Source organism: Typha angustifolia, chromosome 11 (assembly GCF_048772165.1).
Source record: "Typha angustifolia cultivar Huaian chromosome 11, ASM4877216v1, whole genome shotgun sequence".
NCBI classification, from domain to species: Eukaryota; Viridiplantae; Streptophyta; class Magnoliopsida; order Poales; family Typhaceae; genus Typha; species Typha angustifolia.
This window is the reverse complement of record NC_133249.1, coordinates 15,304,920-15,534,791: the sequence shown is the minus strand read 5'-3', so window position 1 is coordinate 15,534,791 and position 229,872 is coordinate 15,304,920. Positions and strand designations below refer to the sequence as shown.

Below are 229,872 nucleotides of genomic sequence, written 5' to 3'. Positions count from 1 at the left end.
TACTTCAACAAGATTGCATTACCATGAAGAGGACCACCATTTTACACAGCTCTTGTCGGAAATCATTAGATAGATATTTCCTATCATTAATCTCTATGATTCATTCAAAGTTTATAATTTTAAAATTGGAATTAATTCCCCATATACCCATTGAATAGTTTAATACTTGCTACTTTTCTATTCCTATAAGCTTAAAAAGCTTGAGATCTCCTTAATCGACCTAATCCTCGCCACAGTCTAAATTTGCGATTCCCGACATTTACCTACATGCTGTTGGCTACCAAGGCGGCTCTTTTATGATCTCCGCCAGAGGTCAACCCCACAAGCAAACATCGGCAAGCCGATGAGGACTTCCATCTCGGTGGAGAATGCAACGGAAACTAGAAGAACAAAGAAGAGGAGCAAGAAGAAAGCAAGATAGAGATGTACCTTTTTCCTCCTCCCTCCCTCCCTCCCTCCCTCCCTCTCTCTTCAGATCTCCTGTGGAATCCTGTTTCCGGCGGGGGGAATCGCCGGCGGCTTCGAAGGAGACGAGAAGAGGGATTCGAATTCTTGGTTAAGAAAGGGGAGGGTTGACAGTTGACTTCTCCTCGGAGAAGGAGAACACTAGTCGTGGAAGAGAGAGAGAGAGAGAGAGAGAGAGAGAGAGCAAGAGATTAAAAATAAAATAAAATAAAATAAAATAAAAACCAACGAGGCCGCAGGAAATTACTACAGCTGGACAGGTCGAAGTTGGCGACCGCGAGAAAAGTAAGCGGATTCTGATTCCAATTTTTTCTTTTCTTTTTCAAGAAAAATAAATTCGGATTCTAAATTCCAGATCATAAAAAAAAAAAGAGGTCCACTAGTTTTCGATTTCTTCTACTTCTTTTTCTTTACCGATCCACTACCTTTCCAAAATATAAATCGTTCCATACGAAAACGGTTTATAAAATTACTCTTTTAATCAGATATTTATATTACTTTATTATAACTCCTCATACAAATGATTTATTAAATTATTTTCAAGAACAGCCATTTACTTTGTAACGCTTACACAATAATAATTTGGAAACTTCTGTACTTTACCCTTTTCATTTCCTAGTTGGTACTTTCATGTGGACTAATCCCTAATAAGAACAAATAGGGAAATGGGATGGATGGATAGTGTTATTTAGGTGTGCAACAGACGTATATACTTAATCCTTATTTGCACCGGATAAAGATGATTATAAACTTTGGTTAAAAGTCTAATTGCAAGAATAACTAGCAATTTATCGTGGTTCCAGGTTGTATCTCTTGGTTATACAGCCGAGGAACAGCTCGGATCCTTCTAGGCAAAAGGGCAAACTGTCACCAAACCATCATATAGTTGTTTCATAATATATATATATATATATATATATATATATATATTCACATATATAAGTACAAGTGTTTGGTCCTTCCCATCTCCGTTGCCCTCAATACCACGTGGCAATGGAGTAGTTGTACTTATATCATTGAATTAGGAAAGTCAAGCTATATATGTCAAAAGTAGCAGATATTTGAATCATGAATGGAGGCGGCCCCACCCACAAAGGTATGCCACTCTTTGTTTATATATATATATATATATATATATATATAAGTTAGAGATGTAATGATTATCCCAATTAAACTAGTGTCTTTCAAATTCGAACTTAAAAAAAAAAAAACCTTTTACAATATAAGCCCTTAACTAAGCATGTCAGTCAGTTATCTATGGTTGGGGACACCTCCACACAGGATACGAGTATGCCACTTGTAAAGGAATGAATCCATTTATGAGTAGCCCAGTTTATTTGCCAGGCTAGTTATCTACTAATGATGAAGTTGTCACTCATAAATGAGTGGTATGCATTACTCTTTACTTGCAATGACATCTGCACAAAACATTAAAATTGCAGAGCAATTTGAAAGCAATAAGAGTAAGATGGTGATGGTGATATGCAGTAAGTACATAAATGAAAACAAGGTAAAATAATCCGAGGGGGATAACAGGAGAGTGCAAGTTGAAAGGAAATCAATGTGAAAAAATAGGATCGCATGTGGCACAATCAGATGGGATATTCTATGACAAAAGCCAGTATATTATAATGATCCAGAGTTTGTAGGGGGGTAATGCGATCAAATAACGCAGCATGGTCTCTTCCTCAAACCTTATACAACCACATAATACAAATTATAAGATATAAAGAATGTACATGAATCATCTGGAGTGAAAAATACAAGGAAAGAAATGTCATCCTTTTTTCTACTCTCTCATCACCGAAGGACGAATTCAACAAAGGCAAGCCTGAATACAAAAGAGAAAAAGAAAAAGAAAAATCGTAGTTCATAACACATACCGTCTTTCCCTATTCAAAGAACGGAAACCCAAATATCCTGCTCCGGAATGTATAGGTTGCACAATGGCACACATCATCCTCCCAACAATTTTATACTGGTCAAAATGCACTCCAATTGTAGGTTCCCTTTCTGGGGCTATGACTTTCTGAAGACTTGAAAGGTTCAGTGCCAAAAGGGTCACCATCATCAAAGAACCCTTTGCTGTAATCACTGTTGCTACGAATTGAATCAAATCTGGCAAGGTTTTCACTTTTCCCACTAGGAATAGAATCAGTCCTTGCAAAGCTCTCACCTCTCCCGCCAGCAAAAGAATCAAATCTAGCAAAACTGTCGCCCATACTGTAGTCGGTGGTGCTACGAAATGAATCAAACTTTGTGAAGCTCTCGCGTTCTGTAGAAAAATTGTTGTCGTGCAAACTAAAAGAATCAAACTGAGAAAAGTTGTCAAAGGAGTTGTCCTCTGCCCCATCACTAAACCTCGGCGAGAAGCCAGAGTTGAGCATCGATGTACTTGGGACAGAATCAAAAAATGATTTCTGCTCCTTCCCAGAGTTATACATCGGCGTACTCGGAACAGAATCGAAGAATGAATTCTGCTCCTTCCCAGAGTTGAACATTGGTGTACTTGGAACAGAATCGAAGAATGAATTCTGCTCCTTCCCAGAGTTGAACATTGGTGTACTCGGAACAGAATCAAAGAATGAATTCTGCTCCTTCCCAGAGTTGTACATCGGTGTACTTGGAACAGAATCGAAGAATGAATTCTGCTCCTTCCCAAAGTTGTACATCGGTGTACTTGGAACCGAATCAAAGAATGGTTTCTGCTCCTTCCCATAAACGCTAGCTGCAGTTGGGGAGTCTGTCCTAATTGGAAATAGGTCATCAGACCCAAAGTAAAAATTATGTCTGCTCTTCCCATTATCAGCTTCCTGAGTAAGATATTTCAAAGTGAGCAAATGAAGGGGAAAAAAAAAATACAGTTAAACTGTAGGATAGACCAGTGCGAAAATATGGAATGCTAGACAATATACTAGTGCAATTTACCTTTGTATTAATGCTCCATACAGAGTCAGTATCATCACCATGATCAAATGTTGGACCCCACAAGTGTTCATCAGCATACTTATCCACAGAAATAGAGGATTCAACAGCACCATGATCACTGCAACATTAGCAGGGAGATAAGGTTATCCATATCCAAGAAAATGACATTATCCAATAGAGATATAGGTTTAGCATGCAACAATTTTATATATTTCTTAGTTTCTAAATATATGAATGTGACAGTTGATCAAGCTGCAACAGGAGTAATGTACCACTGCACATGACAGTTGGGCACTTGGAAAGGCAATTTGTCCAGTGCTACTAGTGCCATCATAAATAGAGGCCACAAACATCAGTAATTGATTGCATTAAGTCAGCAAAATCCAGAGAGTTTGTACAAAAATTCAAAACTGGCCCCTGTGATGCAAATATATGATTTCAAGCTGAAAAAAGAAATAGCAATTCAAAATCTCAGATAATTCAGTTTTTTATCCTGTGCCTAGGAAGTCCAAACATTATAGTCAGCAAGCATTTTCTTCATCTAAGATTTCTGGTACATATTAAAAAAAACAACATTCTCAGTCAGTAAGCTTTTTGAATAGATGGTGAGTTAACAAATAAAATAATTGAGAACTGCATTTCGGGGACTGACATTAATGAGTCAACATTGGAACTCAGAGAAGAATTCATAAGGAATGACTTTATTTGCCATTTAGAAAAACCTCATAGATACGAATAACTTATGAGCATCTATTGGCCTTAAACTTGGTTAGCAGCACGGTAGGACAAGCTAATAAACAAGTACCTTGTACTTTCGCTAACCCTGGGCGATGTGTCATGAATTTCAGATTGTGCTGATTGAAAATCATCAGAAGGATGTTCCAGAGCACTTCTTACAGGACTACCAGGGGGACTTTTTTCTAACTCATCTTTACGATCAGAACGGGCTGTGTCACTCTCAGGAATCTTCTCAGTAGAAGACGGCTTCTCGTCCTTACTGTCTATGTTGGAGGCTGCTGCAACTACAGGTACATCATTACTAGTCATTTTCTCACTCTCAGCTGTTGGAGGTTTCTCTTTCACAGTGGGAGAAACATTTTCCACTTCAACAGTAAGCTCCTTTATAACGGTAAATCCTGAAAGAGGAAGCAAGACAAAACATTAATGATTATAAAAAAGATAATCTTTTAATGATTTGAAATAGAATATACTCTCCAACAAACAAACAAATAATAAGTAAAATCACCTAATACTACACAATATATCTTTAAAAGCAAGGTAACAATGACCTCTAAAATTATAAAACCATTAACCCCACAAAAGAAACAAGCAGCCAATGAGTAAGACAACTCCAACAATTAGAAAAAAGTATCATATAATATTAGAATAAATTCCAATCAAAATAAACCTATGATATTGGACTTTAATGTTAGTAAGAACACGTATTTGATTGGAAGAAATGTTGCCTATGGTACATGACACCCAAAGAAATTAATAGCACAATCTCATAGCAAATGAAGATACAAAGGGAAAATTTGACTACCCTATTTCACCCCCAAAAAAAGATGCTATGAAATGGTGAAAGCATGCCAAGTTATGAATAGTCTGTGATATTACACATTGCATCATTAATTTTTTGTGCATATCACTGTGTCCCACCCAGCATATCTCGCGTTAGCATGAGAAATTCCTTTGAATCATTATACTAAGAAACACCACCTTTTGCACCATATGTCATGCCCTCGACCACTCCACCTCCAACATTGCAAGAGAAAGGGTACCATAGAAGTGTGAGGAGCCCTCCCTAGCTCCCTTTCCTTCCTTTTCAGGCGGCATTAACGATGATGAGGCAAAGCTTCACTCCTTTGCCATCTTCTTCCCCGTTCCCACAGACTAGGTCAACAAGGGGTGTGCCACTAAACTTAGATCTTCGCAGATCATTACTAATGAGAGATCAATTGTTTGATATGACTGAGAAGTAAAGCAAAATGAAATAAAAATCAAAGATGTCAAGGGTAGGTATGCACCATTCAGTCTATAACTTATAGGATTAAGCTTTTGGACTGAAATGGATACCAATATGCAAATCAAGACCTCACGGTAGTCTCCTCTAAAACCCCTATATTTGAGGTGGGAATCTCGACCCTACACACTAACCCAATTCAAACCCGAGAATTTTAGACAGGTTCAGATTTAGCATAATCGGGGTTGTGTCATAAGCTAGTGACACCATCTATGATCAACCCACCTAACCTGATTCAACACATAAGTTAAATAGGCTGAATTCATGTTGTGCTTGAGTCGTGCTTGGATCATGTTTGGAATGTGTCCAATAAACATATTTAGATACAAGATGGTTATATGCGTAGTAAACGAGTTATGTGGGTTAAACAGATCAGTCATGTAACCCATACAATTAACACGTCATGTTCATGTTCAAACACTCAAAACCTTATTGAACATGTTTTGTTCAGGTTGGCATGAGAGAGTTAATATTGTGCATTCAAACCAACACAGGTGTAACTTGACATGATTGCCACCCATGACAGTCCTGACAAATGATAATAATTTTCCAAACAATAATGTGATGTATCCGGCAAAAGGGATGTTGGCAATTTGGCATACTACAAGCTGTTTTTAAGCTAACACAAATGACTTATAGTTTTGCCCTTAAAAGGATATTTATGGACTTCCTCCAACCAACAATTTGCAGTACAAAAAATTGAGATGCAATGGAAGAGGATAAAGAATAATTTAAAGGGAAAGATATAAACAAGGGGAACAAATTGTCATCGACAATGCAAGGCCTGAGTAATTGCAGCAGATTTTATGCGCATACTAGTGTCCAGAAAGCCATACCAGACTGTTTCAAAAAGATTAAGATTAATTGATAGATGGCCAGAAAAAAGACAGATTTGCGTACTAAGTGTGCCTATCAGTTAGACTGCTGGTGAGAAATTTTATAGCATGCACAGGTTCTCAAAGATCTATGATGAAATATAAATAAGAGATTTCCTCTGTATTTAAATATGAACTGCAGTTTCAACTATTCAGATTAATTAAGGTCTCACAATAAAATTGGTGTCATCAACATAAGAAAAAATGCTAATATAGAAAAAGATAAGAAGGTACCTAGACCCACCACTAATGAAAAAAGATAGGACCTTCATGAATCTCTTTCTCTGCCCCTAAATACCCTTTCCATATTAGCATGCGTAGATATAGATAGAAAAAATAGAAAACAACACAGCAAACCATGGTGGAAAGAAGATCAAACCTATCTAACTGTGGGGTAAAAAATCACCTAGATTGAGGGGGTAAAGCAAGCGTGGAATCTACCACAAGAGAAAAGAGGGAGGAGGAGAAGAGGAAGGAGAAGAGGGGAAGCGATAGACGTGGAACCCTCCACAAGAATGATAATTTTCAATTTTTCATAATTTTTCTCATCATTTTTGGAATTCATATCACCCTTATATTATAGAAATGAGGAACTTACATCAAATCACAACCTAGATATATCAAGATCTTTTCCAATAACAAAACTAGGACTCATTTATTATAGAAATGAGGAACTTACATCAAATCACAACCTAGATATATCAAAATCTTTTCTAATAACAAAACTAGGACTCATTTAACTTAACAATCAATCAAATCTTAATAAAATTTATCTCAAAGCAAAATAACAACCAAATCTCCTAGATTTTAAGAGCTTAATAAAACAGGGCAATCTACTAATAATTATAATTTTTTAATTAAAAATACATCCTAAAATTTAAAAAAAAATGAAATTTAATCCTCATGAAAAACAATACCATCAAATGGCACAAATTAGACGAGTAATCATCTTATTAAAAAATAGAATATCCAATGCCTGATTTACTCATGAAACATACCATCCTCTCCAAATTTGTCCCAATCTTCATCCCAATTAGCAGCTGCTTCTTGTATGCCCAGCTGCCAACCTATGAAATTTGAAGAAAACAAGAGAGGAGATGTAAAGATATGATATCCTTTAAATAACAAGGGAAAGAAGAAGATAAAAATGAAGGAAGCAAAGCAGAGGCATATAGGAGAAATTTCTTTAAAAAGAATAGAACAATATATGAGTGAGAAGGAATCTTCTAACTACTACTGCATAAATAGTTCTCGATGCTGCACATTCATTTTTAACAGATGCTAAGGTTTCACAAAAATTAAAATAATTAAGCTCAGGAAATAACTGACATGTGCAAGAATCTCTTCTTTTCACCAGATAGTAATCATTATTTTGCAGTCACAAGAATGAACATTATACTCATTACTCATGGACCTTCATCAAGTGCAATGTGACAAACAACTCTCTAGAAGTGCATTCCTAGATTATCGACTCTGTGTTTCTATGTATTAGAATTCTGATTTGTTCCATGGAATTTAAGATAATGAAATGAACCCTCTGTTCTTCTATAAGTAAATGAAACAATTAAATGAAGCTTGAAAATATTCAATAAAGAACACATATAATCAAATGTACCAAATGGAAGCTCAATTAAAGAAGTTGGCTTAGTCCGTAATCCATATAGCTTGCATTGTTCATTTAAAGATTTCACAAGCTCCTCAAGATCAGATTGCATCTGATTAGCACAATCCTGTAAGGCATAAAACCTGAAATAGATTAGCTATCATCCTCCAGACCTTTTCCAAACAAAGTGAGCTCAGATAGAACACTGCTCAAAGATTAGATGGCTCCAAAAGAAAGAAAGGATAAACAAAAAGAAAACAAGGAAATGCAAGTTTACCTGAAGAGAATCATCCGAACCCACACCTTTCTGCATCTTGGCTATAGCATTATAAAGTTCCAGCTTTCTCTCCTAAAAAAAATCAAGAAATAATTAATTTAGAACCTGAATCCAAAAAAGCAATTTTTCATAGCTTACAATTAATTTATTTTTCCACAAGTTCTTTATCTTGAAAACACGTAACATACCTGAATATCACGAAAAGTAGCCTCTTCAATAGTTAATCTTGATGCTACGCCTCCAAGTTGCTGGCTTTTCTCCTCATACCTCTTTGCCAGCGATTGAACCTGAAAATGAAAGTTTGAAAACAACCACGTGCAATGACACAATTAAAAAATAAGATATCAGAAACAACTCATTTCAGAGGTTTTAATTATTTAAGCATGTATTATCAATTATAGCATTATTAAGCAACCAGAATTACAACTCGCACCCAATTTGGTAGTGGCATGATGAAAGAAAACAATATTTGAAATTGCAAGGCTAGTGTGAGGTGGTAAAATGTATTGATCTGAGGAATAATACCACCAATAAAAACAAGCTTTGAACAGTTTCTCTTCCTTCTATTAGAAAGGGAAAACCTAAGAAGTTCCGAAAATTACTACAATATGTATCTTAATACCTAGCTTAAAAAAGTAAAGCCTTTCCAACATGTTACATATTGACAACTATTCAAAAATATCTATGACAGCATTTCACAAATTTCAAATGCCAAAGCCCTTCTGAGCAGTTTTCCCTACCACTAAATACAAGTGCTGAAATCTCTCTTCTTTACTCAACTAAAATTCAGCACCTCTAATATAATCTGTTGACAAAGAGAGAACATAAAAAAAATGAAAATGTAATCATTGACAGCACTATACAATCTACGCAATCCAATTTGCCAATAGAATAAAGAGATGAAATTTGGCCATTAACAGCACAGATCTCCTCAGTACAGTGGGTCTTATTTAACTTCATAAACCACAAAGAAGTATCTCAAAGCAATTCGTAATACTAATGTGCTAGCATGATCTATTTGCCATGGAAATAAAGAGAGCATAGTACCTCACGTTTATCTGAGGACACCCTTTCCATAATTTCATTTAGCCTGTTGTCACACCGACTTTTGTAAAGGATCTAGAGAGAAAAGAACCATATAAAGCATATCAGTCCAATAAGATGTAAAACCAGATAACTAAATAAAATCTTGTTTTTCCTTAATAAAACCATATAATACCTTAAAATGACACTCAGAACAAATGTCAATTTCAATTTAACACTTTAAAGAAAGATAAAAGCATTCTGGGCCTGGTATGGTATAAAATACAACACTATCATGAAACATGGGTGATCTGTATGTTTTTTCCAAGCTCTATATCAAATCCTAGGGCTAATACAGTGGGCGGCGGAAACTACTAAGCCAGAACATAAAACGATGAGAGCAACCTCCAAAAGAAATGCTGAACAGTAAATCATGACATCCCGAACGATGATATGATTTTACATGTACCAAACTTAGGCAATCATAGAAACTGCAGCAATTAAGAAATTATGACATCCCGAACAGTAAATCATGAATGCGCAAGCACTCATTTCCCTGGCACAGTCCTCTTATCCTGCTTCTGCCAAGGAAATTCTAGTTCAAATGAGCATCAAATCATGGTAGAACAATTTTGTAGCCTACTACGCAAGAGTAGCAACAGGCAACTTCAACACTTTATACACCATTCTTAGGCTATGACCAGATGGGACAGTGTAGCTGATCAGAACATCTTTTCATCCACATGCTAGACCTAGTCCTCTTCAACCTAAATACATGTTAAGGTCTAGAAAATCTCAAAAACATCAAGATGTCCACAAATGTTTAAGAAAATGTGCCTTAAAAGATGAAAGCAGAATCTTCAAGATTGTTCAGTCCTCTTCACGTCACAAACATGGATATGCAAATCCAAATTTCTGAATAAGGTACATCATACATGCAGTTCCATAGTGTAATTTTGTAAAATTAACAGTTCTTAAGCACTTACAAGCTCCTGCATCTTAGTGCGATAATACTCGGTCTTCTCTTTAGAATCCAATATTTCTTTCTCCAATTCTTGAACCTTTATTCAGAAAAGCAAAAGAACATTTCAGACCCATTATCAAACAATAGCAAAAAAATTGCATTCTAAGCCAACACGGCTCTCCATGGTAAAGCACATGATCTGACAAGGTTTTCATAAGCAAAAGTAGCATCAAAATTATTCTCACTGAGAACCTAGAACAGCTGACAAGAAAAATTACTTATTAAGAATCATTAGTAGCAGCATAATTTCTTATCTAGAATCAAATCTTTTATACACATACTCAGCACATTCCAAAGTAAGTAATGTTAAGCATTTCTAAACAAATTCAAACTGTCAACAGGCTTTGTTGCTTAAAAAGAAGCTAGGATGAGATACGTGAGGGAATGGATCTCGATCCTGATCTGACAAGAAGGACGAATCCTTGAGGTCAGGCCACCTTAGAAAATGTAGGAAAGAAATTGCAGAAGCAAGGTTATACGAGGAGCAGAAAGGAAGTGGCAGCCACCCTTTGGCAAAAAACCCTCATTCTGAAAAGGAAATTCCAAACAATTTGGGATAAGAGGCTAAAAGGCACGCTATACTTAAAAAGGATAAAGGGACAACATTCAAACTAGGTGGCCCAAATTTCTATGTAATTCTATGTTACACTAAACCTTTATATTTGCATAAACAAAATAAAGTGCAGAGAGAGGACTCTCAAAGGATTAGAAGAAAACAACATATGAGAATCTGGGATTCATTTGCCAATATTCTGAGAGAAACTAAATATGCCACAGATCCTTAACTTTCGTGACAGTGGCCTAAACTAAACCATCAACTAGAGATAGTAATTGCTGAGAAAATTGGATTCTTTTTCAATCATGTATAAAAATAAAAATTATATGACGAGTATTAATACTTTTAAATGCCAAATTTTATTAAATTTTCAAAATTTTGGACAGATTATAGAAAATGTGCAAAATGCATCTAGATCAAGTCAGAATGCAATAGAAAGATGGACAAACAAACAAACAGTGTGCATGAATCACTAGAGATGAGTCAGACAAACTGACAGAAGAGAGGAGGATTCGTAAGAAGAGAGAAAACAATTAGAGGTGATAAGCAAAAATTGTTGTTAAAGACTGGTATAAAATGCACAAATAATGAAAAAAAAATCAGTGAAGAAAGAATTAGGAAACACATTAATATCACAATGAAAGAAAGCAGCATATTTCCTGTGAGAACAAAAATTAGACATTAGAATACTATCAACATCCACATTTCACTTTGGTGACAATATATATTAAAGATATAAGGAATCATGAATAAAGCAGTAGAAGATTCTAAGACAAGAAAATTTCAACCAGACAGAAGAAACTCTATCTCAAATTACTTTAGAATTGTTTCTCAGATAATAAAAGATATTAAAGACCACTATAACTTAAGGTATCTAGAGAGGTAACTAGAAAAGAATATTTTAGTATCTCTCTAAAATAAAGTTCATAGAAATCAAGGAAACATGGACATAGGCTCAATAGGCTTATGATCCAAGGAAAAGGCAAGTGAAAAGTTCACTAAAAATATTTATATGTAATTGAACAAGAAAAAAGGAGACAAAACGAGAAAAGGTACTTTTTTCTCAGCATCTGCTGCCTCCTGGAATTTTGAGTTCAAAGAACTCTGCTCTTCCTTGCTAAGTTGATCGACGAGATGCTTCTCCAAGACAGGAATCTTTGATTTTTGTTGTACTGGCTGCTTTGTATCATTGGTCTCAGAAGGCACTGGAGTTTGGACAGGTAACTTTGTTGAAGTATTTGCTATTGGAGGTCGTGATCCTGGGATCCTTGGATGTGATAATCCTTCAAAAAATATTTGAGGAACACAGGAACAAATGTAACAAGCTTCTATCTTTTAAAAAAAAAAAAAGTTCGAAACATATTAGAGGGAAAGGAGATTATAGTCATATACCAGGACTTTGCTGCCAAGCAGGACCACTATAAGTAGCAGAAAATTGACCAGTAGAAGGTAAGGAAACCCCATCAGACCAAATGCCATCTGGAAGAACAGAAGGGAGAACATGCCCTTCCCGTGATCTCTCCATTAAATATACAGCAGTGCAGAACTCCCTGAGTGTAAGCATGCTGTCCTTATCCTGATCAGATAACTCCCACACTTGCCTTAATACCTCTAGGAAACATGAAAGAAAAGACATCAATTTTCAAGAAGTCATAAAACTAATGCCAGGACAGGAACTCTTAATCATATGAGCACGCCCCCTAGTCAAAATCCAAGATGTATAATGTGGAGGGGATGTGCTAAGAGAAAGTTCCAGTACAACACAACAGAAATTGATAAAGAATGACAATCAGATGAATAACAATTAATCAAATGAAAAGAGATAATAATATGGTAAATATAATAATGCTAGAGAACTGAAGCAACATGAGTATTCCATATGATAAAGCATGCAGATAGAATGGATTTGAACCAAAAATCAAGATAATAGAAAACATCACTGAAATTATAGCATATCGTTTGAAAAATCTATTAACTTTGGGAGAAAATGCATGTTCTAGCAACACAAGAACATGTACCTCTGGGTAGTTTCCAACTCAGAAATAGATTGCGTGCCTCTTCACCTGTGATTTTCCCATCTCTATCCTTGTCTACCTTAATGAACACAGCCGTATACTTCTGAATATCAGATTGAGTGATTTTTGGCCATGGACGTTGGGTCTGAGTGGAATTGGAAACAATAGGTCCCACTGGAATATTAGTAACAGCAGGTACTGAAGTGCTTTGTATGACATTAAATGACTGATTTTGTTGCAACTGACTGCCACCAGCAGGAAGCGATGGTAGACTCTGAAACTGGTCAAATTGCCTTGGTTTGGCAGGATATTGAGAAGCAGCAACAGTAGAGGAAGCAGCAGCAGAATTCGGTATACTGTTTGCAGCATATGATAGTGAAGATGAATCTTTCTTCGCTTGTGGAGTTGCAGAAATCAGACCCACTCCAAAAGTAGGGTTGGGTGAAAAACCATTCCCAGATACAACCGATGCTTTTGAGTCCTTTGCAGCTGGTTGGGAAGATGGAAGACCTATATCTATAGAATTTGCTATGGAGGATCCTGAGATAGATGATCCTTGTGATTTGTTAAGTCCTCCATGGGCTGAACCCAGATGTGATAAACCAAAATTCTCATGATTCGCCGGGGGAGCAACACTTTGAGTAGAAACTTGTGAAGTTCCTCCTACTAAATTCCTACCACCAAACCAATCAGTCGATAGGTTCGGTGTAGTCAGGGTCGTAGGATTTTGACCTGCCACACCAACTCCCAAAGGTGGTTTTTGACCAATACCTTGTGTTGGAAGTGAAGCAGCAGCCAGTGTGCCTTGTGGTGGTGCAGTGAGATGGCTGCCTGTGGAAACAAACTGCTGATTCGATCCTGCAGCTGGAATTACCTGTTGTCCCCTAAAGCCTTGAGTTTGAGGAGCAGAAGCTGGAACTGCACCTACTTGAGTAGAAGCTATGGGGACTGAAACAGTGTTCAACTGAGTTGCAGGAGAAGGAAGGTAAGATATTCGTGGAGCAGGAATTTTAGCAGCAGCTTCGCCAAATAAGGCTGACTTGACAATATCTGGGGTTAGTTGATGCCCTCTTTGTGCTACTGTGACAAGCTTCAATGCATTATAGAACTCTTCACGCCCAAGGTAACCAGTCCGTTTATGATCAGCATGATTCCATACCTGCACATTACAAGAATGGGATTATGAGACAGAAAAGGAAAACACAAAACTTAAATCAAAATCCAGTCAATAAAAAGGCATACATATACATGAAATAGGAAAAAAATAGTTACTAGAAGAGCACAATGATATGAGGCAAAATGATTGCAACACCTAAATTTATTCTGAGTATTCTGAGGAGTTAACCAAATATCATTATTTCATAGCAAAAAGAGAAGGTACATAAGTAAAACCATTATTTTGAAATGAAGGATAAACTTGGAAGATCTGTACAGAAGGCGAAGGTAAGAATATGTCAAATATCACTTGAATGGCATTGAAGAAAATAATACGAATGTAACATGAAAAGTCAGTTTTGACAATTCATCTCTATAAAAAGCAAGCAGGAAAAAAAAATTCCCAATAAAACTTTAGGAAACAAAGAAAAGCTCTAGGAGAGATCTACGATTAAACAGAAAATATAAATGCCACAAGGAGGGGCATCAATGCAAACTTACAAGTCTCTGCACCTTTAAACATGGAGCAATCTGCCCCATAATGAAAAGGGAGGAAGAAAAAGAAGGACAAGGCCCAAAGTGCTCTCAATCTTCACAGAAAGACATCCAGAGAACAATTTCTAGCTCCTTTCTAAAGAAAGTTTCATTTAGATGGAACAATAAGCCCATTAAAATTAGAAAATAGTGAAATATTAATGATGTTACCAGAGGGAAGAGGATGAAAAAGAAGCTCTCTTACTTCCACATTCATAAGATAAGAATGTGCAGGAGATATATCAGGTCAACTCTCCTCTTTTGGCATTATAGTGTACATCTCCATGAGGCTCAAGTGATCATACTTGAATTATACTATTATATGGTTTTATTCCACCCAAATTTTTTTTTTATTAAAAGACTAACTCAAATAATCAACAAAAAGGAGGCCAATTGGCTAAATCGTGATTTCTCAGGTTTGAATAGGCTTGAAGTGAGCAAAATTCGAGCTTGATTTGAGAGTAACTCAAACCGAGCTCAAGACTTCATTACTTTGCATCATCTTCATCTAACCAACAAAGTTAAGAAAATAGTCGCCGGAAATTTCAATAGGAAAACCATCAAATCAATAATGTGGCAAATCAAGGAAACTCCTAAGTATCGAAAGTAAGAAAATTGCAACCCTTTCAAGGGCATTGATCATATCAATCACTATCACCACCACAGCGACCAAAATTTGAATCTTGAAAAACTTAAACCTAGATGAGGAGGTTGTCCATATATCAGATCAATGGATTAGGAGGTCTAAAACCCGAAGTGACCTGTTTTATTCGGAGTTAGTCCACATCAGCCGACAACTAACAAGAATCAACATACCGGCATTAGATCTTTCTTACCTTCAAGGTCATTAGGCTAAGTTACCAGATAAAGAACAAAACCGAACCCTGGTAAGCATCGAACAATAGAAAGAACAAGATTTATCGGATCGTCTCCTTCAGATGGGATCAAGAAGAGAAACCTGAGCTAGGACTTGCTGGGGCAAATTGGATCCCTTGAAGAACGCCACCGCCTCGGACCCACTAATCCTCCCGTCGTGATCCAAATCCGCCTTCCTGAAGTACGCCTCGAACGCCTCCATACCCGCCGCCATCTCTCTCCAGAACCCTCAGATCCAAGAACGAGATCGAGGGCCACGGTTCTACTCAATCGGATCTCGAGCCAGGTAGGCAAGAAGCATCGCTTAATGGAATTAAAGAGCGAGAGAGCGAGAGAGAGATCTCGACTCGAGAGAGGAAAAGAGTATCTCGTCGCGGTGAATTTGTGGAGTTATCGGGGAATTCATCGGATGGGAGTTCAAGCCATTTTTGGGGCAGATTAAAATTCCGGTATTGCCCTTGATCATGGAAGCCACCAAAATGGACGGTCATCGCGGGGTCAGGCGGTGGAGGGATGGTACGAATCGGACGGCTGGATAAGTGTGTGAGCTGGCTTGGACGGTTGAGATGGGCAGCCCGTTGCTGGTGGAACATTACGTCAGTGCCAGCACACGCATAAGGGAGGGAGAACGGGAGGCACGTGCGAGATCAATGATAAATTAATTAACACAATAAAATAGTTGGGAGTTGGGCCATGTTATGCTGGGTTGGAAACTTGGGCCCCTGTCTAGAGAGAAATTATAAACTTTATTGAATAATAATTTCATAATGTTTTGAATAAATATTAGATATAACTATTACTTACTTAGAAATGACAAACTATCCTCCATAGATTCATTCTATATGCACCTTCTAAATATTTTTTTGGTACACATAGATTCCCTAAATATTTAAACTTTTCAAATCCTCCTTCCATCAGAGAAAACTCATACTGCATAAAAAGTAATTTAATTTTAATTAAAAAATATATTGTTTTACCCTTTTATACCTGGCCAGAGATATATTTTATTGTTTCACTTTTTCATTGACTGGATGAGAAGTTTTTAATAGTTAAAAGAGGTTTATGCATACTAAAAGAAAAATTATGGATATATGTGAAAATAGACTATAGTTGAGGGTAAGTGAAATCATCCAAAAATATTATCATAATTTTAGATATCATAGTATGAATTATCACTTGCTAATACTCCGCTATCGCTCAGTGGTTAGGCTTAACTAAACCCTACCAATCATAGATTCAATGTTTTTACAAATATTAGAATTAATATTTGGTAGATTTTATATCAGAGTATATATTTATAATTTGCATTTATTGTGACACTTCCGATCTAATTATCCAACATATATATATATAGTAGGGAGAGATATTCGAGTTATCTAGCCCATAACATTCGCACTTGTGATGGAAAATGTAAAACAAAAAAAAAAAAAAAAACATCACCTTATTTATGATTTAATTAGAATGTCATAAGTATCTACTACATGTAAAAATGAAAAGAAAAGTCAGTCTGGGAGAAAAGAAAAAGGTAAAGAATAACATAAAAGAGAGGAGAAAAGAGCACATTAAACAATTTGGGAGATGGAAAATGTGAAGTTCTAAACATATAATGTAAAACATTCCAGTCAGAATAGTTGAACAATTCCACCATACAAGAGACATGAATTGGCGCAGCCTAAAAGACCGATTTCTGATTTCTGCTGTGTTGGTCCAACAAAAAGTTGCTATCATAAATGGGCAACCACCAAACTATCATCTATTACATCCCCAGATCTAAATTAACCATTTCGCATAGCTCCATAGATGATGTTTTCACTGAGATGCAAAAAATTGTGATTAAAGAATTGATGCATGGAGCAAGGCATGGTTGTCGACTGTTTAGTGCCTAAAAGATTGTGACCGAAGAATCAGATAGCAAATGATGTTTTTACCTGAGCAAATAGATATATTTTCACTGTATGAATACTGTGGTATGAAATGAAAACATAGAAATGCAAGGATCCAAGCAGTGATACATTCTTGAGATGATTTTCCCTGATTTGCAGATAATTTCTACATGGATATAAGACGCAGGTTCTGAGTACAAGAAGTTCTTCTAGTGATCAGCATGTAAGAAGCTTAAATGGAAACAAGAACCCATGCTAAATCCGAATAAAGAACCTCTCCAACAATGATAAAATGTCTGAAGAATCTAAATGATGTCTTAGTTTTATAAGCAGCAAGAAAGGTGTATAAGAATATAAATAGAACATCGTTCCTGTTGAACTAAAAGCAAATGATTCTGGTCAACCAAGTATACAATTAATGAGCTAATGCCCAATGTTATCAGTTACATGTCAAAGCTATGAATACACCATGATTTCTTGTTATTTACTTTTGTTTCTTCACCAATAGCAAGCTTTCATGAGTGTACTCTGGACTAGACTAACGGAGGTAAGCATAAAAAGATAACTAGCAATCCAATGAGTCTCACTTTCCATTCGACAATTCCACTGGTTAGTCATAAATGCAATAATCTAAATACAGCATACCTGATAAGAGACTTCAAATTACTAGTGCAATAGTAATAGGCTAATAGAAATACAGAGGCCCGCAAGGAACAAAAAATTTAGAGAAAGAACCTTTCATTACAGATATACCATCAGAGCAAGCACTTTATATATAAGTAAATCACAAACAAGCAACCGTAACAAGATAATATCTACTCTCCCTCTTTGTCCAGACGTAACTTCAACATACAAAATCTAATGACATGCCATGCCGACACACACATTCACCAACTATAAGTTAATTTACCTTACTAATCAACTTTGACCATAGCAGAGGTTTTGGAAGGTGAAGGAGTTGAATGGATAGCATGCATGATCTTTCTATCAGATGAACAATGTGATGCTTTGAACTTCTTGCATTTCCACATTGATGTTATCTTCATTTTAGCCGAACAATCATTTGATGGTTTCACATCATTGACATACATGCTTCTTTCTGCTTTATTCAACTCTGATCCTCCAGGCACTAAATTATCTACAGAATATGTTCCTTCTTTGGCCTCATCTGTTTCTCTACTATTACATTCACTTAAAAGAAGCTTCTTTCTCTTCAGTTTTGGCATCTTACCACCAGCAATCCCTCCAGACTCAGACACATAACGGCGTTTTCCAGTAAAATAGCAGGAGTCTTCCTCCTCAAGAATGTCAGCTTTAGAACACACAACATTTTTCTCTTCAGATCTATCGGTGGAGCATCCATTGGGCAACTGAACAACCTCGCCACAAATAGCAGGTGCCATCCCAGGATGGCCACCAGGGATCCCCTCTTTCTCATATGTGGGAAGCCTCTTTCGTTTGTTATTTGAAATTCTTGGTGAACTATTCATAGCGCGGTGCAACCTTCGGGCAAGTTCTTCATCAGTTTCACTGCTCCCTGAGGGCTTGACTAGCTCTTTGTTAGTTTCTTGGCTCTCGAGTGCCCTGTTGGCCTTGTACAGAAGCTTAATTGGAACATGCTTCTTCCTCAATTTAGGTTTTCTGGGTCGGCCTGTTTGTGCGGCGGTTCTGCTTGAACTGGAGCATAGAAAATCTAAGGCTCTCCTAGCAGCAGCCCAGGCCTTTGCTGCTATGGCTGCTTTCTCCATTGCTGTGTTTCTAGCGGCTGCTGCAATCTCAGCAGCAGCTAAAGCTACAGACTTGGTGACTTCAATGATCTCTTCGGGCGATGATGTTGCCGAGTTAATAACATCACGAAGACGTGCCCCGAGATCACTAGAAGCAAGTGGAATCGGGAGCTCAAAATCGCAACTTGAGCTCACCATCTTCAACCCAGCAAGCAGACGCTTCCGAGGAGGCAAACGGGTGTTAAGATCAAACGAATCCATCCAAATCCACTTCCAATAGCAATCTCTGATGATCTTATCGCCCCATTTACGACTCCATTTCAACACTCACCGGCCTATCGAACCCATCAATTTAACAAAGATACAAATTAGGAGTTGGAAACCCACATCCCTTAGCACCAAAACCAAGACCTACATCACCACTGGCACGGCATCTGGGCGTATCCAATTTAAACTAATAACAGATTACCAAAGCGTTCCTGAGGCGAAAGGCATCAACTTGAGATCGAGATGAACTAAAAAAAAAAACCTCGGAGTATGCTTATGCAAGCGATTAAATGACTCCAACAATGAGATCGTAAGAGATCAACCGAAGATAAAAGGATAGAAATCCCTACCTTGGTCCGGTGCAATCGAGTTGGGGGCGTGGGAATTAGGGTTTTCCTCGACCAAAGGCATAGCTTCGACGCGAGATATCGAGAGGGGGGTGGGAGGGTGGGGGTGGGGGGGGGGTGAGAGAAGGATCCCCAAAATTCTTACGAGGTAGGCAATATCTTACTTATAGAGTCGCGACAAATGACGTTCCCGTCTGGATACAGTGAAATGACCGAAACACCCCTACAACCATATCTTTGGGATGAGGTCTATGCCTCCTTCCACGTGTATGGCTCTCACCCAATCACCACGCGAGACACTCCATTATCTGCCTCAGATTCTGTGCGCATCCAACGGCTCAGATCGAGTATTTTATTGTTAGATACTGCTACTCTTTTTGTTAGATATTCAACTCATCTGTTCATCAGACCAACTACATCTTAATAATTTTAATATATGTAAATTAATGCGGCGACCAAAACTTGTATACTAGGAAGTAGAATTAGGAAAGGCCAGATGGGCCTGAAGGTGAAGTGATCGACTGAATATTTGCAGTGCCAATGGAACCACATAATACTACCAAGCATACACTTACAAGATGCAAAAGACTTCCAGTTGATATGAACCAAATACTATTCTACAAAAGAAGGGGAGGAAAAAGAAAGTTACAGATTCTTTCTCACACAATTCATGATCAGCTCAAACACTAATTACTGCAACCTCCTCATCCAAACATGTCGAAGCCTTCTCCGGCGCGAAAATGTGAGAAACTCCCTGCAGTTTCCACCTTCCCAATCAAATGTTCCATTCCTGAAAACATCGAATTTAAGATTTTCAAATCTATTTCATCAAGTATCGAGTGGTGGAAGAGATGACAGCTGAATCAAACCAGCATACTTGGATTCGATAAAATGTTCTCGTAGAATGACATTTGGCCTGAGGAGCTTCCCGAAGATCGTGAACTATCGGTCGATGAACGGATGATGCCTCGAATTTGGTTTTCGTTCGACGCCTTCTCTGCTTTTGGTTTCTTCTCGGACGGAGAATCTTCGTCTTGTTCACCTTCAGATTCGCCGTTATTTGGCAATGCAGCGGTCTGCTTCCGCTTAGACCGCGCCCTTCTGTTCTGGAACCAGTTGTAGACATTCGTTTCGGAGATCTGACCATGCTGCGAAAGCTCAAACGTTATCTCTTTTACCTTTTTCTTGCTCGGTGTTCCATTGCCTAAATCAAATATGTTCTCAAGAATTTGCAGCTGCATTGGTGTTGGAGTCCATCTCTGCCTTGCAGTGATCTTATGGCCTCCGGCCGACGTCATAGGATCGCTGTATAAGCTCCCAAGCCTAATTCCTAAACAACAAGAGTATTTATCGACATTAATTGCTGATACTAGAAATTTAAACGTTTCTTCCCATTACAACACAGCAAACTGGAAACAGACCAAAAGAAGGACACAAGATAACACCATTGTTACTAATAGGTTACCTAGTTCCTTGAGGAGCCATGAATTGCTACAAGGTACTTGTTTATTTACACTAAGAATAAATAGATCCATCTAAGAGAACAATAATTCTTTTTCAAACAAAAAAAAAGAAAAAGAAAGGGTGCTGTCATCAGTATTTTCTGCTAATAATATGCCATTTCACACTGAAACTAATGTAATCTTTTGAAACATAAATATCTCTCCAAATATGAACCAGGATTTTAGAGAGAAGATTCATCTGCCATTTATTAACCAATAGGTAGATTAGATTATTTGATACCTCTTGTCACATCTACTTATTACCAGAAGAGACTGAAAATATTCAACATGGCAACATAGACATGAGAAGAGAGCTTTTAATGCTAGAGATTTGAAGCTGATCTGAACTTATAGAGTCACAACTAGAACTCATTATTTATCACTTACTAGTGAAGCAAATAGAGTCAGAAGGATAAGTTTCTTGGATAATCTCAGTAATTCTGAAAAATCCAACAGTAGCTTTGCACCCAATTTTATAGGCTAATTCACAACCATAACTGCCAAAAGGACAGTGAGTGGCATATGCCCAAATTACTAAGAGACACCTAGAATCTAAGAGCAAGTACAGGAGGAGGAGGAGGAGAAGAAGAAGAGAAGAAGAGCACCTGCAAGAGAATCTTGTTGAGCAGTGACAGCTTTGTGCATCTCCACGAGCTGCTCGCAAATGGTGGCGTAGATGGAGATTTGCTTGCGAAGGACCTCCATTTGCTCATCAGTCATCACCTTTACGTAGAGAACTCCATCTTCCATGGCTTCTCCTCTTCTCTCCTCCTCCTCCTCCTCCTCCACTTCCTTGTTCCTGATGGCTTGGTTACTAGTACAAGCAGCGGAAACCTTCTCCCACTCCATTATTACCTTCCTTTCGTCAAAAAGATCTCAACTTTCTCAGACCATCTCTGAAAGATGCATCAAGATCCCACCTTTCTTACACCAATGTCATCCCCGCTCTGTTTTGAAGCTTTTTTCTTGCCGAAATACGCATCAAAATCCCAGCTTTCTCAGACCCATCTCAGTTTCTCCTTTGGTAAACTCCTCTGGGTTCGCAGTCGTACTCTCGGACAAGGGACGGGAAAGAGAGAAGAAAGTAAAAAAAAAAAAGAAAAAAAGAGAAAGAAGACGAAGAATAGAAGAATAAGTGGTGGTGGTGGTGGGCTTTTTTAGGTGTGAGGTGGAGAGTTTTGTTTCAAATCAATCTAATCCCATCATTATTGTGAAGAGCGTGGGAATTGTGTATAAATCTCGATGTGATTTGATGCTTCTCCAAGCTTCGTCTCATTAAGCCTTCCATTTCCAATTTCCCATCTTCCCATCAGAGAAAGAAGGGAGAAAAATCCATACTTTTGTTTCTTTCCTCCCCTTTTCCCGTTCTTTTCTAAGAGCATGGAAGAAGAAAAATGGAAGGACAAATGTTAAGTACTTTTAGATGTTCTCATTTTTCTCTAGTTTCAAAAGTAATAAAAAAATATATTCAATTATGTTACCTTAGGATATTTTATCTAAAACTTCTCTAATTAATCCTTAATCCTTAATTCTTAGTAGATGGTCGAATATAAATGATAATAAAACCAAATAAGAATAACAAAATTCTCTAATTCTTTTATTTATTTTTCTTAAGATTTTAATTGTTTATACACTTCAAAAATAATATATATATATATATATATATAATTTAATGCTATCCAAGCAACAATTTATAGTGCTTGTGTTCATCCAAGGCCCCATAAGTGAAAAGACTCTAAAGTCAATCCACCTTTTTGACTTGGTATTGAACACTATGATGAGCTTTTAAGACCCATTTCACTTTGCTCAAAAGGGAATCTATAGACTATCTTTTATTTAAGATGTTAGGGAGATTAACAACACAAATCAAAACCAACAAATAATTTCTTTTTTTTTTAAAAAAAAAGGACTGCATGTGGATCTGTGATTAATTGTTTTTGGTTTGTTTTAGGATTACAATTAACTATTCTATCTAGATCACAATCAATTGGAATGCTAATTGAAAAAGTCAAACAACTTGGTCAGAAATGGTTGCCTGCATAAAATCCACATGTTTTTTCTTTGTCTTGTTTTTTAAGGAAGAAGTTGCAAAAGAACAAGAACTTAGATATTAGCATCCTTTTGATTGACTTTAAATTTGGCATTAGCATACTCTATGTCGATTCTAGTTTAAAAAATTTATAAAAACATCATACATTTCAAAATTAATATATAATTCTTGCCCATTTAATTTGTTTATGATTTTAGTGACTATGTTTTTAAAAACAAAGTAACTATATCAGTATTTATCATTCGACCTCTATATCGGCTCTTACATTTAATTGAAATATCTTAAAAACACTTCGTCGTTAGTTCTCTTAATATTATACAACTGTTACTAAATGCAAAAAATTTGGTGTTTTTAATAGATTTTCTTTAATACTATGCAATAATTTCAGGATAAAGCTTGGTAATTGGAATGGCAACTTAATCAAGATCATGGTAAGGTGGAATCCAGAGCTAATGGTTGTCATTGTTTGGTACCAGTGAATAAATTCTTTCCCCCATGAATCCAAGGATAGACATCTGAACAATAAACAATGGCTTTCTCCACTGTGATCAAGAATGAAACAATTTATGCATGTGTTTGCCTTTCATGCTCTCACTCATTCTTTCTTTTTAATTTTTTAATTTGTCATCCAACAACATCATCATCGGTGCAAATTAATGCATCCCAAAGTTTAAATATATATATATATATATATATATATATATAAGTACTCCCAAAATTTAATTATAGCTATAATACAATCTACAAACCATTTAACACACTATTATAAGTAATTTTGTAGTTTCTTTTAATATAAATCGCTCTCGTAAAAAATGACTTATAAAAATGATCTCTCAATCAACTATTTCTATTACTTTAGGATAAGATTTTCTTTCGAGATATATTACTAACATAATTATTGTATAAAAAAAACTAATTTCTTATATTAGTTTTTTAAATCAAGATTTACTTCGCTGATGTGGCTTTTGCGCGATAACAATTATAATAATTTATTGGTAAATAGTTGGAAAAATCTATAGCAGAATAAATCAATCAAAACCTCTATATAGATTAATTCAGTTATCTAACTTATATATCTACGACTCTTTTGCTTTCATTTGAGATATTTTGATCAAACAACAAGACAATAACCTAAACATACCATGTTAGCACTGCAAATTAATAAATCAAAACAAGGTCCAAATGCAAATAAGCTTGCCTTCAAAACAAGAGTTTATTGTTGCAATGGGACCCAAACCAATAGAAGAAATATACTTAGGCATTTTTATAAGCACTCTACTCCTATACGATAATGACCTTAGCATGTGCTACATATGGGATTAAGGAAGGAAAACTATATATATATATATATATATATATATATATATATATATATATATATATATAATCTCCAATAGTAGAAGATTAATTAATATGGGAACAAAGCAATTTGGGTTGGTTTTAAACTAATTAATCAAGGTTTGTCTGAGAATAATCCCAACATGGCATGTGAGGGCGGCGCTGTTCCCACCGGCAAATTCAAAGTTAGGTGTCGCCAAAACATCAAGTCCTGAAAGAAGATTAAGCTAATGTCATGATTACTTGCTACAATTTGTCTAATTGTCTATAGCTTTCATGTTGTTAGATTAGGGCTGGTCCTTGGGCTATGAACACACTTTAATCAAGAGAAAGTGCTAATACTTAGAAGGCAATAGAGAAGTTATTATTCAGTATTTGTTTTGAACTAGCTCTGCAGAGCTTGCACAATGACAACCCCAAGCACACACACACAAGACTGCATCTTATTTGCAATTATATATCTATCTTGCTTTCTTTTATTCAATTGTTAACTTGTTCTTGCATTTCCAGTGTTCCATGAATCATATACAAGAAGAAAGAATAAGATAGCTTCTTCATTTTGATTGAAAAATAAGACAATATGTGAGGTAGTTAGCTATGAGATAATAAGTTTCTTGGTAGAGATAGTTTCAGCAATCATACCTGATTGCTCAAGAACACTTTGATCCTTGAGAATCTGAGGGAGAAGAGAGAAAATTTTGATTGCCAAGAACAACCTGATCAACCTTAGGAAACTTTACACATAAATAAATCACAGATCAGCCATTACTCTTATGAGTTCTGGAAAGTATATATATGAAATGAAAAATAAAAAAATCTTGTGTTTTCCACATCATGCACACCTTTTCTCGAACACTAATTTTACCTTAATGTCATTCCCATATCCCAGTGGATTAATACAGCTTTTTCTCCCAGTTAAAGCATTCATGAACAAATGTGATTCGATGCATAAAGTACCTCATTCTTTGCACCGCCTAAAAGCAGATATCCCGGACAAAATCATCGATCAACTCCCCAAGAATTGCACATTCAATCTTTCTGCATGAAACATCAATATCCTCATACAATGTGGTTGGCCAAGGAGTCATCCTCACATCTCGGGCTACCATGCCATCAATAGTGTGCATTTCATCCATTGGGAGATTTGTGTAACACTGGATGTGATGCCATAACTCATCCAACAACTTCTTCCCTCTTGGTACTTCAGCACTATCTAAAATCCATCTTGTTACTGTAGCATTATTCCTTGGTATACTTCCTATGCTCTGCAATGCCTCATTTACCAAATCAAATAACAGCCTGTGACTTAGAGACGTGTCGCAATGATCTAGGAAGGAATCTTCATTATCCACCTTCTTGTATCTGCTATAAGCTTCCTCCACCTCCTCAAGGATCTTGTAAGAGATTGGGATTCTTAGTGCATCCCACCTTGGATTTGCTTGATCAAAAGATCTGTCTTCATACAAACCAGCGGTGACAAGGATATCCTTTATATAGGCTTCGTCAGGGTTCTCAATCTCAGTTATTTCATCCTTGTCGTATTTCTCTACAATTGTCACTTCTTCAGATTCTTCATTCTCGACATCTTCAGATTGACTCAACTCTGGCCGAGATAAAATTCAAAATATGTGTAAGAAGAGTCGTAGTAGACAATGTGATGCAACTATCGCAATGGAAATTTATCTCAAACAGAAATATTTCAGTAACATAAGATATCTATAAAGAGAGCACTGATCCAAATACTCCTTTTTGTCGTTTTTCTACTGTAGAACCACTATGGTATTTGTCAAATATATTCACACAGCTCTTTTTGTGCAGTGGCATATCTCTTGCATTGACAGTTACAGAGTTCATGCATTGTGAAGATGTAACAGGCTGAACATCAAGGCATTTCAATTCTGCCCGGTAATTAACAAAAAGGAAAAAAAACAACTGCTCTGCATCCTACCTAATAGCAAATTTATTAGTTTATATGTTATTTGCCAGGTTCTACAAAGAAGAGAATCAAAATAACATTGAATTGTTAAGTAGCACTAGGGTTATCAATTCAATCAACTCATGAGTCGTGAGAAAGAGCAGTGCAGCATTTCCAAATCTTGAACCTTTATTGTGTCAGGAACATTTGTTAAATCATTTAAGGTCACTATAATGGTTGCATCAATTTCAGTGTACAAGAAAACATGAGTTGATAGATGTAGGAATATTTAACAATGTAAACTAGTATAATCCATGAATGCAATAGCAATCATACATTCAGGCATACAAAACATAACACACAATAGTCAAATTTTAAATCAGATCAGAAGTTTAGCAATTCCTACCTGGAAAGTTACAGATCAAGTCTCCACAGGATTGTTGTAAAGGTTGAACGTCCAAAGGTGACACAGGGCTTGGATTATCTGGTGCGCAATACTCATTGTGAGAACTGCTGGACACTGAGGCAGGGCTTGGAGGAACTTCGGTATAATTATCCTGGGGCTATAGAGTATCAAATAAAGAAAAATTATGATAGTTGCATGATGCATTTACAAAAGCTAAAAAATGATTTAATGAATGAATTGACTGACCGTCCCACTTACCTGTGTAATGCCACAATTCAGTATAGCTAATGGTATGGTCCTAATGATCTTCATAGAGTTGGTTTCACCTGCAGTTGATTTTTTCGAAGAGTGGGTCCTCTTCCCAAATAGTTTACCTTTGAGAGTAAAGTTCTGCTTCAGATATGATACTCTGCCTTTAAGGTTGAGACTATCTCTCCTGTTCTTCTTCACTTCTTTTGAAGTTGTTTCAGATGTTTCACGTTTTCTGCGGATATGAGCACCAGTTAGTATATGCTGCTCTTCTAAGAGAAGCTTCCCAAAAGCAGTTCCGGGGACTGGAGCAGAAAAGGATCGGGCAAGATTTCGAGGTAATACTACCTGAGAATTAAATAAGAGAATATTATCTTTTTTATGCCGAAGCATAGATTCGCTCATGGCTTTTTTGTCCTCCCAGGCAATGTTTGGGATATCAGTCATTGATTTAACTCTTCCTTTGCTTTTAATGAAGTAGGAATCTCCAGACATTTCATCATTAATGATAGATTCCTTCAGATCAACTTCATTTTTGCAGACATCCTTCGCCCTGTCTGACAAGATTCTTCTGGTGTCTTTTTTTATGATCTGTTCTGGCTCAGTCCCATTAATCTGGAAGCCACTCATAGATGATCTATTTGATTCTGATCTCATCATCTTCCAACCAATATCTCTTGTAACACTTTCTCTAATGTGTTTTGCTATGTTGCGAGCAATTTGTTTAGGATCAGTAGGTCTTTCCCTAAATGGACTTTCAGTCTGACTTCCTTTAGTCGATGAGTTGCTTCTAGCCTTCCCTTTTATTTCACATTTGAGCCGTTCCTTTACCTCTTCAAGAAAATCTTCCATACTGCAATCCTTCTTTACCTCAGATGAACCAACCCATGACTCTTCAGTATCAATTCTTCTTTCGCAACTAGGTTTTAGGATTATTATCCTAGTAGGTGAATGAGATCTCTCATGCTTATTGGCAACCTTAGCTACTTGCAACTGTTTGCAATTGTTAACACTTCCAGCACCAGTCACATCCATCTCATGCTGTAAGCTCATATGACTTTGACATTTTGAGTCACCTCCTTGTTGTGTATCAGGTTTTAGCTGACTGATTAAAGCAACCTCGCTTGATTCCATGATCTTCTTTTGGGCTAAAATTTTCTTTGTATCGACATATCTTGCCATCTTTTCTTTGTTGAGATTTTCCTGCGCAAGAATTTGGATATATTTTCCCTTTGATAGACTATTCTCCACTACAAGGGCTGTTGATTTCTCCAGCACCTTGGATGTCTGCCATGCCTCAAAATCCTTTTTGAATTTCTGAAGTAGCTCTTCTTGAGGATGTTCACGTGGCTGTGGTCTTGTAGACCTCTGTGGTTTCCAGGATAGGCTAGCCTCTCGCTTACTACCATACGAGAGTAGGTTACATTTGGATTGTTTAAAAGGAGCCAATTTAGGCGAGTTACACTGGCCAGAAGCACTATCCATGGCATTCATTCTTACAACACTGGTGCCTGCTTTTTGTACTTTGATTTCCTTTGCATGTACTACGGCATCTTTTCCTGCTGGTATTGCATCCATACCCATCAAACGAGCAACCACACTTGGTGAATTATGTCTTTCATTTGGTTGGTTAGATATCTCATCATCAATCAGCTTCTTCATAGTTGTTCCCCTATAAGAATAACCCAATTTTGATGGGTTCTGCATCACCTGGCAAGAGTATTATCAAGGCAAGTAATGATTGTGTTCTTTAAACACATAATAAAATAGCGAAGTACTTATTACTGACCATTCGAAACCAGGTTTATAGAAAAGCATTTTCTATGCAGATAAAGGGGATTCATGAAAGAATTAGTGCAATATTCCAAAGCAAATAATGTTGGTTGCCAACAACATCAGTCATTACCAGCAAGAGAATGTCTACAAAGTATTACAATGAATTAATAATTACCCCCAAGATGATACAGGATCCGTAGACCATAGGTGCATCAAGAACTTGCAACCCAAAAGGATGCATATCATGTCATGAAGGCTCTGAAAAAGAAAATCAAGTTCATTTTTGGGAAGCTTCAAGGGAAATTTTGCGTGTAGGAATATGCCCGTGTTCTGTTAAGAGCCACTGATTACAATAGGTGAATGTTTCTTCTTTTAAGATGTTTAAATAAAGAAACATCTTAAGAGATCCTTCATATAACTTTTGACAGAAAGGATAACTAGAAAGCCAACTAATGAAATCATAAAGGACGTATGTTCTTCCGATTAGCCGAACAGATGCATTGACTATGGAGAATATATGTGAAATGTGAAATTTATATTTCTCATGAATTCTACTGTATTTATCTGGCAATACCCAAGTAAATTAATAATTCACATTTAACCAGAGAAATTTGAGATCTCCGTAAGCTATATTCTGAATGCGTAAACAACGTACTGTTTTACTTTCATAAAAGGCATGATGCGCATGTGATGCTGCAGTAGGGAACTCCAAGCTATTCCGAGGAGCTTCAAAGCCTGGCAATATGTGGAATCACAATAAGAACATCCAAATACAGTTAAGGTACATAAAGAACACGGATAGACCATGAGATTGGCATATCTGATCAAGTATTGGAATCTATACAAGGTTCAATAGTACAAAGTCTGTAATGCAGAAGGCAGTTCTCACCGTCAGCGCGTATCTTGCGCGGCATTTTCCGGGATGTACTAGCCCGGTTTAAGTCATAATACTGCAGTATATCTGCCATGCATGCAGACAGGACTCTTCGCTGCTAAGATGATTCCAGTTAGAGGCAAGTCCAGGTCTCATATGGGACCTTGATGAAGCTGTCCAATATCCACCATATATTATGTTGTAAGCCTGAAATCCTAGAACAGGAGATGCATCAAAGAATAAAGATGTCAAATTAAACATCCAAAACCATGAAGATATGAATAATCTTGTAAATGATTGGGAAACAACTACAAAATTTTGATTGCCATCTGCCCAATATTCTGCATTAAGTTAAATGGAAATAAGATAGCATCACAATCCTCATTCACAGAACCAAAACAGAACATGCAAATCAAAATAAGAAAAGATAAACCATCTTATTGGTTTAGAACAATTTGAGACAGTAATAAAGATCAAAGGCAAAAACCAAATTGACCCATACTTCCATCAGATTTAGCAACAAAGTAGCTCATACATAAATGGACAATTCAGTCTTATCCCCCTTGAAAAAGTGATTCTACCTAAACCAAAATAGGCAAATTAATCAAGCATTCAATCTATTAAAACTTCAACAGAACATGCAAAAGATAAATAAATAAAAAACAACAAACCTCTTGGTTTAGTACAATTTAAAACAGCCAGTTGACCTATGCTTATGAGAATACATAAAAATCTCAATATAGTCACCGATTGCAAAATCCACGACCAAATGGCGGAATATTTAGAGGAAAAAGACGCAAATTTCCATCCGAAGAGAAATTAGCAAGTCAAATGCAAGAGAAAAACATGCAAAACCTGAAAATCCCCACCATTCCAAGGAACAATTTTGACATGCAAAACCCGAGGAAGAGAAAGATACCCGACGAAATCAATCACCGAGCTAGAATCAACATCGCACAATGTTCCTTCCTTCTCAAAAAAGATCGAACCTTTATCGCCAATTAGAGAAGCCCATCCCCCACTTCAACCTTTGGCATAGGCATCAGAGAAGGGGTAGAGAGAGAGAGAGAGGGGCCAGGAGAGAGAAAGGCAGCGCTTCCTCCCCGCCTTGGCGCTCCGGAGAGGGTGGTAATGGAAACGCCCACCTATTTCAAGAAGAACAAGAAGAAGAAGTAGTAGCTTCTTTTTTTTCTTTTTAAATTCTAAAAAAAAATTTAAAAATTTCTCAATAAAAAAGTAGTACTAGTAGCAGTAGTAGTAGTAGTACTTTACGAGGGTAATTTTTATATTAAATTTTTGAGGAAAAACCCCAATATTTTCTTTTAAGTCTTATTGTATCTTCCAATTGTAAAATACCTTGCCCAATTATTTTATTACACAAAGTTGCTAAAAAATTTCCAAATATTTTATCTTGAATTTCTAATCCAATCTTATTTACTATAGTAATGAATTCAAACTCTTAATTACTTCATTTAATTATATTTAATTTATTATATAAAACTAAATGTCGTTTTATATTTACAATACACACTAAACTATACTATAATAAATAAATAAATAAAAATTATGTATAATTAAATTGCAAAACCCCAAGGAGAAGAAAAAAAGGGAGAATTAATATTTCTTTTTCAATTTTATTATATGATGTACAGCTAAGGAGAGAGAGAGGTTAGTTGGTCGTTGCTTTCCCGCACGTTGACACAACCTTTGGCGCCAATTTGTTTTCAGTTTTAGTTTCCCATGAGTTCCTTTTCTTCTCCTTTCTTTTAATCTCTCAGCATGATTAGAGAATTCCAAGAGTGGCATTTATATGTAGTCAGTGATGGAGAAGATTATATACTGTGTAATTTAAACTCATTATATTTCTTCTTGGAAAATGTTCATTTAGTTTATAAAGTATATATATAGCTGCTGATCGTTTTAACTTCCATCCATGTACTGTTCTTTTAGATAAGAAGAAGAAGATGAGAAGGACTCCAACTAGAATGGAATATATGAGCTGCTGCTTTGTTAAATGGTACAAATTCCTCATTGGAGCCATTGGATCTTCCTAACTTATTCTCTCCATTAGTTTACATGGAATGTTAGGTTGTCACATACTAAATTTTAGTGCCAAACTGAAGTTTCTCTTGTATGAACCCTAATGGTCAATGAATGCTAAAGTAGCATTTGTAACATAGTGCATAGCACATTAGGTGAATTTTATAATGTGTATATCGTATTTATTTATTTATTGTTGATAAATTATGAACCAATAGGTTATTTACATGGTTAGCTCTTCTTGCTCCAGTAAGTTGGTTTAATGGTGACATTTTGTTAAGATTTTAATAAGACTACTTTGGGCAATTGACACAAATAACTTATCTTAAGATAATTAATAATCCAATCTCTCCAACAATGTGATAATTGTGAATGAAGGATAACACCCTCATTAAAGCATAAGATGAAAGCCTATCTTTATCTATTATCTTGCACTTGGACAACCCAAAGTTAGGGCTTGGTTAGTTGGAAAGGATACTTGGGATCAGTGTAAACTAATCTAAGGCAAAAGGGGGTACTTCTTGGCCTTTATTCTAGGTGATCTTTTGGAAGTCCTTTGCATCTATGATGATGAGCATGTGTGGTGCATTGCTTCTTCTGTTCAAGTTATGCCCTAGGAGCAGAAGCTAAATGGGGTTTTTTTTTTTAATCTCTGTCAATTGAGATCATCATTGGCATAAATTAATTATCCAGTTTGGATCTTTAGATAGTTTAAAAGTTCTTTATCAACTTCAATCTAATCATTACCCTCACAATTTATTTAGCATTCTAATATCAGTCACCTACTACGTTTGTAGATCAAGGAGAAGATTATATATATATATGTTGAAGAAAAAAATAAGAAAAAAATAGCAGTACTTCTTATATCAGCAACCCAAATAGTTACCCTTAATTGTTTCTACTGCTTTAATTTTAGCTGCCAATCAATTGAGACTCAATCTTGACCTAGTTAAACCTATTAATGTAATTCAATGGCTGGATCTACTATCTTATGATGGAAATTATAGGTTTGAATCTCTCAGTGAACATTAGGGAATGATATTTCACTGAAGCATTATATTTTCATAGTTTAAATTTATTTAGACATGTTTTTGAAAAAAAATTTACTTAATTGTCAGACCTATATATTAACCATGACTAAATTCTTTATATGACCTATACTTAGCCACAAACTTATGATATATTAAAAAATGGATCTAGTTGAATGGGTTTGACACAGCACAAACACAATGAAACCTCTCAGAGTGGACCTTGGGCTTTCTTCATGATAAAAAAAAGTTTGGGCCTTAGGACTTGGATACAATGCAGCTGCCTGCAGTTACTGGATTGTTGCTTAAGCCATGTTTGCTTGAAGAATAAGATTATTCACAGATAATATTATACTTATACTTCATTCATAGTTTAGAGGAGAATTATATTTGAGTTTGGTTGTTGTATTAGGATAAAGAAATCTTTTACCTTAGTTCAACTTAGTAAGAAAAGAAGAATAAAAGATCCAATATCCATTATATCAAATTTGGTACCATTTGGCTATAAACCATTAATAAGAGATCTGTAATTTATAAATAAGAATCTCTTACTTTTCAACAAAAAGAGGCCCTAAAAATTGAAGTAATGCCAAGCTACCTACTTTCTTTCTTTCAATTTTTTTTATTTCTCTCACAAAAATTAAATTTATAGCGAGCTCAGGTATTTAGAATTGAGGAGCTCAGGTAATTAGAACTGAATAATGATAGGCTCACAAACATTCAACAAGTAAAATAACTTGACATCAAATAATGATAAAATGATGCTGCATCCAAAGTGTCCTGTAGGCATGGCATTATTCGCTAGAATTTAGGGCTCAAGGCTTTGTTATTGGTTGCATAGAGTTCAATCTAAATGGAAAGCTTACAATACGCCATTTTCAGATCAAAACCAGTGAAGCCTTCTCTTTCTAGCTTCTAAAACCATCCAGTAATTCAAACCAGAAATCTAATACCCCAAGGAAGAAAATAAATGAAGTCATCCATCCACCTCTTGTCCTTGCAAAAGATACTGATGCAATGATGCCTATTATATCCAGTTATCCATCCACCCATAGAATGATATAACTGGAAGCCCACTTGATAGCATGTGAAAGTATTCTGTGCACTACATCAATATAATACTTTCCAAATGCTAAAGCAGCACGCCATTCATTTAATTGTTACAAGATATTAACACCCACTCCATTAATGCCAACCTCCCATTCAATTATTGCCCAGACGGAACGCAGCAATTTAACTTTCCGACTACTTTTACTTAATACTACTACGACTACTAGAGAGTTAAATGAGCCAGAGACAAACTAAAAGACAAGTAGATGTCATTAAAATCGAGACCATAAGCTAAAGAGAGACACAAAATCTAGATACAAGAGCAGATGGACGGCGGAGATTAAGCCACAGCCATATCGAAATTTGATTTCTTTTTTTCCTCCAGGGAATTAAGGTAAAGAAAAAAGCGGAGGGCGAAATCTTTTTCTTTTTTTAACTTCTTTGCTTCGACTCACTCGTCGTCGTCTTCCTCCTGCAAGAAGTTTATATAAAAAAATAATTAAGTACAATAAGTTCCACGAATGATAAGTTGAAAGGTGAAGGGGTTAATTAAAAAAAAAAAAGGAGAAGAAAAGGAGAACCTCCTCGCTTCCTTCCTCGTCGTCTTCGTCGTCATTAACCTCGGACTTCGACTTATCCGATTCCTCGTCGTCCTCAGTACTCTTCTGCGGCACCTCCGACTATTTTTTTTGTCCATCGAAGGGAATATAAGAAAATTGAAGTATTATATTGTAAAAGATTTAGAGATCGGGGATTAAAAAGTTTACCTGCTTCTTGTTGTATGCTGCTATGGTTTTGGTGTAGTCGGATTTGAGCTTATTCGCCTTGGTTACGTATGGGGCTTTCTCCTAAATTTTGAAGAACAAAAACCGGAAAGATAGAAATAAAATTTTAAGGTGTAAAAGATGAGAAGATAAGAGTTTGAATTCGGGGGAAAAGGAGAAGAAAACTCACAGCTTCGGACAAAGATTTCCACTTATCACCTCCAGCTTTTCCAACCTAATTTTTGAAAAACTCGAGGTCAAATTTCCGATCCAAAAAGCGGATCAATAGAACGGTGTAGGAGAGTTGAAGGGATCTCTTACGACGGCGACGGACTTATTGTTAGGGTTCTTCTCCTTGAATGTCTTCCTAAATTCCTCCCTAAAAAAGTTTTAAATCAGAGATCCAAAGGAGAGGGGGAAACCGTCAGATTAGAGACTTATAGCTAGAAATAAGCCATGATTTGAATAGATCGGGACGAAGAGGTCTCACATGAAGACGAAGAAGGCACTGGGAGGCCTCTTTGGCTTGTTCGGATCCTTCCCGGGCTTCGCCTTCTTCACCGGCTTCTTGCTCGCCCGATCGGCCCCCTTCCTCTTCGCCGCAAGCCTTCAAACGATTCAAAACGTTCGATCACGTAGATCCAAGCACAAAAGGACGCATCGAATAGGGAAAAACTCACTTGTTATCGGCCTTCCTCGACGCATCGACCTTCGATTTCCCTCCTTTCATCGCGAGAACTGCGAAAAAGACGACGGATCGGTGAGAAACGCACCAAAAATCGCCAGGAAACGCAGGGGAGACGGGGCCTTACCTCGTGGGAATAGTGCTCTAGGGTTAGGGTGGGGAGGAGAATAGGGAGAGAGGGAGAGGTGGGGGATAAGAAGGGGAGAGGAAAGGGAGAGGACGAGTGGCGGATTTGAAATTAAAATTTAGATGGAGGAGGTAAACGAAACACGAGGGTTGGGCGGGATGGAGATATTTTTTTTTCTTCTTTTCGTTTATCGCCACGTCAGCGATCCGCGAGATGGGATCCTATTCGATTTCGGTCGACTACTACTTTTCTCTTGTGCTTCCTTGTGTGCTTCCTTCGCTCTCTATATCTATCTTTGTAAGCAAGTTGGGGGGGGGGGGGGGCAGCTTAAAATTTAAATGGGCTTTGATCACTGGACTCTCCAGTACTCCGTGGGCCCGACACGACTTGACTTGGTTTAAAATCTTTGAGGAATTCGCAAATAACACCCTTTCTTTTCATCATATTCTGCTTAACACCCGTCCGTAGGACAATCCGAGTCCTCTTTTTCGTCTTTTCTTTAATCTTTATACCTAAAAAGTAAAAGAAATTTTGCATATGCCCACAGTAGCCAAATTCGTTGCACCAAATATCCTTAAAAACAAAGAAAGGGTTGGGTTAGAAGAAAAAAGTGAAATCAGAATGGGGTCTAACATAAAAATAATAGAAACATAGGGTGCCATTTGAACATTTGCCGAGATATTTTTTTCAGTAAAGAAAGTTGGTAACGTGGGCCCCTTAGAATTGTATCACGTGGCCTATTATTTCCGGTAGTGAACCCTGAGGTTTGATAGAATTACGCTTCTGTAATTTATTTTGCTTGTATACCCATCCAAACACTTGGATTTTGCAATAATGCTAAAGTGTAGGTTCTATTTGCAAAACAATCCTATATCGAGCCCCAAGAGTGGGTCGAAGGGCATCTCTCGATTCATACCAAGATGGGCGGCAATAGCGGCCATGGCGGAAGCCTAACCCCTCTCCTCCTCGTCTCTTCTCTCCAATTCCTGAGATCATAATGCTGCTTGAATAATTTCTTATAAAAAATCCTCCACCTTTTGATCTCAGAGAGGATCGAGGTGCAACGAGCAATCTCAACTGAGGCAAGAAATCAGACGGGTTTTGAGAGAGGCGAGCTCGCTGGAAACGTAGGTGGAATTCCACTGATCTTTTTCGCAGTTGCAGGCCCTTGGATGTGGCTAAAGAGAAGGAACTGATAGGGAGTATGTTTCGAATCTTTTCTTTGCTTGTCTTGCAATTGTTGGATTAATTCTCAAAAGAATTTTGTTTCGTTTGATGTAGAAAATTTTGTTTTATAATGTGATCAAAACATCTCCTTTACATTTCTCACTTTTATCTTTTTATAATGTGATCATCTCTTGTTAATGTCTCTTGTATATAACATCATTTTAATGTATCTTTATAGATTGTCTCCTAGTTAGTAGCACGAAATTATTTCATGAAAATCATATGCCAATTTCCTCTTCAATTTCATTTGTTTGTTTAGAATTTCTTTTATCACTTATTATTCCGCGCGCAGAACAGGAGGAAGACAACAAGGAGAAAATGTGGTCATGTGATCTCTATGATGGAGATCTATTAATTCTAAGCTACTGTTTGATGCATGCAATGATTTCTGTACCTCTTTCTCATGGCATTATGAAAGAATATTTCACCCAAAAGTATGCTGGAGTAGCTTAATATCTTTGGGGAATTCCTATCGCAGCGGTTCCTCGACATCTTTTGCAGCCTTTTGGTATGTAAACTAGCCCTTTTTTCTCCTCCCAATTTAGAAACCATTTTCTTACTAAGGTTGATAAGTAGCTAGTGATTTATATTATTAATTTGTCTCGCATTATTGGATTACTTTCATTAATTATCTCACCCATGTTTTTTTTTCAAGTCTAGTTGATTCAATATTTGCTAACAAAAGAATTCTATCTTCTGAGATGAACTGAGATAGTTGTTCTACTTTTGAATACCTTATTTATTGTTTTTCCTGGATTGCAATTTTCTTTTCATCATCGACACTCAACAAAGAGCCCTTAAGTGCTTTCCTGGGATATATTTTTGGCTGCTAAATTGAAATGTAAGGATCTTTTGCAAAATATTTATCATATCATTTTCATGATTTTCCTTCTGGTTTCTATCTTCTGCAAGGTAACTTTTACTAGCTATTAAATATAAAATAATTTAAGCTTTTAGAGTAGTCGGTGGATTAACACTAGTATCTTTTTGTTGATTCTTGGCTGTTCTCTGAACTTGGCATGCTATATTTTTCACATGGTTAATTAAAAGTTGCCGTTCCGATCTCGCAGGGAGGATATTTTCCTGGAGAGCTGGAGATGCAACCACTGGCTAGTCATGGTAGAGATAGAATAAATGTCAACCACAACCTTAAATTAGAAGCTCCACTGTTCTATAACTCTACTGTTATACTGGTTCTGGTGCAGGTGAGTATAATACAATGGCTAATTTTCACTTCTTTGTTCCAGAAGATCGCAAAAGTTTTTTCCCACACTTAGATCGTATGCGTTTTTATTTTGCATTATGGAAGTGTTGCTATGCAATTCAAATTTTGTGCTATTACTGATTAGAAAAAGGAGATCAATTACATTTTATTTATACAATCTGTTATGTTCAATTACATTTTCATTATATGGTATTCTACAGTGAGATCCTTCCACACACCACTATCTATATACTTCTCGTAAAAGTTCACATTGCCATTTGAGTTCACCGAGAGAGCATCAGTGCTTCTAGTCCCGTAGTGCCCCTTCATGAAACAAAAGAAGTTAAGGTATATGCACCATGGACAGGGAATTCATGTAAAAGAAACAGAATTTTTCTTCCTACCTCCTTTGTATCTATGTCGACAAAGATGGAACTTAGATTTAATTCCCAATCAGCATTGCAGCCTGTGTTTGGCAGCATGTCTTTGGTAGCTTTTGTAGTGTCCCTCATCAGCTTTTCAACTATATCTTCTGGTGGAATTTCTTCATCCCCATGCTTCCACAGTAGTTCCCTGAAGCTCTTACGAAGGCGTTGGGCCTGCAACAATGGCACAAGATTAATAGATGTGGAGTTGATTTATAACAACATTTACTTCTACAATGAGTGACTAGGTAGAACATAAAATGAAGAAGATATAATTAGCAGTTACTGCTCTCATTGTTATCATTTAAGCAGTCATTTCCTTGTAATATTTCATGAGACTAAATCAACAAGGTTGTTGCTAAGCATTCATTCAACTGTATTTTAAGTCATTCAAGCTTTGTTCTTACTGATCAAGCATATACTTGAACTGGTACATAGGATCCAATCAACTCAAATTCAACCTTTTCTTTTCATTTTTGTGATGTCAATGCTGAGATGAAATTTTTTGTCAGTTGCATTACAAATTTACAATCAAGTGAATGTTATGTCTTAAACATGCACACGATATCTTTACAGAGCTTATGGTTAAGCAGGATTGTGAAGGCAATGAACCTTAAGTAAGTAACACCATGGTCGATTGCAATGAATCTAGAGTAATGGATAAATTAATAAAAGAATGCAAAATGCCCATCAAACAAAAAGAACACATGAAGCTTTTCTAGGTTCAGGTTATGGCATAAAAAGATACAAAAGAAAAGTTCTCTCACCTTGTGCCAAGGGCTGTCTAGCTTTGCATTGGAGAGTACATGAAGCCCTGGAGAAACAAGTTGAATGGAAGCAGCTTCTTCTCCCTTTGGCCTATTGGAGACATAAACCATGATGTTTGCACATAGATCAGCTAGTATCAGGTTAAAACCATTGTAGTCATCTGCTTCCTTAGCTACTTCTTTTGCAAACTCCTCAGGACTCTTCTTGCTCTGTACTCAAAATTAATTGAATAGATTAAAGACCAAAGAAAAGATGAATTACAACTCTTAACAACTGATCATCTGAATGTCCAAAAGGATACCTGCAGAAATCTGACAGGCAATTCGCCCCTGGTCTTTGCGCCGGCCATCACGTCGGGCTCCAAAACATTGGTAAGGAATGCCAACCTCCCATCCTTTGTGCAACCCAACCATGTCCCTCCTCCTTGCACATCTCTTCCTCCCAGTATCTTGTTACAGCCCTCCCCCCACCACCCTACTGGCTTTGTAGGCCTGCCATCCAATTAGCAAACAATACCACAAACACATCATAGGCACTAATAAATACACCACAAAGACATCAAAAGATTGTACTCAAAAGCAAACTGTCTGCACTCATACCTGTCGAGCAATTCATCTCTATTGAAAACAAGGAGAAGTTTGTAGACAGGGTGAGATTGCCAAATCCATGCAGCTATACACATCTTCTATCTTCTCCACCGCCTTTGGTTTTCTTCGCCTTCTGGCTTTGGCAACCACGCCACCCTTTTCCATTTATATACTTACTAGCAAAACAAAGGCATAGCCCACAGTAAGCAGCCTGCCATTAATTAATTCCCTTATCTCGTTTGACATGGCGTAATTGTTCGAACGATCAAAAAGTAGAAAGCAGTGTCGATTGGGATGATTGATTTAATTATGGTCCAAAATTTTGGTAGAGCTCCACAATTTGATTTTGTCACGCTTCACATTAAAGGCTAAGAAAACTTTTGGTATTCATATAATACTATTTTCATTTAGATTATATCTCCCAGTGACGAATGTCCCCAGTAGATTAGTTGTGGAAGAATATCTTCGGATATGACCAACAAATATTAGATGGTAGCAAATTATACTTCTACCCTCTATGCATCAATGTCGGCCCACAACTTTAAAGGGATATATGGAAGGAAAAAATAGAGAATTAACTTTTTTTAATATAAAATTTGTGCGAGAGATTACGTACTTAAATTTAAAATATATTAAAATAAACTAAAGTCCAGCCAAGCCTGAGGGAGTAAACCCAAATCTTAGACTTTGTACGGAGAATTTTGGACAAGGATAGGTATGTGACTTTAGATTTAGAATGATAGTCCGGATGTAATATACTAACCTGCTATTCCGGACATTGGTTACCGCACGTGGGTTGACGGTAACGGCCTACGAGGCCCATTTAAGAAACATTTGGGCTGGGCCTAATTAGATGACACTTAGGAATAATATAGGAAGAGTTGAGGGTGTAAAGTGATAAAAATACCTAGGCGGACGGGCACCCGACCTTTACCCCCATCGCACGCTTCCACTCGCGTGGAGGCCCGAAAGCCCACGTGGGTGGCACGTGCGTTTCCTCGCCCCAACGAGAGGAAAAAAAAAATAAGTCGCACCCAAAAAGAAACCGGAAATAATACCCGAACAAATCAAATCCCCTTGTTTCTAGTGAGAGAGAAAGAGAGAGAGAGAGAGAGAGAGAGAGAGAGGGAGAGAGGAGGAGAGAGAAAGAGGAGATGGGCAACACCAAGCCTGAGGGGAAGAGGAAGAAGAAGAAAGGTCGGCCCTCCCTACTTGATCTCCAAAAACGAAGCCTTCGCCTCCAAAAGCTCCAAGAGGAGCAGGACAGCAAGAAGCCGAGCACTAACCCTAGCCCCAATCCCTACCTACGCTTCCCCGCCGGCCGCCCCCCCACCCGACGGAACCCTGATCCCTCGCCGGAGGGTGGGAACAACGCCGATGAGCGCGAGGAGGAGGAGGAAGAGGAGGAGGAAGAAGAGGGGGAAGGGAGACGGAGGGAGAAGAAGCTCCGGCTCGTCCTCCGGCTTCCCCACCGGACCTCCAATTCGCGCTCGGATTCCGCCGAATCGGACGGCGGAGGCGAGTCCAGCCGCGGGAAGCGAAGGATCGACGCAGTCAGCGGCGGAGATCGGGATAAGGTGGGGAGATTGTCCACTTTGTATGATTCTATCTTGTTTTGGTTTGGGTTAAGTAGATGGATTTGGAAATAAAGGAGTGGACTTGATGTGGATTTGGGCTATTTTCGTACGATCGCGGTTACCTCGGGGTGGGTTGTGTACTTGGATTCCGTTATTTGTTTTGATTTTTCTGGAAGGAAGATGACTGTTGTGGCTTTCCAGACTGAGAAAGTTTTCGGATTTGACTAAGTCAACTCTCATTTCCAATGATTGGCTGATGCTAGAAATCCTCGTATCTTTCTTGTCAGAATTAGTATACTTTTATCCTGATGGATTTATTTCTATTTTTAATGTCAGTTGATTCACTGTTTGTTGGAGGAAAAAGTTTGTTTTTTGTCCTCTTCCCTCCCCTTTTACTTCTCCTTTCGAAACTTTTCATGACAATAATTTTATTTGTGTAGCAATGTATCTGCAACCATATATTTTTCTTGGGAGTTGGATTTTCCACTTTATTATCACTTTAGAAGAAATTTCTTGAGCTATTTTGATTGTTATGTTGATGGGTTTTATCTCGCAGGCAGAGAAGCCGAATTCTGCGCGGAAAGCGACGGATGGGCTTCAAGGTTTGATGCTTGTTGCATTTTTCCCGAGAAGGGAGAAGAGAAGATAAAAAAAACCTCAGTTTTGTTAGTGGGTTTACTGATGTTAAATTGTTTGTTTTTTCAGAGCCATCAGATTCCGGGCCCACGACACCTTTGCCGGACAAAAAGTTGTTGGACTTCATCCTGGATAGGCTGCAGAAGTATGTGCTCCTGCTTTCTTTATTTCAGTCTCACTTGAAGCCTTTTCCTTTCTGTAGTTTTCCTTCGTTACACATCAATGTTCTAGTCCTGTATTCCGTCATCCAAGTTTGCTAAATTGGGTTTTCGTGGTTCATTCAGGAAGGATACCTATGGTGTGTTTGCGGAGCCTGTTGATCCCGATGAGGTTTGTGTTAAAAGCTATGATCCTTTTTAGGGATATCTAGAAGTTGTTAGTTGTTTGACAAAGATGGGATTCTGTTCATCATTGAACACAGCTCCCGGACTATCATGATATCATCAAGCATCCCATGGATTTTGCAACCGTTCGGAAGAAGCTGTCTGCTGGAGCTTATGCAAACTTGGAGCAATTTGAGGTTGGTAAAATGATTCAGGCCGGGAAGTTGGTTTCTTTAACTTAACTTCCTCTGTAGTTGAATATTGCAGTGTTTTTGGATTTACCTTTTCAGCTTAGTGTTTTAGCGTGAGCTTTGTTTGCTTTTATCTCTGTGTTCTTGATTAGCTTTCCAGGGTAGTTGAGAGGGGGTCTGTTGTTCCTTAATCTTTTGGTCTGGACTGACTATTATGAACTTCTTTCTTTTCCATTATTTTGTTGATTGTCTATATGCAAGCAAAGGCTCCAGAGGGTTTCTATAACTGCTTTTTTCTCTCTCACTTGTTTAAAGTAGTGTGTTCTTTCCTGGAGAAAAAGGTAATCCCAATTATTTCGCATTGGACTTTGTGTGGTGCTCTGTTAGCCATTTCTCCTTGTCTATACTATTCTCAACATGGATTTGGTGTGGCTTCCAACATAACATGTATACTTCCTCTGGGCCTACATTGAATGTCAACATCTTTAAGCATTTGTTACCACCTTTGAGATGGCATATTGAGTGACTTATGTCCATCTTATTTCTGAATCTCCCTTATGTCGCTCTCTTAGTCCCTTTCTGTCTTTGTTGATGCAGAGTAAATTCTGGAGATGCAGAGTTTAATGCACATCTAATTGAGTTTGTCCAACATTTTCCTTGAAGAGAAAGTGTTTATGGCTTAACATTTTATGTTTGGTACTTTTCTTGTATGGTTTCCCTCTTGTGTGTGCTTTGAGTGGAGACAGTAAAGTGCTCTTTGAAATTGGGAAATTCCTGTCACTTTATCATTCATTATCAGATGATTTAGGTTCTTAATTTATTGTGGCGATGGCAAAAATTAAAATCATTATTGCAAAGGTTGCAGTATGGATGTAGTATTCATCTACGACCTTTGGCACATACAAGAAAAGTTGAAGAAGAATGTGATCTCTGGATTGCTTCTTCATACTTGTTTTCTGTTTGGAAGACATCCAAAATCATTAAACTTTTAAAGAAGACATGTCAGATGGAAAGCTTGATGTGCATCTGATATAGTGAACTAACCCCAATTATGATTAATGCACAAATGTAAGTGATATGTATCTTCTCACTTTTGATCTGCTTTACTGTTATATGTTCCGCCAATATTAACATGCCTCATTCATGAAAGAGTCACGTTATATACTAGATTGAGATTCAACAGTATGTGAGTTATCCTGAGCATGTTTGCTTTGCCAGTGGGACACAGTTCGCTTTAGATGATTTTTTGTCAATCTTTTCTTTTGGCTTAATAATATGATAGCTGAAGTATTTTTTCTTTTTTTCCCCTTAAACTTCTCTTAAAATGTTATGCTTTAGATCCTATAGTAGTGAAGGCCAGTGTTGTTTGGTGTAAGAAATGCATGACAGAGCAGCCACCAGGCCACAGGCTTGAAACCTTCTGTTCTGTATACAATTTATTTAGTTATTTCAGCATATATATATGCGAGTGAGTTTACATATATATATATATATATATATATATATTTATACCTATATTATACGAAATTGCTCCTTGCTATGTTCTCTGCATGAACAGAACATATATATATAGAATATATATCATGACTATAGTCTGATATGCCCTTCTCTTGTTAACTTCTTGTTCGATATAATATATGAATAGACAGTTAGTTTCATTCTTTTATATCATCTTTTTTCTGAATATAAAATAAGGTGGCTCTGATCAAGCTCTAGAAACTTGACTCTTTTACTTTTCATATTTGCAGAATGATGTTTTCTTAATAAGCTCAAATGCTATGTGCTACAACTCACCAGATACAATCTACTATCGGCAGGTATCTACTGTCTCCAGAGCATCAATTTTTGAGGATCATGCTAGCTTTGTCATTCTTTGTGGGTTTATATATTAGATGTTGCTTATCTTTATGTGCAGGCACGAGCCATCCAAGAGCTTGCCAAAAAGGATTTTGAGAATTTAAGGCAAGAAACTGATGATGAAGAACCAGAAACAAAGCCACGGAGGGGTAGGCCACCAAGCAAGATTGTTGCTAAGCAGAAAGTTGGGAAGCCTGCTGAGCTTGCTAGTTCTGGTTTCTCTTCTGATGTAATGCTTGCTAATGCTGTAAGCAACGGTCATCTGACCTGCATGGGACATGATTTTTCAAGAAAAACTAACTGTCCGGATACACACAAACCTTATGCCCTTCGTAAGATTGAAACTCATAGTTGGTCTAACGAGCATAAATCAGAGAAAAATGAAGATTGCTCAGGTTAATTTTACACATTTTGTATAATTCCTGCTTATATTTAGGTGATAGCACAGAGAGAAAGATATTTATCACAGAAAACAATGCATAATACCCTTAATATATTAAAGAAAGCTAAGCATTGATGTGATGTACTAGGTACTGATCTCTTGTAGTAATTATTCTGCAGTGAAAGGGGTTTCAAAATATTGGAAGAAAGTCTCTCCTATAGATGAATATCGGCGGAATACTTATAAGCAACCGCAGTCTTTAAATTCTCTGGAGGAGCTATCTACATTAAGCACATTTCATGGGGAAAGGAAGCAACTTGTACCTGTAAGTATGAACTGCTACTTTAGTTGGCAAAAATTCCCTACTCCTATCATTATTCTTCTGTACTATAATGTCGCTTTTGTATTTTATTACCTATGCATATTAGGAATTTGATTTGATCTTGCATTTATTTGGTTCTTGACCGCAGGTTGGGCTTCATACGCAGTATGTGTATGCCCACAGCTTGGCTCGATTTGCTGCAAAGCTTGGTCCTATTGGTTGGGAAATTGCTGCCAAAAGGATAGAACGAGTCCTTCCTCCTGGAATAAAGTTTGGCCGTGGATGGGTTGGAGAAAATGACCTGCATCAACAGCCACAGACGGCCATATTAACTGCCTCCCCTCATTCTTCCCCTCAGCCAAAGATTACAGCATCACCACTATGCACCACAACAGTGTCTGCGGTGGTACCATCCTCAAAAAGCGTGGCTGCTGAAGGTCATTCTAGTGTAAGTCTTCCTATGCCAGCCTTGGAATCTACTGCCCAAAATAGCTCCACTGATTCCATGAGGGGATTTGACTCCATTGCAGCAGTAAGCCAAGAAAGTGGATTAAAATTGCACATTGTTAGCGGCGCTACTGGACAAGGTATTCAGCAGAAGAATAATTTTCAACTTTATGAACCTGCAATAAATGGTTTGAACACCACTATTGGGTTCAATATGTCTTCGAGGACTGGGAAGGTTGATTTCCCCTCTAGACCACCTGGGAGCTTCATTTTGCAGGCAAAAACGTCCCACTCTCCAACAGTGGACATGTGTTCCAGAAGCAACGACAATCACATCTCCCATGTCACCTTAGGTGACTCGGACGTGAGCAAAGCAAAAGTAGTCGGAAATTCAAGCTTCTCATCAAGTTCAACTTACCTTCCTCCTGATATAGGTTGCAATCAGCAGGGCCTACGCCGGGGTCTGCCTCAGCATTCCAAGACGCTATCGCTTCCCCCTGATCTCAATATCAGATTCCAGACACCGCTTTCACCAACTTCAAGCATGGCAGTTGATCCGCAGCAGCCTGACTTAGCTTTGCAATTGTGAAGGTGTATCATCCGACTTAGCTTTGCAATTGTTGTTGTCGATGCTGTTGTTATTTTTGCTATCCTAGGTGGATTAGGGGAGATTGTAATGTTGTTGTAAAAGCTCCATTGATGCAGAAAAGAAGACCCAAGGGATATGGGGGGGAGGGAATTCTTTTAGCTATTGTTGGCAAAAGAATTGTGCTGTGAATTTGTAAGCGGCTTTATGTACAGATTAATTTAAAATTGAAATTTAATTCTCCTGGAGAAGATAAGCTTCTCTTATGCTCGATTAATCTGCGGAAGAAAAAAAGAAGTACAAGATGTTTTTGTCTAACTCTTTCTTTTCTCAATGTTTGTAGAGGAACTTTTCATTGCTCTGCAGTTCATTCATGCTTGAAGAAAATATCCAACAAATGATAAATTAGTTCCTGAACCATGCATGATTAATACGAAATGCAATAAATAAGTGACTCTTGAACAATAACAGAGAAAGATAAAATGCTTGCAGGATTTTTTTTTTTAAATAGGATGGATCATTTTATTCTACCTCTAGATCTTGTTATAAACTGCGATAAATATCTCTAATTCATACTAGTTGAATATTAAAATAAAAGTTTAAATTTAAAAATTTTCTTTATCAGTTCTATCATCTATGCAATCAGTTTCAAACTTATTGGAGCTGGGTTTTTCCTTTAGATGTTAATTTTTAATTGAAGAGTAATTTTTATAAAATGGATTCTTCCACAAAACCTCCTACTATGAGGGATTATTGCAGATAAGGTATCTGCAAATATATTCTTTCTACGTACTATTTTGCAAATACTTTCCCTGCTCTTTCTTATTTTCTCATACCGCCCTCTTCCCCTCCCTCTGTCTCTGTCTGGCTGTCTCTCTCTCTCTCTCTGTCTCTCTCAATGGCGAAAGAGAGATTTGAGGGCGATAACTGCTTACTATTGTTAGAATCTGCTCTCGCTATCTCCATGCGAGATTTGCCTTGTATTTTGTTTACAACCCCCTCTTCTAGGGCTAAGTTTGGTAAACGAAGAGAGAGAAACGCGCACAGGGGGGGTGTAGGTTCCTAGAGTTGGGTTTCCTCTGTTTCGGTGTCCGCATTAGGGCCCCGGAGAGAGATGAGCTGCTTCTCTTGCAGCTCTCGCCATAAGGATCCTCGCAAGAGGATCGCCTACACCAATGCATCACAATCCTTGTCTCGCGTTGTCGACACCATAGGTACCATGCCATTGCCCTCTTGGTTTTTGATAAAATACCCCAGGGATTTCTATATGCCTGTTCTTATGCCCTTCTTGGCTTGAAGAATGTGAAAAGAACAATCTTTCTCCGGATGGCGAGAGAAGTGGCGGTGGCGCCCATAAATTCACCTTGCGGCAGCTCGCAGCCGCCACTGAGAATTTCCGTGAGGCTAATTTGATAGGGGAAGGTGGGTTCGGGAGGGTCTATAAAGGGCATATTAATTCTGGCCAGGTGACAACTTTTTTCCTCCTATTTTGTCTATGTTTCTGAGAAAGAAGTTTTGGTTTTGACGATGTCTATGTGAACAGATCGTTGCGATCAAGCAGCTCAATCGGAACGGGCAGCAGGGGAGTCAGGAATTCCTGGTTGAGTGCCTAATGCTTATAATGTTGCACCATACAAATCTTGTTAGTTTGATTGGATACTGCGCCGAGGGACAGGAGAGGCTCTTGGTGTATGAGTATATGTCACAGGGTAGCTTGGAATATCACTTATTTAGTGAGCTTCCTCTCTTGTTAATATTAGTTTCACTGATCCCGTGCGTGTGTATGATGCTAATGCATTGATTTAATTACCAATGTTGTCTTAGATCTTTGCCCAAATGATGATGGTTTAGCAATGTTCCTCTAAACCTTTCTTCTGCTTTCTTGTGATTATTAATGTGCCTAAGTGATGATGCTCTTCCAAATTTTCATAACTGCCAATGTTCCAGTGATTTGCAGTCCTCTTGTGGTGACTTATAGTGGAAAAAGAGTTTCTGTTGTAAGCATTTGTGACACCACCGTAGATAGATTTAGCGTTTCTTGCTGATTTCTGCTATTCATCTGCTATAGATTTTACAAACATATTATTTGCCTACTCTTGACGCCTTTGGCCATTTATTTTGTCTGCATCTTTCTTCTCTATAATTAATGGCTTGATTGTTCTCCTATCTACATAACAAGGCTATCCTGTGTAACAATGACTTGTGTGATTCATGCTTTATTATCAATTGCCACGTTATTGAATCTATGAGTTCTTTTTTTGATTATTTATTCATCACAACCTCTTTCTTCAGATTTGCCTCCTAAGAGAGAACCACTTGATTGGAACACACGGATAAAGATTGCTCTCGGTGCTGCCAAAGGTCTCACTTACCTGCATGACGTAGTTAACCCACCAGTTATTTACCGTGACCTGAAATCTGCTAATATTCTGTTGGATGACGAGTTCAACCCTAAGCTCTCTGACTTTGGATTAGCAAAACTTGGACCTGTTGGTGATGATACTCATGTTTCAACGAGGGTTATGGGAACATATGGCTATTGTGCTCCTGATTATATTATGAGTGGTAAGCTGAATGTAAAGTCCGACGTATATAGCTTTGGTGTGGTTTTGTTGGAGCTAATCACTGGAAGACAGGCATTTGACATCTCCAAAGAGTTTGGCGAGCAGAAGTTAATAGTATGGGTAGGTTATTGCGTTATTTTTATTTCCTTTTTTAATGAAAGTGTTTTTTTTTTTGGTTCCTCTGAAAAGAGCTTCTGAAAAACCAGATGCAATATAATATCAATGTAGCTTTTCCAATTGATCGAGTGATTAACGAAAAAAGTACGAACCTTCTGAAGTTCCAAATCAGGAGATCAATCATTCACTCATATATATTAACTAACCAATTATCACTTGGTTTTAATGTTTTATGCTTCCTTTCTCACACTACAGTTCCTTGATCTTTTCCCATGCTGCAATGATGGCGAACTTTCACTAGAATAAACAGGAGACTTCTGTTTAGACTGATTTGCACTACCAGATATTATGATTACGGTCTAGAAGATAATTGAATGCCAGAATTCAAATTTACATCAGACAAATCTAGTTGGAAGGCAGCCTGTGGAAGGATCTCCTTATCTATCATATCTGTCTTATCTGCATTTTATGCCCCTCCTAGTTGTGTGGAGAAGAGCAGTTCTGGAACTAGATACATTGTCATGCCGAAGTCATTCTATTTCTCTGTATCTGCTACCCTCCACCTCTTATTTGTCTGATAACAATGAACTTTGTTTTGCAGTCACGTCCTTTCCTCAATGATCGTAGAAGATTTGTTCAACTGGCTGATCCGTTGCTGCAAGGGCACTATCCACGGCGTGCCTTATACCAGCTATCAGTTGTTACATCGTTGTGTCTCCATGAGAAGCCCCATATGCGGCCCACCATGAGTGATGTAACTGCTGCCATCGACTATGTGGCATCTCAGCCCTACATTCCAGGGACCAACTGTAGTACTCCTCCACTGTCGCCTCCGCTAAAGGATGTCAGTTCTTCTAATAGGAATGAAGATAACAAAGAAGACTAAAATCACTTCCCAGCAGATATCACATGCGAAAAATCAGGTGCAGTATGATTCAATATATCTACTTGAAGCTGGTAGATGTGTGTCTTTTCTTTTGTTGGTTTTCATCACTCATAATAATATATATTATGGCCATCAAGATTGAGTATCTGAAATATGCACTGCTTTTGAGTCCAGACCAAGGACATTGTTTGATGTAAAGTGCAAACTTCTATGCGTGTCTGGATAAGAAGCAAAAAAAGAAACTGCCATAAGAATTTATGTTGCATCCCTAGGAGAGAAGGGGAAAAATGGTGGCAGTTTTCTAGAGACTCTAGTTATGATTCATGAGTTCAGTCTATCTTTGATAACCAAGGACTGAATTTAGGGATGAATCCTCCATCAGATAAAAGTTCTGTTGATTCGAGTTCAGCTTCTGGCTATCCATAAACTCCGAAGTGATCTCAGTTTTTTCCTGGTGACTAGACCTTCTAGTGTCATTCTTTTTGTGACAACTGATCAGGTGTAGTTCTGTTTCTACCATTTCCACTATGATGATGAGCAATCTTTGTTCCTCAATTGCAAACCTCACAAGTTAGAATCTTATTGAGATGTTTAAGATCAGTTGCTATCTTATTTCTCTCCTTCCTCAGGCAGTCTGCAATATATTCCTCTGCTTGCATTTCTGATAATCTGGACGAGGGCATCTAATAATTATTGAAACTATTAGGTTGCTCTCTGAGAAATTACTAACTCGTCAAATAGATCACCTCTTGGATTCAGTCAACTTTTCGCTCTCTGGTTCTACAAGTTCCTAGTCATTTTATATTCATGATTACATATGATTGTAGGTGTGGTATGCCAACCTCCTCCATAACTAATTCTCTCAAAAGTCCATTCAAAGTTGGGAAATAAATTGGTCAACAAATACTTCTGCACTTCTACCATCAATTAGGAGAAGAAAAAGGCCAAGTATTCCATAACCTCCTGAGAAGGAACTCCTCGTCTCAATCAAATACTGCTGGTGGATGACAAGCATCCAAAGTGAACTTGAGATTTATGGCAATCATTCTATTTCTCCCTGCACTCTTTATTACTGTTAGAATTTGCATATGAGTCATACCCAACCTTGGGACAACTTCGAAATCATTTACCCATCAGCTTGTCAAAGAGCTGACAAAAATGCCAGTTAAATCTGAGGAAAGATCAAAGTGTTGGACCAAGAAAATCCAAAAGACTGATGCCCAAAAGAAAAGAAAAAAAAAATAGCTAAAAGAGGATGAGCTCTTAAGACCACTCAGAATTGTCATTCTGGTCCCAATAAATGGTTTGTATATTGACAAGATTATGTGCATTGTGGGCTCCTAAGTCAACTCTGTTGTTGAGAAGTTAGGCCACTATTTTTGATTTCTTATACATATATTTTAGAGAGAGAATAAAACTTTATGCACAAATATTTTACAAATTGTGAGTTGATAAATTGCTACATCATTTTATTTGTAGAATATTATGTTTCGTGTGTGTGTACGCACACAATATTTATATCCTCATATACTATCAAAGATTTCAGCAACTCAGTTTGGTGTTGAATTAACTCTTCTGGCGTGGTTTAGATTCACATTTGCAAGTTGGTTGATAACTATGAATAGTGCCACAAGCTTTCATACTATTTTGTCCAACAAGTCTTACTTGTTAGATAGAGACATACTAAAGGTCTTTGGCACTTTGAAAAATAAATCTAAAACTTGTACTGAGTACTTGGTTGTTGTTCTCTTACCCTTCTAGATAATTAGATTAGATTAGATTAGCTTTTTAATTAAAATAAAATCAGTGAGACTCTGCTCTTGCCTACAAGCGTCAGAAGAAGATCACAAATTATGAAAAATAAATAACAATAATTATTAAAGAAACATTCTTTCCAAGTGGTCAAACAAACAAGATAGGTATTTATTTAACTATTAAGCATGATAACTATATAAAGTGGAAATATAATGACTACATATATTATATTAATTCTATCAACTAAAACTGAAATGACCCACTTGAAGGAATGCTATTATACTGGCATGAAGCTGTAATCCTCTAGTGGTAGTAGTTTGATAGATTTCTATATCTTTTAATTAAATTTTTTTTTTCAAATAAAAAAGTAGTCAAGGAAGACCAAATAAACCAAAGACCTTGAAAAAAAATCTGGTTAAAATTATCCTATTCTGACAATATATAAAAAATCTAACCCAGTTTTCAAGCCACTCCAATTGGTCTGAATGTGAAATTGGAAACTCTCTCCCTAACCTCGTGTTCTTAAAGAACAAGTCCATGGTCAATCTCATGTGCTTCCCTTTGCCCACAATTTGTCAACCTCAATGTCCATCTAAAATATTAATTATTCTTTTACTTTATTTTCATCTAAATTAACCACTCTGGACTTCATTAATAACTTTTATAATATATATATATATAGTTAATTAAAGCTCGTAGGCTAAGTGAGTTGATTAATATAACGCTAATTTTCTTTTCCAAATACAAAGCAACACTTGCATCAAAATATGTTGATCTCTGTTTCATTAATCACTTTATTTTTTAAAATTAATTAAAATATATAGGCATCTAAATTCTAAAAGCATATTAATTCCTATTTAAAATTGAGAATAAAATTGTACTCACAAATACTAAAAGTATTTGATAAAGACCGATGATGTATTAATTATGATGTGAAAAGAGAAGAAAAAAATAATAATAATTAAAGGTTAATAAATGCCACGTCATCATTTTGGATATTTACCGCTCGCTTTTATCTTTGAATTGAAAGTATTTACGTCTTATTACCGGTGGATTCCAATTCGTTGACTTTGTTGACTCGAATACCAGAGACAAAGGATTTACGCTTAGATTTTAAAATGGGCTGCGAAAAAGGCGCATAGAATCCAAATCTCCTATCCTTGCTACCTTCCCTTCTCCTTCCTCTCTCCTTCCTCGCCATCCTTTTTGCTTCTGTTCTTGTTTTTTGTTTTTGTTTTTGTTCCATCTCCTCTCCTCTTCTTAGAGATCGGTGTTAGAGAGAGAAAGAAGGGTTGGGGGGGGGGGGGGGGGGGGGGGGGGGCGGGCGGGGAGAGAGAGGATATGGGTAATTGTCTTGCTTCTCGTTCGAGATCTCCAAGTCCGGTGAACACCAGACCATCGAGTCCAGGTAAGAAGATCGATTTAGAAAAAAAAGAAGCTTTTTTTTTCTTTTCTGTGGGAAGATTCTTCTTTTAGTTTCTATGGCGTCAAAGTTTCAATTTTTCTGGCTTTCCTCTGTGATGGTTGAGTTTAATTTCGTGCTTGTGATAATTATCTCCCTTTAGCCTAAATAGAAGGGGAATTTGGGGGTTTTTTGTTCATTTTTTTACTCAATAACATAGTAATTAGTTCTATATATCTGTTAGTCTATAATGGGTCTATGAATTTTGATGAAAACTAACTCCTTCGCTTAAATTACAGGGACCTCGAGGGCCATTAGTGGTAGTAGTACGACTACCACCACTGGGAAGCTTTCCACCATTAGCAGTAGCACCTTTGGGCTATCTACTGGAAGCAGCGTAAGCGCCGACGAGGTGTTTCCGGAGGGCCGGATTCTTCCGGCGCCGAACCTTAGGGTCTACACTTTCGCCGAATTGAAGAGCGCGACGAGGAATTTTAAGCTTGATACTGTTCTTGGAGAAGGTGGATTTGGGAGGGTGTATAAGGGATGGGTTGATGAGAAGACCCTGAATCCAACCAGGAGTGGCGTTGGAATGGTAGTTGCTGTAAAGAAACTGAACCATGAGAGCATGCAAGGGTTGGAGGAATGGCAGGTGAGTCTTCAATTACAGTATTGTTGCTTTAAGAGATTGATGTCTCATTATTTTAATTTTGTTACCAACTAGGTTGCTCATAATTTTGGATTCCTATAACTTATTTGATGAAATGCCAGATTGACACAGTAGACCTCTTTTCTTTCTTAATTGTTGGAATTATGTTCTTTCAAGTTCTTAACTTGTGCAACTATTAGGTTGTAATTGATTCACCCCTTTTTGAAGTTATGCATGTAATGCACTCGCATTACCATTAGAGGTCCTATTAAGTCGGGAAATCTGCCGAGTGAAAGAAGATTTTCTTCTCTAATGCAAACTCAATCTTCATCTCTCTCTCTCTCTCTCTCTCTCTCTCTCTCTCTCTCTCTCTCTCTCTCTCTCTCTCTCTCTCTGTGTATCTATCTATAGATCTTTGAGTGTATAAATGATCCAAACCGTTAGAATGCACAAGAGGTTCAAGGTCCCGAGTTGAATCTTTGAGAGAGATGGTCATGAGAGCATGACATCTCCCTTAGCAATGCTGCTAGAACTTTGCATAAGCTATCGAAAGGGTCAAATGACTAACTTTAATTATCTTCATGCTGTTTGCCACATGATTAAAGTATTGATGCTGTAGACTATTAGTATAGTAAAGTTGCATGTTCTTAATAAATAATGATGTGTTTGCTCTAATTACCTTTCCTTCGTCTCTTATGGTTGCAGTCTGAGGTGAATTTTCTAGGGAGGCTTTCGCACCCCAACCTTGTCAAACTCTTGGGGTATTGCTGGGAGGATAAGGAACTTCTGCTTGTATATGAATGCATGTCAAGAGGGAGCTTAGAGAACCACCTTTTCCGAAGTGAGTCCTGAATCCTAATGTCACTAACTTGGTCTTGCTATTAAGATAGGACCAACACAAACTACTTTATTTATATTGCTTAAATTGCCTATTGGTCAATAGTTTGAGAAATATCAGTTTGCTGATAGATGATGGCAAATGGATGGTGGCATGTCCTTTTCAGATATGAAACGTCTTCTAAAATATTTTATGAATCGAGTTTTGTAAGAGAGAAATTTACCGAGTCCTTTTGGAATGCTTCATTGTGCAGCGTCATGATTGTGGATGTTGTTAAGGAAATTAACCATATTCTTTAGATCTCATAAGTACACATTTTTATCATTTTCCTGTGTAAGTAATGACTGTCATTTTTGGACAGGAGGGGCAAATTATGAGGCGCTGTCTTGGGAACTCAGGCTGAAGATTGCCATTGGTGCGGCTCGAGGACTTGCTTTCTTACATTCATCAGATAAACAAGTCATCTACCGAGATTTCAAGGCCTCCAATATCCTTTTAGACTCGGTTAGTTTCTCGCTTACAAAACTCTATGATCTCTTTCAGAATATGACACACTAACTTTGCCACAACCATTTTCTTGTGAAGAACTATACTGCAAAGCTCTCCGATTTCGGGCTGGCTAAGCTTGGGCCATCCGGTGAAGAGTCGCATGTCACGACCCGAGTCATGGGCACCTATGGATATGCAGCTCCAGAGTATGTTGCCACTGGTATGTTTTGCCCATTGGTCCCTACCACTACTGCACGTAATCTACTAAAAATTTGATTAAAGTTGTATACTGGACCACTAATTGACCCACGCCTCCATGTGGGACCAGAAGATACCTTACCCATCACACCATCCTCTCAAGTGGCTGATCGATCACCAACAGTAGTCAAATGTTCTACTTCTTGATGAAGACCAGACCACACTGTTACAGTTTGCACAGCACTCATTCATCCATTGTCTTTTGTCACTATAACTACAACAAACTCAAGAGACTTTTTAAGAGCCATTATTTTGTTGATCTTGAGTGAAGTCTCTTTTCATAATGTGCTGATAGAATTGACATCCAATTAGGCCATCTCTATGTGAAGAGCGATGTCTACGGGTTCGGTGTTGTCTTGCTGGAGATGCTCTGCGGTAAGCGGGCGTTGGACCAAAACCGCCCTAGTGGCGAGCAGAACTTGGTGGAGTGGGCAAAACCGAGCCTGGCTGATCGGAGAAAGCTGGCTCGACTGATGGACCCGAGGCTGGAGGGGAAATACAACTCGAAAGCAGCTCTCCAGGCGGCCCAGCTTACGCTAAACTGTCTGGCCACAGAACAAAAGAACAGACCCTCTATGAAAGAAGTTGTGGAAACACTCGAGCAGATTGAGGCCATGAAAAGCAGATGGAAGGATCCTAAAGATACCTCGTCACAAACTCACAACCATGGTCGAACTCGTACAACTCAGCGTTCACCGCTACGAAATCCACGGCATGATCATGCTGGGGCACCCTCTCACAGCAGTAACAACTCTCATAGAGAAAGACGATGATGCTGAGTTTGGTTTCATTCCATTATGCCTGTACAGCCAACTCAATTTTGTATTTGCAGCTTCAAGTCATTGTGGTTAATTGCCATAATATATATATATATATATATATATATATATATATATATATACATATAGATGTTTGTATTGATCCTGATGCTTGTAATCTATATAAGAGAAAAAGAAAAGAAACTGTTATCCTTTATGCAATTGTAACTTTTTTTCATTAGAAGCATGGAATACATGAAGACTGAAAAAAAAATGTGATTATTCTATCTAATTAACCTCTATATTATGAATGAAACACTAAAAAATTTAAAATATTTTTAATATAGGTGCTCTCATTAATCACTACTCACTCTTAGTAGAAGAGTTTTTGATTGACTTTTGAAATGAACTAAAATAATCACATAATGTGGGGTGTGAAATGAAATAAAAATCCCAAATTTAAATCATCCGAGCGCATATCACCATAACAACCGAATTTTGACGTTAAAAAGGTTCAATTTTTACGCTGCTCTTCTCTTTGGATGCGTGCTCGGACACTACTCTCCTCCCATGACGCTCTTCTCCATTACCGTGAAGTGAAGAGATCAACTCTACACTTCGCCTCCGAGCTCTTCCCATCCATCTTCAAATCATGTGCTCTCTCCCAATCCATGGAGCATGGAACCCAACTCCATGCCGATGCCGTGAAGCTCGGATTCGACTCTTTCACGTCCACCACCAACTCCATCATGAGCTTCTACATCAAATGCGACGTGATGGAATCGGCAGTCACGCTCTTCGATGTCTCCGTGAACAAAGATTCCATCACATGGAATGCCCTGATCCATAGCTTCTTCAGTCGGGGAGATTATGGCGTTGGATTGGAATTATACAAGCAAGCTAAAGTTCATGGCTTTAGACCTAATGTGTCAACTTTGGTACTTGGAATACAAGCTTGTTGGAAACTGGATGCTGCTGAGGAAGGTCTTGGACTACACGGGCTTGTCGTTAAAAATGGATATTTTACAGATGGCTCAATTCAGAACTCTTTGTTGAGTATGTATGGGAAATTTCAGGACTTGAAATCTGCACAGAATATGTTTGACGAAATGCCTGACAGAGATGTTGTCTCTTGGAGTGCTCTGATTGGTGCTTATGCACAGAGTGAGCGAGCTCTGGATGCGTTGCAGCTGTTTAGGGAGATGTTCAGCAAAGGTGCGGTTGAGATGGACGCACTTTCGGTGGTTAGTGTTCTTCAAGCTTGCAGCATTGTTGGGGATATCAACCAGGGAAGATTGATTCATGGGCTTTTGATTCGTAGAGGTTTCGAGGCTGACATTTTTGTGGGGAATTCAATTGTTGATATGTACTCGAAATGCCTTGATGTGGATTCTGCCTATATTGCATTCAATCTGATGACTGAGAGAAACATAGTGTCATGGAATAGTATCTTATCAGGATTGGTTCATAGTGAGAAATATTTAGAAGCTTTAGAGTTGTTTGATTCAATGAAGAAGGTTGGAGTTGAAAGTGACGAGGTGACTCTTGTTACTATGTTACAGTTGTGCAAGAAGCTTGGGCAGGCAATGTGGTGCAAGTGTATTCATGCCATGGTCATTCGTAAATTATATCTCTCTAATATACTGCTATTGAATTCCTTATTGGATGCTTATGCGAAGTGCGAGCTTGTATTTTTGGCATTGAAACTTTTTGAGCGAATGGATGAGAAGAATGTGATCACATGGAGCACGATGGTCACAGGCTGTGCACACTGTGGTAAGCCTTGTGAAGCAATTGCCTTCTTCATTAAGATGCAGCAGGAATTTGGCAGACCCAATTCTGTCACCATGCTGAGCCTCATTGAAGCTTGTACTAGTTCCGTGGAGCTGAAGCTATCGAAGTGTGCTCATGGTGTGGCCGTCAGGAACTGTTTTGTGTATGACTTAGCTGTTGCTACTGCATTACTGGACATGTATGCAAAGTGTGGAGACCTGGATTCTTCAAGGCAAGTGTTTGAGATGATGCCTGAAAGAAATGTGTTAACATGGAATGTGATGATAGGGGCACTGGGGATGAATGGCCACGCCTTAGAAGCTCTTGCTCTGCTCGATGTGATGGTATCAGAAAATGTGGAGCCTAACGGAGTCACGATGCTTGCAGTATTATCTGCCTGCAGCCATGGAGGTTTAGTGAAGGAGGGTCTCTCCTGTTTCGAGAGGATGACGCAGAGCCAATCACTCCGTCCCCAGTTAGAGCATTACTCGTGCATCATCGACATGTTGGCTAGAGCTGGAGACCTTGAAGGTGCCACAGAGATCATACAAAGAATGCCTGAACAAGTAAAGTCAGTCCCTGCTGCCTGGGGTGCTTTGCTGAGTGCTTGCAGAAGCCATGGCAACTATGAACTTGGTCAAGGGGCTGCGTCCCGTGTCCTCGAGCTGGAGCCGTCAAACTCCGCCGGCTATTTGCTGGCTTTGAGCTTGTATGCAAAAGGTGGACTGGTAGAGGATTCAGCAAATATGAGATTGCTAATGAAGGAGAAAGGAGTCAAGATCATGAGCGGCTACAGCTTGGTGCATGTAGGGCAGAGGTGTCATAAGTTTGTTTCCTGGGATGGATCTCATCCTGAGAGCAGGGAGATCTATTCCATGGTAGAGCTTCTTCATTGTTATATGAAGTGGATTTGCAAAAATGATTCGCCCAACAACTTGGACATAGAATGGTGATTTGAATTCTTGATATATTATCTTTATCAACACCATAGCACAACGTCATCAATCACATATTTATTTGCATTATTACAGTTTCATATCATACAAACAATTTGCATGAGCTTACATCACATCCTTTATATAACAAGTTATCCCTTACATCATTCATACGAGATAACCCATCCTCCTTGTTTCATTAGATATTACTATGGCTATGGCCATTTATTCCAGATTTGCAGCTCTTTTTACATGCTTGGTTTCATGCTGAGCCGATTTGCTAGCTTCTCACCCAGAGATGTGTCACACTGGATCCATGTTGAGCATTAATCAATAAAACATCGCCATTAGTACAAATGTGAGAAACTTAGCCAGGCCAGTTAACAGAGGTAGGGATGATTCAGAAATTTACCTGGGACCAGTATGAGATCCAGATTTCGCGGAGTTCATCCGTCACTCTTGGATCAGAGAATGTTTCAACCAACCGCTGGACAAAGCGCTCTTGCCTAAAATTTTATGAGTATTGCAAATCAGCGAGTTGGTTGTTTGTGCGTCGAAACCCATAAATGACAAGGAACAAACCTGGCCTGATCAAAGGACCGGTATCTCTCTCCAGGCTGCTTGAAATTGTTCTCCTTATCAATTATACACTGTTCATCAAAGAAGCATCAGATCTCATAAACTTCTAACAGAGTAGTAAATAAAACTTATGATTGACTTTTGACAATTCAAGGAGTATAACAGATATCATCATCCTTCCCTTTAGTGAGATATACTAATGCATGGAATTCCTAGAATGAAGCTGGAAATGTTATGTAATTATGAAGCAAAAAAACAATGTAAGTTTTGGTCCCCAAGGCTGGCGTGACTGTCAGCTTGATGAAATACATAGTAGGGATTGATATCACCAAACTGATCAAGAAGTACACCAAACATGCATCGGAAACTTACTTTCTCACGCCTCCCAGTAAGAACGCGGGATGGAATTGGGAACCTCTCAGCATGTTGAACAGGATCAAACCTTGAAGGGAAATAGTTAACCTGAAAAACCAAAATTAGTTAAAAATGATAGGGAACTTCCTCCCTCCTCCCACATCAGACGACAAAGGTAAAATTGGAAGAGCTCACTACCTCCTCGTCTCTGTGCATGAAATTCATAGAGCCATCATGGTGGTTATTGTGGTGAGCACATTTCGGTGCATTCACTGGAAGCATCAAATAATTTGGCCCCAGGCGATGCCTCTGAGTATCAGCATAGGAGAAAACTCTTGTCTGGAGTAGTTTATCATCTGAGTAGTGGATCCCAGGTACCACAATTGCTGGGCAGAAAGCAAGTTGTTCATTTTCGTTAAAGAAGTTATCGATGTTCTTGTTCAAGACCATGCGTCCAACGGGCTGGAGAGGGATGATGTCTTCTGGCCATGTCTTGGTAACATCAAGTGGGTCAAAATCAAATCTATCTTCATGGTCAGGATCTATAGTCTGAATGAAAAGCTTCCATTCTGGATAACTTCCAGCTGCAATAGAATCATACAAGTCCTTGGTGGCATGGCTGTGGTTGGTGCCTCCAACAGTCACAGCTTCATCCTCCAGCAAGCACTTCACACCACAAGTTGGTTTCCAGTGAAACTTGACATATTGAGCTTTTCCATCCTTACTGATCAGTGTGTAGGTGTTCACACCAAAGCCATCCATGTGCCTATAGTTAGCAGGAATGCCAATATCATCAAAGAGAAAGGTAAACATATGCAAACTCTCTGGGTGGTGTGAGAAGAAATCAACAATTCTCCAGTTCTCTTGGATGTGGGACTTTGGATTGGGTTTCAGAGCATGGATCATATCAGGAAATTTAATTCCATCACGCACGAAAAACACCGGAAAGTTGTTTCCAACAAGATCAAAATTACCCTGAGAAGAAATTTAAAAACTACAGTTATCAGTCTGAAATTTAGCATTTGCTGTATACAATTCTTCTTTTGTATTATTCTACAGAAAATATACTCTTCTTGACAGAAATAAATAGCTTAGATCATGATAGCCAGCCCAAGTATACAACTTGTGACTGGGAGAAATAAAAGACATCGCCCCTTCTATCAAATTCTAAGAAGCACTATGCAAATATAATTCTGTCAACAGAGGACTGATGAGCTATTTGCCATGAATAGAAGAACAGGACAGGGGTACCCATCTACCAAAATTTTCTCTGTCGCATGTAAAAACTATCATAAAGCTGCCACAGATTAACCAGAGAAGAGAACAACATAACATAATGAATAACATCGACTCCATAGATCTACATACTGCAGACTTTTCAAATTGTTCTACTGCTACATGAAATTCGTTCAATGTACGTCGATGGCGACAGAATAAAATGCAAGAGAGGTTGCGGCGTAAGAGCAGGTGCTAAGTGATGATAACATAAACATGGTCAGAGAAACCAAACATGCTTATAACACGATATATAGCTTAAATCTTCTCAAATATCTGTTTAATCATATATCAAATTAAGAAGGAAAAGGAAAAACTGAATCAAGAAAATTCTCCTTGAACCAACTCATAAACAAATAGGCGAATCCAGATTTTGGGCAACATGCACAGAGATGGACAACATTTACCTCCCTAGTATAGAACTTGACGGCAAAACCACGGGGATCTCTCAAGGTTTCCGGGCTCCCACGCTCATGAATAACAGACGAAAAGCGAGCAATCACCGGCGTCTGGACTCCCGGCGCCCGAAGGAAATCAGCACAAGTCAGATGAGAAACATCATGAGTCACCTCAAAGAAGCCCTTGGCACTAGCTCCCCTGGCATGAACAACTCTCTCCGGGATGCGCTCCCTATCAAACTGGGCAATCTTCTCAATTACATGATAATCCTCAAGGAGGATAGGCCCTGCATTAGAAAATAATAATAATAATAATTCCAACAAGTACATTCATAGATTATATCAACTGCATACGATTGGAGTCTCCCTCCTATATCATGAGCAGCAAACCAACGAAAGATGGCGAATACCTTCAAACAGTATACCCTAATTCGATACCCACTACCGATGATCCATAAAGATGGCAACTTAAATAATAACAACAACAACAAAAAAGAAAAACCATCAAGGAGCCAACAAAGAGTTCATAAATCGATCGCTGATCCATCACTTGCCTCGAGAACCGACGGTGAGAGAGGAATTGTTATTCCAAACAGGCGCACCGGAGTTGGTGGTCCAGAAGTTGGAGTTGTGAACGCTCGATGGGCGATGCTGCCATTAAAACACATTAAAACAAACACACATAGCGATCCCACTAGTATGATTAAGAAAAAATAAAAATCAAAACTTTATGTTCTAAAACGATGGAAGATACCTTGTATGGATCCATTTCTTCTTCTTCTTCTCTCTCTACCGAATCGGATAAGAACAATAACTCCTCCTAATCTAACCCTTATTTATAGGGAATAGAGTGGGAAAGCTTGGAGGTCGTCCTTTAATGGCGGTTTGTGCCCCACCAAAATAAGTATAAAATCGTTTTAAAAAAGGTCTAATTCTAACCGATAAGTAGAAAGAGAAATTGTAAGACATTTTTCCTGGTCAAGAGGAGTAATAGATCACGAGTTTAGATGTAATTATCCTTTAGAACTTTTGGTCAACGAGCTATAATTGGATTATAGAATATATTAGATGGAAAATTGCATCTTATCTATCTTAATTAAAACCTAATAATAATAATAATGAGATGAAAAATAAATAGCCTAACAGGACACCAGAGCCCACGGATTCATATGGGTAGTTTGTTTGCGTGCATGCATGAATGCCACCTTGTCAGCTTATCTTTTTTATTTATTTATTTATTTATTTTGAGCTTTTCTAGAATACGAGGTAGGAGGGTTATGTCCTTTTCCTAGTGATTTGGTGGGACAAAAATAAAAATAAAATATTGTGGGGATTAATCTTCTTGGCATTTCTGATTGAGACCTTGAATAGATGGTATATGCTGGGACAAACATTAGATCACGGTCATTAATTTGAGAAGTCTGGCATGCTACATAACTTATGTTCATTACATAATTAGTTCTATCAAAATGAGAGAATTATTGGATCAAATTCCCCCTTTTTTTAGAGAGAGAGAAGTAGAATTTCTACTTGATTATGCTCTTGTTAAATTGGTGTTTGGAATAAATTATTTTAACCATGTGAGCAAATAATATCTACTTTATCTTTTATTATGAAAAAAAAAATACTTTGGCTTTGATGGGACTTAGACGTATGGTCATTATATTACATATATATACAGAAGTATTTAGATCTCACCAAATTTTAGCTAACATAATAAGCCGTTTAATCTAAGTTTCAAACAGTGTGTATCGACGAGCTATTACTCTGAATTAAATGTCACTTTAAGAACATCACAAATGTATGAAACATCTAGCTATAAATTGACTAATTCCACAAACTTGTAATGTACTTTCCTAGCTAATTTGCATCACATGTATAATATTCATATTGCTATATAAAATGACCTCGTTCACCGGTTGAATAAGGTTGATATTAGTATTAGTTATTTTGATTTCTTTTACTAGTATGTATAAAAGAGTTTGTTGATATAAATTATTCTAGTGTTTAGTTATATATCAATCAAATGTGTAGTGATTATCTTTAATATCATATAAATTTCATCGCCAATCACGATCCTATTTCGTCACTGATCTTGACACCAATTGACGATTGCTGACAATCATGAGAACTTTAAAATAATATTTTGATAAATAATTAAAATATTTTTTATAATAAATAAATGAGAAGAAAAAATAAGAGGAAGAAAAAAAAGAGTGATTGAAATGTTAGTGGATCAAAGTGATGTTTCTTTTAAGAATAAAATAGTAATTAATAAATATAAAAATATTAGATAGAAGAGGTTATGAGAAAAAAAGAAAATATTACTATACTACTATAAGCCTAAGTGTTTGTTTATTCGCCATATAGTATAAAGAGGCTTATATTAAAATAAATTTATTCTTATTTCAGACAGGAGGCATAAGTATGAGCAAAAGATAGCAATGCTGTAAGTCAGTGTAATCTGGCTACAAATATGAAGGATTGATTGCACTCTTGTGCATGTAAGATTAAGCAATATGTTGAGTAACTCATGGCAATAGATCAAGACCAGGACAAGAAGCCAAAGGAGACCAAAAAATTGATGAGTAATCTGAAGGTTTTACAGCAGACTTTTACTGATTCTTTTCATTTATTAATTGATATAACGAGGATTTTATTGAAAATTTTAAGTTATTACTTTTTCCATTTAGACAAGAAATTTTAAGGAAATTGTTGAAGCAAAGAATTAAAATAAATAAATAAATGAGGAGCGTCGGGTGCATTGTAAGAATAAACGAGCATTAGTCGAGATTGGAAACAACATTAACGTGTATCGGTCGAGATCAGAAACAAAATTAAGGTAATACTGCATACATCTTCCTTACAGATCAAGAAATAAAAACAAACATCGTGTCCACTATTTGACCACAACTAAGCGAAGAAAAAAATTCAAAATGTTGATAAAATTATCATTTAGGGTTCAAAAGAAAGAAAGAAAGAAATTTGAAGCTTTCCTAATATAAACTATGACACAAAATATTGGAAACCATACCTTAAAATTTCCTCTTAAAATCACTTCATTTTACAATATCACTCCAAAAAAATAATAATAAAGAAAAGGTGATACAATATCAATCACAAGGTAAATGATAAAAAGCATTTAGTAAATAACACTAAGTTTGAGATCTATTCTTCTCCTTCTCCTCCTCCTTCTCCTTCTCCTTGCCCTCCTCCTCCTCATCCGGCGGCGGCGGAAGGTTCAAGTCTACCTCAAACCTTCTCCTCTTCGCCGTCGTCGAAGGCGCCGCGACATTTTTATCTTTGACCCCTTCTTTCTCCTTTCCTTTCATATAACACCCCTTCTTGCTCTTATGACTCGCCCTATGCCCTCCTAAAGCTTGCCTCGTCTTAAACCCCGTCTTGCACAACTCGCACCTGAACAACTCCCTTCCTCTCCCCTCCTCCTCCGTCTCCGCCTTCGCCTTCGTCTTCACCTCGCTCTCCGACAGCATCACCAGCGACGCCGCCGCCTCCTTCTCGCTCCCCGACTCCTTCCTCGGCGGCACCACGCCGCGCCAGTTCCTCTCCGGGTGGCACCGCATGTGCCCATGCAGGGCCTTCGCCGACTTGAACGACCGCTGGCACACCGCGCAGCGCAGCGGGCCGTCGGGCACTCTCCGCCGGCGCTTCTCGCTGGGCTGGGATGGAACAGTGGAGGAGGAGGTAGGGTCAGGCTCCTGGTCTTGGTCTCTGCCGCCGTCGGGGTCGGCGGAGATGGCCGGCGTGGGGTCGAGTTCGTGGGTGGACTTGAGGGGGCGGTTTCTAAAAGGATCGTCGTCGTCTCCGCCGCCGCCGCCGGAGGATAAGCCGCCGAGGTGGTGGTGGTGGATGACATGGGGGAGAGGGATGCTCATAAGTATGTGTTTGATGAGCGAGAGAGATAGATAGAGCAAGAGAGAGAGAGGAAGTTTTAGGGTTTTGGAGTATTTGGAAGGGAAGTGGAGTGAACCGCTACGTCGATTCGTTACGTGCTCTTTTTATTATTATTATTATTATTATTATTATTAATTTTATTTTTTGTGGGGTTTTTATTTGTAGTATTTAACGGAGAGGTACTAACGAGGAACGGAACGGTGTGAGTACCCAGCAATGACCTTAACTAATACTTTAACACAAGTAACTATAAGTAAAATGACAAATATGCCATCCCATCTGAAGAATACAAACAGGGGCATTTTTGTCAGCACAGCTGAGTTGTAAATTATCGACAACATCTCAGGGTACACCGTGAGTACTCCCAGCGTATTTTACTTCTAAAAATAAATATTTTCTCTATTTATTTATTCTCTCTCTCTCTATTTATTTTTGGTCAGCAGTTGTGTTTGCTGGATACCCCCACGACGGCACGTAACGGTTATTGGGAGCGCATGGTGGTGGACGCAGGGGAAACGTTTCCCGGCGGGAAGAAAGGGAAACGCGGTTTGGGCTAATTTAGGAAAGACCTTTGAGTAGATCTACTGGGGGACACTCAAAAAAGGAGGGAACGAGAATATTTGCTGAGCTAATTAGCTTGGGTTGACTTCGACCGAATTAGAAAGTGTGGGAAGTCCAACATTAATTAAAAGTGTCGAGGAATTGGATAAATAAAAGGAAAGAACAGCAAATATTAGCTAACTACACTGTAGAACTATAATGGTGGGAAGCTTCTTTCTTTAATTTCATCTTATCCTAGTGATTCACACCCAGCTGCAGCAGCTGTTAGTCAGTCATTAACGATGATTTGAAGGAAAAAAAAAAGAGTTAATTAATTTCGTAGAAATATAACCCAAGTTGGAAATAATAGGGGTAGCATATTGGTGTAGGTAAACCGTTATAGGAGGGTGAACTATAATTTTTCTTATATTTATTTAAGCCAGACATTTGGTTTCACAGTTCAAAATAGATCATCACCATTATCATAGTAAAAAGCCTTTTTAACAAGAGACAATGTTACATGAGGTTACAATCATAGTGTTTATGGATGAGATATAGCTTTTACTTAAACATATAACAATTTATTGCTTATGAATAATAAATACAGAACAGGGAGGTGTGCAGAGCTGAGGCAGTAGACTTGAGAAATTGTACGTTTCAGCTGCGTTCCAGGGAAATTGATACTTTCTGTATTACTCTCAGCAGTCTCCAGATTCATTGCTTCACTTGAGAATGATCCGAAGGTAATGAGTCTGTTTATATTGAGTGAATCCATGGCTGCACCATTAATTGCTTCTTCCCACAGTGAAGAATTAAGATAGTAGAAGATCAAGTATTACATTTATTACTTGAAAGTCCTGACCCTCATGGAATTTGTTCACAATTGTGTATAAGCTGCATTAGAGAATTTGCCTTCCTTTGAGCTCTATTTGTTCCACTTGATGCTACCTCAGATAGATGATCAGATATTCCAAACCTAAGGGCAGCCAATACAATGGACGAACTATTTGAACTCAATTCAAGAAGAACAGCAAGTGCGCATTCTTTATTCTTAGGTGTTCCTTCCTTTACAAGCCCTACAAGGGTTTCAATGAATGACAACTTCCCTATTGCATTGCGCCCATCAGGATGTGATGCCAAGAGGAGAATAATTGAGAGCGCTTCGTCGACCATACCCAGGTTCTTGTCATCCAGTACTTGAAGAAGAGTTGCTATGATATCTGCATCAATAGCTTTAGCTCTGTTTCTGTGATCTAAAACCAAATTGAAGAGAGCAGTGGCAGCATCCCTTTTGCCTCTAATAGTGCCATTTTGCAGGAGATGTACCAATGGAGGGATACCGTTCAAATTTCCAATCGCTGTCTTGTTTTCATCAAGCATAGACAAACTGAATAAGGCTGCAGCAGAATTCTCTTTCGCCTCCACAGTTCCAGTTTTCAGGACATCAATTATAGCTGGAATTGCTCCTTCTTTAGTTATGAGCTGCTTGTTCCCCTCATCGATAGATAAGTTCAATAAAGCAGTGACCGTGTTTTCTTGGATCTTGGAGTCAGGGTAGTGAAGCAGGCTGATGAGAGCAGGAATTCCACCATTCTCAGCTATCAAGATTCTACTCTCAGGGTTCTCTTTAGAAAGCTTGCGGATCTTCTTAACAGCCCTTCGCTGCACATCAAGATGAATAGAGGACAGATCATTAACCAATGATGAGATCTCTCCCTTGGGATCTGCAGGTTCGGAGTCAGAATCTGTCTCTCTTTTCTGCAGTTCAACTTTATTCTTCTCACACCACTGAAAAATTAAGTTCTTTAAAGCATAATTTGGTGCTAGTGAGAGGTGAGCTAATGTTTGTCTGGTCTTGGGGCAGGTTCGATGGCCAGCATCCAACCACTTTTGTATGCTTCGTCTTTCATATGTCTGAGATGCATGATGCAATGCATTGTCAGATAGTAATACAATCACATAGTAAGAAATTCACATCATTAAGCTGTTTAAAGCACCTGTCCTGTGGCGACAATAACTGGATCTGACATGATCTCCAGGGATATTGAGCAAACGAACTCACTTGGAATCATCAAAGATGGGCACTTCTCGAGATATTTAGGCAAGGTAACATCACTAAAAGCATCATCTTCTTCAATACCGCAAACTAGTTTAAATGTTTCCATAAGCTCTATAATCTTTTGAGTACTTCCAGCACTTTGGCCATTTCTTTCATTTGCAAGCTTTTTAATAGCCATTGTTTCTGCCCTTAAATCTGCTAGAGTTTGTAGCTCTAACTTTTTCCCCAGCCTCTCTAGTATCGCGCCATCTGCATTTCGGTCCTCCTTGTTCTCGAGGATTACCATCAGATCCATAGCAAGCTCCAAATCCTGGCTATCAGTTCTCCTCTTAGACCTCTTCAGTTGCAGATTCATTAGCTCAACCTTGAAAAAGGAACCCCCAGAATAAGTATATGAAAATATACAACGATGAAAGACTAGGATTGTTCGAATTAAACTTTAGATGAACTATCTCACAACCAGATGATAGAAAGGACAGTGCAGTAACTATGAAATTGTTTGAGGACAATGTAAATAATGTTCATATACAGAGTGCACTCATTTGAAGCTAAATTGTAGTTAATCAAACAACTCATAATGAACCTCTCCCATTATCCAGACACTGCTTTCTGCTTTCTTTTAGACAACAAACTTTTCCTAATATATTGGTAACATGAAATCCCAATGCTTCTATTAGAGAACGAAAGAAAAGCCTTACTTGTTCCTTCACTTCATCCGAAACACCGAGGTCATCATACGGCATCCCATCCAACGCTTGATTCACTTTATCATATATCGCACGGAATCTCGCTGTCACCGCCTCGCTTTCCAAGGCCTGATGCAAAACAATAGAAAAGATCCAATCTTTTAACAGAATAAAGATCATAGAAGAGAAGTTTATACTTCGATCCGACTTACAAAACGCTAACCAGATAGATCTTGCTCCCATCGTGGCAAATCCTCAGCAGCCTCTTGGCGGCCGCGAAGGATTTTGCCAGCAATCGAAGCCGCGCGTACGCGCCGTCAGAGATCGGAGCCCCAACCTCCTGGATCTCTTCGAGGAGAGGGACGAGAAGCATCATCCAACGGACGAGATTGAAGCATTCCTTCCTCTGTGTCCTCCTGTAGCCGTTGAAGGATCTCACCGACTCGATCACATACAATAGCTCGTCGATCAGCTCCTCCTCGTCTAGGTCCCTCGTTACCTTCTCCTCGCCACCGCCGATTCGCTCCACCGCCGCCGCCGTCATCGTCTCCTCGATCAAGCTCGCCTTCAGAGAAGGATCGCGAAGGGATAGTGTCATGTGAGACGACACAGAGAAGAGAGAGAGAGAGAGAGAGAGAGAGAGAGAGAGAGAGAGAGAGAGAGAATGAAAACCTAACCCTAGGGGAAAGAGGAGCCGGGGGGGTGGGGGGAGGAGAAGAAGGGGGGAGGAGGTGGTTCGGTGGAGGCGGGAAAAAGGACCGGTCGAGAATGGTTTTCGCGCGGTTTCGGTTGCTGAATTCAAGGTGAAATTTTGCACACGCACCCCCCTCCATGCTTCTCGAATTACAATTTCATCCTCCTAACTTATTCTGGGTGGTTATTTGACATAAAAAATCGTAATAAATGGACAAAGGCAGTTGCATTAAAATCCTCACCTTGCCTAGAATTACATTTCAGTCCTCCTAACTTCTCTAGAGAAGTTATCTATCAATCTGGCAACGCATATTCAGTTAAAAGGAGTGTGTTTATTACAACTGCCTCGGAAGCAGCGACGATCAGGATTAGGAGTATGCTGTCTAAAACACACCACTTAACTCATAAGATAATCATATATATTTATTTAGCAGTAGATCTCATAAAACAGCAATAGATTTATACATAATGACCTTTTCACCCAACTATATATATATATATATATATATATATAGTTATATCAACTACATCTATGAATTATAGTTGGGTTAGTTCAGTAATCCGTTTTCCTTTCCTTACTAATCCACTCCCCACTTTATCCACCAAAATCATTACTAGTAACAAGATAAACTCACGCAAGAAGAAGACCAGGTTGAGTGGGGGGAGACGAGAGAAGAAGAAGATCGATGGCGACTGATGCAAGCAAAGCATTGGAAAAGAGCTGGCCAACTTAAAACACTTAGAAGCAGTGGTGGGGCCGGCCGGCCCCCTTAGCCAAACTCGCATAGAATTTGAAAGCACATGCCGAGATAGCCGTTGAGAACCCACGCGTATCATGCCTCCACCTCCATCCAACGGCTACCGTTCACTAGCCGTTGGATTTAAATGAAGCCCCCTCTTCGGACATATATCCGTTATTCCCGTCACCTCCCCCCCTTTCTTAGAGAGAGAGAGAGAGAGAGAGAGAGAGAGAGAGAGAGAGAGAGTCTGGGGGCAAGGTCAGCTTGGAATCCTGAAATTTTGAAGGTTTTGATCGATTTTATGAACTGGGTCTATGTTAAATTGGGTGCTTTTCTTGGATCTGTCATCAACTGCACGAAATTCTTGATTTCGATTTGATTGTTGGGTTTTTGTTCTTATTATTTATTTATTTATTTTGGAACTATAGAGGTTGAAGATGGACAGATCTCATGGGAACAATGTTGTAGGCATGGTTAGATCAGCAAGATCCCAAGGTATTTATTCTTCTTCTGCTTTTTAGTCTTTCACCGATAACTAATCCTTAGTGGAATCCTAATTACTTCTTTCCCATTTTACAAAATTCTCGAGAAGGTGTTCCAATGGAGGGTGTGAAAGCTTCCATGGAGATGGGGATCACCAGTCGAAGGGCACTAAGAGACATCAAAAACCTTATGGGCTCCTCTCTTCATCCAAGTTCTATGAAAGATTCCAAACACTGCGATGCATTCTTCGGAAATCGCCCTATAACAAAGTTCGAAAACTTCTTCCTTTTTTTTTTCCAAAATCTCTCTCTCTCTCTCTCTCTCTCTCTCTCTCTCTCTCTCTCTCTCTCTCTCTCTCTCTCTGTTAGTGTTCTAAACTCGATAATGGAATGCTTTTATATAGAAAGTATGCAGCATCGATGGGGAGCTCAAATACTTTTGATACTTCCATTGCTATAGATGTGGAAGAATACAAGTCAGCTGAGGACTTGGACTTACCAATGATATCTGAGATGGAAGAAATGGTTAGCTTCTAACTGGCTCTTCACACAAATTTAACTCTTTGATTTAGTATCTCTAATGAAGAGATTAATTGTATTAAAAACAATTCCTTTAGGTGAACTCTGAGCTAAAAGAGATTGAAATGGAAGATCTAGAGGAGGAGATGGTTCCAGATATTGACACCTTTGATTCCAACAATCCCCTTGCTGTAGTTGATTATGTCGACGAAATCTATAAGTTTTATAGACAGACTGAGGTGAATTTTGTTGCATCTTTTATTGAATTACCCACTGCCATCAATTTTATTTTAGTACTTCAGCTAATTACCTTGTAAGGTGATGATAAGTCTTAACACTGATGATAATTTTTGCTCCCAATTACCAAGTCTTATCAACTTATCATGCATCAATTCTGTAGGACTTGGGTTGTGTCTGTCCCAATTACATGTCAAACCAGCTTGACATTAACGAAAAGATGCGTGGAATCCTGATCGATTGGCTCATCGAGGTGAGAACTCCGGCCACCATCACTACTGAACTTGATTTCCAGCTATAGAGAAATACTTATTTAGCTCATTAAGCTTTCTTTGCTTGCAGGTGCATTACAAATTTGATCTTATGGATGAGACTTTGTTCCTCACTGTGAACATCATAGACAGGTTCTTAGCAAAACAAAATGTAGTGAGAAAGAAACTCCAGTTAGTCGGAGTTACCGCCATGCTTCTCGCATGCAAATACGAGGAAGTGAACGTTCCGGTGGTCGACGATCTAATCCTCATCTCCGATCGCGCTTACACAAGGGCTGAACTTCTCGAAATGGTAAAGAATTTTTCGATAGTGCATTGTTGCGACACAAGTATAATATAAGGAGTTCCTTAAGCTTAATATCAATTCCTTGAAAACAGGAGAGGTTGATTCTCAACACCTTGCAGTTCAACATGTCTGTACTAACTCCTTATGCTTTCATGAGAAGGTTCCTCAAGGCAGCACAGTCTGACAAGAAGGTATTCTTGGCTAATTAACTTAAAACAAGTAGTACTTCCCTTAGTGATGATTCTTGAGACTAAAAATCTTAAAAATCCTCCATGATTTGAGCCAGTTAGAGCTCATGTCGTTCTTCGTCGTCGAGCTCTGCCTTGTCGAATACAAGATGCTCAAGTTCCGCCCTTCTCTGCTAGCGGCGGCTGCAGTATATACAGCTCAATGTACTCTTGAAGGTTTCAGGAACTGGAGTAGGACTTGTGAGATGCACACCAGATACACTGAGGATGAGCTGCTGTAAGCTTTCGAAATTTATCATCATCACTTTCTTTGGAGATATTAACACTACTTCAATCGATCAATAAGCACTAAATTTTTCTTTAACCCCCTTTGCAGAGAATGCTCTAAGATGATGGTAGAATTCCACCAGAAGGCAGGAGAAGGAAAGCTCACAGGAGTTCACAGGAAGTACAGTACATTTAAGTATGGATGTGCAGCAAAATCAGAGCCAGCTCTCTTTTTATTGGATCCAAGAATCTAGTGATTGCTATTCAATGCAATCTTTCAGAAAATTGATTCAGGGGATTTACTGAGTGATGACAAAGTGTAGACTATATAACTCCACAAAGAGGTGGACTTGTACAAGTTCTAAGTAACCCTTTATCTAGAGAGAATTTATCTAATTCTTTGTGATATGTAACCAGAATTTATCATATAAACAATGGGATGAAGCACACATTCTCCCAGGAAAGTTGATTCACTTCTGTTTGAGATTGGTTATACCAGTATTTATTCAGATGCTATTCAGCAAATGTTGGATATGGAATAATATTAGATTCCTGGAATAATCTTCTAGAATTTTAGTTTTTCTTTTGTCTTCTTTTTTCTTTTAAGAAATCCACTATTTGAAATAAAATTATTTGTCCTTCTCTAGTTGACATTTGAGATAGGAGTAATTTAGTCATTTGCTATTAATGTGTGTGAACTGTTGTTTAGTACTACCCACTTCAAGAAAAAAAGTGAAGAAAAAGGGGGGGAAAAAAAGAAAAGGAGAGGGAGAAGTGCTAATTTCTCTATTATATTTGGACCGGTAGTTGTTTGTGATGGTATTCCTCTTTATTATATTATCCTTACACTCTCCGATCCCTATTGGTCCGTCGGATATAGATCGGACGGTAAGCGTCCGACTATCAGGCGCTTCTAGTGTCTCCTCATCTACTTCAAAAGATATTCGATCTAATGTGAGATGCCCTCGTCGTATCTTTCAAATCCTCTTCTCTCTCTCTCTCTCTCTCTCTCTCTCTCTTCCTTGGTTTGATTCGTGTCATTGTTCTATGTTTTTGCCCTAAAATTTTCATGTCCCAGTAAATCTTGGATCAATTTAGGATCTTGACTCGGGGTTCTTTTATCAAACGTTTCCGTTCTAGGGTTTTTTGTTCCCGTTGTCGGATTTCGACATGCAAAATCCCATCTTTTTGCATAATTTTTTTGTGAATTTTAGATGATTCAGAGAAAAATTGCATCTTTGTTGTACATTCGGATGGAAAAGGGGTATTTTTGGTTGGATCACTCGCGATTTTTCGGTTTAGGGTTTCTTTAGTTAGTTCAGTGATGAATTGAGTTATAAAAAGAGTATGAAGATAACAGAGGTGTTGTATCTGAGGCTTTTGTCCTACTCCCCACCCATATGGGCCACAATTATTGCTGGTTTATTTGTAGCAATTTCTCTCTTGCTGTCGATATTTCTCCTATTCAATCACCTCTCGGCATACAAGAATCCTGAGGTTCGACTTCTTTAAATTTCAATTGACTTTATGTAAATTTTTTTTGTTTCGGATGGATTTCTCTTGATCTTGTAGTTCTCTTCTGCTTTTACTTTTCAGGAGCAGAAGTTTCTAATTGGTGTTATTCTAATGGTGCCTTGCTATGCTGTTGAGTCGGTAAGAGTTTTAACTTCTATCACTTGGGAGTTACATGTGAGGTTTCACAAGACTAAGTAATGAACTTGATTTAGTTGCCTGATTTTCTTTTTCTTTTTCTTTTGTTTGGAGTTGGAATCATATAGATGTAAGATAACAAGTTTTTGAAATTTTGATCTTACATCATTCAGAGACAGATTGGCTGAACTGAACAGCTAGTGCTGTGAATGCAACATGCCTTACTCTTGGAGAAGCATGACACAAATTTGCTTCATATGCAAGTATGATAACAAAGAAATCAAGAGAATATAAATCAAGCTTAAGAATTTGGACCAATCATGATAGATCTTCTGGAGATAACCTCAAGATCAAAATTATGTTGGTGACTTCTAAATGGACTTATTAGACTCCGATAGAATTATATGCCAGTAAAGCCCAAAAAATAGCTTGTATTAATGGGTTTGAAGGAAAGTTGTGCATATACAATTACCTTATCAGATAACCATACATCAGAACTATGAGGATAATATGCTTTCATGTCATGTTAGGTAACAACCTCTGGCAGGCAAGGCACCATCACATAGTAAGGCAATCCATGATTGGCAATAGTTGAAGTCTTAAATAAATTATCTGCTAATGTTATACATATTCATAGCAAAACTAGTTCAAATGAGTGATTATTTATACTAATCTTCTGAACAAAAACTTTATCGTAGCTTTGCTGAGTGTTGTAGACTTATAAGATGGTGATATTTATTGGGAATTGGGATCCTTAATTGGGGCATTCTTGTAATTGATACTTTCTAATACTATTTATCATGTCAATTAATGAGCCTCTCATGTTAGAATTATCTATCATGAGCCACCTTATTTTTTTGACCCATCATGCATGTAGTCATCATATCAAAGTACACATGAAATATATATTAGCTTATCAGTCGACATTGACAAGATGAGCCCCTTCTGATTGTGGCAGTTCTCCTATTTTATTTTTATTTTTTGGTATTTGGTTCTGCTATTTTTCTCATGGTAAGGTAAATGTGTGGTTTTGTGTTTCATTATCCTTCTCTTCTAGTAATCAGATTTACTTTAGCAATTAGTGGGTTATGTGACATCTAGATGTAGAATCTTTTTTTGGTATCATTAACATAATGAAAGGTATTATTGCTCTCTACCATCTTTTGTTGTCATTTAGTTTAACTAGTAAGGAAAGTTATCTAAATTTATTGCCAAGAGTCTTGGTCCTCTTGGATAATGGATACTCGTTCAGCTTTGGGTGGCCCGGATTTAATTTATCAATTGCTACATGTTCTGTCTGATCTACTGAGCCAATTCTATGTTCTTCTTGCAGTATATATCACTGGTGAATCCATCAATAAGTGTTGATATTGAGATATTACGAGATTGTTACGAGGCCTTTGCCATGTACTGTTTTGGGCGATATCTAGTTGCTTGCTTAGGTATGCCTCTCCTAAAGAGCTCTAGTTTTAGCATCTCCAGTATTATTTTCACTGCATAAGAAGATTATTAGAATTTAAGTCTTTTTCAATTTTCAAGTTAGGGGAGAATACATTTTCCACACTATGGTTCGACTAAAGTTCAGTGTGCTGCTATGAATGTTCATTTGTAACGCTTAACTTTGTTGTGGTTCTGAACTACATGAAACTATTAGTTTTTTTTTTTTTCAAATATGATGGTGAAAACAATTACCTACCATAATTACCAATTTTCCAACTTTTCTCCAATTATCTTATTTTTATTTGGGATTTTTGCAATCCCAAAATAAAGATATGAAACGGATTTGGGATGAAAGCAGTGTAAGACTTCTCAGTGTTTTTACAAGGGAAGTCTATTTTCGCATTTAGTTATTGTAAATCAAAAGGGCATTATGGTCCTTTTGCATTCAAAGTAACATCTGTCAATAGGCTAGTGTCATAAGTGAGATTTCAAGGAAATGATTTGAATTTTAACCTAAGAACAAGGGCATAAAATTTATTATCTCCATCTAATGTTTTGATTCCTGCTTTCTTCTAATGTCATGCACATACTATTGATGCATTCTTAACATATATTGGCCTACTACTGGTCTATGACATATGTATTATACGTGGTTAAGCCAGGTGCCATTAATTAACATTCTTAGGTCCTCCAGAACTTTTTTAACCTGATATATCTTAGTATGTTTTCTTTAGTTGCTTTCTTTCTTATAAGTAATAGTTTCTTGTAACTTCTATCACAAATTACAATCTTGCTCTTATTTATCTAGGTGGGGAAGAGAGAACAATTGAGTTCTTGAAGAGGGAGGGTGGTGCAAGCTTGGATACTCCGCTTCTAGACCATGCTTCTGAAAAGGGAACAATAAAGCATCCATTTCCAATGAATTATATTCTAAAGCCATGGAGGCTAGGAGAATGGTTTTATTTGGTTATTAAGTTTGGAATTGTCCAATATGTATGTTAGCTATTTTCCCATTATGATTTCTGTTATATACAACAGCGAATTTAGGTTGATCCAATCCTCTTCACTTTGCACAGATGATAATAAAGAGTGTAACTGCTATTTTAGCTGTGATCCTTGAAGCTTTGGGGGTATATTGTGAAGGAGAGTTCAAATGGGACTGTGGGTAAGAGATACTTTATAAAGTTTATAGTTTAAAATGAGAAACAGGCATGCTTTATATAGTACTTCTTTTACTAACTAGTAGTAATAAAAAGAGATTCATAGATCTGTCTGCATTTACCTCTGCCATGCTATAACTGTGATGGTTATATATTTGTTTAGTTTTTGTTTGAAACATTTTTTTGTTATCTCCTGGACTCCTGGTAAGTCTGCATTATATAAGATTCTGGAATAATAAGTTCCATGGTATCGTTGTGCCCCATTTACTTTGGCTGCTCATGGACTTTCATGCCATTGGATGCTGTGTAAATCATGATTGGCAGTTATTTTCCTACCTCACATTTGTAGTGGATTGGGGACATCTTTATTGGGGACATCTTTAGGCACTTATTGTATAAGCTGCTAGACATAGGATGCATAGACACACATGGAATAAACAATTGTCTATATTATGCTCTAGTCTTTTTGTATGATCAGCAGAATATGAAACTTTTAAATCTGTATATTAGTAAGTAGTTTAAATTGTACAATATACATGGTAGTACCAAGCTCAAATGCAAAGAGAAACTGAAGGATATTCCTTAATGTTGAGATATCCTAATTGTGAGAGAGAAGGGTTAAATGCAACCTTGGGTGAATGGTAGGAAATCTTATGCGAAGGAAACAGGAAACAATTCTTCTGGCAGATGTCACGCTTTTGTCTTATTTCATTTTCTGATAAATGTCACCCTGAAGAATGCAACTTTTTTCTGCTCTCACATCGTGGGGAGTATCTCAAGGGCTAAGTGAGAGGTGCTTCAGGTGTGATGGGAGTGAGAGCTTCTGCTATGATTTTGTGGCTTTTTTTTTTCTTGAATAATGAAGAATCAGCTACTTCCAATCATCTCTTTTCTTCTCCCTTGATTATTTGGAGAAGGGTTAGCCACCTTAATTTCTCATCCAACATTGCTTCTCAAAATTTATCATTAGGTTTCTCCCTACCTTAACAACTAAAGTGAATGATTCAAGAATTCATGTCATGGTAAAAGAAAATTTAGTACCTTGATCTCTCCAAAGCATGGCACTATTTTCTTAACCTCGTTTTACTAGGTTAATGCTACCTTCCTATTAGAAAATTTTATCTATTTCTCCAAAATGTAATATTATTCCAAAAGGTATGAATTTCCAAAATGCTATCTATTTTTTTCTTTTAGTCACATGAATTTTAAATGAAGAATTTTGAAAAGCTTTTACCAGTTTGTTGAGTAAAAATATGTCCTGAGACATAAGATCATTTTGAGAATAAAGAGTTTGTCTGTGGACAATAAAATACAATTTAATATACTAAAATTGTATCAGCATTTGGTTGTTGCATGTATTGTTTCTATTTCTATTGCTGATAGTATCATGCCGGCAACCAATGAACTCATCTATACAGGTGTTAACCTTGTCATCACCTTTGATGCAAATTTTCTGGAGTCTGATATCTTGAAGTGTTGTCATTAAATGCTTAATCAATTTTCTAGGTACCTTTATATGGCTGTGGTACTTAATTTCAGTCAATCATGGGCACTATACTGCCTAGTTCAATTCTATGCTGCTATAAAGGATGAACTGGCACATATTAAACCTCTGCCGAAGTTCCTAGTATTCAAATCAATTGTATTCTTGACCTGGTGGCAAGGTGTGGCAATTGCGTTGCTTTACAGCTGGGGCTTATTGAAAAGCCCTATAGCTCAAGGGCTACAATTCAAGTCAAGTATTCAAGATTTCATCATCTGCATAGAGGTAATCATTTATCTAAGATCTCAAATTCATGAGTAGTTAGTCACCATATAGATATCAGAAGCATGCTTCTATTTATAGTTAATCTGTCTCAAATGGTAAAATTGGTATCTAAAGCCTTAGCATCTTCTTTTCCTGTGCTGGTTGGCATTTGCCGGTACTCAGTGTCTGATTATTCTTTTAAGCTTTTGCATTCTAGAATGCTGAGTAATTCTTATATTTTGGTATCAGAATATGTATTCTTAGTTTGATATCTGTCATTGCCAATAACAGTACACAATTGTGTTATGCATTTATAGCTGTTATTCTGTACTCTGAAATTTATCTGTTACATTTGGGAGAATTCTGTTATGTTCTTTTATTTTTTGGAAGAATATATATCGGCACTAAGGCTGATGGAACTCTAACAGACCCGTCTGTCTTCCAGCACAGATTGGTGCTGCTTCTATTGTTCACCTCTACGTGTTCCCTGCCAAACCATATGAGCTAATGGGTGACCGCATTCCTGGAAGTATTTCAGTTCTTGGGGATTATGCTTCCATTGACTGCCCCTTGGACCCTGACGAGGTTAGGGATAGTGAACGGCCTACAAAGCTTAGACTTCCCCAGCCTAGTGCTGATGTCAGGAGTGGAACAGCCATAAGAGAAAGCGTCCGTGATGTTGTTCTCGGAGGAGGAGAATATGTAAGAGCACTCTCTCTCTTTCTCTCCATGATGGACTATAATTATAATATGATAGTGTTCTCTTTGGTAACGAATCCTACTATCAAAGTTTCCCATCTTAATTTCTCAACCTACACTTCCAAGTATCCTACAATTTAGACCATCGTAAAAGTATATTCTCAAATTGGACAATCTAGTTCAGTTAATTTGTCAGTTTTCAGTTTTTTAAATTGTTCTGTTTCTTATTTTAGCTCGTTCAGTTTCTCATTAAATTTAACAAACATCCAAGTGGTAAAAGAGAATAATAAAAGACTTTATGCATATTATGAGATATAAAGTGATTGGTTATGTACTTGATTGATGACCGAACTAGTTGTTTAGGCTTCCAAGAACCTTCCTCGGAAAGTTTCACTGCAGAATATCTTTGTTTTAGGCTTTTAAGCTTCCTCAAAGAATTTTCCCTTGAACCTATTTGCAATACTAGTACACAGGGAACAGAAACTCTTGCTATGTATATTTTGGTAATTCATAAAGCCTGATATTTTGCAGATTGTAAACGACCTGAAGTTCACTGTCAGCCATGCTGTGGAGCCAATGGAGAAAGGTTTCACACGGTTTAATGAGAAGCTACACAGGATATCTCAGAACATGAAAAAGCATGAAAAGGAGAAGAAGAGGATTAAGGATGATAGTTGCATTGGCTCGGCATCACCTACTAGGAGAGTGATTCGTGGAATAGACGATCCTCTCTTAAATGCAAATTTCAGCAATAGTGGGGCCTCGAGAGGAAGAAAACATCGCAGAAAATCAGGATATACCAGTGCAGGAAGTGGGGGAGAGAGCAGTGATAGTTATGGTGGATATGAAATTCGGGGCCAAAGGTGGGCTTCAAAGGATTGAGAATCAAGTTATTCAGGTGGATGAAGTACTCTTTGATGGATTTGTTGATCTACAAGCTGGAGATTTGAGAGTTGCCGAGATATTAGAATTTCACTTCCACTGCGGTCTACAATTGAAGGTTTCGGCCTTTTCCCTTGCCATTCCTTCACCCCGTTGAGGTCTGGAGCAAAATATGTTCCCATAGATGTATTACATAGATATAGATGGAGAATTAGCAACAATTTAGGAACGATCATTGAAGTTGATGCTCAACGAATTTGCAGTCTGGTCACTCTTTCAAAAGCAAATGGATACTGTACATCCCCCAGATCAAATAAATGATGTACATCTGCTATTGTCAATGCAATGACATCCAGTACATTTAAAATTTTCTTTCATGGCTTGCCCTCTTAAAATATTCATCCTTCAGTTGCATTTATTTCACTAGATAGTGCCTGCTCAGAATTTTTTATAGATTTCTCCAGCAACTGAAGGATTTTATTTTGATTGTGGAAGTTGTGAAGTGGTATTCTGGTCCCTGTTCATTGTTCTTAATTATAACAAAGGGGCCATTATGTTTGTCATATAATATAAGTAAAAGGTAACAAGTTGCACTTTAAGATGGCTATTATTTTTTGGGAATTATTTTGCCAACGATGTAAAATTGGAATATAGTGATACTCATGTAGATAAACTGTGTATCCAGTGATTATAGACTCGAGAAACAAATGCAACCAATCACATTTCAAGCAAGCATACAGGAGAGCTAATTTGCCAAGGTTCTCAATTGTATCTACCAACTAATGCATACACAAGCATCAGGCCATACTAATGTATGTATTGCCAGTGAGACCCAAGATGAACATTACAAGCATCAGCAAAACTATCACAGTGATAAATTGGTACTTCATGCAGCTTTTTATTAGAATATCTAACGAGAAGTTGACCTGCAGATTTATGCCAGGAAAAATTGTCAGAAAAGTACTGTGAACCCAATTAGATGCAACTGGTCATCCTTTTCATTCCTTCTATGGACTATAAGGCCTCGGTTTCTCAAAGTAATACTATAGAAGACTCTTTCTAACAAATAATTTAACTTGAAAATAAGCAATAAGAAGTTTGTATGCTTGCAATTCATTACTGTAATTCAGGTTGTTTTGTGCACATAGCAAAATCAAACTTGGAACATGGTCTGGGTGACAATATTTAAAGCTACCAAAAGAGGTTAACAAAATACAAGATGATCTGGGTAACAGTAATAACAGTACAACTGCTCAGGAGATACATGTATGCTGAAAAGACGCCAAGAATAACAAGGACTTGTTGAGTCAAGGTCTATCAAATAAGCATCTGGACGACCTTCCCTAAGATGAGCATTGATGAGGCTTCTCCATACAGCAACTAGTGTCAGATGAGGAAGGACTGTTGTAGGGGACTACCTCCTTACAGGAGGTGCACCACCCCGACCACCAGGACCGCCACCCCTACCACCAGCTTGAGCCTGCATTAGAAGACAGTAAATAGTCATAAGGGAAGCAGCGCAACCGCTATACTCAGGTAAAGCTACATACATCTTTAAAAAGAATATCCAATCCAAAGGAAGAAAAGAAAAACAACCAACTTAAAACACAAGGTATGCTCTTAATCCAGTGATTGACCATATGTGCCTCGCTTACATTGTTCAAATTTTACTAATTAGGTACACCCAAGTACTTGTATCTTTTCACCCTTTTTATGCTCTAGCAGTTCATTCTCAATCAGTGATTCTCACCCTATGTAAGGCATCTCAAGGGTCAGTGTTATTTTTTTTGTTTCTTTTCAATTAGTAATTTTTTTTCTCCTAACTTCTTAGCGTGCAAAAGCTTCTTATGCCATTGTCAACAAACATTGTGAGGTTTCCAATCATTTTTAAGGGATACTTTACTCTTCTTATATTGGACCCATATTGTTCCCAAAAAACTCATCTTCCTTCTCCTGTTCTCCATTTCCTGTATATGTACCTAGCAGAAACTGGGCAATTTTTACCTCTCAATGATAATGAACTAATTATAGTTGATGCTGGACCACTTCTGATCCATCATCTAGTTAATAAAAATGATACTCTTTTATCATTTTTCTTAGTTTTTTTGGGGGGTGTGAGAAGGCTGTGTGAATTTAGCATATCAAGCCGAGATCCTGGTACAAGGGAACAATAATTATTAGCAGATCAAGCCGAAATGCTTGGAAGTCCTAGATAAAAGGGAGAATATACAAGAAGCAGAACCAGTCCAAAAGGAATCCCTATGGTAGATGAAGAAGCCACAATCAATAGATCATATGAACAATGTTCCTCAATGCATACAACATGATTAAGTTGTTTACTATGTATATTAACATTAAATGAAGCTCACAAATCAAAAGTCCAAAATGACAACAACAACAACACACTGGACTGAGATGGTGAAAATAAAAATAAGTACATGAAGAAACAGTTTATCGACAAAGTGTTTACAATATGAGCAAATGTCACCCAAAAGACAATATCATGTATAATACAATGACCTTTTAGTGAAATCCTAATTTATTGGAATAACCCCACAAGAAAGAAGTTGTAAAATGAAGAACGAGACCAATATCAAGTAAAGAAAACCCATTTCTGATTGTGGAACTTTTGGAAATACTAGAATATCATCAATATGTAATCCAAGACACAATTGAATCTTCACTAACTGATCCCATTAATCTAAGCATAAATTGGTGATCGTAACAGAAATGAAATAAGCTGCTGAGAAAGCATAACTTACCCTAGCACGCATAGCAACTGCACGACCACGGCCCACTCCAATAGCAGAGCCTTTGCCCTTCATGAAACAACAATTTTATCATAACCTATAGTATGATGAAAAACAAGTTTATTGGTGAAATAAATAAGACAAAATAAACTTATACCCTGATTCTTGCATCCAAGCGTTTGAACATTGGAGCATTTTTTAGCATATCAGGAATCACCATAAACCTGCAATAGAAGACATTTAGGCAACATCTAATTGACAGATCATATACATACACTTCTGGATAAAATAAACATACCTAACTTTGCTCCCCCGAATGAAAACATGCTCAAGTTGCGATACTTTCCCATCCTACAAAAGGAGGAAAAAATTTCAAGATTGATACTTACTAATTGTAAAATACCAAAGTATCTAGTTAAGCTTTGAAGGACAAGTGCTTGAGACATAAAAAATGATAGCCGTGACTTCGGACTCAAAAGAGAAGAAGCATACTGAAAAGAATTATAAAGTATTCCATAAGGCCATAAGTTGAAGTAATCAGTCTGGCCTTGTGAAGTACATCAACAAGGCTTAAATCTTATATTTCTTGCTATCTAAATATCCGTATATGCTTAGAGTAGCTTGTAGGGATTCTTTCTTCCCTGTCAAATAACAAGACAAGATCACTATTTGACGAAATTTCAGTATATTTAAACACCTCAAACAAGTCAAAACTAAAATTGGGAAAAAAAAATCGGATGCATCGTAGCCACAATATTGCTTCTCAATCTCCAAACCAGATCTAAACCAAGAGGTAAAACAAACCCTAACCCTAGATCCAGAGATAGAAGCGTCGAAATTTTAAGGAAAGAGAAGGGATATCAAAGAGAGAGATACCTTGGCGGTGTAGGTGATGCCCTCGAGCTGGCAGTTCCAGTTATCCTCGCACTCCACCATGTTCCCGCGATAAAGCTCGCCATTCTTCATCTCCACCGTCACCACATGCCCCGCCGCCTCGTGTAGAAGCTTCACCGGTATCCCCAAGCTTCGACTCATCTCGCCTCTCTCCCTCTCTCTTCGCCTTCTCTCCTCTTCGCCTTCCCTAAACCCAGGAGAAGCTGCAAAGGTGAAAGCTTTGGAAATGGGTTTCTTCTTGGCTCTTAAACCCTAGTTAGGGTAGAAAACGGGTCGAAAGTACCCGAAAACTGATCGTACCCGACCCGATTTAGATGAAGCTTGCTATTTTCATTTCGCACCCTGTCCTTTGTACTTATTATAAATAAATGAGAAAAATATTCGAATCCGACCTTCTCGCTTGCGAAGTAGAAGAGGAGGGAAGAAGAGTAGGGCTCTCGCGGGCAATAGCTACATACGCCATGCTCTCAAGACCGACTCGAAGACTCTCAGGTAACAAAAAGTTAGTACTCCAATCCTTCCTCTCCACCACCTCTTCGTGCTCCGCCGACGTCCCAAGGCAGCTCCGTCGATCAGAGCGGAAGCCTCTCGTCACAAGCATCAACGATCTCAAGCGCAAGGCGAGGTTGGATCGCAAGGCGCGGCACGAGGTGCGCGAGATCACGCTTCGCCCGCCCGAGAACGGCCTCCTGGTCAAGAACTTGGTCCCGGTTGCCCACGAGGTGTTCGACGCAAGAACCCGTCTCGTCCGCTGCGCCTCGCGAGTCGTCGAATCCATCCCTGTCCACTCCTGCTGGTGAAATTTCAATCTTATTCTCAAATTTTACTACTTGCCAAAGGCAAAAAAAATCGTTTTTTGACAACAAATTCTAGTGCAGTGTGTGTGGAGAAGTACATGTGGGAAGAATTCCTCACCGGATTCGCACTTGCAATGTTGCCGGGAGTCTGCCCACAAAGGAGCACAATTGGGTTAAAGGAGGGGTAGAAGATGTTCTTCCAAATGCAGAGTCTTTTCATCTCTATGACAGATTGGGTAGGGCGGTTTCGCACGAGGAAAGGCTACAAGTTGATCGGATTCCGGCTATTGTTGAGCTCTGCATTCAAGCTGGGGTGGACGTTGCAGAGTACCCGACAAAGAGACGTGTAATTCCAGTTTACAATATCGCAGGGAAGATGATAGATTTCGAGAGGAAGTATCCGCGGGATTATTCGCATGGTAAGGATATTGAACCATCTGGGTTTTGGCGGAGGAAGACGAAGACAGTAAATTATGTTTCACAGTCATTCTCATCAGATGACATTCTCCAAGGTTTGTCTTTTTAACTACTTCTATTCTTAATCTTATTTAGCACTATGTGCATTTGTGCTGCTCTTATTTAGATGAGGTTACCCAAATCTAATTTGTTTGGACAATAAAAATGATAGACAAGAGATCACATATGCTAATCTTTTTGTTGCAGCTTATGAAACTGTAGTAGATATACTTGTCCTAGGACAGTAAGATGGTCGCTTAGCTTCGGTGTTGACCCAGGCATATGTTATGTCTGATTAATTGCATCTACTATGTAAAGAAGTTGCCCAAAGAGATGTATATTTCTTCTATGATGCCATACTTATCCTTCCAAGTGAGAATGGAACAGGAGAACGATATGCGACATGTAGTGATTTTCTTTTGGTCATTGCCGGAGATCGATCATATAGAGCTACAAGAAGTACTTTTAACCTAGTTATTTTGGGCAGGGAACAAAGGATAGTTTGTTAGATGAAACCAACACCTGGTTGAAGTTGGAATGCTTGCATGGTGTCAGTCATGTTGGTCTTATGAATTAATGGCTTTGACTAGATCCTTATATGGATAAGAATGTTTACTGGCGGTAATTCTCCTATTATTCCAGATGTATCTAACATGTCAAAGATGTATAAACTCCTTTGTAGATCTAGCCAGGCAAGGTATGAAGGAATGGGAGAAGATGCGCGCAGGTGCTACAAAGCTCATGAAGAAATATGCTGTCCAAACATGTGGATTTTGCCCTGAAGTCCAAGTAGGACCCAAGGGACATCGGGCGAGGATATGCCAGGCTTACAAGCACCAGATGCGCAACGGACAGCACGCATGGCAAGAAGCTAGCATCGACGATTTGGTGCCGCCAGTTTACGTGTGGCATGTACCTGACCCGCGACACAGTAGCCCCCTTGTTGATGAGCTAAGGGCATATTACGGTAAGCTTCCCGCAATGGTGGAGCTGTTTGCGCAGGCTGGTGCGGATGTTGGAGAGGAATACAGTGTGCTTATGAGGGAGGATGTCACACTACCTGAAGTGGATGAAGAGAAGTTGGCAGTGTGAAATATGAGCTCAAGTCTTAATTAGTAGCATGGCACTTAATTGTGTTCGTATGTATAAGGTTGTCAGATGAGGTGGTAATGTCTTCTGATAGATGTAAACTAGAGAGGAGGCGAGAGAGTAATGTCTTCTTGTGTAGTTGGGCATTGCAGTGATCATGGGACGAAGACTGTACAATTAACTTATCTTGGTGGATTCTTCGATTCGTTGGCACACAGAAACAATGTTGTGCATCATCTTAACAATGTTCTCCTAGGGCCTGACTCTATTTAGTTGAAACACACACTCAAGACAAAGGGATACGCAATACATAGTATAATATGAGATCACAAATCATTTCTGTAACAATCGCATAACCAAACAACATGCTACCAAAAATAACGAAAAGAAATAGAGGTGAAACTTAATCACCTATGTCAACATTTTCTATATTTGTGAGTAATTATCCTAATGAAGATTGTCCTGCTGACCCAAAAGAGAATCAGCCTTGATGCAGAAATGGATCACCACTATTGAGTGTGCCATCCCAGTGCAACCTTGTTGAATCTATCTGCAGATGCACAGAGTATTGACATGCCCCTATGTATTCAAGGGTACGCCTGACACAATATTTGGCACTTGAGATTTCCACAAACAAGAGGAACTCTACAACAAATCATACTAATACTAATAGAAGATCACCGCCGTTCTTTGAGATCCAATATGTAAAGTACCTATAAATAAAGAATCATTTGATTTGTATATCATGATGATTAATGGGGATTTCAGAATTAGATTCCTATAACATAAAGTGTCTAGATGTAATATGCCTATACATGTCTATATACATCAATACAAATATTATAAGACAAAATCAAACTCGCACTATAGCACAAAAATATATGTGCAGTAAGAGGAGAGAGCTAAAATTCCATAGAGCAGCAGTCAATATTCAGAGGCCAAACCACATATAATAAGATTCTACTCAGGAATTAAGCAAATAGAATTACTATTCAATCTTTTTCACTTCTAAGAAACTGCACTGAGGAATGAAAACTAGGCAGCGACCTGAAGCCATTGTTGATGCATAGAAAATACTCTAATATCCTATTGTAAGGTTGTCAGATTTTCCAAAGAGATCACATGAGGCTTACTCAAAAACTGGCATCTCTATGCAAGGGTCACCAAGGTATATACCTCAGCAGTCAAGAGGTTTAATAAAGAGATAACACAGGAGGAGGTTTATCTATCTTGCAAATGGTTCCCTTGAGTAGACATGCAGGTTAGGGCATCTTTTCACAATCAAGAACAAAATTAAGAGAGACATTATAAACTAATGCCTTATACAAATTCGAGCAAGATTAGTTCCATAATCAATAATAAATAGGTTGGATCAAATTATTTTGCAGCAATAATGTATGAAATAATATCAAGAAAAACTATGCTAAGATAAGGCACCATAAACTAATTACTCATAATTTGAGGTCTCCAGCTGACACAGATATTTCCCTTTTGCATAAGCTCATTGAATACAAGACAGAAGGGGTGAATATCTCACTATCCACCATAGGGACAAGAATTAAAAACAGACTAACACAAACATGACCATCAACACACCGCAAATGTTGAAGAAATTTCCCAGATTACACCTAATCTGGTGTGCTGGTGATAGTTCACATGATAGCAGAGACACATAATTCACATACTGGATAATCCGGGAGCACACTTGATACATTTGTCACCAAAACATGAGAAAGAATGGATCAAGAATGATTGTAACATCATAATGAGAACAGCATGTACACAGCCCCTTAATTTACATTGAAGTAGTAATGCTCCTTGGCGCCAGTAACCAGTGTCAAGAATAATAAAATGAAAATACACCAATCTTTTCCAATGAACGATATTATGAATCAATTTATATGTAGCATAAACAAAATCACAACCATAAAAGCTAGTACCAAACAAAAGTAATCGCTCTTATTGACACAGTAAAACTTACTAATCAAGATTTATAATCCAGTATTAATCTCCGAACCAATAACAGAGCAATAACAGAGATAGAAGAAGCAGTGATACCAATTGCAGAGTCAATTATTAACAAACTGTGCCACCCTCGCCGCCATGTTGCTGACCTGCGCCTGCACCTGCGCAGCCCGAACCCTAGCCGACAAAGCACGATGAAAGAACTGCTCCCTCGCCATTGCCCTCACGCTCTTCAAGTACCCATCTACCGGAACTTGCCCCTCCTGCACAGCCTTATCGAGGGCATAGATCGTGTCCTCCACCGCTAAATCCGCTGCCGTGCACTCCAGCATCTGCCGCGACAGCCCATCTGCGGGCTCGAACGCCTGGTCTACATCCACCTCCCTCCTCCTCCTCCCTTCGTTCTCCCTCACCCAGCCCTCCACCACATCCGTATTCATCAGCACCAGCTGCAGCTGCTGCTCCAATCCTTCCTTCTCCTCCACCATATCTCTCACTCCCTTAGAAAGCTCCTCCTGCCGCCGGCGTAGCTCGGCCTGCGTGGCGAAGAGCCCCTCCATCTCCGCCTCGCGCGATCTCCGCAGCGCGCCCATGTCAGCATGCGCCGTGTCAACGATCTTGGAGATCGCGTTGCGGCGGAAGACGTCGGCGGGGTCCTCGGTCGGGTAGCGGTAGGGCGAGGGAGAGAGAGCGGCAGCGGGAGAGGAGGAAGAAGAGTAGATCCGGGAAGGGGAAGGGGTGGGATTAGGATTAGGGCTAGGAGTAGGGGTAGGGTTAGGGTTAGGGTTAGGGTTCGGGGTGGATTGCCGGGTGTAGAGAGGGGGATCCTGGCCGAAGAGGTGGGAGAGTGATCGGACGAGGTCGACGAGGTTGGAGGAGGGGAAGACCCAGGAGCGGAGGTAGGGGACGACGACGTGGCCCGACCGGTCGACGTGGGGGTGGTGGGGCTTGATTAGCATGTCGCGGGTGGGGGAGAGGAAGACGAGGGGCGGACCCCGGGGGTAGTTCTCGGGGAGCCAGACGACAGCCGGGATGTTGTAGACGACACCAGAGAAGACGATGGGGATGGTGCCGTCGGCCTGGAGAAGGAGGGCGGCGCGGCCATCGTTGTGGGTGAAGAGGGCGGACTTGGGGTGGAGGGAAGGGAAGGCGTCGGCGAGGGCGACGAGGTGGTTGCGGATGAGCCACTTGACATCCTCGGTGTAGGGGAGGGAGGAGGGGCCCCGCTGAGAGAGCGCGGTGGTGAGGAACTGCTGCGCGTATTGGGCGCCGGGGTTGGAAGGGATTGGAGGAGATGGAGGAGGAGCCATGGATGGACGGGATGTGACGATCGATCGAGTCTCGAATCTCGAGAGGAAGGCGATGGAATACGATTAGCTTCTCGGGGGAGGGGGGGTAATAGAGAGGAGCAGCGTATTGGTGTTTTTGCCTTCTGCTCGAAGAATCTCGATTGACGAAGAAGGTTTCTAATTTCTCCGAATCTTCTCAATTCTAATTGATTAGGGGTAAAATTTGGGCCGTCCGTGTTAGTGTATGTAGGCCTATGAATGGCCCTTCAATGAAGGCCACAGATACTACGCAGCCACCGTGGGCCGGGATTTTTAAGTCCAGCCTAACAACAGTGGACGGGAGCCTTTTTTTTTTTTCTTTTAGAGAGCTAGTTGTGACTACTCGGAAAATTTTTGATTGAAACTGAAGTACCAAAAGTGTCTAAGAGCGTAAGCAATGCAATAACAAAATTAGACTCTAGAGACACTACGGTAATTACTTCAGCTTATCTATTGTTGGATAAGTATTGAGCTTATTTATCATTAGATCGATAAGGATAAGGATAGTTACTCTTGATCTTATTTTTAGCCTTCTAAGTATCTAGGAAAGATATTCATGAATATTAGTAGCTAAGTTTTTTTTGCCTACATAAAGCTTAAATATTTTACTTGTAAATGGATTGAAAGTTGAGTGAGTACTTTATAAACAAAACTTGTCTCCTCTCAGTTTATTGAAGTCTTTTTTTTCATTTTCTTACTTTTATACTATCTTTACTTCGAAGACTAACAAGCAAACTGATTAAAAAAATTAAATTTATAACATAGTGTTTACTGCTTAGCCCTTTCTCTTTTGGTTTCGACCTTAAAAAATGGTGGATTTTTACTGGGAGGATCTAGAAATTTTAAGATTTTAGGATATTTTGTTGTCGTCCTTATTTAGAATTTTTTTTTCCCTGCATGGGTTTGTAGTTGTTTTTCCTAGCTTGCCTCTCTTTTTCTTTATTTTCTCTTCATATGTTACTTTTCCACACATTAGAAAAAAAGTCTCTCCATATGTTGATAAATCTATGCTCAGGTTGTGATCTTCATCGTAGCTTTCGCTTGATGCCTTGTAGAACTATATGTGTTGTCTATGAGTTGTTGCTCGATCTCTCTCTCTCTCTTCGATGTGTATCAAACTTGTTTATGTTAAATCAATTTTAATGATGTTTGTTCGCCTACATCTAGAGATGTAAGCAAGCTTAGTCTGAGTGAGCTTTGATCTACTTAGGTTCAACTCAAAATTAATTTTCAGACTAAATAATATATTCAGATTTGACTCACTCTCTGGCTGCATAAAATTTGGAAAGCGAAGGAAAGTGAAGGGTGCACTTTTTTTTGTAAAAGAAAATTTGGATTTCGGAATAGAGATGGGATAGTCGTAGAGATAAGGACAAAGACTAAAATAATATATAAAAAATAAATAAATTACAAATTGATTCTTATAGTTATGCATAAAATCAAATTATTTATAAATCTTTTATTTGTATCACTTTCCCCAATTAAAGTGGAAGTGTTATCAAAATACCTCGATAGTTATTAATAATAATATTTGAGTAAATATAAATATTCTACCCATATTTCTAAGACGATTGAATTTTTTTTCTTCAACCATCATACATTTAAAGAGATGTACATTGTTATAAGTTATATATTAACTAAGATTTAAAGCTTGTAATCTTAGATTTTAGAAAATAAAAAAAATTAAAAATATATTTTGTTCTAATTTTAAAGAATAAAATAGATTGCGTAAATATAATCAAAGGAGAAGGGCACTTTTTCGAGCATTTTTAATATTTATTATGATGAGAAAAATCACTCTCATATTTTTTTACTTTAATTTTTTTTATAACTTTCTTTCTAATGTTGGATAGAAAAATTAATAATTTTAAGTTATTCTAAAATACAGGAAGGTAAAATGATTCAAATGAAAGTAAAGTGACAGTTTGATTTTAGAGGCAAGATATAATTATCTAATAAAATAATATAAAAATTTGTAATTTTATAATGAAATTTGTGTTTATATTTTATATTTTTACTATTTATAAATTAAGCTTTATAATTTAATAAATATATGCAAAAATACCCTCGTGTTAGATTTATTAGCCAAACTTAATCAAACTCCTAGATCAAATTAATTATAGTAAATAGATTATAGAAATATCTCTAGCTAAATTATACTTATCCAATTTATACTAAAGTTATTCTAGCTTTTTTTAAAAAGAAAATTAATTAGACAGAATATTCACATCTGTCATATTTATTAAATTATAGGACTTAATTTATAAATAGTGAAAATAAGTCTGTAAATTATAATTTTATTAAAATATAGAGTGTTATATGCACATAATATATATATTAAATTTATTACATAACTATAAATCTGTCGTGGCTGCTGCTCGTTCCGTTTATTTGACAGGCCTACCAGTACCAGCTGTGCAGACCTACCCGATCTGTGATCCGTCCTCATTCTAGTCTTCTTTCTCGATCCATCGCTACTACTCTCCATAAAGCAAGCAAGCAAACCCCCATTCATCTCTCCACCACCACCATGGAGAAGAAGCATCGCGTCGCCATCGTTGGCGCCGGCGTGAGTGGCCTAACCGCATGCAAGCACCTCTTGGAGCTCGGGTTCGACCCGTTAGTCTTCGAATCCGACTCCGCCATCGGCGGCGTCTGGGCCCACACCCTCGCCTCTACCCGCCTCCAGTCGCCACGCCAGGCCTACCAGTTCTCCGACTTCCCGTGGCCGTCGCACGTGGCCGATGTGTACCCCGACCATAGCCAGGTCGTCGAGTACCTGGCGGCGTACGCCCGGCGGTTCGAGCTCTTGAGGTGTGTCAAGTTCGAGCACAGGGTCGTCGGGATCGAGTACGTGGGAGCTGACGTGGAGGAGGTGATGAAATGGGAGCTCTGGGCCGGCAATGGCGAGGCATTCGGCGGCGGCCCCGGCGTGAGGAAGGGGAAATGGCAAGTCACAGTGCAGCATGGGGAAATTATTGAGGTAAATCAAATCCAAATGGACTCGAATCAAATAGTTTTTTTAATTTTTAAATTTTTGATTCAACTGGTTAGCTAATACACACGTAAGTGTTTACTGAATCCAGATGTATGAGATGGAGTTTGTGATCATCTGCATTGGACGGTTCAGTGGAGTCCCGAAGATCCCCACTTTCCCAGAAAACAAGGGGCCAGAAGTTTTCCAAGGGAAGGTGATTCACTCCATGGATTACTCTAACATGGATAACGAGAAAGCCATTGAATTCGTCAAAGGGAAGCGTGTCACAGTGGTGGGTTACCAGAAATCAGCAATCGACATCGCCGCAGAGTGTGCAAATGCAAACGGTGAGCATTTCTTCCGAGCAACATGAAATCCGTTAACCACGAGAGCAATCTAGCTAGACGATGGATCCTAATTTTTATGTGAATGCTCTTCTTCTCTTTCCAGGCATCGACTACCCATGCACTATAATATGCCGTACCAAACGATGGATTCTACACGATTACTACGCTTGGGGAGTTCCACTTGCCTTCTTCTTCTTCAATCGCTTCTCGGAGCTCCTTGTTCACAAGCCTGGCGAAGGATTCCTGCTAAGTTTATTAGCCGCTCTGCTATCACCTCTGGTAATAGAATAGGAAAATTTTGAAATAACATGCTCACATATTTAGTGATTTTGTGATAATCGCTCAATCTTTTTGCCTATAATTTTCATATCACACTCTGGATTAACTTAAGCCAAGCAATCTCTAACTAAATAGTGGTACCTAAATATGAATATTTTATTAGAACACTTAGTTTACATTTAAAATACCATTGTCTTCCTTAAAAACTCTTCTCTTGAAGTACCATTACAAGATCCAATCTTTTCAAAAAGTAAGGTAGTTTAGTACATTTCCTACTTGTACTTATCACTATTGAACTCTTCTTAAATTGGTCTTTGATTTGCTTCTTTTGTGTTTGTAGAGATGGTTGTTCTCTAAATTTGTTGAGAGTTACTATGTATGGGCTACCCCCATGAAGAAGTATGGCATGGTACCTGATCACAGCTTCTTCCAGGCAATTACTTCATGTCTAATAGCACTGCTGCCTGATAAGTTCTATGATAGAGTGGAGGAAGGGAGCATTGTTATAAAGAGATCAAAGTCTTTTAGCTTCTGTAAGGATGGGGTGATGTTTGAAGGTGAAGCTGATCCAGTGAAGGCTGATGTGGTGATTTTTGCTACTGGATTCAAGGGAGATGAGAAGCTCAAAGGCATCTTTAGATCACCCTTCTTTCAAAACATTGTTGCTGGTTCATCTTCTACAACTGTTCCGCTTTATAGGTAAACATATTCTTTTTCACTTAAAAAGAGTATGTTTGTTTGCCAGTGAGAGAATAAAGTATTAGCAATTAAACACAGCTAAAACTATTAAAAGAACTATGCTAACTTCAACTTGTACAGGGAATGCATCCATCCTCGGATTCCACAATTGGCGATCATCGGTTACTCAGAGAGCCTGGCAAATCTATATACCTCGGAGATGAGGTCAAAATGGTTGGCCCATTTTCTCGACGGCGGTTTTCGGTTACCGAGTATAAGATCCATGGAACAAAGTGTGATGGAGTGGGAGAAGTTCATGAGGAGGTACTCTAAGGATTACTTCAGGAGATCATGTATTGGAACTCTCCACATCTGGTACAATGACCAGCTTTGTAGAGACATGGGGATAAACCCTAGGAGGAAGAAGGGATTCTTGGCTGAGTGGCTCCTTCCTTATGGCCCTGAGGATTATGCTGACATTGGCACAAAGAAGAAGTAATTCACATATAATTAAGAGTAACGCTAGAGTTTGGTTGTGGAATAGCTTCTAAATTAGTTCAGCAATGCTCATGCTTTAAATTTGTATAAGCAAACTCATATTAGTTAGGGCTATTATGGCGTTTGATAATAAATTAGTATAATAGTGTTTTGACAATAAATATGTATAATGATATAATGATTACATTTAATGTGCTATAAAAAATAATAAATTTAGAATATATTTTGGCAAATGAGTATAGTATCCTTAACAGCAGATGGATGAGTAGAGGAAAGAGGAGAGAGAGAACGAGGACAGGATAATTGAAAAGATAGTTAAAATAGTATTAAGAGAAATTATTGTTTAGTTACTATATTAATATATGCCTCATTATACTAAAATAAGTTTATACTTGTGGAACTAAACGGGTATGGCCTTCTGTAGATTTCATGGTGTTTTTCTGGTATCAATTTGATTGATGTAAATTAATAGAGTTGCTGTGAAATATATGGCGAATTAAACCTATACGAGCAGTCCTTCAAGCAACAAATGATCCAATATCACATAGCATCATTCATCTCAGACCCATGCCACATGAAACCTTTGGCCAACCCAACCTGATAAAGAAAAAAAAAAATCATCAGGTGCTTTTAATCAAGCATAACAATGTAACTTTTTGACCTTGAAGTTGTTTAAAAGAAACTCTCTGTCTACTCCTAAATTGCATCTCCTACTCCATTACGGAAGAGAATAAGAGTTCCTTAGCCTGCCTTCTACATGCCAACAAATATAATGGCCTTGTGGCTCCTAAAAATCTATATAAACCAGTCGGTGAACGAAATCATCTCAAAGTTCTATCTCAATATCCTCATCTCCCACGTCATCTTTTAGATATTTTCACCAGGGGGCAGCTCAGCAAGCTTCGGAGGAGTTCCAAGAACTCTTTCCATGTCAAACCGCACTTCGATATTACGGATGCTATAACCAACAACCATCAGCCAATAAAGCAAGTTGGCAAGCTCAGCCGCACTTGTTTCAGTCACTGTAGTCTGCACAGATAAACACATGCATTAACTCGAGGGAAATTCTAATCAGGAATTCTGGCAACTGAATTAGGACAGCCGTCCCTGACTAAACCAGTTATATGAAATTGTTATGAAAGTATTCTAAGAGACCCAGCATCATCTAAACCAGTTACATGAATTTGTTATGAAAGTTTGTTAAGAGACCCAGTGCCATCTAAACCAGTTATATGAATTTGTTATGAAAGTATTCTAAGAGACCCAGAATCAAAATACCAAAGCATGAGAAAAGAAGTTTGAATTGTATAACTAAACTTCCATGACAACATGCCATGCATTATTTGTATTTTTTGATGCAAGCATATGTATCTTCAGATCAAGATGATCAAAGTAAACATAAAAAGCCCAAGGAAATGGTCATACCTTCATTTGTGCAGGATCAGAAACTGCCAAAAGGCGCTTAATGAAGGTATTCATAGCAAAAATAACATCCTCCCCAGCACTACTAGTCAGTTCCTACATACATTCACCACCAAATTATATCACTAAACAGATGCATACCAATGCATATAAAGATTAAGGAGAATGACAATATAATTGGTTATTGATCATATATGTTCTCCATATAATTTGTTGCTGATCATACATGTTCAAAGTTGAATTCTCATAGAAGCAAATTTCAACAATGTACAGAAATAACAACAAAAATACAACAAATTAATAGTCCACAATCAGAATATAGAGTTCTCTTGTACATAGTCATTCATGGTAATTCATAGAGACCAAGAAACTTGAAAAGTCAAGTCATACATTGATATTTCAATCCAGTATATGATCTTTTTACAGTTACTTAAAAAAACTCATGTTAAGTACAAAGAAAGGCAAGCTATGTGGCAATTGCACGTCAGTGCCTCGGCGAGATTTAATTTACCATCTTGGGAGAAGCTTGTTAATTCAAGATAGATTGACCTCCAATAATTAGCAAAATGCTGAAGAAACTCTAACAATTGTAATGATTTGTGCAAACTCTACGGCCACCAATAGCAATGTATATAGGAAGTACTAGAGAAACTCTTATTTACCAAAATGTCTCAAGGACACAATCTAGATATGAATTATATGCTCCATACCTTCAAATTTTGAGGTTCGAGGGTTTTTAGATACTCCAAAATTTCATTTTGTCCATTTGTAGACCTCCTTGTGACCTGACGATTCAATTCATCAATTTCTGCCTCAAGCAATTCTATGTATTTAATGGCATCCATTTTCTCGGGGCCAGTGGTCTTATTCCACCTGATAACTTCTCCAATCACCTTTTTCTGTGTACCAGGTGCATAATCTGGTGAATCCTAAAGTGCCAATAGAAACATATCACTGAACAATCATACTGAGAATAATAAGAAACAAATGGCAAATGTTTATCAGGTGGACCCTTAAAAGCAAGAGAAGTATCACTAAACAACCATACTGAGACCAATGACAGTCAAATGCATGTCTATATAGTATGCAGACGAAACAAGGAAAGGAAATGGATCATAGAAGGAAAATTCAAAAACATAAAAACATCTATTCTAATTTACTGGTCCAATACTCCGTTGTAAAATGTCAAATTTTAGAGGAAATTCTTTCAAAATTTATTTCTTTTTGGTAGGCGGTGAGTGGATAATTTTGTAGTCAGTGCCACAAATTAGGATTTTGCTAAAGGACTAACCTTTATAAGTTGTGCTGCCCATATTTATTCTGATAAATAGCATAAATCTTTTATTGAAAGCTTTCTTAGTTATCTAAAAGCATGATTCAGGTTCTCCATATTGAGTGTTGAGGAATTGCTTGCCTCATCATCATATTTCTGTTTTGCTTGTTGTATCATCAATATCATGCATGCCATATAAAAAGAACATTATCACTTAAACCTTCAGGCAATCATAGAACAGTATGCAGCCTTACACTTTTGATTTTCCTATACATTTTACTCCCAGTTGGCCAATTTTTTTAAGACAACTGATTTAATGCTTCTAGTCATACAGTTGTCACAATCGAAGGGTTGTAAAAGTGGCTTTGCCCCTCGACAACTCTATTCTCGTGCAGTGGTTGCTTGGGATTGATGTGAGCCATTATATGGATGGTAGGTTGAATTTGATGGTGGAAAGGTCATTTGCATGGTGTTTGCACAATTTATATGGGAACTAAGGGTGCTTGAAGTTAACATCACTAGTACTATAGTAAAAGATCTATACTATAGTTGCCAGATGAATTTAAGGTGAACACTGGACAAGAGGTAATACAAACCTCAGTATACCTTGATCAACAACAGGTATTCTCAATTTCTTCTCTTTCACATAATCAGTTTGCTGGTATGCGTGCTTTTGACAAGATACCCAACTATTATTAGCAGCATGAAGAACAACTCCTTCAGTTGAGTGGAATCTACGGCACACGGCCGTACAATGGATCTTATTGGTAATCCATCATCCTAAGTATGCAAACATGAGATAAAGTATCTCAGATTCACTGCTCGAGAAAGAATTGTCTATTATTCTAAGTCTAGGCCCTTCAACCCTGCAATAAGCATAGGAAGAAAGCATCAAGAGCTTCCTTAGCAACTTTTCTAAGATTTTACAAGAGGACTGTCCATGGAACCTGACAGTCTCTGATGCAAGTGGGGTGGCATTATGGCACAGCACTGTCTTGACACTTGAAAGAATAGGACTATGGCATGCCATCACACGACAAACTGTGTCAGTGCAACATGCAAACACCTCATCAAGGCATTATACATGTCATTATGAGCAGCAAAGTTGGTTCACTGTTCTAACTAATATCTCAAAACTGAAATGCAGAAATACCTTCTTGTCTTCTGGATCAGGAAGGGCAATCTGCTCTAAACTTTGTTGCAACTCCACACGGTACTGTGCATTCCTAAACATGTAGCCAGTCATCATAATACTGTACATCAGCTGTGCCAGGTTTTCAGCAACCTGTGTCAAAAACCAGGGAAAAAGAAAATAAAATGGATCAAAACCATAGATAGCATGATTATGCATAGAACTACCATAAAATAGATACCACAGGCTCTAAATTAATGCAGGGTAGAATAACAAATCAAACATGCCAAAGCAGAATATGTGATCAACTATCTGGTAAAACATACCGTTGTAACAGTTACTGCAAAAAATTGAGGTGGAAGTGTTCCAATCATATTTGTCACAGTTTGCCGCATGGCATCAACAACCTCCAAGAGGAAAGAGAGCACATTAAAATTGGATTTGGGTTATTATGAGTTTATATATTTGACATATTAAGATATGCAAAAAAACATATTCGAGTCCATGTAACAGCAGAAACATCCAGAAAATGACGTTAACATGGACTTGAATAACTTTTCTTTAAAAAAGGAAAATAATGCCTAAAAAGAAAGAAGTACCAGATAACAATTTACCTGTTGTGGAGCCCTCTTTACAAATAAGTCCATAAATTCTGGCTTGACATTTCTGACATATTCCAAGAGAATGTCTCTCCTGCTCTTGGGCTGAGAATGATGAATTAAGAATTAAGCAAAAGTTTCCATGAAATACATCTGTCATGTAACCACAACATTATTTTCATGACACGAAAAAGAAAATATTGAAGGAAGCAACAGACTGATGCTGCAGAGTGAGAAAGACTTTCCTCTTTAAGTCTTAAATGATGGTACAAATGGCATCTAATCTAGTCTGTGCAACTTCCTAATGAGCAATTTGGTAATCCTCCCAAGTTAAACCTTTTAGCAACATATTATGATACTTATATCATATTCACCTCCCAATTGAAACCCTAGCATCCGAATCAAACTTCGATACAACATAAAAGGAAAAGAGGGATACCAGATTCCCATTGGGGGGCTTAGAATCGCCACCAGAGGCGAGAGCATTGGGATCTTGCGAAGCCCTTACAAGCTTCAAGCGGCATCGGCTCCTCTTCGGAAGAGGAAACGAGACGAAGCGAAGCGAAGGCGACGGCGAAGAGGAGAGGAGAGGCGAAGGAGCAGACGGAGATGGAGCGGAGATAGGCTTCAATGCATACAGAGAAGACATGAGCTCCTATCTCTCTCTTCCCTCTCTCTTTCTCTCTCTCTCTCTCTCTCTATGTATATAACTTGGTAGTAGAGCGAGAAGACTACGGAATGGAGTGAGAGGGATGAGAAGGCGAGGGAGAAGAAGAGAAAGGAAGGGATTTGGCAGGCCGTTGCTTTTGTGAGACCACTTTATTCTTAGGAGAGAGGGTATCTGGATGGATTATCGAGGTTTTGTTGGATAACTGGATAGAGTAGGTATCGGACGGTCGATATCAATTTGATGCGGAATAACGGTGGATGATTGCTGGTAACTCAAATGGTTACGGTGAAACGGTATGTCACATCTACTTGATCATAATCCGTCTTTGTTCTTTCTTTCTTTTTATCATTTATTAATTAGCCATTAAAGCAAACTAGAAAAATGTTTGAGAAATTTACCAAAAAAGACCACCTTCATTTTAATTTTATATTATTTTTTATCTATATCTTTAAAAAATAAAAGCTTACTCAAGAGTATTAACGCTATTTTACATTTATATTTAATTTTCGTTAATGTTGGAAGTGAACAGGGTTTGGGCTGGGGGCCCAACCGTTGGGCTAGGAAAGGCTAGTTGGGCTTGGGTTATAGTTTAATATAACATTTCCCTTTTAGCGTGGGCACGCCGTTCACTGTCCACGCTCAAAGCTCTCCCACTTAAATCACTGATGCTTCCAAACTTCCTCTCAAGTTACACCTCGGCGACGCTTCCATGGATCTCTCATCTCTCTTCCTCTCCTCTTCGGAAACTGAACTCGAACCCATTCCTCTTTTCTTCCATATAAATAAATAACTTTAGAGAGAGAGAGAGAGAGAGAGATGGCGATGGCCTCATCGCGGCGGCGCCACCATTACCGTTGCCCGATGCCGGCGATCTCCGCCGCCTCGGCCTTCCCTGCTGCCGTCCTCCTCCTCATCGGCCTCGCAGTCCTCTCCTACCTCGCGCCCCCTCTTCTCGACCACCCCTCCTTCTCCGACAGCCGCCAAATCTTCCATCGCGGCTCCCCCGATCCCGCGGTTGGCTTCTGGACTCCTGCTTTTTTCTCTATTTGAATCCGTTTACTTTCTAACCCCTATTCTCTGCTTCTGTAGCTGCCGGATTCGGGTGATCTCCAAGGAAACGTTGCTGGCAAAGAACTTTTCCGTCTCCCGGTCTGTGTGATTTTGTAGTTTCATCTAGTTCTTGTGTCAGGTTTGTGGTTCTCTAGATTTGATGCTGAATTGGCCTACTGTTGATTTCTTTTATAGCATGGTGGAGGGACGTCGAGGAACGATCTTTGGGGTTCAAGGCTGTCTAAGTACTACTACGGATGCAGCAATGCGAGCAGCAAGTTTCCAGGTCCATATTAGATGTATAATTGAGTGGTTATTATTATTATTATTGGTCTATATATCATATTAGGAAATTGTTAATAAGCCAATTGAATAGTTATTAGTTTTACTAAATCATGGCGGAATTAGTGACTTTTTCATTTTCTTAGTTTCTTCTTTGAGTCATGTGAATTGGGTTTTAGAAACTCTAGGGCAATTTGTATATGTGGCAAAAACAGATTGGATGTGAATAGGATAGCGGCAATTTGTATCCATTATCTTTTGGGATTCTAATATGGAAACAAATAATAATCGGATAAAAGGTTGGTATTAGTAATTTGTTTGATAGAAAGATAGAAAGTTTAACCCAAATAACGGAGATATCCATATCTGATTGTAAACCAATGCATAAATGTGATATTACTTAAAAGAGGAAAACTATAGGAAAGTTTAATTAGGAATTCAATAAGAGCATATAAGATGAATTTATGCTGATCTTGTTATGTTACTTGTGGTGAATATCTGGTTGTGGATTTGGATTTAAGTAGGATAGACTAGCTATGTTGCTTTGCTCAATTGCTTTCTTGTCTTCACATTTTGCAGCAGCCAAAGCTATTACACACCCAGATAGATACTTGATGATTGTGACAAGTGGAGGTCTAAACCAGCAAAGAACAGGAGTGAGATATCTGCCCCTCTTTCAGCGCTTGGATCTGAAATATTTATTTCTTACTATCTTTAGCCTATTGAATCTGTTGTTGCTTTCCCCATGGTCGGTATCATCTATATTTATTTCTTTGCCTATTAATTTGAACGAAGAACAGTTGAAGCATAAGACGGTATGCCTGGCTGAACTTGTTTATTTATGTTTTCTGTTGATAAGTATTGCCAGTTTATCTCACTATTTTGGGCAGTAAAAAACACTTACTCCTGAATGATAGTCGAACATATATGGAGATTAACCATTGACATCTGGTACCCCTTCTTGAAGAAAAACATGGTGAATTAAAATCACGTTTTCCTTACATTTTGCTTATGAATGATAAAGAAAGGAAAATGTGGACAACTTACAAGCCAACACAAACCAAACATAATGCTAGATATGTGCAATTTGAATGGAGGACGTTAGGTGTGCTTTCACCTCGTTGTTGTACCTCTTATCTTTTTTAGTTGACTATTTCCTTCTTAAGATACTTTTTTTTTCTGGTGACATGATCTTGATTGGCTGAACCTGGATTTAAAAACCGATCGTTGGATTCCTTCGATATCTAGTGGGGTAGCATAGGCTGAGTTGCCAGTTTGATGAAATTTGTACGCCAAGAAGTGGCAATAATTGATGAATAGTGCTTGCTGATATAGTCGTGTGAAATTTGAACTATTGTTGGGATCTTTTCCCCTTGTCGTTGCTGCATCTATGCCTATCATAGGCAACTTGAGATATGACATTTATTTTGCTCAGAAATAGATTTATAAGCTTCCAGATCATACTCTGTTCAAAGCTCATAGTTAACTATTTATTGGATGTCAGATTACTGGTAGAGCTGTTAATATATAGACATGACCAATAGGTAATTCTGTTTAATGCTGCTAATGTGTTTGTACATATTTACTATAGTCTCTGTAGAACTTATGCCAAATATCTATCCTTCTTTCCAGATAACTGATGCTGTTGTTGCAGCACGTATTTTAAATGCCACCCTTGTTGTCCCTAAGCTGGATGAGAGATCTTTCTGGAAAGATTCTAGGTTTGAGCTATATTTCATACATCTTAAGTTTTTTACATGTTAACCTTGCAGTATGCCTGACTACTCCAAGCTGAACTGTTAAAAGCATCGAGCACTGATTTCTGGTACTGTGCCTGGTGCAGCAATTTTGCAGAAATTTTTGATGTTGACATGTTCATTTCATCCCTCTCAAAGGATGTCACTATTATAAAAGAACTCCCAAGAAAAGGAGGCAGAATTGTCAGGGCTCCATATAGACTGCGTGTCCCGCGGAAATGTACTCAGAGATGTTACATAAATCGAGTCTTACCTGTTCTTCTGAAAAAACATGTAAGCACTAAACTTTGTCTACACTGCAGATTATTTGCATTAAACTTTGTCTATACTGCAGATTATTTGCATTGTTGGCACGACCAGAAACACTCGGTACTTTGGTTCCACCCATTTTAAAATATATGAGTTATAGTTATATACCTTTTGATTATTGATGTAAATTCAGTCTCCTGATGTCAGCATAGTAATTGTTCCAATTGCATAAGTAGCTTATAACTACAGGATTTGTCAAATCTTTCGTATAAGGTGGTCGTTTGGATTTGGTACAGCATGCTTAGGAGTTAGGATTCAACCTATTTCTCAAATCTTTCACATACGGTGGTAGTTTGGATTTGGTACAGCATGCTTAGGATTCAACCTAGTTAATTTTAATATAGCAATTGTTGTTGATTACTGGTGTAAATTCTGTCTCCTGATGTCAGCATAGTAATTGTTCCAATTGCATAAGCAGCATAACTACAGGATTTTTCAAATCTTTCACATATGGTGGTAGTTTGGATTTGGTACAGCATGCTTAGGATTCAACCTAGTTCATTCTAATCCAGCAATTGTTGTTGATCCTTTAGCCTGATTGGTGGCCGATCTTTTACCTAATTCTTGGAAGATCATATTTTTCCTTGTCTTCTGATATGGCTAAGATCTATTAAAACTGTTCATAATCATCTATCCAGTGTATTACACTATACAATAGCGTATACTGAACACTATACTGTACATTTATAAGAGGTAATTTATATTTTATAGATACTACATGTTTTCAGGACGCTCCAGAAGATACTAAATTTTCCTATCTTCCCATATCTGGAAGAACTTCTGCATTGTTGCTTCTTTGTTGGTTCAAAGAGTCAACACATCAGCAAGTTGGCATGGTCTACCATGTACCCTTAGGGATTTCATGGTAATCCTTTCTTTTGATTGATCATACTTCAGGTAGGATTTGCCATCATTTTCTAGTTACTTTAGTCAAGTGATGATGAGTTATATAAATAAGTAGTTCTTGCCGGAGCGTTCTCAACTTTGATCTGTACAGTATCAGAACTCATATTGTTATTTGCCTACAAGTTTTGTAAGATAGCTTTCTCAACTTCCGGTTTTGCAGACATCATATCCCCCTACCATCCATTTCTCTTAAGCCTTCACCTTTTCTGGATTTCTGCCAATGGGCTTCCATAAAGTTGTGGAAGTTGCAAATATCAATTATGAATGAGGCAACAACATCTACTATTGTCAAGATATGTTTTTCATTGATCTCTCTTGAGTTAGTGGTCGGGTTCATGAAATTCGTATTACAATCAATATGTTTAAGATGCTTCTGGAGTGACTTTTAACTCATCTAAATCCTATCTGTTCTTCACTGTTACATAGGCCACTTGGGAAATTGAGATGACATTTTAGGAGGGAAGGGCATAACAATGATCTTGGTGGAAGGTTGTCTAGCAAAGGCCTTCGGCATATCTGCCAAGTATCATCACTGTGCATATTTACTTATACCATACATGAGTGTGTGCTTCTAATTCTTGAGAAGTTATTGTAAATAACAGGGACTTCTTGTATATTATTGCAGACACTCAGGAAGCAACTTAATCCATTAGCTTGTATAAACTTTAGCTACTACCTAATGCAGACAAGGACTAGTCAGAAGACTCCGAATTTTCTTTTTGGAGTTTGAGGGCCAGGCCCAGCATTTACTTTTGGTTATTTGTAGTTAATAATTCAGATTGGCCCAGTAGATAGAGCTGTGTAGACCATGTAACTGTGCTTCGTTATGTCTAGGTGGTTCAACTGACAAAGTTTGACTATCGACTTGCAAACAAATTGGACACAGATTTGCAAAAGCTGCGATGCAGAGTTAATTATCATGCTCTGCGATTTACTGATCCAATACAACAAATGGGGGAAAAATTGATACATAGAATGAAGGTTAAAAGCAAGCACTTCATTGCCCTTCACCTGAGGTAAGTTTCTAATTTGGCCATGTTGCAGAGTAAAGTTAGATCTATGCAAATTTTGTCATTTTGTCTCCCTGATTTATGAGTCAACTTGGCAAAATTGCTCAAAAGTTTTTTTTTTTTTTTTTTCTATTGACATGAGTTCTTGCAAGCCAAATCAAAAAAAGAAAAGAAAAAGAAGGGAAGCCTGTCTTTGGTTCAATTTTGTTATAAGAGTTGACTTCCTATACTTTCTTATAAAGCCTAGTGTCATTTTTCATTAATTCTTTTACACTGTCTCACTTTATATGTTCTTTTTACACGTCATATACATTCTACTCTGTATGCTCTCTTTGCAGTCTTTCATTAACTCTTCTACAGTGCTTCACGAACTTAGTCTATTGGCTGTACTCAATTATTTTGTTTTCAACTCTATTTGGTATAACTATATTCATTTCTATTCTCTCGTTCTATTATCCTTGCCCAAATTAGTTCTAACTTCTACAGTTACTTGCACTCTTATAGATATCTATTGATGTTTGGACCGTACTTTTGGTTGTGATTTAAGCTTTCTTATTTGGTATTATTTGAGTTAATGTATAGGGAAATACTTTTGTGGTTTTGAAAAGTACACTCTATTTCTCGTCACTTTATTGTGTGCATCTATCACAAGAATGCTAGTAGCTTCCTGATAAAGTCACTTGCATGACAGATTTGAACCTGATATGCTTGCCTTTTCTGGGTGCTATTATGGTGGAGGAGAAAAGGAAAAGAGAGAACTTGGTGCAATACGCAAGAGGTGGAAAACTTTACATGTAAGTGCATTTTATTTATGTTGAACTAGTCATAGGTAAACTCTCTCGCAGGAATCATGAATGAGTTCTGAAATTTGTGCAGATAAGCAACCCAGACAAGGAAAGAAGGCATGGGAAGTGTCCTCTAACTCCGGAAGAGGTTGGGCTCATGCTCAGAGCATTGGGCTTTGGAAGCAATGTTCATATCTATGTGGCTTCTGGTGATATTTATGGGGGTGAAGACACGCTAGCACCTTTGAGATCACTCTTTCCAAATTTCCATTCAAAAGAAACTTTAGCCAGCAAGGAGGAGTTGGCTCCATTCTCCTCATTCTCTTCTCGGATGGCTGCCCTTGATTTTATTGTATGTGATGGAAGTGATGCATTTGTGACCAACAACAATGGGAACATGGCTAGAATTTTAGCTGGCCGAAGGTACTCATTGTCTAGGTTGTAACTATGATATATAAACCACTCTTCTTTTCTTACGATTGCAGCTTTTCTTCTTTTATCAGGAGATATTTTGGGCATAAGAGGACAATACGCCCAAATGCTAAAAGGCTCTATTCCTTATTTCTGAATCGAACAAACATGTCTTGGGAGGCATTTGCCTCTAACGTGCGGGCTCATCAAAGGGGATTCATGGGGGAGCCTAAGGAGGTGAGACCAGGCAGAGGGGAATTTCATGAAAATCCTTCAACGTGTATATGTGAAAATGCTGGGGCTAAAACAGGAGGTGGCTCTTCTTCCCAATTACAAAACATCAGTGGTAGAAATGAAAAAGGCAATCTAGTTAAAAATGCTGGTGAGGCAACACATTCTACTGATACTGATGAAGATGTGGACTGGTCAGACTTGGATTATGGAGAGGATGCACCTCTAGGTAAGGCCTTGGCAAATGATACAGAATTGGATGATGATAGACGTGATGATCTTGAACTAGAAGAGATTCTTTCTGACTAGAAAAGGAGGTGGTTGTTCGAAGCTCGCCTTCAGTAAACAAAACGTATTCTTTTACCATATTCTTTTTTATAGCCAGAAGTGAGCTTTGTGTCGTAAAGGAACAACAGCTGCTGCTTCTAGCGTGCAAATATTCTCTGCAAAAGAATTGTACAGCATCTCATTCAACTTAAGAACTGGAGCACTAATTTGCTGGAGTTGTCTGGCTATTGTGGAACTAAACTACATTGCTCATTGCCGACGTGATGATTTTGGTAGTATAATTCTCCATCAGCAGGTCCATCCACAGTTCGTAGTAGTATATATATATATGGTTTTATGTTTCATCTTCATTCCTTCAATGATGTAAATTTGCCCTGAGATTTTCACGAGGATTTGGAACGGGAAGCCAAGTTGGAAGAGAGAATTGAAGAATTATTCATTCCATGCTTCCCAATACTTGTAGCTGAGAACTCTCAAAATTGATGCTTAACTTGTACCAAGATCTGTGAGTTTTATCTTCTTATTTGTGTTTTGGATTACTGTCAGGAAGTTTTGTATGTCATGAAAACTGGTGATTTTTGGTGAGATTGGGATCAAGTCCTTTTCAATTAGAATTTTATTTACTTTGTTTGATCTGATAGAGAATGATATAGCCTTGGAAATTTACTCAACAATCCCTAAAACCAGATGTCCAGAAAAATTAAAAATGGAGGGACTCCTCTCTCTCTCTCTCTGTCTCTCTTTTTTTTTTCTCTTTTTTTTTCTTTTTGTAGGTTTAGTTCTTATCTCAATTCTCTTCTACACCAAAATATCAAAACAAAAAATGGATGGCTAGAAGTTACTCCACGTAGAATCAAATCCCACAACATCCCAAGACTCCCAATCCCTTGTTATAACCTCTCCATGTCTTTCTCTCTCTCACTCCTCTTCCAAGTCCTCCCTCCATCTCGTGTTTTCTTCTTCACCTCTCCTTCTCCAACTCATCTCCCTCCTCCCTTTATAACTACAAAAAGACCCACCAAGAGAAAGAAAGCTCAAAAGACTCAACCTTTGAAGACCTCACCAATGGCTTCAACCAGCCATCCCCTCCTCTCCTCCTCCCTCTACGGGGCCAAACTCCACCCCAGGCTCAAATCCAACCCCCTCTTCCTCCTCTCTCGAAGACCCAAATCCTCCACCCAATCCCTTCTCCTCCCACCTCAAGCTCCAAGACCCAACTCCCAAAATCGCACCTTCAACGCTTCCATGGCCGCCTTCCTCCTCTCCACCTTGACCCAGAACCCCTCCGCCGTCGCCCTCGCCGAAGACATCGCCCCTCCTCCCGAATCCGTCCAATTGGAAGCAGCCACGAAGCAGGACGCGTCGTCATCCAATCCCTTCTCCAACGCGCTTCTCACAGCTCCCAAACCCCAGACCTCCTCCGACCTCCCCGAGGGATCACAGTGGCGGTACAGCGAGTTCCTCAACGCCGTCAAGAAAGGCAAGGTGGAGCGCGTCCGGTTCAGCAAGGACGGCGGGATCCTCCAGCTCAGCGCCGTCGACGGCCGCCGCGCCAGCGTCGTTGTGCCCAACGACCCGGACCTCATTGATATTCTCGCCATGAACGGCGTCGACATCTCCGTCTCCGAGGGCGATTCCGGCAACGGGCTATTCAACTTGATTGGTAACCTCCTCTTCCCCTTCCTCGCCTTTGCGGGGCTCTTCTTCCTTTTCCGCCGCGCCCAGGGTGGCCCTGGGGGTGGACCCGGTGGCCTCGGGGGGCCTATGGACTTCGGGCGGTCGAAATCCAAATTCCAGGAGGTGCCCGAGACCGGCGTCACCTTCGCGGACGTCGCGGGTGCCGACCAGGCCAAGCTCGAGCTGCAAGAAGTGGTCGATTTCTTGAAAAACCCTGATAAATACACTGCTTTGGGGGCAAAAATCCCCAAAGGTTGCCTCTTGGTCGGCCCGCCGGGTACCGGGAAGACGCTGCTTGCTCGGGCCGTGGCAGGGGAGGCCGGAGTGCCGTTCTTCTCTTGCGCGGCTTCTGAGTTCGTCGAGCTCTTCGTCGGTGTCGGAGCGTCAAGAGTTCGGGATTTGTTCGAGAAGGCAAAATCAAAGGCTCCCTGCATTGTGTTCATTGATGAGATTGATGCCGTGGGGAGGCAGCGGGGGGCTGGAATGGGTGGCGGGAATGATGAGAGGGAGCAGACTATTAATCAGCTGCTGACTGAGATGGATGGGTTTGCCGGGAACAGCGGCGTGATCGTTCTCGCGGCAACTAACCGGCCGGATGTGCTGGATGCGGCTCTGCTGCGGCCCGGAAGGTTTGATAGGCAGGTTACTGTTGATAGACCAGATGTTGCTGGAAGAGTCAAGATCCTACAGGTTAGTTTGCATAGTTATCTATGGATTAGTGTTGCTTTCTTGTCACAATTTTTATATGCAATTGAAGTTTCTTTGAATGAATCTTTTGGATATACTAATTTCTAGTGTGAAATTTGGTGTTAGCATAGTCTGTTGGTACAGTATGGGGTGATGCATCTTGGATCTCATACATGATAATAAGGATGCTAGGTTTTGTTCTTATAAGTGTGAGTTTATTTATGTGAATGGTGATGCGCTTCAATCTCATACATGATAATGAAGGATGCTAAGTTTTGCTCTTTTGGCAAGTGTGAATTTATTTATGTGAAGTTGGACTGTAGGGACAGTAAACAGTATCGAAATTTGTTTAGCTCTCATCAATCCAGGGAGAAAGGCTAATTTTTGTGCAATTGTTCAGCTTATCTTTTTTCATGAATTAATATTTTAGGTGCTTACAACTATCAGATACTTCGAAAAGCGCATCTTTCTTTGATTTTTCTTTCCCTTCAAGAACTGTACGCAATGAATTAGGACCAATTAATTTGTCACTTTAGCTGTAGTAAAGTGAGTGACTTAGTAATAAGCTTGATAATGGATGAGAGAATCTCATTATGAATTTTAGCTTCCGGTGATCATAGTGCTTCTATGTATTGCTATATAGTATATACTGATTATCGGCAACAATAATCCTATTGTTTTTTCAGGATCTGATATATATGATAAATCTCTTTTTTCCCAACCTTTGATCATATGCTATTAGATCTATTTATTTTCATTTCTGGTTCTCAACATGGCCACACAATGCAATGCAATGAACCTTTGTATACTTCTTTATTTATCTGTTTATTGAGTCGTTTTCAGTTTTCCATATTTCATTGAAATCGGATAATAACTACTTAAGACACTTAACAGGTTCACTCCAGAGGGAAAGCATTGGCAAAGGATGTTGACTTTGATAAAATTGCTAGAAGAACCCCTGGCTTCACTGGAGCTGATCTGCAGAACCTGATGAATGAAGCGGCTATTCTAGCTGCCAGACGTGATCTTAAGGAGATAAGTAAGGATGAGATATCTGATGCTTTGGAGAGGATAATTGCTGGGCCTGAGAAAAAGAATGCAGTTGTTTCAGAGGAGAAGAAGAAACTTGTAGCATATCATGGTAATTCATAAAAGTCTCATCAACTAATATCACTCTTTTAAAGTTCTGTGATCCTAACGTATAGTTGAATCCTATATCTGCAGAGGCTGGCCATGCTCTTGTAGGTGCCCTCATGCCTGAATATGATCCTGTCGCCAAGATTTCCATTATTCCTAGAGGTCAAGCCGGTGGATTGACATTCTTTGCTCCAAGCGAAGAGAGGCTTGAATCAGGGCTGTACAGTAGAAGCTATCTAGAGAACCAAATGGCTGTTGCCCTTGGCGGAAGGTTGGTTGACAACAAAGAACTTATCCATTTAGAAATGTTTGCCATTTTATGCAAGTTTACATGATATATGTGTTTAACTGCCTTGCAGGGTAGCTGAAGAGGTGATCTTTGGTACAGAGAATGTCACAACCGGAGCTTCTAATGACTTCATGCAGGTTTCGCGTGTGGCTAGACAAATGGTTGAAAGATTTGGTTTCAGTAAAAAGATCGGTCAAGTTGCAATTGGGGGACCTGGTGGAAATCCATTTTTGGGCCAGCAGGTATGCAACTTTTTGCAGTTTGTGCAGTTTTTGGTGTAACTGAAATATCAAAAATTAACCACAAGCTACTGCTTAATTATTTGCTTTCCTAAAGGTTAAAGTGTTCATATTAACAATGGCTTCTTTGGCCTTCTGAAATCACAGATGTCATCTCAAAAGGACTATTCCATGGCAACCGCCGATGTGGTCGATGCTGAGGTAAGGGAGCTCGTGGAGACAGCTTATTCCAGGGCCACAGAACTCGTAACCACTCACATTGATATCTTGCACAAGCTCGCGCAGCTTCTCATCGAAAAGGAAACAGTAGATGGCGAGGAGTTCATGAGCCTGTTCATCGACGGCAAAGCAGAGCTGTATGTTGCATGAGAAAGCAATTTGTGTTCATCCTGCAGTATTCCTATGTAATAATACGTTGTGGCAAAAAAGAAAAAGAAAAAGAAGCTAGCAAAAAGGAAATACATTAATGTAAAGGGTTTTGTCTAAATTTGTTCTAGGAGCCTTTACTGATAAGAGATTGCAGATTGTTGCTTCTCATGAGTATAAAGAGGGTTCATCATCATCTAACACACTGATCTGAAGCATATAAACTTCTGCATGCTCTGCTGTTGCATCTGCTGCTTCAATTGAAAGTAGGGTTCTTTTTTGTAAATAACCTTTTACATTTTAAATTTATTATGATAGACCTCCTCCATGTTAGACACTTACCAAAGAATTCTTCATTTTCTGGGGGAAAAAAAAAAGAATTGTCCTTTGGGAGTTTATATGAAAGATGGAGAAATAGAGAAAAATAGAGCATTATTTTAAACTGAGTTAAGCCTAACTAGATGCAGGAATGGTGAATCACATCTTCTTTGGATTTGAATTTATTAAATCCAATAGATTTATTTTATTTATTATTTATGAGTCCGAATGTTATATATAAATCGGACAAAGGGTTAATTCTCTCTAAATATAAAGACACTTAGGTTTAGTTTAGGTTTTAAGTTACGTGCATTGTCAAATAATTACTCTAAATTAAACGTCGCTGAGATCTACTTCAAACTATTATATTATTAAACTGTTCCATTAAGTTAACCGTACTAACAAACCATAAACTGAGTTGAGTCATCTTACTGGTAATATTATTTAGGGTTGGAGTTGAAACCAATTAATTTCATGTTATACTTTTACTATAGATTTTAAAGAATGGTCAACATCATGGAAAAGTTTTCAAGCTCGGAAAATAAAAAAACGTCCCACCTACGCTAAAGGCATCGATATAAAGCAGTTATCTAGTGAAAGCTACGGAAGAAAAGGAATCCATGTTTTACTTCATATTATCTTCTTAATTCATCTCATCTTTATAGGATTTCACCTGCTAAAATTTTCCTCTCTTTTGAAGCTTTTTCCTCCCTCTGTCTTTCGTAATCGTTTCACCTCCCTTGTAAATTATTATCCTCCTCTTTAAAGATTAAAAAATATATATATCAAAAGAACGAGGAGTTGATTGGTAAATTTGGAGAAGGAAAAGAGAAATTTCATAATGAGGTTAAAATGTAGATGAGATCATTCACGATTTCTACATGATGATTCTGGTAGAACTCATTGGAGATGATTTAATAATTGCCATGAGAGTGTGTTATAAAAATAAATCAAATATAGATTGCATGAGGTGGGTATCAAATTATTGCCTATTAGATTCCAAGTACTTGCAAATTCCAATTTGTTGAACTAAACTTTTTTTTTTTTCCAATCAACACTTTGTAAATTTCTCTTGAGAAAGAAGCTCCAGAGCTTTCATTCAAAGTGGTAGAAGATTCCATTCTGCCAAGCAAATTGTGATCCACATGGACATCATTTGGACCTCTCTTTGCTTAATCCAACTAACATCAACAAGTCTCTATCCACCATGGCCAACTTGCCTAGACATAGAGCATCAAAGTCATGACAATAACTGGTCTAGAAACCTCGGCATCGAACCTGTTGCTTAACGATAACGTTATTCGAAGAATAACAAGATATGTAAAGAGAAAGTCATCCAAGATCAGCCAAGAATGTGATGCAGCAATAAAGTTGTGAAGTAACAGCAATGTTGTTCTTGTTTGTTGAATATTCTAGCAGAGAGCAAAAGATTGAACTGATAAAAATTGTCATAGTTACATGTACAGGGCTGAATAAATGAATTGAAAAAAGGGGGAAAAAAAAAACTCAAGGAACAATTGGTGACAAAAGAGCAGGATTACTACAAAAAAAAGTGATCAGAATTATTTCTTCTTACATACTAGAAACCAAGTGCAGGGCACTGATCAGAATCGGCCATATTTCTGTGAGCAGTCACCTTCGACGCTTCAACTGAAGCACGGCTTGGCATTAGACATCTTTGGATACGTCCACTGAAGGCTAGAACTCCGCTAGAGGACTCTGGAAGGACTCTGGAAGTCTGCCGTAACTATGCACGCAACCAGTCGACGGATGCAGGGCTTCTCAACTAGCGGTTTAAATATAATTCAAGTATTAGCTATCCTGTACAGCTAACAGCAATAAATAACATTCTATAAATATGGAGTGCACTGCCATAGCAAAGGGTGTAAGACCTGGAGTAGTTTAAAGATGCACATGCACTGCAGTTCTTTCTCTTCCTGCTCTAGCTCAGAAAGTAGGTAAGGATATGGACTCTTTCCAGAAGAACATAACTATAACATCAAAGGTCAATTACTGATCTCGCAGTAAAAGAAGAAATTGATCTGATTTGCCCAACATTGAGAAAGTTTGAACTGAAACACCAACTGCGTGATGTAAGGAAAGTATTTCGTTCAACGCTTTCTCCACTTCCCTTCTTGCAGTACCAATAGTGTAAGCTTTGCAAATTGGGCAAAGTCTTCCTTTTCTAGGAAAGTTGATATTATGATGCGTCAACGATCCTCAGGATGACGATAATTATGAACATATAAAGAATTTACGAAGACCAGCTGTGCATAAGCTTTGAGTTGCTCCTTGCCAAAGTGCAGATAGCACTTGGCTGAACAACCCTGACCATTAGGAGTCATAGGTCTGCCATGCAAGAAAGCAGTCTCAATGGAACATTCCTTCAAGGTTTTCATGAGACTCGTTTTCCACATCAAATACTGTGGACTATTAACAGATCCTTGGCTCAAGAGCAGCTTTTGCTGGGACAAGGACACAAGTCCTAGCAGCCAGAATTGTCAAAACCTTCAGAAGTGCTCATTAGTGTTAAACTTTGACAGCCAGAGTGTTGATTTCCTCCTCGTGAGCAGTTAAATGTCTGAACTCTTGATTTATAGAAGTGATCCCCAGGTGAACTTATGAAACTTCTGCTTTGAGTGCTTTCTCTCTGGTGAATCTCTCTTTCTCTTCTTTTAACTGCTTGTGCAGCCCTTCATACGCTTTCGCAGAAGTAGCAGTAAAACTATCCACGGCTTCAAAAATCTGTCGCAAATTTGACTGCAAACTGCTTACTTCAACAGGCGGGGCCTGATGCACCAGCTGCCCTGATAGAGGTACAACGCTCTGACCCATCACTTGTAGCAATTTCTTGTTTCGTGCTTCCAGTGCCTTCCGCATTACTTGGTCCTCCCTCTCCATTGATCTAAGTTTCCTGTCCATATCTTTATTTGCCATCAACATCTGGCGCTGCTCAAAAGAGTGCTGTTCCCGGAGGTGTGAAATGTTGGTGGCAAAAGCTTGCGTAGCATTGACTACTTCTGACCCGGAGATCATTTCCATACTATGTGACCAGTAATTACAGATGACAAAAATAGAAGGTGCACCTAACCTTCCTGGAGAATATGGAATAACTCCATCATCAGTTACTTCAGGGTCATAAACAATACCGTTGTTCAGCCACTCATTTAGTGATCTAACATAGTTCCTCTGAGCATCTATCCAAGAAGAGAAATTAGCAATCCAATCCCACAACTCCAGCTCTAGCTGCTTAGCTGCTGCCACATGAGAATCACTAAGCTTTGCTCCAGATAACACAGAATCTAGGTTTTTAGCTTCTGATATGGCTTGGCACTGAGTATGATGGCATTCCGACATGATTGCCCACATCCTCGTTAACCTGCAAGATTATTCTTCTCAATAACAAGGGATACTGCCGAGCAGAACTCATATGTAACATGAAGCCATTGGCCTATAAATAATGCCAGACATACTTTTAATTGCAAGACAGGCATGCAAAATGACATGCATGTAGGGTGAAAGATCTAGAATAGAAGAACATCAGTCAACTTGGAGAACATGATGCATGCTGGCTGATTCCGTAGAAAGATCTGATCTTCGGGTTCTGAGACTTAAATCAAACAGTAGCATAAGAAAAATGAATATTTACATATCAATATACATACTGCCTCTCGGGAGAAATAAATCCTTAGAGGCAAACGACTACTCCAGACGATCATATGCATCTCAGTAGTTAGATTAACGTATCCAATCTTTCATTGATTAGTTAGGACAAATGGAGCCTATTCTTCTATATTAGCACTAAAGATAGATCAACCGTCATGAAACCATTATAAATAAACCATTATAAATAATTCACATGGGTATGGTGGCCATGTACAAAATGGAAGCAAAGAAATGATATAAAAGGGATGGATGCATGACCAAGGCATGGGAAAATAGGAAAATGACTTACCAACTAACATTAATAGAATTTAACTCTGTGTGTGTGTGTGTGTGTGTGTGTGTGCTTACGAACTGTTTGCTTGTTGACTATGCTAGTATACATGTGCACATTAGATATTCAAGAAAACTATAAAGAATGGCATACCCTTGGACAAGCTCGCATAACTCTGGCCATAATTCTTCATCCCTCAGGTTACTGATCTTCTTTGAGATACCATCAACAACCTGAATAGCTATTCTTATTCTTGTAGATAACTTCTTAATGGAAGTTTGTGTTGCCTCAAGCTTGGCAGACTCTGCACCTGTTTCAATCTGGTTCTGCAGGCGATTGTGTTCCTTGTCATAGCGTATGCGTATCTTTTCCTCAGCCTGTAAAACGTGACAAAATGTAACCTTAGGAAATGGAAATCTGAGCTACCATCTTGCAGGCCCTTTTATATAAGATTAGGTAGGTTTTGTTGAGCAACTTACCAGATATATTAAGATGACATCTGGATGGTTTTTTATAATTGAACAAAGTAGCAGAACTACAGAATTATTAAAATGAGGTGGTCTTTTTTTAAATTAGTCAAAGCCGGTAGACAAATGCATGCAGAAGGGATAAGAATATCTTCTATCGAGCATAGTTTTAGAACCAGATGCAGCAATACAACGGGAAAAGGACAATACTCGTCATTTAAATAATATGAATGAACTGATCAAGCAGGCGAAATCTATAGAATAAGTCAACTACAACTTAGACTTATTTTCTGTAAAATAACACCAACATCAATGAAATATATCAGAGGTCAAACTGATGAAACCCTCAGATTTTCTAAATACTGTGGACTATAATCTAGAGTTACCATAATACACAAGGATAAAGATTAAAAAATTATGAGGCTCACATCAATCATTATCCTAAATCAACAGGAAGGAAGCATCATATCAAAGATAAATATGAAAGCGGGAAAAAGGAAAAAGGAAATTGTAGCATACCCTGACTTCATCAAGGAGCTTCTTTTCCCACATAAGAAGCTTCTGCAATGTCGAAGATAAATTACCGCAGCCCATCGCCTTGTCCTCTTCAAAATTCAAGAAGTCTTCGTCCATCGCAGAGGATATAGAAGGAAACCCACAGATCATCATTGCAGACACTCCTATCATCAACAATTTCGGAACAAAGATTAATTTTTATGCAAATCAAATCTAATCTAATTAAAGATAGATATAGCATGGTCCGTCCATTCACCTTTGTAAACAGAATCCTTCCGTTGGTAAGGTAGCTTCCCTACTTCTAGCATCTTGGACACTTCATCGGCGGCCTCCGATGCCGTATTGAACTGAACCATGATATCCTGCACGACTTCGGAATCGTTATGGTACACCCGGGCGGGCACATTCCGGCGTTCCTCGGATTTTTCGTCGCCCACCACACTCTTCTCCACCACATGGACGTCATGCTCCAAGCTACTACTACCAGCCTCCATTTCACTCTTTATTCCATCCTCTTTCGCCGCCGCCGCCTTACTCGAATACTCCCCCATGTTAGCAGCTGCCCCAGAGCTAAATTCTGCGACCTTTTTGTCTCCGTACGCTTCCTTGACAACCTCCGGCTCCTCGTCTTCCAAATCAGGGATTCCTTCCTCCTCCCTCACGTCCTTTAAACTCCTACCAGGGGAGTATGGCGCAGGCGCGTAGTAGCTGTCATACGCCTCAAATGGATTAAGGAAATCCCAGGTGGAAGTCCTCGGCGGCGACGGCGGAGGCGGAGGTGCTCGTGATGACGACGGCGAGCCGCGGCCAGGCGCTGAAGCAGGCGGGGGAATATTAGGGGGAGGTGAAGAGGATCCGAATAAACCACCCGTTGCTCCGTAGCTCGGATACGAATATTGGTAGGGGTAATAATTGGAACTTTGAGCCGCGTAAGGATCAAAATTGGAACTTTGGGCCGGGTAAGGGTAGCCATAGTAAGGATAAGCGGAGCCAGATGGCTCGGCGGCGGAGACGACGGCGTCGGGGCCCACAGAACGCTGCTCGTAAGTGACAGAGGAGGCGGCGGGTTGGCTACGGGCATAGTTGAGATTGACGTAGGTGGGTCCCAGAGTAGGCTCGTCGTCGTCGGAGTGGAGGTGAAGGTGGTGGTCATCGTCGGAGTCCTCGTCGGAGGAGTGGAACTGGATGTGGGAATCGGAGTGGGATCTCGAGTGCGACTGCTGTTGCTTGATGGCAGGAGGAGGAGGACGAGGAGGGGACGAGGAGGAGAGAGGAGCGATCGCATCGCCGCCCTTGCGTTGGGCGGGGAGTTGGAGATGAGGCGAGGGATGAGAAAGGGGAGGGTGGAGACCGTTGAGGAAAGCGTGGAGAGAAGCGCCCACGGAGCGCAGCGAGCTAACGTACGCCGCGTGGGCGTCGGCCAAGTCGTAGCGGTACCGGATCGCGTCGGCGAGGTACTGAGATCGCACGAGGCAGTGCACCACGGCCCTCTCCTCCTCCAGCTTCGACCCACCGCACCCCATTTCGGAACCAAATCGAGAATTACGAACGGGAAGAGGCTGAATTCGGGAAACAAATCACATCGGGGAGAGGCCGAGACGCGGAGGAGCAAAAGATTAGAAATTGAGGTCAAGATCTAGGCTTGGGGTAGGTAAAAGTGGGAAAAGATGGAATCTTTGGGAGCTTTTCTTTGCTTTTGGGAGCCAGCGAAGAGAGAGTAAGGGAGTAGAAGGGGAAGGAGGAAGAAGAGAGGAAAGGAAAGGGAAGATAGGAAGCAGGAGGAGGGGAAGAAATACTAAGCATGGCTTGGATTCGTCGCCGTCGTCGTTGGTTCAAAAAGCGAATACGTCTTTTAATGGAGGGTGGGTGTAGGAGGAGGGAGAAGACAAAGAGGAGCTCAGGATTGGGGTGAAAAAAAACCGAAACGGAAAAAGTACGCCGGGAATTTTTCTTTTCCTTCTTTCCAGTTTTAGGTGAAGACTTAAGAGAGAGATAGAGATAGAAGAGAGAGAGAGAGAGAGAAGCCCAAACTTTTTCTTTTTACCGTCTTATAATTTATTTATTGTTTTGCCACGTCGATTCTGTTAAGCAGAATATTAACTCGGACACAAACTTTTAATTCTAAGCCGCAAAATTAGCAACTACTTCGTTGAAACTTTAGATAATTCCTTTGAATAGAAAACTAGTCCGACACAGTAAATCTCAGCTAAACTTTTTTTAAACATTTTACTTTAAAATTAGAGAAGTTAAAAAAAAAATAATAACGGCAGAGTTAAAATAGTCAAATACTGGAGAAAGTCATGCTTTGACAAACCGCCCCCTGACGACGGCTCATCATTCTTTTTTATCTTACTCTGTATAAATTTCTGTAGCTATTCTTGGACCGATATAGATTTCTAGCTTCCTCAGGGTTTAAACTGCAAAACAATAGACCGACGAAAGCGGTGTCCGAGAAAATACTTTCACTTAAGAAAACTAAGAAAGATATATTTTTGACACACGTTCAGCGACTCTTTGCATTTTGTTATATATTTTGACTTTGCTAAACTTGAATCTTTCAACGAAAGAAATCGAAAGATTCAATCTATGACATTCAAGAAGGTGGGAATTCAACAAAATATAAGAATCTAATTGTTTTTTTTTTTTTTTTACTTTTTAGACTTTCTTATTTATTTTTATTATATTTTGATCTACTTAAGATATTTAAATAAATAAAGGGATATTTGTGAAAATGGATAGTAATTTCGGGTTTTAAGTGTGATTATCGTAACTCACGTACCCGCCACGTGTCGGTCAGAAAGATACGGCGACGACTGTTTCACGTGCGCGGTGCAAACAAGACTTGGGCCACGTTTAGGCGCATGTGTGGGGTTTAGAGTAGTACGGACGAATTGCGACAGGCCACGTCAAGCGGTCAAGATTGGCGTCAGGGTTCTGGGTCTATGCGCGAGGGACGAATGCCGCCAAGAAGGGGAGAGGAGAGGGGAGGAGTTAAGTTTACGAAGAAGAAGAGAATACCAGCACGTTTCTCGAGGCAACCATATCAAGAATATTAGGAGCATTAACCCACTACTTAAACAATCCCACTAATTAAAAAATTAGTACGATTAGGATTCTCATCTTTGTTAATGGGAGATAGCATAGCATTTCCCACTGCAAAAAAGCAATTTAGATATAATAATCTCTGAGTATATATTTCGAATATTAAAAGCAGGATCTAAGCTATCAGCTATCAGCTTAAGCTTTAGATTAATTTGGAATAAGTTTTTATGAATGTTAATAAGATCACATCAATTAAAGGAAGGAAGGAAGGAAGGACAAAGGTCAATAACTCATAATTTCTCCTTTAATAAAATGATTACATTTTCCCCTCTCTTTTTTTAATAAAAGGAAAGAGGACTAAAGATAATCTTCTAAACCTTTGAAGATTCCCATCTTATGCTTAGAATAAGGGATTAGTTCTCCTAATATGTGGACTTGCTCAAGGACAGAGTGACATTTATTAATTTTATTTGCAATTAAATAAGTTAAATGTAGAAGTAATGTATTTCTTCACCAATCTTTCTGAACTATGACAGTATATGATTTATTTCGAGCTTGTTTCTTTGTATTCCTTAATGCAACCACTAATATTAGAAATTGACCATAAAGTAGTTAAATTAAATGTCACACAGAAAGTAGCCGTGTACCCTAATTGCACTAAATTATTTATCCCTTTTTAATGGCTGGATGATCTTGGCAGCCAATTGGGAGCTGCCAGCTGTGCACGGCATCAAATTGCTCCAATCATAGTTGGTGCATCCGTACAATTTCTTCCACTAAAATAAATGTTGGTCAAAGAATGGATCAAATGATTGATGAGAGGGATCTAATTTCTTTGCTATGGGGTGGTCCAATCCCAAAGAGAACAAAGTATTAGTCCCAATGTGATTCAGTTGGTTAACAAGTCCTTATTCAATTGCCTTCCTTAACTCTGTTTGGCCATATCTTAATTAATTTTTAAAAGGTTTTATCTAATTAATTCCAAGTTAATAGCAAGATCATATTACAGTCTCAAACAGACAGTGGCATACTTTATCATCTTTTATTTCTTTATATACAAATTTTGTGATCTATACCTCAATATTGTTTGAAGAGAAAAAAAAAAGAAATCTTTAGAGCAATGGGTGATTTAGTGAGTTCATCAAAATATGATGTATATTCCCATATCCTAGAAAAATAAGAGAAAATTAAATAAAGATCTTTAGAGTAATGAGTGATTCAGTGAAGACAACAGTGCATCTGTTCTTATTCTGAGGATTTATTCCATGGTCCTCATCAAAATTCTTGGAGGAAGTGAAGGAATACTTTTGCTTTTTGCCTTCAGAAGGAATCAGAATAGCTATAATTATGCATAGCCTCTTGTCCCTACCTTATTCCACTTTTCTTTTTTCCTAAGCAATTGAAACTATATCCCCATATTAGGCTTATATAAGGCACAATATATTATAATTATGCACTGCAAAGTTTCCTCTACTTAATCCTCATAAAGTTTATTTCTCACAGTGGCATGTCTTTCTAAAAGTTTCTGGTGGATTTGGTGGGACTTCTCTGCACATCTTATAACTTTTTTTTTCCCCTCTTTCTTTTTTGTTTTTCTTTATGTTTCTATTGCTCCAGTCTTTCTCTCATTGGTTTGGAGTGGGTGAAATAGCTCCTCAGATTTTAGCAGCAGTCCTTAAAAGAGATACCAATTCAAGGAAAAGAGCAAGTGAACCCCACAGAATTAATTATTTTTAAAAAGATTATTCTGGCCTTTGTGAGTACTTAGTGGGGAAGGTTAATTAGGACTACTTAGGTTTAGGTTATAGTTGGTGGCTGAGATCAGTGACCTTCCTAATATAAACACCTAGATTAGAGGCTAATATCAGTCTGGTGGTTTAGCTACTAAGTTAATTTCCTTAAGAAAACAAAGTGTGTTGTTTGGGCCTAGCTTAATGTTCATAAATATAAGGTTATAACTTAATGTATTTAAAAGGAAAATTACAATATATTTTTGTGGGTCCGGACCGAGTTATAACTATTAGATTTTTCATCCCAGATTAATAGTGCAAGCGTAGTTTTTCTTTTAAATCAGACTATATTTTTTTATTTCTTATGTCACAATGAATGGCCTACTAATAATTGCAATTTGAGAAAATGAAGTGTTGTTAAATTTTACAGAGTAAAATTGGGAGAGTAACTTCCTTACATTAGTCAAGATGAGACATTTAGTCCCATGAAATTGATTCAATTAGGTGAATTGTCCTATCAATCAGAACAAGGGATCTAAATCAGCTCTGCATTAAGAACTTTTGTCTTCATCTCTTTCATCAGTGCATTGAAGTGTAAAGTGTTAGATCATATAATTGCACTATGTAAACTTGGAATGACATGCTATCTGGTAGATGGGGCCATCCTAATACCATCAGTTGACTGATCATAGGTGTAGTGATTGTGTTAGGGTTTTCAGATTCAAATCTCTTCTTCAAATTTATCCAAGAAACATATAATTTGGGTGCGTCCGCAACTAATGAATCGTTTTCTGCGAGAGTGATTTAACGCTTCTTCGGACATAACAAAACTCTAAATACCTAATTCTTTTTATAGAAGAAGAAGAAGAAGAAGAAGAAGAAGAAGAAGAAGAAGAAGAAGAAGAAGAAGAAGAAGTCATTTCTTTTTCTTTTTTTTTTCTTTTAATTCTGCAGTCACTGAGTAGTGAGTGCATCACCACTCAGCTCATCCTAATAGTAGAAGTAGTACTACTACTGCTAGCTAACACATCAGAAAGGCACTGAACCTTTTTTTGGTGCCTTAGTGGGCGTGGATTTGTCGCACTTCCTAGAGTACTCCAACAACAATTCCCTCATCATGCACAGTTGATTTGGAGCAGGAGCCCCACAAGCGCACATGAACCCAATTGCCAGAAAATTCTTCAAACTACTCTAAAAAAACTAGGGAAAAAGAGCTGGTTCACATGGGCTGGTATATTAATGCGAGCCCATCCGAGCCACTGCATGATGCCTTAAATGCTGTCTGCCAGAGAGAGAGAGAGAGAGAGAGAGAGGAGAGAGGAATGAAGAAGATTTGGTGGGAGACACAGAGAGAGAGAGAGAGAGAGAGAGAGAGAGAGAGGAACACTTTCACGTGCATGGCAGCTCGCAGGTTGGAGATGAGGTTCGAGTGGGCATTTTATCGAGCATCTCGCGTTGTCATATGGCTCATAACTTTGTGCTCATTAGGACAAACAGATAGATAGGTGTAGCAAAAAAAAGGACCTAAAGGTCACATGTTCGAACGCGCGTTTGACATCAGTTTCAGTCCTGCTTATCTCTCTTCCTTCGTTAATATATAATATTACTACAGAGAGAGGTGACCAGTCTCGAATCTCCCAGGAGGTCATACTTATTACATAGTGTTGTAAGTTAAGAATATTGTCAAAGAGATGGTATAGTAGCCCGCTAGTGAGGTGTTAGGCGTTATTATCTGTGAGTAGTACTCATATTATGATCACTATCCCGGGCTTATGCTGATTGCAGTACGTGGTAGGTTTATAGCCTGCAACTTTCTTGTACTGCGAGATTCTTCAAGCAACTAACAAACAGACGACCAGGTACAAACTTTTTCAGTGTCGTCAACTGGACCACTGTATCGTCACAGACCAATTAATCTACCAAATGACCCAGTACTCATCCCTTCTCACAATCCCTATAGCTTAAAAAAAAAAATCGTTAATCTTCTTGTAAATGAAGAAAATTAAACAAAGAAACCTGTTCAAATATGAAGCAAAATTTATGCCAAAGGGTACATATACGGATGCACAAAACACTAAATTCACAGCATTACTGAAACACTTGCCACCTTAACAGTGGCTCTGAAACAATTATGGCACAGCCTTCAAAAAAGATGTGTCGGTATGGAATCCGTAGGAAAAGACAGCTAATAAGCTGAGTCAAAAATCCCTGGACCAATGTCGGCGGGATATCCGATGTCTGCAGCCCTTTTCCTTTTATTTTCTTTTTCTTGCCAAATCGATGCCCATTTCTGCGATGCGCCGTTACTAAGATTTGCACGCTTCCGCCCCCACTTTCTTCCCTCACTTTCCTTGTGTTGTCTTTTTAGTTTCTTTTACTGGAAACAAGAAGCCCACTCCGAGGAAGTGACTGTCCATGGGCTTTTAGTTCGAAGGCCCGAGTCAACTAGGCCCACTATTTACACAAAGAGCCCTAGATGTCGAGTTATCAGAGTTGGCTCTAATTTTGATTATCGCATGATTGGGAGATAAATGTGGCAAAGTACTTGAATAAAAGGATGTACAGAGGAAAATATTAGAATAGAGGAGAATTTTCACCAACCCCCCTAAAAAACATAATTATGTTTTAGCCCCTCGTTTATTTTTCAGACATTTGAATCTTTAGCCCTTCTTCTCGGTTCTAGAATGTGGGAGTGAGGATATTTAGGAGGGAAACTCTAGTATTTACTAGACTCCTGAACACTTGCTCGTTCCCGCTCTCTAAATTCAAAACGCATTCCTCCAGTTCTTCCAATTTATCCAACGCCATCATCTCCTTCTCCTCCTTCGAAGCCTTCTTCTTGAACTCGAACATTAGATCGACTTTCTTCCACAACCCTACACCACAAGAAACCCTAGCGGCCGCCGCGATCTCCGCCACCCCTGTAAATACCGACGCCGAGGCCGCCACTGTGGCGCCTATCGCCTCCCTCACGATTCCCGCGATCTCCGCCTCCGCCGAGACGGAAGCGAGCCCCGGCGCTGAGCATCTACCGGCGGATCGGACGGTTGAGGCGAGCTTGGAGAGCTCCTTCTCGGATCTCCGCACGGATCTGACGGCGGTGGCTAGGCGAGCCGCGTCGCCCCGCCGGATCGCGGCCTGCGCCTCCGAGGCGTGCTGCTTGAGCGCAACGGCGGCGGATCGGAACGAGCCGTAAGCGTCGGCGAGGCGGAGGAAGGTGTCGAGGAGGCGGTCACCGCCGGCGGCGCGGCGGAGGGGGTCCTGGGCTCGAGGGAGGTGGAGGAGGTCATCGAGGGCGGCGTGGAGATATTGGATCTGGGCGAGGCCGGCTTGGATCCCGGCCGGGGATCCCGGATCAGGATCCGGATGGGAGAGCCAGGATCGGACGGCACGGATCTCGTCCTCGAGGTGGGAGACGAGGGGGTGGGAGCGGCACGGGAGGCTGGCGGAGCGCACATGCGAGGGCTTCTTGCGGCTTGGGCTGAGAGGGAGGGAGATCGAACGGCTAAAACCAGGTGCCATCTTTGTTTCTCTTCTCTTCTCCTGTCTCTGAGATCTCGAAATGGTAGTTTCCTTCCTGTTCGTATGGATTCGTATGCGATTGAGGTGCGAGAGATGGAAGGGGGTTTTATAAAAGGAGGGAGTTGGATGCTAGAATTTAAAAAATTTGGGGGAGATGGGGGGTGCACACGAGTGGAGGGAGACTGGATCCGCGAATAGTGCTAATTGGAGGGTGGGCACGTGGAAGTTGGTGAGGGATTTCCCAAGTGCCTGCGCTCCTTGATTTGCGTTCTTCGCTGCGACACCCACCTGTGATGGACAGGTGTAGGTATTGGTGTATATGTACGGATCAAGAGCCGAGGGCTTAATGCAAACTTTAGCTTAAAATACTGAAAAGATAGAGTTGCCAACTGTAGCAAAGTTGGTAATTTCCTATAATTAAAGAGATTTATTCTAAATAATTATTACGAAAAAATTATTTAATAATTTAATAATTTTTGACTCAACGGTTTGGTGGTATGGTTGGTTTGAAAAAGCAGCTCAATAGTGAGTTGGATAGTTTAATTCAGAGTAATAATTCGATGATACACATGGTTTAGAACTAGATTATACAGCATATTATATCAGTTAAATTTTGGCTAACTCTTTCTCCGATCTATATATAACCTTTAAACTCATAAATAATAAAAAAAATAAAGTTTCAACCATAATAAGTTTATAATATGAGGTTTAAAATAAAAAAAATCTCTAAATAGATATATCATTAACCAAAAAAATATTAATTAATGAGCCATTCTCTAGAAGGCCAGTTGTCACATTAAATTTCACACATCTGTTATAATATTGACGTATACATGGCAATAAATTGGATAGAGGACCAGCACCTGAATTCTTTATAAGTTCCATGCAATTGAAATTTTGCCTAATATATAGTTTATTAAATCATTTCTCTTACTTTCGTACCGCCATAGTAAGTTTAGTTACTGTGTTTTAGTGCATTAGTTGCTACAACGAGTTGGAGATCATCGTATTATTTGATGATAAGGATCATAACCAGTGATTGTCAAAAGCATGCCTGTCTCTTGTCCATGCCTGTCTCTTGTCTCATTCGTAGATTATGAAATCATTGAAATGTTACAAAATAAAACACACGAGGGAATCTGTACAGTTAGCAGTAGATTTGACTTTGGGAAGAGTTAACTATGAAAAGAATAAAAATTTGGACTCAAATCTGGATGCCGTGAGGGCAGTCCTACGCAGGTGCGTCTGCGAAAGTGCGGAGGACCACATGAGCTGTTACCCCTAAGATGCCACCACGTACCCCCCTCCCCCCTCTGTCCCTTTATGAGGGTCCTGGAGGTGCTCACAAACCACGACCATCTCACCCAATAAGTCTCGGTGAGTTCGAGATGGGGATCGATATGCTATAATGCTAATAAAATAGAGGCGCTTGTGTGCGTGCCAACCGGACATGACAGAACGGGTTCTCTTACGTGTCAGCTAGTGAAGATACCCGTGTGTGGATCTAAATCCCATTTGTTTACTCATAGACAGATCCCAGTTTTCCTAAATGGCTAAGCATAGCTTCCTTCGATGGACTAAGAGATGGAAGGCGGTGGCTCACAATCCGACAGAGTGGGTTGAAGAATTGCGTGAAATTATGGGAGACAGACGGTTTAGGGGCGGTAGCAATTGCTTAAGCAGATAGACGCAGTCCTTTGTAGAATAAGACAAATTTTGATCTAATATAAATCTTTTTATATTAGTATAGTAAATAAATAATTATTTATTTCAATATTAGTTATTAATATCTTCTTTTTTTCTCATCTTCTCTTCTATCATATATTTTAATTAATTAATTTTAATTTATTTTTAAAAATATATTATTTTAATAAATCACTTTTTCTTTTCCTTTTCTTCCCTCTTCTCTCCTCATTCATTTATTCATTTATAAGAATATCAAACTACCATTTCAATTTATTTTCATATTAAGTATGATTATTACCCACTATATTAGCTTAGGAAAAACATTATAATAAATTATATCAATATAACCTCTCTTATGTATAAGTATAACAAATGAATGTAACTATACTAATATAGAACGCCCCTTAGTGTAAAACCTTTTTATATAGACACCTTAAATGCATATAGAGATATGTGATAATGTGAGTCTTTAAAAAAAAAACACTTTTATTAAAAGATAAATATAAAAAAATTATTTTATAATAATTTAAAATTTTAGAGTAGTTAATTAGTTAACATAACATTGGAGTAAGTGATTATGAGTTCAGATCTTATGGTCCATAAAATTTTATAATTTTTAACAATGAGAAATCATAGAGATCTAGTAATAAAACACAGTTATTTTAAATATCACCAACCAACTACATTTTAACCTTATTGTAAACCTTCTTCCCTTTGCGTATTAGCTCTTCTAAATAATATTTGCAAAAATCCGCTCAGATTGATCTCTAAGAAGTTCACCATATTCTTTATTTTGACAAAGATTCCTTTACCTCATCATATAACTTTCAAGTATTAGCTAAAAACCTCTTATTACTTATTAAGTGTAAATACAAAGGAGATAATATTTTGGGAACTGAATCTCATCATGGTTAAAGAAACTAATGTTATAAAAGTGTTTTGGTGTTTAAATTCACACCAGTTTTAAATGCGAAAGAAGAGACAAAATTATCTCTAAAATTATGTCAATTTCTCAAATATTTGCTATCTTTACATATATATTTTTTATTGTTTTCGTTCTACAACGAGGGAGTAAGGATGTTGAGGAGCGAAACTCTAATATTAACCAAACTCCTAAACACCCGTTCGCTCCCGCTTTCCAAACTCCCAATGCATCCGTCCAACTCTTCCAACTTCTCCAAAGCCGCCATCTCCTTCTCCTCCTTCGAGGCCTTCTTCTTGAACTCAAACAGCAAATCCATCTTCCTCACACCACAAGAAGCCCTCGCGGCCGACGAGATCTCTACCACCGCCATGAACACCGCTGCTGACGCTGCCGCGGTAGCTCCGATTACTTCCCTCACGATCCCGGCTATCTCCGCCTCAGCGGAGCACCTCGGGGCGGATCGGATGGTTGAGGTGAGCTTGGCGAGCTCCTTCTCCGATCTCCGCACTGATCTGACGGCGGAGGCGAGCCGAGCCGCGTCGCTCCGTCGGATGGCGGCCTGCGCCTCCGACGAGTACTGCTTGAGCGCGACGGCGGCGGATCGGAACGAGCCGTAGGCGTCGGCGAGGCGGAGGAAGCCATCGAGGAGGCGTTCTCCTGCGGCGGCCCCGCGGAGCGGGTCCTGGGCTTGGGGGAGATTGAGGAGCTCGCCGAGGGCGGCGTGGAGGAGCTGGATCCGATAAATGCCAGCTTGGATCCATGCCGTGGAGCCGAGATCCGGATCCGGACGGGAGAGCCAGGATCGGACGGCGCGGATCTCATCTTCAAGGTGAGAGACGAGGGGGTGGGAGCCGCACGGGAGGCTGGCGGTTCGCACGTGCGAGGGGTTCTTGCGGCTTGGACTCAGAGGCAGGGAGATGGAACGGCTAAAACCAGGTACCATCTTCGCTTCTCTTCTTTTCTCTTCTCTTTTGTCTTTAGATCTCGAAATGTGATTAGTATGCAACTTGGAAGGGAGAAGAGGGCGGAGGGATTTATATAGGGGAGATAGAGATGAGGATGGGGATTTAAAAATGTGGAGCACACGAGTGGGAGAGAGTCTGGATCCGCGAATAACGCTGGTAGGCGGGGAAGGCTACGTGGAGGACTGAGGGAGAGGTTTTCCTGACACCTGGAGATATAAGATATTACTATGGATTTGGTTCGGCCTCTGGATTAAGGAAATGCCGCGACAGGACATTAAAATGCAATAACTTGGGCGATAGTGATGATATATTTAACTTGATCGTAAATACGGGTGTCAACGAGCCAAATACCAGCAACCTAGATATTGCTCATATTCTGTTCGAAATTAAATTTGTTGAATTTGAACAGAAGTTAAGCTAAACAAATGAGCTGGAATTCTAGCCAACTCGCATTTGATTTAGCGAGCTAAGTTCGGAGCTCAGCAATTAGCTAGACTTAAATTAATAAACTTATGAAACTAAATATCTTACAATTTAAATCTTAAGCTAAGTCATGCTCATATTCAGCTCATTTATATCTCTCAACCCAAGCCAAATCTAAAAGAAAAGTTATTTTAAATTTTGACTCAATGTTAGACAAATGAGCTATTTGATCTTGAATAAACAACTTTGAGCTTAATATGAACTATTCATGAATAACAAACTGAGATTGACGATCTTAAACTAACAAATATTATTTCTTGGTTTGCTAGAATCAACTTTGAACGAGGAAAAATATAGTTCAAATTGTAGTCAGCTAATAATAGATGGTGCAAATTGAAAAGTCCCAAAGAAATGCAATGACAGAGTATATTAATAGAAAATAAATAAAATGAGCTATTGCTCTATCAGTTCTGTTGTCAGAATATATTCATATATAAATAGTGAGATAGGACTATTTGTAAAAAAGAAAAGTTCTCGAGTTTTAGTAATAAATAAGATTGAGCTCTTGAATTTAAATATATATATTTATTTATATGAAATACATATTGTTTTTATAATGAAATACATATAAAATTTACACAGTTTTAAGCAAATGACTCAGTAAAATATTTAAAGAGTTATGAGAAACAAAAGAGTATATCAAATGAGGTGTAGATAAGTCGGAATAGTAAGAGCACCAGCAAGACAGCAAACAGAAATGTGTTTATTTGATATGGATTAACTAAGTTCTAAAATAAATAAATAAGCGCAAATAGTGATTGTCCCAAGTATGTCTCTGTCTTGTCTCATATGTCGATTATGTAATGCGTCAACAAATCACACGAGCGAATCTGGACTGTTAGCAGATGATTGCCTTGGAGAAGACTTATAGATCGATGTAGATTACGTTATTTGTCCTCAAAACAAACCTCAGCATCCATCTGTTCATCTCTTCCAGTTTCATAATTATTTATCTCTATGTGCCAACCAACCCTGACTGAATCCATGACCTCAGCAGATATAAATCTCGGGTGAGTTGGAGTTTGAAGAAGACGGGGATGCCAATACAATAGAGGCTTGTGTGCATGCCAACCGAACATGACAGGATGGCTCGCTTACGTTTCCGTACTTCTTCAGCATATCACCTTGTTCATAATCCGTGTGTAGATCTAGAAGATAATTTCTTTACTCAATCATAGATTCCTATTGTCTCCTAGCCTCATTTCTTTGGTGTATATTTTGTGTTTCTCTCTGAGAGGTGTGCGTTTAAGTTGCTGGGGTCAATGAGAGATGGGAGGGGAGAGGGAAGAGGGCTAGCAACAGGACAGGTGGATTGAGGAATAAATGAGAATGCACTGAGAGAGACCCACAAGGGTTTGGACTTTGCAGAGGGTGGTTGAGCTCAATCCTGGGGATTCAGAAACTGGGATGCACGGATGGATTTGGAAAATCTGGTTTTGGACAGTAGCCAGCATCAGCACAATCAATATAAAAGATTTTCCCACTATTCCCTGTCGGAAGAGAGAGAGAGAGAGATCTTTTATTTGAAATTAGCTGTGCCATAGTTAGGATTACTTAGAAGAGAGAGATCCTAGTTGGTACAAGAGGTACAAGAGGTTATCATAACGACGATAACAGACTATTATGTAGTTGAATCCTTGTTGGTCCATACCTAGATGTCTCTCCAGCCTATGCTCTTTTGGAGTCGGAATATTATACACGGTCACCTTATGGCACCCTGGAAGCCAAGCTGCAACAAGTCTGGCGTTCCACTTGCTCTTCAGTTTTTAGCTATTTTTGTTGGATTTTACTTCACCTATTAGATTAAGGAATAAGCATAAGAAAGATTATATTATAAGAGCAATCTCGTCAAATTAGAGGAATGAAAAGGTTATAGCAATATAGCATCGATATTTCATAGTAATTACAAGATGTACTAGTACACCCTTAGGATCGTCGTACAAAATGACACTGGAGCCTAACATTAGGGTGGTAAATGGGCTTAAATACACTTGAACTAACAGTCGATATCACTCTGAAAGAAATCGAAGTAAGGGTTAGACTCCGTATATAAAAAAACCTAATCTTTTTGTGTATAAGGTAATAGCACAATTAACTTAATCATGGTGAAAGGAGAAGAACACATTAAATTATGCCGTAGGTGACTTTTAGACAAGTAAGTTAAGTTTGTTCACCATTAAAATTAAATATACCAAGTCTATTGTCTCACAGCTGCGGTAGTAATTAGATTGTCAAGGCTATGTAATGAAAGAGAGAGATTTCCGTTACTTGATTAGATTGTCTCACAGCTGCGGCAGTGGGCTCTAGTCCATGGACGCAAAGCATCAACTTTAACCAGGGTTACAAGATACAAGAACATGGAATAAATTTGGGGAATATGGACAAGAGTTGCTGGTAATGACCAACACTGACACACCACGTCAGACCATATAGCCAACAATGAACAAAACACAATTAACAGCTTCATGTCTAAACATGCTTTATTCACCAATGTTATAATTAAACAAGCTTGCAGTCTCCTTGCAACACTCAAGATGTTAATGAGATGCCTGCAAAGAAAGATAAGCAACTGAGTATACTATCACCAAACAGAAAGCATAGGCTAGCTGATACATCAAAGTAGTAAATGAAAAAATCAACTAGAAGTATTTTTAGTGCCTGGAGAAAGTCCACAAATCCAACAAGACTACAAGAGAGATCGATATAATTTAAGTAATATCACACTGAACTATTAGCAGTTCTTCACAGTTCACAATACCATATTATCCTATATATCTAATTGTTGAGTTCTCCCAGAGCAATATCTTTTCAGTTTTATTTAATTTCAGAGACAAGAATTCATAATAATCTTGATAATGCAGACATGCTCTCCTTCAACACTACAAAACTAGAGTGATTAACTGCACTATGCAGTAGAGCAACAACAAGAAAGAAAAGGTTCAATAGAGGAACGCCATCTGTAGTTCAATAGAAAAATTTGCATTGTTGATAATCCAACACCCAATTGACATTAGCATTTTAGCAAACAATGGTTCGCTGAGCTGAGAAAACAGTAAATCGTGAAGAGCTGAAACAACAGATGCAAGTGAACTGATGGAAATACAGGTTAATAACTTAGAGTGCAATAAAAAAGTTATGATGCCAACCGCCAAGGAACCCCAATACATCAATAAGGAACATGCTGGTCGTACCAATACTTAATCACGAAGCATAAGCACATCCTATGTGTCCAACCTAATTGAGCCCTTACGAGGCCTTCAAATTTTCATGCTACAAGACCCTATGCAAAGCAAGTAGATGGTAATAAGATGGACCACCATCATCACATTACCTACAAGCTGATTCGTGGTCAAAGTTACCATCTAGCATTAAATCCACCAATATTAGTAGGTCTGACTGACTACTAACGGAATACTAGAGTAAGTTACTGCATGTCTGATGGGTCAACACTAATAGAGTACATATTAATAGCTAAATGAGAACTTTCCAACAGCAGATACTAATACCTCATGTTCATTGCCATGCCCATGCCCATTAGAGTGGTCATCATGTCCCTCCCAAGGATGACGCCAGCCCTATAAAAATAGAACATGATGTTGTGACCAAAAGCTTGAGTAACTAAAGGTTGGAGAGATTGAGTGAGAATAGTGGAATTAGGTGCTTACCAAGACTACAGGACCATCTTGCTTAGCCCTGTATAGAACCCAAAACCTTCAAAAATAGCAGATTCAGCTACAATTAGTAATAGATTTCATATCCAACAATAGAATATGCTACTAAACTCAGTACTAATAATCAAAGTGTCAAGCAGATAATTTCTAGCTTGTTCTAATATATTAAACAACTACAAAAGGTGCAAACAAATTAGGGTTTAGCTACAATTATAGATTGTATGCACTGTTTATAAGATCACAAAGAAGATAATTTTAGTTTTGATTATGGACCTTAACTTGAAAAGGATATCAACGATACAGTACTTCCGTGAACTTTTGTTACATTAAGCAATGAATAGAAGGAATGAAAATCGATAAAAGGATTAGACATGATCACAGGTATGTTTTGCAATCAGTAATAACGAGGACAAAGCTATTAGCTTAACCATAAGTAAGAAAAAGCTAAGGATCAGATTAAGTAGCAGAGCAGTTTAAATTCAAGAAATATAAGCAGGTAACTATTCGACAAAAGTTAACGGCAAACTTTTAAGCAAGGAGATTGTGTTATTTCTTATGCAGTTATGACCCATTGTAGAGATTAAAAAGGAATGAGTTGCATGTATGCAACATTCTCAACTTATAGTCCTCATAATAAAGATGCAAACAATCCAGTAGGTCAATCAGAGGTTTGCAAGAGTTTCCTTGTAGGAGATAGTGTTCCAGTTAGTAACCTCAGATTAGCAATTGATCTGCCATATGTGTATATAATGTCATAGATCTATATCATATCTAGCATCCAAAGTAGCTTAGATCCTTCTTATGGTCTTCTATATATGTGAAGTCACAACAGACAACGTGATGTTGCCCTCCAGTTCCAAAATCAAATATTTCCAATCTAAATTTCAGAGAACAATTCCCTAATTTCTAACAACATTGTAACTGAACTCTTCCTTAGACGAGAACCCAATCCAAATCCTTGGATACCCAAACCTCTTTGTTTAATCTCACAAAAATTGCACATCTAATCATCTATGGAAAGCTAAAGAAAAGTTTACTAATAGATTCAACTCGAAAGCAGAGAGCGAGGTTAGGGTTTAGGAAGGTGAGATCACCACATCATGGCGCACAAGCCTTTGCCGGTGGCGACATGCCATCGCTTGGGATGGTGAATAGTGTAGCCTTTGTACGTCGTGCTTCCCGTTCCACCACCGCCGCCGCCGCCGCCCATCTCCCTTCTCTCTCTCTCTCTCTCTCTCTCTCTCCTCACTTCGATCTAGACGATGGCGAAGCCAAGGGCGTAGCGGAACCGGATCAAATGCCAGTTTGATATAGTCGGATCCGGATCAATTCCGGGTTCGATATTTTTGATATGGATCCGGATCTAGCTCTGTGATCCACTATTAGAATATAGATTCGAATAGTGATAAATTTATATTATATATCCGTTTTATTTTTTCTAGATACAGATTCAAATATGGATGTGATATTATACATATAATTATTAAATTTATAAACAATCATTAAATATATGCAAAAACTAAATTAAATCTACATATATAACTATAAGATTACAAAAAGACTTTCGTATTATTATTTTTATAATATTTTAAACTAAATAATATGTAAATATTAATTCAAATATTACTTCTCAACATATATCTCTACACCTATACGAATTCAAATTTCAACTCAGAGTCCTCTTATTTACTTTTACAAGATATCTATTCCGTTAATTGTTCGTTCAATTTGTTAGTTAGATATCACGAATCTTAGGATGCCTCCACTTTTTTTCTTTTAAAAATAAAATTAGAAAAGACGACTTAACTTGGAATTTAGCCAAAGATTCTTCGCGCACTCGAGAACACGGCAAGATCTAGAAAAAATCCAAAGAAAATACGATGGAAAACGTGTGGGCCTGAGCCATTTAGCCAATTAGAAACGGGCCTCCATAAATAATAAATAAAAAAGGCTTCTTAATACTTACCGTTCTAAATAGTAGATTAGTGGTGATTGGTGATTCCATCATCTGCGGCAAAATCCACGGATTAAATCCCAAATTTTAACATCATAACTTCTTACAACCGCATCAAGTTTCTACAACATAACTCTTTTAATAATGGTCACGGGTTCGAGCGGGACTTTTTCCCAAAGACACCCTCCCCTGTATTTTATTTTTAATATCATCCACATCTTAAGATGTTATTAAGTAAAAATTAAAATTGTTTAAAAATAAATAATTATTGTAATTAATGATAGGACGGAGTGATCGAATGATAAGCTGTGAATAATTTTAAGATAAATAATTCAATAAAAATTATTAATTTATTTTACTTAATTGAACGGTTGAAATTAAATGATACTAAATAAAATTAACTAGAAACATGCAAGGAAATTTTTATATCATTAAAATCTACTCACTTATGTAAAATATCTTATATATCCTTTAATTTATTAACATAATGTTGAATAACTAATTAGTTAGTATTAAATCATTGCTCAAATTTTAAATACAAAACATACGGTGCTTTTAGTAAGCTTCCAAAGAACATTTATTCCTCCCATACTAAGTACCAAACTTTGATTAATATCTTTAGGCAGCATGCGAGAGAGAAAGATCTTTTCAAAGATTCTCATTTGAATCTTCTACTATTTGTGCCAAAAAAAATAAAAAGGAAGAAGATTTCTTTCTCTCTTCTCTCTTCTCTTTTCTTGTGCATCTGCATTGCGTGCAATGCGGGCACATACATCAATTACTACAATAATAATAATTTTTCCTTCCATTTTTTTCCATTCTAAAACCAAAACTTTGATGCCTGGCTTGTATTTATGTATGCCTTTCTTTCCCTTTCATCATCTCCATTCATCTCCTCTGCCACAAGAGGAGCAAGCCTCCATGGCAATGTCATTGATTTGAACTCCAGTATTGTAGACTTCTCCAACCTTCCATTCCTTTGGCAATACCTCCTTCTCTGCCCACACCCACTTCCCACTGTATCCACTTGTCACCACTATTCTCAACTGCAATGGCCCTTGTGGTGGTGCCCTAGAACTGCTCCATATTGGCCCTTTGATTTGTTCCATGCCATGCCATATTGGAGATCCAACCTAAAAAATAAAAAGAAAATACATATATAGTAATTTAGTTATAAGTTTTATCACTCAATTTATTTGTTAATAAGCTTTCGGATCAACTGATTACTTGCGCCAGTTCAACGGCGGCGATGTCGGTCAGACCGCCTTGGTAGAGGAATTTAATTGTCAAATGGTTAGGTTTCTGGCTCCTATCTTCCACTCTGATTGACAAATTATTCTTCTTGTGATCACATAGTATCCTGTTAATAATGTACATCTCATTTTACTTGTAAATACTTCAAATAAAACTTTTTTCTTGGAGCAAAAGAAAGAAAGAAAGAAAAGAAAAACATAATACATTATTAGCAAATTAAAGATAATTACCTCCTATATTCTACATCAACCATCTTAAGTCTTGTCAAGTGATGGCCCATCCCTTTTTGGGCCATTGCTTTGAAAGCTTCCTTTGTGAGAACAAAGTCTGAGTGATTGCTTCCATTCATGTCTGTCAGAATCACTTTGACACCTCCTTTGCTGCATAATCTTGCATCAGTGCACCTTAACTGCATCAAAATTCCAAAAAATGAACAACTAGTCATTAATTAAATACCTTAAAAACCTTAGAAGATATAATAAATACTGGTGTTGTATAAATGTGTATATAAATCTTTACCTCATAACATCTTCCACAACCATCTCCTTCTCTAAAAAGGGCATTACTTCCAGATGCGATATTATACCCTCCATAAAATTGGGAAGCCATGGATCCATACCCACAAGCCCCACCTGCAAAATGTTGCCCAGAAAAAGATTAGAAAGAGTGAACTTTTCTTTGGTGCGGGGGGGGAGGGTATCAATGTTGTAGAATATACCATCAATATTGGAAGAAGAAGAAGAAGAAGAAGAAGAAGAAGAAGAAGAAGAAGAAGAAGAAGAAGAAAAGTAAGCAGCCTTGGAGTGGGAAAGACACCTAGTAGGATCACAAGCAGTGGTGTGAGAGAGGAGGAGGACCAAGATGGAGATAATCAAGAAGAAGAGGAGGTGGATGTCCATTGTAAGTTTATGACATCCAAAACTACATAGCAAATAGAAGAGAGAAGTTGGGTAGGAGGAGAAGAAGAGGGGTAGGAGGAGAAGAAGAGGGGTAGAGAGAGAAGAAGAAGAAGAAGAAGAAGAAGAAGAAGAAGAAGAAGTGGGTGCAAAGTACTACTAAGCTTACAAATGGATCCTTGAAGGTTTTAAAGAGATTAAAAAAAAAAAGAATGGGATGCAAGTCTGCAAATTTGGACCTATGTGAGGAGAAAATAGAAAGAAGAAAAAAAAGGAGGAGGAGGAAAACTCTACCAACTGATGCACGGGCGTAATAGTAAGCAAAGAAGGGTATGGCAAGTGGAGACAAATAAAACGTAGCCTAGCTCGAGTTGTGTCTTTAGTGAGCTATTAATTAGTATGGAGGAGTTAAAGAACCCGTACAAGAGCTATGTCGGGGTGGATTCTTTGCAACCCTACATGTAGGAATCCCTTATGAAACCAGATCCTGAGTATTGCTTTTAAGTTTTTAGAGCAATTAGCTAATTAGTGTGATATTATATCATTACCCATTAATCTAAGATTTTACGGTAGTTATTGAGTCAGCAATCATGTATCTTTCAAACGCATAAATGAAGCTCTTTCATTTTCAACATGATTAATGCTGATTATTAATCTCTAAAGGTATACCTTATCTTAACTACACTTGATCCCACTTTAATTTACACACTATCTACCAAACATTAATAGTGAATAAGGGATAAGAAGTAGTCTAATCCTAACATAAACCCATTACTAATGTTTCAATAGACAAATGATTTTGAGTTGGAATTGATGTCTTAGAATCATTTTTGTTTTCCCCTCTTTGAATATAGTGGGGATAAAGTTGAAGTTATTTTGCTCATCATGTGGAGGGGTTGTTGATGGGTTGAGTGGATTGATATGTGATGGTGGGGTGCAATGAATTGGTCGGCAGAAGACTATAATATGAGTCACGAGCCAAATCTACCAAAAACCCACTAATATTTTTATGGATTCTATAGAGAGAATTAGGTGGGTGAACTGTTAAACAGCCATGAATAGTAGATGCCCACTTCTTGTATTACTAATTAAAATCTCTTTATTTGTTTATTTATTTATTTATTTTTAAGATATGATATCTAGTTTGCAATCTTTTTTAAATGATAAAAATGCTCTCATTTGATTTAAATAGAGCATTTTGGGAGTCTCACTTTTTCTTTTTTTTCTTTTCTTTTTTTTTTTAAATAAAATCCTTGAAGAAGAGTACTTTCTTAGTAGGATTTAGTGCATCTTTGTCATTTGGACTTGGGATTGTGTCAAGAAGAGAAGGCTGCAAGCCAAGTTTGAAGGAAAGAGCAATTTGCCTGCCTTCCAATCTCATGGTACCAAATTGCTAAAGTAGATCTATAAACAATGAATGCCAATTTGATTCCAAGAGTAAGTAGGCAAAGGACCACCCTCACAATCTTTCATCTTTGATTCAAAAAAAGAAAAAAAAGTTTTGGTCTTATTTTCAAATATATTTTGAGGAAAACTTCTTACCACGGTAAACATGGACACGGTAGACTTAATTTTTTATTGGATTATATTTTAAATTTTTTTTATAAATCATATTCTATATTTTATCTATTTTGTGATTCACACTTTATCTTTGAGAATTTTATAACTAGAGCATTCTTTTTCCTCTATAGTTCTCATTTAACACCCTGATGATATTTTGACTAACTAATATAGATCAAATTACTAAAATATCCCTACCATTCTCTTTCTAATTTTCTATATCTATCCACTATCTTTTTTATCTATATGTTCCACTATCCCGTCTCCATCACATTTTCTCATCTTTCCTACTCCTCCTCCTTTTTTTTTCTTTTTTGGGAAGAGAAAAATAAGATAAAAAAGATGAGTAATTCATATATTTATGAATTATTTTATATAGTATAACAAAACTATTCTTTTTTTAGTACAGTCTAAGTTAACCCAGAGTGTTAAATGAGAATTATAGAAAAAAAAGAGTCGGATACCAAAATCCTCAAATACGGAGTGTGAATCACAAATAGGTAAAATATAAACTGTAATTTATAAAACTCCTTATATACAAATTTAGGTGTCGGATAATAAAATCCCCAAAGACAGAGTGTGAATCACAAAATAGGTAAAATATAAACCGTAATTTGTAAAACTCCCTGTATACAAATTTAGGCTTGAGAGAGGAACCTTGAAGAAGGCTAGGGCCACTATCTCTGATCCATGATTAAAATCCATGAGCCCAAATAAGGCCCAAATTGGGCCCAATTCAAGCCCAACTTTGATCCATCTCTTCCGCACACCGCGAGTCACGCGAGTCTACCATTCAAACATTTAAAAAAAAAAAAAACAGGTAAAATCCCCAAGAAGTCCTCAAGGTTACCGTTACAAGTCCTCCCTACTCATCTTTTCTCCTCTCTGGCTCCTTCTCTTTCTCAGTAATGGCTCCTGAGATCAAATCCCCTGCTCTTCGCAAGCTAGTGAGCGCTACCATCTCCACCTTCCACCGAGGGTTCAACTCCTCCAAATGGTAATCCTCTTCTTCTCCTCCTCCAATTCGGCTCTTATCCTTCTTGCTCCCGTCTCCTTACGGAAAGTTTACTTCTTTGGAACGAAACCGGCAGTAAGACAGAGGCGAAGCTGGCGACGTCGAGGATCAAGCTGCTGAGGAACAAGAGGGAGGCGCAGGTGAGGCAGATGCGGCGCGACATCGCGATGCTTCTCGAGTCCGGCAAGGACGACACCGCGAGGATCAGAGTGCGTTCGTATCTCGAGCTTGTCGATTTCTTCTTCTTCTTTTGCATCAAAGATTAGATTTTTATCTTGTTGGATAAACTTGTGATCGCGAATTCGTCCACACCGTTTTCTTGACGATAGTTTACATGCAATAGGTTGAACATGTGATTAGAGAACAGAACATTCTGGCGGCTAATGAGATCATTGAACTCTTCTGTGAGCTAATTGTGGCTCGTCTTTCTATCATTGCAAAACAAAGGTCTGTCTAACTTTCACCTCCTTTTTTTGCAAAAATGTTAGAGAGTTAAATTGGTCATGGCATTCTTTCTTTCTTTTAGGGAATGCCCAGCTGATTTAAGAGAAGGTATTTCGAGTTTGATATATGCGGCTCCGAGATGCTCGGAACTCCCGGAACTTACTAGGATCAGTGATATCTTTGAGAAGAAATATGGAAAGGATTTTGTATCTGCTGCATCAGATCTACGCCCAGATTCTGCTGTAAATAACCTTGTACGATTTCTCAAATTGCATCAAATTTTGCCCTTTTCGCATTACGATTATTACTTCGCAGACTTATGTTCATGTCTGAATCATTAAATGTTGAAATCATCTATCAGCATGTAAGCTGGTTTACATTTATGAGGATTGCTATGCAAGTAGGCCAAAAGAAAGAAGGGAAATTCAGGAAGTTACTTATTAATCTTCTCTTTTTACAGTTGATTGTGAAGCTATCTGTTAGGAAGCCTACCGGCGAAATGAAGCTAAAAATTTTGAAGGAGATAGCAAAAGAGTATAGGATTGAATGGGATACAAGAGAAACTGAGTTGGAGCTTCTCAAGCCTCCAGAAGAACTAATAGTATATTTTCGCCAACTCTCTTCATATTTAAATAGTAGATTTTGTGATTAGGCAATTCCTTCACCTTGTGAATTGTGATAATTTCGCAGGAAGGACCACAGACATTTGTCAGTTCCACCAGCACTCCGACGAAGACAGTGTTATCATCACAAAATGCGCAGCCAAATTCGACTGGCCTCAGGTTTTGTTTTCTTATCTCCCTTACTTCCCCTAATCGTGTTTGTAGTTAAAGGATTGAGAAATTATTGCTACATTATAATGATACTATTGTTGTCTTTAGTCCAAGATATTGTGATGACAAGGAAGGATCTACTGTGGAATTCAAGGACACAGCTTCAGCTGCTCGAGCAGCCGCAGAGTCTGCAGAGAAAGCCATTTCTGCTGCACAAGCTGCAGCTTTTCTCGCTAAGCAGAACTCTCATCCATTTGATCAGACCACTAGTTCTGAATTCTCTCCACATGATTTTCCAAGTTCTAATAGAACAGATGGACCTCAAAGGCGATCGTCAAATTCTTCTAGTCAATCTCACATGACAATTGATTCGTCGACCAATGAGGCTGGGCACACTTCCAGGACATTCAATTCACAAACTCTTAATAGGTCTCAGTATATGGAAGATAGCAACGCGGATGTTATTGATCGAGATAGTATAACTATGCTTAGAATGAGCAATTCTTCTGTACATCCAGTTCAATCAGATATAAAATTTGATGACTCAGATGGATTGGAATCAGAAAGTGATGAAGAAGATGAATTAGAGTCACCTAGAACGGAAAGGCATGGCCCTCCGAATAGACCTGCTCCCCTGAGACCTCCTCCTCAAAGAGATTACTCTGAAGGAAAAGTAACTGCTTTCAGTAATTCAGATAAGCTCAAAATAAGTCCTGTTTCTCGTGTTCATCCAAACTTGCCAGATTATGAAGAGTTTGCAGCTCGCTTTGAAGCACTTAAATCAAACAGGTCTTAAAGTCCTCCAGTAGAATGGTTTCATGTACTTCATCACACTATATCTGTGAAGCATAATGTATTTGTTATATTAACGTTATTAATTATGTCATTCATTTTTCTGCTATGCAATGGAATATGCCCGCCCATATGGGCAATTATTGAACTTTCATTATCCTTGAAACAAGTTTATATATGAAACTATTCAGCTTCTATTAGAGCAATAATAATTATCGAAATGGCCTGAATTTTTTGTTATCATTGTTGCTTTTTTTATTTTAGCATTCTTTGATGTGGTTGTGGAAGGATGAAATATAGTTCGATAATCCAAGGGCGGTCTAAAGATTATTGGAAAGCTAATACAATATTACTGGGTATTTCAGGCGAACTAAACAAAATCAGGATGATTGCTGAACCTCACTTGAGAAAATTAATCTATCAGGAGAACCCTGACCATGAGCTTTCGACAGAATCATAGTCTAGTTATCATCATAATTTGTATAATCTCTTGTTAGAAACTAGAGTTCATTCTACCATGCTGTCTGTCTGATTATAATAAATCTAATCTGAAAATTTATTCTGTTTTGTCAAACCATACAAACTTGGAAACGGCCTCTCTACGCCCTGCTAAAGCCTAGCCCAATCTTGTGGGGGGTCTTATTTTGAAGTATTGAGCATAATGAGCCTCTGAATTTATGGATATGGAACTTGAAAGATTCATGGAAGTGGACGTAGGCTATAAGCAGAACTATACATCTGACGAATTTTGTCCTACTTGGTTATCTTTCCTTTAAATCTTCTTGCTGTACAATCATATTGAGGTTGCTTTTGACAACTTCTAACAAGATAAGCAAGATGTTATCAACTTTAAACTTGATCAAAATCTGTGCAGCCTCATGTGATGTCATGTGTCCTTTATGAAGTCTTGCCACCCACACCCCACAGTACTGGTGAACATTTATCTTTGGACCTCAGATCACCTTTGTCATGTCTGAAATCAAATGAGTGAGCAATCTAGGAGAAGATGAGATTGCCATACAACTTGCTGACAAACAAATTTATCTAGAGCTAACCCTCATGCAACTAATTACAGCGATTTGTCTCAAGAAATAGATAGCAAGAACAGTTCGGTCAGCAGTCGATGCCTTGTTGCAAGAACATTAAAAGACAAATTGAGATCAAGCAGATTAATTGGATGGACCCACATGTCATTGTACTGTCCTAAGACATAGAAGTAAATGAGTATCCAACCACTAAATATGCTCCATAATTCAGGAATCTTGTAGGCCTCAAGATTATATCTCCATATCTAGTTGGCACATGGCTTGGTCCCCTGCCAACTACTTAGAGAAAGGTTCCTCTTTTCACTACTCTATAAGTAGATGAAATAGTGGCTTGCCATCAACAGCATCCACAGCCTTGGCAATCTAACTTCCATTTCTCAAAGAAGTGAAGCTGTTAGCAACAGAGAAGGAATGATTCATCCTAAGAGGCTTATCGAAATGGCAAAGAAATGGCAGAGGATGGCTTCTTTAGGGAGAAGAAGGATTACAATGGCCAGAAGGGATGTTTCTCCTGACATTGATGCATGCAGCACTTCAGTTGCAGACAAAGGCCATTTTGTGGTGTACACTGTGGATAGGGAGAGATTTATGGTTCCCTTAATGTACCTCAGTAGCAGAATCTTTGAAGAACTCCTCAAAATGTCTGAAGAGGAGTTTGGACTACCAAGTGATGGGCCTATTATGCTGCCTTGTGATGCTATGTTCATGAAGTATATACTCTCTTTGCTTAGAGGACAGGTTGAGAAGGAGGTGGAGAAGGCTCTACTTCACTCCTTAATGATCCCTCATAATGATACTTGTTCATCGCACCCTGTAGGACTTATCAAACCACAAGAGATTTGTAGCTTTTGAAATAAGAATGTAAAATTTTACTATGTCCATTTGTATATCTTCCACACAGTTTTGTACAATGAGAGGCCGACGTAGAAAATCTAATATTGTGAACACTCAATAGTCTTTGCATCTAAACGTAAACCTTGGCTGCGAATCTGTGGCAGCATACTTCATTCTTGTTCTCAATGAATTCAGTAGCCATAAGGGAATATTAACTAGTAAAGTCACAGGACTTCAATATAAAATCTTTGGGTGTTAGCAAGATGATTTCAGCAAAAGAATAAAGAGATGGTATTCATCTTTTCTTGACATCACCCTTGCGTCTGGTGATGCCTGCCAACTTGACTTTTCAGAAGACGCCATATTCCTGCAAATCAGATGGTTGGCATTGGTAGGTAGTACAGGAATCTTCTTACAATCTATCTGATCTTAGTACAACAAATGATCCATTTTATGTTGAAGTTTATAACCAACATTTCAGAACTCATTCTAGGATTTGCTCAACTCAACCAAGATCTAATTTTCTTGGAGAAGTTGTGTATATTCCAGTAAAAAGAGTATACCACCTCGAAACATCAATCATGTTTGTTCACACCTATATACCATCCATGCAGGTGAAAGTTAAGTTCCAGCTTTAACTATGCTGTGCACTTATTGTAAATATTTTGGATATATACCTTAGCGAGTTTATGTTCTTTAAAATAATTCATGTGGAGCAATTTGTAAGCATATAAGCCATCTAAGTAAGTTGATTACTGCATGAAAGTGACAATGTCAATTGGTTACTTATTCTTTCTCCATTTTGTGGCATGCCAATAGGAACATATAGGCAGAGTCTATGGTCCCAGAAGATGCTCATATAAAGAAATCAATTGGCTAATAAAGTGAGGTGGAAATGATATCAAACAGGTTGTTCGATAACAACTGAGAGCTACATCATGCCCAACTCAGAACATAGTTGGTCTATTTCGCTTTCGCCTAATTCACTTGAGAAAGAAACTCTACGGTGAACAAGTGGCAAGAACAATTAGGTCAGCCGTCTCGCAACTTCTAGTCCAATCCAAAAATAAAAAAAAAAAAAAAGATGAGAGAAAGCAAAACGTAAATTCAATGTCAGAATTAGGCATGTCCAGATGTTAATCCAAAATGTGAATTACGCTAGAAGATGCCTATCTGGCCATTAACATGTGGTCCATCCTTATCAAAGAATTGCCTAACCAGTCCAGACAATATGATGTGTTCATGATCATCCTCATATCTACAGAGCGCATGGCATTGTCCCTTGCAAACTGATCATAAAGAAAGCTACTGTTCTTGTTATAAATTCCTTGTCTTGAACTATAAGTAGATAAGAGAAGTGGTTGTAATTAATTACTACCAATACATCCACAGATTTGCTAATCTAATCATTTCTCGTTGAGCATTTCTTAGTCTTTTTCTCAGCAAAGATGCTTGCTGAAATGGCAAAGAATTGCTGCCTTAGGAGGAAGAAGGATAGCAATAACCAGAATAGATGCATGCCATGATGTATACCCATGAATGCAGTACTTCGATCGCAGACAAGGGTCATTTCGTCGTCTACACTGCGGACGCAAAGCGATTTGCTATTCCTTGGAATATCTTGGTGGCAGAATTGTTGAAGAGCTCTGTAGAATGTCTGAAGAGGAGTTTGGATTAACAGGTCATGGGCCTATTATGTTGCCAGGCAATGCAGTGCTCATGGATTACGTTATTTCTTTCCTTAGAAGACGAGTTCCTTGAGAGGTGGAGAAGACGTCGCTTAACTCAATGGCGACCCCTCTCCATTTTGGATCTTCTTATCAAAGTAGAGGACTCAACAAGCAACATCTAGCAGTCTGTACCTTCTTAGAATCAGGATTTACGTGTGCTACTTGTATTTATATGAATTCAATACAAATTTACGACATTACAAATGAATGTGCAAATTTTCCTTCTCTCAAAAGAAAGTATCGACATATAAAACATCTGCCTTCATTTTGTTTCAATGTTTGTTGCAAAATTTTGAGAAGTTATTATTGGTGGATGTAAAGAGAACAGTGGAATCAATGATAACAGAGACCCAAGAAGAGCTATAACTCCCCTCTTTGACTTCAACATTGCAATAGTTTCTACACAACAATCCATGAACAAAGCACTAAGTTAACCCCACTTTACAATATATTCTGGCTCTGTCCTTGACTATGGAAGCTAACTTTTGACTGTTTTGGCTCTAATTTGATAAGAATATTGCACATGAAGGACTCCTGAGGGAAAGGAAAATGTTTCTGGATGCATTCACCTTGACCCAAAAATTTGAAAGATAAAACTACATATTGTGGTAGCTCATCAACTGTAGCCGTGTGGAATCTTAACCTGTTATCATATCATGAAGGCAAACAATATAAGGAAATAAATACGACAGTGATCTATGATTCTGCATCCAAAATGGACATTCTCATCCATTGGCATAACCTTTTCAGAGGATGAGATTCCAAGGGAATCAGCATCATCTTCCACAGATGCAGTGTTCAATTCCCTGCACTTGTATATATATATGTGTGTGTGTGTGTGTGTGTGTGTGTGTGTGTGTGTGTATCAAAATATCAATATATGGTACCAGATGCTTGCACGCCATCTCACTTTCAATATAATACTTGGATAAATTCTAGTGCATTGTTCACAGAGTTCTTACTCTATTCAAGTGTATCGTTCCAAAGGAATTGAAGCAATTAAATGGAGTTGGACAACGTCACATGAGCCATTCCTACTGTACTTAGATAAGTACATGAATTTGGTCATATATATATATTATATATATAAAATCTATCTGTAGGCAGCCTCGCCTATCCCATGAATTAAACTCCACTTGACACATGGACTGTCTCTCTCTCTCTCTCTCTCTCTCTCTCTCTCTCTCTCTCTCTCTCTCTCTCTCTCTCTCTCTATCTCTCTCTCTCTCTATATATATATATATATAACCTTCAAAACTCCCAATGCCTTAAAGACTCGTAGCATTTTTCCAAGCATGCTCAACCCAAAGAGGCTTCTTGAGATGGCACGTAAGTGGCAAAAGGTGGCAGCTTTAGGGAGGAGGAGGATGATGCTCATGTCCTCGTCCTCAAACAAGCTCGCGAGTAGCAAATCCGAGGGTCACAGCTCTGGAGTACTTGCGAGCAGAGGCCACGTGTTTGTGTACACTGTGGATGGGAAACGCTTCATGGTTCCTCTCAAGCATCTGACGAGCAATATCTTCAGAGAGCTCTTTAGGATGTCGGAGGAGGAGTTCGGATTGCCTGCAGATGGGCCTATAACCATGCCGTGCGACGCCGCCAGCATGCGCCACATCATCGCGCTGCTCCGGAGCCGGGTCCCGGCTGACGTGGAGGAAGCCGTGCTGGCCTCCATTGCCAAGAGAAGGTGCTTGGTATCCTCTGCGGTTCCACAGCAGTTGGTTTTGTATGGCTTTTGATATGATATTATAAGTGCCATTTTGGAAGAGTTGTAACATGTACATATATTTTGGATTAATTTTTGAATTATATAGTATCGAATTTGAATCATATAACTTCTCTGACAAGAAAAAGATGTCAATAATTGCATCAAATTTCTCTTCCTATTGGTACTTCCAAGATCACACCAACTGGGTTGGAGTATAGATAGCTACTTGAATCAATGAGGAAAGAAGTGATCCACTATTAGTATATATCCTTAGATGCCATAAAATAAATTCTCGTTGGGCAGAATACTTCTTACACTTCTTTTCCTCTGGTTGCAATATACGAGAAGCAAACTATATTACCCTTCTTTGCAATGATATTTTTACAACAAGAAAGAACCATCTTTAAAGCAACTTTTTCTAGTTAAAAGATATGATATATATATATATGGTTTAAATTTCTAAGTTAACTAATTATTTCATATAATATTAAACTTTTATTTTATTTGAATTATTTTAAAACCGTTAAATATAGACATAGAATTTAAAGCCGAGTAGTTGTATGAGTATGCATTGGCCTACCACTTCCAATTGGATTGCTAAAGACTATGAACATGAGAGATGTTGGATATCTAAAATTTGGAGTCCAGATCTTACAGCTGCTTACAACTTAGGCTTACAAGGCACAACCCCTCGTATTAGGAATGTGAGCCCACAGTGTCCTTCTGGCCTTGTAACTTGTGCATGGTTCATGTACCTTTCCCTCTTTCCTTATCACCCCCCTGCCCTAAAATCTGACAATTATTGGACTTTACTCATTTGCTGAATGCCACATACAATAATTATATATCATCCAGTCTCTAAGATGGGCCACCCTTGTCTCAAGATTTCTTTTCTTTATTTTTGGGTAATATAGGTGCATAGAGAGGTGTGATGATGGACCAACAGATAGAACAATATCAAGCAATAATTGAACATAGTACAAAGTACCAAGGGAAGTAGAATGATTCATATGCAGTTTTATATATATATATATATATATATATATATTGCTTGAAACAAGTGGTTGATAGGTTGTGTAGTTATAAAGTAGTTACTTCATGATGTTTACAAAGTGCAAAAGCAAAGTTAACATGCTTTTGAGTTGTAAAGTAGGCTATGATGCCACTACCATCATTCAGCAATTGGCTACTGATCAGAGCTGATATATTGCTTATGAGAAATTCCAATGAGTTTTGTGATCCCATAAGCATATCTAGAAGATAATACCCTTAAGTAAGTCGAAGACTGGAAAAGAGGCTAAAATGTCACAAAAAAATTACCATGATCATATCTTCCAAATCAAATATAAGATAAAACAACTTGCTGTTGCAGACAAGCAAGACTGGTTTACTCAGTACTAAACAAGAAGTAAAATGAATAATAGAAGGGTTAAAAGAAGAATGTCTGACAGCAATTTTCTTCTGTATTAATAGTAAAAATCTTAGTTAGAAGGAACAATGGCCAGGAAAAGGATAATCAGGTCAATTTCCCTGATTAAATCATGACTGCCTTAAAATAACAACCACAACTTGCCTCAAAATTTCTGATTCAACAAGTTTGTTCTTGTTCAAAGTGAGGCAACTCTGGGCTTCATATTCTTGTTCTCATGTATCAAGCTTGTGTTTTACCCATCTAATGACACTGAGCAGGGGGAAGGTAATTTACAGCAAGCTACTTGACTCTAACATTGGTATCATCCTTGGAAGGAAACATACATCAAAGTATACTAAAAACCAGCTCTTTGTCCCGAGTATAACTTACATGTAAGTCAAAAAAATAGGATTAAACAAAGGCTTGCAATTTTACATTGACAATGGGAGGAGCATTCTTCGTTTACTTTTCCTGTTTTGTCTTACTTGCTTTGTTATTTTCATGCACAACACAATTAGTGTTATGAGACATATCAAGAGAATAGCCAGCTTCATATATCTGAAATACAAAGCAACTCCTGAGAAAACAAGGGAAGCAAAAATCAATAGCTCCCATAGCACAGATATCACATCCACCCTGCATCCACAAGGCAAATACAGTAGAAGAATCAATATGCTGGCATATATAGGAGGAGGAACCAGAATAATCCTACAAATTTTAATAGCTGCATCATCAAAAATACTAAAGTTCGTTAATTATACCTCAACATACTAACTCCTCACAAAAGAAAGTTCTTCTCTTTCACTATATATCAGGTTGTCAAAAAAGATATGCAGCTTCCTACAAAATCTGTTCTCAATAAACAGCAAAAATGATGGCCCATATTTCTGTATGTATATTGGTACTAATATTAGTTGCTTTTTCTTATCTAAAACTTGTTATTAACATTGTTTTTCATAAAATTAACATCTTTAAGATTTCCTGCTTGGAAGAAGCTGTTCTACTCACTATACAAACCAAAACCATTGTATTTTTCAGCTCTAGATCCTAGAGTCAACAGTTGATGTTCTTTTAAAGGTTTTACCATAAAGAAAAAAAAGAAAGCTGACACAATGTGCATGATGATCAGTCTTAATGATAATTCTTAAGAAAAAATACTTCCAGCATCATCTAGCGTCATCTGAAAAGAAATGACTCCTACTGTATGAAGACCTAGCATTTCATACTAATATTTTCGGAATTAACCTTGCCGTATCTTGGAAATGAATGACTCCTACTGGACTGGAGACCGACATTAGTAGAGTTGCAAAAACAGAAGCAATTGGCTAAAACCCCTAATTTCCCCAATCTGAACTGACAACCTTGATTGCTTACCATTGCAGACCTACATTAGTGAAGCTAGAGACCTAAGAAAGAATCTACAACTACATTGGAGACCTACATAGTGGAGATGCAAAAGTAGTCCTTGCCTAGTAAGTCTAATTTCTTATTGCAAAGTCAATCAGCATAGACATCCCAAGCTATACACTTTGACCAACCTAGGGTGAAGGATGCTAGTAGGTATCTTCTAATGTGAGTATTGTGCTTAATGAACACATTGCTTTCAATGCATGATGCATTGAATCAGTGAGGGATCGAAGCACAATTTCTTCTTACCAAATGCTCATATGCCTATATCCACATACAAGCATTCCACACAACTAATGAACACTTTTTTCTTATTTTCTTTCTTTTGGTATGAGAAGCATTTTTTTATAATAAACAAATACACTACATATAAAATACCATACTTCTGTAATTGATGTTTAGTTTTTGTATGCAATGCGTCACCATGTGACATAATACACATTGTCATAAGTTAAAAAAGAGGATATTTCTTAGATATAAGGGCGTCAACTCCAGGGAGTTTTCAATAGGTTTGATTCAAATAGGAAGAACAAAATTCTCCAGTTGTTGTGGAGGCAGAAAGCGAGTTGCTGCATGTTGATAACAATTAAAATGAGAAGCAATTCTAATCATTCGGAAAAAATTAAATAAACTGGTATGTTCCATATCACAACCATATCAAAATAGTGCAAAATCTATTACTATTCGAAATACTACTCTTCTTTCCTCTTTTTTAAAAGCTATTAATATTCCCCTCACCTGGCAAAGTTAGCAATAGAAACGTAGATCTCTAAAACGAGTTCATAAAAGAGTCTAGGCCTTAAGACAACCAATTGACTAGTTTTAGAGATCAAACAGTGATCATAATAATGCAGTAAATAAAAAGCGGATCAATTTCCCTAAATTAGGGATATAAGAGGTCTAACCGCGAAGAGGAATTGGAGGTGGAGGAGAAGAAGGACAAGGCAGCCCACTCGTGCTTGGATCGGATCTGATACTCCCGCAGCTGCTCCGCCAGATTCGACCGCGTTATCATCTTTCCGATCTCCCCTCGATCCCTCTTCATCTTTCCCTCTCTCGATATCTATGACCAATCAATCATTAGCAATTCTTCGAAGCAACCTTTTTGTGATCTTGTTTCCTCTAATTTCTCCGAATTTTAGCCCTACTTCGACCTGTGTCACCCCAGAAAAGCAAACAAATTGACGAGACCTTTGATCACAGCGTGAAGCACCGAAGCTTCCTCTCTGTCGTTGACCAATTCGCTGTCGATTGGGTGGAAACGACGAGGACGCGATTCTCCTCACAGGAGAGCATGCTCGGGTTTGGTGATCGGGCATAGACGACAGACGAAGGGAAGGGGAAAGAGACGAGAAGCCCATTAGAAATAGGCCCATAAGAAAAAAAGCCCAATTAATTATCGGGCCGGGTTCGAGCTAAAATATCGGGTCGAATCCGACTACCCTCCTCTAAAACCCTGCGCTCTCTCCTCCCTCTCTATCGCTGCCATCGTCGGAGGAAAAGAACGAGCACCTTCTTCAAGGTAACCATCGTCTATGTTTCATCTAAAAAGTTCGTCTTTTGGGTCCTAATTATTTGATTCGAGAGTTCGAGTTCGCAATCTGTTCATGGATTTGGGAATTAATAATGGTTTGCAGGAGAGTGGAAAGATGAACAAAGATAAGATTTTTAAGTTGGCGAAGGGGTTCAGGGGGAGAGCGAAGAACTGCATAAGGATAGCGAGAGAGAGGGTGGAGAAAGCGTTGCAGTACTCCTACAGGGATCGCCGCAACAAGAAGAGGGACATGAGGTCACTGTGGATCGAGCGCATCAACGCGGGCACGCGCCTACATGGGGTATATTGCAATATTATGATCATATCTCTATGCTTATGGTGCTCAGTTGAAGGATGAGCAAGAGTAGGATAAACAAATATTGTTCACAGTAAGGATAGTTGTAATTTCTAGGTTTATTAGAATTTGGGTCAGGTTAAAAGGTGTTTGTTGCAATAAATATATCTGGATAGAGGATTATAATGATTTGAAGTGAAGAAAAGTAAGGATATTGCCACACTTTTTAGCTTTAATTGCACAACTTTAAGCATAAATATTACATGGAGAAAATCATTGTCATCCAAGCCTTTCGCAAACAATAAAATATCGATTAGTCTTCAAGGATCAAAGGAAGAATTTTGGTGTTAGGATGTTAATTAGGGCCTTAATGATCCATGAACGGTTATTTGTATGTTGGAACAGGTTGTTTTGATGAGACTTCCTTGTGGAAAGGGGTCCTTTTTAAATTTCAATGAAACAAGAGCTGCTGCGGCCTATTGGTCAAAAGAAAAAAGAAGGAAGAATTGAGATTATTATAGGAATTTTGCTTTTACTAGCATCTCCGTATAGAAATATATACATTATTATGGGCAAAAGGCAAGAGAGGGGCTTGATTTGACACCTGAGGCTAGTCTGTGAGTAAGACACGAGACTATGAGAGGCCTTCCAAAGAAATACATGGAAAGAGAGGAGGACAAAAGTATTACGAGTTATCTTCATCAAATAGGCTGGTAAAAGGGAAGGTGCCAATTTTACTACAGCACTCTCCTGTTTATGCATCAAGTGGAGCAAGATAAATGATGGTGAACTGAAATTCTATAGCCTAATATTGAGGAAATGCTAGTAACTTCTGAACTTGCAGTCATTTTAGTATCTGCATTCCCTAATATAGGGTCATATATTGTAGATATTACTGTCCTATTTTTTCTGATTTTTTAAAATTTAGTTAAAGTTTTAGGAAGATCCAAATTTTGTAATATTAACAGAAAGTGACTCTGAAAGTGAAGAAATTATTTTGGGTCTTTTAGATGAACTGTCAATGTACATCTATGCAACTTCCTAATTTTTGAGCTATTGACCCAGGGACAAAGTAGTCCAGAATTTATCAACTTTAATGGCTGATTTGCCACACAGTTTATGGTTATTTCAAACAGATTGAGTTTGATTTATACACTCATTGATTTTTCCAGAACAAGATTAACAACATCACACCTAAACATACATGGTAGAGCTGTTAGCACCATCAATCATAGAAAACCTTGAATGTTATGATTTTCTTTTATCATGGCATGAAAACCATAAAATTCCTGTTTAATGGCAGATGTTCATATCAATGTCCTATCTTCAATTTTGATATTGCTAGTATACTGATGTCCTGATATCAGAAGAAGTGTTGGTTAACTATATAGACACACACACAAACACAAGAACCATGGAGATCTTGTTGCTAACAATAAATTAGCTGTTCGTGGGAAGTTTGTCTTTCTACAAATTAGCTTGAGCTAAGATTGTGTAAGGGCGAGCAGAGGTGGGCTTACCTAGCCCTCCTCTATTTTCTTAATTTGCAAATGTCAATTAAATTTACCTGCTGTCCTTGTTTTCAGTTGTTTCTTTGAAGAATATTAAAAAAAAGAATTGAAAAGAAAATACTGTGCAAAACTAAGACATACCCACTAAATGGATGAGATAGGGAATCATGATGAGAGCCTAAACCAAATTAAATGCATGTGCATTATGCATCATAATTTCCAGCATAGTGGTACTTAATAACAAGCACAATAAATGAACATCATCTGACAAGTTAGACCTGAATGAATAGTATTAATAGAGCTATCATGAATTCATTCAGCATCAGATTACTCGGGAGAGTTTACAGAATCATAAGAATCAACTTCTAGTGGTTGGAATCTTGACTTGGTCTTTGAAAGCTATTATACGAACGCTGATGAACATGATGTTACTGGTTTAAAGAGATGCTAATCAGTTCAATATAAAAACCTTGGACTTGCATTAGCAGTTTGCTAAAAGTTAAGCAGTTGGCTAATGAGCCCACTTCCTTACAAGTTGTATTCAAGTCCTGTTTACCAACCCAGTGCAAAACACATGGTGTTGATTAAAGTTTATTTTGTTACCTGTGCAGGTGAATTATGGTAATTTTATGCATGGGTTAATGAAGGAGAACATCCAGTTGAACAGGAAAGTGTTGTCAGAGCTGTCGATGCATGAGCCATATAGCTTTAAGGCGCTTGTTGATGTCTCTAATAAGGCATTTCCAGGAAATAAGGTCCCCAAGAAGGAGGGCCTATCAATTGTAGCATGAAACTACAAATGTTTCTCGTCTTGTTCTGTCGGTGTTGTACCAGTGCAAAAGTTAAAACTTCATTTCTATAGTTCTTCCATTAGAAAAGAACGAAAAATGCAAATGGTATCGGCTTTTTATGTACTTCTTTAACCTCAATTTATCGAAGTGCATGCACTTGTAGTGTATTTCTCTTTGCTTAATTTATATACCTTCCAGTAGTGCAATAGAAATTTATGCTACAGAATATTGGCTGACGGTGTCGGTGATGAAATTGGAGTCCTTTTTGTGATTAAAGCTCTGTTGCTGAGCATTCGGGTCATGCTACATTATATTGTCCTAAGTTGGTTTGTACAGATAACTCCCATTTTTTTTAAGCATCTGATATCTATTCCATTGAGCAGATCAAAGGAACCAAGTTTTGGCAATTGCAAATTGAATCTGCCATTCCTGTTCCCAATGCAATAGGCAATGTATAGTGGAACAAAAAGTATTGCAGGTTAATTTGTTAAAGAATAAAGGCACGACTAGAAAAGTGTGACACAAGTTTTGTAGAATATTCATATAGAAAGTGAACATTAATAATTCCTTTATTAAGTCAGCAGCATATCTAGAAAGAAAGAAAAAAAGCACCTAATTTGTTCTATATGCTGGATTAACAATGGTAGGGGCCAAACACAAATCTTCATTGTTAAGGTAACCACTAAAAGGGTTCTAAAAGAAAAAAAGATAGCAAACAAAGTAGGAAAAGCACAAGCATATATGGGAAATTAGTGATGTATTTATGCCCACTTTATCTTTTTAGTGAAATAAATGTCAAAAAAAAGAATGGTTAAATACTTTTTACCTTTATAATTTGGATAAGAATCACCTAAGAATTTTATTTTGCATCACCATGTCCTCGTACTTTTGTGATTATAATGTAACTAAAAAATATTATTCAACTAATTTAGATGGAATGGAAAGAGGACTTCCTTTGCTTTTTTTGTTATTTAGTTCGGTCTTTCTTCTTTCTCTTGATTTGATGAAGGATGAAACTGAACATAAAATCAAAGTTTCATTAATCTATTAGTGGTTTATCAACGATCATGATTGATGGAATTAGATCTTGAGTGAGTCAGTATGCTCACTTGGCTACTCAATAAGAGTAAAAGAATGACAAAGAGACTAATATTATAGAAGATGCATTAGGAACCACTCACTTGCCTCTTTCTTAGTCCAATCCTGGGTCTCGTTGCTTTTATTAACAACTAGACTTTCTTCTAATTCAATTATCAGTTGATGATTATTAGTATTTTTTTTTTTCAAATTAGTGAAATTTTTTAAGATAAAATAGCATGGAGATAATTAACTTTAGAAGATATAAAGCATAAAGAGTTAAATGATTTTCGTTCAAACAAAATTAAAATATTCCATAAATTCAACGTAACGTGGTCAGATAATGCAGTGCGTATGATTTGCAATATACGAGGGATTGTACTTTTTTTATAAAAAAATAAATAATAATAATAATAATAATATGAGGAACGAGAACACTTCGTCAGATCGACTTTTTTTAATGGCCCAGATGAGGCGTGGGCCATATGCGGGTTACAGTATCCCAACCAATCACATGAATCGAGAGCCAGTTCATAAGCCGTTAAATTCACCCGTCGCCTTCTTGATTCCACTCCTCATTCCCGTCCGTTGACTCGTTTCTCACGTGAGCGAAGGGGGTGCGACTCGGCGGTCGGTCTCTCGTTTCTTACCCCGATCGCTCGATTCGTCTCAAAGGTTGGGGTGCCGAATCGTCAAAACCCTAGATTTCTCCTCGTCCCTTTGTTCTTGGATTTGGTCGTTTTTCTTGATCCGATCTCACTTGACGAAGTTGTAACCCTACTGGATGTTCTGTTTTTGTTTTGTTTTTTGTTGCTATTTTTGGATGGATTTCTTGATCTTCTTGAAATGAAAGAAACCTTCTTTTCTTTTTTTTAATTTTTCCTTTTTGTTGGATATTTAGCAGATGGGCTACATAGGGCATCACGGCGTCGCGACGCTGCACAAGTACAAGTACAGCGGAGTGGATCACTCGCTGGTAGCGAAGTATGTCTTGCAACCCTTTTGGAGCCGATGCGTTACTCTGTTCCCTCTCTGGATGCCGTAAGTGATTCCTCTTATGTTAGTTTTTCCTTGAAATGACTTCTTTTGGCGTCCTTGAGTTGTCTACCTATCCTGAAAAGTTTAATGTCGGAATGATCATATCCTCAACAACATGCTTAGTTGATCACTTTACTGATTTTAGTTACTTATATATGTCGGGAATAGAATATAATGACTAAATACTGCTGTCAGACCATTATTACGAGTTGCAAACCCTAAATGGTTTATAGAATCTCATATAAATTTTGAGCTTCTGTGTGCTATTTTATTTAGTTGGAATTTATTAAATGGAGACTGATTTCCTTAATTTCCTTTTTGCATGTTGGAATTAACTTCCAGACCAAACATGGTAAGAAATCCACTGATGCAAACTTTGTAGGACCTTCTTTTAAATCTCTTGATATTAATGTTGTTTTTCCAATTGCCAGATTACTCTTATGGGCTTTATGTTTCTAGTCATATCTGCACTTCTTGGCTATGTAAGTAGTTCTTCCATATAATAAATAAGCTTATATTTTAATGTTCTATGTATCTATTTTTCCATATCTTTCCTTTTTAGCTTTCATACATGAGTAGCTCTTACTATTGTGCCTTTTTTTGACAAACTATTTTATAGGTCTTTTTGTGCCTTTTCTTGACACACTGTTATATAGTACTGTACATATTACAGATAAAATGTGCTTATTCTCTTTTTTCTTTGTTCTCTTCCATTTTATATGCACTAGAGTTCAAGGTGTGGCTTTTTCATCTGTTTTGTTATCTCTCTGGCGTTTTGCTGCTCTTTGGTGCCTCATATTGCTAGTTTAATGCTTATTTTTGACTGCCTTTCTTATACATATTTACTCGGCTTTTTTGGTTTCAAATTATCAAAATATCTGATGTTTAATCTACATGTCCTTCTTCATGTAACACATTATATCTGTTTCTAACATTTAATGTCCTTCCATACAGATATATGCACCTCATCTAGATACAGCTCCCCCGAGATGGGTCCATCTTGCTCATGGATTGCTTCTCTTCTTATATCAGGTTAGTCAAGATAGTATGTAAACTTAACTGTGTTATCTCAACCATGTTATTGCATTTGTTTGTGCATGGAAGAGGTTGCTTGAATATATATTAGCAACTGCTCCTAAACATTAATGACTAGATGTGATCTCATTTCGAATGAAACCTATGAAAAGAAGCATATTAAAACTGTCAAGCAAAGTTTATTGATGTTTTATTGTCATTCTCTTGACCGAGTGATTACTGTGATGTTCATTAACTTTTACCTTCATTGGAAGATGTTTGATTTTAGACATGCTCGTAATCATTTTGATGTTTGAAATGAACATAATGGACAGTTGATGAAATTTTTTTCTTGTTGCACAAGATCCTGGGATTTTGGGAAGTGAACTGAAGTGGCTGCCTGGCTGTTTAGCCCAAAAATCATGGGATTTATTGGTTATCTTTTAGGTCTTACAAGACAACTCTACAAAGAATATTTTCTATGCCGAGGTCTTACTACTGAATGCTTTACTCAAATGAGAGGACTGATTGCTGAGAAACATTGCATTTCAAATTGGAGTAGGATGTTAAAAACTTAAAATGTTAGTGCTTGAGTTTGGATTGTAATGTAGTCATTACATAGTACATATCCAGATATCCTCTTAATAAAAAATAAATTCTATGGGATGATCATAAGATCAGCTATTCCTTTTAGGTAAGAATATTGCACAACTAGGAAACAAAATAGGCACAGAAGAAAATTTGTTGAGATGACGATGTTAAGGTGAATGTTGGAAAAGGTGGAGGAAAAATGACAATCATTATGTACAAGTTGCAGAAAGTTTTTTAGGATGGTCTGGATTAATTAGCCGTTGCTCTTTTCATCAAAAGAAGGAACTTTTCCAGGATTAAGGTTATTTGACTGGCTATACACCTATACACCTGATGTCAAACCCTTATAAACTAATAGTTTGAAAAAAGCCACTTTAGTCTCGAGGCTGTAATAAAAGCATAAAACATGATCTAGTTGAGACACCTTAAATCAGTGAGGTACTTTCACTAGGCATACTTCAGAGGACCTGTACTAGAACTTCTTCTCTTTAAAGGAACCGGTGTGGTATTTGCTTATAGTAATCTTCAATCTTATTTCTGCCAGACTTTTGACGCTGTTGATGGTAAACAAGCAAGGCGTACTAACTCATCAAGTCCTCTAGGAGAACTTTTTGACCATGGTATTCTCTTTTCATCTGAAGCTTTGTTACTGAATTGCAAATTAAAGAAGTCCATCTGTTAATCCTTCTAATTTTCATTGCTGAGCAGGATGTGATGCGCTTACATGTGCTGTATGTTCATCCTTAATCTTCTTTTTTTCCCTTTTAGTGCTGGTTTTATTTTCTTTTGTGAGCTTATCATCTACTGTTTATCAGTTTGAAGCCTTGGCTTTTGGAAGTACTGCAATGTGTGGAAGGAATACATTTTGGTTCTGGGTAATTGCAGCTGTTCCATTCTATTTTGCAACATGGGAACAGTGAGTACTTTTCTTCTCATATTTGTTATTGTGGGAAAATCATCGGAGCTTTATATATAATCCTTCTGAGTTCTGAAGCAACCTTTTTCTGGTATCATGTCAAATTTCATTTTCATAAGTATATTTTCTCTTTATTTGTCATAAGTCATAACATTCCACGTTCTCTACTTCTCACCATAGACTACCTATTCCTCTCAGCACCAAAGGGTGCCATTTAATGGTATAAAAGTAAAACGACTTTCATTTTTCTGGCTTTTTTTATACCTGTGACATTTACATTTCATAAATTGCTTTGTAGTTTACTGGTCCTGCTGCTACATATATGCTATATGCCTATATCACACTTCATTCTCATTTCGTTAAATTTGTATTATGTCCCAATTTCATCTTAAGGAGGTTCTTATTTGGATAACTCAGTCCACTTTCCCACTGACAATCATTTGTTATCCATCCAGCTTCTTTACAAATACGCTCATTCTTCCCATAGTTAATGGACCCACAGAAGGGCTGATGCTGATCTATGTGTGCCATTTTTTTACATTTCTGACAGGTGTGTGTCCAAAGTTTTTTATTTTTATTTTTGGATACCATCATGAAAACTTTTGATATGTTAATGATTGGCAAACTGAATGTCTTTTGTTTGGTTGTTGAAAGTTGAAACTTTCACCAAATCTTAAGTAGGCTGCATATCTTTCACCTTAATTTTTCATGTATCTCGTGTTTAATTTTTTTTCCTTAGGAGCTGAATGGTGGGCGCAAGATTTTAGAAAGTCTATCCCACTGCTTAGTTGGGTGCCATTCGTTCCTGGTAAGTTAGACTGAAAAGATAATGATGTAGTTTTTGCTTTGGAATGCGAAATAATAGGATTTACATATCTTGTCTTCTATGTCATACTCTTTCTTTCTCCTTTTTTTTCTTTCTTTTGTGATACCAGGGGATTGGGGGAAGGGCTGTCATTTGTTAGCTGTGTGCTTAACTTCTTGGATCCCAATTACGGCGATTCTAATACTATTTTTCTAATTTTATACATTCTCTTTGTTCTCTATCCTTTAGTAACTTAATGTTCTTGTTTAGAAATACAGGTAACACACTATTTGTATTTAAGGCCTTTCTACTTCTCTTGTCAGTATCAATATCTTTATATAAAAGGGGGATAGCCAGTTTTTCAGGATATGTAGCCTAATCAAAATGAGCAGTAAGAACAAAAAAACCAGTAAGTACACAAAAGCAAATTAGTTATTGTGGTTACAGTCTAGACCCAGATGTAAGTACACTAATTGTTCTTTACTAATTGATCTTTTCAAACTTTCATCTTCTTCATGTTGACAAATTGAGGCCTGTAACACCTGTTAGAAGTTACTTTCCTCAAATCTAAGATCGTTATGGCTGTCAGCATAATCTTTCATAGATTAAGATACGTTTTGCTGTACATTACAGTTCATATGTGGTTTCAATTAATTGAACATGAAATCTACAAACTTTATTGTGATTGTCACATTTTATTTAATGTGATTATGCTACAAATGTACCATGCCACTAGAACATAACAATTATTGGTGTGTTACATGAACTGTCATGTACCAAATTCAGCAGACAAGCAAGATAGCTCTGGACCTAATAACATCTGCTATAGATAAAAGTGGTGCAAGTTTGGATTAATAAACTATTAGTGTGATTCAAGTTAGATAGCAAAACTGTTATGCAAAGTTGCAAATGCCAACCATACTGAACTAGCTTGCAGCCTTTGTACGTTTTTCATTAGAAGTCTGTTCTCTGTGTATCATAAGACTGATAACATTATAAGCAACAACAACTTATCCATCAAGAAGGGCATGGATACTGGGAACATTATACTAGATTGTCATGTATATCATGTTGCAGGCATTTACTTGATTTTCAGGGTTACAGATTTGCTTCTTTCCAAACTAGCAATAACTGTTGTTAATGTCTTAATGACAAGCATTTGTATTGATGACACTTTAGATAAAGCATACACAGAGAGATGATAGCCAAAATTTTGCTACTAGATCCTATTCACATATAAATGGTAGGTGATTCTTGTGGCTTTCATCTAGCAAATTTAGTGTCCATAATTTGTTCCTTGCATTTTATAAAACACGGTTATCAGTGCTTCAAATTGTTTTTCTTTTTATTGTTGACAATTAGGCATTTAAAGGACATATTTATTGATGCTGTCAATCAATAGTTACATGATTAAACAGAAGAGCTTTAGTATGCTGTTACACTGCAAGTTATCTCATGGTGAAAAATTTCAGTTGTACTTAGTTTCTTGACCTTATGTAAATGGAACTGAAAACTCTTATTTTCCTGTGACACCTAGGCCTTGTTTGATTTGAGACTAAGTTTCGAACTTAATTAGTTAGTCTCGTTTCTTAGTTTTGGCTAGATATGAAAAAGATTTTAAAAAAAATGTTTGATTGCTAAACCAATTTAGGACTCCCTAAACTAGTTCATAGGAGACCTTTAAACTCAAAACAAACAAGGTCTTAGAACATATTATGTTATGACTGATGTTATTAATCCTATATGAATGGCAGTCTTTCTCAATTAGCATGCTTGACATTCCATATTTTCAATTTCTTTGCAGTTTTGTATGAAATATAAAATATTGTAATTGACAGCGATCCTATATTTGACTCTAATAACTTTTTATTGGGCTGTTGTCAGAAACCCCGCTTTATGGCGTTGTGCTACTTGTTATGATTATTTTTGGTGTCCTCCCAACTATTGGATCCAAGTAATCTTCTTTGACATAGCATACAGTAATTTATCAGGAACTAATATGATTAATGATTCATACTCATACATGATTCTATTGTAGCTAACAGTAATTTATTCATCTTTCTGGCTATTTTTATCTACCTTAGGTCCTTATTTTCATATATGAACTTACTTTAATGAAATTACAATCAGAGACTTGTAGATTTCTGAAATAATATTTTGTTTAGTTTTTAGGTCTTAATTCATCAAATTGGATTATTATTAGGTAATTTCATTGCTAGGCATCAGTGACTCATCACACAACTGATAGTGATATGAAATTTCCTCATACCTTTATGAACTGGCACTATTTGGTCTTCCAGTTGAAGAGAATTCCTTTATAAAAAAAGTTGAGGAGACTGAAGTATTGACACTTCTGTACAAGCTGTATTAACTTTTACTCTGTCAGGTTTCTATCATAGTAATTTCTACAGGTATGATGTTTTGCCAAGTTCATGCGTCAGGTTAAACTTTGGATTTCTCTTGATCAAGCTTTATTGGAACTTGCAGCAGACTTTTAGTGGGAGAATTTATTTTGAGAACGAACTTGCATGATCTCTGTAGAAAAGGAGGTCAAAAGTGAATGATTCATAAAAGTTCATTTGTGCTAATATTAAGTTTCCATATATTTCTGGAGCAACACACTGACAATGGAATCGCTTATAAGGACAAATGATTAAACATTTTTTACATAGAAGAATCCTAAGAAGTATGATAAGCATCTTTATTTCTGTTTTACTAGTTTGACTATAGTAATGGATATGCTCTTCTGCAGCTATCAGAATGTCCAGAAGGTTGTCCAAGCAAGAAAAGGCAGCATGCTGATGGCGTTAGCAATGGTAAGTTTCTATGCAGCATATACCTATAAACTTTCCTTTTCTAATTTTCTTTCTTAATGTGTTTCTTTTCTTTTTCACCAGCTCTTTCCTTTTGGTGTGCTTCTGGGTGGAGTCCTTATCTGGTCTGCATATCATAATACTCACATTTTTGTCCTTTTCTTTTGCAATCAAATGTAATGCTATCTGTTGCCTGAGTTATCCTTGATCTTGATGCAGGTGCTATTTATCTCCTTCTGATATTATGGCCAATCACCCACATTTGCTCATAGTTGGAACTGGTTTTGCATTTGGCTTTCTAGTGGTAAGATAGTTGAAACTTGTAATTTGCTTTAAGACATTCTTATATGGATATACTAATAATAAGAAACAGGATTGTTTAATTACGTGAGGTTCATGAGTGCCCTCTTGTCCACCTCTTGCATATTTTCATCCAATTTACATATAAATTATCAACTTATCATATGAAAAATATCATTTATTGAATGTTTGTAAAATATTTCCTGATTTTCTCACGCGATAAAAATATGTTTTACTGTATGCGCATACTTGTAAGTATGGATATATGGGTTGGATGTGCTAAAATTCTAATATGTATAATCCTCATTTCTTCTCGTTCCACAAAGGAAAATAAGATAAATATAGTAGTTAATTGTGGAAGAAAGAATTCTAGCTAGTGTCACTCTTATGCTCTTTTGGACACGTTTGGACCTGCATAGAAGGCGTTAAATTCTGGTCACTTTCTCTTGAGGCATAGTGAGTAATTTTGAATCTTGGACTACCTTCACATTTGGATAGAAACCTGGTGAAGCTTCATATTTTCTCAATTTACCTTTGGGCCAGATCTATGCAGCCTAAGTGAGCACAAGAACCTTAAGGGGCCTGAGCTAGTAGTTAAAACACCAAAAGATCTAGAACCTTAACATTTTTTTATACTTGTGACTGGACTTTTGACTGTTCTGGATCTTTTGATACTTGTAGCTAGAAAATTTCATCAGTCAACTATTTCAGAAGGCAGATAAGTTCTTCGAGGGCGTAATGGGAATTAATCACAGTATTTTGCTCCAAAGTGGCTGTTTTTCCAAATGTTAACCCTATTGTCAATACCTGAAGTGTCTTAATGTCAATGATCTCATGTTGCACAGCATAATTATACACTATGCAATGTATATGTATGTATATATGTACTAGTGCATATAATTATAGATGTAAATTATGTAATATGTAAATATATGTATTATGTGTATAATGGGATGGCTTCCCTTTTTAAGTGACTAGATAAGATTGTCCGCATTCTTTTATAGTACAAAATGTGTTATGATTTTGTTAATGTATTAGGCTAAACTTACATTTTTAATCAGGGAAGGATGATCCTGGCTCACTTGTGTGATGAACCCAAGGGTTTGAAAACTGGAATGTGCATGGTACCTACCCCTGTGAACCTGTCTTTTGAATATTTTTTGTTCTTGATGTTGAATAAGTCCTTTTTTTCCTGTGCACACACTGACTGAAGTAGTATAATGCTTAAATATGTACCAGTCTCTATTGCCTCTTCCTTTTGCGATCGCTAATGCTCTGACTGCCAGGCTTAATGGCGGGTATGCTCCATGTGCTTTATTTCTGAATTCTTGTCATAGTTATTAGCTTCAAGTTCATATATTTATCGGTCTTATTTTCTTTGGCTGCAGAACTCCTCTGGTTGTCGAATATTTAGTTCTTCTTTTCTTCTGCTTATACACAGGTAAATCTAATACTGTCTCTCAGATATCATTTCACTTCTTTTATAATTTTAAAGGTTTCTTTATTGTGGGTCAATTTCTATAGACACATCTCCTTTTTAAGAGTTTTTTCACTTGCCCATGGATATTCCTTCTGGTGGTTTTGTTTAATTGAAAAATAATTCGTAGAACTATGAGTTCTAATTTCTCCTTGGTGGCGCAAACCCTATATATTGTTTTCTTGCATCGAGGATTAACAGATAAATGTGCCCCAAAATGTGTAATGAACCTTTTTTTTATAAGTTCCTTGTATGATGCTCCCTAAGGCCTTTCTGATAGTTCCTTTACATGAATACCAAAGTGTTTAACAAATGTCAAATGATAAGTGTGTTAATAAATGTAGAAATATTAATAATTAAGGACATTTGTGAAATGCCATTAACAGCATCTACAGTTTAACACTGCTATATATTAAGTTTTGTATCTATAATATTTCATTTATTGTAATTGTCACTGTATATATAGCGCCTAAAAGTTCACATATTGTGTGTAGAACTAGGCATATTTATCTTCTTATTTCATTGTTGTGTTTTCCTTCATATATATACCCTTGGAGAGACAGTCACTTGATTCCCATTAGATCATACGGTTAGGAGATGAAAGTACTGCACATGTTTCAAATAGGTCGTACATTCAATTATGCTAGATTAATTCAGTTCTAGGAATTTATTTCAATTCTTCTAGATCACTTTTAGTCTTCACTAGGTTAGTAACTAATGACTAGTAGTTAATTTTTCTAGATCACTTTTAGTCTTCACCTTGAAGTTTAAACCTCTAACTAATGACTAGTATGTCTGATATGCAAGGCAGTCAATTGCAGCCCCTTCTTTCTTTCTCTATCTAGAAGTGACTGAACATTGTGAGAATGTAACCTCTGATCTTCTGAATTGAATCCTTATATTGTACCTCACACAGTTAATTTTTTTTGAGGCAGTGTCTCTCTACCTTCATTTTGCCACTTCAGTGATCCATGAAATCACAAACGCCCTCGGGATCTACTGCTTCAGGTTTGAAACCTACCTGTGATGATCTACAATTAAGTTCCTATTATATTGGTGGCATTTCTTGACAGCAATTTTTGGTGACAGGATAACCAGGAAAGAGGCTTGAAAAAACTATGGATCCGCAGCTATTCTGTGCTCCTGATTCACCTTTCTTGATCATGGCCTGCAAAGAACTCAAGATCACATATAGTATAATTATTTTTGACCTTCTAAAGATTATATGGCCGACATATAATTCCTCCAGCATTGGAGGTCTGGTATGAAAGCAAAGTAAGGTTGGTGCTACGACATGTGAGATTCTTTTGATCATTTTATGTATCCAGGCAGCGACAACCGGATCCATACAAACTGTTGTACCGGTTCATACCATGAGTGAATGATGTTGATGTTCCTTTTAACTCATATGCTGCCGAGAATCATGGTAGAAAAAGTGATGGTAAGAAGGAAGAGGAAAGGAGAATATGACATTTTTAGACAGTGACTACATAGGCTGATTGATTCATGAAAGGATTTTTATGTTTTTTAGATTTATTTACAACATTTTTCCTTCATAAATCATGGCGTTGTGAAACATTAGTGCAATACATGCAATCTATGCTGCACAATCTTTCATGTTCTGATGAAAAAAAAAAACACCAAATATTAGTCCGAGGAATAGACAATGATGTTACAAATTTCAACACAGATCATGGTTTAAAAACGCGACTTCTGCCTCCTCAGGATCTGCACACTCAGGTTTATAGCAGCAGTAGCCACCGGAGTGCACCCTTCTCCGGCCATTCAACAGCAATATTTCTGTTGACAACTTCAACCGAAACGGTTACTCTTTGTTTTTTCCATACCTATGCTAGCCTGAAGGTAGTTCTGTATGACCTTGCATTCCTTAGTTCCTCCGAATTTGTATCAAGAACTAGTAGGAATGAAGCGGAGAAGGGAGGAGGCTGGAAACTACTATCAAGGTAAATGTAATTCAAATATTGCATTTGCTTTGCAATCTATTTACACGGTTTTAAGTTTAAACGGTAACAAGATGAAGGCTAGATATATATAAATGGAGGAATTCGAACCCCGAGCTCTCCCGTAAACTCCTGATGACACAGCCAGATTCAAACTTTGATGCCATATTTAATATTCTAATAGGAGTAGTAGCATGATGACAAGCTTTCATGCTAGGGATTGTCTTCGACAAGCTCACTTATTTGGTGCAACGCATAGTTCCCGCTGATCTACTTTGGCGGCACAATTTTTGAGAGTTCACAAAACTTATTGTGTACCAAAAAATAGTTCGAGAGTTAATTATGAAAACTAGTGATAATTTAGAAGGTGAAAATAAAATTATCCCTTTTAAATCACAAGGAGGTTGACACAAATAAAATTCATTCAAGACACTCTGAAATCTTAACCTATTTTGGTCTTTTTCAGCTCTGTAGCATGGTCCAACTTCGCACTCCGGGCATATACTTTTCCGCTCCTACTTTGTGACTCAGCTCGCTAATTCTAGTATATTACTTCCCTCTTCTTGCAGTTAAAACGCCTTAGAAAGCATGCAACGTTGCCTTGAGATACCAATGCCAATCCCAGTTCTTATTCTAATCCATCACTCTTAATTACATATGTCTATAAATACTCCCATGCACCTCCTTCCTTTCTCCTCCATTACCTATATAATATAGTCCACCAAATTAATGGACTCCCAAGCCGTGAAAGAAGAAGTTGCAAACACCACCAAGCTAGAGCTAAAGCTCTTCGTCGACCACACCTCCAACCGCATCCTCTTCGCCGAGGCCAGCAAGTACGTCGCCGACTGCCTCCTCGGCTTCCTCGGCCTCTCTCTCGGCTATGCCACCCGCCTCGTCGGCAAACAACTCCCCTCCAATTCCGTCGCCTCTCTCTGCTCCAGCTTCGAATCCCTCTCCGACGACTACCTCACCGCGCCGGCTAAGCACCGCGCTGCCCTCCTCAACCCCAACACCTCGTCGTACTCAGTCGTCTTCCTCCAGAACATACCCAACAGCTCGATAGATAAGAAGGTTAAGATCTACTACAAGTGCACGCAGTATAACTACCACCACTACTTGTCGGAGGTGGTCGGGGTGCCGTGCCCGGATTGCTGGTGTTCCATGTCGACTGAGATGAAGGTGTTGCAAAGGGAGGAGGAGGCCGGCAATGGGTACGTGAAAGAGGTGGTGAGCTACATGGTGATGGATGACTTGGCCCTCGTGCCCATGTCGAGCTCCTCAGTCATGGAGTTGCTCAATAAGTTCCAGGTCAAGGATGTCTCGTCGCTGGACGAGGCCGTTGTGGAAGTCGGCATGGAAGAGGTTAGATTTCCCTACTACACACAAAATTACATTTCACACCCTATATTTTGACGATTTTAAATTTATGAACGCCTTCCTCCCAGAAAGCAGATCAATTAACAGAGCAATCAACTAAACTATCCAAACATTTTGTCCTTTTTAGACTCATCAGCTAACATATTACTTTATATGGCCCTTCTAGTAGTAGTAACTATAAAAGAGTTACTCCCTCAGAGTGACTAAATGCAAGGTTTCGGGGAATATGAGGTGTGAAATGTAATTTTTGACTTGCTTTTTTATTGCCTATATTTGCAGATCACACCCACACTTTGGCTGTTTGTTTGTTTGTAATTAATTGATTCCTTGGGTGATTCCTGGTTGGTTTTCTTTTTTTTTTTAATTTCTTATATTAATTATTGTTAAGGTGCTGGAGATTCTCAAGGCCTCACTGCAGTCAAAGACGGTTCTAACGGACGTTTTCCTCCCAAAATTTAAGGGTCGGGTTTCAATTGAATGTGTGGAGTGAGGCGGCGCCGATGCTTCTTACTAAATTAGAATGATAAGATATTATTAAATTCTATAATAATAGTTAAGAGAAGTCTGCACTGATGTGGAGATTTCTACCGACTCCTGTACAAAATGCTCGATGAATAAAAAGTATGGATTTATTTGTTACTCTTTTTAATTTCGGGACCTAACTTTGGGTCTGTTATACTATTTTGAAGCAGTCAGTCCCTAAACTAAATATTAATTTTGAGAAGAAGCGAAGGAAGGGATTATTATGCAGAATTATTGAATTGTGAAAGAGAAATTCTATCTATGAAGTATGTAGGCTTACTCTTGCATTATAACAAAATAAAGAAATAGGATTGACCATCCATAGTTTATTGAGAAGATGGAAAGAAGGTCGACATGCTTGAAGGGAAATAATTTGCGAGGGTGGGTATGATTACTTTGGTTATTAACTTTATTTTAAACTTAATTTTTCTTTATCATATATTCTTCTTCATCAAGACAGTGTCGGTAAAGAATAGGATCGATGAATAACGTACCTTTTTTTTTTTTCTTCTTATAGAAGTGTATTGGAGTCGACTGAGGAAATAAGTTTGGGTGACTTGGGTCTTAGGGTATTTGGGTATTTGGGTTAAATTAGAAATTTAGAATATATATGTGCGTGTGTGGTGGGTTAGCGGGTCGGAGGTATAAACCTGAACACAGTCCGATTAATAATCGGGTTAAGCAAGTTGATCTGTTTATGACCCAAATCCAATTAACCTAAACCCAAATCTGATTAACAGTCGGATTATCGGGTCAGGTCAAGTTTTGCCACCCCTAGTTGGACAGTAGAAAAAAAAGTCTATTGTTCGGCTAGCTGAAAAAGAAAAAAGTATTAAGAAAAGGAGTTTTGGTGGTATATATGGAGATTATGGATTTTAAACATTTCTCTTATGGCTAATATGGCTAAGTGGTGAAGACTTCTTAATGCTGGAAATCAGCTCAGTGTTGAGGAGGTTGTATTACAAAGATATTGCAAGAGGATTAAGTGTAGTAGTCTTTTAGGTTACAAGTGTTCTACCAGACTATCCACATTCTGGAGAGGGTACTCTAGGCTTATGTTGGTAGATTCAGAATGGAAAACTGTTAAGTTCTAGAAAAATATATGGACAGGATAATGTTCTCTGATCGTGAGATTCGCCAATCTGTATAGCATTGTAGCATTGCATGGGATGAGAATGTGCTAATTGCTTAGATATGGGATGGAGCTGATTGGGAATTAAATTATAAGAGAGTTTTGGATGATAGGCTGTTGTACTTGTACCTCAAGTGGGATTTCCTCGGTAAAATCTCTATATAGATTTCTGAACAGTTGGAAGATAAAAATCTTAGCTAAGGTGAGAGCATTGTTATGGTTGGCTTATAATAATAAAGACTTTGAGGGAGGATAAGTTGCTCAGAAGAGGATGAATGGGGAGCTCTAACTGTGTCTTTTGTCAAGAAGGAGAGGCTATGAAACACATCCTTTTGAGGTGTCCTTATATTGACAGTATCTTTCACTGGATGAGGAAGATGACCAGCTTCGTGCTAGAACCATTGTTTCCTTAGGACGATAATCAACAAACTCACCACCCTTGTCAATGGCTAAAAAGGAGTGTGAGTGTTCTTAATTTTATCTCCTCTATCAATGCAATTAGGTATAGATAAATAGTTAGAGAAATTTATTTAGGGTTTGTTACACGACTTAGTCTCTCTAAATTATCGTCGTTTTTAATATATATATAATATATACGTAGACTCTCTGAGCTTAGAAAAAAAAACTATATAAGCCCCTTAATTCAGGAGTCTATAGTGATAAAAAAAATTCTTAATTTAATGGATATAAATAATAATAATTTAGGGATTTGTGTCAAATAAACACATTTATTTAATAAAAAGCATCCCAAGTTTAAGAGGTTTCACAGCACTCGTGACATGGTATATATTATTCATGCGTTGATTTTGCTTTTAATATTTTAAAAATACCCCGACGTTTAAATTAACTACAGATATAAAATAAATGTCATAATCTTGAATTGGCCATTAAGATAGAAAATGAAATCAGTCTTCTAAGATCAAATTAATTTTATTTTATTCTAAAAATATTGTTAATCGTATTTGACTATCTATTAATTTAACTCAATTCTACGAATTCATTTGTATTTTTAACTTAACCACTTAACCTCTCTATAGTTAAGTTAAAGCATAATTAGAAATTAGAAGTCGAATTTAAAGATACATATTAGAGACAAAAATTTCAAAGATTTGGCGAGCATTTTCAGAGATAAAAATACATATATTTAATATATTTATTATTTGAAATTTAATTAATATTATTTAGATATATTAATAGTATTATCAAATTCTTTACAATTTTGTCTTTAATTATATTCTTAAATCCGTCTCTTGCAACATTGTCAGAGAGAGAGAGAGAGAGAGGAGGGTAGCATGATCCAACTTCCTAATCCGAGTATATACTTTTCCCCTCCTACTTTGTAACTCAGCTCGTTAATTTTAGCATATTTCTTCCCCCCTCCTTGTGCGGTTAAAACGCCTTGAAAGCGACGTTATATTCAGATACCAATACCAGTCCCAATTCTTATACTAATCCATCATATCCCTCCAGAATTTACGTACGTCTATAAATACTCCCCATCCACGTCCTTCTCTTCTCCTTCATTAGTATATATTCCACAAAATTAATGGCCTCCGTAGCCCAGAAAGAAGAAGAAGAAGTACCACCCACCATCAAGCTAGAGCTAAAGCTATTAGTCGACCAGACCTCCAACCGCGTCCTCTTTGCCGAGGCCGGCAAAGACGTCGCAGACTTCCTCCTCGGCCTCGCCTGCCTCCCACTCGGCTACGTCACCCGCCTCGTCGGCAAACAGCTTCTCTCAAATTCCATCTCCTCTCTCTACTCCAGCCTCGAATCCTTCCCCGACGCCTACCTCGTTGCCCCGGCCATCGACCGCACCGCCCTCCTCAACCCGAACGCCTCATCCTACTCTCTCGTCCTCCTCGAGAACAAGCCCAAGATCTCGGTACGTAAGAAGTTTAAGATCTACTACGAGTGCCGGAATAACAACGGCTACATGTTGTTGTCGGAGGTGGCCGGGAGGCCGTGCCCACATTGCCAGGTCGCCATGTCGAATAAAATGAACTTGTTGAAAGATAGGGAGGAGGAGTTGGTCGAGAGGGCGAGGGAGGAGGCCGGCGGTGGGTACGTGAAGGGGATGGTGAGATACTTGGTGATGGATGACTTAACCGTCGTGCCCATCTCGATTTTCTCGGCCATCGACTTGCTTAATAAGCTCCAGGTCACGGATACCTCGTCGCTATACGAGTCCGTTGTGGAAGTCGGCATGGACGAGGTTAGACTGCCGAAATACATTAAAAAAGTTACACTTCACGCCCTATATTTTGACGATAATCATAAGTAAAATAACAACTATGTCCACATTTTTCTCTCCTCGGCTCATCAGCTAACATATAGTCATATGGGTATTTTTGTCATTACATAAAAGTTGCTCCTTCAGTAGCATTTCTTGCACTGTAAGGGAAAAATAACCTTGAGGAATTTGAAATGTATAAGCTGTGAAAATTAATTTTATTACCTATATTTGCATATAACACCCAAACATTTATGAATAACCACAGAACAAGATCACTTGGTTTATTTGGTGATTCATGATCGGTTTTATTTTTTATTTTTCGTTCAGGGGTTGGAGATTCTCAAGGCCTCACTGCAGTCAAAGACGGTTCTAACGGACGTTTTCCTCCCGAAATTTGAGGGTGGGATTTCAATTGAGTTGGTGGAATTAGGCGGCGATGCTTCTACTACTAATGGTTAGAAATTAGAATGATAAAATAAACATTATTTCTATAATAAAGTTAGGAGAAGTCTGCACTGGTGTGGAGATTTCAACCGACTCTTGTACAAACTGGTCGATGAATGAAAGTGGATCTCAACTTTCGAATTACTCCATCAAAGGAAAGAGTTTGGAAATTTTATTTTTCTTTAATGTCTCAAAAACATTTTGAATTAACTTTAATCTAATAGCATGTTGCAGAATAATAAATGTTCCAATATTATTGTCCAGAGAATAATATAGTATGTTACTTTTTTAAAATAAAAATTAAACTACTCCTCATTTAACCCTAAAACTTGGTTCCCCATCACTCCACAGTAATTTTGCTTGAAGGAAATAAAAGATAAATTTATTAGCAACATCAGAAGCAAATAATAAGAAGGGAATCCATGCCATGGAAAGTAGAAACTTTGCAAATATATTTCTTTTATCTCCCATATAAGCTATTATTATACATGCAGCTTTGGACTGAAGAAGCCTACATCGTCCTACGTACCCTCGCTGTCTTACTCACCACTCTCATGGCTGGCCCGGCATCCGCCGTCATCGTAAGACCAGACCAAAATGCCTCCTTCTACAGCCACAAGGGCCTCCTCGAATTGCTCAAACCGGACGTCTAACTCCGAGTTCTCGCCTGCTCGGCCATCTCCATCCCCGTCCACTTATTACGCCTCGTCGAGCTCCCGCAGAAGTACGCCATCACCTTGCTCTACCACCAGTGAGTCGGCCGCCGATCGGGACGAGGACAGATACGGCGGCGACGACAGACGACAAGTCAACATGGCCGTCGACGCTTTTAGGACGGAGTCCAGCGTTGTCGTTCGTCAGATGATCGACATGTCCCCCTTCGGAGAAATGCACGAGGACGTGTATAACGGCGCAGAGGACATCCGCGCCTTGTCAGTTCACACCCTAGAAGCAAAAGCCATACCAAAAGTTTCAAGGAAAGAGCCCACCTACTACATTTCTACCACGTTTAGCAATCTAGTGACCGCCCGGTTAGCTTTACAGAATATATGGTTTGACGTAGATACATACAGTCATCGATGACTGACACTAGGTTATGGTCCTTCAAGATATCCACTACGTGCTCTATGATAAGGAGCTAGATATGTTGGCCCCAAGGTAAGTACGTAAAATGTAGTGGGCCAAGTTGAGATTCGGGGTAGTAGGCAGGTACATGACCTCAATTAAGTTTGAGCACTATGAGATCATTTGCATAAAGGAGGTGGCTGATACAAAAACTATCACCAGTGCAAATAGGAGTAATTAAGCCCATTGGAACCGCTTCACTTAAAAGGTGAGTCAAAACTTGAGCTACCATAATAAACATGTAAAGAGATATGGGATCCTCTGTCTAATCCCACAAATATCAGTAAACCAGCTATTAATAACATACTAAACGAAGGAGATGGGGCCATTAATTCAATTTGTAAATTTCGTCCAGCACAGATAATGGAAGACAATTTTTTTTTTTTTTCATTAAAACTGTCGAGACTTTAGATTAATTTCCTGCTTATATTATTAACTTTTAGAATATTTATCTAAAATTAAAAATAATGAAAAATAGTAAAATCAAAGAAGCATAAAACAAAAAAGATTTTCACCAAAAAAAAAAATCATTTTCCCTCTTTTTTTTTTTCTTTTGGAGAAATCATTTTCCCAATTCGCTGTTATAAAACAAAAGGAGCATTTTGATTCTTTTTATATTAAAATTAACGTAACACAAATACGTTAGCTAGAACCTGGTCCACTTGTTGTAGTCCTGGCATATACTTTTCCTCTCCTACCTTATGATTTAGCTCATTTATCCTAGCATATTACTTCCCTCTCCTTGCAGTTAAAACGCCTTGAAAGCAACGTTGTCTTGAGATACCAATACCAATCCCAGTTCTTATTCTTATTTACCACTCTTAATTGCCTGTATCTATATATAAATCCCACCGACGTCCTTCTTCTATGCTCCATTAATATATATTCCACCGAATTAATGGCCTCCGTAGACAAGAAAGAAGAACTACCGCCGGCCACCAAGCTAGAGCTAAAGCTCTTAATCGACCAGACCTCCCACCGCGTCCTCTTCGCCGAGGTCGGCAAAGATGTTGCCGACTTCCTCCTCGGCCTCCTCGACCTCCCTCTCAGCTACGTCACCCGCCTAGCGGGCAAACAACTCTTCTCCAATTCCATCGCCTCTCTCTGCTCCAGCCTCGAATCCCTCCCCGACGATTGCCTCATCGCCCCGGCCGTCGACCGCGTCGCCCTCCTCAACCCCAACGCCTCGTCCTACTCTATCGTTGTCCTCGAGAACAAGCCCAAGAGCTCGGTAGGTAAGAAGGCTGAGATCTACTACCGCTGCCTGGGTTTCTGGAACCACTCCTACTTGTCAGAGGAGGCCGGGCAGAAGTGCCCGCTTTGCGCCAACAAAATGTCGACTTTGAGGAAGGTGTTACAGGGGAAGGAGGAGCAGTCGGTGGAGAAGGCGAGGGAGGAGGCCGGCGGTGGATACGTGAAGGGGTCGGTGAGCTACATGGTGATGGATGACTTGGCCGTCGTGCCCATGTCGACCTTCTCGCCCATCGAATTGCTCGATAAGTTCCAGGTCAAGGATGTCTCGTCGCTTCAGGAGTCCGTTGTGGAAGTCGGCATGGAAGAGGTTAGATTGCCCAACTACATGATGAAAATTACATTTCACGCCCTATATTTTCACGATTTTAACCTCCCAGAAAATACATCCGGTTAGGACTAAAGCGTAATCATAAACAAAATAATAGGATTAAATATATTTTACCTCCCCTATTTTTATCCAAAATTATTTTACTCTCTGTACTTCAAAAAATCTTAAACTAATTCTTACACTTATAACTAAAATAAGACTGTTAATTTTTCTATTAAATTTAACTAAATAATATAATTATTTTAATAATTTAATTTATTATATTAAAATCTGTATGTCTTCTCTAACAAATATGATAGGACTATTTTAATTATTTTAATATTATTTAATTAAGTAAATACAAAAAGATAAAATATATTTAACTCAAAATAATAATTATGTTCAAACTTATCTTTCTAGGGTCATCTAACATATAGTTATATACTTATATGGGTTAATTTTGTCAATATAAAAGAGTTGCTCCGTTAGAGTGACTAAACGCGAGGTGTTTATAAGAAAAATAAAAAGAAACTCGAGGGACTAAAATGCATGTAAAGTGTCGGAATATAAGGTGTGAAATGTAATTTTTCACTTGTTTTTTATTACCTAAATTTACATAAAACGCCCACAATTTATGAACAATTACAGAATAAGATCACTTAAGTTGGTTGCTTCTACTAACTTGATTCCTTGAGAGGTTTGTGATTGTCTTTTTGTTTTGGTTAAGGTGTTGAAGCTTCTTACGGCGTCGCTGCAGTCAAAGACGGTTCTAACGGACGTTTTCCTTCCGAAATTTAAGGGTCGGGTTTCAATACAGTGGGTGGAGTGAGGCACAGATGCTTCTATTAATAGAAGTTAGGAGAAGTCTGCAATGATGTCGGGATTTCTACCGACTTCTGTACAAAATGCTCGACGAATAAAAATTATGGATTTCAATTGTATTTAGATTCTCCCTTTTATTTGTACTCTTTTTTTTTTTTAATTTCGGATTTGAATTCAAATTACTCTGATTCTTATCCAACCCAAGTTGACTTCCACTGCTCTAATCCTGTCCACGTCATCAGCTTCTTCACGAGTTTATCGTCTTCCCGACCATTGCTAAATGTTGCCATACGTATCTCCCAGTCTCTTCCCCACATACCAACTTCGCATCAAATTCCAACCACGCATAAAGAAGATTTCCAAAGATCTAATTAACTTGCATTCAATAACACCATTATGAGAATTCCGAGATTTCTGGTACACTGTTTTAAAACAGTCTCTGAGCTAAGAATTAATTTTGAGAAGAGTTTTATAATGTATCTGGGGAGAAGCAAAGAAGGAGATTATTGTTGAATTGGTCATTAAGGTAGAAAATGAAATCAGTTTTTTAAGATCAAATGAGTGGTATTTTATATTTTTTTTTATTTTTAGAAATAGAGTTAATTGTAAGTGTGCTTTTAAATTAAACACTTAATCCAACCGTGGGTTCGGGTTAAAGTACAATTAGTACATTTTTCATCATATTTAATAAGGTAAATACTTCAATGCACCTTTAAAAATTATAATCTTAATCCAACGGCTATAATAGCCAGTTTTCATACCCGATACCGGTTCCAAAACCACATTAAGTGTGCCTAACTTCTCAATTTTTTTGTTATACTCTTGAAGATCTTCATCAAAGTAATTGATAAACAATTAACTTTACGGTACGAAAGAAGCACTCTATACGTTTTCTTTTCTTCCGTTAAGATTTCTCTCTTAAATATAATTATGCCTTAATTATAGGAGATATCATTTAATATTAAATAATTTAAATTTGATTATTTGGAGATAAACTTCAATTTAAATATAATTCTCTATCTCTATCTATTAAAATTTAATTTCAATCAATCTTAAACTAATGGGAGATATATGTAAATAATTAAAAAAATCAAAAAGATAAAATGTAATTATATTTTCATCAAGTTAATTATAAAAGACATCAATACCCTTATTTTGATATATATACATTACTCTCAATTAATGATATATATGTCTTTTACTTAATAAAATATTAAGATAATATAATTGTTAAAAAATAATGTGCAAGATTATATATCTAAAAAATATTACCTGTAATATCTTTCATTCCTATTATACCCTTAAAGATCTTAACCGTTAGATCTTTATTAAATTGATTGATAAAGAATTAATTCTTTTGCACAGAAGAAACTCTCGTTTAATAAAATTAGATGTTAAATTTAAAGCAAAAATATAATAAAAATACGTATCTATTTAATATATTTAGCATATTACATATGCTAAAACTACAAAGAGTGTTAAAGTAACACAAATAAAAATTCCTTTATAGCATTGTGAATCTTAAAATATTTTCCAGAGAGAGAGAGAGAGAGGAGGGTAGCATGATCCAACTTCCTAATCCGAGTATATACTTTTCCCCTCCTACTTTGTAACTCAGCTCGTTAATTTTAGCATATTTCTTCCCCCTTCTTGCTGTTAAAACGCCTTGGAAGCGACGTTATATTCAGATACCAATACCAATCCCAATTCTTATACTAATCCATCATATCCCTCCAAAATTTACGTACGTCTATAAATACTCCCCATCCACGTCCTTCTTTTCTCCTTCATTAGTATATATTCCACAAAATTAATGCCCTCCGTAGCCCAGAAAGAAGAAGAAGAAGTACCACCCACCATCAAGCTAGAGCTAAAGCTATTAGTCGACCAGACCTCCAACCGCGTCCTCTTCGCCGAAGCCGGCAAAGACGTCGCAGACTTCCTCCTCGGCCTCGCCTGCCTCCCACTCGGCTATGTCACCCGCCTCGTCGGCAAACAACTCCTCTCCAATTCCATTGCCTCTCTCTACTCCAGCCTCGAATCCCTCCCCGACGCCTGCCTCGTCGCCCCTGCCGTTGACCGCGCCGCCCTCCTCAACCCCAACGTCTCGTCCTACTCTCTCGCGTTCCTCGAGAACAAGCCCAAGAGCCCGGTAGAGAAGAAGGTTAAGATCTACTACAGCTGCTCGGGTAACGTGACACACAACTACTTGACGGAAGTGGCCAGGCTGCCGTGCCCGACTTGCGAGGCCGCCATGACGAGTGAACTGAAGGTGTTGCAGCGGGAGGAGGAGCAGTCGGTGGACAAGGCGAGGGAGGAGGCTGGCGGTGGGTACGTGCAGGGGATGGTGAGCTACATGGTGATGGATGACTTGACAATCGTTCCCATCGCGACCTTCTCGGTCATCGAGTTGCTTGATAACTTCCAGGTCAAGGATGTCTCGTCGCTGTACGAGTCCACTGTGGAAGTCGGCATGGAAGAGGTTAGATTACCGAAGAACATAAGAATATTCTTAGTTCATCGATTCAATCACTACAATACAGTAGTGTACGAACTTCCTACAAAATAATTAGTTAATTTTCTTAAGTTGATATTTTCTACTTTTCATTATAAAAAAAATAATTCTTACCATAATAGCTACTTTCAATGTGTGTAATATGAACACTATTAAATGAGATATATGTCATCTTTGGTTATTTATCTTTCTATCTTGACAATGCTTTGAGATATCTTTAAAGGGTCGTTATAACTTGGATTTTGTTAGCATAGAAAAGATGAACAAGAGTGCGCATGGAAGAAAGTGTAAGGAAAAGAAAGGTTGAGAGAACTTATACTTTCAGTTTTTGTTGCATTGAATGATTAATTTAGAACCAATAAGATACATACATATATACATACATATATATATATATACATATATAGACATATATACATATACATATATATATATATACCCCCGGATGTCTACCAGAAAATGTGGGAATATAAGGTGTGAATTGTAATTGTCACTTGCTTTTTATTACCTAAATTTGCATATAGCACCCACAATTTATGAAATTACATATAAACGATCACTTATCTTGTACTAATTTGGTTTCTTGGGTGATTAGTGATTGGGTTTTGTTTGTTAATAAGGGGTTGGAGCTTCTCAGGGTCTCAATGCAGTCAAGGACGGTTCTAACGGACGTCTTCCTTCCGAAATTTGAGGGTGAGATTTCAATTGGCTGGGTGGAGTTAAGCGCAGATGATTCTACGACTAATGTTTAGAAATTATAATTGATTAAATAAGATTAATTTCTATAGTAAAATTAGAAGAAGTCTGCACTCATATGGAGATCTCTACCGACTCCTGTACCAAATGCTCCATGAATAAAAGTGGATTTCACTTGTATTTAGCCTCTCCCTTTTATTTGTACTCTCTTACTTGCCAATTTGAATCGTTTACATATATATATATATATATATATATAAGTATATAACAAGATGAATGCAAGGTTAAACTCCTAATGAAGGCATACACGGATTTATACTGTAGATTGCCTTATTCTTTTCCTTAAAATTGGATTGTAAGTTGTAACCAAGTTGGATAAAAAAAATTCTATGGTGGATCCAAAAGGCTGAGACGTACAAATTACATTTGCATGGAAAAAAAATGTTATGACTTGGACTAAGAGAAGACTTAATATAACATACAACATGCATAACCGTATCATAATTGGTTGATGCATGAATTGACTAAGGATGTTAATGAAGTAAAATATGCCTGATTGTGTAATAATGAGGTTGATGATGTTATATGTAAGATTGAAGAAAAAAAAAGTATCATCCTAGTCTTCAAATTTTATTTCATAGCAAATAGCATTGACCGAATATCAAGATGAACTATCTGATAGAATTTCCAAGACATGTTTACATTAGTTGATAAAAATTCTATATCTGGAACGAGCGTAAGACTGAGAAAATATTTGACCAAGATATTGGATAGATTCTAAATTTTTGTGAAAGCACGACGGTGAGACGATTAATAGGTCTACTATATTTTCTGCCAATAATAAATCATCAACATAAGAACATAAGAAGGCTGAATAAATCTAACATGAAGAACATAAGAGAGATTGGAGAGCCAATTACAAAATTATCTGTTTGAATCCATATAAAAGGGGTGATAGATTCTTTCTTGTCTCCCTAAAGATATCCTAAGATGAGTCAATATGACTTCTTTTCAAGGTGTTTACGTAACTATATTAGTAAGAACATGACGTATAGTAACAAATTTAACGATAGAGGCAAAGATATCATGATAGTCGACTTTTTTCAATCTAAAAATAACTCTTGACAAATTGAGCTTTATATCGTTCAATGGAAACATCCACATCAAGCTTTATTATAAAATAAATTCTTTGCAACCTATAGGTTTCTTGCCTAGAGTGAGGCCTTCAAAGGTCCAAGAAAATATAGTTTGCTTCCAAGGCTTTAAGCTCAAATGACATAGCAACACAGTACATCAATGAGCATAACGCACAGTCAATTTGCTTAGAGACAGCAGAAAGAAAAGTAAAATAATAAAAAGAAAAATGAACTGTATCTGGAGAATATTCTTACTTGGAAGATGTAGAAGTGGTGAGGGACTCAGAATGAATGGTTGGAGAAATAAAATCTTTTAGATGGGTCGAGGGAGTAATTAATGTTACGTTGAGTTTAGTTAGTGTTAGGAAAGTGGTAATTAGTGATATTATTTAACACGTACGGTGTATCATATAGCAGTGTAGCATTGTCCAACTTCCTAATCCGGGTATATACTTTACTTTTCCCCAACTACTTTGTGACTCAGCTCGCTAAATCTAGTATATTACTTCCCTCTCGTTGCAGTTAAAACGCCTTGACAACAACGTTGTCTTAGATACCAATGCCAATCTCAGTTCTTATTGTAATCCATCCCTCCATAAATTACATATATCTATAAGTACTTCCCACCTCGTTCTTTTCTCCTCCATTAATATATATATATTCCACAAAATTAATGGCATCCGTAGCTGAGAAAGAAGAGTTACCACCCACCACCAAGCTAGAGCTAAAGCTCTTAGTCGACCAGAACTCCCACCGCGTCGTCTTTGCCCAGGCCGGCAAAGACGTCGCCGACTTCCTCCTCGGCCTCCTCGGCCTCCCTCTCAGCTACGTCAGACGTCTTGTTGGGAAACAACAACTCTCCAATTCCATCCCCACTCTCTGCTCCAACATCGAATCCCTCCCCGATGAGTACCTCATCGCCCCGGCCGTCGACCGCGCCGCCCTCCTCAACCCCAATACCTCGTCCTACTCTCTCACCCTCCTCGAGAACAAGCCCAAGACTTCGGAAGCTAAGAAGGTTATGATCTACTACGACTGCTCGGGTAGCTGGTACCACCCCTACTTGTCGGAGGTGTCCGGGACGCCGTGTCCGAGTTGCCGGTCTCCCATGGCGTCTGTGCGGAATGTGTGGCAAGGGAATGACGAGGCGGGGAAGGCGACCGGCGGTGGGTACGTGAAGCGGTCGCCGAGCTACATTGTGATGGATGACTTGGCCGTCGTGCCCATTTCGACCGTCTCGGCCATCGAGTTGCTTCATAAGTTCCAGGTCAAGGATGTCTCGTCGCTATACGAGTCCGTTGTGGAAGTCGGCATGGAAGAGGTTAGATTGCTCACGTACATACAAAATTACATTTCACGCCTTATATTTTCACGATTTTAATTATGTGAATGCCTTCCTCCCAGACAGCACATCAGGCTACATTCGACTAAGCCAATTTACTATTAACAGACAACCATAAATAAAATAATAAACACACACACATATATATACCACAAAATCATCGGAATATAAGGTATGAATTTTCCACTTGAGTTTTATTACTAGAATTTGCAGATAACGCCCATAATTTATGAATAACGACCGAATAAGATCACTTAAGTTGGCTGTTTGTACTTACGTGGGTTTCTTGGGTGATTCGTGATGGGGTTTTGTTTGTCAAGGGGTTGGAGCTGCTCAAGGCCTCACTGCTGTCAAAGACGGTTCTAACGGAGGTTTTCCTTCCGAAGTTCGAGGGTGAGGTTTCAATTCGTAGGGTGGAGTTAAGCGCAGATGTTTCTACTACTAATGTCTAGGATTAGAGTGATAAAATTGGATTAATTCTATAATAAAAGTTACGAGAGTTCTGCACTGATGTGGAGATTTCTATCGACTCTTGTACAAATTGCTCTATGAATAAAAGTTGATTCCACTTGTATTTACAATCTCCCTTTTATATATTTGTACTCTTTTATTTAAAACACACACACACACACACACACATATATATATATATATATATTTGTTCATGAGTCTTAACATGATCTACAGGAGCATCTAGCTATTTAAATTTTAGACTCTTTATATAAAGTCTTAGTATGCTCTTTAGAGGCATGCATCTATTTGAGACATGCATACAATTAATTAATGAGACTTAATATATTCTTTAGGAACGCCTGTTTAAATCATAGACTTCTTCAATATTAGTCTCAGTTGACTGGACTATTTTTGAAACTTTTTGTCTCTCGAACTTATAGGTCTCCTACACTTCTAACGTGCCTGTGGTTTACTTATTGTTATACCTTTTGAGGCACGAATTCTTGTAGCAAGTATATATGATTTTGTCACTTTCTTTATATCAGTAAATGCATTTGATACTAGTTTTGTAATTATTTGTAGATATATAAATGATCCTTTGAACTTCTAGTTAGCACTAATTTGTGCGAGGACCAAGATATGATAATGTTGAGGCATTCTTTTATCAAAAATATATTCTTTTGAAGCATGCTTTCAAAAAGACTTTCAATTAATGGCTCAAGATATCTAATGAAAGATGGAGAACCAAAACAAACATAAATCCTAAGTTGATGTTCGAGACCAGTGTTATGTGATGTGGGTGTAAAATTGCAACATATGGCAAAGCCATAAGTTCATAGCTAGGTGAGATGTATTTAGCTATTGCCCAAATACAAGCTCTAAGGATGAATATTAGTGACGAGAAGTTGGCCTACTACGAACTAGGTTTATAACATGCAATATGCATGGCATAACCCTGGGTAGACATAGACAATTTTGTTTCATTAGGTAAAGGTTCAATAATAAATTATAGGCACTTAATATTAGATTCCGCTAAACTAGTTTTAGTATGAGTGTGAGCTACAAGATGTTTAATATCAACCCGTATAGAGATGCAATAATAATAAAAGGTTTAGGATTAAAATTCATCAGCATTATCCAAACAAATTAATTTAATTATATAATTTGAAAATTGTGCATGTAAATTACTTGTAAACGAAATATTCTTCTAAACAATATAATAATTTTCTAATTAGTTGTTGTCAAACAAAAGAATATGTTAGTGTTTCTTTTTTAATATTAAAGTTAACGTATGAGTATCATCGTCCAACGTCTGAATTTGGGCATATACTTTTCCTCTCCTATTTTGTGACTCAGCTCGTTAATTTTAGCATATTTCATTCCCTCTCCTTGCGGTTAAAACTTAAAACGCCTTGAAAGCAACGTTGTTTCAGATACCAATACCAATCCCAAGAACTTACGTTAATCCATCCCTCATACTTACATATGTCTATAAATACTCCCCATGCACGTCCTTCTTTTTCTCGTCCATTAATATAGACTAGACAAGCTTAAAATGGCCTCCGTAGCCCGGACGGAAGAAGTACCAGCCGCCACCAAGCTAGAGCTAAAGCTCTTAGTCGACCAGACCACCAACCGCGTCCTCTTTGCCGAGGCCAGCAAAGACGTCGCCGACTTCCTCCTCGGCCTCCTCAGCCTACCTCTCGGCTACATCACCCGCCTCGTCGGTAATCAGCTCCTCTCCAATTCCATTGCCTCTCTCTACGCCAGCCTCGAATCCCTCCCCGACACCTACCTCGTCGCCCCGGCCTTCGACCGCGCCGCTCTCCTTGAGCCCAACGCCTCGTCCTCCTCTCTCGTCCTCCTCGAGAACAAGCCCAAGAGCTCGGTAGGTAAGAAGGTTAAGGTCTACTACGGCTGCTCGGGTAGCAGGGCCCACACCTACTTGTCGGAAGTGGCCAGGCTGCCGTGCCCGAGTTGCCGGTACGCCATGTCGATTGAGCAGAAGGTGCTGCAAGGGAAGGAGGAGGCGTCGGCGGAGAAGGCGAGGGAGGAGGCCGGCGGTGGGTACGTGAAGGGGGTGGTGAACTACATGGTGATGGATGACTTGGCCGTCGTGCCTGCCTCCACCTTCTCGGCCATCGAGTTGTTTAACAGGTTCCAGGTCAAGGATGTCACGTCGCTATACGCGTCCGTTGTGGAATTCGGCATGGAAGAGGTTAGATTGCAGAAATACGTAGTAAATTACATTTCAGACCCTATATTTGACGATTTTATGCGAACGCCTCCCTCTCAGAAGAACTTTACGATGACAACCGCTAACCTATGGTATCTTCCTCATTATAAAAGAATTATGAATATAAGGTTTGAAATAATATCATTTTAACTTGATTTTAATTACCTAGATTTGCATATGACACCCACAATTTATGAGTAATCACATTATAATATCATTTTAACTTGGTTGCTTGTACTCACTTTGATTCCTCGGGTGGTTGGTGATTGGTTTCTTTCTTTTATCTCTTTTTCTTTCGTTCAGGGGTTGGAGCTTCTCAAGGCCTCGCTGCAGTCAAAGACGGTTCTAACAGACGTTTTCCTTCCGAAATTTGAGGGTGGGATTTCAATTGAGTTGGTGGAATTAGGCGGAGATGCTTCTACTACTAATGGTTAGAAATTAGAATGATAAAATAAATATTATTTCTATAATAAAGTTAGGAGAAGTCTGCACTGGTGTGGAGATTTCAACCGACTCTTGTACAAACTGGTCGATGAATAAAAGTGGATCTCAACTTTAGAATCTTCCTTTTATTTGTACTCTTTAATTTGAATTCAAATTAGTATTAGTTATACTAGAATAATGATCTTAAACACTTATAGTGAAAGGATATTAAACTTAATTATTATATCAGCTAAGTACAATCATGAAAATTGATGGGATATCTCTCCTTTTTTTACATAGCTCTGCCCATATATATATATATATGCGAAAAATAGGAAAAATTCTATTTAGATCTTTTCAATTATCATCGTTTTTTAAATATACTTTTTAATTTTTTTCTTACAATTGCATGCACTCCTAAATCTAAATATATTTTGGTTTAGAGTTTTCCATAATTCTTTTTCTCATAATTTAAATAAATATATGTGAATATTTTTTTAGTTTTAAAGAATATATATGGGTACGAATTTTTTTTAATAATTATATATATAAATTAGTGATAATTTAGAGAGTCTAAAATTATTTCAAAATTAGAAGCAATTATTGGAATGGTCTACACGTAATTATCCCTTCAAATTACTTGAGAAAAGATCTTATGATTCTTATCCAAACCAAGTGGTCCGAGTTGACGTCAACTTCTCTAATCCCGATTCGAGCGAACCGACTCGTGTCTGACCTGTACATCTCATCAGCTTCTTCGCGAGTTTATCTTTATCGTCTTCCCGACCGTTGCCAAATGTTGTCATACGTGTCGTATCCGTTCTTAATTGCAACTTCGCCTAGATAGCAACGCCGTCTCGAACCACGAAAAATAATGAGAGGAATCTATTAAATGAGGAATAATGTATAATTACCCGATACTCTTCCATCGCCTCCATAAACCCAACAAGATCTCGCCAGAGTTCCACCTTCAATTCACTTCCTATTCGATTCAATGGCTTCCTTTGCTCGTGTCTCTCTCCCTGTTTTGATCGCCCTTCCATCAATTAAAAGGTCACATTTGTATTATTTTTTCCCAAGCTTTTCTCTTTTTTCCTTCATTTTCTCGCTTTCTCTCTCGTTTCAACTATATATTCTTTTGCTACAGATTACCACCCTCTCTTCTCTCGGGTTGTCAACCATTTGGGCTCAAGCTTGGGCTCGTCAGTTCCCAATGCCAGAAGACGAGTTTCTTGAGGTAATTAGTTTAGTGTAGCTTATCTAGATGTTATGAGAGGGACCGAGGTCTTGTTATTACGTGATTGCAGGGTTAGTTCGCTGGCATCTGCTTCGAGCTCGGAAACAGTGGTTCCCAGATCGGTGCCGGTTCGCGTTGCCCACGAATTGCTTCAAGCTGGGCATCGGTATCTTGACGTCAGGTAGAGTAATTGATTGGAACTTTGATTTAGTTGATGGGATTGTGACTAGTCTGCCTGCGGACTTTATGCTTGATGAAATGTCTGTTTGGATGATTTTACAGAACGATTGATGAATTCACTGCTGGCCATCCAGTGGGAGCTGTAAATATTCCGTTCATGTTCAAGGTTGGGTCAGGTAACACTGCTTGATGACTAACTAGTTTCATTGGTGCTGCTGATTTGTAGCTATGTATATAAATTTATGATCTTGCTCCATTTTGGGATAGTTGGTGATAATTGTTGATCATGTTTTCGTATGCATTCCCTTCCTCAATAGTTCTGGGTAACATTTAGTGTAAAGCTAAATTCTCTCCTGAAATAATTACGTTCCCCTTTTCTTGTATTGAAAGAACCATCAGTACTACCTTTACCTTTTGCAGGAAGATTTGTAGGTAGGGAAAAGCTTACAATTTGGTATACTGCATATATTTTTTAATCCTCCTTTTTTACTTTTAGCACTCAGTTTACAATTTTTCCCATGTTTGTTCTTGCCCTTTCTGCAGAGTGCATATCTTTGTTTATGTCAATTTGTGGGACAGTGTAGTCTTTGAATATCTCAAGCACTAAACTATAGACAAGGACCGTCTGTGCTTGAGTATCAGAGCATACTGCTAACATTTAACTTCATCATTTAACTACTTGGCTAGTTGGCTAAAGGGAAAAAATGCAAACCTTTCTGAAATTACAAATCATGATTCTGAAAACTGCATCTAGATGTTGGTACTTCTTATTACTCTGTATCCTCAGTCTGAACGATCCACTGGTTTTGCTCTCTGTTGGTCAGAGTCCTTTGTAGTATCAAAAATCGCAGAACATCGCAGAACTTGGATCTTGTACTGATAGTTAGTCGTATAAACTCGCAAAATATAGTCATGCAGTTGAAAAAAAAGGTGTCTTTTTGCCATAGACAGATCAATTTATTTCATGTAGCAAAAGGTTAAATGGTTGCCACTTTATTTACACATTCCACTCATAGAATAAGTTGTCCTAGTGCACGAGACCCAGCAAATGCAAGGTTTGGTTGCATTCCTTGAGAGGCTATTTCAGTGGGGCTCGAATCACAACACCAGTGAGCTCAACACCTAGCCTTAACATTGTATCATGCAGCACCCTCAATTCCACTGGTAAGCATGTCTTATGTCATGAAGATGTTCAAATGTATCCATAATCTTGCATCAAATGTACTTTCTATTGGTATCTGGATGCTGTAGATGGAGAATGAATCACGGGTTATACCCATTATAGCATTGCAAATCAAGTCTATTAAGTATTAGCTGTCCTGATTACTAGTTAGGGTTTAGTAGGTGGAAAGGTCAACAGATGAAGGCTACCTATGGATTTTGCTAAGGTTGCATTGAAGATTAATTAAGTTTTTGAGATGCATGTCAGGAGGACTTTTTGTTATAGAGTCATGGTTGAGCAAGTATATCAGGCCATAATATACAATTAGAGTGTGAATTTTGAAATGATTGTTTTCTACGCATTCTTCTCCGTATTTCATTGTATAGGCATGAAGTTAGTGTGATTCAGTAATTGGCTACTTGTTGCTCCTGTAATGATGAAGAGACTTTTGAACCAGAATAACATTTCATTGTTGCAAGTTTGTGATATTACTGTATGTAAGTAATAGTAGTACTTTTAGGCCGAAATCCTTCAAAGAAATCTGAAATATACATTATACTAAATATTGTCAATCTTGATAGGGTTTTGGTTCGTAAAATCTTGTATACTGCTTTATATGTAAGTATCCCTACTTACGTTTTTTTGTTTCCTCGCCTTTCCATACAGGGATGACGAAAAATCCCAAGTTTTTGGAGGAAGTGTCATCAGTTTTTGGGAAGGATGATGAAATAGTTGTCGTATGTGTGCCAACTCAATCATTAGCCTAAAACTTCTACTACTGAATTATTTTATCTCTTCCTTAGACCTAAACTTCTGTCTACAGGGATGCCAAAGCGGCAAACGTTCTCTCATGGCTGCAGCTGAACTTACCTCCTCTGTAAGTTACAAGAGTATTACAAGTTACAAGAGGAAAAACTTGTAGATGTCTTTCACTGCAAACTTGTATAATTTTCCAATTCCTCAGGGTTTTACCGGCGTGACGGATGTTGCTGGTGGTTATTCCGCATGGGTACAGAATGAACTCCCAATCCAGCAGTGATTTGTCCTTTGCAAAGCCCATTGATGGGCAATGGGACATCCTGGCGCAGATATAAGACTTGGGAGAGAGATATTTGCATGTTAATGCTTCTTGAATTTTCTATGTTTTGACCTATAGCTCTCCCTGCTAATGTGATGAACTAATTTTGCTATGCTATTCTATAAATTGGATCCATTATCAATTAATAATTAGCCGATAACTATTTGTAACTTTGTATTGACTTGTTCTACGAGTGTGTATGTTTCCATATGATTCAGGACTTTCATGTTCTTCCATTATGGCGGTAAAATTTCGAAAAGAGCTTTTTAAAATTGACAGCGAAACCGTGCCTCGAGATTCCCAAAATCCTAACCGTCTATGCTGACCTGTCCACCTCTACCCCACCCGAAACGGTTTCCATCTGAGCTGTCGAAAACTACCACTTCCTTCTCCTATATAAATACTCACTCTTCTCCACTCTCTGCTTCCCCCTTCCATTTCTCCTCCTCCTCCTCCTCCTCCGATGGCGGAAGATTCTTCTTCTCTAACGGCGGATGAATTTTCCTCTTCTCCTCCGCCTCCTCCTCCTCCTTCTCTAATGGCGGAGGTATCCAAATCCACGTGGTCCTCCCTCCCCTTCGAGCTCACCACCGCCATCTTCTCCTACATCACCCACGTCTCCACCTTCCTCCATGCCCGATTCGCCTGCAAATCCTGGGAATCGGCCTTCCCGCTCTCCGAAAGCCGCCTCCCTCCTCAACCCCCTCTCCTAATGCTTGCCTTCTTGCCCTCCACCAACACCCGCCCCTTCTACAACCTCGCCAGCGGCTCCTGCCAACAGCTTCCTCTCCAGCCCAACAACCCGGACCAGCATTGCTTCGGCGTTTCCCACGGCTGGCTCTTCCTCCTCGCCATTTCCCCCGCCGTCTCCCTCTACAACCCGTTCACCCGTGAGGTCATCCATCTCCCCCCGATCGACACCATCTCAAGCGATCTCGTCTCTCACCAGAAAGCCCTCAACGCCGAGTACGTGATCCAGCTCGACCTCCCCGTCCAGAAGAGCGGGATCCCTCGCAAGGGCCTCATCCGCGCGGCGATCCTCTCCTCCGATCCGGCATCTGATCCGGACTTCGTCGCCTTCGTCGTCATCGAAGCGATGGTGAAGCGCTTCTTCTGCTGCCGGAAGAACGATAAGGTGTGGACTCCGGCAGCCGTGCCCCACCCCCTCTTCGCCTGCACCGATCTCGCCTACTCCAGAGTCAAGAGGCGGATCTTCGCCGTGAACAACACCAACTCCCACCTCGTCACCTTCGACATCGGGCCCCTGGGGGCCATAGCGGCGTCGGCGGCGGAGATCTCTAACCTGCCGAAGTCGCAGGCGACCTACCTCGTCGAGACCAATAACGGCGGCCTGCTGGCGATCACGAGGCACGAGAAGCTGAACGCGATCAGCACCCGGCTCTGGCGCTTCCTCGTCTTCTTCCTCGATCTCTCCGGCGGGACGGCGATGACGTTGAAGCCGACTTACGTCACCAGCATGCCGTACCACGCCTTGTTCGTGGGGAGAGGTCAGACTGTTTGCATCGACTGTAGAATTTTCTCGGAATTTAAACCTAATTGCATTTACTTTGTTCACGAATACTACAAGACGGTGAAGGATACGCGAAGCATTATTGGGGAAACTGTGAGTAGATACAGCTTGGGGGAGAGGAAAGTGGAGAAGACCTACGATTTGGATGCGCTTGGGCCGCCCATTAGCTACATCTTTCGGATGTTAGCACCGGCGAGGTGGGTTTCGCCCAATTTGAAGAAATGTGAGGGCTGACTGCTGAGAGAGAAAAGATTGGATGGGGGCGAAAATATACATTTATCATTTGCATGCATGCTTGGTTTTAGTTTCCTTCTACTCTGTTCACATGATTTCAGATCATTGAGTATGATCGATGAAGCCAGAATATAATAACTGTGGACGAAAATTTTCAAAGTTTGCACTTGCTTTTGGGTGCCTTTATAATGGGGGATTGGGGATGTCATTTATTTAAAATATCACGGAATTAAAGGGTAGAGACTAGAGACTAAAGTGAGCAAAATCCGAGGCCCATAAGACCCTAATTGGACCCCCAACTTCAAAGTCTTGGATTGATTTCTTTGTTGGACCATTCACATTCGTAAATGTTTGGTGAGCCCAATTACCATATACTTCTATAGCCTAATTTATGTAGTGTGCATGGGCTGGCTCCTGCGGGTTCGATTTGAACGTGCCACCTTATCGATTGCATTCATCCGATAAATTTAATAGTGCTCAAGTTTTCTCGAGATCATGTTTTCAGACAATTTTAGCTATCAAAGACGTGCTAATGGACGAGTCCGCATGCAGAGCTGTATATATATGCGGGATGGAATATATATATATATATATATATATATATATACAGCAAAGAGGAGCGATTAATATATGATTAAAGGATTAATATGGTGTAGGTCAAAAGAGGACCTCAGGAACTCATATAATGCCACCCATCTTCAACTTATTGAAAAAGCTTTAAATTTAAAGAGGATAAGATGAGAGTATCAACCATTATTAAATAGTATACCTATCTCTATCATCAGGTCAACCATTATTAAAAGAAAATACATCTTGTTCAGGTTATTTACATTTGATTATGCTACAAGTAACTACTATCTTAGTGGGAATAACAATAATAATAAATAATATAGAGATAAACCAAAATATTCTTTGACATGCAAACTCTATATGCATCATTATCGATAGAATTATGGATCATCCAAAAAGAAAAAAAGAGAGATAGAAGAAGCTAGATGTAATTGCAGGTTGATTTGATATCTCCAATTGAAAAGAAAAGATCATACACATCCTCATAACGCGTATTCTAGAACAATAATTCTCTCTCTGATCTTCTTGAAAAGGATGCTTTATAAATATAACAGCTCGATGAGCATAGAATATGCGCATAATATTCTGATTACCTAACGATTGCTTGGTCTGATTATTACTTAGTATTTTCGTGCAACATGCTTTCTGAATACATTAATTGAAAATTTATTATTATTTTTTTAAAAAGAAAGCCTGAGGCTAGAAATTTGGGGTTATATATAAAGAGTAGCAACTTAGTGTATCCTGTATAACAAAGAGCAGTCCATAGCATTTTGCCATGTACCCAGATAGTACAAAGTTCTTCCAATCGAGGATGTAAAATATCTGTGAAGGGTGACCTTTTTTTTATATATATATATTTAGGGTGACGTTTAATTTAGCTTAGAAGGTAGTTCGACCCATGTTTTATATTTATCTATTGACTAATAAAAAGTCCCAACTTACAATAATTCGACCGTTGCTTGTTCCTAGATGTTTGAAAAAAAAAATATCTATGATGCTTTTGAAATACCACTACCTTATAGCGCAACAGTAGTAGTTTATGTTATTTGCTTTGGTTTATTGTAACTCCTTATTGATCTATTTGTGATTCAATTTTTAAAAAGATTGACCCCATATATTTAATTTATGTAGGGGGCTGAGATTGCTAGCTTTATATCTAACTTGAAGGAGGTGTAAAACTAGCTTTATTTGAGCGAGATGGCCCGGCTTGGCTCAGCTCAATAGGTATTTTTAATCTAATTTGAGCCTGGCTTGAATTTAATTGGAACTAAAAAGGAGCTCCACTCCGCTCAACTCCGATCTAACTCAGCCTAACAGCTCATTAGATGGTTGGTGGTAAAGATGGATTTCACTAGTCGAGCTTACTAGGGGTTTGAAGATGTGTAAACGAGCTGAGCTTAAGCAGTGGAGATGATTTTTACGATGATGGGTGATCGGTAGAGATAGTTACTGATTGAAGAGTCGGTATTTATTAAGGAACAAGGTGAATTTGGCTTAAAAGAAGATGACGACGACTACAAGGAAAGCATTTGCTATTATAAATAGGAAGCTATAGCTAGCCTTCTAGAAGATAAATCAGAATACGGTGAAATCGACAACCAAGAGAACCACAACATTCTATTGTCGCCATAGGAGCTCATTAGCGACTAAAGACAACCTAAAGCATCGATCAATATCCATAGCATTTGTGAACAAAAAATTAAAACACTAAAAAGGAGAGAAAGAAGATTGAAAAGGATCCGCACCACTTGGTGGATAAATCTACGGAACAAGTGATGTGATGCTACTAACGAGGAAAGGGGGTGATGGCGACGATGAAGAAAATAAGTTAAGAAGATGATAAATAGATATAGAAAATGAGAGGGAATCAAAGAATTATCATAGTATTTTAGTAACTTGGTTAATTTTAGTTGATTAAAATAATATCAGGGTGTTAAAAGGTGACAGAGAGATTGTTTACACTAATGTTAAAGACAAAAGTATAAATCATAAAATATATAAAATATTGGATGTGATTTGAAAAAATTTATAAAATAAATAAAAGATTGTTAACCGATATTTAACAAACGAAACCAACTTCTCACGCTTCCCCTCGCCGTCTCCTCTTTTATCACTTTCAAATTTCTCCGTCTTCCTCCGCTTCTATCTCTTTCCTATTCTGGGCTTCTTCTTCCTCTCCTAGACCTCTCCTTCGTCTTCGAGTCGTTAACCGATTAGACCTCTTCTCTCTTTCGTCTCGTCGTCTTCTACTTTTTCTTCGAGCGGGTTCGTTAATGGAGATGGAGGAGGCCACGGAGAGCTGCGTTAGCCGCGCGATGGACGTGACGCAGGGACACCAGGAGCAGCATCGCTGGCTGGATGTCTGCAACGAGGTCCTTCGCCGCCTCAGGGACGCCAAGATTCCGGAGGCGTCAGCGAGCACCTTCGGGGACGAGCTCTGGGATCATTTCCATCGCCTTCCCGCGCGGTAGATTTCCTGTTTCCTTCTTGTGTCTGCGATCGTGGTATGGTAGATGCTTCTGTAACCATCTTGTTGTACATGTTGTTAAGATTTTCATGAAAAATAAGGCAACTTGGTTATTGGAATTCAGGTCAACGGATAAAAGAGACTTTTTTTTTTTGGCGTGGGTGGGGTTGGTACTTTCAATTTAGGGGTTTCTATCTTTCTGATCGAGTTTCTTGACGAGTGTTCACTATGTGCATTTATCATCTTGTTCCCCGATGGATACCATCTTTCTGTGATGTGTTTCTTAGATTATTGATGGGTATTTGCATTTCTCCATCTGTTGGTGTTGTTTAGAGAGGTGCAGGAAAGAAGAAGCAACCTGGTAATTGGAATTCTAATCAATAAATATAAAACTTCGTTGTCTTGGTTTTCCAATACTTTGATTTTATTTCTTATGATTGAGCTTCCTGACCACATGATTGGGTGGAGTGAGTTTCTTTTGTTGGATACATTCATTTGACCATTTCTCATTTAGTTCTTCTGACGTCTATCATCTTTCCTTGATATGATTGTCACATTGTTGATGCTGTAGATATGCATTAGACGTGAATGTTGAGAGAGCGGAAGATGTTTTAATGCACAAGAAGTTGTTTGAGCAGGCCAAAGCTTCTGCAAATCAGACTGCTTTTGCAGTGCGAGTTGTTCAGGTAGAGTTCTTATAAAGAATAATATGTCAGTGTTGGCCTACTTCGTTGTTATCCTCTGAAACAAATTGGTATCAGTTGAACTAATTGGTTCCTCAATTTGGCTTGAAGCTAGGGCCCTACAAGCTCTTGTCCTAGTCATCCTCAACTGCAGTATAGACTTTAAGCTAGTCTATTTTCTCTAATGTTTGAGACTGGTATCAGTTGAACAAGAGCTTGTACTGCTCAACGTATCAACAATCCAAATTTAAATACCATATTGTTCAACTGACTTTAGCCAATGTAATATCAGTTCTTTTTTCCAATGTTTGAGATAATAAGGTACTTGGTTTGATAGTTTCTTCTTCTCTTAGGAAGATCCTTTTCTATCTCAGTGTTTAGAAGAACTGATGCTTAAATAATAACATTTCATGTATAAAGAGCAAATGCATTTTTTCTTCAGTCTTAGATTTTTTTTTTCTTTCTGTGTGTATAGTGTATACACTTTGAGTTATTTTTTGGGCTTTTCATTCTCACAAAGTTATATAACTATTGGTTCTAGTCCTATTTTGAATCTTCAACTTCTCTTATCCATTTTGTTCTTCTGCTGAAGTAACTCAACCATAGACTACTACAAGCTGACAATTGTACACGCGGTTTCTTTTCTCATTGTAAAATTCTTCTTCAGATATCTCCACTACGTGAAGCACTCCAGAGTGATTCTTCCTATTCAGAGACACTCGTGGAGGAAGTTTCTTCTACTGAAACAAGCAGACAAAGGTGCACCTGCTTCTTCTTTTTGTCATTTAAATGTTGTTTCTTTTTGTTTTGGTTCTTGTTATCTGACCTTACACGTCTCTTTTTTTTTGATAAATTTGTATATTGGCTCCTTTTTTTCAGGTTTATTTGCAAAAGACCAGTTGTCATTGTTAGGTCATAAGGCATAATTTTAGTGTATTATATTATAGTACTGAGATCCTTCTTTGACGTTTGAAAATCCATATGGAATGCATTTTGATACAGAAATAAAATATACCAAGAATATCCTTGTTAGTGGAGAATAGGGTCTGTTTGGAAATTCCGAGGAAATCAGGGGATGATTCGGAAATATCTAACTTCTGGAGGTTTTCTCCAATAAGGTTAACTATTGGTGTTATATGCAAACAACCTTTTCTAAACTAGCATATTTTTGCTCTCCATTCGCCTTCTCATGTATGTCTATTACTCTATTTATTCTCTATCTACTACTTGCCGTTTTTTTTATAATGCTCTCTTTTTTATCAGCATTCACCCACCTCCTGCTTTTGGTTCATCTGTAAATCTTGAGGCTCTTGCCTTGGAAGCTAGCAAGTGTCATGTTCAAGATGATAGCAACCCGGGTTCTGTTCAACATCTTGCCAGGTTATTCTTGATTCGTAGTTCTCTTCATATTTTAAATTTGTTATTGCCTACAAGTTTCATACGATGGTCCATGGCATTATCTTAAAAGGGCCATTAGATGATAACAGTGCTGTATGTTTAGAATGATATCTGATATTAAAACTGCATGATTAAAGTACAAATATTAGATTCAGTTAGCATTCTTTTAAGTATCTATAAAAGTGCTACCTTTTCCTGAGAACTGACTTCAGTGTAATCAGATTTATATCATTTTTTTTCCTTAAAATACTATCTGTCTTCACTTAATTCTCATTTTCCTATTTATTTTCTCACGTACTTCTTTTACTAACACTGTAAAGTTGATGAAGTTTGCCATCTTATCCAGGGATTTCTTTTTGTCCCTCTCTTTTTCTTTATTGAAGTTATTTTGTGGAAAAATGAGATTTCTTCTTTTAGTTTGGATCTTTCATCTATGTCCTTTTCTTTTCTGAAACTCTTAAGAGTTGCAAAGTGAAACTACACTTTACAGAAAAGATATGCACATAGCAAATAATACCTCTCAACATGAAGGGAGACAAGGTTTATTTAGTATTTATGTTACATTTAACATTCAATCTTTAACTGGTTAACATAGATTAGGTATCCGTGGGCTGCATTTGAACTTAGCAGGCTAGAAGCTCAATTAAAAGTAACATATTTTTCTTTGTAGTGAACATATAAATTCTATGAGTAGAATGTTGACCCTTCAAATAGAGTTAGCCGAAAGAGGTTGGGTTGTGGGAGTATATTACAATCTAAAAATCGGAATCATGATCAGTCATATACCTCAATACATTTGAGATACATGAAGTCTTAATTAATAATTTTTTCAGGTCCAAAGTGACAAGAATTTAATTATGAATATCTAACTCCAATAATTATAATCCAGTAATAAGGAAAATACTAAATGTTATCACTAATGTGTCTCTAATCAAACTAAATTAACAAATTGTTTAAAATATAAAGACCGATTGAGACAATTTGTTAGCTTTGTCACTTGCCATCATAGTGATTTATTTTGTTAAACTTGCCCATGGACTCCTACTTCTTCAGTGGGTGGATTTCTTCTTCTTTTCTTCATCATGGCTTAGTCATATATGCCTATTTTTATTTTAGCTTGAAGTTGATGTGGATTTTGAATCCGAGAGGCTTTTGCTTTGTCCTTATCATCTCCCTTTCTTCATCTGTCACATAGAATATTTGAGTATAGGGTAATGCTATGCCTACAACCACTTTATAAACATTCTACTAACAAGATGATGTGGCAACTTATTAGCCTTTCATATTTCTCACTTTTTTTTTCTCCCTCTCACAATGATCTCTATCAACAACTGGATGGTGCCAATCTGCATAGTTTTAGAGTGTATGTAAAGTGTTTGTGGGTAAGACTTTCTTCTTGAGTATAATTACCATTATCTTAATTTCTATGATGCATCTTCTTACTTAATATTTTCTTGTCTACAAATTGGATACTAAAATTATTGTCTCTTTTTTTTTTCATTGTTGATAAGGCATGTACCTAAATAAAAAGAGTATTTAGAGTGAATTTTGATGATCTTGCAGGTCTATGCACGAAATCACTTTTTCTTCAAAAGACAAGCCAAAACTTCTTTACAAGGTACACCTACATGTTTCAAATTTAGGGACCGCACTTAATATCTTTTAAAGAATCTTTCCAGATTGAAACTCTTATTTCATAGAAAAAATTGTTCTAAGCAGGAGATGAGCAATTATGTACAGTTAAATTAAAAGATTACTCTGTGATAGAGGACTGTCATGCCAGTGGCACGAGGTGTGTCAACCTTGGCTCGGCATGGTATGTATAGTTGGCATGTGCCTTGCCGAGCAACGACACTAAGAATAGTCTTGAATACCAAAACATAACTTATAAACCTTTATAGGGCTTTATAATATGTTTATGGGTTAAATCAAAATCCTTTAACACTATATATTAGTTCTACATATGCAATTAGATTCTAATCTCATAATTTTTTCCCAAATTTTTCTCATGATTTTTCTCGAATCAAGGGGAAAGTTGAAGTTTCCCTTGATTTCTAAAATTTGAAGTATAATTTACATAGATTAAGAATCAAATGTAAAGAGATATCATAAGTGATGAAAGTGACCCCAAATTTGTTTTTTTTTAAAGTAATATATGTCAATTCTAGTGGCACATGTCAACGAGTGGCGATAAAGGAGTGTTGACTGAAGTGAGTTGGATAATGGTAAAGTTCACCTTGTACTGTAGCCTCCTAGGAGGAAGAAAAGGAAATAATCTAGAGCAGAAAACAAAAGGATGAAACTATGTAAGGAATTGGTTGAGATACAAGAATACTTTGTCACAGCATTTGCAGCAACAATAGGTGATATATGAGAGTAAGAAGTTACCATAATCTAGATTTGCAGCAGCAGCACATCAGCACTACTGTTTCAGTTGATCCAGTGGTAGACGGCAATAGAAGAGGGGGAAAAGAGGGAAAGATATCAAAACCATAGAGGAAGTGGAACAGCAAGAGGAAGATGATTCTTTGCAGTAGAGGTTGGAGGAGAGGAAAAGGAGGGGAAAACCTGATGGTATAGAGGGAAGGAGAAGGGATAAAAGATGGCTGAGGCGTACAACCTAAGTAAAGCACTCTTATGGACAGTAGGATAGAAAGGAAGGTGTTTCCTCCCCAGGCTCTTTAAAATATTCTCGTCAATAAAGCACTCTTGTGCCTTTGCCAAGTTTCTAGGTAACTGTACCTCTAAATGGTGCTTCGGAAGTTGTTCAGCTTTAAATAAGTACTATTGCTAGCAAGTAAATCTAGACTGTGTTGACTAAAATGTCTAATGAAGTTACTATAGTTTGTTATTTTTTTTTCTTGTTCTCTTGTCTTGCTTCATAAACTTGCTTTGTGGTAATACAGTTATCCAATATTTCCAGCTGACTTCTCTGCTTGGCGAACTTGGCCTTAACATCTGGGAAGCAAATATATTTTCCACAAACGATGGCTATTCGTTAGATGTTTTTGTTGTTGATGGCTGGCGTTGTGAGGTATTCTACTATTCTCCATGTCCTTGCATTATTTTTTATTGAGATAGTGAACTTGGGAATTGGGACTGTTTAATTTTCTCCTAACATGCATTGTTGCTTTTTTGTTATGGATCTGACATTCTCTCCTCCGTAAGCATGTCCTAGATGATATGCCTCTTGCATTCTTATGGTATGCACTTCCACATGAAACATCGGAATGGGCCATGCAAGCAAGGTTGAATATTGGTGTGGTGCCATCTTAAACTTGCTCGATATTAGGTAGTAAGGCCAACAGATGTTGAAATTTCTGTTTACTTGAAGAAGATGAAATGAAGAATGACTTTCATTTGCACATAATATTCAACCTCTCACTAACCAGTAACCATAAATGTATTAATTGGATAAACGGATGCTATTGAAGCTTCTGTCGACTCGTAGAATCAGAGAATATTCGTGACTGTCAGTACTTCATAGTTAGAGCAGAACAAGTTCTATGCATGTCTTCGAAGATGAGGAAAGTAAATTCATATTTTTAAGATTAGCAGGACTTTTGACTCTTCCAGAATCTTCTGACAGAATGGTGCTTGAATCTTTCTCATTTACTGGGAAAGCAGAAACTGATTAAAATTTAAAAGAAAAAAGATCTGTCCAAACAGTGCTCTCCATTTTGTAAGATCCACGAACATGAACAAACATAGTGGAATGTTTTCCTTAAATAGTAGAATAAATAGAAATGCTCTTTCTTGTACGTTAAGTTCTTAAATGAATAATTGTTCTTTTACTAGTCTGCATGTTGGATTCCTTTTAAGCTCCTTTTCTCCACCTGTAGCCATTTCTGCCTTCAACTATTACTTTGACCGGAGTGAGTTAGGATTTAGGAATTTAATTAAATTTCTTTTCCATCTTTATAACCTCAAAAACCAAGTCAGTGATTGTTGAATAGAGGAATCTTTGATGATCCCTTTCACTTTTTCTTGATCTTTAAACACACTTCAATTCAAGTACCTTAGAAATTATAAACATTTTTTCTTGGTTCTGCACAATCTTGATTTTTTAATGTAATTTGTTATACATCTTAATCCCTTGTTTTTCATTCATATCCTAATTGTTATTTGTCTTCCATAAGGCAAATATGTGCATTTGTAATAATAGACCATTTTCCTGCTACTTCTATAATAATTACTTTTTATCTATGTTGAGTAGAATGGCTAAACAGTTTTGCTTGTCAAGTTAGGCGCTTCAAAGTACTATTACTGGGTAGTAGTTAGGAGTCAGGAGTTAATTTGTATATTATTCTTTAGTTCATTCTGGAAGCATCATAACTACTATATCCATTGTAGGAAACTGAGCAGCTTAAGGAAGAATTAAAGAAGGGAATTCAAAAGATTGAGGTAACTTTCTCCCTCATGTTCAATTTTTCTTCATTAACTCCTGGGTTGGTTATCCATTTACTTCCTATGCTAATTAGAGTGACAAGCAAATCAAATGATTCATTTAGTATGCTGATAAGTTTCAGGGAAGTGGGCCATTACTTTTGGTCATTTTAAAACCTTTTTTCTTTATTCCTTTTTGCCTTTGGTTTTTTGGATATTATCTAAGCCAAAGCACCTTAAGGGTCTTTGATGAGGGTCTATGGAGATTATGTTCATGTATAATTTTTAGATGCTTCAATGCCAACTTAGAAGAGAGGGCTACCACACAGTGCTTCGATGGGCAAGGGAGAATTGCCTTCCTAAAATCATGGAATTTGACTTAATATCTTGCCCTCTATATTACTTTTTAATGTTTACACATTTCAATTTTGGTTTAGTTATGAAGGACAAGAAAGTAGCAGACATATTAGAATTCCCAATATTCATACCATTCAAAATCCAACTTTTTCATACCAGAATGTTGGAAGAATTCCTACCATCAAGCAATTGAAATCCTAATTGAACTACCATAATAGCAGTTACTCAGCAATTGGAGAGAAACACGATCTCCTTTCCTCTAAAGAACTGTTTAAGATTCTCCAAGGTAAGTCCTGTCCAAAATAAGAAGAAGCAGCTTTGTAATTTCATGCTCACTGTGATATTTATTCCAGATTGGCACTCAAAATTTGCATAGTAAGAAACAAGTTGACTATGCTCCACATGCTTCTAGGATTCAATCCTTTATCAAATGTAACTGACGTTTTGCCATTTCACTTATCCTGACCTGAAAAGGTTGAATAAGGTTTTTGAAGATAGCATCACAAGCCCAAGTAATTTAGGGCTTGTTTAGTTTGAGGCTAAACCCCGAACTTAATTAGTTAATTTCATTTTTTAGTATTGATTTTTTTAAGAGTAAATTTGATTAGGTATAAAAAAGAAAAAAAAATATTTGATTACTGAACCAGTCAGGGACCCTCCCTGAACTCAAACTAAATGGGCCCTTAGTTTCTTAGAGAGGAAGAAAAAAATAGATGGAACTTGTTTCTTTAGGCAGAAAAATTATTCAGCACATAATCATGTTTCTGTCTTTTGCTTCTTTTCCACCATAAAAGCCTCTTCAGTTGAGGCCTTCATTGCTTTCAGCCTCTGATTCAATCTGATATATTTGTTAATATTCTTCTAGCTCTGTCTTGAAAATTTCTTGATCTACTTCAAACAAAGCAATGAGTTTCTACTTTTAATTGAAATTCTATCCAGGCACAAGTTGAGTCAATTTCTAATGTTTGGTCTCCTATGGCGGAAAATATGCAAGTTGGTGATAGTCTACTCGTACCAGCTGACCATGTCAAAATACCTACAGATGGAACTGATGTATGGGAACTTGATGTCAAGCTACTAAGTGTTGACAAAAAATTAGCATCTGGATCATATGGTGATGTGTAAGTGTTACCTGTTACCTATCATGGAAGACTCTTACTCTAATCAAAGATTATGCTTTTTTATCATCTCATTAATTATTAGTTTTATCTCTTCTCAGTTATCATGGTACATACTGTAGTCAAGATGTCGCCGTTAAAGTGCTCAATCCTGAGCGTATAAATCTGGATATGCAACAAGAATTTGCTCAGGAAGTATATATTATGAGGTTGTTGGCTTAGCATAATCTATTCTTCTTGTCTCCATTTTATGGGCTATAATTGAGGAGTTACTGTTCCTGTTATGAATAGAGAATAACTCTTTTTCATTAAGAAAAGATAGATATACATACACAACATCATACATGTGATATAATAATCCTCAGGTATATAATAAGAACATATATATATATCATCACTACCCCCTCAAATTGAAGGTGGATCAAACACACAGAGTTTGTTAGTAAGACACAAGATGAGGACTATGATTTGACTTGGTGAAAAAGATAAGCTATCTACTTATTAGAAGGTATATGAGGAAGACAAGTTAGATATTGATACTGAACAAAATAAGCATTCACCTTAATACGCTTGGTCCACTCATGAAATACAGGGTTGCTTGCATTAGGTATATAAATCTTATTGTCATAATAAAGAACAGTAGACTGCAAGAATTGACACACCCATGTCACCCAATTAATCATACAATGTGCTAATCATAACAATGCTTTTATGCACCCTATAGAAAACTAACATTTGATGTTTTTGCTATATTCTTTCAGAATTTTGAGTTCTTTGTTTAGTGTTGTCACTTTTGGTATAAATGTTTCTGGAACTATAATTTGAACTACTATGGACTCATCAGATGTTGCCAGATTTTCATCAGAAGTACAGAATGACAATGGTTATAATTTATTTTGAAATGGATGGTTATTTTGCACAAATGATGTATTATTTATTTCATACATATATGGATCATTCAACAGAATTCCCTTACACTTCACATCTATGTAGTGCTAGCATATTTACCTCTGAGCTTGTTAAGTACATCTTATTGGTGACATGTATATTTAACAGTGACTTATTCAGAGATATATCCTTTTGCAGAGTCAACTCCTTTCCTCGGGTAGTTAGGATTGTTGTAATACAAAATGCTAATAATACCTGTTTCTGGTTTGTCACCCCATTCAGTTGAAGAAGAAAACAAAAGGGAGAAAAACTATTTTGCAGTCTAGGACATCTCAATGGTTTGAACAATTCTATCTAGGATGTAGGTATAGGATGATAAAGTAAACACAAAACAGAAGTTAAAAAGCCATAGACAAGAGGATAAAGTTTTCTTACCCTTTTCAGATTCTTTAAATGTGAGAGTTTATAGCTTTTGAACTTATAAGTATGCTTTCAATGTTTTCTGATGTGAGGATCTAACTCCGACTGCCTTCATGGCAGGTAATCATCTTTCATTTTCTGAGAAGTTTCTCTTTCATCTCCCTTCTTTTATCTTTCACCTTATAATTGTGTGAGCAGGAAGGTTCGCCACAAGAATGTTGTGCAGTTTATTGGTGCATGTACGAAAACTCCAAGCTTATGTATTGTTACAGGTAGAATCCAAAATTTCGGGACCTGTGATGGTTAATTTAACATGCAAGTATTGGAATCTTGATAATCTTGTTTTGCTGGATTTCAGTTGAGAACTTATTCTCAATGATTTGTATATTGTTCCCAGAATATATGTCAGGAGGGAGTGTATATGACTACCTTCATAAGAAGAAACGTGTCTTCAACCTTCCCACTTTACTTAGAGTTGCACTTGATATATCAAAAGGAATGAACTTCTTGCACCAAAATAATATCATTCACCGGGACCTGAAATCTGCAAATCTTCTCATGGATGAAAAAGAGGCAAGTTAAATATACTATTTCTGTTAATATCCATCTAAAATAATCTTAGCAAGATGCACTGATACAATAGCTCTGTTGGTACAGCCCTGCTCTTGGTCGTTGCAATTGCAGTTCCAAAAGAACATTTGAGGTGACAAGTTGAATTGAAATATGTACTTACCTAGGGAAGCTCCTTGAAATTATAACACTAGATGCAGTATATACAATGTATCTATGTGTACCTTATAGAGTTAGAAGTCCAAGTGAAAATTTGGGATGACATACATATTTTGAAAGCTGTATATAACTGGCTTGTTTGCATGTGTCATCTTGCTTTGAGAGCAAGTGCCAGTTACTTCAGATGCCAAGGAAGATTTTGCTGGAGGTAACAGTCTAAAAGGAATTAGAAAATGAGTAGAGATGAATTATGTAAAGGACTTGGAGCTTGTAATGTCATATGCCAGAATAGTATTGACAAATGGCAGTAAATGGATAGGAAAATGCTTGCTATATTATTTATTTAGACTCTTCAGTCATCACAAGAGATGAGAAAAACCAGTTTCCATGTTGAATGGCTTGCTTCTTTCTCTAATTATTATGTTTACAATTGGCACTTTTATATGCTAGATTACTCATTTGGTTCCTCTCTATCTCTTTCCTGCATCTCAGCTGTCCTCCCTCCTTTTGCAACTATTGCATCCTTAGCTTTTCTTGAATTTGTTATTTCTCACATGCCTTTGACCTTGAATGAGCAAATCATCTCTCAGGTTGTTAAGGTTGCTGATTTTGGTGTTGCACGCGTTAAAGTTCAATCGGGGATTATGACAGCAGAAACTGGGACATATCGTTGGATGGCGCCTGAGGTATTACCTTACGCATCTATGCTTTGTATTATTGTTTATTTATAGTTTATATGTAAACTATTGACACTTATTTTATGTGCCTGTTTTCTGATGGAGGCTGTTGAATTTTATTGTCTTTGAGTAGATTGATGGGATGCAATGTAGATAATATATTTCAGTCCTCTCTGGTTCTTCAAATTATGGACTTCTAACTTGACCTTTGATATCCTTTCTGGTGCATGTATCTACTGATACATAATAATAAACTGAAATCGGTATATTTGAATTTAAAGCTATTTACAAATCTAGGTTAATTATCCTTCAAAAAGTAGATCTGAAAAGATGAGAATTATAGACATATTTGGTCCTATTTACCTTTAGCGAAGTGGTTTCCAACAATTGGACTAAAATTGCTAGAACAAGACAAAGGAGAAGGGATTTGTTCCCTTTCTTGATGACTGCAAGAAATTTTTGTATTGTGCCTCCTGAAATCGTGCATTTGAAGTATTAGATAAACAGTGAAGATTCACGAGTAAGTGAATATATTGTTGTTCTCTGATGTTGTTTATTCAAGTGAGACTGCTGACATATTCTGTGACTAGACACTGCTGGTAGAATGTATTTAGTTTTTCTGTTCTATCAGCCTCTGACACTTCTTGAATCTTTTGTATTTGAATACATTGATCAAGTTGACTTCTCTAGGCACTTTGGCTCAATTATGTATCTTAATTACTTTGCAGATGCAAATTTTGGCATCATGGTCCTTAATGCTTCTATAGAAATCCAATTATCCATAATTAGTTATATCAACTTAGAAAACAGACCTTTTCTTACTCTCGAGGGAATAAAGAAAATTTTCCTCTAACATACTCTATCTAGGCTCTAGCAACTTTGGCATTCTTCTATTTCATAAGTTTCTAGTGTAATATTTATTTTCACCTCAAACATGTGTCTGGCTGTAGGTCATAGAGCATAGACCCTATGATCAAAAGGCTGATGTTTTTAGCTTTGGAGTTTTGATGTGGGAGCTTCTTACAGGAAAGGTAATTTCAGCAAACTAATGATTATATATAATAGTCGCAAGGTGACTGTACCTTTCTGATAAGTTGATAATGCTTATATTTCTTTCTGCCTTGCAATACCAGGTTCCATATGAACATCTGACACCATTACAAGCAGCACTTGGTGTGGTTCAAAAGGTAAGCATCATGTCTGAATTTTGATACCCTAATACTGTAAATTAATTTTCTATAGCACTCTCTGGAAGAGATAATTCCATAGACTTGTGAGTTTTTGACAAGAGTGAGCATGCACCAGTAACCCTGTCTTTGCTTGATTTGGCAAATCTGTAAATTGTTACTTGAAGGACTTCTGTACTTTGGCGACATTGCTATCCATTAAAAGATTGTCTCCCTCTTCCTTCTCTACAGCGCTTGAGACCTACCATTCCGAAAAATACCCATCCTAAGATTGCTGAACTGCTTGAGAAATGCTGGCAGCACAACCCAACTCAAAGGCCAGAATTTTCTGAAATAATAGTGACCCTCCAGAATATTGCCAAGGAGGTTTGTCTCCAAGATTTTGTTTTTCTATTTATCTCCTGTCGGTTCCTTTCTGTGGCGATATACCATTCATATGATCAATCAAATTAGGTTGAAGCACAGCCTGGAGATGTTCACAAGGAAAAATCAACAGGAGGGTTTCTTTCGATTCTCAAGCGTGGCCATTGAAGTTGCAACGAGAGGTAGTAGTACATCACATTGCACAGGGTTTTACCTTATCATCTGTTTCATATTTTGTGTCGCAATTCTTTTGTCGACTTGAATTTTTACCATGTTTATTCTGTGTGAATTTGCCACCTTCAGGTTTCACCATTGTAATAGTTTGCATTCTCAAGTGTATGAAATCGCTGACAAGTTTATGAAACTCAATATTTTCCGCTAATCATTTTTCTGCCTTTATTTATTTTTTTTCTAAACAAAACTTGAACATTGTACTATTTTTATAAATCATAGATGAGTTGAAACAAATAAGAAATAAGAACATCTACGCAGAAAGCACTCTTTTGCTTTTCAATTGCAAAATTTCATTTTCTAGTATACGAAATGGAAACATTCATCAAGATCCCAACCAAGTAAGTAGCCCATGCATCCAATCAAAACAAGTAAAACTAAGCAATTACCTCTCAAAAATTCACAAAGAGAGTAGCGGTAATCATTACCTACATCATTTGTGCTAAGTTGGGGGAAACCCACCAGCACTGGCGCACGTCGCGACTGTAGTCTTTAAGCGGCAGCTTATCCAACCCATAGACCTTCGCCGGGCATTCCGTCGTCAAGCTATATCTCGCAACATTCTCGCTCTTCACCTTCTTCCCATTCACCTCCTTCTCGTACTCGAAGATGTAGTAGATGTGATTCCCATGGAACTCGGGGAATTCTCTCACGTCGATGCAAAGAGACTGCCCTACTCCGACGAACAAGGCGTAGTCTCCGATCCCTTGGACACGTTTCGCCGACGCTTGCGGGTTGTTCCGCTCGAGTTCGAGCCTGTAGACATTGAAGAAGGCGGCGTCGGGGGGAAAGCTGCCGGCGAGATCCCTGGTGACGATGAGCATATCCCCGGCCGGCGTCCCGACGAGGTAGGTGAGGTCGGATTCCGGAACCCCGGCGAGGGAGTAGGCCTTCACGACCGGCGACAAGTGGAAGTCGAAGACGATCATGCGGCGGTTGTCGGAGCTGATGGCGTACAGCAGCCGGTCTTGAGACTGGTGGTTGACGTCGCGGCAGACGAAATCCAGGAAGGGGTTACGTAGCGGGGTCCAAGATCTGGTCCTCCTTCGGCAGTAGAAGAATTGTTCGTTGAAATGAGCGAGGGAGATGAAGGCGACAAAGTTCGGATCATGGATGGGGTCGGAAGAGAGGACGGCTAATTTGACGACTTCTTTGCGTCCGACGTCGATGGTGGATTGGATTAGGAAGGCAGTTTGGGCGGTGCGCTGGGTGGAGAGGAATTGGCTGGGGATGGTGTCGAGATTGGGGAGGCGGATCTCGGCGCGTGTTATGGGGTTGAAGAGGGAGACAGTGGGGGAGAGGTCGAGGAGGAAGAGCCAGCCGCGGGAGGAGCCGAAGCAGTGGGCGTGGTAGGTGGTCTCCAAGGTGGGGAGTTGCCGGACGGTTAGGGCGGCGAGGTTGAAGTAAGGGCCGGTGTAGATGGTGCTCGGGAGCATCAATAATGGGGGCTGGAGAGGGAGGTGGACGGGGGGGGTGACGTCCTTGTACCACCGCTTGCAGGCGAGGCGGGTGCGGAGGTTGTCGAGGGCGTCGTGGTGGTGGTGGAGGACGATGGCGGCGACGAGCTCCTTGGGGAGGACGTACCAAGTACCTTTCTTGGTCATCTTTTCGAGATCTTCTTGTTTTCGTGGGGAGAAGACGAGGGAGGAGAGGAGGGTTTAAAAGGTTTATGAGAAGGAGATGACGTGGATAACGGCTTCTAACGAACTTTGGTGGGACGGTGGACAGCTTGGCGGGGAAGGGCAGTTGTGTGTTAAAATAGAATTTTGGAATCTTGAGGGGGTGAATCAGAAAATAAACTGCAGCCCATTTTGTTTTAGATTGGGCCGAACTAGTAACTGGCCCATCTAACTCTTATATTAACTGCAGCCCGCTCGCAAACTCGTTCGTTTCGAATTGAGGAGGGAAACGTAGACGAAGAATCGAGAAAGCTCCGATGATTCCGGAGACTTGAGAGCACTAGCGAGCTCATCCCCGCGCCGCCCAAATGGCGAACCTCTCCAGCCTAATCCAAGAGCTTCGCGAGCGCATCGCCGCCTCCTCCTCCTCCTCCTCCTCGGGCGCTGTATCCGGTGAAGATCCCCTCGAGACCAAGTTCCGCACCGTCCTCCCCAACCTCCTCCACGCCTACGTCCTCCCTTCATCCACTGGTACTCATCTCTTCTCACCTCCTTGCTTGGTTTGAAACCCTAATCCGAGAAAGCAATTGTCTTCCTTAGCCAACGAGAGGGAGGTCACCGCGGTCCTCAAGCTGCTATCCCACACCGCCCGCAACTTCCCCGGCGTATTCTTCCACGGCCGCGCCGCCGCCGTCCTCCCCGTCATCGGACGCGTCCTCCCCTTCCTCGCCGAGCCTGCTTTCCGGTCCGTTTCCCTGCAAACCCTAACCCTAATTAGTCATCCTTTGCCTTTAATTGCTTCTCTGGCGCTAAGCTATATATTACCCCTTTTTCGCCTTGCAGTTCCCGCCATAGTGTGATTTTTGAGACGATTTCGTCTCTTCTCTCACTTCTTCGCACGGGTGAGCGGGAAGCCTACCGCCAGTTCTTCTTGGACGCCATGGTGGCCGTAGAAGGTTATTTTCCTGTCCTTTTTCTATAATTCTGAAATATAATATTTTTCCCGCGCTGATTCCTTGGTTTAAGCACAGATATTTTATATGTGGCATCGGTCCATGCAAACAAGATGAATGCAGTACCTTCCGATAGAGTGTCGATCACCTGTTTGTGTGAGTCATTTGCTGGGATTGCAGATTCACCTGTGATTTTTAGTGAGCTCCCGGCCTGTTGCCGCCCCACGAATAGCCCAGGTGTTTTGGTTGATCTGACTGGTGATATAAGATGGCTGCCTTTTGCTGCATCGGTGGTTAAGCTTTTGAGCAAGTGTTTAACAGAAGGGACGCTTTATGTGGAAGGGCTTGTCAATGTTTCATTTGTTTCTGCTGCTTGTTCTCTTTTGTGCTATGGTGATGCAGCTTTGCACATGGTGGGTGGGTTGATGTTTTCTCACAGAGCCTTATGTTAATGTTTTTTTTTAAAATTTTTTTATTGCTATCTTGTATATTTGTGTTCTATCTTGGGACTCTCCTTTACGCCCTAGTGCTTTCTGTCACTCAATAGGCTTGTTTTGACTTTGCACGCATCACTGCAACATTGATAGATGCAGACATGCTTCCAATTGAAAATATTATACGTTCAATTGCATGCATATTGGAGCAGCATAATGAAGAAACTTCTGATTTCAGGTATGCTATGTGCAGTATTCTTTTTCAGGCCCCCTCTTTTTTTTTTTTTCTCTCACCCCCTTTTTGTAATGTGGATTGTCTTTCCTTGTCCTTTGATAATTTGAAATATCAAAGTTATAGTTTACCTATTGCCTATTATATGGATTGGGAGAAAATTGGTTTATTCACTTTGTCAGAGAGACTAATTTAGTCGTCCTGTTGATAGCTCCATCAGAAATTAATAAAAATTTTGTGTACTTATGTTGATCGAACTCCTTAAGAGTTACTATTGAAGTAGATTATCAAGAAATGGATTATTGAATTGTTTGTATTGTTCTAAGTTGTATTAAATCCGTATATATCTCCATCTTGGACACCTACTTTTATCACTTATTAGTTATCCCTCCTTAACTGTCAATTTGACTTATATTGCTCACTACTTAGGATATTCAGCAATGGCCATACTGATGGTGGCTAGTGCTGATGGGGTGTGCTAGTGGCACACTCTCGTGCTAAGCTATGCCAACCCGTGTCAATTGGCACGGGTGCATACTGGTCTTGTGCCACTTTGGCACGAGTGCATGTCGACCCATGTCGATTGACACTAATCGTGTGAGGATCAAAATGGGTTATATTGATCTAAAATGAATTTATTAGAGTGGTAAACCTAAAAAATTCTGTGAGGTTTTTTTAAAGGATTTTTACAAGCCACATTTTATATTGTATTTATTTTGTGATTCACACTCTATCTTTGACAATTTTGTAATCCAATTATTCATTTTTTTTATAATTTTTATTTAACACTCTGGTTAACATTAACAGTACCAGCAAATGAATATTACGTTATGCAAATGTTCTATAAAACATTCAAATAATTCCTATCTCATTCATTTTCTTATTCTCCCTATCTTCCCCATGGGTAGAAGAAGTAAATGAGGAGAGGGGGAAAGATGAGGGAATGTGGTGAAGGGGCAGACGAAGGAAGATGATGTAAGGGTAGAGAGCTGAGGTTATTTTAGTAATTTGGTTAATGTCAGTTAGTCAAAATAATGTAAAAGTGTTAAATAAAATTATAGGATAAAATTTGATATGTCATGTGGAGTTTATTTTAGTATTTTTTTTACTTTTTCTTATTTGCATTAATCATCGTCAATCAACTTTAATCATTTTTTAACATATTTGATATGCCATGATGATCTTATTTTTTTAACTTTTTTCTATTTTCATCAATCATCATCAATCAACTTTAGGTGTTATAATATGTGCTTACAGGATGATATGAGTTCATCATCATTATTACCATCATATCATTTACATCCATCAGAGTCACAACATCCTTATTACACTTCATATCTACAATTTGTATATGTTTATAGTGTGTCTGTTTTAGTGCCGATCATCTTTGTGTATGTTCAATATTCATATCATATCAAAAGAGAATTGCAAAATTCATATTTGTATGAAGACTTTGTGATATGTTATAACGAACAATATTATTAATGGATGAGTTTTGAAGATTATCGACAATATTTAACTCAATATTCTCGTGTTATTTTTGTGCCGATAAATAAAATTTTTGATCTTCCTCATCATTCTACGTAGATATTAATTTTAATTATGAATGAATATATTTAGTTATATTATGTGTTGAATAATACTTTGACTATTATTATATCTTTAATAAAATGGATCATTTACAAAAATAATCTAAAGAGAAAAAATTTAATGTAAGTTTTTGTATATATATTTAAACCAAAATTAAAGATTGACGTGCCAAAGATCTATAAACATCTTTAAATATCCTAAATTTTTTTATTTATGTTAAAGACGTATTCAGTGGCATGCAAAGGTGTGCCGAGGGCATGCTATTATGTGCAAATGGTGGCACGGAACGGCACGTGCCTTTAACACCGCTAGCATTGGTGCCATTCTTGAGGGGGTGATTCAATAGCCACTTTAATTTCTATAGTTGTCAAGATGACCATAATAGTAAACCGGATAACGAACAATATCTATGCCGTTCGAATGCCAAATTCCGAGAGTGATACTGCTGACTGCTAGAGCCCTTATTTCTTCTTAAACAACTTTAAAATAAACTAAACTGAACTGTATCACAACCTTGTAATGTATGATGTGATTCCACAAGTTGTTGCTGGAATAGATATTAATCACTAATTATTTTTCATGTGTATGATATACTAACTCTCTTCTTTGCAGAAATGCAGTTTATGACTCTTCAATTGGCACATGTCTTCATGCACTGCATTCGTCTTGTCAGGATTATGTTGTAGAATCCACAGCTAATGATATCGTTAATGTTTTTTCAAGATCATTGCAGAACACTGAGAGTCCTGATCTTCAGGTGAAAATTTATATCCAATGATATTCCACTGAAGTTCTTGAGGTCTAAGGAAAAAAAATTTCATAGATACTGTTCGCTGTCTTACTGCAGGTAGCATTGTGTAGTGCCTACAAGCGAATAGCTGACCTCTGCCCTCCACATATATGGAAGCCAGAAATCCTTGTGAAGATGCTGTGCTTTCGAAAACCTTGTTTCCCATTGATTGAATGCATTCAAGTGGCTATCAGCACTTCTGGTCCTGACAGTTTTAATGATGCTGATAATGATGATATATGTATCTTTTTGGCAAGTGATGAGGAAGTTGACTTGCCCAAAGTTGGTCAAAAGAGAATTGCCCAGAGAAAAGAAAATGTTCTCTCTAAGCGACAAAAGAAAAATGAAACAAGAATATTTCTTGGTGATCCACGTGTAGGTGGCAAACTTACTGATATGCTGCCATGTGAACAAGACAAAGAATATGCAGATGACTTTCGGCAATTACTTACTTCATTTGTTGGGTTTCTGAAGCCTGTCTATGACAATGCATTCCCAATGAGGCCAGAAATTGCTATACAGGCTCTTAGCCTGCTATCCATTGCATGTTCTAATTATCCCAATACCATTTTCTCTATGACTATTTTTCAGCAAGTTGTGTCCTGGGTACCTTGGATTTGCAAGCAGGTTTGCAGAAAATCTTTAAAAGACATAGCAGTAGTTATTTAACTTAAGAGCTCGTTTGTTCTTCATTCAGCAATCTTTTCTGATTAGTTGGTATTATGCAGGCAAAGGAAATAGGTTCACTTTCTTTTGACTTATCCCTATATCTTGAAGCTGTTCACAGCATATTGTTTCTTCAAGGTGAGGCCCGAGCCTAGTATTATTGGCTTCACTTACCTACTCAGAACATTTTTGTGAGACAATTTTCTTTTCGTGATTCTATAGACGTTAAGAGCTGATGAACGAGCAGTTTTTCATTCTAATTCACATTTTAGCACATTAATCTATTCTTGAAATGCTGCAAAATCATTACCGAAGTGACATGAGCTATCAATCATTTTCTCAACATAATGGTATAGAATCCTGTACCTTTAAGGCCTTAACATTCTCAGAGAAAGAATTTTTTGGCTATCCTGCCATACAAGTACCTGAGGAAGCTGTGTCCGTGTTTTTGGCAAATCAGTTACTAAACTGGAAATACACAACATTCCCAATACTTTTTAATTGCTTTTAGGATTTTTCCTGCAAGCTGTCATGCAAGATGATGATGAGAGCTCTTTAGCTTTTCTATTCAGCCCGATGTGAACATGCTTGGTCTTAGATTGGGTTGAAGTCATAGCAAGGTACTCATAAGGTAAACTGTGGCTGGATTGAATCCTTTGCGATGGAAATGCCCTTGCCTAGTTGACTAAACTATAGGGCCCTGTTTGGTTCTCAGTTAAGGGAAAATCTAAAGTAAGTATTCTAATTTCTTACTCTTAAAATTATACCTCTATTCTAGAGTAAGGTAATTTGATATTTAGTTGTAGACTAGAATAATGGTATAGTAATTACATATAATGCGATATAAAGTTGAGGTAAAAGTACAAACAAGAAGTGAAAATTAATTCAAATATCATCCATTTGACCAATAAATTTAAGTTTAAGTGTTCTCATTTCTTGTAAGTATGCAATGCAAACTTGAGTAAGAAATGAGATTGGTGAGTGGTAGGAGAGGAGAGGATTTTTTAAAATAATTATTTTAAAATAATTGAGCTTTTGTGTGAAATAATTTGAACAATATTTCTAATGTAGAGTAGGAACATTATTTTTTTTTGTTACAAATCTAGAGTAGTGTTCCTTAATCTAGAATAATGAAAAAGATAATCTAGAACCAAGGGGGTTAATGAAATGTTAAGTGAGTAACATAGTAGGAAGAAAATGTGCAAAAAATTCCTTTTTCACTGTCAATTGATTGCATTACTACGATCTGGATTTTCATGGTGATTTTCTTTTCCAGCACAGATAGTTTTCTTTAGCTTCTTGTTGTTGTTGTTGTTGTTGTTGTTGTTGTTGTATCTATGCATTGATCTTTCTGCACCTATTGCATATGGATTATTGGATGTAGTTATTTGCATAAGGATGTAAGGTTTATGTCTTTATGCATCTACCTCACTGATAGTATGCCTATAGGCTAGGTCCTTTTTAGTTTTGATTGCCTACTTTGATTTACTCTTGATGGTTCAGTATTATTTATGAACTTTTCTTGTTTTGCAGGTTTTCTTCATACAGACATGAAATTCTTTAGAGATGACAGTTGCTTGAATGATGCAGACAGCATGAAGTTTGTTTATCCACAATATGCTGATCTTATCTATTTGCTAAAACTGACATGGGATATCCAGTATCTTAACGCTCAAGCTTGTCCAGTTTGGAAGGTAAAATGCCTGTCTATACAAGTTTTTGCCAAGGTCGGTAGTAGACTAAATCCTGAATGCGATCTTGAAGTGTTGGACTTGGCTATCCATGATGAAGCCGAAGAAGTTCAAAATGAAGCTTTTATATCATTACCTATAATCATCTTGTACTCAGGCCCTAGTCTGCTTGGAAACGTGTACCAACGACTGGAGTAAGTGGATTAGATATTTAGTTTTTGATCATGTGGTTCCCTGTCTTTGGTTAACTTAAAATAGATAAATTTTACTGTAGGAATATGTTTCTGTTCTTTTAGTCATATATGGACTGCACAATTAATTTTCTATGCTTATCTATTTCAGTTTTCCAAGTAAATGTTACAGTGTGATTTGAAACAAAGTTCATCGAATGAGCCGATCCAGATCCATGACTGGAATCGACCAGGATCGCTTGGTTTTGATCAAACCGGGCCAGATTTATTATGGATTTGACACGGATCCGACCCGGAGACATTAATTATTGATGTCCCCAAGTTCTTTCGCTTTCTCTCTTTACTCTTTTCTTCTCACTTTCTCTTTCACTCCTTTTTTTTTATTCTCACTTTTTAACGGAGAGATCTAATTCCAACAAACTTTGGCGACGCAAATCTCACTCTAGTGAACTCTAACAAACTATGGTTCATTAAGTATTCATTGTTTGGAATAATTATATGGTTCATATACTGGTTATTATTCTCCTCAATATTCTTAATATCCTCAGTATCCTTAGATACAAGATCCACATATTGATGATTATTTTTCTCAGATTTAACAAGATTCATTTGATATAAATATTATAATGCAATCACTTTTTGGAGCACTAGACCCTATACATCATTATTTTCAAATTTATGGTGATTATGATGACGACCATAGGGATTTACAAGAGCCAATTCGGTATTCATCGGATTTTAACTTTTGAGTAAGTTAATACTTTTAAATTATTATTATTATCTTATTTTTTTTGTCATATTTTCTAAATTTTTAGAAATTTTTCTGCATTTTAAATAATATTTAGAATTTAATATAATTAAAAAAATCATATCCGATTCAGGCGACTAATACGACCAGTCCGGCGGATACTTATCATATTTTCGGAAGGCCGATTCCAATCCCGATCTTGATTTTTCAAACCTTGATTTGAAATATAGAAATATGGAGAAGCAGAAGTCTCAGATGAAGTTTCATAGACCACATAAATCTGGAATGTACAATTTGGAGTTCTCCATTCAATTAAAGAAAGCATATGTCGGAACTAGTGGATATCCTCCTTGTGTGAATGAAATATGGCAGAATGAAAGCAATCTAAAACTGTCCTTTTATTTTAGAAACTTGTGCATGTATAATCTGTGCACCCACCCCCCCACCCCACCAATAAACAAATTTTGGTGGTACAACCTTTCTTTTCTGATTGCATCGATTCTTAACAGAACAAACCTTGTCTTGGCTAATATTCTTAATCAAGTTAGTATACTAAAAGGTTATTAACTTATTATCATGAGAGATCTTGAAAAGTAAGAATGCATAGAATGTGTAAGCCATCTTTAGCTTTGGTGAATTTATGGATATGCTGACCATTTTGATCATATTTGCGGATGCAAGAAACTCATGACCTTGAAGACCTCTATTGATCGGTCAAGCCTGCTTCCTGATCCAGCAAAAGTTATTTCATGCTGTCAATCCAGCAAAGGATTGTCACTGTTCTGTGTTTTGAAAGCAACTTTCTTTTTTGAAGTGACCTAAGCTTGGTCTAAGAAAATATTGCATTAGTACATACATATAGGACCTCCCAATTTCAGACAACTTTCTTACCCTCATTTTGCCGTTTCTTTTTTCAGGTCTGTGTGTAGATATAGAAGTAAGCAAGTTGGAAAAAATATCATAATTTCTCTTGGCTTCATATCGTGCTTAAGTGGATCCCTTGTAAGTACTGAAGGACAGGACATAAGTCCTTGTAAGTTGTTCTTGGGCAATCACCGCGAAAGACAAATCCAGACATTGGATGTTCTGTTACTAGGATTCTGGTGTCCTCAGTGTGACAAGAGAGCTCTGCATAAGAAGGAGCAATATTCTAATGTTGTCTACATGCCTAAGTTGCAAAATGACAGGGTTGGTGGAGTTAACTTTGCTAAGCTGCAATCTCTGTTTTTTAAGTTCCTTTACGAGGAGACGTCAGAAGAGCTTGCTGTTTCCTGTGTACAAGTTTTACCACGAATTCTCAGACATGCTGATCGAGGTGTTCTGCTTGAGACAAGAGTTCAATGGACTGGATGTATTGATCTTCTTCTCCTCCACGAAGTAAAGGCCGTTAGGGAAGCATTTTCTGCTGAGATAATTTGCTTCCTTGAAGATCGCGTCATGGATGCTTTGTTTATGGATAGGCAGGCATGCAGCAAAACCAAAGAACAGAAGTTCTTGGACAAAATAAAACATGCTCTGGCAGGAACTGAGGATCCTCAGATCCTGCTAACACTTCTTGAATCAACTGCTAACATTATAAATGCTAGTGACATTCATGGGCAGCTATTTTTTTGCTCGTTTATTATTTTAGTTGATATGCTTGATTGTCAAAATCAGATTGTAAGAATGACAGCATTGAGGTTAATTCACAGGTCTTGTTCGTCTTTCAAAGGAGGATTTGAAATCATCCTCTCCAGGTATTTACATTTCCGAAATGAGTTATATGAGTATCTGTCTGCTAGACTTGTAAGTCGCCCAGATATGATCAGAGAATTTGCTGAGGCTGTTGTTGGAATAAAGACTGAAGAACTTGTCAGAAGAATGGTTCCTTTTGTGATACCAAAGCTTGTTATTTCACACAAGAATAATGATCAAGCAATCATCACTTTGCATGAATTAGCAAACCACCTAAACACTGAGGTGGTACCACTAATTGTGAATTGGCTTCCGAAGGTGCTTGCTTTTGCTCTCCTTCATGAAGATAGTCAGGATCTGTCCTCTGTTTTAGAATTTTATCGCAATGAAACAGGATCTGATAACAGAGAAATATTTGCAGCTGCTTTACCAGCACTACTTGATGAACTTATATGTTTTCATGGGGAAGCAGATATAGATGAGACTAATAGGAGGTAATGCTTTCTCTACATCACCAAACTTACTTTCAGTCATAGTTTTAGCAAGTTAAGCCAGAGCACCATCAATATGGGTTTTAATACCTTTTCTTTGTCAGGACTGTCAGAGTTCCTATGATGATTCGGGAGGTTGCTAGAATCTTGACAGGTTCTGATGACCTCCCTGTGTTTTTGAAGAACCATTTCGTTGGTCTTCTCAATGGCATTGACAGGAAAATGCTTCATGCTGATGATCTCAGTTTGCAGAAACAAGCATTACAGCGTATAAAGAAGTTGATTGAGATGATGGGTCCTTATCTTAGTACACATGTGCCTAAGATTATGGTCCTATTGATGTATGCCATTGATAAAGAAGCATTGCAGGTGGATGGTCATAACTTATTGCACTTTTTTATAAAACAACTAGCTGAGATTTCACCTTCCAGTATAAAGCATGTGATGCCACAAGTAGTAGCTGCCTTTATTCCATCCTTGGAACAATGCAAAGAAGGTCCTTCTATACACTTAAATAAAATTGTTGAAATTCTTGAAGATCTTGTCATTAAGAATTGCTTACTATTGAAGCAACATATCAGGGAATTACCACTGTTGCCTAGTATTCCACCTTTATCAGAAGTGAACAAAGTTATACAAGAGGCAAGGGGACTAAAGACGCTGCCAGACCAACTGCAAGATGCTGTTGACGGTCTTAATCATGAGAGCTTGAATGTAAGATATATGGTGGCCTGCGAATTAAGTAAATTGTTGAATGTGAAAAGAGAAGATGTTACTGCTCTAATTACTGGGGAAGATATTGCAGGTTTGGATATCATAAGCTCATTAATTACAGCCTTACTTAGAGGATGTGCAGAGGAATCAAGGACTGTAGTTGGCCAGAGATTGAAATTAGTCTGCGCAGATTGTTTGGGAGCAGTTGGTGCTGTGGACCCTGCTAAATTTAAGGGAGTTTCTTCTGAGCGTTTTAAGATCAAATGTTCAGATGATGATCTTATTTTTGAGTTGATTCACAAGCATCTTGCAAGGGCATTCAGAGCTGCTTCTGATACAGTTGTGCAGGATTCAGCTGCTTTGGCTATTCAAGAACTTCTAAAGTTGGCAGGTTGCCAAGCATCTGTTAATGAGAATATTGGCAAAGAGCCTCTAGAGATACTTGATGATGGAAGTATTGGAAGTCGCAGTGAGATAAATAAGAGGGGCCAGAGGCTGTGGGGTCGTTTTTCTGACTATGTTAAGGAAATTATTGCTCCGTGTTTGACCTCAAGATTCCAACTTCCCAGTGTGACTGATTCTGCCATGGTTGGCCCAATATATCGCCCAGCTATGTCATTTAGGAGATGGATATACTTTTGGATAAAAAAACTGACTGCACATGCCACCGGTCCCCGTTCCAGCATTTTTACTGCATGTCGTGGTATAGTAAGACATGACATGCCAACAGCCATTTACCTCTTACCATATTTAGTCCTGAATGCTGTTTGCCATGGAACTCTAGAGGCACGACAGAGCATAACCGAGGAGATCTTGTCTGTTCTTGATGCTGCAGCTTCAGAGAATAGTGGAGCTACTGTTCATGGAATTACTGGTGGCCAGAGCGAAGTTTGCATCCAAGCTGTTTTTACTCTTCTCGATAATCTGGGTCAATGGGTTGATGATCTCAAACAAGAAATTGCTCTCTCCCAGTGTTTTCAGACTGCAGTCTCAAAACCAGTAGTTAAAGTAAAAGGTGAAAATGAAACTATTACCAATGCAAATCAGCTACTTGTGCAGTGCAGTAATGTTACCGAGCTGTTGGCTGCCATTCCTAAAGTCACCCTTGCTAAGGCCTCATTCAGATGTCAGGCTCATGCTCGTGCTTTAATGTACTATGAATCACATGTCCGGGAGAAGTCAGGTTCCTTCAATCCAGCTGCAGAAACAAGTGGCACATTTTCAGATGATGATATATCATTTCTGATGGAAATTTACAGTGGTTTGGATGAGCCTGATGGCCTGTCTGGTTTAGCAAATCTGCGTAAATCATCCAGTCTGCAAGATCAACTTCTCATTAATGAAAAAGCAGGTAACTGGGCACAGGTACTGACATTCTGTGAACAGGCCTTGCAGATGGAGTCCTATTCTATTCAGAGGCATTCAGATGTTCTCAACTGCTTGCTTAACATGTGCCACCTTCAGGCCATGATAACACATGTGGATGGTTTGATCTGCAGGATACCTCAATATAGAAAGGCTTGGTGCATGCAAGGAGTACAAGCAGCTTGGAGATTAGGGAGATGGGATCTGATGGATGAATACATCTCTGGTGCTGATAATGAAGGCTTTTCATGCAGCAATTCTGAGATCATTGCTTCATTTGACATGGGGCTTGCTAAGATATTTCAGGCGATGATGAAGAAAGACCAGTTTAAGGTTGCTGAGAAAATTGCCCAGTCAAAACAGGCATTACTTGTACCTTTAACAGCAGCAGGCATGGACTCTTATATGCGTGCATATCCATATGTAGTAAAGCTTCATATGCTATGTGAGTTAGAAGATTTTAATGCTTTACTTGGTGATGAATCGTTTCTTGAGAAGTCATTCAGTCCCGATGATCCAAAACTTGTAAAAGTAATCAAGGACTGGGAAAATCGCCTCAATCTTACACAACCATCGTTATGGGCACGGGAGCCATTGCTTGCTTTCCGCAGGTTAGTTTACAGCCTCAGCAGTATGAGTGCTCAAGTTGGAAACTGCTGGCTTCAATATGCAAAGCTTTGCCGTTCTGCTGGCCATTCTGAAACAGCTCACCGTGTGATACTAGAAGCACATGCTACTGGTGCTCCAAATGTTCACATGGAGAAGGCTAAACTTCTCTGGAGTACGAGAAAGTCTGATTGTGCTATAGCTGAACTTCAGCAATCTCTTCTCAACATGCCCGCTGAAGTGTTGGGGGCTGCTGTTATTTCATCACTTTCTAGTCTTTCCCTTGCATTGCCAAATGCACCTCTTTCTGCCATGCAGGCATCAAAAGAGAACTTAGATGTAGCTAAAACTATTCTCCTGTATACAAGATGGATTCACTACACAGGTCAAAAGCAGAAGGAAGACATCATATGTCTTTATTCTAGAGTTAGAGAGCTGCAGCCCAAATGGGAAAAAGGTTACTTTTTCATGGCAAAGTACTGTGATGATCTGCTTGTTGATGCTCGAAAGCGGCAGGAAGATATTCTTGCTATGCAGTCTGGATATGCATTAAAACAGATCTCTGCTAGTTCCAGTAGCTCTTTAAATCCTTCAACCGAAGAGAAGCCTTGGTGGTCTTATCTTCCGGATGCTTTGCTGTTCTATGCAAAGGGACTTCATAAAGGGCACAAGAATCTTTTCCAGGCACTGCCTAGATTGCTAACTCTCTGGTTTGAATTTGGAAGCATATATCATAAAGATGGATTGTCTTCCAATAAGACTATGAAAGCTGTTCATACAAGGGTAGGATTTCACTCTTAAAACTTACCGGTGTTTCCCAATTTATATGAAGAGTATTTAACCAGTTTAAATAATTCCTTTTAGGTCTTGAGCATCATGCGTGGTTGCCTAAAGGATCTGCCAACGTATCAGTGGCTTACAGTATTATCCCAATTGATCTCCCGTATCTGCCATCAAAATGAAGAAATTGTCAGGATTGTCAAACATATTATTACATCCGTTCTACAGCAGTACCCACAGCAGGCTCTTTGGATGATGGCTGCTGTATCTAAATCAACAGTTGCTGCGAGGCGTGATGCTGCTGCTGAGATAATACAAGCGGCGAGAAAGGGTTCCCGTCATGGGAGTGATAACAACACTCTGTTTATCCAATTTGCTAGCCTTATAGATCATTTGATTAAGCTGTGTTTTCATCCAGGGCAGCCAAAAGCGAGGAAAATAAATATCTCAACTGAGTTCAGTGCCCTAAAGAGAATGATGCCACTAGGAATTATTTTGCCAGTCCAACAAGCTTTAACTATTACATTACCCCCTTATGATGCAAGTCTATCAGAGCCTCCTACTTTGCATGCTTTCTCAGTTTCTGAGCATGCCACGATATCTGGGATAGCTGATGAGGCTGAGATCCTTTCATCTCTCCAGAAACCGAAAAAGGTGAATACATTTGCTGTCTCCCATTTAAATTTGGTCACATACAATTTTTTACAATAAAAGTTTAATGCTATCAATTTGGTCATAGAGTAAATGTGATGCAATTAATACAAACTTGTTTCAGATGGATGCAATGTGGGGAATGTGATTTCTGTAACATCAAATTGATCATGGATATAATCTTTGGTTAAAACGTTTTGCCATATTAGATGAATAGTCATCTTAATGTACATATGTATTAAAACTCTCATGTAATTATGAAATGGTGGAGTATTAAAAATATAAGCAATTTAACAAATCAAGGTTTTTCTTTTTGTGCAACAAATTACATTCTTGTATGATGTATTTTGCAGTACAGTACATGGTACTGTAGATCCTAAGCTTATGTCTCTTCTATTAGAATCTTTATGTTTCCTTTTTCATATAAAATGATCACCTGGAGTGTGAGCTTATCTGTTTTTGATCTCACATAGAATCTGAGTTGTGAATTGATTTGTGTGGAGTTTAAATGATTTCTAATTATGATTTATTTGAAGAAGATATAATGATACATACATCTACTCTGTAGTAAGATGATGCTTTTTGTATTTGTCATTTAAATATTGACAACCTATTAAATTTTGGAACTTCAGGTTGTTTTTATTGGAAGTGATGGAATTGCTTGTCCATTTCTATGCAAGCCAAAAGATGACCTGAGGAAAGATGCACGAATGATGGAGTTTACTGCTATGATCAACCGTCTTTTATCCAAATTCCCTGAGAGCCGCAGAAGAAAGCTTTACATCCGAACCTTTGCTGTGGTCCCACTTACAGAAGATTGTGGGATGGTAGAATGGGTGCCAAACACTCGTGGACTTAGGCACATTCTTCAGGATATCTACATTGCCTGTGGAAAGTTTGACAGACAGAAGACAAATCCATTGATCAAGAGGATATATGATCAGTACCAGGGTAAAATTCCTGAAGATGAGATGTTAAAATCTAAAATCCTTCCAATGTTCCCCCCTGTTTTTCACAGATGGTTCTTGACTTCATTCTCTGAACCAGCTGCTTGGTTCCGAGCAAGGTTGGCATATGCACAGACTACGGCTGTCTGGTCCATGGTTGGGCACATAGTAGGGCTGGGTGACAGACATGGCGAGAACATTCTGTTTGATTCGACAAATGGTGATTGTGTTCATGTGGATTTCAGTTGCTTATTTGATAAAGGCTTGGTATTAGACAAGCCTGAGTTGGTGCCTTTTAGGCTTACTCAGGTGATAAAACAGATCCCTTTCCGAACATTTTGTTTAAGCCATCAAATTTCTTTTTTGATTATCCAAAAATAGGTATATCTTCTACTTTAGGCGACTAGATACCCTTTTATGTGACTTAAAAATAATGCATCAGATATGCATTTTGTATGCATTCGGTGAGATGCACAGTTGCACACAAACTATGGCTTAGGCAAACCTCAAATCTGAAGGAATTTGGTGCAGAAACTATTAGGACTGACTGAAACTGCAAATTTGGAACTTGAGGGCTCTTATTTTTTATTTCCTTCTGTTTTTTTTTTCCTTCTTTTTATTTCTTTCCTTCTTGATACTCTGCTATGATTAAGAAATCTATTTTCTTCATGCTAACTCACGGCAGAATATGATTGATGGATTGGGCATCACGGGATATGAGGGTGTCTTTCTGAAGGTGTGTGAGATCACTCTTTCAGTGCTAAGAGCACATAGGGAGACTCTCATGAGTGTTCTTGAAACTTTTATCCATGACCCACTTGTGGAGTGGACCAAATCTCACAAGTCCAGTGGAGTTGAAGTTCAAAATCCTCATGCACAGGTCTGAATAATCTTTCTTTAAATTGAAAGCATTTCTATGATCTTGAACATTTATCTAATTGGAATTAAATTAGGTGCTCTTATCTTCTGAAATGTGATATGTATATCTTATCTGTACATGTTACAGAGGGCTATCAGCAATATCAAAGCAAGGCTGCAAGGAGTGGTCGTTGGTGTTGCAGCAGCGCCTTCTTTACCATTAGCTGTTGAAGGACAGGTGCGGCGTCTGATAGCTGAAGCTGTATCACACAAAAATCTAGGGAAGATGTATATATGGTGGATGGCATGGTTTTAGATCTACTTCAGCCATCCTTGCAAAAAATTTTTCTTTTGTTTTTTGGACTTGGCTCTACATTTCTCTAGTGGCATATAAGAGTATGAATCAGGGAATGACAGTTATCACAAGAATTTTGCTTTTGACCTTGTAGATGTCAAGAGTTGTACCTTGAACAGATATATAGTGTTATACTGAATATGGTAGAAAACCAATGCAGTGTATCCAGAGTTGTATTGCATTAGTAGGAGAGGAGATAAACGAGAAATTATATATATTTTTTTCAGGTAAATCATCTATATCTGAGCAATCTAAGTGAATTATTTTTATATGAACAGCCTGCCCTAATTATTTCTGCTGGTATTCTTGAATGCCAGGTTTCCAGCGCAATCCACAGGAGCAAAACTCATCCAGGCAATCTAACAACTAACTGTCAAGTTGATGTTGTATACTGTGTGTTCTTATTCCCCTAGGGAAACTGTTTCGATTTATTATGCTGAAGTAAACAAATCCAAAATGGCTGAGCTCTTTTCAGTCTGAACAATTTGGTCCCCTGTGTCCTTAATCCCCTAACCACCTCAATAGGATACCTGATGTTGATAGAGAATTGGGCTTCTTCAGACTTGTGGTTCACTGGTTCCCCAACCTTGCCCTTCCTTGTACTTATTTTCTTAAATATTATGACAATGTTCTTCCTTGATGGTGGAAAAAATTGATGGTCTATGCCTTGTGGTGGATATGAAAACAGAGGCGCTCATTTATGCATGGCGAGAAGGCTCTGCCTAGCGGCGAGTTGGCTAAGCTCATTTCATGGCAGGCAAGAGAGTTTCTATTGGCCTGGCGATTTAAAGCCCAAGAACAAGAGGTAGAGAGGGCAAATTATAGAAAAGCTGTGGATCAATACAGTACTCAAGGGCATCTTTTGGTAGGGACTAACTACTCTTTTACCTTGAACAGATATAAGGACTACTCTTCAAGAGCAGTTATTATAGGTAAATCATCTTTATCTGATCAATCCAAATGAGTTGCTGTTATCTAAACAGTTTGGTTCCTGCCCGTCCTAATTATTTCTGTTGGTATTTTTGAATGCCAGGTTTCCACCGTGATCCACGGGAGCAAAACTTGTACAGCCATGCAAACCATCAAGTTTATGTCTTATACTGTGTTCTTATTCCATTGTGGAAACTGTTTCGAATTATTATGCTGAAGTAAACAAATCCCTGGCTTGGCTCTTCTCAATCTGTGAACAGTTTGGTTCCTTGTCCTAAATCCCTAACCACCTCAATGGGATACATGACATTGATAAAGAATTGGACTTCTTCCAACTTACGGTTCCCCAACCTTGATCACCCTTGTATTTGTTTTTGTAAATACTATGATAATGTTCTATTGTTCTTCCGTGATGGTGGAAATCAATGATTTTCTATGCCTTATGGTGAGTATGAAAACAGAGGTGATCATTTATGCACGACAAGGTTCTGCGTAGCAGCGAGTTGGCTAAAGCGCATTTCACAGGTCAGAGTTTCTATTGTTGTGGGAAATTAAAGCTAAAGATAAAGAGAAAGAAAAGCTGTGAGTCAAAACTATATTCAAGTGGATGCATCTTTTGGTAAGGACTACTCTTTTACCTGAACAGATATAAGAACTACTCTTCACGAGCTATTTCTTTAGGTAAATCATCGTCTGAGCAATCCAAATAAGTTACTGTTGTCTGTACAGTTTGGTTCCTACCCGCTCTAATTATTTCTGTTGGTATCTTGATGCCAGGCTTCCACCGCGATCCACGGGAGCAAAACTCGTACAGGCATGCAAACCAACAAGTTCATGTCTTATACTGTGTTCTTATTCCATTATGGAAACTGTTTCGAATTATTATGCTGAGGTAAACAAATCTCTGTTGGCTCTTCTCATTCTGTGAACAGTTTGGTCCCGTCTACCCTTAATCCCCTAACTACCTCAATAGGATACCTGATGATTGATAAAGAATTAAACTTCTTCCTACATCTGGTTCCCCTATTTTGTTCTACTTTGGATTCTTCTTTTCTTAAATTCTATGATATTGTTCTCCCATAATGGTAGAAATCATTGATTTTCTATCACTTTGTGTAAATGAAAATGGAGTTGCTCATTTATGCACGAGGAAACTTCTTTGCCTAGCGACGCGGCTGATCTCATTTTATGGCAGGCAAGAGAGTTTCTATTATCGTGGTAAAAGAAAAAGCTGTGGACCAAAACTATATTCAAGTGGATGTATCTTTTGATCATAGCAGTCAAAGTTGTAGGTGTTACTGCTGGTGAGTTCCTGTGGACTGCAAAGGGACTGGTAGCTCCGTATTAGTAGCACAACTGCTCGCCGTATTCCATGCTTTGAATGAAGCTAAACTTAAGGGCTTACGGAGACCATGCTCACTTCATCTGGAGCAGACTCTAATAAGAGAAATATGGTGGAAAGCTATTGCTTTTGATGCAGTTTTGTGCGTGCTTTTATTCCTAGACCTAAAACAATAAACAAGCTGATAACTTGGCTAGGGCTATGCTCACATCAGTTAGGGACGCCCTGTATACCTAATATTGATCTAAGGTTGGTCAAGGTTGCTCAGCGTATTCTTAGCCATTTTGTCTTTATAACTCCAAGAAAAAGGAGACAAAGAAACAAAAAATTGCACCAATAGAAAGTTCTTGCTTCTTGGTGCCGTTATATTTACGTTCTCTTTCGTATCCGAAGCAAAGAAAGTGAATAATAAGAAGAAAAAAAAAGAGACAGAATTATATGATTTGGATACGTGCCTAGATTTATATGATTTGAATAATAATAATAAGAATATTTTCTTTTGCCTAAGTTAAGGAAAGAAAAACTATTTTTTATATATATTGCTGTTCTTGAAGATGAATAGGGTTACATCGTATTTATCTAACCGAAATCCCGAGCTATTCCGCGTAGGCAAACGTTAGCTTTGAGAAATATGAGCCACTCTTTCCAACATTTTCTAGCGACGTTATACTATAAAAATAAGAATAGAAAGAAAGAAAGAAAGAAAGAAAGGCGAGCTTTGCTTGTATGACTAGAAAGACATCTAACTAATGTCTTGACTTAGTATATACCTAAACGAACTTGGGCATGGCTGACTCATTCATGTAGCCTAAATTAGAGGTGATGAGGGTCTAAGATAGCTTGGATATTCTAATATAGGGAAAATTGAGGGATTAGGTATGTTCTTTCTACCTGCCTCTTAGCCTCAAGCCAGTGAATAAGACAACTGTTCCCAGATCTTCCATGGGCTAAATCTCTTTTTAACATATAAAACAGACACAGGAAAGAGAAAGGGGGGGGAGAGGGTACAGAGTCTCAATCAGTCCCCACATCCCTGTCTAATTTAATGTTAGAATAAGCTGCAACAAGAATGAATTGGAGAGATATAATAAGGATGTACTCACACCAATCCCAGTAGAAAGCAAACTGAGGAATTCTCTCGACTTTGATCTGATTCAGGATGATCATCATATTCACTGGCCAATCAGATCCAACATATTATTCCCACTGTGGTCCAGTAAAGCTTGTATAGTGATATTTTAAATCATACATCTAAATTTCAGAGTCAGAGGTCCTAACTTTCTCATTTTGTTATCTAAAATTCTAATTCTCTTTTAGCAACACAATTCCATTTCTTTTCCCTTGTGATGAGATTACTCGTACTCATATCAAAATCAAAGAGAAGTATTAACTAGAAAGTTTCACTCCAGATGTGGACTAATACTCTTTAAAGTGGCACTGGTTAGTTACATTCAATTGTTTGCAGACTAATTCTGGACATACAACCCCATGTAATTAACATATCTCCAACTCCAAGTTGTTCTCTTTTTTCGTTTGTAAGGTGAAGAACACCTTCACATCAATGGTCAGCTTAAACAACAGAAGAGAAATAAACAAAGACAAGTTCTTCACCTCCCTAGCTTCTCAAATTTTATCCTCTACAAACACCTGCCTCCATAGCCTGCATTCCTGAACAGTGCCTGCTTCATCTCCTCAGCACTTATGACTGCCCTCTGCTGGACGTCCTAATGACCAACAAAATTGATAGATATCAATCTCAGACATATATATATATATATATAAAAAAGGCTTCAAGTAGTACTACTTGATAGGCACTAAAAAGAGTGCATGTCCTCTTAATTACCTCAGAGCAAGAAGCCTGCATTCCAAAGTCATTGAAGCAGCTCACAACACACTGCTGGATCTCTAGTCCTAGAGCTTCAAGAGTGTTCACAGTCGAAAGCAGCAATCCGGGCTTCGCGGAGCAGCATATCTCTACTCTAGTATCTCCTTCTCTCCTCTCAACTTCAAACTGTGGATTGGATTGTATTTCGATTCACAAATGAGACTAGTAGCTAATAAGCATATATATATAGATTGATCGAAGAATGGAACTAGTACTGGTAACTACTACTACCTTTGGAGAGTTCCTAACCAATACATCACTTGGGCTCAACTCTCTAAAGATGTTCAATAAATTTGGGTGCTCAGATTCCACTCCCATCTCTTCCTGCAATCTCTTGATCCTCTCCAATAGCTCCTTCATGTAATCAATGGTGTCTCCAAGTATAGAAGTCCGATCCATCTAAACTCGTAACACAGCATAGACAGATACATATTTGAGAAAAAGAACAAAATCTTTGCTAATCTTTGGAAAAAAGAGAGACGGATAATCTTGTTGCATATTCTGATACCTTGCTAATCTTAGGAACAACGGATCTGAGCATGGAGAGGCGATCATTAAGCCGCTTCCTCCGCCGTCGCTCCGCCATGAGATTCTTCGACGGCGCCCCCTCGACCTTCTTCTTCTTCCTCTCGACTCGAACTCCCATCCCAAACACCATGGGCGGAGCATCCACAGTCTGGCCCATCTCCACCTTGCAAACGCTCTGCCCCTCCCCTGCCACGCTCCTCTGATCCCCGTGGACCATGTTCAGCTCGCCGTCGTCCATGGCGGAGCAATTGGAGGAGAGCCCACCTCCAAACGGGCAGTAAACGTCACTCAGGCAATCGAAGTTGGGCTCCGCTGAGACCTGCATGAGATTACCTTCGCATGCACCCATGTAACTCGTCGGAACGCCGCCGCCACCACCACTTGGGTGGTTCTCCTGGAACGAGTCCACTAAGCCCCCCTCGCTTGTGAAGAGCTCTCCCATGCCATTAGGGAGCGCCTCCCACGTCTCCCTCCTCAGTGCAAGAAGCTCCTCTAAGAACCCAAGCTCATCAAGCTCCATCCTCTGCAAGCTTAAGCCACAACTAGTGCTGCTAAGTGGAGTCCTCTCGAGTTATATATACAAAGCCTTCGAGAGACAATTATTCCTTGTAATTAATGCATCTACTGCACATATATGATATATCTATATCTCTAAATCTACAAATTTAGCAATAGGGGAGAGAGAGAGTAGGCTAAGATTGGAAGGGAATCTCCTTTTGGTGGGGGAGCGATTTCTAGTCATTTTCACGGAAATCTGTGATCATAGGGTTGGAATTATTTAATGGGTTGTTTGTCCCACAAGTGTGTCGGAAACGAAAAGGATGGGAAATGGTACAGACACTGTTTGTCAGGTTCTTTCCATTATGTGTATTATTTGTTATTAACATCCTATCCACATAATATGGTTTAATTTATTTTTTCAAAAAAATGTATAATTTCATCATTAGATATGTGATAACAACCTACAAATATATATAAATATATATATATTCTGTTAAAATAAAAATTCTCTCTCATCTTTCTTTCTTTTTCTCTACTTTTACTTTAATCTCATAAATGCAAGACATACACCGTGTGTATAGGGTACTTCTAATAATTTTAAGCTATAAAAAAGTTGGTATCAGCCGGCGTCACGGTCACCCAAAGGGACTATTGCTGCTTGCTATATCCCAGGTGTCCATTGGGAGGGACCACTCCCTTTTCATGAAACTAGAGCTTGAGCCAATTGGAATTGGTCTGCCTCTTGGTTTGGCTCAAGGGCTAGAGTTTACTACTTACTTCTTGGTGGTTGGTGGTGGTGGTGGTGGTGGTGGTGGTGTGGATCAATCCCTTCTTGAGAGTTCTCTCACTGTTACTACTGGATTGATTGCTCTTAGTTTGTCTACTTGTGCTCTCTTTTGTGTATGTGTGTGTGTGTGTGTTTGTATCATAACCTTAGCTTAATCTCTCCCTCTCTCTCTCTCTCTCTCTCTTGGAGCATGATAGAAGCCATTGGCAATAATATATATATATAATATATAAATTATATTTAGAGGAAACTAACAATGTATTATTGGAGTTGCACAAATAATTGAGATTAACTCAATAAATAGAATGAGCGAAGCTTCTGAATAGATCCCACAAGGAATACACAGCAGCTGTCACCTGATATAAAAATAGCTTATTCGACCCAAGTTGCTTGGGTGTAATCTGATATGACGATGACTGTCGTCTTAAAATTTCCTTTGCCTTATCCTCATTTTGATAACAAGTAGGAAGGAAATGGCCCATTTAGAATATCCCAAACAGTGTTTCATTTGGCTTAATTTGTGAGAGATTTCTTGTGGATCACCACCAGTGCTATCATGCTCCTTTGGCTTATATCTTCTATGCTCTCATGTTCGGAATTAGTGTGGTTAATTAGTAACATTAAAGAGTAGTTTTATTTTAATTCACCCCCTTCGTACTTTTAATATTACTACTGCTGTCTTCTACATTTGACGGTGAAAGCCCCGGGGAAGTACGATCGGCGGAGCTCCTCCCCGTGGTTGGACCTGCAAAGATGAACTCTCGCGTCGCCACATACGCGAAAGAACTAAACCCCATCTAGAGATAGTATCTACTACATTTTTGTTTGACAATAATATGATCACTGTTGTTACTGCATGACTGCATATATGCTTTCTTCCGATTAAACTTATAACTGACTATTTGGCTAATTATATTACGTGGTTTGTATTGATATCTATGGATCAAGGCAATGGTGTATACTAGAGGATGATTCTTTTGATAGTACAAGTGGCCAGACATGGGGAGAGGAGGAGCCGGCGCTGGGAAAGCCCAGAACCAGGAGATGGTGCAGACTTTTGCCTGCTGCTCGCTCTCCTAATAGTATAATAAACAGACTGACCACCTCTAAAACTCTTTCCCTCTCCCTCTCCCTCTCCCTCCACCTCCAGCTCCAGCTCCGAATGCAAACAACCAAACAAAAGCAAAAGGCCACTAGCTTCCGTAAAGATCGGCTATCTTCGCGTTGGACTCATCCACCTTAAGCTCTTATTAATATTTCCTCTCTCTTCTGTTCTCTTTTCTTTGGATGCGTTGAATCATGGCAAGCAAAAGACAAGCAGAAGAAGCCAACCATCTCCTCGGGGGAGGTGCATGTACATATACATTATCTATATATATATATGTTTATTTCATCGTGTAAAGAAATTAAAAGGTTGGGGGGATGAGACACGTGAACTGGGATGTAGATGGTTGCTTACCTACATTTGGTGTCTGTGGTGTTCGAGGTGATTTGGACTCGTTATTAGAGGTCGCAAGATTGAGCCCGTACTTGTGGAATCCAGTACATGCATGACCCAACTGGGTCTGATCGCTTGCACGTTGCAGGGGAATAACTGCAGCACGGATCGATGTTTGTTGACTATAGCTAGATTCTGGGCATGGGGATATAACAAAAGTATACATATAATCCACGGTTCGAAATTTCATAGAAAGAATGAAAGTTTTGGATTTGAAAAAGAGAGAGAGAGAAAGATCGATTAACAAGTCAAAATCAACAGTCTTACTAACTAGTTACAGTAAGCTTCGATCTTAAACACTCGTCTCTTTTCTTTTCCGCCCATAGGTTTGCAAATAATATTTAACTTAGATTAGTGTATATAAAACCAAGACATCCATCATCCACGGGCTTATCAGAGAAAAAGAGTTGGACGTGTATTTGTGGTCCTGTGAAATAATTCATGTGTGAATTTGAACCGGGGGGGGAGTTCCACCAATCTAAGTGGTCCTGTGAATCATTCCATCAGTTAGTTTGCATGATGAGAAAAACAAACTAACTTGTCAATTTGGCCGTACATATTTCAACCGGGGGGAGGGGGAGAGGGGGGGCACGCACACAAGAGGACGACGTCTGCAATTACCTTTGCTTTGGCTAACCAAACTACGAGATGAGAATAAAAGATTAGTTCACACTTCAAAGTCTTTATATATAAGTTTGCGTCAACTAAAGATTGAACAAATGCTGAACGCGACAAGCACGTCTCAAGTGCGATACTAATATACTATTCGATGAACAGATACCGAGTACCGATGGAGCTATTTATTCTTTAATTTTAGTAATTATTAAAGTTTTCTTCCTCTTGCAAGCAACTCATATGATGTCAATTGTGCACACTTTCTGTCTAATATAAAAGTAAATGCACTCAATTTTTAAAAACTCTAATATTAAGTAATGCAAGTACCCCTATTATGTTGCTCAAACATTCTCTCCTTTTCTTTTTCCCTTTTTTTTTTCCCTAGGGAAATAAAAAGAAAGATCTATATATATATATATATATATATATTAGAATTAGCCTTGTAAAGGTACAAACAGACAAAATGATTATGGCCCATCTCAAATTGTGTCACGCTTCTTCCCAAGAAAATTTTCATAATAATCACAAGATTTTTGACAAATAGAAGTCTGCCGCCCTTTCCATGCAAGACATCAATCAACATACTTGCAATTCAACTTCGCCTTTTGGTTTCTCTAATTAAACATGAAATCTACAAGCCGAACGTTTAAAATGTTAAAGCACTCTCAATGAGACATCGGGAAGCTTATCAACAATACCTGTAGCATGATAGATTGAACACTTGTAATCAACTTGTGTCGTACAAGATACGAATAAAGGCATTGTAAATATGATAGCGTCCATCTTTTTATGCAAAGAAATGACAGCCTTCACATTTACCTCAATCAGTGAACAATTGTTTAGTTCAACCTACACCAACTAAAAGTTTGTGCCAATAGATTCATAACATGTCAAGAAGACAATTTTAGATACAGCCAACGAACAGAACAGTTAACAACATGTGACTACTCTTGCAGTCTTGACTTCTAATCATGCCCAAGGCAGCACAAGGTAAAAACTAATACAAATGAGAAGCACAAACAGATCATAAAGAGATAGCATGAAAAATTACAGCTGCACTCAGATGCAGCAAGAAAACTGCAGCTGCTCTTCAAATCAGCAAGGAAATAATAAAATATTCCGCTGAACACAAGTTTCCTCATGGAGCGTTCATAGGCCTCATCCTCAATAGAAAGATACAAATATATCACAAAATGTCTCGATAGCCTCACTGAACCAACCAGTCAGCAAAATGGAAAAATCAGACCGAACTCATCATCTTTTTTTCTCAAGAATAATGTTTCATAATTAACCTTATATGTGGCCAGGATTTGGCG

General features: G+C 38.1%; 44 protein-coding genes across 62 annotated transcripts; 25 read left to right on the top strand and 19 right to left on the bottom strand.

Moving 5' to 3' along the window:
* Positions 1 to 2,115: 2,115 nt before the first annotated feature.
* Positions 2,116 to 15,767, bottom strand: LOC140769584 (uncharacterized). Its single transcript, XM_073110333.1, has 13 exons — positions 15,437 to 15,767; positions 12,793 to 13,948; positions 12,167 to 12,385; positions 11,831 to 12,057; positions 10,181 to 10,255; positions 9,219 to 9,290; positions 8,360 to 8,458; positions 8,172 to 8,243; positions 7,907 to 8,021; positions 7,290 to 7,358; positions 4,199 to 4,529; positions 3,394 to 3,511; positions 2,116 to 3,278 (listed from the first exon to the last, which is right to left on the bottom strand). Exons 1-13 carry the CDS (start codon positions 15,566 to 15,568, stop codon positions 2,448 to 2,450), a joined length of 3,516 nt encoding a protein of 1,171 aa, XP_072966434.1. The 5' UTR covers positions 15,569 to 15,767; the 3' UTR covers positions 2,116 to 2,447.
* A 1,222-nt stretch (positions 15,768 to 16,989) lies between these two features.
* Positions 16,990 to 19,682, bottom strand: LOC140770951 (uncharacterized). 4 transcript variants are annotated; one of them, XM_073112287.1, is made up of 3 exons: positions 19,582 to 19,682; positions 18,148 to 19,443; positions 16,990 to 17,166 (listed from the first exon to the last, which is right to left on the bottom strand). In XM_073112287.1, exon 2 carries the CDS (start codon positions 19,223 to 19,225, stop codon positions 18,152 to 18,154), a length of 1,074 nt encoding a protein of 357 aa, XP_072968388.1. In that variant the 5' UTR covers positions 19,226 to 19,443; positions 19,582 to 19,682; the 3' UTR covers positions 16,990 to 17,166; positions 18,148 to 18,151. The 4 variants fall into 4 exon arrangements, with proteins under 4 accessions (XP_072968388.1, XP_072968391.1, XP_072968389.1 ...); XM_073112290.1 differs by lacking the exon at positions 16,990 to 17,166 and adding an exon at positions 17,221 to 17,236; XM_073112288.1 differs by lacking the exon at positions 16,990 to 17,166 and adding an exon at positions 17,267 to 17,282.
* Positions 19,683 to 20,062: 380 nt separating this feature from the next.
* LOC140770380 (WUSCHEL-related homeobox 8-like) lies at positions 20,063 to 22,409 on the bottom strand. Its single transcript, XM_073111553.1, has 3 exons — positions 21,686 to 22,409; positions 20,456 to 20,908; positions 20,063 to 20,368 (listed from the first exon to the last, which is right to left on the bottom strand). Exons 1-3 carry the CDS (start codon positions 21,927 to 21,929, stop codon positions 20,283 to 20,285), a joined length of 783 nt encoding a protein of 260 aa, XP_072967654.1. The 5' UTR covers positions 21,930 to 22,409; the 3' UTR covers positions 20,063 to 20,282.
* Positions 22,410 to 24,543: 2,134 nt separating this feature from the next.
* Positions 24,544 to 30,822, bottom strand: LOC140770701 (uncharacterized). 3 transcript variants are annotated; one of them, XM_073111957.1, is made up of 7 exons: positions 30,608 to 30,822; positions 29,704 to 29,903; positions 29,470 to 29,549; positions 27,048 to 28,748; positions 26,790 to 26,946; positions 25,111 to 26,071; positions 24,544 to 24,679 (listed from the first exon to the last, which is right to left on the bottom strand). In XM_073111957.1, the coding sequence occupies exons 2-6, from the start codon at positions 29,780 to 29,782 to the stop codon at positions 25,443 to 25,445; spliced, it is 2,646 nt and encodes an 881-aa protein (XP_072968058.1). In that variant the 5' UTR covers positions 29,783 to 29,903; positions 30,608 to 30,822; the 3' UTR covers positions 24,544 to 24,679; positions 25,111 to 25,442. The 3 variants fall into 3 exon arrangements, with proteins under 3 accessions (XP_072968058.1, XP_072968060.1, XP_072968059.1); XM_073111959.1 differs by having other exon boundaries at positions 26,790 to 26,940; XM_073111958.1 differs by having other exon boundaries at positions 30,678 to 30,822.
* A 3,233-nt stretch (positions 30,823 to 34,055) lies between these two features.
* LOC140771224 (HMG1/2-like protein) lies at positions 34,056 to 35,532 on the bottom strand. The gene is made up of 8 exons (XM_073112675.1): positions 35,383 to 35,532; positions 35,251 to 35,308; positions 35,061 to 35,177; positions 34,892 to 34,949; positions 34,761 to 34,805; positions 34,574 to 34,654; positions 34,388 to 34,486; positions 34,056 to 34,278 (listed from the first exon to the last, which is right to left on the bottom strand). The coding sequence occupies exons 2-8, from the start codon at positions 35,298 to 35,300 to the stop codon at positions 34,258 to 34,260; spliced, it is 471 nt and encodes a 156-aa protein (XP_072968776.1). The 5' UTR covers positions 35,301 to 35,308; positions 35,383 to 35,532; the 3' UTR covers positions 34,056 to 34,257.
* Positions 35,533 to 36,203: 671 nt separating this feature from the next.
* On the top strand, positions 36,204 to 46,186 carry LOC140769928 (uncharacterized). Of its 5 annotated transcripts, none has more exons than XM_073110836.1 (11): positions 36,204 to 36,584; positions 36,907 to 37,117; positions 37,680 to 37,814; positions 41,727 to 41,772; positions 41,876 to 41,951; positions 42,091 to 42,136; positions 42,228 to 42,326; positions 44,069 to 44,137; positions 44,236 to 44,572; positions 44,739 to 44,884; positions 45,030 to 46,186. In XM_073110836.1, exons 3-11 carry the CDS (start codon positions 37,707 to 37,709, stop codon positions 45,915 to 45,917), a joined length of 1,815 nt encoding a protein of 604 aa, XP_072966937.1. In that variant the 5' UTR covers positions 36,204 to 36,584; positions 36,907 to 37,117; positions 37,680 to 37,706; the 3' UTR covers positions 45,918 to 46,186. The 5 variants fall into 5 exon arrangements, with proteins under 5 accessions (XP_072966937.1, XP_072966936.1, XP_072966939.1 ...); XM_073110835.1 differs by having other exon boundaries at positions 36,902 to 37,117; XM_073110838.1 differs by lacking the exons at positions 36,204 to 36,584; positions 36,907 to 37,117; positions 37,680 to 37,814 and adding an exon at positions 40,620 to 41,170 and having other exon boundaries at positions 45,030 to 45,329; positions 45,415 to 45,552.
* Positions 37,679 to 39,753, bottom strand: LOC140769929 (uncharacterized). The gene is made up of 5 exons (XM_073110839.1): positions 39,606 to 39,753; positions 39,308 to 39,497; positions 39,006 to 39,215; positions 38,218 to 38,412; positions 37,679 to 38,137 (listed from the first exon to the last, which is right to left on the bottom strand). Exons 1-5 carry the CDS (start codon positions 39,686 to 39,688, stop codon positions 38,006 to 38,008), a joined length of 810 nt encoding a protein of 269 aa, XP_072966940.1. The 5' UTR covers positions 39,689 to 39,753; the 3' UTR covers positions 37,679 to 38,005.
* Positions 46,187 to 46,750: 564 nt separating the features above from the next.
* On the top strand, positions 46,751 to 51,039 carry LOC140769707 (probable serine/threonine-protein kinase PBL21). 2 transcript variants are annotated; one of them, XM_073110535.1, is made up of 5 exons: positions 46,751 to 47,128; positions 47,214 to 47,380; positions 47,458 to 47,623; positions 48,207 to 48,598; positions 49,197 to 51,039. In XM_073110535.1, the coding sequence occupies exons 1-5, from the start codon at positions 47,029 to 47,031 to the stop codon at positions 49,479 to 49,481; spliced, it is 1,110 nt and encodes a 369-aa protein (XP_072966636.1). In that variant the 5' UTR covers positions 46,751 to 47,028; the 3' UTR covers positions 49,482 to 51,039. The 2 variants fall into 2 exon arrangements, with proteins under 2 accessions (XP_072966636.1, XP_072966635.1); XM_073110534.1 differs by having other exon boundaries at positions 46,753 to 47,128; positions 47,458 to 47,647; positions 49,197 to 51,035.
* A 1,486-nt stretch (positions 51,040 to 52,525) lies between these two features.
* LOC140769706 (probable serine/threonine-protein kinase PIX13) lies at positions 52,526 to 55,873 on the top strand. The gene is made up of 6 exons (XM_073110533.1): positions 52,526 to 52,644; positions 52,938 to 53,290; positions 53,993 to 54,128; positions 54,487 to 54,629; positions 54,711 to 54,834; positions 55,185 to 55,873. Exons 1-6 carry the CDS (start codon positions 52,578 to 52,580, stop codon positions 55,643 to 55,645), a joined length of 1,284 nt encoding a protein of 427 aa, XP_072966634.1. The 5' UTR covers positions 52,526 to 52,577; the 3' UTR covers positions 55,646 to 55,873.
* A 254-nt stretch (positions 55,874 to 56,127) lies between these two features.
* Positions 56,128 to 58,359, top strand: LOC140769704 (pentatricopeptide repeat-containing protein At2g17210). Its single transcript, XM_073110531.1, has one exon. It carries the CDS (start codon positions 56,173 to 56,175, stop codon positions 58,354 to 58,356), a length of 2,184 nt encoding a protein of 727 aa, XP_072966632.1. The 5' UTR covers positions 56,128 to 56,172; the 3' UTR covers positions 58,357 to 58,359.
* Positions 58,360 to 58,401: 42 nt separating this feature from the next.
* On the bottom strand, positions 58,402 to 61,826 carry LOC140769705 (catalase isozyme B-like). Its single transcript, XM_073110532.1, has 8 exons — positions 61,699 to 61,826; positions 61,499 to 61,595; positions 60,954 to 61,231; positions 59,470 to 60,246; positions 59,290 to 59,379; positions 58,921 to 58,988; positions 58,751 to 58,844; positions 58,402 to 58,646 (listed from the first exon to the last, which is right to left on the bottom strand). Exons 1-8 carry the CDS (start codon positions 61,711 to 61,713, stop codon positions 58,587 to 58,589), a joined length of 1,479 nt encoding a protein of 492 aa, XP_072966633.1. The 5' UTR covers positions 61,714 to 61,826; the 3' UTR covers positions 58,402 to 58,586.
* Positions 61,827 to 65,903: 4,077 nt separating this feature from the next.
* LOC140771004 (U-box domain-containing protein 15) lies at positions 65,904 to 68,724 on the bottom strand. The gene is made up of 4 exons (XM_073112351.1): positions 68,368 to 68,724; positions 68,157 to 68,273; positions 67,397 to 67,822; positions 65,904 to 67,313 (listed from the first exon to the last, which is right to left on the bottom strand). Exons 1-4 carry the CDS (start codon positions 68,686 to 68,688, stop codon positions 66,264 to 66,266), a joined length of 1,914 nt encoding a protein of 637 aa, XP_072968452.1. The 5' UTR covers positions 68,689 to 68,724; the 3' UTR covers positions 65,904 to 66,263.
* A 1,041-nt stretch (positions 68,725 to 69,765) lies between these two features.
* On the top strand, positions 69,766 to 72,319 carry LOC140770867 (cyclin-B2-2-like). Of its 2 annotated transcripts, none has more exons than XM_073112181.1 (10): positions 69,766 to 69,863; positions 70,006 to 70,072; positions 70,170 to 70,329; positions 70,464 to 70,584; positions 70,677 to 70,817; positions 70,979 to 71,068; positions 71,158 to 71,379; positions 71,466 to 71,564; positions 71,660 to 71,838; positions 71,938 to 72,319. In XM_073112181.1, exons 2-10 carry the CDS (start codon positions 70,015 to 70,017, stop codon positions 72,080 to 72,082), a joined length of 1,215 nt encoding a protein of 404 aa, XP_072968282.1. In that variant the 5' UTR covers positions 69,766 to 69,863; positions 70,006 to 70,014; the 3' UTR covers positions 72,083 to 72,319. The 2 variants fall into 2 exon arrangements, with proteins under 2 accessions (XP_072968282.1, XP_072968281.1); XM_073112180.1 differs by having other exon boundaries at positions 69,844 to 69,903.
* Positions 72,320 to 72,702: 383 nt separating this feature from the next.
* Positions 72,703 to 79,998, top strand: LOC140770141 (protein LAZ1-like). 3 transcript variants are annotated; one of them, XM_073111162.1, is made up of 8 exons: positions 72,727 to 73,325; positions 73,425 to 73,481; positions 74,812 to 74,920; positions 75,727 to 75,911; positions 75,995 to 76,083; positions 77,585 to 77,846; positions 78,276 to 78,527; positions 79,056 to 79,998. In XM_073111162.1, exons 1-8 carry the CDS (start codon positions 73,176 to 73,178, stop codon positions 79,404 to 79,406), a joined length of 1,455 nt encoding a protein of 484 aa, XP_072967263.1. In that variant the 5' UTR covers positions 72,727 to 73,175; the 3' UTR covers positions 79,407 to 79,998. The 3 variants fall into 3 exon arrangements, with proteins under 3 accessions (XP_072967264.1, XP_072967265.1, XP_072967263.1); XM_073111163.1 differs by lacking the exon at positions 79,056 to 79,998 and having other exon boundaries at positions 72,703 to 73,325; positions 78,254 to 78,460; XM_073111164.1 differs by lacking the exon at positions 79,056 to 79,998 and having other exon boundaries at positions 72,708 to 73,325; positions 78,271 to 78,480.
* Positions 79,999 to 80,476: 478 nt separating this feature from the next.
* On the bottom strand, positions 80,477 to 83,281 carry LOC140771294 (small nuclear ribonucleoprotein SmD3b-like). Its single transcript, XM_073112776.1, has 5 exons — positions 83,033 to 83,281; positions 82,455 to 82,507; positions 82,314 to 82,380; positions 82,169 to 82,225; positions 80,477 to 80,886 (listed from the first exon to the last, which is right to left on the bottom strand). Exons 1-5 carry the CDS (start codon positions 83,189 to 83,191, stop codon positions 80,821 to 80,823), a joined length of 402 nt encoding a protein of 133 aa, XP_072968877.1. The 5' UTR covers positions 83,192 to 83,281; the 3' UTR covers positions 80,477 to 80,820.
* A 120-nt stretch (positions 83,282 to 83,401) lies between these two features.
* LOC140771293 (APO protein 3, mitochondrial-like) lies at positions 83,402 to 85,627 on the top strand. The gene is made up of 3 exons (XM_073112775.1): positions 83,402 to 83,846; positions 83,929 to 84,359; positions 84,986 to 85,627. The coding sequence occupies exons 1-3, from the start codon at positions 83,419 to 83,421 to the stop codon at positions 85,393 to 85,395; spliced, it is 1,269 nt and encodes a 422-aa protein (XP_072968876.1). The 5' UTR covers positions 83,402 to 83,418; the 3' UTR covers positions 85,396 to 85,627.
* A 1,219-nt stretch (positions 85,628 to 86,846) lies between these two features.
* Positions 86,847 to 88,825, bottom strand: LOC140771229 (protein ELC-like). Its single transcript, XM_073112680.1, has one exon. The coding sequence runs from the start codon at positions 88,665 to 88,667 to the stop codon at positions 87,462 to 87,464; it is 1,206 nt and encodes a 401-aa protein (XP_072968781.1). The 5' UTR covers positions 88,668 to 88,825; the 3' UTR covers positions 86,847 to 87,461.
* Positions 88,826 to 91,103: 2,278 nt separating this feature from the next.
* On the top strand, positions 91,104 to 93,634 carry LOC140770780 (probable flavin-containing monooxygenase 1). Its single transcript, XM_073112047.1, has 5 exons — positions 91,104 to 91,668; positions 91,772 to 92,009; positions 92,113 to 92,288; positions 92,629 to 92,987; positions 93,108 to 93,634. The coding sequence occupies exons 1-5, from the start codon at positions 91,216 to 91,218 to the stop codon at positions 93,463 to 93,465; spliced, it is 1,584 nt and encodes a 527-aa protein (XP_072968148.1). The 5' UTR covers positions 91,104 to 91,215; the 3' UTR covers positions 93,466 to 93,634.
* Positions 93,635 to 93,981: 347 nt separating this feature from the next.
* On the bottom strand, positions 93,982 to 98,712 carry LOC140771301 (uncharacterized). The gene is made up of 7 exons (XM_073112784.1): positions 98,330 to 98,712; positions 97,906 to 97,995; positions 97,618 to 97,698; positions 97,313 to 97,444; positions 95,597 to 95,815; positions 94,890 to 94,982; positions 93,982 to 94,493 (listed from the first exon to the last, which is right to left on the bottom strand). Exons 1-7 carry the CDS (start codon positions 98,537 to 98,539, stop codon positions 94,332 to 94,334), a joined length of 987 nt encoding a protein of 328 aa, XP_072968885.1. The 5' UTR covers positions 98,540 to 98,712; the 3' UTR covers positions 93,982 to 94,331.
* A 488-nt stretch (positions 98,713 to 99,200) lies between these two features.
* LOC140770172 (O-fucosyltransferase 16-like) lies at positions 99,201 to 106,112 on the top strand. The gene is made up of 10 exons (XM_073111214.1): positions 99,201 to 99,574; positions 99,650 to 99,709; positions 99,806 to 99,896; positions 100,472 to 100,548; positions 101,525 to 101,613; positions 101,736 to 101,922; positions 103,699 to 103,880; positions 104,566 to 104,668; positions 104,751 to 105,082; positions 105,163 to 106,112. The coding sequence occupies exons 1-10, from the start codon at positions 99,377 to 99,379 to the stop codon at positions 105,608 to 105,610; spliced, it is 1,767 nt and encodes a 588-aa protein (XP_072967315.1). The 5' UTR covers positions 99,201 to 99,376; the 3' UTR covers positions 105,611 to 106,112.
* Positions 106,113 to 106,502: 390 nt separating this feature from the next.
* LOC140769961 (ATP-dependent zinc metalloprotease FTSH 1, chloroplastic-like) lies at positions 106,503 to 110,187 on the top strand. Its single transcript, XM_073110885.1, has 5 exons — positions 106,503 to 107,956; positions 108,848 to 109,094; positions 109,178 to 109,361; positions 109,450 to 109,621; positions 109,766 to 110,187. The coding sequence occupies exons 1-5, from the start codon at positions 106,655 to 106,657 to the stop codon at positions 109,985 to 109,987; spliced, it is 2,127 nt and encodes a 708-aa protein (XP_072966986.1). The 5' UTR covers positions 106,503 to 106,654; the 3' UTR covers positions 109,988 to 110,187.
* Positions 110,188 to 111,692: 1,505 nt separating this feature from the next.
* On the bottom strand, positions 111,693 to 117,180 carry LOC140769822 (uncharacterized). 2 transcript variants are annotated; one of them, XR_012105957.1, is made up of 5 exons: positions 115,479 to 117,180; positions 115,226 to 115,386; positions 114,393 to 114,616; positions 112,195 to 113,681; positions 111,693 to 112,088 (listed from the first exon to the last, which is right to left on the bottom strand). XR_012105957.1 is itself a non-coding variant. In XM_073110696.1 (4 exons), the coding sequence occupies exons 1-4, from the start codon at positions 116,743 to 116,745 to the stop codon at positions 112,922 to 112,924; spliced, it is 2,412 nt and encodes an 803-aa protein (XP_072966797.1). In that variant the 5' UTR covers positions 116,746 to 117,180; the 3' UTR covers positions 111,693 to 112,921. The 2 variants fall into 2 exon arrangements, 1 of the variants encoding a protein (XP_072966797.1); XM_073110696.1 differs by having other exon boundaries at positions 111,693 to 113,681.
* A 4,873-nt stretch (positions 117,181 to 122,053) lies between these two features.
* LOC140770934 (uncharacterized) lies at positions 122,054 to 123,586 on the bottom strand. The gene has a single exon (XM_073112268.1). The coding sequence runs from the start codon at positions 123,514 to 123,516 to the stop codon at positions 122,674 to 122,676; it is 843 nt and encodes a 280-aa protein (XP_072968369.1). The 5' UTR covers positions 123,517 to 123,586; the 3' UTR covers positions 122,054 to 122,673.
* Positions 123,587 to 126,159: 2,573 nt separating this feature from the next.
* Positions 126,160 to 127,115, bottom strand: LOC140770939 (uncharacterized). The gene has a single exon (XM_073112273.1). The coding sequence runs from the start codon at positions 127,068 to 127,070 to the stop codon at positions 126,261 to 126,263; it is 810 nt and encodes a 269-aa protein (XP_072968374.1). The 5' UTR covers positions 127,071 to 127,115; the 3' UTR covers positions 126,160 to 126,260.
* A 2,702-nt stretch (positions 127,116 to 129,817) lies between these two features.
* Positions 129,818 to 132,516, bottom strand: LOC140770377 (NADH dehydrogenase [ubiquinone] 1 beta subcomplex subunit 2-like). Its single transcript, XM_073111549.1, has 4 exons — positions 132,341 to 132,516; positions 131,241 to 131,286; positions 131,082 to 131,150; positions 129,818 to 130,124 (listed from the first exon to the last, which is right to left on the bottom strand). The coding sequence occupies exons 1-4, from the start codon at positions 132,454 to 132,456 to the stop codon at positions 130,113 to 130,115; spliced, it is 243 nt and encodes an 80-aa protein (XP_072967650.1). The 5' UTR covers positions 132,457 to 132,516; the 3' UTR covers positions 129,818 to 130,112.
* Positions 132,517 to 133,753: 1,237 nt separating this feature from the next.
* LOC140770492 (expansin-like A1) lies at positions 133,754 to 135,608 on the bottom strand. The gene is made up of 5 exons (XM_073111709.1): positions 135,173 to 135,608; positions 134,974 to 135,086; positions 134,685 to 134,863; positions 134,428 to 134,560; positions 133,754 to 134,333 (listed from the first exon to the last, which is right to left on the bottom strand). Exons 1-5 carry the CDS (start codon positions 135,351 to 135,353, stop codon positions 134,079 to 134,081), a joined length of 861 nt encoding a protein of 286 aa, XP_072967810.1. The 5' UTR covers positions 135,354 to 135,608; the 3' UTR covers positions 133,754 to 134,078.
* Positions 135,609 to 137,769: 2,161 nt separating this feature from the next.
* Positions 137,770 to 140,129, top strand: LOC140770915 (uncharacterized). The gene is made up of 7 exons (XM_073112244.1): positions 137,770 to 137,907; positions 138,002 to 138,134; positions 138,269 to 138,372; positions 138,452 to 138,623; positions 138,830 to 138,970; positions 139,060 to 139,151; positions 139,251 to 140,129. Exons 1-7 carry the CDS (start codon positions 137,819 to 137,821, stop codon positions 139,936 to 139,938), a joined length of 1,419 nt encoding a protein of 472 aa, XP_072968345.1. The 5' UTR covers positions 137,770 to 137,818; the 3' UTR covers positions 139,939 to 140,129.
* Positions 140,130 to 141,418: 1,289 nt separating this feature from the next.
* LOC140770654 (auxin-responsive protein SAUR68-like) lies at positions 141,419 to 141,832 on the top strand. The gene has a single exon (XM_073111908.1). The coding sequence runs from the start codon at positions 141,419 to 141,421 to the stop codon at positions 141,830 to 141,832; it is 414 nt and encodes a 137-aa protein (XP_072968009.1).
* Positions 141,833 to 144,839: 3,007 nt separating this feature from the next.
* On the top strand, positions 144,840 to 145,283 carry LOC140770653 (auxin-responsive protein SAUR68-like). Its single transcript, XM_073111906.1, has one exon. The coding sequence runs from the start codon at positions 144,840 to 144,842 to the stop codon at positions 145,281 to 145,283; it is 444 nt and encodes a 147-aa protein (XP_072968007.1).
* Positions 145,284 to 146,697: 1,414 nt separating this feature from the next.
* Positions 146,698 to 149,354, bottom strand: LOC140771358 (uncharacterized). Its single transcript, XM_073112866.1, has 2 exons — positions 148,976 to 149,354; positions 146,698 to 147,299 (listed from the first exon to the last, which is right to left on the bottom strand). Exons 1-2 carry the CDS (start codon positions 149,113 to 149,115, stop codon positions 147,095 to 147,097), a joined length of 345 nt encoding a protein of 114 aa, XP_072968967.1. The 5' UTR covers positions 149,116 to 149,354; the 3' UTR covers positions 146,698 to 147,094.
* A 109-nt stretch (positions 149,355 to 149,463) lies between these two features.
* On the top strand, positions 149,464 to 152,368 carry LOC140771357 (uncharacterized). Its single transcript, XM_073112865.1, has 3 exons — positions 149,464 to 149,592; positions 149,708 to 149,905; positions 152,022 to 152,368. The coding sequence occupies exons 2-3, from the start codon at positions 149,720 to 149,722 to the stop codon at positions 152,199 to 152,201; spliced, it is 366 nt and encodes a 121-aa protein (XP_072968966.1). The 5' UTR covers positions 149,464 to 149,592; positions 149,708 to 149,719; the 3' UTR covers positions 152,202 to 152,368.
* Positions 152,369 to 153,805: 1,437 nt separating this feature from the next.
* Positions 153,806 to 163,842, top strand: LOC140769999 (choline/ethanolaminephosphotransferase 1-like). Its single transcript, XM_073110940.1, has 19 exons — positions 153,806 to 153,953; positions 154,183 to 154,319; positions 154,659 to 154,668; positions 154,748 to 154,798; positions 155,271 to 155,348; positions 156,466 to 156,541; positions 156,630 to 156,652; positions 156,737 to 156,837; positions 157,293 to 157,387; positions 157,577 to 157,645; positions 159,527 to 159,596; positions 160,395 to 160,458; positions 160,540 to 160,580; positions 160,675 to 160,759; positions 161,817 to 161,879; positions 161,995 to 162,053; positions 162,144 to 162,196; positions 163,168 to 163,240; positions 163,322 to 163,842. Exons 2-19 carry the CDS (start codon positions 154,183 to 154,185, stop codon positions 163,341 to 163,343), a joined length of 1,170 nt encoding a protein of 389 aa, XP_072967041.1. The 5' UTR covers positions 153,806 to 153,953; the 3' UTR covers positions 163,344 to 163,842.
* Positions 163,843 to 164,908: 1,066 nt separating this feature from the next.
* Positions 164,909 to 166,188, top strand: LOC140770952 (uncharacterized). Its single transcript, XM_073112291.1, has 2 exons — positions 164,909 to 165,558; positions 165,962 to 166,188. The coding sequence occupies exons 1-2, from the start codon at positions 164,923 to 164,925 to the stop codon at positions 166,061 to 166,063; spliced, it is 738 nt and encodes a 245-aa protein (XP_072968392.1). The 5' UTR covers positions 164,909 to 164,922; the 3' UTR covers positions 166,064 to 166,188.
* A 2,585-nt stretch (positions 166,189 to 168,773) lies between these two features.
* Positions 168,774 to 170,004, top strand: LOC140770953 (uncharacterized). Its single transcript, XM_073112292.1, has 2 exons — positions 168,774 to 169,442; positions 169,791 to 170,004. Exons 1-2 carry the CDS (start codon positions 168,774 to 168,776, stop codon positions 169,920 to 169,922), a joined length of 801 nt encoding a protein of 266 aa, XP_072968393.1. The 3' UTR covers positions 169,923 to 170,004.
* A 1,914-nt stretch (positions 170,005 to 171,918) lies between these two features.
* Positions 171,919 to 173,540, top strand: LOC140771001 (uncharacterized). The gene is made up of 2 exons (XM_073112347.1): positions 171,919 to 172,593; positions 173,321 to 173,540. The coding sequence occupies exons 1-2, from the start codon at positions 171,931 to 171,933 to the stop codon at positions 173,420 to 173,422; spliced, it is 765 nt and encodes a 254-aa protein (XP_072968448.1). The 5' UTR covers positions 171,919 to 171,930; the 3' UTR covers positions 173,423 to 173,540.
* Positions 173,541 to 175,224: 1,684 nt separating this feature from the next.
* LOC140771020 (uncharacterized) lies at positions 175,225 to 176,798 on the top strand. 2 transcript variants are annotated; one of them, XM_073112370.1, is made up of 2 exons: positions 175,225 to 175,897; positions 176,568 to 176,798. In XM_073112370.1, exons 1-2 carry the CDS (start codon positions 175,229 to 175,231, stop codon positions 176,619 to 176,621), a joined length of 723 nt encoding a protein of 240 aa, XP_072968471.1. In that variant the 5' UTR covers positions 175,225 to 175,228; the 3' UTR covers positions 176,622 to 176,798. The 2 variants fall into 2 exon arrangements, with proteins under 2 accessions (XP_072968471.1, XP_072968470.1); XM_073112369.1 differs by having other exon boundaries at positions 176,551 to 176,796.
* A 1,633-nt stretch (positions 176,799 to 178,431) lies between these two features.
* LOC140770858 (uncharacterized) lies at positions 178,432 to 179,567 on the top strand. Of its 2 annotated transcripts, XR_012106068.1 has the most exons (3): positions 178,432 to 179,083; positions 179,167 to 179,276; positions 179,425 to 179,567. XR_012106068.1 is itself a non-coding variant. In XM_073112169.1 (2 exons), exons 1-2 carry the CDS (start codon positions 178,436 to 178,438, stop codon positions 179,554 to 179,556), a joined length of 780 nt encoding a protein of 259 aa, XP_072968270.1. In that variant the 5' UTR covers positions 178,432 to 178,435; the 3' UTR covers positions 179,557 to 179,567. The 2 variants fall into 2 exon arrangements, 1 of the variants encoding a protein (XP_072968270.1); XM_073112169.1 differs by lacking the exon at positions 179,167 to 179,276.
* Positions 179,568 to 181,067: 1,500 nt separating this feature from the next.
* On the top strand, positions 181,068 to 182,340 carry LOC140770857 (uncharacterized). The gene is made up of 2 exons (XM_073112168.1): positions 181,068 to 181,775; positions 182,097 to 182,340. The coding sequence occupies exons 1-2, from the start codon at positions 181,113 to 181,115 to the stop codon at positions 182,226 to 182,228; spliced, it is 795 nt and encodes a 264-aa protein (XP_072968269.1). The 5' UTR covers positions 181,068 to 181,112; the 3' UTR covers positions 182,229 to 182,340.
* Positions 182,341 to 183,036: 696 nt separating this feature from the next.
* On the top strand, positions 183,037 to 186,033 carry LOC140770059 (thiosulfate sulfurtransferase 16, chloroplastic). The gene is made up of 7 exons (XM_073111044.1): positions 183,037 to 183,269; positions 183,364 to 183,453; positions 183,524 to 183,634; positions 183,736 to 183,809; positions 185,462 to 185,532; positions 185,619 to 185,672; positions 185,760 to 186,033. Exons 1-7 carry the CDS (start codon positions 183,211 to 183,213, stop codon positions 185,832 to 185,834), a joined length of 534 nt encoding a protein of 177 aa, XP_072967145.1. The 5' UTR covers positions 183,037 to 183,210; the 3' UTR covers positions 185,835 to 186,033.
* Positions 186,034 to 186,159: 126 nt separating this feature from the next.
* LOC140770057 (F-box protein At1g10110-like) lies at positions 186,160 to 187,775 on the top strand. 2 transcript variants are annotated; one of them, XM_073111043.1, is made up of 2 exons: positions 186,160 to 187,381; positions 187,462 to 187,650. In XM_073111043.1, the coding sequence occupies exons 1-2, from the start codon at positions 186,337 to 186,339 to the stop codon at positions 187,503 to 187,505; spliced, it is 1,089 nt and encodes a 362-aa protein (XP_072967144.1). In that variant the 5' UTR covers positions 186,160 to 186,336; the 3' UTR covers positions 187,506 to 187,650. The 2 variants fall into 2 exon arrangements, with proteins under 2 accessions (XP_072967144.1, XP_072967143.1); XM_073111042.1 differs by having other exon boundaries at positions 186,160 to 187,775.
* Positions 187,776 to 190,298: 2,523 nt separating this feature from the next.
* Positions 190,299 to 203,263, top strand: LOC140770056 (serine/threonine-protein kinase STY46-like). 2 transcript variants are annotated; one of them, XM_073111040.1, is made up of 16 exons: positions 190,299 to 190,678; positions 191,250 to 191,364; positions 192,029 to 192,120; positions 192,625 to 192,741; positions 194,323 to 194,377; positions 195,683 to 195,793; positions 197,113 to 197,163; positions 198,442 to 198,623; positions 198,722 to 198,829; positions 200,127 to 200,200; positions 200,326 to 200,501; positions 201,248 to 201,343; positions 202,285 to 202,365; positions 202,468 to 202,521; positions 202,753 to 202,887; positions 202,975 to 203,263. In XM_073111040.1, exons 1-16 carry the CDS (start codon positions 190,485 to 190,487, stop codon positions 203,050 to 203,052), a joined length of 1,719 nt encoding a protein of 572 aa, XP_072967141.1. In that variant the 5' UTR covers positions 190,299 to 190,484; the 3' UTR covers positions 203,053 to 203,263. The 2 variants fall into 2 exon arrangements, with proteins under 2 accessions (XP_072967141.1, XP_072967142.1); XM_073111041.1 differs by lacking the exon at positions 198,722 to 198,829.
* Positions 203,264 to 203,543: 280 nt separating this feature from the next.
* LOC140770652 (uncharacterized) lies at positions 203,544 to 204,719 on the bottom strand. The gene has a single exon (XM_073111905.1). It carries the CDS (start codon positions 204,717 to 204,719, stop codon positions 203,544 to 203,546), a length of 1,176 nt encoding a protein of 391 aa, XP_072968006.1.
* A 307-nt stretch (positions 204,720 to 205,026) lies between these two features.
* Positions 205,027 to 222,567, top strand: LOC140771296 (serine/threonine-protein kinase ATR). The gene is made up of 18 exons (XM_073112778.1): positions 205,027 to 205,265; positions 205,335 to 205,479; positions 205,578 to 205,690; positions 205,766 to 206,100; positions 206,235 to 206,359; positions 208,556 to 208,700; positions 208,791 to 209,360; positions 209,462 to 209,537; positions 210,933 to 211,284; positions 212,947 to 214,197; positions 214,299 to 217,662; positions 217,744 to 218,313; positions 218,943 to 219,566; positions 219,943 to 220,137; positions 220,264 to 220,697; positions 220,788 to 221,402; positions 221,504 to 222,081; positions 222,178 to 222,567. Exons 1-15 carry the CDS (start codon positions 205,103 to 205,105, stop codon positions 220,429 to 220,431), a joined length of 8,196 nt encoding a protein of 2,731 aa, XP_072968879.1. The 5' UTR covers positions 205,027 to 205,102; the 3' UTR covers positions 220,432 to 220,697; positions 220,788 to 221,402; positions 221,504 to 222,081; positions 222,178 to 222,567.
* Positions 222,568 to 224,128: 1,561 nt separating this feature from the next.
* LOC140770544 (transcription factor BHLH3-like) lies at positions 224,129 to 225,779 on the bottom strand. Its single transcript, XM_073111775.1, has 4 exons — positions 225,136 to 225,779; positions 224,859 to 225,026; positions 224,586 to 224,753; positions 224,129 to 224,466 (listed from the first exon to the last, which is right to left on the bottom strand). Exons 1-4 carry the CDS (start codon positions 225,673 to 225,675, stop codon positions 224,380 to 224,382), a joined length of 963 nt encoding a protein of 320 aa, XP_072967876.1. The 5' UTR covers positions 225,676 to 225,779; the 3' UTR covers positions 224,129 to 224,379.
* Between the last annotated feature and the right edge of the window lie 4,093 nt (positions 225,780 to 229,872).

Excerpts from the sequence above, each read along its gene's own strand:
- LOC140769584 (XM_073110333.1), bottom strand. The coding sequence starts at position 15,568 with ATGGCGGCGGGTATGGAGGCGTTCGAGGCGTACTTCAGGAAGGCGGAT. Across the intron at positions 10,256-11,830 it reads CAGCAGATGCTGAGAAAAAA|GTTCAAGAATTGGAGAAAGA; the intron begins GTACCTTTTCTC and ends TTCTGAATAAAG. Across the intron at positions 8,459-9,218 it reads TGTCCTCAGATAAACGTGAG|GTTCAATCGCTGGCAAAGAG; the intron begins GTACTATGCTCT and ends TTTCATTTTCAG.
- LOC140770951 (XM_073112287.1), bottom strand. The coding sequence starts at position 19,225 with ATGGATTCGTTTGATCTTAACACCCGTTTGCCTCCTCGGAAGCGTCTG.
- LOC140770380 (XM_073111553.1), bottom strand. The coding sequence starts at position 21,929 with ATGGAGTGGGAGAAGGTTTCCGCTGCTTGTACTAGTAACCAAGCCATC. Across the intron at positions 20,909-21,685 it reads TCAACAAGATTCTCTTGCAG|GAATTAGGCTTGGGAGCTTA; the intron begins GTGCTCTTCTTC and ends CTTGTTGTTTAG. Across the intron at positions 20,369-20,455 it reads GAACATTTTATCGAATCCAA|GAATGGAACATTTGATTGGG; the intron begins GTATGCTGGTTT and ends CGATGTTTTCAG.
- LOC140770701 (XM_073111957.1), bottom strand. The coding sequence starts at position 29,782 with ATGGCAGATATACTGCAGTATTATGACTTAAACCGGGCTAGTACATCC. Across the intron at positions 29,550-29,703 it reads GCGCAAGATACGCGCTGACG|GCTTTGAAGCTCCTCGGAAT; the intron begins GTGAGAACTGCC and ends ACATATTGCCAG. Across the intron at positions 26,072-26,789 it reads CTTGATCTGTAACTTTCCAG|AGTTGAGTCAATCTGAAGAT; the intron begins GTAGGAATTGCT and ends TATCTCGGCCAG.
- LOC140771224 (XM_073112675.1), bottom strand. The coding sequence starts at position 35,300 with ATGAAAGGAGGGAAATCGAAGGTCGATGCGTCGAGGAAGGCCGATAAC. Across the intron at positions 35,178-35,250 it reads TCGAGGAAGGCCGATAACAA|GCTTGCGGCGAAGAGGAAGG; the intron begins GTGAGTTTTTCC and ends AATCGTTTGAAG. Across the intron at positions 34,655-34,760 it reads GGAAATCTTTGTCCGAAGCT|GAGAAAGCCCCATACGTAAC; the intron begins GTGAGTTTTCTT and ends TTCAAAATTTAG.
- LOC140769929 (XM_073110839.1), bottom strand. The coding sequence starts at position 39,688 with ATGTGTATAGCTGCATGGATTTGGCAATCTCACCCTGTCTACAAACTT. Across the intron at positions 38,413-39,005 it reads TAGACAGCCCTTGGCACAAG|GCCCAACGCCTTCGTAAGAG; the intron begins GTGAGAGAACTT and ends CCATTGTTGCAG. Across the intron at positions 38,138-38,217 it reads TCGACATAGATACAAAGGAG|GGGCACTACGGGACTAGAAG; the intron begins GTAGGAAGAAAA and ends TGTTTCATGAAG.
- LOC140769928 (XM_073110834.1), top strand. The coding sequence starts at position 40,748 with ATGGGCAACACCAAGCCTGAGGGGAAGAGGAAGAAGAAGAAAGGTCGG. Across the intron at positions 41,773-41,875 it reads AGCGACGGATGGGCTTCAAG|AGCCATCAGATTCCGGGCCC; the intron begins GTTTGATGCTTG and ends TTGTTTTTTCAG. Across the intron at positions 44,573-44,738 it reads GAAAAATGAAGATTGCTCAG|TGAAAGGGGTTTCAAAATAT; the intron begins GTTAATTTTACA and ends ATTATTCTGCAG.
- LOC140769707 (XM_073110534.1), top strand. The coding sequence starts at position 47,029 with ATGAGCTGCTTCTCTTGCAGCTCTCGCCATAAGGATCCTCGCAAGAGG. Across the intron at positions 47,129-47,213 it reads TCGCGTTGTCGACACCATAG|AATGTGAAAAGAACAATCTT; the intron begins GTACCATGCCAT and ends CTTGGCTTGAAG. Across the intron at positions 47,648-48,206 it reads CTTGGAATATCACTTATTTA|ATTTGCCTCCTAAGAGAGAA; the intron begins GTGAGCTTCCTC and ends CTCTTTCTTCAG.
- LOC140769706 (XM_073110533.1), top strand. The coding sequence starts at position 52,578 with ATGGGTAATTGTCTTGCTTCTCGTTCGAGATCTCCAAGTCCGGTGAAC. Across the intron at positions 53,291-53,992 it reads AAGGGTTGGAGGAATGGCAG|TCTGAGGTGAATTTTCTAGG; the intron begins GTGAGTCTTCAA and ends TTATGGTTGCAG. Across the intron at positions 54,129-54,486 it reads AGAGAACCACCTTTTCCGAA|GAGGGGCAAATTATGAGGCG; the intron begins GTGAGTCCTGAA and ends ATTTTTGGACAG.
- LOC140769704 (XM_073110531.1), top strand. The coding sequence starts at position 56,173 with ATGCGTGCTCGGACACTACTCTCCTCCCATGACGCTCTTCTCCATTAC.
- LOC140769705 (XM_073110532.1), bottom strand. Across the intron at positions 59,380-59,469 it reads TCATGCACAGAGACGAGGAG|GTTAACTATTTCCCTTCAAG; the intron begins GTAGTGAGCTCT and ends TTGGTTTTTCAG. Across the intron at positions 58,989-59,289 it reads TTACTGGGAGGCGTGAGAAA|TGTATAATTGATAAGGAGAA; the intron begins GTAAGTTTCCGA and ends TTTGATGAACAG.
- LOC140771004 (XM_073112351.1), bottom strand. The coding sequence starts at position 68,688 with ATGACGGCGGCGGCGGTGGAGCGAATCGGCGGTGGCGAGGAGAAGGTA. Across the intron at positions 68,274-68,367 it reads ATGGGAGCAAGATCTATCTG|GCCTTGGAAAGCGAGGCGGT; the intron begins GTTAGCGTTTTG and ends GTTTTGCATCAG. Across the intron at positions 67,314-67,396 it reads TTATTGTCGCCACAGGACAG|ACATATGAAAGACGAAGCAT; the intron begins GTGCTTTAAACA and ends CATGCATCTCAG.
- LOC140770867 (XM_073112180.1), top strand. Across the intron at positions 70,818-70,978 it reads AGTTTTATAGACAGACTGAG|GACTTGGGTTGTGTCTGTCC; the intron begins GTGAATTTTGTT and ends TCAATTCTGTAG. Across the intron at positions 71,839-71,937 it reads TACACTGAGGATGAGCTGCT|AGAATGCTCTAAGATGATGG; the intron begins GTAAGCTTTCGA and ends CCCCCTTTGCAG.
- LOC140770141 (XM_073111162.1), top strand. The coding sequence starts at position 73,176 with ATGAAGATAACAGAGGTGTTGTATCTGAGGCTTTTGTCCTACTCCCCA. Across the intron at positions 73,326-73,424 it reads CGGCATACAAGAATCCTGAG|GAGCAGAAGTTTCTAATTGG; the intron begins GTTCGACTTCTT and ends TTTACTTTTCAG. Across the intron at positions 77,847-78,275 it reads ATTTCATCATCTGCATAGAG|ATTGGTGCTGCTTCTATTGT; the intron begins GTAATCATTTAT and ends CTTCCAGCACAG.
- LOC140771294 (XM_073112776.1), bottom strand. The coding sequence starts at position 83,191 with ATGAGTCGAAGCTTGGGGATACCGGTGAAGCTTCTACACGAGGCGGCG. Across the intron at positions 82,226-82,313 it reads GCTTGGATGCAAGAATCAGG|GGCAAAGGCTCTGCTATTGG; the intron begins GTATAAGTTTAT and ends TGTTTCATGAAG. Across the intron at positions 80,887-82,168 it reads CAGTTGCTATGCGTGCTAGG|GCTCAAGCTGGTGGTAGGGG; the intron begins GTAAGTTATGCT and ends CTTCTAATGCAG.
- LOC140771293 (XM_073112775.1), top strand. The coding sequence starts at position 83,419 with ATGAGAAAAATATTCGAATCCGACCTTCTCGCTTGCGAAGTAGAAGAG. Across the intron at positions 83,847-83,928 it reads ATCCCTGTCCACTCCTGCTG|TGTGTGTGGAGAAGTACATG; the intron begins GTGAAATTTCAA and ends ATTCTAGTGCAG. Across the intron at positions 84,360-84,985 it reads ATCAGATGACATTCTCCAAG|ATCTAGCCAGGCAAGGTATG; the intron begins GTTTGTCTTTTT and ends ACTCCTTTGTAG.
- LOC140771229 (XM_073112680.1), bottom strand. The coding sequence starts at position 88,667 with ATGGCTCCTCCTCCATCTCCTCCAATCCCTTCCAACCCCGGCGCCCAA.
- LOC140770780 (XM_073112047.1), top strand. The coding sequence starts at position 91,216 with ATGGAGAAGAAGCATCGCGTCGCCATCGTTGGCGCCGGCGTGAGTGGC. Across the intron at positions 91,669-91,771 it reads AGCATGGGGAAATTATTGAG|ATGTATGAGATGGAGTTTGT; the intron begins GTAAATCAAATC and ends TACTGAATCCAG. Across the intron at positions 92,010-92,112 it reads AGAGTGTGCAAATGCAAACG|GCATCGACTACCCATGCACT; the intron begins GTGAGCATTTCT and ends TTCTCTTTCCAG.
- LOC140771301 (XM_073112784.1), bottom strand. The coding sequence starts at position 98,539 with ATGTCTTCTCTGTATGCATTGAAGCCTATCTCCGCTCCATCTCCGTCT. Across the intron at positions 95,816-97,312 it reads CTGATCCAGAAGACAAGAAG|GATTCACCAGATTATGCACC; the intron begins GTATTTCTGCAT and ends TTGGCACTTTAG. Across the intron at positions 94,983-95,596 it reads TCGAACCTCAAAATTTGAAG|GAACTGACTAGTAGTGCTGG; the intron begins GTATGGAGCATA and ends GAATGTATGTAG.
- LOC140770172 (XM_073111214.1), top strand. The coding sequence starts at position 99,377 with ATGGCGATGGCCTCATCGCGGCGGCGCCACCATTACCGTTGCCCGATG. Across the intron at positions 99,575-99,649 it reads GCGGCTCCCCCGATCCCGCG|CTGCCGGATTCGGGTGATCT; the intron begins GTTGGCTTCTGG and ends CTGCTTCTGTAG. Across the intron at positions 99,897-100,471 it reads TGCGAGCAGCAAGTTTCCAG|CAGCCAAAGCTATTACACAC; the intron begins GTCCATATTAGA and ends CACATTTTGCAG.
- LOC140769961 (XM_073110885.1), top strand. The coding sequence starts at position 106,655 with ATGGCTTCAACCAGCCATCCCCTCCTCTCCTCCTCCCTCTACGGGGCC. Across the intron at positions 109,362-109,449 it reads GCTGTTGCCCTTGGCGGAAG|GGTAGCTGAAGAGGTGATCT; the intron begins GTTGGTTGACAA and ends ACTGCCTTGCAG. Across the intron at positions 109,622-109,765 it reads ATCCATTTTTGGGCCAGCAG|ATGTCATCTCAAAAGGACTA; the intron begins GTATGCAACTTT and ends CTGAAATCACAG.
- LOC140769822 (XM_073110696.1), bottom strand. The coding sequence starts at position 116,745 with ATGGGGTGCGGTGGGTCGAAGCTGGAGGAGGAGAGGGCCGTGGTGCAC. Across the intron at positions 114,617-115,225 it reads AGCTCCTTGATGAAGTCAGG|GCTGAGGAAAAGATACGCAT; the intron begins GTATGCTACAAT and ends CACGTTTTACAG. Across the intron at positions 113,682-114,392 it reads TTATGCGAGCTTGTCCAAGG|GTTAACGAGGATGTGGGCAA; the intron begins GTATGCCATTCT and ends ATAATCTTGCAG.
- LOC140770934 (XM_073112268.1), bottom strand. The coding sequence starts at position 123,516 with ATGGCACCTGGTTTTAGCCGTTCGATCTCCCTCCCTCTCAGCCCAAGC.
- LOC140770939 (XM_073112273.1), bottom strand. The coding sequence starts at position 127,070 with ATGGTACCTGGTTTTAGCCGTTCCATCTCCCTGCCTCTGAGTCCAAGC.
- LOC140770377 (XM_073111549.1), bottom strand. The coding sequence starts at position 132,456 with ATGGGCGGCGGCGGCGGCGGTGGTGGAACGGGAAGCACGACGTACAAA. Across the intron at positions 131,287-132,340 it reads GGCTTGTGCGCCATGATGTG|GTTTTGGGTTCTATACAGGG; the intron begins GTGATCTCACCT and ends CTATTTTTGAAG. Across the intron at positions 131,151-131,240 it reads AAGATGGTCCTGTAGTCTTG|GGCTGGCGTCATCCTTGGGA; the intron begins GTAAGCACCTAA and ends CTATTTTTATAG.
- LOC140770492 (XM_073111709.1), bottom strand. The coding sequence starts at position 135,353 with ATGGACATCCACCTCCTCTTCTTCTTGATTATCTCCATCTTGGTCCTC. Across the intron at positions 134,864-134,973 it reads GTTGTGGAAGATGTTATGAG|TTAAGGTGCACTGATGCAAG; the intron begins GTAAAGATTTAT and ends ATTTTGATGCAG. Across the intron at positions 134,334-134,427 it reads CCGCCGTTGAACTGGCGCAA|GTTGGATCTCCAATATGGCA; the intron begins GTAATCAGTTGA and ends TTTATTTTTTAG.
- LOC140770915 (XM_073112244.1), top strand. The coding sequence starts at position 137,819 with ATGGCTCCTGAGATCAAATCCCCTGCTCTTCGCAAGCTAGTGAGCGCT. Across the intron at positions 137,908-138,001 it reads GGGTTCAACTCCTCCAAATG|TAAGACAGAGGCGAAGCTGG; the intron begins GTAATCCTCTTC and ends CGAAACCGGCAG. Across the intron at positions 138,971-139,059 it reads AGCCTCCAGAAGAACTAATA|GAAGGACCACAGACATTTGT; the intron begins GTATATTTTCGC and ends ATAATTTCGCAG.
- LOC140770654 (XM_073111908.1), top strand. The coding sequence starts at position 141,419 with ATGGCAAAGAAATGGCAGAGGATGGCTTCTTTAGGGAGAAGAAGGATT.
- LOC140770653 (XM_073111906.1), top strand. The coding sequence starts at position 144,840 with ATGCTCAACCCAAAGAGGCTTCTTGAGATGGCACGTAAGTGGCAAAAG.
- LOC140771358 (XM_073112866.1), bottom strand. The coding sequence starts at position 149,115 with ATGAAGAGGGATCGAGGGGAGATCGGAAAGATGATAACGCGGTCGAAT. Across the intron at positions 147,300-148,975 it reads ACCTCCAATTCCTCTTCGCG|GGTGGATGTGATATCTGTGC; the intron begins GTTAGACCTCTT and ends TTGTGGATGCAG.
- LOC140771357 (XM_073112865.1), top strand. The coding sequence starts at position 149,720 with ATGAACAAAGATAAGATTTTTAAGTTGGCGAAGGGGTTCAGGGGGAGA. Across the intron at positions 149,906-152,021 it reads CGGGCACGCGCCTACATGGG|GTGAATTATGGTAATTTTAT; the intron begins GTATATTGCAAT and ends TTACCTGTGCAG.
- LOC140769999 (XM_073110940.1), top strand. The coding sequence starts at position 154,183 with ATGGGCTACATAGGGCATCACGGCGTCGCGACGCTGCACAAGTACAAG. Across the intron at positions 157,646-159,526 it reads TTGGGTGCCATTCGTTCCTG|AAACCCCGCTTTATGGCGTT; the intron begins GTAAGTTAGACT and ends GGCTGTTGTCAG. Across the intron at positions 159,597-160,394 it reads CTCCCAACTATTGGATCCAA|CTATCAGAATGTCCAGAAGG; the intron begins GTAATCTTCTTT and ends GCTCTTCTGCAG.
- LOC140770952 (XM_073112291.1), top strand. The coding sequence starts at position 164,923 with ATGGACTCCCAAGCCGTGAAAGAAGAAGTTGCAAACACCACCAAGCTA. Across the intron at positions 165,559-165,961 it reads TGGAAGTCGGCATGGAAGAG|GTGCTGGAGATTCTCAAGGC; the intron begins GTTAGATTTCCC and ends ATTATTGTTAAG.
- LOC140770953 (XM_073112292.1), top strand. The coding sequence starts at position 168,774 with ATGGCCTCCGTAGCCCAGAAAGAAGAAGAAGAAGTACCACCCACCATC. Across the intron at positions 169,443-169,790 it reads TGGAAGTCGGCATGGACGAG|GGGTTGGAGATTCTCAAGGC; the intron begins GTTAGACTGCCG and ends TTTTTCGTTCAG.
- LOC140771001 (XM_073112347.1), top strand. The coding sequence starts at position 171,931 with ATGGCCTCCGTAGACAAGAAAGAAGAACTACCGCCGGCCACCAAGCTA. Across the intron at positions 172,594-173,320 it reads TGGAAGTCGGCATGGAAGAG|GTGTTGAAGCTTCTTACGGC; the intron begins GTTAGATTGCCC and ends GTTTTGGTTAAG.
- LOC140771020 (XM_073112369.1), top strand. The coding sequence starts at position 175,229 with ATGCCCTCCGTAGCCCAGAAAGAAGAAGAAGAAGTACCACCCACCATC. Across the intron at positions 175,898-176,550 it reads TGGAAGTCGGCATGGAAGAG|GGGTTGGAGCTTCTCAGGGT; the intron begins GTTAGATTACCG and ends TTTGTTAATAAG.
- LOC140770858 (XM_073112169.1), top strand. The coding sequence starts at position 178,436 with ATGGCATCCGTAGCTGAGAAAGAAGAGTTACCACCCACCACCAAGCTA. Across the intron at positions 179,084-179,424 it reads TGGAAGTCGGCATGGAAGAG|GGGTTGGAGCTGCTCAAGGC; the intron begins GTTAGATTGCTC and ends TTGTTTGTCAAG.
- LOC140770857 (XM_073112168.1), top strand. The coding sequence starts at position 181,113 with ATGGCCTCCGTAGCCCGGACGGAAGAAGTACCAGCCGCCACCAAGCTA. Across the intron at positions 181,776-182,096 it reads TGGAATTCGGCATGGAAGAG|GGGTTGGAGCTTCTCAAGGC; the intron begins GTTAGATTGCAG and ends TCTTTCGTTCAG.
- LOC140770059 (XM_073111044.1), top strand. The coding sequence starts at position 183,211 with ATGGCTTCCTTTGCTCGTGTCTCTCTCCCTGTTTTGATCGCCCTTCCA. Across the intron at positions 183,270-183,363 it reads GCCCTTCCATCAATTAAAAG|ATTACCACCCTCTCTTCTCT; the intron begins GTCACATTTGTA and ends CTTTTGCTACAG. Across the intron at positions 183,635-183,735 it reads CATCGGTATCTTGACGTCAG|AACGATTGATGAATTCACTG; the intron begins GTAGAGTAATTG and ends ATGATTTTACAG.
- LOC140770057 (XM_073111042.1), top strand. The coding sequence starts at position 186,337 with ATGGCGGAAGATTCTTCTTCTCTAACGGCGGATGAATTTTCCTCTTCT.
- LOC140770056 (XM_073111040.1), top strand. The coding sequence starts at position 190,485 with ATGGAGATGGAGGAGGCCACGGAGAGCTGCGTTAGCCGCGCGATGGAC. Across the intron at positions 198,624-198,721 it reads TCTGGATCATATGGTGATGT|TTATCATGGTACATACTGTA; the intron begins GTAAGTGTTACC and ends ATCTCTTCTCAG. Across the intron at positions 202,366-202,467 it reads GGGAGCTTCTTACAGGAAAG|GTTCCATATGAACATCTGAC; the intron begins GTAATTTCAGCA and ends TTGCAATACCAG.
- LOC140770652 (XM_073111905.1), bottom strand. The coding sequence starts at position 204,719 with ATGACCAAGAAAGGTACTTGGTACGTCCTCCCCAAGGAGCTCGTCGCC.
- LOC140771296 (XM_073112778.1), top strand. The coding sequence starts at position 205,103 with ATGGCGAACCTCTCCAGCCTAATCCAAGAGCTTCGCGAGCGCATCGCC. Across the intron at positions 217,663-217,743 it reads TGAAAGCTGTTCATACAAGG|GTCTTGAGCATCATGCGTGG; the intron begins GTAGGATTTCAC and ends AATTCCTTTTAG. Across the intron at positions 219,567-219,942 it reads TGCCTTTTAGGCTTACTCAG|AATATGATTGATGGATTGGG; the intron begins GTGATAAAACAG and ends AACTCACGGCAG.
- LOC140770544 (XM_073111775.1), bottom strand. The coding sequence starts at position 225,675 with ATGGAGCTTGATGAGCTTGGGTTCTTAGAGGAGCTTCTTGCACTGAGG. Across the intron at positions 225,027-225,135 it reads TTGTTCCTAAGATTAGCAAG|ATGGATCGGACTTCTATACT; the intron begins GTATCAGAATAT and ends TTACGAGTTTAG. Across the intron at positions 224,467-224,585 it reads TGCAGGCTTCTTGCTCTGAG|GACGTCCAGCAGAGGGCAGT; the intron begins GTAATTAAGAGG and ends GTTGGTCATTAG.